Here is a 288,358-nt window from a genome sequence, read left to right on the forward strand (position 1 = left end):
GTAATGTATTTCCATATAGGGTGAGTATGTTGTGGGGACTGGGGGTAATGCTTTTTATGCATATATTGTCTTCTGGTACTGCGAAATGTGTGTATGTGGTGGGGAAGGGGGTGTATGTGCCCTTTTTCCTTTTTTTTTGCTGCTGCTTAAATGTTTGTGATGAAGAAGCCCTCCTGTTGGCAAACTCCAGCTATGAAACCTATTCAGCACAAATGAATGATATCATTGTTAACTTTAAAATTGCAAAAATTTCAACCTCTGTCCCTCTTCCCCTCCCTTCCTCTTGAGAATTATTGCCAGTTCTCCTAATTTTGCAAAGCTTTGTATCATTCCTCCTTGTCTTGTTGAAAGTAAAATGACATCTTAAGACACTTAACTATAGAGAATGGAGGACTAAGGGTGGAGCTGGGCCCCTTGCTGACTCTCTAGTCTTGACTTCCTGTTGAACTCTATGGTTACCTCTGGGGAGGAGGGAAGGGAATAAAGGGAAGAAGCCATGTTGGGTCTGCCTCTCTTTTTCCTGCTTGCCTTGAGGAGGACTGCCCTCCTGGCGAGAAGGTGTGTTTGCACTCCTTGGTGGTTCTGTTTCTTTTTCTTTTCCCGAATAAACCATTTTCTTTTGGTGGATTATTTGGAGAACTTTTTTGGCCAGACAACACTTTGTTATACAGTTTTACTATTTTGGCCTTTTTCTTATCTTTTCCCTAAAACAGGGGCCAGCTTTTTCTGTAAAGGACCAGATGGTCTCTGTCACAACTGTTCATCTCTGCCACTGTAAGGCAAAAAGCAGCCTTAGACGATAGTGAAAGGATGGTTGAGGCCAGATTTGGACTGCAAGGCAGTGGTATGCCCACCTCTACTGCAGATCACATTTTAAATCCTACTTCATCTTGCTAAGAGAGTCTCCTGTCTGCCTTTTCTTGTGGACAAAGCCTTCCAATTCCAGAGTTAGAAGTGCCAGTTGTGCCCCAATTTCCTTTACATATTATATTCATTGGGGAATACATTTCATATTTCTTAGGGTTTTGTTGTGTGTTCTGTGTTAATTAGCAGAAGTCCCAGTGAGGCTTGATGCACCCTGGGCTCTGGCACACCTCAGTTGTCCATTCCCCAAGACTGTCCACTCCAAAATTGCCATCCCATGTGGAGGTCTTACTAGTCACTATAGCTCCATGTGCATATGCTCATCCATGTTGTTCTAGGTAACATTTACTGAACATCTCTTATGAACAATCCACTGCTGGGTGCCTTACATGGATTAGCTTGTATAGCCCTCAAGGCCACCCTAAGGCAGCTACAGTTGTAGCCTCAGTTGTTATCTCTATTTCACTGAGAAGGAAATAGAGATAACAAGTGGGAGATTAAGAATTCTTGGGTAGTCACATTGCTAATAGGTGTCAGAGCTAGACTTGACCCTAGCTTGGTCTGATTGCAAACACCCTGTGCAAAAAAATACATACAAAGTAAGCTCAAACAATATGGTAAATGTTTAAATAAATAAAAAATTTATTACAGTAAATGACACATTGCCATTAATCCCCCATCAAAATATTCCGCCTCGCTTCAAACACACTTATCCCATTGTCACTTCTAAATTTGTGGGTTTTTTTTTAATTGGGGAACCAGTGTGTTTCTCCAGGGCCCATCAGCTCCAAGTAGTTGTTTTTCAATCTAGTTGTGGAGGGCGCGGCTCACCTGCAAGTCCATTCGCCATTTTCAATCTTAGTTGCAGGGGCTGCAGCCCACCATCTGATGTGGGCATCCAACTGGCAACCTTGTTGTTGAGAACTCACACTCTAACCAACTGAGGCATCCAGCTGCTCCTCCAGCAGCTCAGCATATGGGAATTGAACTGGCAACCAACCCTGTTGGTCAGAGTCGCACTCAAACAAACTGAGCCATCCAGCCGCCCTGTGCTTGCCACTTCTGAAGTAGTTCTGGAAGTACTCCTTCGTGTATGTCTTTAGTTGCACTGTTGTGGCTGCCTCAATGTCCTGAATCATTTTGACTTTGGAGAAGAGCCAGAAGTCACACAGTGCCAGATCGAGTGAATATGGAAGATGAGGACACACCATAATGTTTTTATTTGACAGAAATTGCCATATACCAGAAGCATAGTGTGACACGGAGCCTTCCCATTGTGATAAAAAAAAAAAAAAAAATACAGTGAATGTTGCTACCGAGTGCCATCTAACAGAAAGGCAGGGATCTTCAATATGGGAAGTGGCGTGTCGAACCTTTGTGTGACAAGTTTCCACTTGTTCAGTGCAGTCAGTCAGGTGTGAGCTATGGTTGATAGAAGGTGTGTTTTAAAGTGTGCCATAAATCATGCTCCATCATGACAATGCTGTGTCACACACTGCATCTGTTATATGATAGTTTCTGTCAAATAAAAACAGTATGTCCTCATCCACCTTATTCACTGGATCTGGCACCATGCAACTTCTGGCTCTTCCCCAAATTCCAAGGGATCATAAAAGGTAAATATTTTGAATCGATTCAAGACATTGAGGCAACCAAAACAGTGCAACTAAAGACACCCAAAAGACTACTTCCAGAACTGCTTCAGAAACTGGCAAGAATGAGGGGATAAATGTGTTCGAAGCAAGGTGGAGTATTTTGAGGGGGATTAATGTCTTTTACATTAAACTTTTTAAATACTCACTCTTTTTTTAATCAAGCCTTGTACATAAATCCAGCCATTTACCCATCCAGATTTTGATTATGTGCTGAAAAACAGAATCACCGATTCCCCAACTTTCTCTTAGTTTTATTTCTTTAGCAAACCTATTCACCCTAGTTCCAAGAACTCTCAATATATTGCAATGTCATCTCATATCTGAGTGGGGGAAAAGAAAGAGGAGGAGCACACCAGAGTGGGGATAATTGAATTGTTTAGTAATATCTAATCAATTTATTTAGCAATATGAATAGCAAAAGACAAAGGCAATTAGTAGAATATGATAATGTCAGAAAGTAAATGTGGTCAAGACAAAATTATATACATTGATAACAATGTCATGTCAAAGGAGTACAAATACACATGAGTGTAAGAGATTTCACCATACATTTACTATTGATCAAAAATCACTTGGCTAAATATATAGATAACATCAGTAAGTCATATCCAAGAGCAGTAATAAGCTTTTTAGGACAGTAATTATTACACTAGATGCCAAAATCTCACCAAACTGGGAGAGAACAGCACTGAAAAAGTCATAAATCAAAACCTTGCCAGGTCTGTAGCTGAGAGAAACTCAGGCGTCTCCCACACCGCTGCTTGTTAGTTACCAAGAATGCTGCAGCTGCTGCTGTTGTTGTTGTTGTAGCTGTTGGAAGTTAGGAAGTCTGATACTGCAAGCTGCAAACTGCATACAATTCCCAAAGATGCTAGAATGATGACAATTCACCAACAAAAGAAGTCTCCACTGTCCATTGAGACAAGTTCCGATCTCTTTTTTTTTTTTTTTAGCTTTTTATTAAATTTATTGGGGTGACAATTGTTAGTAAAATTACATAGATTTCAGGTGTACAATTCTGTATTACATCATCTATAAATCCCATTGTGTGTTCATCACCCAGAGTCAGTTCTTCCATCACCATATATTCGGTCTCTCTTACCCTCATCTCCCATCCCCCACCCCCCACCCCCCTTACCCTTTGGCAACCACCAAACCATTGTCTGTGTGTATGAGTTTCTGTTTCTCATTTGTTTGTCTTGTTCTTTTGTTGCTTTTGGTTTATATACCACACATCAGTGAAATCACATGGTTCTCTGCTTTTTCTGTCTGACTTATTTCGCTCAGCATTACACTCTTAAGATCCATCCATGTTGTCACAAATGTTCCTATATCATCTTTTCTTACCGCTGAATAGTATTCCATTGTGTATATATACCACAACTTCTTTATCCATTATCTATCGAAGGACATTTTGGTTGTTTCCATGTCTTCGCCACCATAAACAAAGCTGCAATGAACATTGGAGCACACGTGTCTTTATCTCTAAATGTTTTCAGATTTTTTTGGTAGATACCCAGGAGAGGGATTGCTGGGTCATATGTCAATTCTATTCGTAATTTTTTGAGGAACCTCCACACTGCCTTCCATAATGGCTGCACCAGTCTGCATTCCCACCAACAGTGTATGAGGGTTCCTTTTTCTCCACAGCCTCTCCAACATTTGTTACTATTTGTCTTGTTGATGATAGCCATTCTGACTGGGGTGAGGTGATATCTCATTGTGGTTTTGATTTGCATTTCTCTGATGATTAGTGATGTTGAGCATTTTTTCATATGTCTATTTGCCATTTGTATGTCCTCTTTGGAGAAATGTCTCTTCAAGTCCTCTGCCCATTTTTCAATTGGGTTGTTTGTTTTTTGTTGTTGAGTTGCATGAGTTCCTTGTATATTCTGGATACTAGCCCTTATCGGAGGCACTGTTTGCAAAAATCTTCTCCCATTCAGTTGGTGGCCTCTTTATTTTGTCAATGGTTTCTTTTGCTGTGCAGAAGCTTTTAAGTTTCATATAGTCCCATTCGTTTATTTTAGCTTTTACTTCCATTGCCTTTGAGGTCAAATTCATAAAATGCTCTTTGAACCCAAGGTCCATAAGTTTAGTACCTATGTTTTCTTCTATGCAGTTTATTGTGTCAGGTCTTATGCTTAAGTCTTTGATCCATTTTGAATTAACTTTGGTACATGGTGACAAATAGCAGTCCAGTTTCATTCTTTTGCACGTGGCTATCCAATTCTCCCAGCACCATTTATTGAAGAGGCTGTCTTTGCTCCATTGTATGTTTTTAGCTTCTTTGTCAAAAATTATCTGTCCATATTTATGTGGTTTTATTTCTGGGTTCTCAATTCTATTCCATTGGTCTATGTGTCTGTTTTTCTGCCAATACCATGCTGTTTTGATTATTGTGGCCCTGTAGTACAAGCCAAAGTCAGGAAGTGTGATACCTCCATTATTGTTCTTTTTTCTTAAGATTGCTTTGGCTACTCGGGGTCTTTTGTGGTTCCAAACAAATGTGATGGTTTTTTGTTCTATTTCTTTAAAATATGCCATTGGGATTTTGATGGGGATTGCATTGAATCTGTATATTGCTTTGGGTAATATGGCCATTTTAACTATGTTGATTCTTCCAATCCATGAGCACGGAATGTCTTTCCATTTCTTTGTGTCTTTTTCAATTTCTTTCAAAAAAGTCTTATAGTTTTCAGCATATAGGTCTTTCACATCCTTGGTTAAGTTTATTCCTAGGTATTTTATTCTTTTTGATGCAATTGCAAAAGGAATTGTTTTTTGTATTTCTTTTTCTGAGATTTCATTGTTAGTATACAGGAAGGCAATGGACTTTTGTGCATTGATTTTATAGCCAGCAACCTTACTGTATTCGTTGATTGTTTCTAACAGCTTTTTGGATTCTTTAGGGTTTTCTATATATAGCATCATGTCATCTGCAAAGAGTGATAATTTAACTTCTTCATTCCCAATTTGGATGCCTTTTATTTCTTTCTCTTGCCTGATTGCTCTGGCAAGGACTTCCAACACTATGTTGAAAAGCAGAGGTGATAGGGGACATCCCTGTCGTATTCCTGAACGTAGAGCAAAAGGTTCCGATCTCTTACTCTGAAACAATCCAGTCCTGAAAAGTAGTCCTGAAACAGCAAATCTTCTAAATAGCAATCTCTTGAAACAGCAATCAATCAATCAGTCCACCTGAGGTCTGTCTTATATGTCTGTTTAGATGCACCCCAGAGCCAAGCTTTATGTTCCTGCCTCCCCTCTCAAGGAATAGCCAGTTCTGGGCGGGTCTGGCAGTTCCTGATATGAATGTTGCCCATTCAGCTGAAGGGCTAGCTCATTGGGATAAGTAACAAGGCCTGGCGATGTGCCTGTTACCTCATCCTGATACAATTTAGATACTTCTTCACTCCATCTGCTGATGCAGGTGAGACAGACAGAAAGCAACATCATCTCATGTCTCCCCTGTCCAGGAGAGTGAGACCAAAGGGAGAATTTACTCAACCCCTGATCACAGCACAGAAATCACCTCATACGTAGGAGCAGACAAAAGCTAATAGACAGAAGTTAACACCAGCCAATGAAGGCATATCTTCCTCAACATCTTCCCTACACTCTTGAGATTATGAATTCTTCCCTCTTTTCTAAAATACAAAACCTTTCCTCCTTTCTCATAAATCATGTTTGAAGAGGTATATCATAGGTTCTTCTATTTACAGACTTACATTTGTAGCATACATACTTCAGGTAGGAAGACAAACACAGCAGTATGTAGATAAATGCTACATCTCCCCTTTGTAAATATGAAGTAGAGTTGTTTTAGTTTCCTCAGACAGTGCCTCCTGAAAATTTCTAAGGCAAGCCAGTAATTTCCTAATCAGAACTCTTTATTAATCTTTGTTAGTGCTAATGCTAGCCTGTCCAGTCCAAGTATAGCCCCGCTTGCTGTGAATGCTCAAAATTCTCAGATCATGAGAATGTTGGTTTTTATGATTTCATAATTAGTCTTCCAACTTCCCTGTGAAAATATAGTACTGCATTCTACAGTACATATCACAGGTATATAATTTATATAGTCCAAAAGTCATGTAGCTGTGGTAGTATATTGGAAAGTAGGCAAAACTTAGTGGGCTCTGCAATTTCAGGGTTGAATAAAAAATTGAATTCTAGACTTCCTGTTAATAATTTTTGGTTTTGAGTAGTAAGTACTGAAAAATATGTATTTTTATTCAATTAGGAACTATATATCAAAGACAATGTCTGGAAGCTTCTTCTTTGTAATTGTTGGCCACCATGATAATGCACTTGTTGAAATCGAGTTTTTGCCAGCTGGAAAAGCTGAATACAAAGTGCATATGGAAACTTAAAAAATTCTGGGCTGGGAGGAAAAATAACAGCGTGAGGTGAGCCCCTGTAAAGCTCCCCTGGAATTTACAACCAATGGAACAAAAAAACTCCACAAAGGACTCCCTGCACAGCAGACAGGCAAGACGAAGAGGCCCACTACACAAATGACCTACAGGTGGGAGATTCGCGTGAGCAGGGGTAGGGGGAAAGGGAGAAGTGCGGAGACGGAGCCGCGGGGGCGCAGAACGCAGACCTAGCTCAGTACTCTGAGCTCGCTGCTTCCCGAAACTACCGCAGCTATGGTAGAGGGATGAACTCGGACTGCTAGGGCTCCGCTTATGGCACAGGGCTGAGGGGGCAGCATATAACACGGCTGAACCAACGCTCACAGCAGAGACCTTGGAGAAAAGACTGAGGGAAGAAGGCTGAAAACGGTGGTTTAAGCCCTCACTGCCGAGCAGAGAATGGAAGCCTTAGGCACTGAGACTAGCAGCCCCATCCTTACCCTCCCAGAGCAGGCCCCGCCCCCACCTGCCCGGTGCTAGAAGCAAAACAGTAGCAGTGTCAGATCAAAAGAACAGAATATTTGCTGTTCTGAGAACTGTGGACCGCAGACACAGATTCACAGCCCAACTAGTTCCGGCAAAGGGGAGGGAGCTGTGGAAGCAGGACCAGCTATGGTGGCGGTCGCAACCATAGCTGGTGGTTGTGACAACCAAATCACAAAAAGAGGGAAAGTAAAGGCCTGAACCGGAATACGGGAGTGGAGAAAGTAAGTGTGCTGAAGAAAATGGAATACTCTAAATATCAAACTTTCTTTTACATAAACTTAAGGGTAACCACTCAAAAAAAAAATCCAGAACTGAAATATATACTGTAATAAAAGAAGAAACAGAGGGAAACATCATAGAATACCACCACACAGAAATAATAGACAACAACAAAAAGGCAAAGAAACAATGGAGACACAGCCTTACCAGAAACCTAAAGATAGAATGACAGGAAATCCTCACATATCAATAATCACCCTAAATGTAAATGGACTGAACTCACCAATAAAAAGGCACAGAGTAGCAGATTGCATCAAAAAAATAACCCAACCATATGCTGTCTCCAAGAGACACATCTCAGTTACAAGGACAAGCATAGACTCAAAGTGAAAGGGTGGAAATTGACAGTCCAAGCAAATGGTACCCAGAGAAAATCAGGAGTATCCATAATGATATCATATGAAACAGACTTCAAGGTGAAAAGATAACAAGAGACAAAGATGGACATTTCATAACGGTGAAGGGGACTGTACAACAAGAAGACTATACAACAAGTCATCAATATTTATGCCCCCAATAAGGGAGCACGGAAATATACCAAGCAACTACTAACAGAACTAAAGGGAGAAATTGACCAAAACACAATTATACTAGGGGACTTCAATACATCATTGACAGCTAGGAATAGATCATCCAAACAAAAAAAATAACGAAATAGCAGCCCTAAATGACACATTAGATGAAATGGACATAATTGACATTTATAGAGCACTTCATCCTAAAATATCAGATTGTACATTCTTTTCTAGTGTACACAGAACGTTCTCAAGGATAGACCATATATTGGGACATAAAATCAGTCTCAGCAAATTTAAGAAGATTGAAATCATACCAAGCATATTCTCTGATCACAAGGCTTTGAAATTTGATATCAACTACAAAAAGAAAGCGGGAAAAAACACAAATACATGGAGATTAAACAACATACTTTGAAAGAACGACTGGGTCAAAGAAGAAGTTAGAGGAGAGATCAAAAGATACATAGAAACAAATGACAATGAAAATACATCCTACCAAAATTTTTGGGATGCAGCGAAAGAGTTTTAAGAGGGAAATTTATCTCATTGCAGGCCTATCTCAAGAAACAAGAAAACTCCCTAATAAATAACCTCATGTTACACCTTAAAGAACTAGGAAAAAAAAGGGCAAGTAAAGCCCAAGGTCAGCAGAAGACAGGAAATAACAAAAATCAGACCAGAACTAAATGAAATAGAGAACAAAAAGGCAATCGAAAAAATTAATGTGACATAGAGCTGGTCCTTGACAAGATTAACAAAATTGACAAACCCTTGGCCACAGCATTCAGGCAAGATAAAGGGCTAGTATGCAGAATATACAAGGAACTCATGCAACTCAACAACAAAAACACAAACAACCCAATTGAAAAATGGGCAGAGGACTTGAAGAGACATTTCTCCAAAGAGGACATACAAATGGCAAATAGACATATGAAAAAATGCTCAACATCACTAATCATCAGAGAAATGCAAATCAAAACCACAATGAGATATCACCTCACCCCAGTCAGAATGGCTATCATCAACAAGACAAATAGTAACAAGTGTTGGAGAGGCTGTGGAGAAAAAGGAACCCTCATACACTGTTGGTGGGAATGCAGACTGGTACGGAAGGCAGTGTGGAGGTTCCTCAAAAAATTACGAATAGAATTGACATATGACCCAGCAATCCCTGTCCTGGGTATCTACCCAAAAAATCTGAAAACATTTAGAGATAAAGACACGTGTGCTCCAATGTTCATTGCAGCTTTGTTTATGATGGCCAAGACATGGAAACAACCAAAATGTCCTTCGATAGATGAACCGATAAAGAAGTTGTGGTATATATACACAATGGAATACTATTCAGTGGTAAGAAAAGATGATATAGGAACATTTGTGACAACATGGATGGATCTTAAGAGTGTAATGCTGAGCGAAATAAGTCAGACAGAAAAAGCAGAGAACCATGTGATTTCACTGATATGTGGTATATAAACCAAAAACAACAAAAGAACAAGACAAACAAATGAGAAACAGAAACTCATAGACACAGAGAATAGTTTCGTGGTTAACAGAGGGTAAGGAGGGTGGAGGATGGGAGATGAGGGTAAGGGGGTCAAATATATGGTGATGGAAGGAGAACTGACTCTGGGTGGTGAACACACAATGGGATTTATAGATGATGTAATACAGAATTGTACACCTGAAATCTATGTAATTTTACTAACAATTGTCACCCCAATAAATTTAATAAAAAAAAAACCAAAAAAAACAGAGCTTAAAATCCCAACCAGAAATATCCAGTTTTTGATGACTGTGAAGACTGCTGGAGATGTCCTCAGCCTGAACTTCAGCCTCATTATAAAACAGTTAGAATAAAATGAACGGCAGAATAAAATGCCACCTGACCCTGTGGGTTTTCTGTATGCATTATGGGTAAGAGCGTGTGCAGAATAAAATTAGTTATATAACCTGTACATGTCAATCTAATAACCTCAGTCTATATGTCAGATAGATGTCTCGTCTTCTGCTATAAGAAAATTTACCTACTAGTAGTAGAAAAAAAGCTACTTGATAGTCTGCCCCCAGCAGCCTCTGTGCCAGCACCTTTCTTCTTAAATAAACTTTCTAACTTCTATTCCTTTTGAGTCTTGTGAGTTCTTCACACTCTGCAAATGTACTGGTGGTAATTCTACACCAGTACATTTTGGTGCCAAAACCCTGGAAATTCAATTTTTTATCTCCTTCTCACTCCCTCAGGCTACCTCCTCCTCTCCAGGAAGTTCAACTCTACCACCTTCTCTCCCCCAGTGGCTCTCCAAAGCTTCTCACGGGGGTCCCCTCCCTTGAGAGTTGGAAATTAATGTTCCAGGTGGGGTCTACTCTTCAGTGGAATGAAAAATCCAGGCTCTCTGTTGGTTGGGGAATCCCATTGCCAGGCCTGGTGTGAGGCTTCCTTCTATTTTTTAGGGGAAAGGCAAGTCATGGTGGCCGTACTCTTAATGAGCACAGGACAGACATGTGAATACCTCCAGAACATCCACCACTTTAAAGAAGTCTCCCAGGACAGAATAATTTGATAGCAGTCTGGGACTCCAGGACTAGCTACTCCCAGGTGCAACACCTGCTCATGAGACAGATACGGAAGTCAAAGACACACAGTCTCCCTCCCCATTGGCCACTCCCTATAGTTCTCTTTGGTGACTTGCTCCCCATCTAATCTTTCACTTTTTATGGACCTCTATTGCCACCTCCATGGATCAATGGACCTCTGCTTAGTAAGTGATATGCCTTAACACATCTGTGGGGTGCCAGGAATTCCATGGGCTGGGTCCACAACCCTTGACCTAAGTATGGTGGGGATGCCCTCACAATTAAGTGTCATTTCTTTCCTCTCCTTCTCCAGTGTGTGCAGTAAGGTGCATGCTAATTCAGTAACTCCTGTTCAGAGATTTCTTTGGGGGATCTTTGGGAGATGCTCCTCAATCTCCTAGTCCAGCTATCATAAGACAGCCATCCCTAGTACCATGAGTGGCTCCTCCTCTGTCCCTCTTTTGTTTTGTTTTTTAAATTTCTTGGTTAGGAGGATTTTTTTTTTTTAAATCAAGTTTATTGGGGTGACAATTGTTAGTACAGTTACATAGATATCAGGTGTACAATTCCGTATTGTATTACATCATCTATAAATCACATTGTGTGTTCACCACCCAGAATCAGTTCTCCTTCCATCACCATATATTTGACCCCATTCACCCTCATCTACTACCCGCCCCACCCCACCCCCCTTATCCTCTGGTAATCACCTGTCCCTCTTGACTCCCTTATTGGCTGTCTTCTTAAGAAATAGACAAAATTCAACCTCTCTCCTCTCAGAAAAGCTTTTTTCAACCCTCAGTAACTTTCAAGATCTTACAGATAACCTAAAATATAAACACTACTGCTGCTATGCTTGAGGCTGAGGTAACTGAAGAGGAAAAAACAAAAAAAAGGAAAGAGGCACTTTCAAAAGAAACACAAGCAGCTAATCTCTCACGCCAAACTGCTGCTGTTTTATTCCAGTCTCTCTGAAACTGTCCTATTAGGGGCAAGTAAAGGATCTCAGATCCTCTACAATTATTAGTAGTTCTGTTTATATATATAGTCTCTAATATCTGTGATTGTCTGTATTTTATATATAGTGTTTTTACCTCTAGATGGTGTGACCAGTTTATAATATTTAATTGGCTTAAAATAAAATTTTATGCATTTATATAAATTTAAATAATTTAAAACTAACCAAGTACTTTTCAGGATCATATGATCTAAGAAAATATTTGGTACTAAGGCTGGTTTAACTTTTGGTTAAATAGCTATGTCTTTTAAGGTTATTAAATTAAATATATATCTGTTGTTTACCTGAGTTTACAAAAATAAATTCATGTTATCTGTGTTCCAAAATTTGTCAACAAAATAGCTTCGGTAATTAACTTAAAATCTCATAGAGTTAAGAACTAATAAAATGTTAACTGAAATAAGATTTTAGATAAAACTTTCCAGTAATAATATATAACTAGATACTTGGATATAGTTTTCCAGCTTCTGTTGGTAACTTAAGATTTTGGTTTTGTTAAGTTATGTTAAATGATAAAAATTATTGAATATCTAGGTATTTCAAAATAACAAAATACTGAAATATTAATTATTGGATGAGTATGAGTTCACCTATTTCTGGCTTTTTGTCACAGGAACATTAAAAGATAAAGATGTATTAATAAATATAGCTTATATTTTATTATAAAAGTCTATACTTTTGAAGGTTACAAAATACATTCCTGGATTTACCAATGGAAAAGTTAATTGCTTGCTTTTAGTTGTAAGTAAAAATTTAGGTTCTGAAGGTTATGGATTCTAATTAATATAAAAGAAAAAAATGTGTATTTTCAAAGAAGGTATAAGATATGGAAATACATTTTTAAAGGAACTGGAAGAAAATACTCTGTCCTAAACATGGTTATTTCTGAGTCAGTGAAAAGAAACAAACTAAGAGGGACGGGGAAAGTTATAAAAGGTTTGTGAAAGAGAATCTTGAAAGAATTGTATATATGGTTAAGCTAAATGCAATTAATTAAGTAAATTTAACCATCAGAAGTAAGCTAGTGCAAAATTAAAGTTTTCTTTCTCCGTTAAGTAAGATAAAGTTTGTTACACTATTGATCTGCTACTAACATTATAAGCATTTCCCACCCCCCTAAGAAGCAAAGATTATACGCGTTATCAGAATAATTTGTATGTTTTATATAATGTTAATTAGATCTTTGATTACATGAGAAGACTAAATCTAAGAACTAAGTTTTGCTAGTAATTATGTAAGCTGCTGTATTTTGGGACTGCTAGGATTCATGTGCCCTTCTCATTTCCGACACAAACCAATATGAAGAGTGATTTAACTGTTTTTTCCAAAAATTTAGATAAGTTTAGGTAAATTCATAAATCTTGACTTAATATTTTCCCTAACCTGTCAAGATATTATAATAATTCTAACTTACTGTTACATCTTAATACAAGGCTCAGATCCTAAGGAATGAAGGCCAGGAAAATTACTTAAATATCTTTAACAACTGAAAACAAGGAAAGAAAGGAACAGTGAGACTAGAGACGAGGCCAGAGACATGCCAGATTTTTGGCTGCAGTTCTGGACAGCCCAAGGCCAAAGCACCTTAGGGCCACCGTGGAAACCCCAAAAGAGACACACCAGGTCAAAGAGCCTGCTTTGGATACAGGAGCCCAGACCACTGGAGTAAGGAATGTCCTAATCCTCCAAAGCAGCCTCCTTTGCAGACTAAAAGGGCACTGGAGGAGGGATTGTACTGGAGCAGGGACCAATTCCCTCCCCAGAAACGGCTGTGTTCACTGACAGGCTGAAGTTCCCAGTGACTCTCAAGCTCTTCTCATGACAGAGGCAAAACTGCAGGTGACCCTTGATGTGGCAGGTATGTCTGTTAATTAGCCATTTATTCAATCTCAACCACTCTTTCTGGACCTGTTTCCTCTAAAACCTGCTCAATTGTAAAGATAGAGTTCAAGATTAGGGCTCGTTTTACTCAGCCTATGCCTTACCATTGGCCTATGTCTTAAAGAAAATGTAAAACAAGCAAATAAGACTTAAAAAGGACTGTGGAAAAGTTTTGTCATTAGGTTTCTAAGCCGTGACTCCAAATGCTGCGCATTACTTTAGATTCTGACCTCAATTCTATTATTTCTTGTGTTATTAACTGGAAAAAATCCAGCATAAACTCAAAACATAAAGACTATACCTCCCCCAGGCCAACTCCTCTACACATTATAGCCCGCTAAAATTGGAACAAAGTATTTTTAAAGCCTAGAGGGAGTGGGGTCTCTAACAGCGCAGTTAACACCTAAATGAAAGGGACTCTTTACACTTCTTCTGAGCACCCCAACTACTGTCAAACTTCAGAGGGTCCCCTTCCCTCAAATCAAACCTGTTTTATTAAAGTCTCCACAAGACTCCCCCAGAAGAAAGACTATTGCTTCTGTTCCTGTGAGTCACCTGAAGACCTGAAGCTCCTTTTTGAACAGACAGACATGCCACTCTCCCAGGACTGATAACTACTAATAACTAACCCGAGACTCCTGGAGCTGCTCTTTATTAAAAGAGTTCTAGTTTTGTCTTCACTTACACCCCACCAGGGATCCCCTTCTCACTCTTAGGAATCCTAGTTATAGTCCCTTCTCTCACCTTTACTCGTTCCTCTTCTCATTATCCTTGGGCTACTCATACTTGGACCATGTCTTTTTAACCTTCTTGTCAAGATTATCTCTTCCAGAAATTGAGTCTATTAAGCTACAGATGACTCTGTGCAAGGCTTCCTGCCCATCCCCTTGAGGGACACTATAACCACCTTCAGCCACTCAGATCAGAACTCTAACTTCCAGCCTAAAGTCCTTAACTTAGTCCATAGATGAGGCTGCCCAGATTTTCTAGAGCCCAGTCATTCCACATCCCATTCACACATGGAAGGGAGGATCAGTGCCTGATTCACACATCCATCTTCCATAGCTCTTAGCACCATATTTTCCTAATAGGGCCACCACCATACCCATGACCATGCAACTATAATGTGTGCATATTATTTCAAATGAGGCAAATTGTCTAAAGGTTCAGGTTAGAGCCTGCTGACAATCCCCTTTTCCTGGGAAAGCCTAGATGTGCTCTCATGGACTCCCAGCCTTCATTCAAGGAGAATTCATTCATCTCTTCTGTGCTCAGAGAAGCACAGAAGGAATCCAAATTTATCCTCATCCCTGCCTCCATTGTTTCCCATTTTAGTATCAGCTGTGAATATATCAGCCTTGCTACCTGAAGTCACACTTCCCCAGGTCCCAGGCTGTAGGGCAGCAGACCACTTTCTAGCCTTTGCCTGGCTCAGTTAGCATGGAGTTTTCCCAGAATCCTTTGGTCATATTAGGAAGTCCAATAGACGCAAAGAACTCAGCCTTCTTGAATATCCTCTTTGCATCCCAGGTCTGGGGAAAAAAAGAACAGCATTTAATTCTAGCATTAAAATAGCAGCATTCTTTCTGTTGGATATGTACATAGGCATAACCTTTCTGGCAATTTGGGCAATTTGGTGACATGTATGGATAGTTTTCAAAATACTTATACTCTTTGTCTCAGTTATCCTGTCTCTAGAGAGCTAATGTAGGAAATTCTCAGAAATTAGGTCAAAGAATTACATTTAAAATGATTTTTTGTTCATTTTTTTTTTAATTAAAGTTTATTGGGGTGACAATTGTTTGTAAAGTTACATAGATTTCAGGTGTACAATTTTGTATTACATCATCTATAAATCCCATTATGTGTTCACCACCCAGAGTCAGTTCTCCTTCCATCACCATATATTTGATCCCCTTTACCCTCATCTCCCACCCCTCACCCCGTTACCCTCTGTTAACCACTAAACTATTGTCTGTGTCTATGAGTTTTTGTTTCTCACTTGTTTGTCTTGTTATTTTGTTGTTTTGATTTATATACCACATATCAGTGAAATCATATGGTTCTCTGCTTTTCCTGTCTGACTTATTCGGTTTAGGATTATAATCTCAAGATCCATCCATGTTGTCACAAATGCTCCCATTTCGTCTTTTCTTACTGCTGAATAGTATGCCATTGTGTATATACCAAAATGGCTTTTTTTTCTTTTCTAGATTTTATTGGGGAAGGGGAATGGGACTTTATTGGGGAACAGTTTGTACTTCCAGCACTTTTTTCCAAGTCAAGTTGTTGTCCTTTCAATCTTAGTTGTGGAGGATGCCGCTCAGCTCCTGGTCCAGTTGCCATTGCTAGTTGCAGAGGGCGCAGCCCACCATCCCTTGCGGGACTCAAGAAGTTAAACCAGCAACCTTGTTGTTGAGAGCCCACTGGCCCATGTGGGAATCGAAATAGCAGCCTTCGGAGTTAGGAGAACAGAGCTCCAACCACCTGAGCCACCGGGCTGGCCCTATACCACAACTTATTTATCCACTCACTATTGAAGGACATTTTGGTTGTTTCCGTTTCTTGGCCGCTGTAAATAAAGCTTCAGTGAACATTGGAGCACACTTGTCTTTATGTAAAAACGTTTTCAGATTTTTTGGGTAGATACTCAGGAGATGGATTTCTGGGTCATATGGTAATTCTATTCGTAATCTTTTGTGGAACCTCCATACTGCCTTCCATAATGGCTGCACCAGTCTGCATTCCCACCAGCAGTGTATGAGGGTTCCTTTTTCTCCACAGCCTCTCCAAAACTTGTTACTATTTGTCTTGTTGATGATAGCCATTCTGACTGGGGTGAGGTGATATCTCATTGTGGTTTTATTTGCAATTCTCTAATGATTAGTGATGTTGAACATTTTTTATATGTCTATTTACCATTTGTATGTCCTCTTTGAGGAATGCCTCTTCAGGTTCTCTGCCCGTTTTTCATTTGGGTTGTTTGTTATTTTGTTGTTGAGTTGCATGAGTTTCTTGTATATTTTGTATACTAAACCCCTTATCGGACTCACTGTTTGCAAAAATCTTCTCCCATTCCGTTAGTTGCTTCTTTATTTTGTCGATGGTTTGTTTTGCTGTGCAGAAGTTCTAAGTTTGATATAGTCCCATTCATTTATTTTAGCTTTTACTTCCCTTGCCTTTGGAGTCAATTCATAAAATGCTCTTTGAACCCAAGGTCCATAAGTTTAGTACTAACATTTTCTTCTATGCAGTTTATTGATTCAGGTCTTATGCCTAAGTCTTTGATCCATTTTGAATTAATTGTGGTACATGGTGACAGATAGCAATCCAGTTTCATTCTTTTCATGTGGCTTTCCAATTCTCCCAGCACCATTTATTGAAGAGACTGTCTTTTCTCCAGTGTATATTTTTTGCTTCTTTGTCAAAAATTATCTGTCCATATTTATATGGTTATATTTCTGGGTTCTCAATTCTATTCCATTGGTAAATGTGTCAGATTTTCTGCCAATACCATACTGTTTTGATTATTGTAGCCCTGTAGTACAAGCTAAAGTCAGGAGTGTGATACCTCCAGCATTGTTTTTTTCTTAAATTGCTGTGGCTATTCGGGGTCTTTTGTGGTTCCAAACAAATCTGATGATTATTTGTTCTATTTCTTTTAAAAATGCCATTGGGATTTTGATAGAAATTGCATTAAATCTGTATATTGCTTTGGGTAATATATCCATTTTAATTATGTTGATTCTTCCAATCCATGAGCACGGCATATCTTTCCATTTCTTTTTGTCATCTTCAATTTATTTTAAAAATGTCTTGAAGTTTTCAGCATATAGGTCTTTTACATACTTGGTTAAGTTTTTCCTAGGTGTTTTATTCTTTTTGCTGCAATTGCAAAAGGAATTTTTTTTTTTTTAATTTCTTTTTGTGAGAACTCATTGATAATCTTTAAGAATGCAATGGACTTTTGCACGTTGATTTTGTAGCCGGCAACTTTACTATATTCATTGATTGTCTCTACTAGCTTTATGCTGGAGCCTTTAGGGTTTTCTATATACAGCATCATGTCATCTGCAAAGAGTGACAATTTCACTTCTTCATTCCCATTTTGGATGCCTTTTATTTCTTTCTCTTGCCTGATTTCTGTGGTGAGGACTTCTAACACTACACTGAAAAGCAGAGGTGATAGGGGACAGCCCTTTCGTGTTCCTGAACATAGAGCAAAGGGCTTCAGTTTTTCACCACTAATTATGAGATTAGCTGAGGCTTTGTCATATATGGCCTTTATTATGTTAAGGTATTTTCCTTGTATACCTATTTTATTAAGTGTTTTAATCATAAATGGATGTTGTATCTTGTGAAATGCTTTTTCTGCATCAATTGATATAATCATATGATTTTTGTCCTTTATTTGGTTTATGTGATGTATCATATTGATGGATTTGCAGATGTTGAACCATCCTCAGCCCTGGGATGAACCACACTGGGTCGTGATGAATAATCATTTTAATGCATTGTTGCATTCCATTTGCTAGAATTTTGTCTAGGGTTTTTGCACCTGTATTCATCAGAGATATTGGTCTGTAGTTTTGTTTTTGTGTGTTGTCCTTGTCAGGTTTTGGTGTCAGGATAAGGTTGGCCTCATAAAATGAGTTAGGGAGTATTGTCTCTTCTTCAGTGACGTCACACAACAGCCTAGGCGTTTCTCCCCTCCCCTCTCCCCACGCCTTTCCCTAAGGAAAGAAGAGTCTGTGGGACTGTGCTTCTTTGGGACTGAGTTGGTTACCTCTTGTGTCTCTCTGTTTGGTCTCCAGAAGAAGGGTTTGCAGCTAATGACGAGTAAGATTCCCCATGGGGGGAACAACTCAAGCCAGGTGGAACTCCACAGAGGCCCCCGATAAGCTGTCTTAGAAGATCTGGGAAGGGGCCTTGCCTCTACTTCCCCCATGCTTGAGAAAAGCTGCTGCTGCCTCTGGCTGTTCCTTCTCACCTGTTTGTGAGTGATAAGATCAAGCTCTTTCTGCTCAGCTCATGGAAGTGTTTCACCATAAGAGACTTTGTCCCCCAGGGAGGTGCATACCACACCTTAGTCATCATGGGACTATATGCTTTGGCTATTTTGGGACAAATAATTTCAGTTTGAGGTAATTTTCTGACGTAGTGGTTGAGTTGTACAGACCGTGTCTAAAACAATGCCTCTTCCTTGTATGTGATCAATAAATACCATCAGTCGGTCCGATTCAGGGCTCCAGTCTTTCAAGGCTGCGAGACCTTGGACCTCTGGATTTAACTGCATTGAGTCTCTGCTTCTTTCTTAAAGCTTAACCCAAAGCCGCCTCTTCTTGCCTCTCCACAGCCTGTGTTGCGCTGGACCGACACTTCAACTTTTTGGAAGATGTTGAGCAGGATTGGTATTGATCCTCTTTGAAGGTTTTGTAGAATTCATTAGTGAAGCCATCTGGTCCCGGACTTTTGCTTTTGGGAAGTTTTGGATAACTGATTCAATTTCATTACTTGCAAACGGTCTGTTTAGATTTTCCAATTCTTCAAGGTTCAGCCTAGGAAGGCTATATGTTTCTAAGAACGTGTCCATTTCTTCTACGTTATTGAATTTGGTGGCATATAGTCCTTCATAGTATTCTAGGATGATCCTTTGTATTTCTGTGACATCCGTTATAACTTTCCCATTTTTCATCTCTGATTTTTTTATTAGTGTCTTCTCTCTTTTTATCTTAGTGAGTCTAGCCAAGGGTTTGTCAATTTTGTTAATCTTTTCAAAGAACGAGCTCTTTGTCACATTAATTTCTTCTATTGTCTTTTTGTTCTCTATTTCTTTTCGTTCTGCTCTGATTTTTATTATTTCCTTATTTCTGTTGACCTTGGGTTTCATTTGTTCTTCTTTTTCTAGTTCTTTAAAGTGTAATGTGAGGTTATTTACCCGGGATTTTTCTTGTTTCTTGAGATAGGCCTGTAATGATATAAATTTTACCCTTAAAACTGCTTTCGCTGCATCGCAAACATTTTGGTAGAATGTATTTTCATCTCATTTGTTTTTTATGTATTATTTTATCTTCTCTAATTTCTTCTTTGACCTGGTATTTCTTTTAAAACATGCTGTTTAATCTCCATATATTTGCAGTTTTTCCTACTTTCTTTGTGCTGTTGATATCCAATTTTAAAGCCTTGTGATCAGAGAATATGTTTGGTATGATTTCAATCTCCTTAAATTTACTGAGGCTAGTTTTATGTCCCAATATATGGTCTATCCTTGAGAATGTTTCATATAGAGTAGAAAAAAATGTATAGCCTCATGTTTTAGGATGAAGTGCTCTATAAATGACAATTATGTCCATTTCATCTAATGTGTCATTTAGGGCTGCTATTTCTTTATTTATTTTCTGTTTAGATGATCTATCCATTTCTGTCAATGATGTATTTAGGTCCCCTATTATAATTGTGATTTGGTCAATTTCTCCCTTTAGTTCTGTTAGTAGTTGCATGGTATATTTCTGTGCTCCCTGTTTGGGGGCGTAAATATTGATGACTGTTATGTCCTCTTGTCACATAGTCCCCATTACCATTTAAAATGTTCATCTTTATCTCTTGTTACCTTTTCACCCTGAAGTCTGTTTCATCTGATATCAGTATGACTACACCTGATTTTCTCTGGATATCATTTGCTTGGAGTGTCAATTTCTACCCTTTCACTTTGAGTCTATGCTTGTCCTAGTAGCTGAGATGTATCTCTTGTAGGCAACTAATGGTTGGGTTTAGTTTTTTGATCCAATCTGCTACTCTGTGGCTTTTTATTGGTGAGTTCACTCCATTTACATTTAGGGTGATTATTAATATGGGAGGATTTCCTATCACTCTATCTTTAGTTTTCTGGTAAGACTGTGTCTCCATTGTTCTTTTGCTTTTTGTTGTTGTCTATTATTTCTGTGTAGTGACTTTCTTTGATTTTTCCCTCTGTTTCTTCTTTTATTACAGTACATATTTCAGTTCTGGATGTTTTTTGAGTGTTTACCCTTAAGTTTATGTAAAAGAATGTTTGATATTTAGAGTATTCCGTTTTTTTCAGCATGCTTACTTACTCCATTCCGGTTCAGGCCTTTGCTCTCCCCCTTTTTATGTTTTGGTTGCCACCAATTGTCCATGTTGAAGGTGATCAAATAGCCTCCTTTAGTATTTTTTGTAGTGCAGGTCGGGTATTAGAAAATTCCCTCAGCTTCTGTATGCTTGGAAAGGTCTTTATTCCTCCTTCATATCTAAAGGATATCTTTGCTGGATATATGATTCTTGGCTGATAATTTCTCTCTTTCAGTAGTTTAAATATTTGGTTCCACTGCCTTCTGGCTTGTAGAGTTTCTGCTGTAAAATCTGATGATAATCTAATGGGCTTTCCTTTGTAGGTTACCGTCTTCTTTTCCCTGGCTGCCTTGAGGATTCTTTCTTTGTCATTGATTTTAGACAGCTTCAATACAATGTGCCTTGGAGAAGGCCTGTTGGGATTGAGGTAATTAGGTGTTCTATTTGCTTCTTGGATTCGAGGATCCAGTTCTTTCCACAAGTTTGGGAAGTTCTCATTGACTATTTGTTTGAATGTACTCTCTGTTCCCTTCTGTATTTCTGCTCCTTCTGGTATGCCCATTATTCTTATATTGCTTTCTGATGGAATTAGAAAGTTCTTGTAGAGTTCTTGCATTTCTTTTAAGTCTCAAGTCTCTTTCTTCTTCCATCTGTGTCATTTCCAGGTTTCTATCTTCGATGTCACTGATTCTTTCCTCCATCTGGTCAACTCCACTACCTAGCCGGCTATTTCATCTTCATTTCTTGCATTGAGTTCTTAATCTCCAGAAATCAATTTTGGTCCTTTTGAAAATTTCAATCTCTTTGGTAAAATGTTCATGTTGTTCTTTGATTGTGTTTCTGAGTTCATTAAACTGCCTTTCTGTGTTTTCTTGCATCTCGTTGAGTTTTTTCAGAACTGCAATCTTGAATTCTCTGTCATTTAAGTCACATATTTCCATATCTTTAAGTTCCTTTTCTGGAGACTTTTCACTTTCTTTCTGAGCTGTCTTGTTGCCTTGGTTATTCATGGCAATTAATGATTTATTATTTCTCTTCCTAGACATCTACAGGAGTGGCTTCTGCAACAGGTTGATAGGAAGAGGTCTTTCTTTTGTTTTCCAGTACTTGTTGGTAGAATGTTTTATTTTCTCTCTGACTGCAGCCTTTTTTTCTCTCTCTCATGCTGTAGTGTTATGTTTTCTCTGCACTATTGCAGCTTCTCACAAAATGGGGGGATTCCCTGGAAGGCAGGCTTCTCCTCTGTGAACTGTTCTTCTGGGTCATAGGGTGCCACCTCTGTGGACCGACATGGAGAGGTTTTGAAATTCCAAAGTCCTTCCTGCCCAAGTTTCAGATCCTGTGTGTTTCAGCAGTTCTGTATACTCCTGCAGGGATCCACCTAGATAGGTAGGGACAGGGGTGGGATGGTTTGTGAGAGATGGCCCAGAGCAATGGCGGCGACCACCACCACAGCCAGTCTGGCTTCCACAGCTCCCTCCCCTTTGCCGGAACTAATTGGGCTGCAAATCTGTGTCTGTGGACCACAGTTCTCAGAACTGTGAATATTCTGTTCTTTTGATCTGACAATGCTACTGTTCCACTTCTAGCAGCGGGCAGATGGGGACGAGGTGAGCTCTGGGAGGGTAGCAAGGAGGCAGCTAGTCACAGTGCCTAAGGCTTCCATTCTCTATGGCAGTGAAGGTTTAAACCACCATTTTCAGCCTTCATCCCTCAGTCTTTTCTCCGAGGTCTCTGCCATGGGCATTGGGTTCAGCCGTGTTATATGCTGCCCCCTCAGTCCTATGGGCCCTAAGCAGAGCCCTAGCAGTCTGAGTTCTTCCCACTCCCACAGCTGCGGTAGTTGTGGGATGCAGTGTCCTCGGAGCACTGAGCTAGGTCTGCATCCTACACCTGCCCGGCCTCATCTTCGCACTTCTCCCTTCCCACCTCCCCTTCTCACGCAATTTGCCCACCTTTAGGTGAATTCAGTAGTGAGTCTCTTCATCTTGCCTGGCTGCTGTGCAGGGAATCCTTGTGGAGTTATAGTTGTTCAATTTGTTGTAAATTCCAGGAGAGATTTCCAGAGGCTAACCTCACACTCACACCACCATTTTGATGACGTCCTCCATTATTGTTTTTAATCAAAATATATTTGACGTATAACTTGTGTACATTTAAGATGTACAACATGTAAAATGATTTGTAATAAGGAAAAAGTGGTAACAAGCACTAGAATAGTTAAATAAGCAATGATGACTTTGTGAAATGAAAAAATCTAAATAAATTAGGAAGTGAAAAGCAGTATATATAAACCAATTATATAGTATAATCTTAATGTGCACATACACAAAAATATTAACACACTGCATGACATAAGGTGTGATTTTTTAAAAAATATTTCAAGTATAAAAATAAACAACAATGACCTCTTTGCTAAAAGCTATTTAACTAAAGCTAATAATCTTTGAGTTGCTTCAAGAGGAAAGGCCCTGGTATTAGTCTCAGTGGAAGACACAAACAATCCAGGGGACATGAAGTCATGGGCTTTTGGAACCAAAAATTTGCACATGTGACCCAGTGGTCCGACTACTGATAGATAGGACTTGGCTTCACAGTCCACATAAGAATCTAAATTTCAGAATGCTCTGGAAATGGAGAGAGAAAGCAGTGGGTGTCTGCTTTTCAGCAAATTCGTCTGGGATCCAGTGTCCCTAGAGCTGACTAAGACTTACTTAGAGATAAAGCTCCCATTAGACAAACCAAGTTTGTGTAATTTACAGATTCTTACTGAATCACTTCTAATGAAACAGAAAACTTCCAATGTCTCTAAGACCAGTCAAGCCTGGTTATTTTCCTAAGGCAGCCCTGGAGATACGACACAGGATATGACATAATAGCTTTTCTTTTTTGTTATTGAGCTATAGAGGCTTCATTTCAGGAATATTGGTATTAATGAGTATGGCATTTTTTCTTAATTAAATTTATTAGGGTGACATTTGTTAGTAAAATTATGAAGGTTTTAACAAACTGGTATCTGTCACTGTGTACTAAAATTTACTCAAAATGGATCAAAGACTTAAACATAGGCCTTGGAACAAAAGAAGAAAACATAGTTACTAAACTTATGGGCCTTGCATTCAAAGAGGATTTTATAAATTTGACTTCAAAAGCACATGAAGTAAAGGCTAAAATTAATGAATGGGACTACATCAAAAAGAACTTCTGCACAGCAAAAGAGATCATTGACAAAATAAACAACCAACTGAATGGAAGAAGATTCTTGCAAACAACACCTCCAATAAGTGACTAGTATCCAAAATATATAAGGAACTCATACAACTCAACAACCAAAACTCAAACAATCCAATTAAAAATGGGCAGAGGATCTGAAGAGACATTTCTCCAAAAAGGACATATATATGGACATTAGACATATGAAAAAATGCTCAACATCACTAATCATCAGAGAAATACAAATAAAACCACAATGAGATATCACCTTACCCCACTTAGAATGGCTATCATCAACAAGACAAATAGTAACAAGTGTTGGAGAGGCTGTGGAGAAAAAGGAACCCTTATACACACTGTTGGTGGGAATGCAAACTAATGCGTCCACTATGGAAGGCAGAGTGGAGGTTCCTCAAAAAATTAAGAATAGAATAATCATATGACCCAGCGATCCTTCTCCTGGGCATCTACCCAAAAAATCTGAAAACATTTATCTGTACAGATATATGCGTTCCGATATCCATTGCGGCTTCATTTATGGCAGCCAAGACATGGAAAAAACCCGTGTCCTTCAGTGGATGATTGGATAAAAGATGTGGTATATATATGCACAATGGAATACAATTCTGCCATAAGAAAAGATGAAATAATGCCATTTGAGACAAAACCTATGGATCTTGAGATTTTTATTTTTTTAATTAAAATACATTGGGGTGACAATGTAATTCAATAGGTTTAAAGTGTAATACATAATCCATATACCACATTGTGTTTTCACCATCCAGTTTCTGTTCTCTTTCCATCACCATATATTTCATCCCATTTACCCTCACTTACCACCTCCTTTCCCCTTATCCCTCATGTAACCACTAAACTATTGTCTATGTCTACGAGTTTTTTTGTTTCTTTAATTCTTTGTCTTATTCCTTTGTTGCTTTCAGTTTTATATACCACATATAAGTGAAATCTTATAGTTCAACTTTTTCTGTCTGAGTTATTTCACCTTGCATGATAATCTCAAGATCCATCCATGTTGTTGCAAATGGCATTATTTTATCTTTTCTTTGGCAGAATAGTACTCCATTGTATATATACCACATATTCCTTATCCAATCATCTGTTGAAGGACACTTTGGTTGTTTCCTTGTCTTTCCACCATCAATACAGCTGGAATAAACATCGGAACACATATATCTGTACAGATAGATGTTTTCAGATTTTGGGGTAGATACCCAGGGAGGGATTGCTTGGTCATATGGTAATTCTATTTTTAATTTTTTTGAGAAATCTCCACACTGCCTTCCATAGCGGCTGAACCAATCTGCATTCCCACCGACTGTATATGAGGGTTCCTTTTTCTCCACAGCCTCTCCAACACTTGTTACTATTTGTCTTCTTGATGATAGCCATTCTAATTGGTGTGAGGTGATATCTCATTGTGGTTTTATTGTATTTCTCTGATGATTAGAGATGCTGAGCATTTTTTCATGTCTCTTGGCCATCTTCATGTCCTCTTTGGAGAAATGTCTATTCAGGTTCTCTGGCTGTTTTTTAATTGGACTGTGTTTTTTTGTGTGTGATGAGTGGTATGACTTCCTTGTATATTTTGGATATCAGCACCTTATCAGAGGCATTGTTTGCAAAAATCTTCTCCCATTCAGTTCGTTGTTTCTTTATTTTGTTGATGGTTTCTTTTGCTGTGCAGAAGCACTTTACTTTTATAAAGTCTCATTCATTTATCTTAGCTTTTACTTCCCTTGCCTTTGAGGTCATATTAATTAAAACCATCTTTGAACCCACGGTCCATAAATTTAGTACCAATGTTTTCTTCAATGCAGGTTATTGTTTCAGGTCTTATGTTAGGTCTCCAACCCACTTTGAGTTAATTTTGGACATGGTGACACATAACAGTGTAGTTTCATTGTTTTGCATGTGACTTTCCAAACACCCAGCACCATTTAGTGAAGAGGCTGTCTTTTCTCTGTTGTATGTTTTTGGCTTCATTGTCAAAACTTATCTGTCCATATTTTGTGGGTTTATTTCTGGGTTTTCAATTGTATTCCATTGGTTTATGTGTCTGTTTTTCTGTGAATACCATACTGTTTTGCTTATTGTTACCCTGTATTACAGGCTGAAGTTAAGGAGTGTGAAACCTCCAGCATTATTCTTTTTTTTCTTAGGATTGCTTGGGCTATTCACGTTTTATGTGGTTCTATACAAATCTGACTATTTTTTTTTTTTCTTTTAAAAATGCTGTTGGGATTTTGATGGGTATTGCATTAAATCTGTATATTGCTTTGGGTAATATGGCCATTTTAACTATATTGATTCTTCCAATCCATGATCATGGAATGTCTTTCCATTTCTTTGTGTCTTCTTCAATTTCTTTTAAAAATATCTTATATTTTTCACTGTATAGGTCTTTCATATACTTGGTTAAATTTATTCCTATGTATTTTATTCTTTTTGTTGTAAATGCAAACAGAATTTTTCTATTTTTTTTTCTGATATTTCATTGTTAGTATATAGATATGCAATGAAGTTTTCTACATTGATTTCATAGTCAGTAAATTTACTGTATTCATTTATTTTTTCTAACAGCTTTGTAGTGGAGACATTAGGTTGTTCTATGTTTAGCATAAGGTCATCTGCAAAAAGTGACAATTTAACTTCTTCATTCCCCATTTGGATGCCTTTTATTTCTTTCTTTTACCTGATAACTCTAGCTAGGACTTCTAATACTATATTGAAAAGCAGCAGTGGTGAGGGACAGCTCTCTTGTGTTCCTGAATGTAGAGCAAAATGTTTCAGTTTTTCACCGTTAATTATGATATTAGCTGAGGGTTTTTCATAAAAGGTCTTTCCTATGTTAAGGTATTTTTCCCTTCTATACCCATTTTATTAAGTGTTTTCATGATAAATGGATTTGTACCTTGTCAAATGTTTTTTCTGCATTTATTGATATAATCATATGATTTTTGTCCTTTATTTTGTTTATGTGGTGTATCACACTGATCGATTTGCATATGTGAACCATCCTTATGCCCCTGGATGAATCCTACATGATCATGATGTATAATCTGTTTAATTCATTGTTGCATTCGATTTGATAGAATTTTGTCTAGGATTTTTGCATCTGTATTCATCAGAGATATTGGTCTGTAGTTTTCTTTTTTGTGTTATTCTTACCAGATTTTGGTGTCAGTACTCTTGGCCTCGTAAAGTAAGTTAGGGAGCACTGTCTCTTCTTCAATTTTTTGGAAGAGTTTGAGAAGGACAAGGATTAGATCCTCCTGAATGTTTGGTAGAATTCACTAGTGAAGACATTTGGTCCTGGACTTTTGCTTTTGGGAAGGTTTTGGATGAGTGAATGAATTTGTTTGCTGTCGATTGCGCTATTTAGGTTTTCCCGTACTTTTTGATTCAGCTTAAAAACTTTTCCATTTCTTCTAGGTTATTGAATTTGGTGGTATCTATTCCTTCATATTATTCTTTGATGATCCTTCGTATTTCTGTGGCATCCATGATACCATCCCTTCTTTCATGTCTGAATTTGTTTATTTGTGTCTTTTCTCTTTTTATCTTAGTGAGTGTAGCCAAGTGTTTGTCAATTTTATCAATTTTTTCAAAGAACCAGCTCTTTGTTGTACTTATTTAGTCTATTATCTTTTTGTTCTCTATTTCAGTTAGCTCTGCTCTGATTTTTATTATTCCCTTCCTTCTGCTGACTTTGGGTTTCATTTGTTCTTCTTTTTCTAGTTCATTAATGTGTACAATAATGTTGTTTAACTGGATTATTTTCTTTCTTGAGCTAGGCCCGTAGTGATATAAATTTTCTTCTTAAAACTTCTTTCACTGCATCCAAAAAATTTTGGTAGGATGTATTTTCATTCTCATTTATTTCTTTGTTATCTTTTGATCTCTCCTCTATTTCTATATAGCAGTCATTCTGTTATTATTTTCTTTGTATATTTCAGTGCTCCTGATTGGGGCCATAAATATTGATGACTATGATGTCTGGTTTTTATATATTCCTCTGTCATTATGACAAATAATATCTATATTTGTCTCTTGTTATCTTTTTCATCTTGAAGTCTATTTCTTCTGATCTGATTATGGATTCACCTGGTTTTCTCTGAATACCATTTGCTTGATTGTCAATTTCCACCCTTTCACACTGAGTCTCTATTAATCTTTGTATGTGAGATGTGTCTCTTGGAGGGAGCATATGATTGGATTTAGTTTTTTGATCCAATCTGCTACTCTTTGCCTTTTTATTGGTGAGTTTATTCCATTTACATTTATGGTGATTATTGATATGTGAGGAATCCCATCATTCTATCTTTTGTTTTCTGGAAAGACCGTGTCTCCATTGTTTCTTTGCCTTTTTGTTGTCTGTTATTTCTGTGTGGTGGTATCCTATGGTTTTTTCCCTCCATTTCTTCTTTTATACAGTATATATCTCAGTTCTGGATTTTATTTTAGAGTGGTTATCATTAAGTTTATGTAAAAGAAACTTTTATATTTAGAGTATTCCATTTTATCCAACATGATTTCTTTCTCCATTCCCTTGTGCCATTTCAGACCTTTACTCTGTCCCCTTTTTTGTTTTGTTGTCACAAATTATCCCTATTTATGCTGTGAGTTGATATCTGCATCGCAGTGGCAAGTTTTCTTTTTCTCTTTTTTTTTACTTGGTTTTTCTTCCTTACCCCGTATGCTATGTTTAAGTATATAATATCCTATTTCATACAGTGACTAGTATTTCCTACTGTCTGTTCATAATATTACTCATGGGTTTGTATTCTTTTGCTTTTTTGTTTCAGGTCAAATAGCCTCCTTCAGTATTTATTGTAGTGCAGGTTGTGTGTTAGAAAATTCCCTCAGCTTCTATATATCTGCAAAGATCCATATTCCTCCTTAATATCTAAAGTATATTTTTGCTGAATATATTATTTTCAGATGATAATTTCTCTCTTCCAATAGTTTGAATATTGACTTCACTCCCCCTTGGCTTGTAGAGTTTCTGCTGCAAAATCTGGTGAAATCTAATGGGCTTTGCTTTTTGGGTTACCATCTTCTTTTCCCTGGCTGACTTGAGGATTCTTTCTTTCTTGTTAATTTTTGACAGCTTTAATACAATGTGCCTTGGAAAAGGGCTGTTTGGATTGAGGTAGTTAGGTGTTCTATTTGCTTTTTGGATTCGAGGATCAGAGCAACAATAATGAAAACAACATGGCACTGGCAGAAAAACAGACACACAGACCAATGGAATAAAATGGGAAACCCAGAAGTAAACCCACATGAATATGCACAGATAATTTTTCATGAAGAAGTCCATAATATAATAGAGAAAAAACAGCATCTTTAGTAAATGGTTTGGGAGAATTGGAAAGGCACATACAAAAGAATGAAACTAGACTGCTATCTGTCACCATGTACCAAAAATAACTCAAAATGGATCACAGACCTAAACATAAGACCTGAAACAATAAACTGTATAGAAGAAAACATAGGTACTAAACTTATGGACTTGGGTTTAAAGAGGTTGTCATGAATTTGACTTCAAATGCAAGGGGAGTAAAAGCTAAAATAAATGAATGGGACTATATCAAACTAAATAGCTTCTGCAGAGCAAATGAAACGATCTACAAAATAAAGAGGCAACCAACAGAATGGGAGATTTTTGCCAACAACGTCTCTCATAAGGGGCTACTATCCAAAATATATAAGGAACTTGAGCAACTCAACAACAGGTCAAACAAACAATTCAATTAAAAAACGGGTGGGGGATATTTCTCCTAAGAGGACTTACAAATGCCCAACAGACATATGAAAAAATGCTCAACATCACTAATCATCAGAGAAATGCAAATAAAAACAAAATGAGCTATCACCTCACCCCAGTTAAAATAGCTATCATCAACAAGACAAATAAGATCAAGTGTGGGAGAGGCTGTGGAGAAAAAGGAACCCTCATACTCTGTTGGTGGGAATGCAGATTGGTGCAGCCACTATGGAAAGCAGTGTGGAGGTTCCTCAAAAAATTACAAATAGAATTACCATATGACCCAGCAATCCCTCTCTGGGGATCTACCAAAAAAATCTGAAAACATTTATCCGTACAGAAAAATGTGTTCCAATGTTCATTGCAGCTTTATTTTTGGTGGCCAAGACAGGGAACAACAAAAGTGTCCTTCAATGGATGATTGGATAAAAGATGTGGTATATATACACAATGTGGTATATATACTATTCTGCCATAAGAAAAGATGAAATAGTACTGTTTGCTACAACATGGATGGATCTTGAGATTATTATGCTAAGTGAAATAAGCTACATAGAAAAAGTTGAGAACCCTATGATTTCACTCATATGTGGTATATAAAACTGAAAGCAACAAAGGAATAAGACAAAGAAATAAAGAAACAACAATTCATAGACTTAGACAATAATTTGGTGGTTACTAAAGGGTAAGGGGGGAGAGTGGGTAGTAAGTGAGGGTAAAGGGGGTCAAATATGTGGTGATGGAAGGAGAATTGACTCTGGGTGGTGAACATGCAATGTGATAGATAAATGATGTGTTATAGAATTGCACTGTTGAAACCTATGTAATTTTACTAATCATTGTCACCCCAATAAATTTTAATTAAAAAAAAAGAACAGCATGCATTAACAGCTTAGTCTTTCAAAATTTGAAAACAATCCAAATTATTTTTGGAAATATGAAAAATTATTTAAAAATTAAAAATTAAATAATTAAGTTACAAAATTATAGTCACAAAAACAAAAAGAAACCACAGAATCATAGTATTTTAGGATTAATACAAAACTTTAAATTATTAAACATAGGTATTCAAATATTCCAAGAGAATGCCTCTCAATATTCTTTTTTTAAAAACCAAACTAGAAGAAACAACTTGTATCAAGTCTCATTGCATTACATGTCATGCCAAGATCAAGAATATCATGAATGTGTAACATGTTCTTAAGTTTTTAGTTTAACTCAGGGACTGGACATAAATGATATTGATTCCATAGCATTTCCCTTATCATTTGTGAAAAAATGTACAAAGCCCGATATTTAAAATGATTACCTTCTGTTAGTAAACTAGGGTAAAACACATGGAAAGTAATAAACTTAAACAGAAACATTTAGTTGAACACATACTTGGCCAAACACATAGCATATACTACATCTAGTACCAACCTTTTTGGAAACCAATGCATGTCCGTGTGATTCCCACTTACCAGAATTCTTCTTCCTCTGTATTAGAAGAGAAGGTTTAGGAGCATGAAAGTGTCTAGTGAAGAGCTAAGGATGCCCTCCTCTTCTCCTCTGGATGAGAGGTACTTGGAAACAAAATTATTTTCTGATGTAGGGAGAATAGCATCATAGGCAGTAGAGGGATGAGCATCCATCAAAGGGAGGGAGGTATAAAGCAGCAACAAAGTATCTGGGACAAGGTGGCGGCTGCAGACACTGGGCCAAGAAGAGGCAAGCCAAGGAGGGGAGGCACGGAAAGAGCTGTGGACCTGCTAGCACTTGGATGTAGGTGACTACCAAAGATTAACTCTGCCTACCCGCAAGTCTGCTTAGCTCGGTATATCCAGCTTACACAATCATGACATGGATATTAAAACGACTCTGGATATGTAACATTCATGTGGTGTATGACAGAGAGAACAGCAGTCATGGAAGGAGCCATTGTTAAGTAACGGAAGCTGGACTCCAAAAAGTCTCTAAAAGCAAGAGCGTAAGTGATATTTTGAAAATCACTTTTTTTCAAAGTTTCAGATATAAAGCATTATCTTTAGCTAGGGAAAATCCTCTCCTTATTTTTCCACCTCATAACAAATAGAAAATGCTCTTTAAATCATTCCCTTTCAGTATCTTATGATCTACGTTGCTGGATTCCTGATAAAACCAATAGGGTGATTGCAAGTATGATGATACAAAATATCACACCAAATATAATAATCCAGATGAGCACAGGTGGGTCAGTGGGTGGTGCAAGAGTGGAAGGGATTTTTAAAAATTCCAGAGTCTGGTCATTCAAGAAGAAGTCACTGTTAATTCATTTCCCATTCATTTTTAAATACAATGAGAATCAAAAACAAGCAAAACAAGACAGAAGAGAACATTAGAAACAGAAGGTACCGACCTATCTCTGCATGATTATAACTATCTCTATAAACATAGCATCCTTGTAGCAAGAGACTGCAGGTTGACTATGCAGTTTGATGAGGTGATGCTGTGTATCCTTTTCACAAGCTGCAGTGCTGGCTGCCAGAGAGGTACACTTCTGTGTGCTACTGCCCTCCATTGTTTCGAATGTCTAACTGGAAGTCCTGAGCTTTGAGCTCTCCCTCATGTGTTATTTCTTGAGAGGTAGCTTCTATATTAAAATCTCAGGACTCTAAGTTTAAGTCACCATTCAAGGTGACTTACATAAATACCAACAGCCCATAAGATAAAATTATATGTAAAAAAGTGGTGATAAATATGACAACAAAAGAAAACCAGGAAGAGAAAAAAAATCATGAAGTGTGGAGCAGCTGAAAAATCCATCAATTTGATCTCTTTTTCTTTTTTTCAATAAACATTTGCTGAAAATTTGGTGCAAAGGTAATTGCTGTTTTTGCAATTATTTTTAACCTTTTAAACTGCAATTGCTTTTGCACCAACCTAATAGCAGATACTGTGCTGGAGACAAAGTGAAATAACTATACCAAGGAGCTTACAGTCTAGAAGAATGGCAGATCAGCCCCTCCACAATCACAGCGCAGTGCAAAACGTTCTATGAAAGAGGCAAATGAGGGCACAGTGGGAGCACAGTGGAGGGCTAAGTACATCACAGTGAGAAGTCAGGGCTGCTTTCCTTAGACGGCAACTTGGGAGCTATTTTGAGGAACAAGTCAGAGTTCTTTACACCAAAGTGCATAGTGAGCACAGGAACGGAGACATGGTATAGTGTGATTTGCTAATAAACTGCAAGTAGGTCCACATAACTAAAGTAAATGGTGCTTTCGGAGTCCAAAAGTCTGGAAAACTTAAAGGAAAACATGTTATTTTTCCTAGGGGAAATCTGCACTTTGGGTGGTGGTAGCAGTTAGGGAAAGACTAGTAGCAAAGTCTTATCTGACTGAAATGAAAAAAGTGGATTTCTGACTGGAACTTCCAAACTAAATGAGGAGACTTCTTGGAGCTATTGTATAGCCGTTACAGAATTCATACTAGACAAGCTGACTTCATCTACCTCTAGAGCAGCACTGGAAAATAGAAATATGTGAGCCTCATGTGTGACTGAACATTTTCTAGAAGCTGCGTTTGTTTAAAAAGAAACGGGTGAAGTTAATTTTGATAATATGGTTTTGCCTAATATATCCAAAAACCATAATTTCAACATGTGATCAATATTGGGTTGGTTCACATTGTATTTTGTACTTTCAAATTCCGTGTGTACCTTACACTTACAGTACATCTAATCTTCCATTGGTGACATTTCAAGTGTTCAACAGTCACACGTGGCTGGTGACTAATGTACTGCACAGAGCGGGTCTTGAATTTGATAGTAGCTGGAGACTGTCTGCAGACTTGCACCAGGCTACCAGGAAAGACCTCCATTAGTAAATAAAAACCTATGCTGAGACATGATTATTCATGAATGTGAAGGAGAATCCCAACCAGGTAATCTACAGCAGGGGATAATTTCAATATAATTTTTTTACCAAACTATAGAATATTTTCTTTTTTTATAATCTAATATTGATAATCTGGGAACACAAATCTTTCTACAAAATTGTGAACCCCACTAGTAAGGTATAACTCAGAATAAAATGAAAAGTTGCTCTGCATTCTCGTTCTGTCTACCCGGTTGGCTAACCCTTCGCTGTTCTATCACCTCTCAGGCTGATTACAAGTTCTAGTTCAGTATAGACTAAATGTCCATCCACCACTGAAATCCCCAACAGGTATCCATCAACATGAATATCTTTCAGCCAAGATTGGCCTTGAATAAGGGCAGACCCTCATAACACAGCTAAAACAGATATCTTAGAACTGGCCAGGCATTCCCTCACCTAAGTCCACAGGCTGTGGACACTCTAATCGAGAGAGGAAGAATCATGGCAGAATGCCTGGGTTGAAATCCTCACTCTTGATTTTTCTAGCATAGTGGCCTTGACAAATCAATTAATCTTGCTGAGCCTCAATTTCCTCACTTATAAGCCAGGGATAAGGATACTTACTCAAAAATGACTAGTGTTGATATTAAATGCCACAGTTGCATAAGAACATACCTTGTGAACCAAAAAATGTTATGCAAATATTAGGTGGAATAAGTATTATTTTGCCCTACAATATAGCCTCTTCGGTTTTGAAATTCCTCCTACCGGCGCTCTAGGGACCGCCTCCTTTTCACTCTTGTCCTTCCCTCTTGGTATTGCTTTCTGTATTTTCATACAATCTTGATGAGCTCTATCCATTCCCGGACATAAATTCCCACTCTATTGTCCCCTAAATAGCTTCTCCTGTGAAACAGACATTTTGTTGTGAACATATTCATCTATATCCTTGACCTTCATCCCAAACATTTGTTCTTCCTCACCTGAACTAAAGCTTTGTTAAACCACAGTGCTTCCATTTTCCTTTTACCCCTCCCAAATCACAGGGCTAGAATAAAATCCCTTTTCACATGAAATATGATATTCCTAATTTTCAGTGTCTAACTGGTGAGTCTTAACAGTATCCTTAGTGCAAAAGAGCAGAAAAAACTTTGTTCAAACTTTCTTGTTAAAGTGGATTAAGTGATTTCCCATTGGTATAGATCCTCAATGACTTTATTTCAGCAAGGGAAATAGATGATTGCTCATACAAAATCTTTGGCAATAAGTTATATACTCATGATCTTAAATGTTAATACTTTGTAGCAAATGAGTTCTTTCACTAGATATTTCTCCTTGGTAAAGAGAATAGTGCAAGGCCAGACAATTAAGTTCACGAACTCATCCTAGAAAAAGTGCTACATACCTCATTGCTGAATATCACTATGATCACCCTCAAAGTACACCCCTTAGGAAGCTATGCACCGATGCCAGTGCCTAGTCCACCCTTCAAAGCAATATTGCAACTCTTTTTCTGGGATAGCCATCAGTGCTGTTGTCGTATTACCTTTGATGTCCTTAATGTCATAAAGTGTCTTCCTTTCAACATTTCCTTTATCTTTGGGTAAAGAAAGATGTCACTGAGGGCCAGATTAGGTGAGTAAGGAGAGTGTTCCAATACAGTTATTTGTTTACTCTAAAATCTCCCTCACAGACAGTGCCGTGTGAGCTGGAGCATTTTCATGATGCAAGAGCCATGAATTGTAGGTAAAAAGTTCAGGCCATCTAACTTTTTCACTCAGACTTTTCAGCACTTCCAAATAATTAACTGTTTGTCTAGTTCATACAAATTCATAATGAATAATCCGTCTGATATAAAAAAGGTTAGCAAGTTCCTAAACTTCTCAGACCTTGGTATGCATTTCATAAATTCTTTCTAAAGAGAGTTACTTTGCTTCATTCTTTCTTCTTTCAGAATAGTTTGTTTCTTCCAATATACCTTTGTTCAACATCAATCGTGTAGGATTTGAAGTTTTGACACCCATAAAGTACACATTAAATTGAAATAAAAACATTGCATCCTTCTGCTTCTCTGAAGTAAAGAATACATTTCAATTTTGAAAGTTATGATCACAGGAGAAAAACTGTCTGGAAAAACTGTATAAATCCTGAAATAAGTAAAACAATATTACTGAATGTCCAGCAAATACATCTTTTTGAACAATTTTTACCTTATACTGTCTTTATTTTGCAAATCTGTAAATTGTATAAAACTAACAAAATGTAAATGTTTCTTGCCCACAGAAAATCAAGTGAATTATGTCTGGTGGGAAATAATTGATTACTGCCTGATGGATAGACTGGTGCAACTTTTTGTAAATAAACATCACCAATCTTCAATTGTTATATATGTATGGTTCCTTGAAGTCTCCTTTGAACTGGTTTTAACATTTTAAGAAATTCCTCATTATAATGAAATAATAAAATCTTTGCTAGCTCTTGTTTTTTATTTATTTGAATCATAATTTTACCTTTTTTTTAAAAAAAGGTAAAGACTGTATATTTTTAAAGGTTAAGACTGTATATTGCATAAGGAAGGTAAGTCCTTAGAGACCCAAAAAATGTGAATACTTTTATGGCTTTAAAATTAAAGTCAAAAGTATGACTAGTCCCTCAAACACCTTACTTATATTTATTAACTAATTTAATCTTCTCAACAATTCTGAGACAGGGATATCATAATTATTCTCATTTTATAGAGGATAAGAGAAAAGCAAAAGGGTGAAAATAACTTATCTGGTTTCAAATAATTAGCAGGAGGCAAAACCAGAATTCAAAACCTAAGCATTCAAGCTCCAGAAGCCATGTGACTGAACCATCACACAATAGTACTATACATGGTGTTCTTGCCAAAAGAACCCAGTACTACACATTCTTAGCTAATATTTAAACTAGGGTCACTCAACAAAAGCATGAGTGACCTTTGGGGTTGAATAGTTCTTTGTTGTGAGGTGCTGTCCTGGTCATAGCTGGATGTTTAGCAGCATCCCTAACTTCTGCTTATTCGATGCTGGTGGCAAGCTTTCCCACAACTATGACAACAAAAACATCTGCAGACACTGCCAAATATCTCATTGGAGGCAAAATTGCCCTGAATGAGAATAACTGATGTACACAAATCTCTAATACAAACTAACAAAATGAAATCTTTGACACCTTAATAAATAAATCATCCTGAAGCAGAGAGAGAATTCTATAAAAACAGTTGAATTAATTATTTTAATAATTTAATTAACAGTTGATTTACTGGTAAAGGCATATGTAGCAGTGATTACCTTATGGCTGACTGTACCTCATCAGCAGGAAGGGTGTGATTTTTTATAGGATCTGTAACCACAAACCAGAATGAGACCTGCTAGGTTACATTGCAAAGTAGGATGTGGGAAATTCTGCAGATGAAGGGAAGAAAAAAATACATCGTAAGCAAATAATACCAAATTTCATTAGATCACACACTTTTGTGTTTTTGTTACTATCTTAAGAGGCATCTTAGCTATGAATGAAAAATCATTTTTGCCATTGTGAAGAAAGGTATTATAGAGGAAATTTCCTTTGTTTCAAAATCATATACTTAAGGATCATTCCTTAAATAAGGAATCTACCAAAAAAGAGAAAACAAAGAATTACTCAGTAGAGAGCATGAGGGACCTCACTCACCATCACCTGTTAGCTGACAGACCCCCTGCTTTTCCAATACTCAACCTCTCGGAAGCACAGAAGCCTTGTGCTTCCTCATCAAGCTCTTTGTCGTGTTCTCATTCAGTTTTCCACCTCACAGGGCCAGACAAATCTGTGGCCTGCTCCTAATCCAATACATGCTCTGCTGGCTACTATTTCTGTCCCTCTCTCACTCCATATTGGGGCCAGACCAATAACAGACCTTCAAATGGAAGTGTTATAATCATTTAATTACGTACAGATATAATCAAAAGTGTTCAGACTTTGAACACTATTTTTTGCAGTTACCTGCTTTCCAACTGTAAATTGGAAATGTACTCTGCATACATGGATTACAAGTAGAAATGAGAAGAAAGAAGAAATGGCACTACTGTTCAGATTGCTATATGTGAATGTATGGAATATATAAATATTGAAAATTATAAAAGAATCTACATTAAATAAACATTGTCTCGGTGCTAAACATAAAATTTTGAATGGCTTTCACCATTTCCTCATGAGCAAAATTACAAAAAGTGACATTAGCAACCATTCTGGAAAATGAAACACACATCCCCTTTACTAACAAAAGTAAATACTTTGTTTTTCCTCAATGGCCATTCAGGTATATTATATTAATTTTTTTAATTAATTTTTTTATTAGTTTCAGGTGTACAAAGCACAGTAATAGTTAGACATTTAAACCCCTCATAAAGTGATAACCCTCCTTCCCCAAACTGCTACCCTTCTGACATCTTATATAGCTGCTACAATACCATTCACTATCTTCCCTATGTTGTACTCCACATCTTGTGACTATATATACACCTATATATTTAGTTATAGTTGACATTCAATATTATTCTACTTCAGCTTCAGGTGTCTAGGGCATTGGACATAGTCTATGAAGTGATCCTCTGACAAGTCCAGTGAGCATCAGGCATCTTACATGATCTTTACAACACTGTTGATTATATTCCCCATACTGTATTACCTACTAATTTGTATTTCTTAATGCCTTCACCTTTTTCACCCTACCCTTAAACCCACTCCCATCTATCACCCTGATAGATCTAGTACCTATCTGGCACCATACCTAGTTATTACAATATTATCGACTATATTCCTTATGCTGTACCCTACATCCCCATGACTACTGTGTAGCAACCAATTTGTACTTCTTACTCCTTTCCTTTTTCACCCATTCTTAACCCCTCTGCCATCTTAAAGAAGTCCCTCTAAGAGTCCTTGTAATACTCATTTGGTGGGGATGAACTCCTTCAGCTTTTTCTTGTCTGGGAAGCTCCTTATCTGTCCTTCAATGCTAAATGGTAGCCTTGCTGGGTAGAGCAATCTTGGTTGTATGTCATTGCTTTTCATCACTTGGAATATTTCCTGCCACTCCCTTCTTGCCTGCAAAGTTTCTGTTGAGAAATCAGCTGACAGTCTTATGGGGGCTCCCTTGTAGGTAACTAACTGCTTTTCTCTTGCTGCTTTTAAGATTCTCTCTTTGTCTTTAACCTTTGGCATTTTAATTATGATGTGTCTTGGTGTTGGCTTCTTTGGATTTATCTTGTTTGGGACTCTCTGTGCTTCCTGGGCTTGTATGTCTATTTCCTTCACCAGGTTAGGAAAGTTTTCTGTCATTATTTCTTCAAATAGGTTATCAATTCCTGCTCTCTCTTTTCTCCTTCTGGTATCCCTATAATGCGAATGTTGGTAAGCTTGATATTGTCCCAGAGGCCCCTTAAACACTCTTCAATCTTTTGGATTCTTTTTTCTTTTTGCAATTCTGGTTGGGTATTTTCTGCTCCCTTATCTTCCACATTGCTGGTTCGATCCTCTGCTTCATCTAATCTATTATTGATTCCCTGTAATATAGTCTTCATTTCTATTATTGTATTCTTTATTTCTGACTCATTCTTTTTTATGGTTTCCATCTCCATTTTTATGCTTCCTATCTCTTTGTTGAAGTTCCCCCTGAGCTCATTGAGCACTCTTATAACCAGTGTTTGGAACTCTGTGTCTGGTAGATTACTTGTCTCCATTTCACTGAGTTCTTTTTCTGGAGCTTTGTTCTGTTCTTTTATTTGGGATATGTTTCTTTGTCTCCCCATTTTAGCTGTCTCCCTGTATTTGTTTCTATATATTAGGTAGGGTTGCTATGTCTTGTGGTCTTAGTAGAGTGGTCTTATGTAGTAGGTGTGCTGTGGGACTCAGTGGTGTCTTTCTGATAATCTGAGCCACGCACTCCAAGTGTGTCCCTTGTGTGGTTTGTGTGTGCCCTCCTCTTATAGTTGAGCCTTGGTGGATAATTGCATATCAATGGGAGGGACTGACCCTTGGACTCACTGATTGTAAGGACTGGCTTTGACTACAGTGGAAGAGTTGTGCAGGGGCTGATCCTACAGAACAGGATCTGCCTCAGCAGGACTCTGGTATCTGCCCAATCTACCCCTTGGGCATGTTGTACTTGCAGGCAGCTGAGTGATGCTTCAGCCAGTTTTGAAGCTGGTCATTGGGGGCACCAGACCCAGGACCACCTTGGACGGGATCCACTGTAAGTGTACTTCAGCTATGCTCATGTCCCACCCAGGGCCATGCAGTGGGAGCCAGAAAGAAATCCGCAGATGTCCGCCACCTGTACTGTGCTTGGAAGCACCTTGAGAGGCCAGGCCAAAAACCAAGGCAGGCTGCTGCTACTGCCAAGTGTAGGGCTGCTCAGCCAGAGATACAGGACATGCTCAGGCCAGATGCTGCTTATCTGGGTTCCGCGAACCTTTGAGAAACCCTAAGAAAGTCTGCACCTTGAGCCAAGGTATGCGGTCTGCATGTAAAAGCCACTGAAAGCAGCCTGGATGGGCCTGAAAGTTGGGCGGGGCCAGGTATCAAATAGCCAGGGCAGAGTGAACAAATGGTGGAGACTCAGAAATCATGGCTGCCTATATTTGCACGCTGGGAAGGGGAGGGCTCAACAAAGAAACAGTACCCTCCACCAGCTCCCCCGTCCAGGAGAAAGCTGCCTCTCCAGCCCCAGCCCAAGCCAGTTCCCCATCATGTGGCCCTGCCGCCTTTCCAGCTGCTGCCCCAGTGCTGGAGGTCAGAGCGAGTGATTCTGTTGGTGGGTAAGTTTGCGCAGTCCCTTCAAGAGGAGTGCCTGTGAGTGCAGCCACACTGTCTCACTCACAATCTCTGCTGGTTTTCACAACCAGAAATTATAGGTACTTCTCTCCCCAGCACTGGAACCCTGGGCTGTGGTGGGGTTGGTATCTCACACTCCTTTAGGGGCTGGGGGGACCCCCACAGCTGAAATAGCTCTACCAATCTTTAATGGTCACACGTGTGGGACCAGCCTGTTCAGCATCTCTGCCCTTCCTACCAGTCTGGAGGTGGCTTCTTTTGCACGTCCTTAGTTGTAGGGCTTCAGTTCAGCTTGATTTTAGGCGATTCTCAATAATGGTTGTTTTGTAGATTAGTTGTAATTTTGATGTGGTTGTGAGAGAAGATAAAGTGTTTACTTACTGCGTCATCTTGGTTGTGTCTGCATTATGTTCATTTTTACAGTAACAAAAGATAGTGTCCTTCTGTCAATTTTCTGTACTTCTCAGAACCCGGTTCAATTATTATATACACTCCATTTAAACTTCAAGTACAAAAGTGAAGTCACTCCTAGGCCCACCTCTCTGCCCAGAGCCAAGTGCCTGAAACCAGCCATACATGGGGTTCCCCAGGCCATCAGATTTCCATTGCTAGAAAAAGGAGCCACCATAATATATGGCTGTGAAATTCTCTGGGTGAGATGAAAGGCCGCTGGAACCTAGGCATCATCTTAAAAGGAGGTTCCCTGTCATCTGGGAGCAGGGAACATCCAGTGAGTTTCCAGGGTGCATGGGGCAGTGGCTTGGACTGTGCAGGACCCAGTGCCCAGAGGCGTTCAATGTGCAGACACCCCACACCCTGTCCTTGCGCCCCTATGGCAACTGTCAGGTTAGCCCTGAAAATTTGGTGTCTGCAAACAGCAGGAACATGTTGAATGCCTCCTCAAAGGGCCTGGTCCCACTGCACCACTATCATGGGCAGCTACCTGAGCAAATACCTAGGCAAGTACTTGAGCACAGTCAAGGCCATACTGTGGCCTCCTGCATGGGTGGGCTGGTACCCACCACCCAGACCTGTTAGCCAACAGCTGTGCTGGGATCAATGCTAAGCCACCTACATCCACTGTAAGCACCGGATCCAATCTGTCCCCTGCCAAGAATACCACTTGGTTGGGAGTACCCAGAATCAGAAGACTGATGGTGCCTGAGGCTTGGAGGCATTTTCCCAGCAGGCTACTCTCCAATTTTTCATGAAAATGGATTTTTCCTTGAATGGGAAGTTTCATGAAGTGATGGCTCCCAAAGCATCCTAAGGCTGGTGACCATCAAAATTGTTCGTACTGTTTAGATCAATAGTTCCCAGAGAAATTTGATATTTTTTTGATGTATGTCATTCCACTAGATGCTAATGTAAATCAAACAAATATTTCAGAAACCAAACTCTAACACTTTAAAGCAGAAAAAGAATGACATTTAAATAAATAAGTGGGGGTTCTGGTCAAAAAGACAGAGTAGGTAATGTGCTAGCCTCTTTCCATGATCAAATTAAAATTGCAGTTAAATTATAGAACAATTAACCTGTAGAACCATCTGAAGACTGGCTGAACAGAAGTCCTAGAACTAAGGACATAAAATAGAAGCCATGTCATGACTTATAGGAAGGGCGGAGATACATAAAAAGCTGGTCCCACACTCACATGTGGTGGTTGAGAATTAGGAAGGATAGCTCAGTGTAGAGGTCACGAGAAGCAAGTTGTCCCAGCCCCACATGAGGCTCCCTACCTTGGAATTCCACTGCTTGAAAGAGGAGCCCCCACAACATTTGGCTGTGAAATTCAGTGGGGATACTGACCCTCTGGGTGAGATGGAAGGCTGCTGAAAACTTAGACATCATCTTAAAAGGCCCATGCACAGACTCTCTCGCTACCAGGCTACAGAAGAGGGGCAATGGCTGGCGAGGTGCCAGAGACATACAGGGAGATAATAAGTTGTGTGGCTTCAGGACAAAGACTGGAGGGACAGTAGCCTTTTTTATTTATTTTTTATTTTTTTTAGATTTTTGTGAATTAGTTTCAGGTGTACGGACAATGTAATACTTAGACATTTACACCCCTCACAAAGTGATAACCCCCCTTCCCCAATCTGTTATTCCTCTGACATCGTATATAGCACATATACGAACACCATTAGATTATTACGGTTCCATTGACTCTATTCCCTATGCTGTACTCCATATCCCATGACTATGTATATATTATAGTTGACATTCAATATTACACAGCTTCACGTTAAATATACACTACCATCGTCAGTCACCTACACCATCCAGGAAGTGGTCTCTCTAATAAGATATGTGCCCATCTGATACTCCCAGAAATCTTTACATTATTGATTATACTCCACAAACTGTCTTTCATATACCTGTGGCAATATTGTGGCTACCAAATTGTGCTTTTCTCACCTTTTCTTTTATCCCCACCCTCCTCCCATCTAGTTTTTCCTCCATATCTCTGACACAATTTCTGTTTAGTTTGCTCATTTATTCTGTTCTTTAGATTCCACATGTAAGTGATATTATATGGTATTTGTCTTTCTCCATTTGACTTATTTCACTTAGCATAATATTTTCTAAGTCCATCCATATCATTGCAGTAGCCATTTTCCCTGCATAGAATCCTCCTTCTTTGCAGCATGCAGGCAAGTGCCATCTTTCCTGTGTTGATCCCTCCCCAACAGAGCCAAATCTGAATCCACACCAGCCTGGTGACTCTCTGTCACCCTGCTTTACCTAACTTATCTGACACCACTGGCTTTATGACAGCCACAGGCAGTCAGTGTTGGCCCACACACCAGGCCTCAGGGTGTCCTGGGTCTTTTGCTCAGCTGCCCAGGCCCAGTACTGGAGATGGCTTGTCTTCATTCACAGCTAGGCCTCTCCCTCATACCTCATACCAGCTCCAGCACCAGGGGCAATCAACAGTGGATCACTTTGTAACTCCTACAAGGTAATCCTGAGTCAATTGCAGGCAGCAGCTGATCATGGCCTGCACAGCAGCCCCTCCCAAGAGGCCCCAGAACCAGCAAACCTGGTGGCCGACTTCAAACCACACCTGAACACCACTCGATTAGCTCCACAGGTGGCATACCCAAACAGTGGTCTTGGCAGGCACCAGAGTCTACTTGGGCAAATCCTGCTCAGTAGGGTAAGTGCACCACTTACTCCCCACCCCCACAGCAGTTTATACACTGTGGTTGTGGCCAAGCCTCACATCCAATCAGCCCACAGGATAAATTTCACCCACTGACATGCCAACAGCAATCAAGTCTAAACTACAACAGGAGGGCATACACAACCCACAGAAGGGAAACACCTGGATCACCTGGCTCAGGTGATCAGGGAGACTGAGCCACTGGGGCCCACAGATCACCTATTATATCCACCACCATGCCAAGACTAGGAGATATAGCAGATTTACCTAATCCATAGAAACAAACACACAGAAGCAGCCAAAATGAGGTGGAAAAATATGTCCCATATGAATAAACAGGAGAAAACTTCAAAAAAAGAACTAAATGAAATGGAGGCAAGCAACCTACCAGATACAGAATTCAAAACAATAGTTATAAGGATATAGCTATAAATATAAATGGATTAAATGTTCCAATTAAAAAATATAGGGTAGCTAAATGGATAAGAAAACAAAACCCATAAATATGCTGTCTACAAGAAACCCACTAAATATCAAAAGACACACATAGACTGAAAGTAAAGGGATAAAAAAAGATATTCAAAGATATTTTATGTGAATGGAAACAAAAATGTAGGGTAGCAGTACTTATACAGGCAACATAGACTTTAAAACAAAGGGCATAACAAGAGAAAAAAAGAGGATGTTTCACAATGATAAAGAGATCAATCTAACAAGAGGATATAACCTTTGTAAACCTTTATGCACCCAACATAAGAGTACATAAATATATAAGGTAAATATTAAGGAACAAAGTGGAGAGACTGACGGTAATACAGTCATAGTGATGGACCTTAACACCCCATTGACACAAAAGGACAGAACTTCCAGAAAGAAAATCAACAAGGAAACAATGACTTAAATGACACATTAAACCAGATTAATTTAATTGACATTTTTTGAGCATTTCACCTCAAAGCAGTGGAATATGCATTTTTTCCAAGTGCACTTAGGATACTTTCCAGTATGGAACACGTTAGGCCACAAAACAAGTCTCAGTAAATTTAGGAAGACTGAAATCATATCAAACGTCTTCTATTTTTACAATGGTGTGAAACTAAAAATCAGTTACAACAAGAAAACTGAAAAACACACAAACACATGGAGGCTGAGTATTATGCTACTAAACAATGAATGGGTTAACAATGAGATCAAGGGAAAAATCAAAAGATATCTTGAGACAAATGAAAACAAAACCTCAATGCCTGAAAATCTATGGAACACAGTGAAAGCAGATATAAGAGGAAATTCATAGCAATACAGGCCTATCTGAAGAAACAAGAAAATCCCAAATAAACAATCTAACCATACACCAAAAAGACTAACTATAAAAAGAATAGAAAAAAGTCCAAAAGAGAGTAGAAGGAAGCAAATAATAAAGATCAGAGAGGAAATAAAGTAGACTCTAAAAAAAAAAAAAAAAAAAAGAGAGAAAGAAAAAAATTACAGAACATTAATGAAACCAAGCTCTGTTTGTTTGAAAAGATAAACAAAATCTTTAGCCATACTGATCAAGAGAAAAAGGAGAGAGGGCCCAAAGAAATAAAATCAGAAAAGATAGAAGTTACAACTGACACCACAGAAATACAAAGGACTATAAGAAAATACTATGAACAATTATTTGCTAACAAATTGGACAATTTAGAAGAAAAGGATAAATTCCTAGAAACATACAATCTTCCAAGATTGATGCAATAAGAAACAGAAAATCTGAACAGACCAATTATTGTGTTTCCCAGAAAATAAAATCTAGCTGGACAAAATCAAGCTCTAATACATCTTTTGGAGGAAAAATTAATATAAGACCCAGTCTTATTTTACTATGAGACCAGGTCTTACATAATATAACATAACATAACATAACATAACATAACATAACATAACATAACATAACACCAGGTCTTATATTAATTTTTGCTCCAAAAGATGCATTAGAGTTGATTGTTTGGCTAGGTTTTATTTTCGGGGAAACACGGTCGTACTAACAAAATCAAACCAGTAATCAAAAAATTCCCAATAAAGAAATGTCCTGAAACGTATGGCTTCACAGGTGAATTTTACCAAACATTCAAGTAAGAATTAAGACCTATCCTTTTCAAACTATTCCCAAAAATTCAAGAGGTTAAAAGGCTTCAACCTCGTTTTATGAGGCTACTATAATCTGATTCTGAAGCTAGACAAAGACATTAAAAAAAAAAATCATAGGCCCTTATCCCTGATGAACATAGATACAAAAATCCTCAACAAAATATTAGCAAACCAAATTCAGCAATACATGAAAAAGGTAATACACTACAATCAATTGGGAATCATTCCTGGTATGCAAGATTGGTGCAATACTCACAAACCAATTAATGTGATACACCCTAATAATACAATGAAAAATAAAAATCATATTATCATATCAATAGTTGCAGAAGACGCATTTGACGAAATCCAACATCCATTTATGATAAAAAACATTCAGTAAAGTGGGAATAGAAGTAACTTATCTCTTGACAAACCTTTAGCCAGACTCATTAAAAAAAAAGAGAAAGAGGACCCAAATTAATAAAATCAGTAATGAAAGAGGAGAAGTGACAACAGACACCGCAGAGATACAAAAAATTTTAAGAAATTACTATGAGCAACTGTATGCCAACAAATTTGACGACCTGGAAGAAATGGACAATTTCCTAGATGCATACAACCTTCCAAGGCTAACTCAAGAAGAGACAGAAAACCTGAATAGACTGATTACCACCAAGGAAATTGAATCAGTAATCAACAATCTCCCAACAAACAAAAGCCCTGGACCAGATGGCTTTACATGTGAATTTTACAGAACGTTCAAAAAAGAATTGTCACCTATTCTCCTCAAACTCTTCCAAAAAATCCAGAGGAGGGAAGACTCCCAAACACTTTTTACGAAGCCACTATCACCCTGATCCCAAAATCAGACAAAGACACCACAAAAAAAGAAAACTACAGGCCGATATCGCTAATGAACATAGATGCAAAAATCCTCAACAAAATACTAGCGAACAGAATTCAGCAATACATTAAAAAGGTCATACACCATGATCAAGTGGGATTCATCCCTGGTATGCAAGGGTGGTTCAACATCCGCAAATCAATTAATGTGATACACCACATTAACAAAATGAAAAATAAAAATCATATGATCATATCAATTGACGCAGAAACAGCATTTGATAAAATTCAGCAGCCATTCATGATAAAAACCCTTAAGAAAGTGGGAATAGAGGGATCATATCTCAACATAATAAAGGCCATATATGATAGACCCACAGCTAACATCATACTCAATGGGGAAAAACTAAAACCATTCCCCTTAAAATCAGGAACAAGGCAAGGCTGCCCACTTTCTCCACTTCTATTCAACATAGTGCTGGAAGTTCTAGCCACAGCAATCAGACAAGAAAAAGAAATAAAAGGCATCCAAATCGGTAAGGAGGAAGTAAAACTGTCATTATATGCAGATGATATGATACTATATTTAGAGAACCCTAAAGACTCCACCAAGAAACTATTAGAGCTGATAGATGAATTTAGTAAAGTAGCAGGATACAAAATTAATATTCAGAAATCAGTTGCATTTGTATATACCAATAATAAAACATCAGAAGGAGAAATTAAAAAAACAATTCCATTTACAATTGCTCCAAAGACTATAAAATACCTGGGAATAAATTTAACCAAAGAAGTAAAAGATCTGTACTCAGAAAATTATAAGACACTGAAGAAAGAAATGAAAGAAGATACAAATAGATGGAAACACATACCATGTTCATGGATAGGAAGAATTAATATAGTTAAAATGTCCATACTGCCTAAGGCAATATATATATTCAACGCAATTCCTATCAAACTACCAACGACATTTTTCACAGAAATAGAACATATAATCCTAAAATTTATATGGGATAACAAAAGACCCCGGATATCTTCAACAATCTTGAGAAATAAGAACAAAGTGGGAGGTATAACAATACCTGACTTCAAATTATACTACAAGGCTACAGTAATCAAAACAGCATGGTACTGGCATAAAAACAGACCCATAGATCAATGGAACAGAATAGAGAGTCCAGAAATAAATCCATGCCTATATGGCCATTTAATCTATGACAATGGAAGCAAGAATGTACGGTGGGGTAAAGACAGTCTATTCAATAAATGGTGCTGGGAAACTTGGACAGACACATGCAAAAAGATGAAGCTGGATCACCTCCTTACACCACATACAAAAATAAATTCAAAATGGCTTAAAGATTTAAATGTAAGATCTGAAACCATAAAATTCCTAGAAGAAAATATAGGAAGAAACTTCACAGACATTACCCGGAGTAAGATTTTTACTGATATATCTCGCCGAGGGAAGTAAGAGAAAAATAAACATGTGGGATTACATCAAACTAAAAAGCTTTTTCACAGCAAAGGAAACCATCAATAAAACAAAAAGGGATCCTACTGATTGGGAAAAGATATTTGCCAATGATATATCTGATAAGGGGTTAATATCACAAATTTATAAAATACTCACTCAACTCAACTCCAAAAAAACAAACAACCCAATTAAAAAATGGGCAGAGGACATGAAGAGACATTTTTCTAAAAAGGACACACAGATGGCAAACAGACATATGAAGAAATGTTCAACCTCACTAACCATTAGAGAAATGCAAATAAAAACCACAATGAGATACCACCTCACCCCAGTCAGGATGGCTATCATCAATAAATCAACAAACAACAAGTGCTGGCGTGGATGCGGAGAAAAGGGAACGCTGGTGCACTGTTGGTGGGAATGCAGATTGGTGCAGCCACTATGGAAAACAGTTTGGAGGTATCTCAAAAATCTGAAAATGGAACTACCTTATGATCCAGCAATCCCACTCCTAGGTATCTATCCGGAGAAATCCAAAACTCCAATTCAAAAATCTTTATGCACTCCTATGTTTATTGCAGCACTATACACAATAGCCAAGACCTGGAAACAACCGAAATGCCCATCAGTAGATGACTGGATTAAGAAACTGTGGTACATTTATACAATGGAGTATTACGCAGCCATAAAGAAGAAAGAAATCTTACCATTTGCAACAACATGGATGGACCTAGAGAACATTATGTTAAGTGAAATAAGTCAGAAAGAGAAAGACAAATACCATATGATCTCACTTATATGCGGAATCTAAAGAAAAGAATAAGTGAATGAACTAATCAGAAACAGTTTTGGAAACATGGAGGAAAAACAGAGGGTTGCTAGAGGGCGGGGGAGTGGGGATAAGGGGAAGGTGAGAGGTTTTGAAAAATAGTCGGTAACCACAAGATGGTCATGGGGGTTTGAAAATTAATTTGGGGAACGTACAGAGGGATAGTGGATGGGGGAGGGGGGTTCACACAGTGTGAGGGATATAAATGATAAACGTCTAAGTTTTGCTTTGTCTTGTGCACCTGAAACTAATAAAAACAAAACAAAACATTTACTATAAAAACAAAACAAAACAACAACAACAACAAAAAAAAAAAAAAAAAAAAGAAGTAACTTATCTCAGCATAATAAAGGCCATATGTGACAAAACCACAGCTAACATCATACTCAATGGTGAAAAGCTAAACACGCTTTCTTTAAGCTCAGGAACAAGACAAGGATGTCCACTTTCGCCATTTTTATTCAACACAGTATTGGAAGTCCTGGCCACAGCAATAAGACAAGAAAAAGAAATACAAGGTATACTAATTGTAAAAAAGAAATGAAACTATAATTTTTTGCAGATGACATTATACTATATGGAGAGAATTCTAAACAATCCAACAAAAAACTATTAGAACGGATAAATGAATTTAGTAAAGTAGAAGGATACAAAGTTAATATTTAAAAATTGGTTGCATTTCTATACACCAATAATGAATTATTAGAAAGAAAAATTAAGAAAATAATCCCATGCACAATTGCACCAAAAAATAAAATGCTTAGGAATAAATTTAACCAAGAAGTTGTCTGTCCAACTTCTTCTTTCCTTTGTTTTGTACTCAGAAATCTATTAGATACTGAAGAAAGAAATTGAAGAAGATGTAAATAAAAAGAAGCATATACCATGCTCATGGATAAGAATAATTAATATTGTAAAAAAGTCCATACTACCCAAAACAATGTATAGATTTAATGCAATCTCTATCAAAATACCAATGGCATTTTTATGAACTAGAATAAATAATTCTAAAATTTGTATGGAACCACAAAATTCCCTGGATAACAACAGTAAACTTGAGAAAGAAAAACAAAGTTGGAGGTATCACAATACTTTATATCAAACTATACTATAAAACCATAGCAATCAAAACAGCATAGAATTGGCATAAAAGCAGACAGAGACATCAATGGAACAGAATAGAAAGCCCATAAACAAATCCAAGTCTATATGGTCATTCAATCTATGACAAAGAAAGCAAGACTATACAATGTGGTAAAAATAGTGTATGCAATAAATGGTGCCGGGAGGTTTCCAATAGTTATACGTGAAAAAATGAAACTAGACCTACTTCTTATACCATATACAAGAATAAACTAAAAATGGATTAAAGAGTTAAATGTAAGACTTGAAACCATAAAACTCCTAGAAGAAAACAATAGGCAGTAAACTTCTGACATTGCTCTAATAATATTTTATCTGATATAGTGCCTTGGGCAAGAGAAACAAAATAAAAATATAAACAGATGGGAATACATCAAATTAAAATGTTTTTGCACAGTAAAGGAAACCATCAACAAAACAGAAAGACAACCTACTGAATGGTAGAAGATATTTGCCAATGATACATCTGGTAAGGAATTAATATCCAAAATTTATGATGAATTAATGCAACTTAACACCCCAAAACACTTAACAGTCCAATTAAAACATGGGTAGAGGACCTAAATAGACATTTCTGCAAAGAGGACATACAGATGGCCAATAGACATATGATAAGATGCTCAATATCACTAATCATCAGAAAAATCCAAATTGAAACCACAGTTAGATATCACTTCACTGCCTTCAGAATGGCTATCATCAATAAATCAACCAACAATAAGTATTAGCAACCAATAGTGCATGAAAAGGGAACCCTCATGCACTATTGGTGGGGTTGCAAATTGGTGCAGCAATTATAGAAAGCAATATAAAGATTCCTCAAAAAAATTAAAAACAGCACTACCATATGACCCAGCATTTCCAGTTCTGGGTGTTTATCTGAAAAAAATTGAAAACACTAATTTGAAAAAATATATGTACCCCTATGTTGATGGCAACATTATGTGCAATAGCCAATATATGGACTCAACTCAAGAGCTCATCAACAGAAGATTGAATAATGATGTGGTACATGGAATTACTCACACAGCCATTAAAAAAATAAAATTTTACCATTTGCAACAACATGGATAGACCTGGAATGTATTATGCTAAGTGAAATAAGTCAGACAGAGAAAGACAAATTTTTTTTATGATTTCATGTATATGTGGAATCTACAGAACAAAATAAGTGAACAAACAAAATAGAAATAGTCTTATAAATGTGGGGGAATAAGCTATTGGTTGCCAGTTAGGAAAGAGGCTGGGGGTGGGGTGATAAAGGTGAAGGGATTAAGAAACACAAATTGGTAGTTATGAAATAGTCAAGGGGATGTAAAATAAAGCCTGGGGAATATAGTCAATGATAGGGTAGAGAGATAGATAGAAATGAGCAGGAGGAGACCCAGCCCCAGTTAGAAAGCCCCTTGCTGCAGTTCCTACTTAGGTCAAGACCCCTTGCAGCTGCCCTCTCACTTAGGGCACCAATGCCTTACTAACCGAGCAGGATTCTAGGCTTACATATGCCCGTAAATCAAAGGGATGTGTTGTTAGAAGCCAGAGAAGGGAGGAAGACATCTCGCTAATCAGAGTATACATCCTGCTTGTCAGGATTGTAATGGTGGCACTGTATCTTCTATTTTCAGATATAAATCTCTAGTGTAATTTGACTTGATAGTGTGGTTTGACTTGGGACTTTCTGAAGATTTTTCTTTTCTTTGCTTTCCTCCCCTCCTGTCAAACCTTAATGATTCTGTTTATCATACATTTACTAAGCATACCAGTTTCAATGGTTCAGTTTATTTTGGGCCTGTGCATGCCTGGACCGGTGACTTGGGAGGGGGTTTTGCGTCTGTATGGGATCTACTGCTGTCCCAGATTTGGGCCAGCCTCTGGGAAGTGCCTTTTTCTTGGAGTTGTCTGGCCAACTTCTCTTTTCCTTTGTTCTGCATCCTTATCTGTCTACCAGCCTCTGGGAAGCACCTTTTTCTCAGGAGTTGTCTGACCAACGTCTCCTTTTCTTATTTTGCCTTTTCTTGCATGCCTATAAAAAACCTTTGGTGATATTAAGAATAGGAAGACAGTCTTTGTGACAGGGAGTCCACTGTTTTCCCTTAATGCTGGCATTTTCAAAGAAATGTGCTTTTCTGTCCCCCACCCTCACCTCTTGAGTTTTGGCTTTTGTGCAGTACACACTGGACCTTTTCCATGGTAACAGGACCACCAATACCTTACTAGTCCTTACTAGGATTCCAGGTTTACACGTACCCCTAAATCAATGGGATATGTTGTTAGAAGCCAGAGAAGGAAAGAAGAGATCCTGCTATCAGAACATACATCCTACTTAAAAGGACTGTTTTAGTGGGTTGCTCAAACAAATTGTTGTGTCACTGGAATTAACCCCTGGTCATTCACAAAAGGTAAAGAAATTCACAGACTCAACCTGAAATGAGGAAAGTTTATTGAAGAAGAAAGATGCTGGCATAGAATTTGTTGGGGCAGACAACAGCACTGAACTTTAGGTTAGCTTTTTCTTATATAGGGAATGGTACGTGAATTTCCTTACAGCAGGAAATGTGACATACAGACTGAGGTCATTTGATTGACACATGTTGGTTACATAACCAGCTTCTTTCTACACATGCTCTTACCCAGAATGCGTACAGAAAAACCCATGGGGGCCGAGGCACAGTCTTAATGTTCATTTTATTTTAATTGTATTTTAATGAGGACAGAGTTCAAGTAATAGACAGGTTTTAAGTTTGCGCATATGTGAGCAAACGGCTAATGCCAGTTGGGTCCATTTCCTCTTTTTAGGAGTGTTTGGACATTGATTTATTTCTAGGGGATGAGCCTGGGTAGTCCCGCTTCAGGTGACCCTTTTCTGCCTCATCACAGATCATAAAAAGAAAATTGACAGAAACTACCATGAAAACCAAAAGGGAGTTCTGGGCACCTCAGCAGAAGAGAAAGAGATAAAAAGAGAGAGAGGGAGGCAATTCTATCCATAGAAATAAAAGCCTTCATAGAATGCAAGCAGATGCCTTCTCTCTCTTGGGATTGGTCCGTTTCACATCTTGGAGTTTATCTACCATTGCTAATAAACTTCTTACTAACCTACTTGTACAAAATGCTGCCTTTTGATGAAATTCTTTCCCTTGAGAAGATTAGAATTGAAGAAAATTATCACAACCTGGTAATAATATTATAGAATAACTATGTATAGGGCCAGGTGGCTTCTAGTGGGGGTGGGATGTACTATGCTGTGCATCTGAAACTAATATAAAATAACACTGAATGTCATCTGCAAGTGAAAAAAAAACCCCAGAAATATATATATTTTTAAATGTGAAGAGCAATAGTATGTCCATATAATAGGGGGACAAATGTGAGGAGCAGAAAGATTGGGTCATTACCCACCAGGTCATATAGCAGGTTACAATAAAGTCCAGGCAGCCTGCCCTTAAAAAGAAAACAAAAAATCTTTAGCTAGATACTTGGAAACTTCAAGGGATCCACAGAAAGAGAACATTCCCATAGCTTAAGAGACTGTAGAATGCTGTTAAATAAGGGGCTAGATTGCTTAAATCATTGTAGGCCATGTTTAGGAATTTGGATTTTGTTGTGATGACAATAGGAATTCCCTGGAGGATGTAAGTTTGCATGTGTTCAACATGATCTGATTTACATTTTAAAAGCTTACTTCATAAAGAATAAATAATTGAAGCACTTAGGAATACTAAGAGCTATTGAGTGGTCTTGGAACTAACTAGAGTTGGATGAAATTATTTGAATCCGAGTAAGACGACACATATAACTCAAACTTATGGAATATAATCTCGGAATGGGTAGGAATAAAAACAGGAGATCCTGTCTATAGTAGTATCTAAAGTAGCAGTAGTAACTCAGAAGTGTTAGGAGCTTCATACAACAGAAAATTTAGAGAAGATGGAGAAGAAATTATAATCTTTTTCAGTAATACACATGTACAACATGCAATGATATTGTTGGGTAATTGAAGATCACCACTCATCATGCTTGAAATTTTCAAATTTTCACCAGTATGGTTAATTTGCTGTGGACAGGGTCCATGCAGCGCCTCATGTCATCATTCTGAAAGTGCTTCTTTCCACCTATTTCATAAGATTAGCTTCATAATTAGTAATAAGTATACTTAAGCATTTCTGGGGAGGAAAAAATAGTACTGTAGGAAATTCTGATTAGAAATATTACAGTTTTGTGCTAATACGTCATAACCGGGAAGTAAGACAATACTATTCAGGCTAAAGGCAGGAGTTATTGGAAAGAACCCAAAACAAGGGAAATGGGAAGAAGTCTTTGGATTTATGAACATTAATTGATGCAATTTAATGTCATTTATTATTTTTACTCAAAACTCTTTTTTTTCCTACCTCATTAACTGAGTAGAAGATGTCAAAATTGGGAAGCTGTATATCCCAGGCCACTGGAAGAATTGCTATTGTGCTCATTTGAGTTAATAAAGCTATCTGGACCTGCTAATGGGAGTATAACTTGTAGACTAACTCATATGAAACTGTTATGTTTGGTTTCTTTTGACCTGCAAAAAGTGGCAATTTATGACTCAAATAGATACAGTCACTTGGGAAAATTATTTAGCACTATTCATTAAATATAAACATATGCACACTAAAAAACAAACAAATTAGGAATTCCACTCATAGGCTAATGACTAATAGAAATGATGACATTTGTCTCCCAAAAGACTTTGGGTTAAAACTTTATTGTTGATAGCAATTTTATTCATAAAACTTCCAATCTGAAAATGACTAAAATGTACACGAATAGTAATTACATAGATTCCGTCAGTATATTCATATAACGTAATATTATTGCTACATAAAGCTCTCAGCCTAATTTTGAGCCTAAAGGCCAAAAACAAAAGTTTACATGCTGTGTGACTGATTCTGTTTATATAAAGCACTAATCAGGTAAAACTAATCTATTTTAATAGAAGAATAGTTATTACCTCAGGGGATTGGCATGGGCAATCAGTAGAAAGGTTATGTTTTTGAAGTATTAGTGTTTATTGGGAGTCTTCCATGGGTCTTACACTCCTTGTTTGCCTTCCTGAGTATGCCAACAATGCATCGTCCCCATCTATGTAATTTAGGTATGTCTTTTATCTAAGTAATTTCTCAGAAACCTTGGGAGATAAGGTAATATCCCTCCCAACCTTCAACATACACAAGAGCAAAGTTGCTTGTGACTTAATATAAAAGTAGTGGAATTCTTAAGCTGTGATGCAAATATTGTAGGTGAGGCATTCCTATGTACCTCTTCATGTCAGTCAAGGAGATCCCCTATGTACCGCAAATAAGTGCTCGGTCTCAGCATTTCTTCATTCAGGTACACCTCTCTCCTCTTCCCGTTTGGGAAAAACTTGAGGCCCGGGGAATTTTTCGTAAGGGTTGGTTCGCCCGGCCGATGCACAATGCAATAAAACCCAGCGATGTGATTGTCAAATCAACATTACTGTGTCACCACTGGTTATTAATTCATTCCTCGAGATAGTTACTCATTTGGTGTTACCACCTTTTCTGTCGAAGTCACACACCCTCCTTTTTCTTTACTTTGACTGTCTTCGTTCTAGCTCTTTCTCTAAGGAGCTTCAGAACCAAACGAGGTTAAATACAAGTGCCCTGTCGCAGCCCCAGAAAAAACGGATATGACAGCCAATGGTCTAGAGGGCTGTCTTTACCCTATGGTTTTCCCCGCCCCTATCCCAGTCCTTCCTCGGGGATCAAGGCCTCTCAGTCAGGGATCTACGTCCGGCTTTGAGTACGAAACTTCCCTGTTCCTGGGGAATGAATACATGGGGAAGGGGAGAAAGAGAAAGAAAGGAATAGATCAGGGACTAGGGGCTGGACAGTTGCAGACGACGGCTGAGGGGCGGGACTTGGAAGGGCGGGGGTCCTCTGGGCTCAGGGTGGCGCTGGGGCTGGTGGGAGTCTACGCAGCTGCGGTTACCACTGGCCCGGCAGTTGTTTTTTTTTTTTGGTTTGTCAGATCCGCCATATTTGAAGAGGACCTGCCTAAGCGACTGCTTGAACCAGAACTTCCTCTCATCCTGCCGTTTAAGGGCTCTCTGTTGATCCCAGTTCCTTCCAGTCTCACCGAGGTTACCAGGCCTTTGCAGACCTTGTGCCTGCTGCTGCCTCCTCCTCACGGGAGGCGGCCGCCTTCAGCTCCTGCTTGTTGGTATCGGCGTCTGGGGCTCGGAATAAGTCACAGGCCGGATTGACGATCAAGGGAAAGTGAAGCAACGGCTGCGAGAGCACTAAGAGGACGTGACACAGTAGAAACTCAATACCTGTACCCCATCTTAGCGAAAAGCCCCATCCGGAGGGAAAAAGTGGTAAGAGGACCACCGTGTGCCGAGGAGGACGGAGTGGGTGCAGTCTTTTACGTTACGCTCGCAGTCGTCAGCCCGGCCGTCTCAGGGTTTTTTTTCTTGTTGTTTTTGTGTGACTGGTACTGAGTTTTGCCGCCGCCTTCCGCCTTCGAGTATTCTGGTTTTGGGGTAAAGACACCTGTGTCTTGCAATGAGTAGTCCCCAGCTTCTCTCTACAGCCAACTACTGGATCTGAGATAGTAGTAGGTTAAGAACATGTGAGTATTTCTTCCTTTTCCAGCCGGGCGGAGGACACATTGCCCCCCAACCCCCATCTCCCGCGGTCGTGGTCTGTGGTCCGGCTCTGCGCTAATGGTTGCGGAGTCGGCGCTTTAAGGACGTGTCAGTAATTTGAAGTATAAGGGAAAATGGCTGACGCCTCTGTCTCTTTGGCGGTGACCTATCTGGGCTTGGAGACTAATCAGTCCATGTCACGGGCCGTGCAACACAACTCTCAGAGATTTCTTGGGGGGGATCTACAGGTATCATTTTATGCAACACACCGTCACTGAGATGGAGTGATTTGAAGAGAGGTAGGCCGCAGCCTACGCCTGGCTGTCGTTATCTGACATTTGTCCACCTTCCGCGATAGCCAGACAGTACTCTTGTGCCTTCCCTGGTTCCTCAGGAACAGTGAAATACGTTTTAATGAATAAATCACTTACAGCTAGCTTTTTTTTTCAAACCTTTCTATTCTCTGTTTTTACAGAGATGTTACCGCTTTTGAATTTGTTAGTAAAACTTCATTCTTGTGATATATGTATTTTTTTAACTATAAAATATTAAGTTAGAGCTATAGAACAGATGTTTTATGTAATTGCATGGAATTCTGCAGAAACTAAAATTTATATAGGGATTTTTAAAATGAGAGCATTTATATTTTTGTATGGGACTCAGTTATAATCTTACTCATTTTATAGTATTCCCTTATAACTTTATTGAATTTTCCAGTGTGCAATTTCCCCTACAGGTGTTTGAATAATTTAAGATACTTTTCTGAACTTAATTTAGCAACTTGTAAATGTGGGTTAAATATTCATACTCTGTTTCTTAACAGGGATACTCTGTAGCATTTTCTTACCATGAACCACATCCTCTAAATCCAAATAACATTTGTATGCTTTTGCTTTTAAAAAATAATTTTGTGGGATTTCATTAGGAAACTTTCAATAGATTTTTTTCTTGGCACTTACCATTAGAAGTTGTATTATCTTAAGAACTAGTTAACCATAGGTAGGGTGGTTATCTTAAACCATATTTTTTAATGTATAGCAGACTTGAAGCTACATTTTCTTTGCTGTCCTAATTTAACAAACTGTCTCCACAAGTGCATAAAGTGTTTTAAGACTTGTTTATCAAGGGATAAGGATTTGTTTTCGCATTTTGAAAACTCATGCTGGTAGTTTTAACTTTCATGTTTTAAACTTTGCTTTTTCAGTTTTTGGGAAGAATGAAAAAAAGCCTGAACTATTTGCAGTTAGTGTTCAGGGGTCATCTGAGAATGTGTTTTATTTCACTGATTTAAAGATAAGATTTTTAGATTGTAATATTTCTTTACCCCTTTCTTATACAATTTTAACATGAATGTTTAACCTATCATATTGATGTTTTAGTATTATTACTTCTTTCTGTTGTTTGGCATTAATAATATTTGATGTTTTTTCTAAACTTGGAGGGAATTTCTATAAGCAACGAAATAACAGCAAAACATTACATTTCAGAATCTGAGTTCTAAAGAGGTAACTTTGAAGAGTAAATTTTTACCTTAAGCCGTATTATTGGATAGAAATGGTTAAGTAGGATTTACCATGGGTTTCTTTACTTCTAGGGCCTTGAAATGCATTTTTACTATCTCAGTAACATACAACAATTTTCACTGATGTCTCCTAATAGATAATTTTTATTTGATGAGGTATTTAAAATGAATCTTACAGTTTTTGAAATTGGATGTTGTAATGAAATTTCAACGTTCAGTTATTGTTTAGCTGGACAAATACATTTCTTTTAGCTTTTTAGTATTTTTCATTTGTTTCAGCATTTCAGGGTGGAGACCACGCTTTGTTTAAGCCAAATAAAACAATTCAGTTGTCCTTTTTGATGTGTGTGTGTGCCAAAAGGATTGGTACTTACAAACTGGAAAAATAATTGTATCTTTTGTTTATCAGGTAAATTAATTTTAACAGCTTTATTGAGGTATAATTTTACTTATTGTTAAATTAACTTTCTGTGTACAGTTACACAATTTTTAGTAAATTTATATAATTTGAAAACTACCCTACACCAGATTTTGAATATTTCTATCACTGCAGTTTCTCCTGCTTATTTGCAGTCATTTCCCCCTCTTTTGTATTCTAGACCCAGGCAATTTCTAATCTGTTTTCTGTTATTGTAGAGTTGCCTAACTTGGATGTTCACATAATGCTCTCATGTAGTATGTAGTCTTCATATCTGGCTTTTTTTTTTTAAGATAATGTTTTTGAAATCCGGACTTCAAATAAAACTATTAGGAGTACTAATGTACAGGACTTCCTGTGTGAACAATATACACGTTTTTATTTGTGTTGGGTACATACTTAGGAGCAAAATTTATGGATTATATTGTAAGTCTATATTTAACCAAAGAAACTGCCAAATTGTTTCCAAAGTGACTGTACGTCACTTTGTCCACCTCCCACGATAGCCGGACTATGCTCTTGTATCTGCCCTAGTTAATCAGGAACAATTATCAGCAATTTATGAGGTATCCAGTTCCTCTACTTTCTGACGTTTTGTTTATACTCATCGTGGTTGGTGTGTAGAGGTATCTTATTGTGGTCTTAGTTTGCATTTCCCTCATGGCAAATGATGTTGAGATATTCTAGTGTGCTTATGGCTGTAAATCTTCTAAATGAGTCTGAAATGTCTATTCAGATTCTTCCCATTTTTGAAATTACTTTTTTTAAATTGTTCTCTGGTTAGATTATAGCTTTTATCTGATACAGCATTTGCAGTATTTTCTCTTTCCTCTTTCACTTTAAATATTTTTTAATTTTTTAATTACAGTTGACATACAGTATTATATTAGTTTCAGGTGTACAGCATAATGATTAGACATTTACATAAGTTATGAGTGATCACCCATTAAGTATAGTAGCTATCTGACACCATGCATAGTTATTAAAATATTGACTATATTCCCTATGATGTACTTTACATCTCTATGACTGTTTTGTTACTACCAATTTATACCTCTTAATTCCTTTACACTTTCACCCTTCTGCCAAACCTCCCTCCCATTTGGCTACCTTAAAATGTTTTCTGCATCTATGAGTTTGTTTCTGTTATGTTTATTTTGTTCTTTAGATTCCACATGTAAGTGAAATATGTGGTATTTGTCATTCTCTATCTGCATTATTTCACTTAGCACTATACCCTGTATGTCCATCCATGTTGTAGATGGCAAGATTTCATTCTTCTTTATGGTCGAATAATAGTCCATTGTATATGTCTCTCTCTCTCTCTCTCTCTCTCTCTCTCTCTCTCTCTCTCTCTCTAGTCATCTAACTATTCACCTACCTGCCTACACCACTTCTTTATCCATTCATCTATTGATGCACCCTTGAATTGCTTCCATATGTTGACTATTGTAAATAATGTTTCATTAGACATAGGAATGCATATGTCTTTTCAAATTATTGTTTTGAATTTCTTCAGATAAATCATCAGAGGTGAAATTGCTGGGTCCCTCCTTGTCTCTTGTAGCCTTTGTTTTAAAGTCTACTTTTCTCTGGTAAAAGTATTGCCACCCCAACTTTTTGTTGTTTCCATTTTCATGAAATATCTTTTTCTATCTCTTTCAATCTTTTGACCTGAAGTGAGTCTCTTTTACACAGTATATGTAATGGTCTTGTTTTCTTATCCATTCAGCCCCCCTATCTTTTGATTAGCACATTTAATCCATTTATGTAGTTATGTAGTTATTACTGTTTTATTCATATTTTTTATTTTTGGCTGCTTGAAGTTCTTTTACGATTCCAGTAATTCTGATTGGTAGTGATGATTCCTTTAGTTTGTACTTGTCTGGGAAGCTCTTTATCCTTCAGTTCTAAATGATAGCTTTGTTAGGTAGAGTAATCTTGGTTATAGGTTCTTGCTTTTCACCACTTTGAATATTTTGTGGCAGTCTTTTCTGGCAAAGTTTCTGTGGAGACATCAGCAGACAATCTTGTGGGAACGCCTTTGTAGGTAACCAGCTGCTTTTCTCTTGCTGCCTCTAAGATTCTCTGTTTTTAACCTTTGGCATTTTAATTATAATGTGTTTTGGTGTGGGCCTCTTTGGGTTCATCTTGTTTGAGACTCTGTGCTTCCTGGGCTTGTACGTCTATTTCCTTCACCAGGTTAGGGAAGTTTTTTTATCATTATTTCTTTAACTAGGTTTTCAATCCCTTGCTCTTTTTCTTTTCATTCTGGTACCCCTATGATGTTAATGGTGGTATACTTGATGTTGTCACAGAGACCCTTTAAACTATCTCATTTTTTTTTATTCTTTTTCCTTTTGGCTATACTGATTAGGTGTTTTTATTTTATTTTATTTTTTATTTTATTTTATTATTTTCTACTTTAACTCCTAAATCGCTGATTCCATCCTCTGCTCCATCTAATCTGTTGATGCCCTGTAATGTGGTCTTTATTTTAGCTAATGTAGTCTTTATTTCTGACAGGCTCTTTTTTATGTTTTCTATCTCCATTTTTATGTTTCTTATCTTTTTATTCAAGTTCTCACTGAAATCTTCAGATATCTTATAACCAGTGTCTTTAATTTTGCATCTGGTAGATTGCTTGTCACCATTTAGGTGTTCTTACAGAGTTTTGTTATGATTGTTCATTTGGGGCATGCTTCTTTGTCTCCCCATTTTGGTTGCCTCTCTGTGTTTGTTTCTATATATTAGGTAGAGCTGTGTTTCCTGGTCTTAGAAGAGTGGCCTTACATAGTAGGTGTCCTGTGGGGCTCAGTGGCGCAGTCTCTCATCACCTGAGCCAGATGCTCCAGGTATGTCCCTTGTGTGGGTTCTGTGTGTTCTATCTCAATTGAGCCTTGGTTATTGTTTGCATGTCAGTGGGAGGGATTGACTTTCAGGCCTATTGGATGTGAGGACTGGCTGGAACTGCAGCGCAGTTTTTGTTATGTAGGGGCTGACCCCATGGAGCAGGATTCACTAGCAGGTTCTGGTGGCTGCCCAGTTTGCCTTTTTGGGTGTGTCTTTTGTAGATCTGGTTGGATGGTGCTTTGGTGTAGTCTGAAGCTGGCTACCGGGTGTGTTGGTTCTGAGGCCTTTTGGAAGGAGCTCTGTTGCAGGCTAAGAACAGCTGCTGCCAGTGTCCAGCCCAGGGCCACCTGGTGTGACCTACAAAGTGATCTGCAAATGGTTGCCACTTGTACTGGGCTTGGAGATGCCTGAGAGAGGCTAAACTGCAAACCGAGGCTGGCTGTCAATGCCAGGCTCAGGGCTGCTCAGAAAGTGATACCGGAATATGCCAATGCCAGATGCTGCTTGTTTGAGATTTGCAAACTTCTGAGAGATTTTAGGGAAGTCTGCGTCCTGAGCTAAGACAGGCCGTTTGTATGGAAAAGTCACTGAAATGGTTTGTGTGGGCCTGTAAGTTGGGTGGGGCGGGGTTTCAGGAATCACAAGGGCAGGGAGAATGCCTGTGTCTGCAGGTCAGGAAGTGGGAAGTGCTGAACAAAGGAACAGTGGCTTTTGCCAGCATACCTGTTTGGAGAAAGTTGTCCCTCCATCCCTCACCCTCTGCATATGTTCTTGGTGACTTTCAGGCCTCTGTCCCAGTGCTGGAGCTCAGAGCAAGTGAGTCCTTGAGCAAGTAAGTCCATGTGGAGGCCCTTTAAGAAGAACATCGTGGGACTCCAGCACCCCTTTGTCTCACTCAGCTACAATCTCTGCTGGTTTTCGCAGCCAAAAGTTGTGGGGACTTTCTTTCTCAGCACTGGATCCCTGCGCTGGGGAATCTGGTGTGGGATTCAGATCTCTTACCCCTGAGAGAGGTGGGGAACTGCTTCAGCCAAGGTATCCCTTCTGATTTTTAACTGCCACATGGTGGGTGTGTGTCCAGACTGTTCCTGGACTCTGCCCTTCCTACCAGTTTCAACATGGGTTCTTTATTTCCTTCGTTACAGGACTTCTGTTCAGTTAGACTTCAGGTGGTTCTCAGTGATGGTTGTTGTGTAATTTTTTAGTAATTTTTATTTGATTGTATGAGGAGGCGAGCACAGCATTTACCTACTCCATCATCTTGACCAAAAACCTCTCTTTTCACTTTCTTAATGATGTCTTTAAAATGCAAAAGTTTTTAATTTAGATAAAATTCTGTTTATTAAGTTTTTCTTTCATTGATTTTGGTTTTCACGTTCTAAGAAATCTTTACCTAACTGAAAGTCACAAAGATTCCCTTTTATTTTCCTCAAAGGATTGTATGCTTAAAGTATAGTTGTGCACTGCTTAACAATGGGGATATGTTATGAGAAATGCAGCCTTAGGCATTCCTTAGATTTTTGTCTTTGTGTGCACATTATTATGTACTTACACAAACCTAGATGGTTTCTAGGTCCTGTGGGAAAGCCTATTGCTCCTAGGCTACAAACCTGTACAACATATACATTTCTCTAATGAATACTGTAAGCAATTATAATTATAAGGATTTGTATATCTAAATGTAGAAAAGGTACTGTAAAAATATGGTATAAAATATAAAAAATGGTTCATCTGTATAAGGCATGAATGAAGCTTGAAGGACTGAAGCTTGAAGGACTGGGTGAGTCAGGAGTGAGTGGTGAGTGAATGTGAAGGCCGAAGACATTACTGTACACTACGTAGACTTTATAAACCCTGCACACTTAAGCTACTCTAAACTTATGAAACAACAGAAAATTAAATGAAGCACAAGAGAAAGTAATGCAATGGAGATATGTTTAAATTCGAGTTTCATGAGGCTTCTGTCAGTGTAACACAGAAAAGTTTTTTTGTTTTTTTTTAAACGGAGTACACTCTAAAATAATGATAAAAAGGTATAATTTAACCAGTAACATAGTTATTTATCAGTATCAAGTATTATGTACTGTACATAATTATATGTGCTGTACTTTTATAACTTTTATACAACTGGTAACTCCAGCATCACCACAAATAATATGCTAAGATGGCTAGCATATCACTAGGTGATAGGAATTTTCAGGTGTGTAATAGTCTTATGTGGCCACCACTGTACATAGAGTCCCCTTGTTGAGCAAAACGTTGTTATTTTTGGTGCCTGAAAGTACATACTTACATTTTGGTCCATAATCCATTTAATTTAACTTGTGTGTATGTGTGAGTTAGGGATCTATATTCTTTTTGGGCGGATATCCAGTTGTCTCAGTATAGTTTGCTGAAAGGACTTTTCTCTCTTCCTTGAATAGTCTTAGCACCCTTGTTGAAAACTATTTGATGTGTTTAAAGGGCTATGAATAAGGAAGGCCTTATTTCAGGATTGTCAGTTCCATACTGTACATCTTTTCTTATACTAGCAATGGGCAAGTTAATTTTTATTCTAAGTGAGAATAATACTTAATATTTTAAAATTTTGGTTAAAAACAAAATTTACCACCTTAACTATTTTTAAGTGTTATAAATTTAATGGTATTAGGTAGAAGAACATTATTGTACTTGTGCAACCATGAGAGTAAAAGTTTTAAGTTAACCTTGATTTCATTTATACTCTTGCCTTACATTCCTGAATATCTTCTGTATTTTCTTTCAATGCTTGACAAATATATTTTTAGCTTTCATTTTGTTCTTTTAGGAGCTGTGTCCTTAAAATCCATCCCTCCTCCTCCTTTTTCTTCTCCTTTTTTCTCCTCCTTCTCCTCGCCCTCCTCCCTTCCTCCTTTTCCCCCTCCCCCTTCTTCTTCTTTTTCTCCTTCTCCTTCGTCTTCAACATAGAGTGAAAATATTTGGGAAGGGATTAATGAAGACTTTTTCTCTCAATCCTGGTATCACATTAGAGTCACTTAGGGTGCTTTTAAAATAGCACTGATACTTTTCTGTCATATCCCCACTCCTATCCCCCTTTTAATTTGTCTAATATGAAGCCTGCAGAGAGTGACCTTTAAGAGTACTGTGGATAAGAATCACTTGGTTGTTTCCAAACATGCAGTTATACATCTTTTAGATGAATAAATAAGAACATGATTTTTTAATTGATAGTTTTTTTATTAATAGCAAGGTTGTCTTTTGAACTCTAATTACGCTAGCATTGTGTTTAGCATTTTGTATGCATCATTTTATTTATATACTATTTCCATAGATGCGAAAATTGAGTTCCGATGGTCTCAAATAGTGCTGATTCCAGCCATTATACTAGCTATTACCATAATGTGCAATAATAAATCACTAGTTTATTGCTTTTCCATTTTAAACATTGAAATTTGATTCGTTCTGATGTAAGACTAGGCTTAAGCTTGACAAAAATTTGTTTGTAATTTTGTTTTAAAAATTATTAAAATATTCAGCTATTTGAGAAAGGACCTGATTAACCACAAAGATATTAAACTGCGTTAAATAAAGTTCTCCTTTCACTTGCCTCCCAACATACACAGGACATTTTAAGTGGTGGGTTTATTCTTTAAAAATGTTTAATTAATATAAAATTCCTGAAAGAACCAAAAGGCATTTGTCTTCCTGTGATTTACTTAACTCATCCATAGAAGATTATTTAACTTGATGTAAAATTGTAATATCTCAATTTTAAAATCTGAAGTTTCATTTAGTGTTTAAAACTGGTTTGTTTTCCACAAAGCTTCTTAAAATTAACTTACCTTTTGTGGATGTTGGTGTGTGTGAGTTTACAGAGTTTATAGAGATATTGAAGTAGAAATAACAGAAATGTATTTGTTGTTTTCTAGTTTTTCTTTTTCCGTAGTTCAGTGTGCTGAACTCTCTATTCAGATAGGAAGAGAGAAAGGTCTTAACCAGTATAGATATGTTGAGAGTTCTTAATGTGGCACAAGATTCTTTATAGATCTACTTGGTATATAATGTGGAAAATGTGACTACTGTAATAATTAAGATTTATTTATAGCCTTAATTAAGTTATAAAGGAAGAAAAAGACATGAAATTTGTATCACTTTCGTATCACTTTCTGTATATTAGGGTTTGAATTTATCATATCACTAGCTTCCCATTTTTATTTTCCTGTTGATTATACAGTGATCTTTATTATGTACTTTTAAGGATTTAGATGTCAAATTATATTTTGATGGGAATGTAACCTAATTTATTCTTTAAGTATGTGCATGCTAGTATTGTGCTTTATTAACATATACTCATACATATGTACTATACATGTATTTGACAGCAAATTCTTTTTCCTATTGTGTTTTCAAATTCATTGTATAATTATGGTTTTCTATCTCACCTGTGTCTCAGAATTATCTGTGTAGCTTACTGAAAAATGTAATTAGTTTGGTCTTACTCTGAGAGTAGATTTTGGAAGATTCTAAGTAGTTCTGGGAATGAACTTAGATATTAAAGGGGAAAAAATTGAAATTTAATGGGAGATCCTAATGTGCAGCTAAGTTAGCAGTTCAGTTTATGAGAAAAGGAGATCTAAAAACCCTTTAAGCATTCTGTTATTCTTCCATTAAGGCAGCAGTATCCTCTTTTGAGTGTTTAGTGTCATCAGTAAGTAGTACTGTCAAAAATCTCAGTTCTATCAGTGCAAAAGGTGAGGAATTCCTGTTCCACTTAGAAGCATATTTATTTCTTATCATTTAATTTCATCTCTGATACCATTTCTGTCTCAGGCATACGTTTTCTTTGCATTCTTTGAACAATGATTTTTTGGGCACCTACTATGTACTGGGTACTATCCTAGGCTTATCATATGTGAATGCACATAATAGACAAAAGATTACTTTTCTCTAGGAACTTATATTGTATGAAGTAAGTTGGGATAGTAATAGCTAATTTTCCTTGCTCTGATTTTCTGTCATTGTTTTAATCTGCCTCAGAAATTGCTGTGATTAAAGTTATATGTTGTACCATTAAACCATGAATTGCCCTGATACTTTCCAGTTTATGTAAGTTAAAAAATAAGAGATTCATTCTGAAAAGGATTCTTTTTATATAGTATTGGCTTTAAGAATAATTGACCTAGGTAAAGCTTTTAAATTTTTGCTTAGGGCCCGTATTCTGGCACGATTCCTCTTCTGATTTTCCTTTTCAATATCTATGTTAGTTGTCTTAATAGTATATGTGTTTTGTTCTTTTCCCCCTGACTTTAATTTCTTTGTTCAGGTCCTTTGGTTAATGGTTTTTCTTTAGATTCTATCTTTTAGGTTAGTGGCATCCAAGGTCAGAATTAAGATACTAAGTCATTGATAACCCTGGAAAGTGTTGGTATATAGGTAGTAACTGTTTGTCATCAGTACACTGTTCTCCAGTGGTTTTGCTAATAGATCCTTACTTAGAGTATTTGCTTTTCACCTATTAATCATTTTAAGATGAATAGTGCAGGAAGGCATCTTTGATTTAATTAAACTCCCGGTTTTCCAGAAGAAAACTGTCTCAAAGAGGTGAAATAGTTTGGAGCCATGCATTCATTACCTTCTCTAAGAATTTGCTGTCTTAACCGTCGTATCAACAAGTCACATTATTAACCTTCTGAATTCTAATTCCTTTTTATTCCTCTTAAAACTTTTCACTTAATATTACCTTCTATTTTAAAAATTTCTCCCTGATACTGGATAATAAACTTGCCAAAGTCTGGAATCCTCGCCAATATTTATGCGTTTAACAGAACACCTAAATAATACTGTGCCTTCTAACTGACAGAAACTGAGGAAATATTTGACTTGATTTCCAAACTTAGACCTGCTTGTGCAGGATTGATTCAATGGTACTTCACAGTTTATCCTTTCGTAACTGATGAATCATGAAAGTATTATTCGTATTGGAAAACCAGATTCAATAAATTGTTTTATTTTGGATAATTTTTGAGCTGATAATTTGAAGATTAGGTTTCATTTTCTATCAGCATGTAAAGTGGAATGAGAAGATAATTTAAGAAGAAAAAAGGAACAAGGGAAGCTTCTCTTTCTCCATTTTGTAGGCTTATTGCATTTCTACTAACTTAAATGGCTATTGAGGCCTGTAAGATTATAGATCACTGTTCTCTTTTCTGATCTTTCTCCTTAACTAGCTATTTCTGTGAACTAAGTGACTATTTTTTAACTTGACTATCAGAAATTATACTGTGTGGTTAGACCCATGTTCCACTTAACCAGAATATTTGTCACAGAAATGTGATGGTTTCTTTTATTAATACATCAAGAACTTAGAGCAGTGATTCTTAAACTTTGAACATTCAAAAAAAAAAAAAAATTTACCTGGATGGCTAGTTAAAAACACAAGACTGTTGGGCTCCTAAGACGTTGAGATTATCTAAGGCTGGAGTGGGATCTTGAGAATTTGCATTTCTGATAAATCCTCAGGAGATACTGAAGAGGCTGGTCTTGTAGACTTGGAGAACCATTGGCATCGAGCTTATTTCCAGTGCAGTTAACTTTCCTTTTGGGTTAAAACTAAGTTTCTCTAATTCTGTCTTAAATCTGTGTATCTATTTGTAATTTTAAATTTTCAAAGCAGGACATCACATACAGAACATTCATGTAAAATTAATGGGAGACTAAGTTGGAAAGGAGTCATAGTTACATCAAGTGCAGCAATATGTAATTTATCATAAGCGAAAATTGGACATTCTGTGTAAATGTTTTTCAGAAAACCAAATTTTACTTTTAAATTATGGTTTATCATTTAATGGAGAACTTTTTATGCTATGTTCCTTTTTCTGTGTGTGTGTATGAGCACTGTGCACATGTGTATGTTTATGTGTGTGTGTGTGTGTGTGTGTGTGAATATGTGTATATATTTCTGTATATGAACGTTGTGCGTGTTGTGGGCTAAAAGTTTGGAGACCATAGAAGAGGATTATAATAGGCAAAAGAGTCATCTAAACATTTTATCTCCTGTGATGCAATCGTATTACTAGGTATTTTTCACTTTATTCTGTTTATTTTTATAAATTAGGTGAAAATACTGTAAGTATAAGTTAGTGTCTTCCTCCCTTTTTTCACTTATTTTTTCATTTAAAAAGCGTTCCATTAGTATTTTTCTGGCCTTATAATATTCATTCTGTAAATATATTGTTATTTAATCTTTTCCTTGCTGCCATTTTTAGGTTGTCAACAGTTTTTCTTATGAATATACTGTGATGAAATTTTTGTATGAATGAATGCTTGAATATTATGTTAAATCAAAATTTTCATTAGGTATTGTGTATTTCAGTTAATAGGTTAAATTTTCTCTAGTCCTTTGCCTCCACTTAACTGCTGTTAAGAACTTAGGTATGTACCGTTTGTTCATTCTTCCTGGGAAACATTATTTTCTTTTTATTTATTTATTTGTTTGTTTGTTTGTTTATTTATTTATTTATTTATTTAATTAAATTTATTGGGGTGACAATTGTTAGTAAAATTACATAGATTTCAGGTGCACAATTCTATATTACATCATCTATAAATCTCATTGTGTGTTCATCACCCAGAGTCAGTTCTCCTTCCATCACCATATATTCGGTACCCCTTACCCTCATTTCGCACCCCCCACCCCCCACCCCCCTTACCCTCTGGCAACCACCAAACCATTGTCTGTGTCTATGAGTTTCTGTTTCTCATTTGTTTGTCTTGTTCTTTTGTTGTTTTTGGTTTATATACCACATATCAGTGAAATCACATGGTTCTCTGCTTTTTCTGTCTGACTTATTTCGCTCAGCATTACACTCTCAAGATCCATCCATGTTGTCACAAATGTTCCTATATCATCTTTTCTTACTGAATAGTATTCCATTGTGTATATATACCACAACTTCTTTATCCATTCATCTATCGAAGGACATTTTGGTTGTTTCCATGTCTTGGCCACCGTAAACAAAGCTGCAATGAACATTGGAGCACACGTGTCTTTATCTCTAAATGTTTTCAGATTTTTGGGTAGATACCCAGGAGAGGGATTGCTGGGTCATATGGCAATTCTATTCGTAATTTTTGAGGAACCTCCACACTGCCTTCCATAACGGCTGCACCAGTCTGCATTCCCACCAACAGTGTATGAGGGTTCCTTTTTCTCCACAGCCTCTCCAACATTTGTTACTATTTGTCTTGTTGATGATAGCCATTCTGACTGGGGTGAGGTGATATCTCATTGTGGTTTTGATTTGCATTTCTCTGATGATTAGTGATGTTGAGCATTTTTTCATATGTCTATTTGCCATTTGTATGTCCTCTTTGGAGAAATGTCTCTTCAAGTCCTCTGCCCATTTTTCAATTGGGTTGTTTGTTTTTTGTTGTTGAGTTGCATGAGTTCCTTGTATATTCTGGATACTAGCCCCTTATCGGAGGCACTGTTTGCAAAAATCTTCTCCCATTCAGTTGGTGGCCTCTTTATTTTGTCAATGGTTTCTTTTGCTGTGCAGAAGCTTTTAAGTTTCATATAGTCCCATTCTTTATTTTAGCTTTTACTTCCATTGCCTTTGGAGTCAAGTTCATAAAATGCTCTTTGAACCCAAGGTCCATAAGTTTAGTACCTATGTTTTCTTCTATGCAGTTTATTGTGTCAGGTCTTATGCTTAAGTCTTTGATCCATTTTGAATTAACTTTGGTACATGGTGACAAATAGCAGTCCAGTTTCATTCTTTTGCACGTGGCTATCCAATTCTCCCAGCACCATTTATTGAAGAGGCTGTCTTTGCTCCATTGTATGTTTTAGCTTCTTTGTCAAAAATTATCTGTCCATATTTATGTGGTTTTATTTCTGGGTTCTCAATTCTATTCCATTGGTCTATGTGTCTGTTTTTCTGCCAATACCATGCTGTTTTGATTATTGTAGCCCTGTAGTACAAGCCAAAGTCAGGAAGTGTGATACCTCCATTATTGTTCTTTTTCTTAAGATTGCTTTGGCTATTCGGGGTCTTTTGTGGTTCCAAACAAATCTGATGATTTTTTGTTCTATTTCTTTAAAATATGCCATTGGGATTTTGATGGGGATTGCATTGAATCTGTATATTGCTTTGGGTAATATGGCCATTTTAACTATGTTGATTCTTCCAATCCATGAGCACGGAATGTCTTTCCATTTCTTTGTGTCTTCTTCAATTTCTTTCAAAAATGTCTTATAGTTTTCAGCATATAGGTCTTTCACATCCTTGGTTAAGTTTATTCCTAGGTATTTTATTCTTTTTGTTGCAATTGCAAAAGGAATTGTTTTTTGTATTTCTTTTTCTGAGATTTCATTGTTGGTATATAGGAAGGCAATGGACTTTTGTGCGTTGATTTTGTAGCCAGCAACTTTACTGTATTCATTGATTGTTTCTAATAGCTTTTTGGTGGAGTCTTTAGGGTTTTCTATATATAGCATCATGTCATCTGCAAAGAGTGATAATTTAACTTCTTCATTCCCAATTTGGATGCCTTTTATTTCTTTCTCTTGCCTGATTGCTCTGGCAAGGACTTCCAACACTATGTTGAAAAGCAGAGGTGATAGGGGACATCCCTGTCGTGTTCCTGAACGTAGAGCAAAGGGCTTCAGTTTTTCTCCATTAATTATGAGATTAGCAGAGGGCTTGTCATATATGGCCTTTATTATGTTAAGGTATTTTCCTTCTATACCCATTTTATTAAGTGTTTTAATCATAAATGGATGTTGTATCTTGTCAAATGCTTTTTCTGCATCAATTGATATAATCATATGATTTTTGTCCTTTATTTTGTTTATGTGATGTATCACATTGATGGATTTTTGTATGTTGAACCATCCTTGTGCCCCAGGGATGAACCCCACTTGGTCGTGATGAATAATCTTTTTAATGCATTGTTGTATTCGATTTGCTAGAATTTTATTTAGGATTTTTGCATCGGTATTCATCAGAGATATTGGTCTGTAGTTTTCTTTTTTGTGCTGTCCTTACCAGGTTTTGGTATCAGGGTAATGTTGGCCTCATAAAATGAGTTAGGGAGTACTGTCTCTTCTTCAATTTTCTGGAAGAGTTTGAGCAGGATTGGTATTAGATCCTCTTTGAAGGTTTGGTAGAATTCACTAGTGAAGCCATCTGGTCCCGAACTTTTGCTTTTGGGAAGGTTTTGGATGACTGATTCAATTTCCTTAATGGTGATCGGTCTGTTTAGATTTTCCAGTTCTTCATGGCTCAGCCTTGAAAGGCTATGTGTTTCTAAGAACTTGTCCATTTCTTCTAGGTTGTTGAATTTGGTGGCATATAGTCTTTCATAGTATTCTTGGATGATCCTTTGTATTTCTGTGGTGTCCGTGATAACTTCCCCTTTTACGTTTCTGATTTTGTTAATCAGTGTCTTCTCTTTTATCTTAGTAAGTCTAGCCAAGGGTTTGTCAATTTTGTTAATCTTTTCAAAGAACCAGCTCTTTGTCACATTAATTTTTTCTATTGTCTTTTTGTTCTCTATTTCATTTAGTTCTGCTCTAATTTTTGTTATTTCCTTTCTTCTGCTGACCTTGGGTTTTACTTGTTCTTCTTTTTCTAGTTCTTTAAGGTGTAACATGAGGTTATTTATTTGGGAGTTTTCTTGTTTCTTGAGATAGGCCTGTAATGAGATCAATTTCCCTCTTAGAACTGCTTTCGCTGCATCCCAAAAATTTTGGTAGGATGTATTTTCATTGTCATTTGTTTCTATGTATCTTTTGATCTCTCCTCTAATTTCTTCTTTGACCCAGTCCTTCTTTAAAAGTATGTTGTTTAATCTCCATGTATTTGTGTTTTGTCCCGCTTTCTTTTTACAGTTGATATCCAATTTCAAAGCCTTGTGATCAGAGAATATGCATGGTATGATTTCAATCTTCTTAAATTTGTTGAGACTGATTTTATGTCCCAATATATGGTCTATCCTTGAGAATGTTCCATGTACACTAGAAAAGAATGTATAGTCTGATGTTTTAGGATGAAGTGCTCTATAAATGTCAATTATGTCCATTTCATCTAATGTGTCATTTAGGGCTACTATTTCGTTATTTATTTTCTGTTTGGATGATCTATCCATAGCTGTCAATGATGTATTTAAGTCCCCTAGTATAATTGTGTTTTGGTCAATTTCTCCCTTTAGTTCTGTTAGTAGTTGCTTGGTGTATTTCGGTGCTCCCTGATTGGGGGCATAAATATTGATGACTGTTATGTCTTCTTGTTGTACAGTCGCCTTCACCATTATGAAATGTCCATCTTTCTCTCTTGTTATCTTTTTCACCTTGAAGTCTGTTTCATCTGATATCATTATGGCTACACCTGATTTTCTCTGGGTACCATTTGCTTGGAGTGTCAATTTCCACCCTTTCACTTTGAGTCTATGCTTGTCCTTGTAGCTGAGATGTGTCTCTTGGAGACAGCATATGGTTGGGTTTAGTTTTTTGATCCAATCTGCTACTCTGTGCCTTTTTATTGGTGAGTTCAGTCCATTTACATTTAGGGTGATTATTGATATGTGAGGATTTCCTGTCATTCTATCTGTAGTTTTCTGGTAAGGCTGTTTCTCCATTGTTTCTTTACCTTTTTGTTGTTGTCTATTATTTCTGTGTTGTTGTATTCTATGATGTTTCCCTCTGTTTCTTCTTTTATTTCAGTATATATTTCAGTTCTGGATTTATTTTGAGTGGTTACCCTTAAGTTTATGGAAAAGAAAGTTTGATAATTAGAGTATTCCATTTTCTTCAGCACGCTTACTTTCTCCATTCCCATATTCCGGTTCAGGCTTTTACTCTCCCCCTTTTTGAGTTTTGGTTGCCACAAATTGTCCCTGTTGATGGTGGTCGAATAGCCTCCTTTAGTATTTCTTGTAGTGCAGGTCGTGTATTAGAAAATTCCCTCAGCTTCTGTATGTCTGGAAAGGTCTTTATTCCTCCTTCATATCTAAAGGATATCTTTGCTGGATATATTATTCTTGGCTCATGATTTCTCTCTTTCAATAGTTTGAATATTTGGTTCCACTCCCTCCTGGCTTGTAGAGTTTCTGCTGAAAAATCTGATGATAATCTAATGGGCTTTCCTTTGTATGTTACCGCCTTCTTTTCCCTGGCTGCCTTGAGGATTCTTTCTTTGTCGTTGATTTTAGACAGCTTCAATACAATGTGCCTTGGAGAAGGCCTGTTGGGATTGAGGTAACTAGGTGTTCTATTTGCTTCTTGGATTCGAGGGTCCAGTTCTGTCCACAAATTTGGGAAGTTCTCATCGACAATTTGTTTGAATATATTCTCTGTTCCCTTCTCTCTTTCTTCTCCTTCTGGTATGCCCATTATTCTTATATTGCTCTTTCTGATGGAGTCAGAAAGTTCTTGTAGAGTTCTTTCATTTCTTTTAAGTCTCAAGTCTCTTTCTTCTTCTATTTGTGTCATTTCCAGGTTTCTATCTTCGATGTCACTGATTCTTTCCTCCATCTGGTCAACTCTACTACCTAAGCTGGTTATTTCATTCTTAATTTCTTCTATTGAGTTCTTAATCTCCAGAAATTCTATTTGGTTCTTTTTTAAAATTTCAATCTCTTTTGTAAAATGCTCATGCTGTTCTTTGATTGAGTTTCTGAGTTCATTTAACTGCCTATCTGTGTTTTCTTGTATCTCGTTGAGTTTTTTCAGAACTGCAATCTTGAATTCTCTGTCATTTAAGTCACATATTTCTGTATCTTTAAGTGCCTTCTCTGGAGATTTTTCACTTTCTTTCTGAGCTATCTTGTTGCCTTGGTTATTCATGGCGATTACTGGTTTACTATTTCTCTTCCTAGACATCTACAGGAGTGACTTCTGCAACAGGTTGATAGGAAGAGGTCTTTCTTTTGTTTTCCAGTACTTGTTGGTAGAATGTTTTATTATTTCTCCAACTGCAATTTATTTTTCTTCTCCCACACGGTAGTGCTATGTTTTCTCTGCACTACTCTAGCTTCTCACACACTGGGGGGATTCCCTGGGAGACGGGCTTCTCCTCTGTTAATAGTTCGTCTAGGTCACAGGGTGCAGTGTTCCGGTGGGTATGCGGAGAGCTTTTGATGTTCCAAAGCTCTTCCAGCTCCTGATTCAGAGCCCGTGTGTTTCAGCAGTTCTGTTTACTCCTGCAGGGATCCGCCCAGTTAGGTGGGGCCAGGGGCGGCGTGAGCTGTGAGAGGTGGCCCAGAGCAATGGGGGCGACCACCACCACAGCCGGTGCTGCTTCCACAGCTCTCTCCCCTTTGCCGGAACTAGTTGGGCTGTGAATTTGTGTCTGCAGTTCACAGTTCTCAAATATAGCAAATTTTCTGTTGTTTTGATCTGACACTGCTAGTGTTTCGCTTCTAGCACCGGGCAGGTGGGATCGGGGCGAGCTCTGGGAGGGGAGGGAGGGGGCGGCTAGTCTCAGTGCCTAAGGCTCCGTTCTCTGCTTGGCAGTGCGGGCTTAAACCACCGTTTTCAGCCTTTTTCCCTCAGTGTTTTCTCCGAGGTCTCTGCCGTGAGCGTGGGTTCAGCCGTGTTATATGCTGTCCCCTCAGCTCTGTGGAGCCCTGGTGGAGCCCTAGCAGTCCGATCTCCTGCAGCTGCGGTAGTTCCGGGAAGCAGCGAGCTCAGTGCACTGAGCTAGGTCTGCATCCTGCGCCCGCTCGGCTCCGTCTCCACGCACTTCTCCGTTTCCTCCTCCCCCATCTCGTGGGAATCTCCCACCTGTAGGTGATTTCAGTCGGCAGTGGGCCTCTTCGTCTTGCCTGTGTGCTGTGCAGGGAGTCCTTTGTGGAGTTTTTGTTGTTCGATTCGTTGTAAATTCCAGGGGAGCTTTACAGAGGCTCACCTCACACCGCCATTTTTCCGGAAAAACCGGAAACATTTTCATGGTCCTTCTTGATGTGTCAAATGTTGTTCCCGTCTCTCCCCTCTATACTGCTCAAAACTCCCATCGTGAATTTACTTAAGTATAACTTTCTAACACTATTTCATTCCTTAAAAACCACACACATAACCAAAAAGCTCCATTTCCTGTCCTCCACTTACTTTTACTTTCTGGATTCTCCAAGCATTCCCTGGGCTTATTCTGAATCCTTGTTCTGTTAGTTTCTTTTCAGAAATTTTTCTTTTCTTTGTTAGTGAGTTACTTTTCATTATAAGAGACTGGGGTTTATAAGGTGGTTCACATATAACTAAAATGGGCTAAGCCTTTCTCCAATAAGTTTTTTTTAAAATATTTTTTTCCTTATTTTTTTGGCAAATAGTTACATGACATGTTTAGCTTCTCATTTTTAAAAATCTGTGTACTGAGAAATGAGATGCATTTTACTTGAATGTAGGATACTGTCTTTATTTGAAGTGGTTGCTCAGACCTTTATGGAAATAATGTATACATCAATTAAGCATAATAACAAACAATAAATGAATATTTGAAGGTTTCATGTAATTCATATCAGAGTTTACAGCAGTGTTCTCAACTTAGTCTTATTTTGCCTTCTTGTAGGACATTCAGAAATACCTAGAGACATTTTTTATTTTGATGATTTGAGGGGGAGTCGTCTGTTCCCCAGTGGTTAGAGAACAGACTTGCTGTTAAATATGTTGCAGTGCACAGCCACCCCCTCACCCCCCACTCACTCCGCCTCCCCTGGGCCCATCACCACCGAAACAAAGTTATTTGGTCTGGAATACCATGCAGGATGTTGTTACTTTATTGTTTAAGGCCATTCTTCTCTTGTTAGACTTGTGCCCCATAGCTGGAGGCTTCCTCATGGTGAGCTAAAGGTAGGATGTAGTATTAGTCAAACCCTGAAGTAATCGTGTCCACAGATACATACTTTGCTTGATACGAGAAGGTTTGTTACGTGAGCCACATAAATATCAGCTGTCTGAAATTGAATTGCTCTTATTAGAGGGTTATTTTAGTAATCCTTAGTGAAGGCTGAGTATGGGAAATTATATTAATGAAAAGAGAATCATTGGAGGATTCTTTGACTTCCTTTCACCTGCGCAAGACCACAAGAAGCAGGTTCTTCAAGTGTACCTCCTTTTCTCTTTTTGCTCCTCCTCCCAAATATTGTCAAAACAGTTATCATCCTAATTCCACTAGAATGAAGTTATTTTGACATAGTGTACCTTTCCATGATTATTTAATATTCTCCCATTTAAAGGAACTATTCATAGTTGATGTTAATGTTCTGACATTTCCTGTTACTTTTCCTATGAGGAGTATGCTCCCAATCATTATGCCTGACCCACAACACTGAGCTCAGTGCCATCTTTGATTATCTTTAGTTGGTAATGATTTCCGCTTTCTTTAAACTCTGTTAGCACTTTCTCATGAACTTAACATTTTCTACTTCTTTTTTTTCTTTTATGTTTTTGTTTTCTCTTCTAGAATTTAAGTTCATGTTTACTAGCATAGTCTCTTGCGTAGTGTAGGTATTGTTGAATAATTAAATTTTGTTTGCTTATGATTAATAACACTTGTGCAATTATTACATAGAATTCAAAGAATTGTTACAGAATAAAAGTTATTTTATTAATAAGTTTTGATTTGTTAATATTATAGAATATAAAGAAACAGTGCTGTTTTACACAGTACTTAAACATTTTTCTGGGATCTCTTTTGAGTTAACTTGTTCCTTTTTGAGGTGAAGGTATCATTTTTGAGTGATAGGTATAATGACTGGTTGAGGAAAGTGATAAAGTATCACAATGTTACTTAAGAGACTTGGGTTACAATGTAGATCTTTAGCAAACTAGTGAGCAAGTTATTTAACTTCATTAAATGTATAAAATAAGAGACTTGGAGTAAGTGATTGCTGTCTTATTGTATAATAATCTTGAATTGTATTCATTTTTCTATTCCGGTGAGAGTTACATTGACATCCATAAGGCTGTGATGGTGTAGTATGGTGTGTTAGTAATATGACTTTGACTTTCCTGCCACCAAGTTTGAAATACTTGTCTAAGAGGTAGGACATAACAATATATGACAAAACTTGGCAACTTGAAATTACTAACTTACCTTTTACTTTCTGATGTCGGGAATCTGAGTGGCTTAGCTGATGGTTCCCTATAGACAGCACCCAGGTGTCTCACGGCTGTTGGTAGCAGTCATCTATCTTAATGCTTGTCTAAAGTATCCTTTTCTGTGATGACTCATTCACATGACTGTTGGCAGGAGGTATCAGTACCTTGCCATGCAGATCTCTCTGTAGTGCTGCTTCAGTGTTTTGGGACAAGTATTAGCTTCCATGTTGAGACTACCCCTGCTAAGCTTTAAGAATGTTAATGCAGCTAAAAATTATTAGCAACCTGGTAGGGAAAATACTAAGAGGAATTCTAGTTTTTTCTCATAATGAAGAATAGAGATGTGCAGTGATTAAAGTTTGCTATAGATGGTTTCAGATAAAATGTTAATTCTTTGTTTTTTGGTTTTTTTTTAATCATAGTAAGATAATTAGCAAAAAGAACTTACTACCGTTTTTTCCGGAAAATAAGACCTAGCTGGACAATCAGCTCTATCTAATGCGTCTTTTAATATCTAATATATTATATTATATTATATTATATTATATTATATTATATTATATTATACCTTGTCTTATAGTAAAATAAGACCAAATATTATATTGTATTATATTATATTAATATTATATTATATTATATGCCATTCCTGGTCTTATAGTAAAATAAGACTGGGTTTTAAATTAATATTTGCTCCAAAAGGTGCATTAGAGCTGATTGTCTGGCTAGGTCTTGTTTTCGGGGAGACACAGTATGTATGTTGTATTTCTTGAGACTAGCAGTTCTCAAACTTTTTCAAGTTCTAGGTAAAAGCTTTTGAGAATCTCATAAAGCTTTAGTTTTTGTGTGTTTTCTCTTGGTATTTACCATATTGTATGTTAAAATTTGTAAGTTTAAAGTTACTATTTCATTTGAAAAAAGTGCAAAACCAACGACATGTTAACAAATATTTTTGTGAAAGATAACTATTTTCCAAGTTAAAATTTCTTTACATTTTTAATAGACCTTTTTTTGAGCAGTTTTAGGTTTGCAGAATTATTGCTTAGAAAACAGAGTCCCTATATTATATCTCCCCTCACTCCCACTTTCCCCTGTTTATGTCTTGTGTTACTATGATAACGGTTTGATGAATCTGTTTGATACATCAGTATTAACTAAAGTTCGTAGTTTATGTTAGGGCACACTCTGTGTTGTACGGTTCTATGTGTTATAACAAATGCATAATGGCATGTATTTATCATTATACCATCAACCGGAATAGTTTCAGGTCCCTAAAATGCCCTGTGCTCCATCTGTTATCTCTCCTCCCCGTTCCCAGAACACTTGACAACCACTGATCTTTTTACTGTTTCTGTAAGAGTATTGCCTTTTCTCAAATGTCATGTAGTTGGAATCATACAGTATGTAGCCTTTACAGATTGGTTTCTTTTACTTAACAGTATGAATTTAATATTTCTCTGTGTCTTTTTGTTGCTTGATAGTTAATTTCTTTTTGTTGCTGAACAATATTCTATTGTTAAGTACCACCATTCCAAACATCTTGGTTGCTTCCAGTTTTTAGCAAATGCTAATAAAACTGCTATAAACATCTGTGTACAGGTTTTTGTGTGGACATAAATTTTTGTTTGGGTAAATATGTAGGAATGTGATCGCTGGATTGTATGGTAAGCCTACTATTAGCTTTATAAGAAACTGATAAATTGTCTTTCAAAGTGATAGACTAATATTTTGCATTCCCACCAGCAAGGTGTAAAAAGTTCTCCAATAAGGGGACTAATGCTATCAATTTGCTATCCAGAGCTTAGAAATCACCATGTTTCTAGATTTTGAAGGAATAGATGAATGACAATGATTAGAAATAGTTTTTGATCACATATGTGACATTAAAATTTTGGATTTAGAGTGAGAGATATTTAACATCAGCATATGAAAACAATTGCAAAAAACAGGTGGATATTTGCAGACCTTGGTTTTTGGCGTTTGTTTACATAAATGTACTCTTAGTTGCTAGATTGGTAGAACACTTGACTTATTTTAGGGATTTCCTGGGATGTGCTGATGAGCAAAAAACTGTAGTTATTATCGTTATGGAACTTAAGTTTTTACCATATATAGAGAAAGTTACATAAATGCCAAAAACAAACAAACAAACAAAAAAAACACAAAGGAAACTGCAAGAGGCTGTGAGAACCAATTGCATGGGACTTGATGAGGCTTAGTCAAAGAGACCTCTTCAAACAGGCCATGTCTGAATTGAGAGTCAAAGAATGAAACCAGACAAACTGCAAAGATCCCAGAAATAGCCAGGATGAAAGTGAGTTGGGTGGTACATACTTTAAAGAAGCATGAAGGCAAAAAATGTTATTTAAAAGCTGGAATGAGGTTTATTCTCCTGACAATATGATTCTCAGTCACATTTTATTTTCTTAGTAGAGGGGAAGAAAAAACCTTGGAAGGGCATTAATTAGGTGGTTGATTGTTACTAGCAGCCAGTGTTATCGTGATCTTGAGAAACCATTATTTGTATGTGTTATTCTGTGTAAACTATACTTCTTCATAAAGGTTTGTGTTTAGCAGTGTTAATATGTCTATAGACATGTGTTAAGTCTGTAAGTACCATATAAGCTCACCATATAAGGCTCTTCTTGTATGGCAGGGAAAATAATTTTGGAATTGCTGTTTTATATAGGATACTCTTCCAGACACCAGTACATTTAAAGATATGCCTTCAGTCTTCCTGAATGCATTGTCGCAATTCAAGTTTTGATTTAAAATGTTTTATTAAAATTTAACTATATTATTAATTTAGAAATAAGTATTTTCATACTTTACTTCATTATTTTACATAAGACTTAAAATGTTTATTGAATTATAGTATATAATAAACAACTTATTGCATGCATTTAAATATTTTAACTCACCATGGTTTACATTTTCTATCTGTAATGTTAGTTGCAAAACAGTTTGTAAGTATTTTTTTCTGAGATATTGTTATTACAGTTTATTATTTCAAAGTGGTCTGCAAAAGTATTGAGGTTTAGTAAGCCTGAAGAAGGCTAACTATAGCTTCAGTTTTTCTATTAAATTGCTTGCTTCTTCTAAGTCCAGATTATGCATATTTTTATATATTTTAAGTTGTAGAAAAACATACATAAAATTTGCTATTTTCCTGTTTTAAAGTGTATAGTTTAGTAGTAACATTCACATTGTGATGCAACCATCACCACCATTTATTTCCAGAATTTATTCATCTTCAAAACTGAAACTGTACCCATTAAACTATAACACATTATTGCACCCTTCTACTTTCTGTCTTTCTGAATTTGATTACTGTAAATACTTCATGTGAGTGGAATTTGTCCTTTTATGACTGTCTTATTTTACTTGGCATAATGTTCTAGAGGGTCATCTTCCTTGTAGCATATATCAGAATGATAGGATTCAGCCTATTCATTTAAGACTGAATGATATTCCCTTGTATAAATACACCACATTGTGTTTATCCATTTTTTAATCAGGTCATTTGATTTTTTTTTTTATTTTTTTTTTGCTGAGTTGTAGAAATTCTCTGTCTCTTTATGTTGACACCTTAACAGATACATTATTTACATATTTTTTTGTTTAGTTCTACAAGTTGTGTTTCACACAATCAATTGTGTCTTTTGATGCACAGAACTTTTTCAGTTTGATATTGTCCAATTTGTCTATTTTTGTTCTTGTTGCCTGTGCTTTTGCTGTTTTATCTAAGACATCTTTGCCACATTTCACTCAGGTCATGAAGATTTTCTGTGTTTTCTTCTAGGAGTTTTATAGTTCTGGGTTTTACATTTAGGTCTTTAAACAATTTTCAGTTAATTTTTTTATTATGGTATAAGATAAGGATCTAGCTTCATTCTTTTAACATATGAATATTTAGTTTTCCTAACACTGTTTGTTGAAAAGATTGTCCTTTCCTTGGTTTTTGTACCCCTGTCAAAGATCATTTGACCATATAATTGAGGATTTATTTCTGTTCCATTAGAACAGGGCTTCTTATACTGTTTCATTGGTCTATCTGTCCATATGTCAGAACCACATAACTTTGATTAGTGTAGTTCTGTAATATGTTTTGAATCTTGAAGTATGGTACCTACAAGTTTATTTTTCTTCAAGGCCTTGTTTTGACTGTTTGGGAGTTCTTTTTTATTCCATCTGAAAGATTCCGTTGGAGTGATTATCTACAAAAAATACTGTTGGCTGTTAGGAATAGGGTAGATTCTGTAGATTACTGTTTACCTTGTAATAGTGATACACTTTACTAAAGTAATTAATATGTTCTAAAAATTCCTTTAGATATAGTGGTATTTCCATGAAAAAGACATGGAAACAGAGAGTGGTTATTACTAACTCTTAAGAGAAGGTAGGTTTTAGGGAAAGAGGTAACTTTGGGATCTGACTTATGTTTGTCTTTAGAAATTACTTTTAATTGCTGCATAAACATTTCTTATTTATCTGTTAGAAACAATTTTTTATGAGTTTCAGGTTTACAAAAAAGCATAATGATTAGACATTTAAACCCTTCACAAAGTGATAATCCCCCTCCTAGTCCACTACCCCTCTAAAATGATAAATAGCTATTACTAAACCATTGACTATATTCGCTATGCTGTGCTTTACATCCTGTGACCATACATATAATTATTGTTAGCATTCAATATTATTGTACATCAACTTCAGCTGTACAGCACAGTGATCAGGCATCTACACAATCTATGAAGCAATCGTCCCAATAAGTTCAGTACCATTTGGCACCCCACACAATCTTTACGATGTTATTGATGATTATATTCCCCATACTGTATGTCATATTTTCATGACTATATTGTGACTACTACTTTGTATTCTCTAATCCTTCACCTTCTCCCTCATTCCTTCCCCCTGCCATCTAGCAGCCATCAGTTTTTTCTGTATCTCTGAGTCTATTTCTGTTTTGTATAACATTTATTCTATTCTTTAGATTCCACTTATAAGTGAGATCATACAGTATTTCTCAGTCTAATTTATTTCACTTAACATAGTATCCACTACATCCATCCATTTTGTTGCAAATGGTAAAAATTCATTCTTATTTATGGCCGAGTAATACTCCGTTATATAAATTACCACAATTTCTTTATCTGATCATCTATTGATGGGCATTTTAGTTTTTTCCATATCTTGGCTACAGTGAACGTAGGGGTTCATATATATTTTTTGAATTAGTGTTTTCAGTTTCTTTGGGTAAATACCCAGGAGTGGAATTATGGAGTAATAAGGTAGTTATTTTTTTTAAGTTTTTGAGTATCCTCCATACTGATTTCCATAGTGGCTGCACTAATTTGCAATCCTACCAACAGTGCAAAAGGGTTCCCTTTCTCCGCATCCTTGCCAGCAACTTATTTGTTAATTTATTGATGATGGTCATTCTCACAGGAGTGAGGTTGGTATTTCATTGTGGTTCTTATTTGCATTTCTCTGATTATCAGTGACATTGGACATCTTTTCATGTCTATTGGCCATCTTTATGTCCTTTTTAGAGAAATATCTATTCACGTCCTCTGTCCATTTTATAATTGGGTTGTTGTTTTTTTGGTGTTGAGTTTTTTTTTTTAAATAAATTTTGGATATTAACCCCGTATCGGATGTGTCATTGGCAGATATCTCCTCCCATTGACTCTTTCATGGTGTTAATTGATTTCAAGATTTTTTTCAATGTGTCAGAAATCCACAAAACATAAAAAGTTGATACTTTGTTTTATGCATTTAATAATAACAATTTGAGCTGCTTTGTATATAAATGACATTATTTTTTGTATAAAAATTTCTGATACATTCATTAGAATATATCCAGCCATTGTGACAAAAGAGTTAATTAAGTTGGATGTCTTTTTGTTTTGTTAATGGTTTCCTTTGCTGTGAAAAAAACTTTTTATTTTTTTGTAGTTCCATTTCTCTATTCTTAATATTCTTCCCTTGCCCAAGAGGATATTTCAGTAAAAGTATTACTAAGGGAAATGTGTGCCATTTTACTTCCTATATTTTCTTCAAGTAGTTTATGGTTTCATGTCATACATTTAAGTCTTTAATCCATTTTGAATTTATTCTTGTATATAGCATAAGAAGGTGGTCCAGTTTAATTTTTTGGCATGTGTCTGTTCAGTTTTACCAGCACCATTTATTAAATAGGCTGTCTTTACTCCAATGTAAATTTTTGTTTCCATTGTCGTAGGGTAAATGACCATATAGGCATGGATTTATTTCTGGGCTCTCTATTCTGTCCCAGTAATCTGTGTATCTGTTTTTATACCAGTACCATGCTGTTTTGATTACTATAGCCTTGTAGTATGATTTGACATCAGGTAGTGGGGTAACTCCCACTTTGTTCTTATTTCTCAGGATTGCTGTGGCTATTTGGGGTCTTTTATGGTTCCCTATAAATTTTAGGATTTTTTGTTCTAGTTCTGTAAAAGTGTTGTAGGTATTTTGATAGGGATTGTGTTGAATCTATATATTGCCTTAGGTAGTAGATGTTTTAACTATATTAAATATTCCTATCCATGAGCATGGTATGTGTTTCCATTTGTTTGTATCTCCTTTAATTACTCTCTCTTTTTTTCAAATGGTTATGAAGAAGTTTATGTAGTGTGTTTTGTTTTTTTTTTTAAGATTTTATTGGGGAAGGGGAACAGGACTTTATTGGGGAACAGTGTGTACTTCCAGGACTTTTTCCCAAGTCAAGTTGTTGTCCTTTCAGTCTTAGTTGTGGAGGGTACCATTCAGCTTCAAGTTGTTGTCCTTTCAGTCTTAGTTATGAAGGGTGCAGCTCAGCTCCAGGTCCAGTTGCCTTGTTAGTTGTAGAGGGCACAATCCATCATCCGTTGTGGAAGTCGATCTGGCAACCTTGTCGTTGAGAGGACGTGCTCCAACCAACTGAGTCATCCGGGGGCTCAGCGGCAGCTCAGCTCAAGGAGCTCAGCGGCAGCTCAGCTCAAGGTGCCATGTTCAGTCTTAGTTTCTGGGGGCACTCCCACCATCCCTTGCGGATCTCGAGGAGTTGAACCAGCAACCTTGTGGTTGAGAGCCCACTGGCCAATGTGGGAATCGAACCGGCAGCCTTTGGAGTTAGGAGCACGGAGTGCCAACAACCTGAGCCACCAGGCTGGAACTAATTTCTCTTTTTAATGTCTTAATATATAAAACTTTTACTTCCTTGGATAAATTTATTCCCAAGTATTTTTTTCTGATGCAATTGTAAACGGGTTGTTTTCTTAATTTTTCTTTCTGATAGTTTATTATTGGTGTATACAAATGCAACTGATTTCTGAATATTAATGTTGTATCCTGCTACATTACTAAATTTCATTTATCAGTTCTAATAGTTTTTGGTGGAGTCTTTGAGGTGCTCTCTCTATAGTATTATATCATACAATGACAGTTTTATCTCCTTTTTTCTAATTTGGATGCCTTTTATTTGTTCTTCTTGTCTGATTGCTGTGGCTAGAACTTCCAGTACTAAGTTGGATAAAAGTGGTGAAAGTGGCCATTTTTGTCTTGTTCCTGATCTTATGGGGAATGCTTTTGGCTTTTCCCATTGAGTATGATGTTACCTGTGGTTTTGTGATACATGGCCTTTATTATGTTGAGATATGTTCCCTCTATTCCCACTTTGCTGAGAGTTTTATCATAAATGGATGCTGGATTTTGTCAAATCTTTTTTCTGTATCTATTGATATGACCATACGATTTTTATTTTTTATTTTATGTGATGTATCATGTTAATTGATTTGTGGATATTGAACCAACCTCCAATACCAGGAAGGAACCCCACTTGATCATGGTGTATGATGTTTTTAATGTATTGCAGAAATTGGTTTGATAATATTTTGCTGAGATATTTTGCATCTGTGTACATTAGGGATGTCAGACTGTGGTTTTCTTTTCTTGTAATGTCTTTGTTTTGGGAATCAGGGTAATGGTGGCCTTGTAAAATGAGCTTGTGAATCTCTACTACTCCTGGATTTTTTAAATATTTTGAGGAGACTAGATGTTAATTCTTTTTTGAATATTTGGTAAAATTCATCCGTTAAGCCATCTGGTTCAGGGCTTTGTTTCTTGGGAGCTTGTTGATTACTAACTGTATTTCATTGGTAGTATTCAGTCTGTTCAGATTTTTTGTTTCTTCTTAATTCAGCCTTGGAATGTTGTATGTGTCTAGGAATTGATTCCTTTTTTTCCTCAGATTTTCTAATTTATTGGCATGTAGTTGCTCTCTAATTTGTTGGCGTATAGCTGCTTGTAGTATTTTCTTAAAATTTTTTGTATTTCTTTGGTGCTTGTGGTCACTGCTCTTTCATTTCTGAGTTTATTTATTTGGTTTTTCTCTCTTTTGTCAGTTTTGTATATCTTTTCAACAAACCAGCTCTTGGTTTCATTGACTTTTTAAAATTTATTTCCATCCTGATCTTTATTATGTCCTTCCTTGTACTTACTGTGAGCTTATTTTGTTGTTCTTTTTTTTTCAGTTTTGTTTGTTGTAAAGATAGACTGTTGATTTGAGATTTTTCTAGTTTATTTTGTTGTTGTTGTTTTTTTTTTGTTGTTGTTGTTTTTTTAGTTAGAGCATTGCTATGAATTTCCCTTTTATGACTGCTTTGCTGTATTCTATAGATTTTTGGGTATTGTATTTCATTTTCGTTTGTCTCGAGGTAGCTTTTGATTTCTTTCTTCATCTCCTTGTTGACTCATTCATTATTTAGTAGCATGTTATTCAGTCTCCATGTGTTTGTGTGTTTCTCAGTTTTCTTCTTGTAATTGATTTATAACTTCATGGAACTTAGGTCAGAAAAGACACATGATATGATTTCAGTCTTCTTAAGTATATTGGGACTTGTTTTGTGGCCTAATGTGGTGTATGTTGGAAAATGTTCCATGTGCACTTGAAAAGAATGTATATTTTGCTGCTTTGAGGTGAAATGCTCTAAAAATATCAATTAAATCCATCAGGTCTAATGTATCATTTAAGGCCACTGTTTCTGTATTGATTTTTCTGTCTAGAGGATTTGTCCATTGGTGTCAGTGGAGTGTTGAAATCCCTATATTATGATGGTGCCACTATTGATCGCTGTCTTTATGTTGGGCAATATCTGTTTTATATGTTTAGGTGATCCTATGTTGGGTACATAGATGTTTACTAGGGTTGTGTCTTGTTGGATTGATGCTTTTTTATTATTATTATGTAACGGCCTTCTTTGTCTTTTATTATAGTCTTTGTTTAAAGTATTTTATCCAATATAATTATTGCTACCCTAGCTTTTTTCTCATTTCCATTTGAATGAAATATCTTTTTATATCCCTTTACTTTTAAGTCTGTTGCTGTCTTTTGATCTGAGGTGGGTCTCTTGTAGACAGCATGTGCATGGGTCTTGTTTTCTTATCCACTCAGCTACCCTATGTGTTTTGAATGGAGCATTGAACCCACTTACACTGAAAGTGATTATTGATAGGTACATAGTTTTAGCCATTGTATTATTCATATTTTTGAACTTAGCTTGTTTTCTCCTTTCCTCTGCTTAAAAAAGTCCTTTTAACATTTCTTGTAATACTAGCTTTTTCTTGTCTGGGAAGCTCTTTATCTCTCCTTCAATTTTAAATTATAGCCTTGATGGGTAGAGTAGGCATGGTTTTAGGCCCTTGTTTTTCATCACTTTGAATATTTCCTGCCATTCCCTTCTGGCCTGCAAAGTTTCTGTTGAGAAATCAGCTGATAGACTTATGAGAGCTCCCTTGTAAGTAACTAGTTGTCTTTCTCTTGCTGCATTTAGGATTCTTTCTTTGTCTTTAACCTTTGCCATTTTAATTTTGATGTGTCTTGGTGTGGGCCTGTTTGGGTTCATACTGTTTGGGTCTCTGTGCTTCCTGGGTTTGTATGTCTATTTCGTTCTCCATGTTAGGGAAGTTTTCAGCCATTATTTCTTCAAATAGGTTCTTGATCCCTTGCTCCCTTTCTTCTTGTGGTACCCCTATGATGTGAATGTTGTTACACTTGATGTTGTCCCACAGGTCTCTTAAACTATTTTCATTGTTTTTTTATTCTTTTTTATTATTATTATTCTGACGGTGTTTTCTGCTACCTTGTCTTCTGAATTGCTGATTCGATCCTCTGCTTCATCTAATCTGCTGGTGATTCCTTCTAGTGTATTCTTAATTTCAGTTTTGTATTCTTTATTTCTGACTGGTTCTTTTTTATGGTTTCTATGTCCATCTTTATGCTTGCTCTCTCTTTGTTGAAACTCTAAGTTCCTTAAGTATCCTTATAACAGTGTTTTAAACTCTATCTCTGGTAGATTGGTTGTCTCTGTTTCATTTAGTTCCATTTCTGGAGGTTTCTTCTGTTCTTTTATCTGGGACATGTTTCTTTGTTTTTCATTGTGGCTGTCACTCTGTGTTTGCTTTCATGTATTAGGTAGATTACCTAAGTCTCTCAGTCTTTGTTGGGTGGCCTTATGTAGTATGTGTCCTTTGTAGTCAAATTGCACCATCTTCCTAATCTCCTGTGTGCGTGTGTTACAGAGGTATACCTCCTGCTGTGTGTATTCTCCTGTTGTAGTTGAGCCTTGATTGCTTTTGGCATGTCAGTAAGTGGGATTGACATCCAGGCTGACTAGCTGTAAAACTTGGTATGACCACAGTGTATGAGCTGCTGTGTGAGGGCTGACGTCTCAGAGGAGGCTTCACCCCTGTGGGACCTTGTTCCTGTTGAAAATTCCCTTTGGGTGTGCCGCCTGTGGGTAAATCCAGGTAGTGCTCTGGTTTGGGCTGAAGCTGGCCTCTGGGTGTATTTCTGGCATCTCATGGGTGTGGCTCCCACGCAGGGCTGGTTGAATCCTGTCTGTTACAGGACCATGGCTACCTGGTAGGTGCCTCAAAGCTCTATGTGGTTGGCAGCTGCCTGTGCTGGATCTGGAGGCATGTTGGGTGGGCTGTCTGTGAACTGAGGCTGGCTGCCACCAATATTGGTCCTGAGGCAGGTTAGCGAAAGGGCCAGGGCCTCATGTGCCTGTTGCCACCTGTCAGCTGCCCATGAGGCCCAGTCGTTGAAAGAGGCTCCTTAGGAGTATGTGTCTTACTTGTTGACCCAGTGATGACAGTGACCTTGGTGATGCAACACTACCAGGTCAGAGTGGAGTTCTAGTCATGAGATGTGGCCAGGGGTTTTTAAAATGTTAATGCAGATCAGATCTTACGCCTGTACCTGCCCTGTGACCACCTCATACAATGCCTTGAGAACACTGCAGCCAGCCACTACCTCAGGCTCACAGATTCCTGAGAGCTGACCCCAGTGGGTATGGAGCAGTTTTTGGGTCACTGTTCATCTCAGAATCTCCATGGGCCATTGCAGATTGTTTACTCTTATAAAAAGCCCCCTTCCTGGCTTATGAGGGATGGAGAGGCAGCTACCCAGGTGTCCAGAGTGCCCCTCTCAATGTAACTCTAGGTGAGCAGTACAGGGTTCCTGGGAGCTAAGGAGTGTGGTTGGTGGTTTCTACAAAGTCATTGCATCCTAGCTCTGGCACCAGTGCTGGGCCCAGCACTACCCCACAAAAATGCCCAGAGATGACTTCGGCCTGCCACAGCCCATGTCAGGCCCACCAAGCCACCACCTATCTACGTTGTGGCACAGGTTTCGGTTAACACTGTTCAGTAATCATTCCCCAGGCCACCACAGGCCTTCCACCTGGTTTAATTCTCAGCCTGTGTGAAGGGGCCAGCAATCTGGTGGTCAAGAATTTCCCAACTGAAGTAGCACCAGTTTAGGGTGGGGATCCAGTGCATTACCAAGGCAGAGCACACACACAGGTTACACCAGACCAATGTGATCCCAGACTTGGCCCTTTGGGGGATGGCTTAACCCTGAAAAAATAGCACACCCATATATGTTACATTTTTGCAGACTCCACACAGGGACAACAATGGCTCCTATCCCTCCAGCTCCTGTACTGAAGCCACATAATGCAGTCCTCCCCTGAATGCCCCTGGGCCTCCTGAGCTGCCACTCTCTCTGCCAGAGACCGAGAGTGCCCTCAAGCGACTGAGTCCATGTGCCAGCTCTACAAGAGGACATCTGAGTTTCCAGTAACCTTCTACCCCACTGGGAAGGGAAGACAGAGATCTCACTGATTTCCACTTCAAGATTCTGTGGGAAATTCTCTTCCCAGAACAGAACCCCTGGACTGGGGAGCCCGGTGTGAGGCTGGAGAGCCCCTACCTTTTCTGGGGGACCTCTGCCACTGATCTGACCATCTCAGTGTTCAACTTCTGGGTTTGGGGTTAGCCTGTTTCGTGTCTCAGCCCCTCCTACCAGTCCCAATGGGGCCTCTTCTTTATAGATCCTTGGTTATAGGGGTTCTGTTCAGCTAGTGTTCAATAGTGTTCTGTTGATTCTAGAGATTTATTTGTAATTTTGCTGTGATCCTGGCATGCAGTAGCCATAGCATTTACGCAATCCTCCATCTTTTTCAAGTACCTCTCTGCATACACATTTCTTGTTCATCACCTTTGGTTTAACAGAGACCAATTTTCTCAATGCTTAAAGGTGTCAGAAACCAGCAATCTAATGTACCGAGGAAAAGAGGTGAATTTTTATGTTGTGGCAGAGAGCTGAATGTAAGCAATAAATAAATAAATAAATAAATAAATAAATAAATAAATAAATAAATAAATGTATCAGAATAAAGTATGTAAACTAAGACTTTGTGCATCTTATGACGAAAGTTTACTTAGCACTAATGAAAATCTAGAAATGTGAAAAATGTTGATTGGAGAAGGTTAACAACAATAAATAAGTGCCAAAAGACAAGTACCTGAGAGGTAGAACTGTGGGAGAAAGAAAAAATAGCAAACAAACTGAGGCTTTGTAATAAGCAAGAGATGGTTCAGTAGTTCTGTGATCTGGGAGAAAGATATTCTGAGGGAAAGGATCGCATTGCCACTTTGTTTCCATTTATCCTAATATTAATAACATCCTTGTGCTGACAATGACCTTTTTCCAGTTCTTAGATTACTTACTGTATGTCTCTAGATAGAGGGATATGGGAAGACCAAAATGGCAGATACACAATTATAAGATTACTTTAGTCCATATAATCTCAAATGCCCAAAAGGAATACAAAACAAGGGAAGAGTTTATGAAGAAATATTTAATTAGAAACTCTCCTCTCCCCATAGTATTGTTTTAATAGGCAAATAAATGAGATTTATTCTGTACTTTCTTGTGCTTTAGTCAAATCACTTAACATTTCAGAGCCTCGGGTTTTTAATTCATAGAACAATGTCACAAAATCAGTGTGTAATCTGCAAAGAGGTAAGGTCTTGATCCTAGATCAGAAGTTCTCCCAAAAAATACTTGTGCCGAAAGCTTTGCATGTAGTTTAGAGGAATTGGTTTATTTCCAAAGCCATCCCTGTAGCATCCTTAAGACCATCTTAATAAATGCAATTTTGAACACAAACCGAATAATGAGAAAAAGGAATGACCTAGACATTCTTTCAGGAAATTTCTGGAGGACAGATATTAGTGGCTTTCAATAGGGGAAATTTAAGCATAGTTAATAGGCTAACAAAAACTTATCTAGAAAGAAATTGAGAGAATAAAGAGCAGTTCTTTCACAGATGGGATATGTATAGTGGGATGAGGAGCCCAGGTAAAAGGACAAAAGAAAAAGAACTTAGAGTACATTTAAACTACCAAAGAATGAAATTGAATTGGCAACTGATTTTTTTTGAGTTATATGAAAGGTTATTTTAGTTAGAAACAGAACTCAAACAGAAGATGATAGGGAATTTCTCTAAGTTTTAAAATCATCTACTTATATAGCTTTTGAAATGAGAATGTGTATAGAAAACAAAAATGAAACAGACTGTGTGTGATCTTAATGACTAGAGGGTGTGTGTGTGTGTGTGTGTGTGTGTGTGTGTGTGTGTGTATGCATGTATACTTAAGGGTTTTTGATCTATTCTCTAATCCTATCTTTATGGAATAATATTATGTCTTAACTCAATTTTTCATTTTATTTATAAAGAGAAGACTACATCTTACCTTTGAGTATTTATATTTTCAGTGTGTTTAAGACAGCAACAAATCTAGATATGCATTTTATAGATTCTTTTATAAAAATGACAACTAAGAACCTTGTATTTTTTTCTGAAATATTATATGTAACATTAAGACTGTAGTTTTCATGTTTTCTTACAATTACTGGTTTGACAATATTAATTTATTAGATTGAGTAACAGTATTGATAAAATTTTACCTTTTCTTTCTCATTTTTATAGCCATCTGTTATAGAGACTCTGATAGATATACCATACACATTAAAATTGAAACGATTCATTAATTTTTTAAATATTTAAAACAAGTATACCTTTTTTCTTCTACCTTTAGGTTATGAAATAGTCTCTGCAAGATGGTCTGTCCTTCAGTTGGAGATTTTTAAGGCTGACATATGCTGGTATTTTATCTCCTATAAGTGGACTATAATTTCTTCTCTTACGACAATTACATAAACAGACAAAATAGCAAAGATATATTCCGTGTCAAGTATGACAGCCACGACTCGTGGCTCTCCAGTAGGAGGGAATGACAGCCAGGGCCAGCCTCCTGATGGACAATCTCAGACCCCCTTCCAACAGAATCAGGTAGGACGTTAAGGCTTTATTGTTTTGGATGTTATAGAATACTAAACAATGTCACATATCCTGAATAATTTGTAAAGTAATCATAAAAGTATTTTAAGTCACACTTAAGTCACTGAGGCTCTTAGCAAAGGGAAACCTACTGTATATACTTGAGAATATACCTCTACTGTTTTTATATAGAAGGCCCTATGTGCATTTGAGGGCAAAAGTGTTAAAGCCGCCATTTACTGTTTAGTTATAAGCTTAGGTCAAGTTAGCTGTTTATATTCAAGTCCCATCTTTATACTATGCTAACCTTATGGCTGGCTAAGTAATATAATATCTAAGCTTCAGTTTCTGTATCTTTAAAATGAGGATACTTGAAAAAATATTATTAAAAAAATTTTATTCATTCCCTTTCCTTTCTTAGGGTTTGGTTTACTTATTTTTTCAATTCTTGATATGAAAGTTTAGATAATTGATCAGCTTTTCTTAAATCTTTTATATTTTCTAAAACACGCATTTAGAATGGAAATTTTGCCAAACCACATCCCATGATTTGATGTGTTTGTATCTACTGTCATTCAGTTTACATTTTAAAATTTGTGCAGTGATTCTTTGATGTAAGAATTATTTTTAGAAACATAGTGCTTTGTTTTCAGCAGTTGAAGATTTTATAGGTAACTTACTGTCGGCTTGTAGCTTAATTCCTCAGTGGATAGAGAATATATTTTCAATGATATCACTACTTGTGAATTTATTGAGGTGTGGTGTGTTGCTTAACATGTTGTCAATTTCAATTCCATTAGTATTTTAAATAAATTATATTTTATGATGTAGCAGTCATTATAAATATTTTCAGTTTACTCATTATGCTTTCCAGATGTTCTCTATAGCCTTGTTTTTTTTGTGTGTGTTTTTTTTTTTTTTAAGTCCTCTGGTTTTATTCTTAGGTGAGAGGTCTGTTCATCTCTACCTGGCATTGTGGTCTTACCCATTTCACTGTTTTATCAATTTTAGTGAGATATATTTTGAACCTATAAGACGCATACAAATTGAAAATAATATTGTTTTTGTGTTTTCTAATTGACCCATTAACGTTTATGTAGATATATCTTTAATCTCTTGTAATTCTTTACCTTAAAATCTACCCCTTACATATTAGTATAACCGTACCAGGTTTTGGGGGAGGGAGGAAGATTGTTGTTACGAGGGATGTCTTTTCCTATCCTTTTTTTTAAAGCTCTCATGATTTTGACTCTTGTCCCTTATTAATTCCCCTGAATCTTACCACTTAAAATTGTTCTCTTGTACTTATTTTTGTAAATAAACTTTTTAGGTTCACAGCTGAATTGAGCAGAAAGTACAGAGTTCCTATGTCTCTCATGCCCCCACACGCTTAGCATCATCCACAGAGTGATATATTTGTTAAAATTGATGCACATACATTGGCACAATGGCATAGGTACATTGTTACAGAGTTATAGAATAGTGTCACCACCCTGATATCTGTCCTGCCTATACCTATGTATTCCTCCCTCACCACAGCCCAGGTAACTACTGGTCTTTTACTTGCCTTTATAGTTTTGTCTTTTCCAGAATGCCATATAGTTGGAATCATACGGTATGTAACCTTTTCATTCTTTCGTTTGGTAATATGCATTCTTTTCATGGCTAGATAGCTTTCTTTAAAAAAAATAAATAAATCTCTAAATAACATTTCACTCTTTGGGTGTATCATAGTTTGTTTATCTGTTCACCTCCTGAAGGACATCTTGGTTGCTTCCAATTTTTGGCAATTGTGAATCAAATTGCTGTGAACATTTATTTATATGCAAGTTTTTGTGTGGGCACAATTCATTTGATTAAACAGCAAGGCTTGTGATTGTTGGATCATGTGGTAAGGGTATGTTTAGTATTGTAATAAACTTCAAAAACTGTCTTCCAGAGTGCCTGTACTATTTATTTGCCCACTAGCAATGAATGAGAGTTCCTATTATGCCATCTTTGCCAGTGTTTGGTTTGTCAGGGTTTTGGATTTTGGCTATTCTCACTGGTGTGTAGTGATATCTCTCTCTTTTTTTTAAATTTGTAATTCTCTAATGGCATATGTTAAATGACTTTTTATATGCTTACCTGCCATCTGTATATCCCCAATATCCTCTTTGGTTAGGTGTCTATACTGGTCTTTTGCCCATTTTTCAGTCCAGTTATTTTGTTGGTGAGCTTTAAGAGTTCTTTGTATATTTTGGTTAACAGTCCTTAACTTTGCAAATGTTTTCTCCCAGTCTGTAGTTTGTTTTATGTGCAGCACAAATTATTAATTTTAGGGAAGTCCAGCTTATCAGTTTTTTTTTTAATGAATCATGTCTTTGGTAGCATATCTAAAGTAATCACCAAAACCCAGGATCATCCAGATTTTCTTCTGTCATCTTTGGGAAAGTTTGTACTTTTGTGTTTTGCATTTCAGTCTCTGATCCATTTTTAGTTAATTTTTGTTAAGGGTGTATGGCTTAGTTTCTGTATGCGTTTTTGATAGTCCAGTTGTTCCGGCACCAGTTGTTGAAAGACTGTTTTTTTCCCCCCTTGTATTGTCTTTGTTCCTTTGTCAAAGATCAGTTGATTATCCATATGGGTCTGATTCCACATCTTTCTATAGCCCTTGAATTTTAATGTATATTTGTCTTTATATTTAAAATTCTAAACAGACTTTTAAATAACTGCAACATAAAGTTGAATTTTGCTTTTTGATCCATTCAGTCTTAATTGGTGTATTTTAAACCACTGATGTGTAAAATGATTATTGAGATATTTGTAATTGGATTACTGTTTTGTATTCACTACCCTATTTTTGGTTCCACTTTATTTCTGCTTGTTGTCACTTTATTTGAACAGTAAGTCCAAGTAACTCCTATCCTTGCTCATCTCTAGGTGAGGTTTGTTACCTGTGGCTTCTTTCAAAAATTTCCACTACCATTTTCTGACATTTATCTTATTTGGTGTTTTCTGAGCTGCCTTGTATTGTGCTGTACTGTCTGACATTAATTTGGGGGAAATTCTCACTCATTGTTTCAAATATTTCTTCTCTTTCTTCCTTTCTTTGTATTATGGTATTCCCACTATACATATCACACCTTTTGTAGTTGACCAGCAATTCTTAGGTACTCTTGTGTATTTTTTTTCCCCACTCAGTCTTTTTTCTCTTTGATTTTCCAATGTTGGAAGTTTCTCTTGATAATATGCTTAACTGCGGATATCCTTTCTTCAGCTGTTGATGAGTCTATCAAAGGCATTCTTCATAACTGTTTTGGTGTTTTTGATCTTTGGCATTTCTTTTTGTTCTTTCTTAGAGTTGCCCAACTGTTCTATCATCTCTACTTTTTTCATTTGAGCCCTGAGCATATTATTTTAGTTATTTTAAATGATTGGTCTGATAATTCCAACATTCCTACCATAACTGAGTTTGATGCTTGCTCTGTCTCTTCGAACTGTATTGACTATCTTTTCGTATGCTTTCTAATTTTTTGTTGAAATGTTGAGAGTTATGCACTGGGTAAAAGGAACTACTGTAAAGATGCCTTTGGTATTGTGTTGATAAGGAGGGACAGTATGGCTAGAAGGCTGGAATTGAGTATTTTTCTAGCTCCACATGGATGGCTATGGCAGGCTAAAATTTGCTGTTTCCCTTCTCTTAGGTTGGTTGGGCTCTGATAAAAATCTAGTAGATTAGGCTCTGATAAACTAGTTTCTTTTCAGGGTCAGCCCAGTTAAGAAGAACAGAATGCTCTGGAATATTTTTAAATGGCTACATTGCACCTCCTCCTTCTGGAAACAAAGTAGATTTTTCTTTGATCTTCACTATGAGAACTTGATAGGATTTATGGAGGTAAAACTCAAAACACTATTGGAATTCAATTAAGGCTAGACCTCGTGGAATTTTTAACTTGCAGATTTTCCACACTCAGCTTCCAGCAATTAATCCATAGAGTTTTCCTATCCAAATACTGATTTCCACTGTATTTTTCTGCTCTGGCAATTTTTGATTCTCTATGTCTCCCTAACTCTCTTTGGATTTTGTGGGCAGCAGTTTACCCTGTGACAGAGATCAGATCTGAGCAGAATTGTTGACTTTGTTTATTCACTTTTTTGTTAGGAAGGAGTGATAACTTCCAAGCTCTTTACATGCTGAACTGAAAATGAGAAGTCTCTTGTTGTTTTACTTTCTTCTTTTTCAGTGTTCTTCTATTTAAGCATCTATATTTTATGTAGTCTATAGCAAATTCTGTGTTTTTGTCTTTCATTAGTATTTTTAATCCTTTTAAAATATAAATACTAATGTGTTTGGGATTCTCTTGCTTTTTATTTTTTCCTTTGGCCTCTTAAATTATTCAGTTTCTTATTTTATTTTCTGCTTCTCATTGTATTTTTCATTTATGTATTTTAAAATGCTTTTACTTATGTTACCTTAGAGGTAATTTTCTTCTTCTTTTTTTTTTACTTTCTAACTTAAAACAGTAAACATCTATTATCTTAATGCTATGCATTAGGAATTTGGGAATGGTTTAGATGAATGTTTCTGACTCAGTATTCCTTTTTGTAGTTGTGGTCAGCATATCACTTGTGGTTATCTGAAGGCTTGATTGGGGTCAAGGAATCCATTTCCACAATGGCTCATTGACATGGCTGATGGCTGGAGGAATCAGTACTTCAATATATGGGCCTCTTCTTTGGTTTCATAAGTGTCTACAAGACATGGCACTGAACTTCTCCCATTTAAAAGATTGCTCTGAGAGAGAAGGAAGAATGATGACTTTTTTGACATAACTTCAGAAGTTATACTGTCATTTCCAATCTTTTGCATAAAAATTTGTAATTAAGGATTCATCATAACTATATTTTGTTTACAGTAAACATTACAAAAACTATTGTTCTTTAGTTTTAATCAGATTAATTGATTTAGTATTATATAGTTATTAATTAATTTTAAAAATATTCTTAATCATGTGGAAAAATTCTCATAGGTTGACCTTAAAAAAAGATATGTATGCAGAATGATCACAATTTTATTTGTAGGTTATATGGACAATTAAAAATATATAAATATTTTCACTTAATCTTTGTTGGCATTTGAATTGCTAAATGCACATGTGTAGTAGAAATTTAAGTTTGGAATATTTAAATTTTAAGACCTCATCACCTGACTCCTCCAATGAGAATTCCCCAGCAACTCCTCCAGATGAACAAGGTCAAGGTGATGCTCCACTACAGCATAAAGTTGAGGAACCTGCATTTCCACATACTGACCTGGCCAAGTTGGATGACATGATCAACAGGTGAATTTGTTTTGATCTCTTTTTTCCATGGAGGTAATAAATTAGAAAAGTTAACTACTTTATCAGTATTGAATCTGATAGTCATAAAAAGAAAAGAGCGGACTTCAATGTGGGAATGATTTTAATGTTTTTTTAATAGCCTTAACATTTTAGTCATTGACAAATTCTTTATAACTCATTGTTAATCTAGGCATTTGTATGGATTTTTAAAAATGAGTAAAGATTTCGGATTAATAATGCTATATGACCTTATTTGGTATGTTTCTGGCCTAGAACTATAGGTAGGGATTTCCTTTTGAGTGTTTATAAAATTTATTTCTCCTTGGTATGTTGATTGTAAGAGGTGTTAGGTGACTTTTGTTATTTCTAGGATGTGCAGTTTTTTGTGGCAGAGAACTTGCAAGAAATTGTGTTGTTCCTTATTTCATTTTGTCTGGTGATTGTTAATTTTTATTAGACTGTATGTCTAATTAGGGCTGGACAACTAAGTCATAGAAAATCCTTAGTGACCGGGAAATATTTAAAAATTGTTTCTGTGGAACTGAAAAAGACAAAAAAGATAGTGTTGGTTTACATCTATTGGATTATTTGTAATAGATGTCTTTTATCAACATAGGCCTATTTGGGAAACTGCTGTCATTTAGTAAAGGGTTGAGGGACAGGTAGAAAAAAGTTCTTTCTGGGAAGTAGTGGGTTAGTCAGTAGATAATATTCCTACGTAACTGAGCCTTTTAAGATACTGGGGGAAATAATAGCTGCGTGTGGTAGCCTCTGCCTTGCTTTTTGATGTAGAAGTGCACTTATGATGGTACAAACGGCTAGACACTCTTTGATTCCATAATCTTCAGGAAAAAATTGATAAATGTCCTATTGATGTGAATTGAGTGAGAAATCAGGTGTTTGTCTCATTTTTTCTGTTTTTGTGAAGATCAAAATAAAAAGATTGTCAATTTCTTTTATTTACTTTATGGTTAATATATAATATAGTCAAGGTTTTTTCATTTACATTTTCACAGTAAAACTAATTACAGTAGGTAAGTTATTTATAATATTTGATGTGTTCTCAACCAATGCAGCATCTTTTTATTTCATAATAATTTTTAGGCCTCGGTGGGTGGTTCCAGTTTTGCCAAAAGGGGAACTAGAAGTGCTTTTAGAAGCTGCTATTGATCTTAGTAAAAAAGGTGAGTTTATATGTTACTATGTTTTCCATAATGTATGCTAAAGTGTATACTTCTAAGAAAGTTGTTCTTGTTAGCTTTGCTTTTCTCTGTTAAGAAGTTGTTACAGTTTTTTTACCAGTTCAAATGGTTTTCCCACATTATTTTCCAGAATGAAAAAAAAATACTGCATTTTGCCTTGTATAATGAGCACTTTCTTGTTCAAATTTGTGTGAGGGAAAAGTAAGGATGGGCATTATACAGGGAGAGTACTAAGTCCATATCTATGTAAATGTTTTTAATTATTTTATTAAAATAATTATGAGTTAACAGTGTAACTCTAGAAATCAATAACAATATCTGTATGCAAAATAATACCCTGGAATACGATAATCAGTTTTGTTGAACTTACAATGAACTTGCAATGATGAAGAGTTCTTGGCCTGCTATGATGCATAAATAATGTAAATTTGTTACCTGTACATAAAATTTCTTGTACCTTGTATCTGTTCTTGTGTTTTGCAATTTTTTGTTATATAAAATTTATTGTACTATAATGTTAAGAAATAAATACTAAAATTCCTTTATAATACAAAAAAATAAAGTACCTAAATGCAAGTAAATAAAAATTTGAATTAAAAATTAAAACGAAAGATTTTTTTTCCCCTGGAAGTTTGGACCAAAAACGTGGGTGCACTTTATACAAGGAAAAATACAGTAGTAATTGGAACCAGCCTTAAAATTAGAATTGAAAACATGCTGTCTCTAGATCAGTCATGACTTGTCTGATTCCCCTTCTAACTCCGCCTACTGAAATTTACCAAGCCTTGGTCTCCTCACAGCTTTGCAGGCTTCACTTGATAGGGACATACTAAATAACTAGAGAAGCTGACCTCTGCAGATGAACTAAAAGGAGAAGCCCATGGGGCCACAGCCTACAGGCATCAGTCCTTCCCCTCCAGGTCAGAAATGCATCTAGCAGGTCTTCAGGAGGCAGCTCTCCCTGTGGCTTTCTCCCACAAAATAATGATTCTAATGGATATTTAAGAGCAGTCAGGTTCCAGTTTGGTAGGAGAGAAGAAGAAAAACAAAAAAATTTAGCATTAAATAAAAAACAATACATGGAAAAACAGTCCTGCTAGGCTGGAAACTATCCTTGTAAACCATGGAGAAGACATTATTTTAAAGGTCCTAAGATATTAGTAAATATTAAAGGTAGTAATGCTTTCCTCATACTCATACATTGGGAAAATGACCTAATTTCTCTTGGAAAGAAGTACCTAATGATTTAGGAAGTAACTCTCTAATGCATCAATATTGTGGAAAAAAATTATTAACTTTACTGGACAATCACATAATACTGGTATTTAAAGGTGGTGAGGAAGCTTTCAGGAACAAGTTAATTTTGCTTAACAATATCTGTGATTCTGGTTGTAACAACTCTGTTTGCTAATTTTAAAAAGAAGAGAGGAAAAAAAAGTTGTTATATATTCCTAAAGTATACTGTCTCACTAAACTTTTTGGTTGGGCATATATGTACGTGTGTGTGTGTATATATATATACACACACACACGTAAATATATGAATATGTATTTATATATATATGGTGGTAAATGTTCATAGAAACTTTTGGGGAGCCTTTAAGAACATCTTTACAGTTTTAAAAATTTATATAATATTCATATCTAATGACAAGATTTGTTATTTTACCATATCTTTAAAGGGGTTGTGATTCAAAAGTTAAAAGCATTTTCCAGAATCAATTTTAAAATCTGTTAGGTGAAACAGTATACTTACAACATACTTGACAATACTTTGTGGCAATATAATTTCAGATATATGTTTTTCTTTTTGTACTTAAGTCACTTATAATTGAAAAATCTGTTGTTTAAAGAATGTTTTATATTTTATTTTTAACCTTACTAACAAAATCTAGTGACTGTATAAGTTTACTAACAAATGTTTTTTAACACTCAAATTTTTTGTTAGTGCATGTATTCAGTAACTGTACTAGGTAAGTTCTAGGTCCTACTGATAGAAGATGAACAAAAACTGAAAATGCTGCTTTATTTAATAGCATTGCCATTCAGTGGGTTATTTGTAGGGGCTTCCCATTCATTTTTTTTCTGGTACTGTGGTAACTCTGAGGCAAAGATTTACTTTTTTTAAGGTAAGTCCTGGGTTTAAATGACATATCAATACATATATGATAGAAAATCAAATTTACTGTATTGTGAACATTTAATGTCTGAGTTTTTATGAAGACGTACAGAGTTACAGATGATTTGATTTTGTTAAATCAGATGAAATTTAAAAGAAGTGAAAATGCTTAGATGCCAAGAAATGAAAGGACTGATTAGGAAGAAAAGACAGCATTCATCTTTTATATTTAGCGATATACGGATAATTTACAGGAAAACTAACTTTAAAAGTTTTTTTTGTAAAGTTTTGAACTGTATTTTCAGTGAGTAAAATGCTGTGAAATGGTTTGATTCCTCATCTACCCAGTTTCTGTTTTGTTTAAAGTCTAGTATCATAGTTTGAAGCATTTTTTTCAGTTAGTCATCGTATTATTATTGGTTTGATGTAGTTTTATACAATCAGTGTTACTAAAATTTATTAAATACAACATTTTATTTTTCTGAATTCCACATTTTCAGTGTAATTAAGTTACTTTTTAACGTCATGATAATGCCATGTCTTGTTTCAAACATTTCAAAACTATTTGTGAGTTGCAAACTATAATAGTTTCTAATAATTTGTTATCTTTAATGATAAAATTGGCTAGAGAAATGTTTTCTTTACAATCTGTATATTTTATAATTTTTTCATCTTAGGTCTTGATGTTAAAAGTGAAGCATGTCAACGTTTTTTTCGAGATGGGTTAACGGTATCTTTCACTAAAATTCTTATGGATGAGGCAGTCAGTGGCTGGAAGTTTGAAATCCACGTGAGTCTTGTAATTTATTTTGGAGACTAAGATTTACATTGTAAACCATGTGGGTTTGTCTCTGGAAAACATTACTGTGAATAATGTATCAAGTCTGCTGATAATATTTGATACAATTGAGGGTTTTTCTAGACTAGCCTTTTAGAATGACCTGAAGATTTTTAGTTTTGAAACATTGGTTTAATCTGTCACTTGGAATCCCAAATGCCCATGACCTAATACAAGATAGTGTTTCTTCAAATGTATCATTTTATTGTAAAAGTCCACTATATTACACACCATTAAAAAAGAAAAATGTCCAAGATAGAGAATATGAGGTGTAATAAACAATTATGGTAAATGTTTAAATAAAAAAAATGTATTACAGTAAAAAAGACATTGCCATTAATCCCCCTCAAAATACTCCCCGCTTTTCGAATGCTTATCCCATTGTTCATGCCATTTTCTGAAGTGGTTTTGGAAGTCCTCTTTTGAGAGTGTCTTTAGTTGTGCTGTCCTTGCTGCCTCCATGTCCTGAGTCATTTTGACTTTGGGGAAGAGCCAGAAGTCGCACAGTGCCAGATCTGGTGAATTAAGGTGGAGGAGGACACACCGTAATATTTTTATTTGACAGAAATTGCCATATACCAGAAGTGATGTGTGACATGGAGCGTTGTCGTGATGGAGGATGATTAACGGCACTTTTTTTTTTTTTTAATGTGTTGTGTTTTTTTTAATATTTTTTTTAATTAAATTTATTGGGGTGACAGTTGTTAGTAAAATTACATAAATTTCAGGTGTACAATTCTGTATTACATCATCTATAAATCCCCTTGTGTGTTCACCACCCAGAGTCAATTCTCCTTCCATCACCATATATTTGATCCCCCTTACCCTCATCTCCCACCCCCCAGCCCCCTTACCCTCTGGTAACCACTAAACTATAGTCTGTGTCTATGAGTTTCTGTTTCTCATTTGTTTGTCTTGTTCTTTTGTTGTTTTTGGTTTATATACCACATATCAGTGAAATCACATGGTTCTCTGCTTTTTCTGTCTGACTTATATCGCTCAGCATTACACTCTCAAGATCCATCCATGTTGTCACAAATGTTCCTGTATCATCTTTTCTTACCACCGAATAGTATTCCATTGTGTATATATACCACAACTTCTTTATCCATTGATCTATCGAAGGACATTTTGGCTGTTTCCATGTCTTGGCCACAGTAAACAAAGCTGCAATGAACATTGGAGCACACCGTGTCTTTATCTATAAATGTTTTCAGATTTTTTTGGTAGATACCCAGGAGACGGATTGCTGGGTCATATGGCAATTCTAGTCGTAATTTTTTGAGGAACCTCCACACTGCCTTCCATAACGGCTTCACTAGTCTGCATTCCCACCAACAGTGGATAAGAGTTCCTTTTTCTCCACAGCCTCTCCAACATTTGTTACTATTTGTCTTGATGATAGCCATTCTGACTGGGACGGCACATTTTAAAATACCTTCTCTGAACTGTAGCTCACACCCAACTGACTGCACCGAACAAGTTGAACCTTGTCACACACTGTTACTAAGGTTCAATGCTCTGCTTCCCATATTGAAGATCCCTGCCTTTCCATTGGATGGCACTCGGCAGCAACATTCACTATATTTTGTGATGACGAAAAGGCTTTGTGTCACACATCACTTCTAGTATGGCAGTTTTTGTCAAATAAAAATTATGGTGTGCTCTCATCCGCCTTATTCACTAGGTCTGGCACTGTCCCACTTCTGGCTCTTCCCCAAAGACAAAACACCCATGAAAGGTCAACGTTTTGAATCTATTCAAGACACTGAGGCAGCCATGACAGCGCAATTAAAGACACCAAAGAGAACTTCCAGAACTGCTTCAGAAAGTGGCTAGAACAATGGGATAGTGTGTTCAAAGTGAGGGGTAGTGTTGAGAAGGATTAATGGCAATGTGTCTTTTACTTTAATAATTTTTTTGTTTAAACATTCTCCGTATTGTTTGATCACACCTCATATAATGGGTTCCCACTATAACTCAGACACCAAAGGGTGTAATTTCAGTGCAAATGTAGCTGATAAATAAATCTCACCCTTTAGAAATGACAAGGAAGGAGTCATGCAAGCTTTAGTCATGGCAATTGATAGAGAGAGAAGAATGTTGTTTTCCTGGAACATAAACTGCAAACCAGCACTTCCACAAAGCTTGTGATCTGAATTAAAACTACAGTTTGGATAACAAAGTCAAACAGAATTTAAAGTGTTCTCAGATTGGTAGTGTGTTCAAGTGCTCAGAACAAAACACAAGTACTATCAGGAAATACCTTCAGTCTAGGACAAAACCAATGCAAACTATCGTTGATTGTAAGAGACCTTCATATTCCAAACATTTTGAAAGTGAAAAAAATATGCATCATGCTGGAATCCTTGAACTACTATACGCCAAGTCTCTGGCTCTTATTTATAAAACGAAACTAATTAAAAGTTATGAAGCAAACATATACTTTGTGGACTTCAACTTAGAAAATATAACTTGGACCTTTCTCACAAATGACTATGGCATATAATTCCTAATATTTTCTGATTGATGTGAAACTTTTTAGATGTAGAAATAGACACTTTGGAAACAAATCTGTGACTTGAATTAAGGCTTAGATTACAGCCCCCCATTTTAGATAATTGACATGACTTCAAATGTTTAGATTTTGTAATTACTGCCTTTAGAGTACAAATTCCAAAGAAAGAATATGGTAATTTGTATGTATCCTGTGGACATAGAACAGAAATAGGCAACCTATGGTACCTACTTCATTTGTAACCATTTGAAATAGCTTTTGAAATTAAGTGCAGCACAATTATATACTAATTTATTTTTTTACTAATCAGTTTGATCACAGTATTTGTGAAATTAAACAGAAATAGATAAATGGAGAGAGATTCTTAACAAGATTAGAATGTTCCTTGTTAGAAATTACAGTGTTTTCTCTTTCTAAAGCAACTTCCTCCCCTTTCTGTCCCCCCATTTGCCATATAACAGAGGTGTATTATTAACAATACTCATCGCCTAGTGGAACTTTGTGTGGCCAAGTTGTCCCAAGACTGGTTTCCACTTCTAGAACTTCTCGCCATGGCCTTAAATCCTCATTGCAAATTCCATATCTACAATGGTACACGCCCATGTGAATCGATTTCCACAAGTGCACAGTTGCCTGAAGATGAACTATTTGCTCGTTCTTCAGATCCTCGATCACCAAAAGTATGTTGATTTGTTATTTTCAAAATTAAATACTAAAATTATTTTATGTTTGTCATAATACTGAAGTGACATGAATCTCCTTTTAACATAATGATCACTACATAACGTTGTTTTTTGTGGTTTTCTGTTTCTACTATTTAACATTTTTTTGATTTGTTAATATTGAACTCATGGCCAGCAGCACTGTAATTCATGCCTGAACAAAGCTTATATGTTGATTGATTGATGAATTACTCATTGGAACCTAACCCTATATTTTCTCTAGTAGCAGTGATTCAATGTTAACTACTTCAGTGTTCAAAGTGACTTTAGAGGATATAACTACTGTAAATAATGAATATCAACTGTACTTTGTACTTGTTTATATATTTAACAGGAGAAAACGTACATTTATGTACAGACAACAAACACATGGATTTTTAAATTTTACCATTTTGCTTTTGTGACATACTACGATACATTTCATTTCTTAGGAGTAAGTTTTCAAATTATAATTGATTTCAAGGAAGCAGGGCAGAAGAAAACAGGAACAAATTATCAATGAAGCTTAGAAAAATGGCCAAAAGCACTGAATTAGCAGACTAGGCTATGTGGAAGGCTACATATTTTCTGTATGTTCACTCTGATGTCTCAGTAGTTTCAATGTCACTTTAATGGCTTTTTTATGTCTCAGAGCCTATTTGATTATGTTCATTTGAATTAATATTTAAATACATGGAAAAAACTTACCAGCAGTAGAAACAGAAACACACATAAAGACACCCACATACAAGTAGATTCTAAACAATAACACAAAACAATATAGAATACAGAATGCCTATAAAGTAATCTGAAATGATAGTTTTACCGTTACCAATTTGGATGCCTCATTTCTTTTCTTGCTTAATTTTCACGGCTACTTACATGCTATGCTATGCTTACATGCTATGCTCTATTGCTGAATAGATTTGGCAAAACAATACAGGTATCCTTGTCTTGTTCCTGATTTTAGAGGAAAAATTTTCAGTATTTCACCATTGAGTACGATATTTGCTATGAGTTTTTCATATATGGCCTTTATAATGTTGAGGTAGTTCTATTTTTAGTTTGTTGAGTGTTTTTATCATGACAGAATGTTGAATTTTGTCTAATCTTTTTTCTGCATCAATTGAGATGATTGTGTGGAGATTTTTGTTGTTCTTGTGTATAATATATTTAATTTCCTGATAAATTAGGTTGCTAGTATATTGTTGAAAGTTTTTACTCCAATATTTATCAATGATATTAGTCTGTAGTTTTCTTTTCTCATATAGTGTTTGCCTGGCTTTGGTTTCAGAGTCGTGCTAAACATGTGCAAAGTAATAGTACGTTCTCTACTTCAGTTTTTTGGAAAAGTTTGATGAGATTGGTGTTAATTCTTTAAATATTTGATAGAATTCTCCAGTGAATCCATCTGGTCTTCAATTTTTCTTTGTTGGAAGGTTTTTGATTATTGAAAATTTTTTTTACTAATTACAGGCCTATTCATATTTTCTGTTTCTTCTTAATTCAGTTGTTGTAAGTTGATGAAATTTGTCCGTTTCATCTAGGTTATCTGATTTATTGGCTTATAATTACTCATAACACTTTTGTATAATCTTTTATATCCTCTTTCCCTTCTAATTGTAGTTGAGGCTTCTCTCTTTTTATTTGAGTCTTTTTTTTCTTCAGCTAGTTGATCGTTTTCAAGAAACAAGTCTTGGTTTTGTTGATTTCTTTTTGTGTGTTGTTTTTCTATTCTCTATTTTGTTTTTCTCTGATCTAATGTCTTCTAGTTTTGGATTTAGTTTGATGTTTTTCTGGTTTCTAAATGTGTAAAGTTAGGTTGTTGACTTGAGATTATTTTCTTTTAATGTGTTTAAAACTAAATTTTTCTTTTAGCATTGATTTCTTCTTTGGTCAGTTGGTTGTTTTACGAGTGTATTGTTTATTTCTATGTATTTGTTGATTTTTTACCTTTTCTACTATTACTGATTTCTAGTTCCATTCTATTGTGATCTGAAAAGATGCTTTTCATGATTTCAGTCTTTTTGAAACAATTGTTCCTGCAGAATGTTCTATGTGCACTTAAGAAAAATGTATATTCTTGTTGGATATAGTGTTCTGTATATGTCTGAAAGGTTGAATTGTTTGATAGTTTTATATAACGCCACTTTTTCCTTACTGATCTCTGGTTGTTCTACTCATTGTTGAAAATGCAGTGTTTAAGTTTCTCAGCCTAGTATTGTAGAATTATAGTATATCCCCAATCTGTTAGTAGTTGCATGATACACTTGGGAACACTGAAGTTGGTGCATAAATATTTATAATTGCTATATCTTCATAGTGAATTGACCCTTTTGTTATTATGTAATGGTCTTCTTTGTCTCTGGTGACAGTTTTTGACTTAAAGTGTAATAGTAGTGTAGCCATTCCTATTCTCTTTTGATTACTATTTGCATAGAATATATTTTTCTATCTTTTCATGTTTTAAGCTATACATTTCCTTAGATCTAAAGTCAGCATTTCATTGGATCCTGGTTTCTTTTTTATTTTGCTGATCTATGTCTTTTGATTAGAGAGTTTAATCCATTTATGCTACGTGTTATTAGGACTTACTATTGCCATTTTATTCATTTCTGTATATCTTAGAATTTTTTTGTGCATCATTTCTTCCCTTACTGACTTCCATTTGTGTATTTGGTTTCTTTGTACTGATATGTTTTCATTCCCTCCTTGTGTTCTTTTGTATATATGCTATAGACGTGTTCTCTCTGGTTACCATGGGAATAAATTATAAATATCCTAAAGTTATAGCAATCTATTTTAAATTGATACCAACTTAAATTCAGTTGCATAAAGAAAACATTCCTTATAGACTCACCACTCTCTACTTTATGTTGTTGATGTTGCAAATACACTTTTATGTATTTGTACCCAGAATAAAAAGTGGAGTCACATGCTAACATTACACTAATACTGGTTTTTATATTTGTCCAATATATTTTATATTGCCTTTAAATCTCTTTTTAGATTTTTGTACAGCATTGAGTTACTGTTACGTGTGCCTACATTTCAACTTGAGAGACTTTATTTAACATTTTTTACAGGGTAGGTCTAGTGTAATGAGCTTCCTAAGCTTTTGTCTGGGAATGTCTTAAATTTTTCCTCATTTTTGGAGAACTGTTTTTTCAGGATATAGAATTTCCATTTAACACTTTGCTTTAAGCACTTTAAACATAGCATTCTTCTGAACTGCAGGGTTGCTACTGAGAAACCAGTTGACAGTATTTACTGAGCATCTCTTGTACTGGAAGAGTCATTTCTTCCTGCGTTTAAGATTCTCTCCCTGAGAATTTCAAAGAGTCTTTGGCTTTAGACAGTTTATAACATATAAGTATTCACCACTGCCTGAGAATATGTGTTACCCTACTTCACTTTTATGAAAGACCTACGCATTAGTATAGTAACTGCTTTTTTCATGAAAGTGAAAACCCTCTTCAGATTTCTTTTCGTTAGTGAAAAAAGGTAGTAATATATTTGTAGGTCTTTTGTAAAAGTGAAGTGGCATAATGTAGATTCTCAAAGTGAGGGATGCTCTTTACTTTATGACATTTCAGCTTATGAAAGGTTTCATAGAATACTCTACTTTTGCATAGCGGAGAAATCTGTAGTGTATCTTAGCGTGGGTCCATTTGGTTTTATCCTTCTTGGATATCATTGAGCTTCTTGTATTTCCTCAGATTTGGGAAGTTGGGGACATTGTATCTTTATAAGCTATTTTCTCTCTCTTTTTTCCTTTTGGAACTATCATAATGTATACAGTTTAATGCTAGATAGTGTCCAATAAGTACTTTAGACACTGTTCACTTTTCTTTAGTTTTTTCTTTTTTTTCTTTTTACTCCTCAGACTTTAATTTCAAATGACCTGTTTTTAAGTTCATACGCTTTCTTCTATCTATTCAAGTCTGCTGTTGAAACCCTCCAATAAATTTTTCAGTTCACTTATTGTATTTTCATCTCCAGAATATCCCTTTGGTTCTTTTATTATTATTATTATTATTATTATTATTATTATTATTATTTCTGTCTCTTTTGGTATTCTCATTTTGTTCATATATTATATTCCTTTTTCCTTTTTTTTTTTTTTTTTTTTGCCCTTGAGCATATTTAGAGAATTTTAAAGTATTTGTCAGGTAAGTTTGATATCTGTTTCTCCAAGAATGGTCCCAGGAAACTAATTTTGTTCCTTCTTGTAGGACACAGTGCCCTCTTTCTTTGTATTTCTCTGATCTTTTGTTGAAAATTAAACATTTGTAGAAGTGCGTACTTCTTCCAGTTTTTGCAGACTAGCTACTTGCAGGGGAGGACCTTCATTAATGAGCACAGTATGAACACTTAAGATCTTCTAAGGCCTTTTCTGAGCATGTATTTTTTCCTGGGACCGCTAATGTGCTTTTTTCCTCCCGGTCTAGTTCCTCTTTATACATGATTGCTTTTAAATGCATTAAATTCCCCTAAGTCTGGCACCCCTGCTGCTTCTTGGGACCTCCATGATAGGCAACACAGACCAGTCGCTCAGGCAGCCAACAGACAGGTTATAATTTTGCAAATATAATCCTCTTTGGTCTGTTCAGTTAATGTAAGAGAACTGAGGATCAAACCACTATTTCCCCTAAACTGTTCTGCTTGGGGAAGGAGTAGGCATGGATAAGTAAAAACAGTGAAATTGCTTTACCCTTTTGAATGTGACTTTTTCATTATTGAGCCTTTTGTTGGTTACTATAAATTTTGGACTGATTCCCAGTGTCTCCTATAGAGTAATTTAACAAGAATAGGCTTTTGAGCTTCATAATCTGATATCTTTCTGATATCATTTCCTGTATTAATGTTTTGAAACTAAAAAGTTAGGAAAGTTCTATAGTAAATTCATTCAGAAATAAAATAATTGATTTATTGAGATTTTAAATTTTTATTTAGATTTCCATCATATTAAACCCAAAATTTGGATATACCAGTGTATTCTTATTAGCAGTTTCCTATTCATAGGTCTGGAATTATTTTTTTCTTATAAGTGTACAAATTATTTCTACTTCTGATTGATAGTAAAAAGTCCTCTGTTCCCTATTTTTTGTTCTATTTTCTCCTAAAATCTGGTATTTAGGAAGAGAAGATGTAAAGGTTTTTCTTCCACACTTGTGATTTTCATATTTTATATAACTTCTAAATGTATTTTACATGCTCACATACATTAATTGTTAGCTACACTACCCTTGCCTAAATCCTGTTCACTAGGCATATCAGATAAGAACAAATATCAGCTGTGTCCCTAATGACCTACTCTCTAATTGAAACCTAGCTGTTTTTGGCTCTGGGGATAAGAGAAGAAAGTATAATATGAAAAGTTTTAAAACTTCATGAATATATTTATGACCATATAATTAAAATATTTTGTATTCTTTTTAAAGATTACTCCGCGTAATTATATTATTGAACTTTCTATTTCTGACTTATTTCAAACGTGTTTTAGATAATAACATTTTTCTTTTTTTTTTTAAAGGAAAGTATTCATCATTAACTTGTGTTGCAGGGTTGGCTAGTGGATCTCATCAATAAATTTGGCACATTAAATGGGTTCCAGATTTTGCATGATCGTTTTATTAATGGATCGGCATTAAGTGTTCAAATAATTGCAGCCCTTATTAAGTAAGTCATTTTAAAATTAATATTTAATATAATATAAAATTTATTTTATTGCCTTAAAAATTACTGAATTTTTGTTTTCTAGTCTGCTTGCTTCTTATTTTAAACTGATAACTTGAGTTTTTTTTTAAGTGTTGAAATTAGTGTGGGAGTTCAGTCCTGATAAAAATATTGGATGTTGCAGAAATTTTACAGGTTTTTTTTGTTTGTTTGTTTGTTTGTTTTTAATTTCAGACCATTTGGACAGTGTTACGAGTTTCTTAGTCAACACACAGTGAAAAAATACTTTCTTCCAGTTATAGAAATAGTTCCACGATTTTTAGAAAATTTAACTGATGAGGAATTAAAAAAAGAAGCAAAGAATGAAAACAAAAATGATGCCCTATCAATGATTATTAAATCTCTGAAGAATTTAGCTTCAAGGATTTCAGGACAAGAAGAAACTATAAAAAATTTAGAAACTTTTAGGTTGAAAATGATACTCAGGTAAGATATTTTCCTCTTTAAATAATTATTTGCTTGATTTCTTAATGAGAACTTAATAGAAATTTCTCTTACAGATTGTTACAAATTTCTTCTTTTAATGGAAAGATGAATGCTCTGAATGAAATTAACAAGGTTATATCTAGTGTATCATATTATACTCATCGGCATAGTAATCCTGAGGAAGAAGAGTGGCTGACAGCCGAACGAATGGCGGTAAACCCCTTTGATATCTCTTTAATGAATAATAATTTGCTTAAGACCAAGTAGATTAACACCAGTTACTGTTAAATCAAGAATTAGAAAAACTGAAATAGGAAATTGATTCATGGCTATGAAATCATAAAACTTTCTTTATAGTAGTAATAACAAATGATTTGTTATTTGGAAGTGGTAACGGGAATTTATTGTTTAATGTAGATGTTTATGTTGCAATTCTAGTTTGATGGTTTGGTTAGATGAAGTAGAAAGAGGTGATCTTTAGAGAAGTAGAAAGAGGTGTAGATCTGCAATCTAGTGAATCAGTTGACATACTGAGAAGTTTTAAAATGGGGATTAAATTAAAAGAATAAAATCTCCATGGATTAATTATTACTTTATGCACTTCATTTTTAAATCACATATCTATATCATTTTGACATTGAAAGAAAACTGTTTAGCATAAATATATATAATTTAGTGTTGAAATGAATAGCAGTTAATAGCGCAATTATAAAGGAGTCTTCAGATAAATAGTGTAACTGATCAAAATGTGATTAAGTTTTGAGGAAATTTGGATGGTATTTATTGAGAAATAGTATCATTGTAGACCCAGGTTTTGGCTCTTTTGGGGGATCAAGTTTCATGTATACAATTAGTCTGTTTTGTAGAATGTCCAGTGCAGAACTACTCCAAATGTTTACTTCTCACAAATTTAGTCCTTGAATTGTTATTAGTACTTGACAAGTATAGGAAATGAGTTTGTTCAGAAACTTTTGAAGCGGTTTATTATTGCTGAGATATATATATTTTTTTTTTTTTTTTTCAAAATCCAAGATTGGAAATAAAAGACGAATTGAGCTCCACAGATACTTTAAGAAGTGTGCTGGGATAGCATATTTATTTCTGTATGTTAAATTAAATTCTGTGCAACAGTTTATTGTAATGTTTAATGATTTTGCATTAAAGCAACAAGAAGCACATTACACTAATGAGTTATAATTTGTAAATTTAGCACATTTGTAGGAGCATTTTGTGTGCAAAATTACATTCCATGTAATTGCATTATTGAATAATTTTGAATTAAAAAACAAATATATTTTATTACTATAATTGAGAATACAAATGTGGTGTGGATTTTTGAGTTTTTGATGTTTTTTAGAAGTCCAAACAATGTTTTTATTTTCTGTTTCTTCTGGTTTTGAGATGTAATTGACATACAGCATTACATAAGTTTAATGTGCAAGCATAAAATGAATTGACATATATATTGTGAAATGCTTATCTCAAGTATGGTTTACTTCATCATCTCATATAGATACAAAAAAGTAAAGAAAAAAGGTTTTTCCTTGTGACAAGAACTCTTAGGATCTACTGTCTTTATTTTCAAAAGTACCATACAGCACTCTTAACTATAGACATCATGTTGTGTAGTACATTTGCAGTACTTATTTATCTCATGACTGTAAGTTTGTATTTTTTTTTACCTCTTTTAATCAATTCCCTCACCCTATTTTGCTTTTTAAAAAATGCTTCTTTTAGTTTCTGCTTTGCAACATTTTTCTATTACATTTAGGAATGGATACAACAGAATAATATATTATCCATAGTCTTACGAGATAGTCTTCATCAACCTCAGTATGTTGAAAAGCTAGAGAAGATCCTTCGTTTTGTGATTAAAGAAAAAGCTCTTACATTACAGGATCTTGATAATATCTGGGCAGCACAGGTAACAAATTTAAGATGATGGTTATTTTGTTTTTATAAGAAAGATACTAAAAAATTACATAACTTGTGTTAGTCATATGTAGTGGCAGGTGAATTTGTATTTATTTTAGTAGATTTAAACATTTGATACATGAAGGTCTGACAATTAAGTTTGCGAACATGTTGTAACAAGTTGCTAACATTTTTGGATTATTCATTATGGGGGATTATTCATTATGAATTTGTACCAACTGGACAAACAGTTAAACAAGTTTGCTATTTGGAAGTGACATAAAGGCTGCATGAAAAAGACGACCTGAACTTTTCATCACCAAGTCATGGCTCTTGCATCACGACACTGCACCAGCTAACAAGGCACTGTCTGTGAGGAAGTTTTTAGTAAACAAATATCTATATTGGAACACCCTCCCTACACCTGATCTGGCCCCCAAAGACTTCTTTCTTTATCCGAAGATAAAGGAAATATTGATAGGAAGACATTTTGATGACATTCAGGACATCAGGGGTCATACAACGATAGCTCTGATGGTCATTTCAGAAAAAGAGTTCCAAAATGGCTTTGAAGGGTGGACTAGGCACTGCCATCAGTGTACAGCTTCCCAAGGGGAGTACTTTGAAGGTTACTGTAGTGATATTCAGCAATGAGGTGTGTAGCACTATTTTTAGGATGAGTTCCCGAACTTAATTGTCAGACCCTCATATACACAAATCCTGCCAAGAAGTTTTTTAAAGATTAAAAACAAGTTTCCTGCATTTTGGCATCATTTACTAATGGGTATAAATTATGCTATATGATTCTTACATATATATAGATATATAACAATTAGAAGTTGATGTTTTTCCTATGAATTATATGAGGATATAAACATCACAAGAATAACATTACTATTTGCTTATAAAAACTTAGGATTTTTATAGAAGACTAACTTTTCATAAGGATATGTAACCTTTTTGTTTCAGAAGGATTATGCATAATTTCTTTATATTAATGACGAGGTTTTTTTTCCCTATGGATTAGTTGGGAAATATTAAGCTCTAGATAATAAAGATTTTTTAAGAGAAACCAACAAAATACTGAATCTTGGCCATTAGTGAGCACTTAAGTTTTCAGTTTTGAAAAATCAAATATTTTACCTTATTTTTTCTTAATTTTATAAGAAAATATTCTGTAGTAAACATTCACATAAATGCAAAAGTCCATTACATTTATACCAAGAAACTGAGTACAAAATGAGTGCAAGTGGCAGCTTTAAGCATTTAAAATATAAACAATTCTGTAATAAACTCAGTTGAAGCAGTTGGGAATGTGCATGTTTTATTAACAGTTCACATAGCAACATACTTTCTGCCTTTATTGAAATGTAAGTATACTATGGTTTTTCTTTTTGTAAACTTTTATTTATACATTTTTGCTTTTTCAACAGGCAGGAAAACATGAAGCCATTGTTAAGAATGTACATGATCTCCTAGCAAAGTTGGCTTGGGATTTTTCTCCTGAACAACTTGATCATCTTTTTGATTGCTTTAAGGTAGTAGTTCAAATTAGTGAAGTGGTACTATTTCATTTTAAGTAGAATCTGTTAATTAGGTATCTTTTCTATTTAGCTCATATAGTTACTAACAAATTTTATCACAGAATCTCATGAAAAAGTATTGGCTGTTCTTATCCTAGTCAGAACTTAACAGTATTGTGTTTTCATTAACATTCGACAATGTTGTATTAGTTTTGGTGTACACTCTAGTGGTTAGACATTTATATAATTTATAAAGTAATCACCCCAATAACTCTAGTACCCCTTTGACACCATACATAGTTATTACCATATTATTTGATTATATTATATTCCCTGTGCTGTATTTTACATGCTGTGATTATTTTATAACTTCCAGTTTTTCTTATAATCACCATTTCATCCAGCTCCCCAAACCTCCTCCCACCTGGTAATTGTCCATTTGTTCTCTGTATCTGAATTTCTTTCAATTTTGTTTGTTCATTTTGTTTCTTTACATTCCACATACAAGTTAAATCATTTGGTATTTGTCTTAATCTCTCTGACTTATTTCACTATTCGATAATGGCTGGACCAATTTGCAATCCCACCAACAATGAACAAGGGTTCCCTTTTCTCCACATCCTCACCAACACTTGTTTGCTAATTTATTGATGATGGCCATTCTGACAGCTGTGAGGTGATATCTCATTGTGGTTTTTATTTGCATTTCTCTGGTGATTAGTGATGTTCAGCATCTATCTGTATGTCCTCTTTGGAGAGATGTCTACTCAGGTCCTCTGCCCATGTTTCAATTGGGTTGTTTAGTTTTTTTGGTGTTATGTTGTGTGAGTTCTTTATAAATTTTGGATATTAGCCCCTTATCAGATGTATTGTCGGTGAATATCTTCTCCCATTCAGTAGTTTGTGGTTTCGTTTCTTGGTGGTTTCCTTTGTTGTGCAAAAACGTTTTAGTTTGATGTAGTCTCATTTGCTTCCTTTTTCATTTTTCCCCTTGTCCATAGAAACATATTAAAAAAATATAATTGAGAGCAATGTCAGAGTTTACTATGTTTTCTTCTAGGAGTTTTATGGTTCAGGTCTAACATTTAAGTCTTTAATCCATTTTGAGTTTATTCTTTTATTTTTTATTTTATTTTTTAATTTTATTTTATTAAATTTATTGGGGTGACAATTGTTAGTAAAATTACATAGATTTCAGGTGTACAATTCTGTACTACATCATCTATAAATCCCATTGTGTGTTCATCACCCAGAGTCAGTTCTCCTCCCATCACCATATATTCGATCCCCCTTACCCTCATCTCCAACCCCCCAACCCCCAACACCCTTACCCTCTGGCAACCACCAAACCATTGTCTGTGTCTATGAGTTTCTGTTTCTCATTTGTTTGTCTTGTTCTTTTGTTGTTTTTGGTTTATATACCACATATCAGTGAAATCACATGGTTCTCTGCTTTTTCTGTCTGACTTATTTCGCTCAGCATTACACTCTCAAGATCCATCCATGTTGTCACAAATGTTCCTATATCATCTTTTCTTACCGCCGAATAGTATTCCATTGTGTATATATACCACAACTTCTTTATCCATTCATCTATCGAAGGACATTTTGGTTGTTTCCATGTCTTGGCCACCGTAAACAAAGCTGCAATGAACATTGGAGCACATGTGTCTTTATCTCTAAATGTTTTCAGATTTTTGGGTAGATACCCAGGAGCGGGATTGCTGGGTCATATGGCAATTCTATTCGTAATTCTTTGAGGAACCTCCACACTGCCTTCCATAACGGCTGCACCAGTCTGCATTCCCAGCAACAGTGTATGAGGGTTCCTTTTTCTCCACAGCCTCTCCAACATTTGTTACTATTTGTCTTGTTGATGATAGCCATTCTGACTGGGGTGAGGTGATATCTCATTGTGGTTTTGATTTGCATTTCTCTGATGATTAGTGATGTTGAGCATTTTATCATATGTCTATTTGCCATTTGTATGTCCTCTTTGGAGAAATGTCTCTTCAAGTCCTCTGCCCATTTTTCAATTGGGTTGTTTGTTTTTTTGTTGTTGAGTTGCATGAGTTCCTTGTATATTCTGGATACTAGCCCCTTATCGGAGGCACTGTTTGCAAAAATCTTCTCCCATTCAGTTGGTGGCCTCTTTATTTTGTCAATGGTTTCTTTTGCTGTGCAGAAGCTTTTAAGTTTCATATAGTCCCATTCGTTTATTTTAGCTTTTACTTCCATTGCCTTTGGAGTCAAGTTCATAAAATGCTCTTTGAACCCAAGGTCCATAAGTTTAGTACCTATGTTTTCTTCTATGCAGTTTATTGTGTCAGGTCTTATGCTTAAGTCTTTGATCCATTTTGAATTAACTTTGGTACATGGTGACAAATAGCAGTCCAGTTTCATTCTTTTGCACGTGGTTATCCAATTCTCCCAGCACCATTTATTGAAGAGGCTGTCTTTGCTCCATTGTATGTTTTTTGCTTCTTTGTCAAAAATTATCTGTCCATATTTATGTGATTTTATTTCTGGGTTCTCAATTCTATTCCATTGGTCTATGTGTCTGTTTTTCTGCCAATACCATGCTGTTTTGATTATTGTAGCCCTGTAGTACAAGCCAAAGTCAGGAAGTGTGATACCTCCATTATTGTTCTTTTTTCTTAAGATTGCTTTGGCTATTTGTTGTTCAAAACAAATCTGATGATTTTTTGTTCTATTTCTTTAAAATATGCCCTTGGGATTTTCATGGGGATTGCATTGAATCTGTATATTGCTTTGGGTAATATGGCATTTTAACTATGTTGATTCTTCCAATCCATGAGCACGGAATGTCTTTCCATTTCTTTGTGTCTTCTTCAATTTCTTTCAAAAAAGTCTTATAGTTTTCAGCATATAGGTCTTTCACATCCTTGCTTAAGTTTATTCCTAGGTATTTTATTCTTTTTGTTGCAACTGCAACAGGAATTGTTTTTTCTATTTCTTTGTCTGAGATTTCATTGTTAGTATATAGGAAGGCAATGGACTTTTGTGCGTTGATCTTGTAGCCAGCAACTTTACTGTATTCATTGATTGTTTCTAATAGCTTTTTGGTGGAGTCTTTAGGGTTTTCTATATATAGCATCATGTCCTCTGCAAAGAGTGATAATTTAACTTCTTCATTCCCAATTTGGATGCCTTTTATTTCTTTCTCTTGCCTGATTGCTCTGGCAAGGACGTCCAACACTGTGTTGAAAAGCAGAGGTGATAGGGGACAGCCATTCGTGTTCCTGAATGTAGAGCAAAGGGCTTCAGTTTTTCACCACTAATTATGAGATTAGCTGAGGGCTTGTCATATATGGCCTTTATTATGTTAAGGTATTTTCCTCCTATACCTAGTTTATTAAGTGTTTTAATCATAAATGGTTGTATCTTGTCAAATGCTTTTTCTGCATCAATTGATATAATCATATGATTTGTGTCCTTTATTTTGTTTATGTGATGTATCACATTGATGGATTTGCGGATGTTGAACCATCCTTGTGCCTCGGGGATGAACCCCACTTGGTCGTGATGAATAATCTTTTTAATGCATTGTTGTATTCGATTTGCTAGAATTTTATTTAGGATTTTTGCATCAGTATTCATCAGAGATATTGGTCTGTAGTTTTCTGTTTTTGTGCTGTCCTTACCAGGTTTTGGTATCAGGGTAATGTTGGCCTCATAAAATGAGTTAGGGAGTACTGTCTCTTCTTCAATTTTTTGGAAGAGTTTGTGCAAGATTGGTATTAGATCCTCTTTGAAGGTTTGGTAGAATTCACTAGTGAAGCCATCTGGTCCCGGACTTTTGCTTTTGGGAAGGTTTTGGATGACTGATTCAATTTCATTACTGGTGATCGGTCTGTTTAGATTTTCCAGTTCTTCATGGTTCAGCCTTGGAAGGCTATATGTTTCTAAGAACTTGTCCATTTCTTCTAGGTTGTTGAATTTGGTGGCATATAGTCCTTCATAGTATTCTTGGATGATCCTTTGTATTTCTGTGGTGTCCGTGATAACTTCCCCTTTTTCGTTTCTGATTTTGTTAATTAGTGTCTTCTCTCTTTTTATCTTAGTAAGTCTAGCCAAGGGTTTGTCAATTTTGTTAATCTTTTCAAAGAACCAGCTCTTTGTCACATTAATTTTTCTATTGTCTTTTTGTTCTCTATTTCATTTAGTTCTGCTCTAATTTTTGTTATTTCCTTTCTTCTGCTGACCTTGGGTTTTACTTGTTCTTCTTTTTCTAGTTCTTTAAGGTGTAACATGAGGTTATTTATTTGGGAGTTTTCTTGTTTCTTGAGATAGGCCTGTAATGAGATAAATTTCCCTCTTAAAACTGCTTTCGCTGCATCCCAAAAATTTTGGTAGGATGTATTTTCATTGTCATTTGTTTCTATGTATCTTTTGATCTCTCCTCTAATTTCTTCTTTGACCCAGTCCTTCTTTAAAAGTATGTTGTTTAATCTCCATGTATTTGTGTTTTTCCGCTTTCTTTTTACAGTTGATATCAATTTCAAAGCCTTGTGATCAGAGAATATGCATGGTATGATTTCAATCTTCTTAAATTTGTTGAGACTGATTTTATGTCCCAATATATGGTCTATCCTTGAGAATGTTCCATGTACACTAGAAAAGAATGTATAGTCTGATGTTTTAGGATGAAGTGCTCTATAAATGTCAATTATGTCCATTTCATCTAATGTGTCATTTAGGGCTACTATTTCGTTATTTATTTTCTGTTTGGATGATCTATCCATAGCTGTCAATGATGTATTTAAGTCCCCTAGTATAATTGTGTTTTGGTCAATTTCTCCCTTTAGTTCTGTTAGTAGTTGCTTGGTGTATTTTGGTGCTCCCTGATTGGGGGCATAAATATTGATGACTGTTATGTCTTCTTGTTGTACAGTTCCCTTCACCATTATGACATGTCCATCTTTGTCTCTTGTTATCTTTTTCACCTTGAAGTCTGCTTCATCTGATATCATTATTGCTACACCTGATTTTCTCTTGGTACCATTTGCTTGGAGTGTCAATTTCCACCCTTTCACTTTCAGTCTATGCTTGTCCTTGTAGCTGAGATGTGTCTCTTGGAGACAGCATATGGTTGAGTTTAGTGTTTGATCCAATCTGCTACTCTGTGCCTTTTTATTGGTGAGTTCAGTCCATTTACATTTAGGGAGATTATAGATATGTGAGGATTTCCTCTCATTCTATCTTTAGTTTTCTGGTAAGGCTGTGTCTCCATTGTTTCTTTGCCTTTTTGTTGTTGTCTATTATTTCTGTGTGGTGGTATTCTATGATGTTTCCCTCTGTTTCTTCTTTTATTTCAGTATATATTTCAGTTCTGGATTTTTTTTGAGTGGTTACCCTTAAGTTTATGTAAAAGAAAGTTTGATATTTAGAGTATTCCATTTTCTTCAGCACGCTTACTTTCTCCATTCCCATATTCCGGTTCAGGCCTTTACTCTCCCCCTTTTCATGTTTTGGTTGCCACAAATTGTCCCTGTTGATGGTGGTCGAATAGCCTCCTTTAGTATTTCTTGTAGTGCAGGTCGTGTATTAGAAAATTCCCTCAGCTTCTGTATGTCTGGAAAGGTCTTTATTCCTCCTTCATATCTAAAGGATATCTTTGCTGGATATATTATTCTTGGCTCATGATTTCTCTCTTTCAATAGTTTGAATATTTGTTTCCACTCCCTCCTGGCTTGTAGAGTTTCTGCTGAAAAATCTGATGATAATCTAATGGGCTTTCCTTTGTAAGTTACCGTCTTCTTTTCCCTGGCTGCCTTGAGGATTCTTTCTTTGTCGTTGATTTTAGACAGCTTCAATACAATGTGCCTTGGAGAAGGCCTGTTGGGATTGAGGTAACTAGGTGTTCTATTTGCTTCTTGGATTCGAGGGTCCAGTTCTGTCCACAAATTTGGGAAGTTCTCATCGACAATTTGTTTGAATATATTCTCTGTTCTGTTCTCTCTTTCTTCTCCTTCTGGTATGCCCATTATTCTTATATTGCTCTTTCTGATGGAGTCAGAAAGTTCTTGTAGAGTTCTTTCATTTCTTTTAAGTCTCAAGTCTCTTTCTTCTTCTATCTGTGTCATTTCCAGGTTTCTATCTTTGATGGCACTGATTCTTTCCTCCATCTGGTCAACTCTACTACCTAAGCTGGTTATTTCATTCTTAATTTCTTCTATTGAGTTCTTAATCTCCAGAAATTCTATTTGGTTCTTTTTAAAATTTCAATCTCTTTTGTAAAATGCTCATGCTGTTCTTTGATTGAGTTTCTGAGTTCATTTAACTGCCTATCTGTGTTTTCTTGTATCTCGTTGACTTTTTTCAGAACTGCAATCTTGAGTTCTCTGTCATTTAAGTCACATATTTCTGTATCTTTAAGTGCCTTTTCTGGAGATTTTTCACTTTCTTTCTGAGCTATCTTGTTGCCTTGGTTATTCATTGTGATTACTGGTTTACTGTTTCTCTTCCTAGACATCTACAGGAGTGACTTCTGCAACAGGTTGATAGAAAGCGGTCTTTCTTTTCTTTTCCAGTACTTGTTGGTAGAATGTTTCATTATTTCTCCAACTGCAACTTATTTTTCTTCTCCCACACAGTAGTGCTTTGTTTTCTCCGCACTATTCCAGCTTCTCACACAATGGGGGGATTCCCTGGGAGACGGGCTTCTCCTCTGTTAATAGTTCGTCTAGGTCACAGGGCTCAGTGTCCAGGTGGGTATGCGGAGAGCTTTTGATGTTCCAAGGCTCTTCCAGCTCCTGATTCAGAGTCCGTATGTTTCAGCAGTTCTGTTTACTCCTGCAGGTATCCACCCAAATAGGTGGGGCCAGGGCGGGGTGAGTTTTGATAGGTGGCCCAGAGCAATGGCAGGGACCACCACCACAGCTGGTGCTGCTTCCACAGCTCCCTCCCCTTTGCCAGAACTAGTTGGGCTATGAATTTGTGTCTTTGGTCCACAGTTCTCAAAACAGCAAATTTTCTTTTGGTTTGATCTGACACTGCTACTGTTTCGTTTCTAGCACCTGGCAGGTGGGGGCGGGGCGAGCTCTGGGAGGGGAGGGAGGGCGCGGCTAATCTCAGTGCCTAAAGGTTTGTTCTCTGCTCGGCAGTGAGGGCTTAAACCACCGTTTTCAGCGTTTTTCCCTCAGTCTTTTCTCCGAGGTCTCTGCCGTGAGCGTTGGGTTCAGCCGTATTATATGCTGTCCCCTCAGCCCTGTGGAACCCTGGCGGAGCCCTAGCAGCTCCAGGTCTTCCCTGTCCCGCAGCTTCGGTAGTTCTGGGAAGCAGCGAGCTCAGAGCACTGAGCTAGGTCTGCGTCCTGCGCCCGCGCGGCTCTGTCTCCGTTCACTTCTCCCTTTCTCCTCCCCCCACTGGCGCGAATCTCCCACCTGTAGGTGATTTTAGTCGGTAGTGGGCCTCTTCGTCTTGCCTGTCTGCTGTGCAGGGAGTTTTTTGTGGAGTTTTTGTTGTTCGATTCTTTGTAAATTCCAGGGGAGCTTTACAGAGGCTCACATCACGCCGCCATTTTTCCCAAACTCCCAAGTTTATTCTTTATATGGTATAAAAATTTTATGTCCCTGTAATTTTTGACAACTGACATCACAGACATGCAAAGAATTCTGTCCAGTTTTTCTGACACCATTTATTGCCGAGACTGTCTTTACTACATTATATAGTCTTGCCTTTTATGTCATAGATTAAATGACCATATAGGCTGGTTTTATTTCTGGGCCCTCTATTCTGTTCCATTTTCTGTGTACCAGTTTTTATACTGGCACCATGCTGTTTGATTATTATAGCTTTGTAGTATAGTTAGGAGGTATAGTGATGCAACTAACTTGATCCTTTTCTCTCAACGTTGCCGTGGCTACTTGGGATCTGTTATGGTTCCATATAAATTTTAGGATTATTTGTTCTAGGTCTGTGAAAAATGCCATTGGTGTTTTGATAGGGATTGTATTGAATCTGTAGATTACTTTGCAAAGTATGGACATTACAACGAAGTTAATTGTTCCTCTGCAATAGCATGATGTATGCCTCCATTTATTTGTTTTCAATTTCTTTCTTTAGTGTCTTACAATTTTCCAAGAGCAAGTCTTTTATGTCCTTGGTTAAATTTATTCCTAGGTTGTTGCTTTTTGTTGGTTTTTTGATGCAGTTGTGAATGGGATTGTTTCTTAATTTCTCTTTCTGAAAATTTGTTACTGGTGTATAAAAATGTAATCAATTTCTTAATATTAATTTTGCGTTCTGCTGCTTTACTGAATTTATTTATTAGTTCTAATAGGTTTTGTAGGGACTTTGAGGGGTATCTACAAATATATCATGTCTTCTTCAAATAATGACAGTTGTACTTCTTCCTTTCCAATTTGGATGCCTTTTATTTCTTTTCCTTGTGCAATTGCTGTGGTTGGGACTTCCACTACTATGTTGAATAAAAGTGAAAGTACACATTCTTGTCTTGTTCCTGATATTAAGGAAAACAGTTTTAGCTCTTCACTTTTAATATGATACAACCTGTCAGTTTGTCATATATGTCCTTTATCCCATTTTGGTGTTTTTATCGCGAGTGGATGATGGGTTTTGTCAAACGCTTTTTCACAATATATATTGATAAGATCATGTGATTTTTATCTTCATATTTTTGTTTGGACTATGATGTCATTATTATTTTTTTGTAATACATTTGTTTGGTTTTGGAATCAGGGTAAGGGTAGCCTCGTAAAATGAGCTTGGGGTGCCTTGTGTCTCCTCTTGAAATTTTTGGAATATTTTGACAAAAGTGGGTGCTGATTCTTTTTTGAATGTTTGATCAAAATCACCTTTGAAGCCCTCTTTGCAAATGTTCTTGTTTGTTTTGGGAGTTTTTTAATTCTTTATTTGATCTCATTAGTACTATACAGCCTTTCAGATTTTTGGATTATTCTTAAATCAGTATTGGAAGAGTGTATGCTCCTAGGAATTTATCCGTCTATTTCTGTTTGTCTAGTTTCTTGGGATATAATCTTTTGTGGCATTTATTAGGTTGACAATGGTTACTAAAATTATATAGGGTTCAGTGTAAAATGCTATAATACATGATTTATATATCACATTGTGTGTTCAAACCCAGAGTCAGTTCTCCTTCCATTACCATATATTTGATCCCCTTTTTTCTCTTCTACCTCCCAATTTATACACTGGTAACCACTAAACTGTTGTCTGTATCTATGAGTTTTTGTTTGTTTCTCTTGTCCCTTTGTTGTTTTCAGTTTTATATCCCACATATGATTGAAGTCATATAGTTTATGAATTTTCTGTCTGACTTATATTACTTATATGATAATCTCAAGATCCATCCATGTTGTCACAAATGGCAGTATTTCATCTTTCCTTATGGCTGAATAGTATCCCATTGTATATATACCACATCTTCTTTATTCAATCATCTGTCAAAGCACACTTTGTTTTCATGTCTTGGCTACTGTAAATAATGCTGCGGTGAACAACGGAGTACATAAATCTTTGGATAAATGTCTTCAGATTTTTTTGAGTGGATACTGATGAGAGGGATTGCTGGGTCATGTGGTAATTCATTCTTAATTTTTTGAATAACCTCCATACTCTTTTCCATAGTGGCTGTACCAACAGTATATGTGGGTTCTTTTTTTTCTACAGCCTCTTCAACACTTGCTATTATTTGTCTTGTTGATGACAGCCATTCTAACAGGTATGATTTGATAGCTCATTGTGGTTTGGATTTGCATTTCTCTGATGATTAGTGATGTTGAGCATTTTTTCATGTGTCTGTTGGCCACTTATATGTCCTCTTTGGAGAAATGTCTCTTCAGGTCCTTGGCCCATTTTTCAATTGGGTTGTTTGTTTTTTGTTGTTGTTGAGTTGTGTGAGTTCCTTATATATTTTTGATATTAGCCCCTTATTGGAAAGATTGGTTGCAAATATCTGCGCCCATTGGCTTGGTTGTCTCTTTGGTTGATGGTTTCTTTTGCTATGAAGAAGCTTTTTAGTCTAATTCAGTTATTTTAGCTTTAGCTTTTACTCCCTTGCTGTTGAGGTCAAATTCATGAACTCCTCTTTGAACTCAAGGGTCATAAGTTTAGTAACTATGTTTTCTTCTATCCAGTTTATGATTCAGGTCTTTGATCCATTTTGAGTTTATTTTGATACATGGTGACATTTAGCAGTCAGTCTAGTTTCATTCTTTCACACTTGGCTTTCCCATTTTCCCAGCACCACTTATTGAACAGACTTTATGTTTTTGGCTCCTTTATTGAAAATTATCTCTCCATATTTGTGTGAGTTTATTTCTGGGTTTTCAATTCTATTCCACTGGTCTATGTGTCTGTTTTACTGCCAATACCATAATGTTTTGATTATTGCTACCTTATAGTACAAGCTGAAGTCAGGGACTGTGATACCTCCAACATTATTCTTTTGTCTTAGTATTGTTTTGGCAATTTTGGGTCTTTTGTCATTCCAGAAAAATTTGATTGTTTTTTGTTCTATTTCTTTAAAAAAATGCCATTGAGATTTCATGGGGATTGCATTAAATCTGTATATTGATTTGAGTAACATGACCATTTTAACTGTTGATTCTTCCAATCTATGAACATAGTGTCTTTGTGTTTCTTTGTTTCTTCTTCAATTTCTTTAAAAAATATCTTATAATTTTTCAGTGTATAGGTTTTTGACATTATTTTTAAAGTTTATTCCTAGGTATTTTATTCTTTTGGTTGTTGTTGAAAAAGGAATTGGTTTTCTTATTTCTTTTTCTGAGATTTGATTATTAGTTTTGGGGAATGCAATGGATTTTTGTTGATTTTATAGCCAGCAACTTTACTGTATTCCTTTATGATTTCTAATAGCTTTTTGGTGGAGTATTTAAAGTTTTCTATATATAGCATTATGTCATCTGCAAAAAGTGACAGTTTAATTTCTTCATTACCAGTTCAGATGCCTTTTATTTCATCCTCTTAGCTGATTGCTCTGGCTAGGACTTCCAATACTATGATGAAAAGCAGAGGTGAAGGGACAGTTGCACGTAGAGCAAAGGGCCTCAGTTTTTCACCATTAATTATGTTAGCTGAGGGTTTGTTATAATGAGGACCTTTATTATGTTAAGGTTTTTTGCTCCTTTATCCATTTTATTAAGTATTCTAATCACAAATGAATGTTGTATCTTATCAAATGGTTTTTTGGCATCTATTGATATAATCATATGATTTTTGTCCTTTATTTTATTTATGTGTTGTATCACATTGATGGGTGTGCATATGTTGAACCATCCTTGTGCTCCTGGGATGAGCCTCTCTTGATCGTGAAGTATAATTTTTTAAATGCATTGTTGTATATGATTTGCTAGAATTTTGTTTGGGATTTTTGCATCTGTATTCATCAGAGATATTGGCCAGTAATTTTCTTTTTTCTGTTATCCTTATCAGCTTTTGGTATCAGGGTAATGTTGGCCTCATGACGTGAATTAGGCAGTTTTGTCACTTCTTCAATTTTTTTGGAAGAGTTTGAGCAGGATTGGTATAGATCCTCTTTGAAGGTTTGGTAGAATTCACTAGTGAAGCATCTAGTCCTGGACTTTTGCTTTTGGGAAGGTTTTGGATGACTGATTCAATTTTCTTACTGTTGATCAGTCTATGTAGGTTTTCCAATTCTTCATGGTTCAGCCTTGGAAGGCTATATGTTTCTAAGAACTTGTCCATTTCTTCTAGGTTATTGAATTTGATGGCATATAGCTCTTCATAGTATTCTTGGATGATCCTTTGTATATCTGTGGCATCTGTGATAACTTCCCTCTTTCATTTCTGATTTTGTTTATATGTGTCTTTTGTCTTTATCTTAGTCTAGCCAAGGATTCGTCAATTTTATTAATCTTTTCAACGAACCAGCGCTTTGTTAGAATAATGTTTTCTATTTTCTTGCTGATCTCTCTTTCATTTTGTTTTGCTTTGGTTCTTATTATTTCCTTTCTTCTGCTGACTTTGGGTTTCATTTGTTCTTCCTTTTCTACTTCTTTAAGGTGAAATGTGAGGTTATTTATCTGGGATTTTTCTTGTTTCTTGAGATAGGCCTGTAATGATATAAATTTCCCTCTTAAAACTGTTTTCGTTGCATACCAAATATTTTGGTAGGATGTATTTTCATTCTCATTTGTTTCTATGTATCTTTTGATCTCGCCTCTTATTTCTTCTTTGACCCAGTCATTCTTTAAAAGCAAGTTGTTTAATTGCCACATATTTGTGGTTTTCTTGCTTTCTTTTTGTAGTAGGTATCCAATCTCCAGGCCTGATAATTAAAGAATATGCTTGGTTTGGAGTAAGGCTTCTTAAATTCGCTGAGGCTAGTTTTATTTCCCAATATATATTCTGTCCTTGAGAATGTTCCATGTACACAAGAAAAAAAGGTATCGTCTGATGTCTTAGGATGAAGAGCTCTTTAAATGTCAATTAGGTCCATTTCATCTAATGTGTCATTCAGGGCTGCTATTTCCTTATTTATTTTCTGTTTGGATGATCTATCCATAGCTGTCAATGATGTATTTAAGTCCCCTACTATAATTGTGTTTTGGTCAATTTCTCCCTTTAGTTCTATTAGTAGTTACTTGGTATATTTCGGTGCGCCCTGGTTGGGGGCATAAATATTGATGGCTGTTAATGTCTTCTTGTTGTATTGTCTTCTTTATCATTATGAAATGTCCATCTTTGTCCCTTGTTACGTTTTTTATGTTGAAGTCTGTTTCATCTGATTAAGTATGGGTACACCTGCTTTTCTCTGAATACCATTTGCTTGGAGTGTCAATTTCCACCCTTTCACTATGAGTCTATGCTTGTCCTTGTAGTGAGATGTGTATCTTGAAGGCAGCATATGGTTGGGTTTAGTTTTTTGATCTAATCTGCTACTCTGTGCCTTTTTATTGGTGAGTTCAGTCCATTTACATTTAGGGTGATCATTGATATATGAGGATTTCCTATCCTATATTTTGTTTTCTGGTGGCTCAGCATCTCCATTGTTTCTTTGCCGTTTGTTGTGTTATTCCATTGTGGTGTATTTTGTGATATTTCCCTCTGTTTCTTCTTTGTTTATGTTAGAAATCTGAGTTCTGGATTTTGTGTGTGTGTGTGTGTGTGTGTGTGTGTGTGTGTGTTTACCATTAAGTTTATGTAATAGAAAGTTTCGTATATATAGTAGTCCTTTTTATTCGGTGTGCTTCTTATCTCCACTCCCCTTTGCAGATTTGGTCCTTTACTATCACCTGTTTTATGTTTTTGTTGTCACAAGTTATCCTTACTTAAATTGAGTTGATTGCTGAATTGCAGTAGCAAGTTATGTTTTATTTTGATTTTTCCTTATTTTTAAAATGTTTTTTCTTCTTTCCTCTTTATGTTATGTTAAGTGTATAGTGCCCTATTTTGTTTATGGATTGCCATTTCCTGCTTCTGTCTATCTATCTGTAATACTAGATACGGTTTTGTATTTGTTTTTTTTGTTTGAGGTTGAATACTTTAGTAGTTCCTGTAATGCAGGTCATGTGTTAGAAAATTCCCTCAGCTTCCGTGTGTCTGGAAGGTCTTTATTCCTTCTTCATATCTGCAGGATATTTTTGCTGGATATATTATTCTTGGCTGGTAATTTCTGTTTGAGAAATTTAAGTATTTGATTCCACTCCCTCCTGGCTTACAGAGTTTCTGCTGAAAAGTCTGATGATAATCTAATGGGCTTTCCTTTGTAGATTAATTTCTTCTTTTCCCTGGCTGCTTTTAGAAGTCTTTTTTTGTGATTAATTTTGACAGCTTCAATACAACGTGCCTTGGAGAAGGGCTGTTGGGATTGAGGTAATTAGGTGTTTTCTTTGCTTCTAACAGTTTAGAGAATTCTTGTACAATATTTGTTTGAATAGTCTCTCTATTTTTTCCCTTTCTCTTTCCTTCTGATATCCTAATGGGTATCGTTATTTTTATGTTGAACTTTCTGATGGAGTCAGAAAGTTCTTGTAGAGTTCTTTCATTTCTTTTAATTCTCAAGTATCTGTTTTCTTCTATCTGTGTCATTTTCAGATTTCTATCTTTGATATCATGAATTCTTTCATCCTTTTGGTCAGCTTTCCTTCTGTAGCTGGCTATTGCATTATTAATTTCTTTTATTTAGTTCTTCATCTGCAGAATTTCTGTTTGGTTCTTTTTAAAAATTTCCATATCTTTGATAAAATATTAATTTTGTTCTTTGATTGTGTTTCTGAATTCATGAAACTTCCTGTGTGTGTTTTCTTGCATCTTGTTGAATTTTTTCAGAACTGCATTTTCACATCTCTGTCACGTAAATCACTTATATCCATATCTTTAAATTCATTTTCTGTGGAGTTTTCATTTTGTTTCTGAGCTGCCTTGTTATCTGGGTCATTCATGTCAACTAATGAATTAGTATTTCCCTTCCTAGGCATCTACAGGTCTACAGGAGTGGGTTCTGCAGCAGATTGATATAAGAGGTCATTTTTTTTTCTTTTTTTTTTTTTTTGCTTTCCATTAGGTGTTGCTGAGGTGTTTTATCTTCTCCCCTCCTCAGTCTACTATTTTGTCTTCATTTTGTAGTCTTTATTTTCTGTTCACTGGTCTGGCTGCAGTGTGATTGTGGGTTCCCTGGAAAGTGGGATGCTCCTCTGTAAGCAGGTCACATGGGTCTGAGAGCACCCCCTCTGTGGGAGGATGTGGGTGGTGATAGAGTTCTGAGCTTCTGAAATCTCAGTGCTGCTCCTGCAGCCTGATGCAACGCCTGTGTGTATCAGTGGGTTTTGTTGCCCTTTCAGGGATCTGCCCAGAAAGGTCTGTTTTCCAGTAAGTGTCCCTGGTTTATTTTCTCTTGTACTGTTTCAGCTGCTCACGCAATGGAAGATTTCCTGGGAGGTGGGCACTCATGATTTGGTTGCCTGGGTCTCAGGATACTGTCTCCATTTGAGGATGTGGTGGGAGAATGGGTTCTGAGTCCCTGGAACCCCAGAGCTGCTCCTGCTGCCTGATGGCGGAGCTTGTGTGTCCTGTCAACCCTCGATGTCCCCTCAGAGATCAGCCTGGAAATATAAGTGTAGACTTTGTTGGGTAAGGCAGCAGGTGTGTTTGTGCCTCTGAGCAATGGTGACTTACAGCCAACAACTGTCTTCCTATTACCAGCTTCTTTCGTATTACCAGCATTAGCCACCTTGTGCATCTGTTGCTCTATAACCATCTGTCCAGTTCTCAGAACTGTAGATATTCTGTCTTTTATCTGACTCCTCTACAGTTTCTTCTGGGGCCCACTTCTAATACAGGGAAGGTGAATGGAGGTGGCCAGTCTCCATGCCTTTGTTTTGTGCCTGGCAGTGAGGTCTTGAATTGCAGTTCTCACTCACCATTCTGTATTCAGTCTTTGCCCTGAGGTCTCTGCCCCCATGACTAGGATCAGCTGTATTATATGCTGATCCCTCAGGCATGAAAGTGGACCATGAAAGGTGTACTTTCAGTATGAACTTTTCCCTCTCCCAGGATACAGTGTGCGAAGGGTTGCTTCCTAAGACCTGTGTCTCTGCGCTTCCTCTTCCCTAGTCCTCCCCAATTTGCCAACCTTCAGAGATTTTGATGTGTGGATCTTTCAGACGTGCTTATGCATTGCTTCAGCTATTCTTTATTGACTCATAGCTGTTCAGTTTGTTTTAACTTCCAGGGGAGATTTCAAAAAGCACTCCTCACGCGCTAAGCTTCTACCGTCAGGTCGTAGCATTGACTTAAAACCCTTTGTGTTTGTGTGGTGTGAGTTTTCACTTTTTTTTATTTGTTTTTATGTATTTGGTTCCTCTCTTTTTCTTCATGAGTATGGTAAAGGTTTATCAGTTTTCTGCATCTTGCCAAACAACAAAGTATTTCATTGATATTTTGTATTGTTTTTTAGACTTTTTTTAGACATTTATTCATTACTGCTTTTGATATATTATTTCCTTCCTCCTATTCACGGTGGGTTTTGTTTATTCTTCTTTTTCATTTAGGTGTAAGGTTAGTTTTTTGTTTGTTTTTTTGAGGTTTTTGTTGTTTCTTTAGATAAGCCCGCATTGTTATGAATTTCCCTCTTAGAACTGCTTTGGTTGTGTCCCATGGACTTTTGTTGGTGTGATTTAATTTTCTGACTCTAGGTATTTTTTTAGTTTTTCCTTGATCTAATTGTTAACCCATTCATTAGAGAGTATCATCTTATTTACCCTCTATATGTTTGTGTTTTTCAGTTTTCTATTTGTAATTGACTTCTGGTTTCATCGTTGTGATCAGAAAAGATTCTTGATATGATTTCAGTGTTCTTAAAATATTTTGAGACTTGTTTTGTGGCATGACATGTGGACTGTTTTGGAAAATGTTCCTTATGCACTTGAATTCTACTGCTTTAGAGTAAAATGTTCAAAAACTACAAATTAAATCCATCTGGTTTGTGTGTCATTTAAGGCCGCTGTTTTCTTGTTGATTTTCTTTGTGGAAGATCTCTCCATTGGTGTCAGTGGGCGTGTTAAATTCCCCTACTATTACTGTATTACTGTTGATCTCTGTCTTTATGTCAGTCAATATTTATTGTATATATTTAGATGCTCCTATGTTGGGTGCATAGATGTTACTTGTGTCAAAATGTCCACCTGTTGGATTGACCCTTTTATCATAATGTCCTTCTTTGTCTCTTAATTATAGTCTTCATTTTAAAGTCTATTTTATCTGATATAAGTATTACTACCCAACTTTTTTTCATTTCCATTCCTATGAAATACCTTTTTCTACCCCTTACTTTCAGTCTGTGCATATATTTTGATCTGAAGTGTGTCTTGTAGGTAGCATAATACGGGTCTTGTTTTTGATCCAGTCAGCCACCCTATGTCTTTTGATTGGAACATTTAATCCCTTTATAAATAACATTTAAAGTTATTCCCTTTATAAATAACATTTAATCCCTTTATAAATCCCTTTATAAATAACATTTAAAGTTATTTTTGATCATTACATAGTTATTGTTATCTTACATTTTTACTCTTCTCCTTCTTCCACCTCTCCTTTTACTTATCCTTCTTCTACTTCTTATTCTTTCTCCTTTTCTTGTCCCTTTAACATTTAGTGTAGTACTGGTTTGGTGGTGATAAACTCCTTAACTTTTTCTTGGAAGGGAAACTTTATCTCTCCTTCAATTTTTATTTTTCCTAGTTTCACTAGATAGAGTACCTTGGTTGTAGGTCCTGGCTTTTCATCACTTGGAATATTTCTTGCCAATCCCTTCTGGCCTGCAAAGTTTATGTTTAGAAATCACCTAATAGTCTTATGGGAGCTCTCTTGTAGGTAACTAACTGATTTTCTCTTGCTGCTTTTAAGATTCTCTCATCTTTAACCTTTGGCATTTTAATTATGTGTCTTGGTATAGGCCTCTTTGGGTTCATCTTGTTTGGAATTTTCTGAGCTTTTGGACTTTTACCTATTTCCTTCTTCTACTTAGGAAAGTTTTCAGTCCTTATTTCTTAAAATAGGTTTTCAGTCCTTTGCTTTGTCTCTTCTTCTGGTAATGCAGATGTTGTCCCACAGATCCCTTGAACTATCCTCATATTTTTCAATTTCTTTTTGCTGTTTTGATTGGGTGTTTTATGCTATTTTATATTATAAATTGTTGATTTGATCCTCTGCTTCAACTTCTCTAGTATTGATTCTAGTAATATTTTATTTCAGCTATTGTGTTCTTTGTTTCTGATATGTTCTGTTTTTGTGTTTTATCTTCATTTATGTTTTCTATCTCTTTGTTGAAGTTCTCACTAAGATCATGGAACATCCTTTTAACCAGTGTTTTAAACTTTATTTGGTAGATTGCTTTTCTCCATTTTATTTAGATTTTTTCTGGAGTTTTTTTTGTCTGTTTCCTTTATTTGGGACGTTTGTTTCCTCAGTTTGGCTGACTCTGTTTCTTTGTTTCTGTGTATTAGATCTATTATATCTTCCAGTCTTGGCAGCTGGCCTTGTATAGTAAGTGTCCTGTGGGACCCAGTGACGCAGTCTTCCTGGACAACTAAGCTGGGTGCTCCAGGTGTGTTCCTTGTGTGGGTTGTGTGTGACCTCCTGTTGTAGTTGAGCCTGGATTGTTGTTGGCATGTCAGTGAATGGAATTGACCCTCAGGCTGACTGGATGTGAGGACTGGTCATGACTGTAGTGGAGGAGCTATTTTGGAGGGACATACCACAGAGAGTGGGATTTGCTGTGCTGGGGCTCTAATGCCTGCTGAGTCCACCCTTTGGTACCATCATTTGTGGAGCTAATTGGGTGGTGCTCTGGTCTGGTTTGAAGCTGGCCTCCAATTTTGTTGGTTTGGGGGCCTTTTGGGAGGGACTGCAGTGTAGGTCCAGGTGAGCAGCTGCATGTCCATGGCCTGGGGCCACCTAGTAAGAGCTATAGATTTGTCTGTGGTTGGTAGCTAGCTGCCTGTGCTAGGCTTGGATAGGCTATGTGGATAACTGAGGCCGGCTGCCCCTAATGCTGGGGTAGGGGCTGCTTAGCAAGACGTACATGGCATGTCAAGGCCAGGTACTTTTAACCGTTGGGGTACTTTGACCTTTCAGAGATTCTGGCGAAGTCCACATCACAGGCCAAGTCCAGTTTTTTGTGAGTAACAGCCTCTGAAAGAGGTTCAGGCCTATGCATAGATGGGTTGGGTGGGTTCTCAGGCAATCACCATGGAGTTTAACTGACACTTGGTGCCTGCCTGTGAGTGCAGGCCAGGTTAAAGGAACAATGTCATCTGCCAGCACTTTATTGCCAAGGGAGCTGCCCCTCCAGCCCTCTCTCTGAAGCCAGACAATTCAGTTCCTCCCCGTATGTCCCTGGTATCTTTCAAGCTGCTGTCCCAGTGCTGGAGCTCACAGCAAGTGAGTCCATCAGCAAGTAATCCGTGTGCGGGCTTTTTAAGAAAAATGTTTGGGACTTCATCTGCCCTCATCGCACTCAGAAGGAATCTCTGCTGGTTTTTCACAGCCAGCTATTATGGGGAATCCTCTTCCTGGCACTGGAACCCTGGGCTGGGAAGCCTGGTGTGTGACAGAGATCCCTTGCTCCTCTGGGGGGACTTCCGCAGCTAAGGTGTCCCTCCCAGTTTTTAACCACCACAGGGTTAAAAATCTGTTAAAACAGGGTCCATCCTGTTTCACATCTCTGTCCCTCCTACCGGTCTGGAAGTAGCTTCTTCTGCATGTCAGTAGTCATAGGACTTTGGTTCAGCTAGACTTCAGATGATTCTCAGTGCTGGTTGTTCTGTATTGTAGTTGTAACTTAGAAGTCATAGTGAGAGTAAGCAAGCATAATGTTTACGTACTCAACCATTTTAACCAGAAACTGTCTCCTCTTCCCATTTTTAATTATTTTTTTTCATTATTAAGTTGTATGAGTTCTTTGTATATTTTAGTTATTAATCCCTTATCTCATATATATGGTTTACCTTCTCTGCAATCATAATCAGAAGTCCCTAACAATATTTTTTCATTACAGTAATAATTTTCATCACAAATACAGAATCATATTATTTTTCCTTCAGCTTATTTGATTTTCTCTGATATTTCTTGTTTTTTCTTTAGGTTAAAATTGCCATGTGATGTTATTTGTTATAATGGAAAGTGGGACATGATAACAAATATGGAGACAAAAACACACACTAAAACATAATGTTCTCTGGGTTAATGTACATAGATATATAGAAAGGCGATTCAGAGGAAAGTCCAAGGCTCTCTAGTATCATATCTGCATTGGTATAATTAGGCACTTTTTTAAAAAAATCTCTGTAATTGTTATTGTTGGTAGTAGAATTTGTGAATCTAGATCATAAAATCATATGTCATTGTTCATGAACGAACATTCTTGTAATCCACACTCATTAGAATAACAAGATTTCTTGTTGATAATAACTAGAGCGTTGCTTGTGGCAAGTTAAGTTGGTACAACTACATAAGAAAATAGTTTTACATTATCTCTTAGAAGGTAGGATTTTGTATCCTGTTATACCAACATGCCCCAAAGAAATTCATCATACGTATACCAGGATGTTTGTTCAACAATGTCAGTAGCCAAATTATTTGTATTAGCTCCAGACAGAAAGAACTCAAGTGTCTATGAACACTAAAAGGATGAAGTGTATTATCTGATAACAAAATACTACATGACAGTGAAAATTAGTACATTAGAGCAACTTAGCATATGGATGTATCTTTCTAATGTGATGAAATCTTTTGTACATATTTTTTTTAATCCATTGAAGTATATCAAGGCAGTAGGCAAGGAAATTAACATTGGTAAGTTATTGTACATACTCTTAAAGTTAATTTCAGTGATAACTTCTGAAATGGTGATATATCAACAGTTATAACCATAATTATAGAAGATAGAATGGTGTCAATTCCTCCTCTTACTAATTCAAAGATTCTGAAGGTAGTCTATAACCATAATAAAAATTCCCGTATCTGTGCATTGCCCCTTTGACTTATCAGGTGTTTATTGAACATCTATTCAATGGCAAGCATTATTTTTTGAGGTGTTCATAAATCTGGAGATTCGTATGTTATATTTCATTGTGTTTTGAAAGGTCTTAGTAAAAGTAAGTGCTTTAAATGACCCGTGAAGTCACTATGTAGGTTGTATTAGGTCGGTGCAAAAGTAATTGCGGTTTAAATGGTTAAAAATAATTGCAAAAACCATGATTACTTTTGCACCCACCTAATAACTAAATAATTCTTTCTCTAAATATTTGTCTTCAGTTATATTTGCTTATATTATTGCTTAAACTGTAGTCTACCAGTATTTGAATTCTTTGTAAGTCTGTCTTTCAGTATGTTTGTATTACTTTGTAGTCCTTTCCATTGTTTGCTTTTGTCAGAGTTGTTAATTTTTCAGTCTCAGGAGTTTGAAATTTTTTCTCATTGTGGTGTTGATCTTAATAGTCTTAGTTATTAATGAAATTTAACATTTTTATATGTTTTTTGAACTGTTCTTGTCTCCTTTTTTGGTGAATGCCTAATCATATCCTTGACCTGTTTATATTTCCTGTTTATTTGTTATAACGGAAAGTGATTAATTAATCCAATAATAATTAATTATTTATTAATTAATTCCTAAGGGTTAGTCTATCTCAATACTCAGTTCTTCTTCATAGTGTGTCAAAAATAATTTCTCAGTTTTATTAGCAGTTTGTCTGAATTAGGATCCAAATCGTTTTCTAACTGTATAATTAGCTTATATATCATTTAATCCTCTTTGAGTCCATAGTTGTCCATGTATTCTTTTTCATTCTTGTTATATAATTGATTAATAATTTTCCAAATCCTCAGTAGCTTTTGTATTCTTTTTCTCATTTCAAAAGTAATTTTGTGGATTCTATAATTATTTAGAAGCAAGCACTCAAGTTGTCTTCCCGTATTTATTATTTTAAATTGCTGTTAATAACTCCATTAAAGTTTATTCCTTTTCTTCAATTAGTAGATATTTAAGTGGATATCAGTTCTTTGTGCTAGTAACCAGTGATTAACAAGAGAATATGTAATTTCCCCCTTGTTGTGTTAACTGTTTATAAAATACTATTTTTACTTTATAAAGTAACTTTATTTTGAGAAGATTGTAGGTTCACATGCCATCTTAAATGATCGAGAATCATGTAATACATACATGGTTTCTTTCTATAATATCTTGCAAAAATGTAGTACAGTATCATAACCAAAATGTTGACATTCACATATTTGTAACATAAGATACATTTCCATGATCACAAAGACTCCTCATTTGCCTTTTTGTAGCCATATTTAGTTCTTTTTTGCCCTCCTTTCTCCTTAAACTCTGGCAACCACTCGTCTGTTTTTGGTTCTACAATTTTGTCATTTTAAGATTGTTGAATAACTGGAATCATGCAGTGTGTAGCCTTTAGAGACTCTTTTTTTGCCCACTCAGCATAATTCTCTGCATACTTATCCATGTTGTGTATATCTATAGTTTGTTTACTTTACTGATAAGTAGTACTTACTTATGGTGTAAACTTAACATGATTTATTTCATCATTGACCCATGGACATATGAGGTTGTTTCTATTTGGGGGCTATTACAGAATAAAGCTGTTAACGAACATTGATGTGCAGATTTTTTGTGAACATAGTCTTTATTCTCTGAGATTGGAACTGCTGGATTGAATGTAATTGCATATTTAGTTTCCTTTAAAGCAGTCTTATAGAGCTATAATTCAGAAACTGTAAGATTCATACTTTTAAGTGTACAGTTCAGTGTGTTTTAGTATATTTACATAATTATGCTACCTTCAGTACTACCTAATGTCAGAATATTTTTATTACCCCAAGTTAAAGCTTTATCCCTTTTAAGTCCTCGTTTTGTGCCTTTTCTAGCCCCTGCTTCCAATACTGTTTCTATTTCTATGGATTTTCCTATTCCAGACGTTTAATACAAATATGTGACTAATTTTGACTGGCTTCTTTCACTTGGCATAATATTATCAGGATTTATCTATCCTATATTATGTATCAGACTTCATTTCTTTTTATTGCTGAATATATCAGTTTTCCTTTTACATGGATCAATTAAAGAACATTTGGGTCGTTTCCATTTTTTTGTCCATTATGAATACTGCTGCTCTGAAAATTCATATACAAATTGTTATTTAGACTTGTTCCTTCATTGTACACCTATACAGGGAAATAATATTCCGTTGTATAGGTATACACATTTATTTATTCATTAGTAGATGAATATTTGAGTATTTTCCACTTTTCTGACTATTACGAATAATGCTGCTATAAACATCAGTGTACGGATTTTTGTGTGGACATGTGTTACCATTTCTCTTGGGTATGTACTATAAGTCAAATTGCTAAATTATGGTAACTCTGAGTGTTACACTTTGAGGAACTGTCCAGCTGTTTTCCAAAGTGGTTGTACATTTTACATTCCCAGCAGTGTATGAGAGTTCCAGTTTTCTTCTCATTCTTGTCAGCACTTGTTGTTGTCTGTCTTTTTTTATTTTAGCCATCCTAGTGGAGTTGCAGTGATATCTGATGGTGGATTTCGTTTGTATTTTCTTAATGGCTAATGATGTTGAGCATCTTAGTATGTGTTTATTGGCCTTTTGTATATCATCTTTTGCCACATCCAGCGCAGAAAGCAGTGCTAGGCCTGAGGGGGAAGGGTGGGAGATTAAGATAAACACAGAGACAGGAAAGTTGGGATCAGGAGGTCCACTGTCCACGGATGGCAGAGCAGTGGCACAGTTTTTATTTCTCACATGGTTTTTATACAGTCTTGGAACAATTGCCTATACAAGCTAGTATTAGTAGTACAAGCAAGTATTAGAAGAACATACTGTTCTATGAATATGCAAGTTTGTATGTCTGTGGCTGTAATTGTGTTACCTTGGGGGAAGATGTTGAGGCAAGGCCGCCCTTGAATGACCTTGAAGGCTGTAACGTCCTTGTCAGCTCATATCCTGCTCTCCACAATCTTTGAAGAAAAATACTATTCAAATCATTAACTCATTGTCTTATTATTGATGTATAACAATTCTTTATATATTTTGTGTACATTTATCTTATCAGATTAAAATTTGCAAATATTTTCTCTGTTTTAATAGGTTGTCCTTTCCACTTTCTTGTTTTTTGTAACACATTAAATTTTTTTTTATTCAAGTTACTTTGACATAGCATAAAATCAACCATTTTCTAATGTAGAATTCAGTGCCATTTAGTAAATTCACAGTGTTGTGCAACCACTACCTTATCAAGTTCCAAAATATTTTCATCATCTCAGGCAGTTCTCTTTCTGCCCTTCTCCCCTGCCCTTGAAAATCAGCATTCTGCTTTCGGTCTGTAAAGATTCACCTATTCTGAATAAGAGTCATAATTTTGATGACGTCTGCTTTATCTGTTTTTTGGCCACATGCTTTTGGTTTCATATTTAAGAAATCATTGCTTAAGCTATAGTCTGAAAGATATTTGAAACATTTTTTTCTAATAGTTTTAGCTCTTATTTTTAGGTCTGTATTCCATTTTGAGTCAATTTTTTTGCACATGGAAAATTCGAAGTTCATTGTTCTATATGTGAATATTTAGTTGTCCCAGAATATTTATGTGAAAGGCTTTTTTTTCTTATGGAACAGTCCTGGCATTCTTGTCTAAAAATCAGTTAATCGTAACTGTGAGGGTTTATTTTTTATCTTTTTGTTCTAGTCCATTAATTGTATGTCTTTCGTTATGCCAGTACCACATTGAATTGATTACTGTAGATTTGTAGAAAGTTTTCAAATTAGTAAGTATGAGTTCTCAGACTTTTTCATTTTAAGATTGTTTGGTCATTTAGGTGTTCTGTTTTTGCATGTGACTTTTAGAGTTAGCTTAACAATTTCTGTAAAGAATTAGCTAGGATTCCAATAGAGATAATGGGGCAGTTGTAAATTAGTTTGCATTGTATTGCCATTCAATCCATGAATATAGAATAACTTTCCATTTATTTAGAGATGACTTTTCATTTATTCAGGTTTTTAATTTCTTTCAGCAACTTTTTTCAGTATTTATTGCATTTTTCTTAAATTTATACCAAAGTAATTTATTGGTTTTGATGTTACTATAAATGGAAGTGCTTTCTTAATTTTTGGATTGTTCTTATCTAATTTATTTTTAAAAATATAATTATAGAAATACAATTGATTTATAAAAATTCATTTTGCATCCTGCAACTCTGTTGAATGTATTACTTGTTAATATTTTTTTGTGGGTTCCTTAGGGTTTATAAGTACAAGACCATGTCATTTACTAATAGAGGTAGTTTTACTTCCTCCTTTCCAATCTGGATACATTTTTTTTCATTGCCTGATTGCCCTGACTATAACATATAGCACATGTTGAAAGCAGTGGTGAAAATGGTGAAGCATTCTTGATCTTAGGTGGAGTGCTTTTAGTCTTTCACCATTAAATAAAATGTTCACTGTGGGGTTTTTATAGATCCCCTTTATCAGATTTAGGAAATTTTTCTTCTGGTCCTAGTATATTGAGTATTTTAATTGTGAAAGGGTGTCGAATTTTGTCAGTTGCCATCTTGGTCTATTAAGATGATGGGCTTTTTGTCTTTTTTTGTCCTGTGTTGCACCAATTGATATTTGCATGTTCATGTAGTCTTTCACTTCTGGAGTAAATCACACTACTAATGATGTATACAATCTTTTCATAAGTTGCAGGATTTAGTTAGTATTTTTTTTAGGACATTTTTAGATCTTTGAAAAACTGCCAAACAGCTCTCCAGAGTAGCTGTAATATATTATATTACATTTTTACTCAAAATTATGAATAATCCATTTTCTCAACATTCTTGCCAGATTTTGAAATATTCAATTTTTTAATTCTGACATGTGTGCTGTGAAATATCCGTCATGGTTTTTTAACTTACATATTTTTAATGGATAATATGTTGAACATATTTTATGTACTTATTTGCCATCTGTGTCTTTGATAAAGTTTTTTTTCATGCCTTTTACCTATTTACTAATTGGGTTGGTTTTTTACTGTTGAATTTACAGTTCTTTAAGTATTCCATGTGTTAGTTGTTAGATGTGCAGTATGCATATATTTTCTCCGCGTATTTAGTTTTTTCATGCTATTAATAATTTTTGCTAGCAAAGTTCTTTTGATAAAATTCAGTTAATTATTTTATTTCTTCTTACAGATCACAGTGATAGAACTAAGAATTTGTTGCTTAGCTATAAATCTCCAAAAATTTCTCCTATATTTTTTTTCTGAAAGTTTTATAGTTTTACAGTTAAATCTGATGCATTTTGAGCTAAGTTTTATGCAGATGTGAGGCTTAGATTGCAGTTAATTTTTTTTTTTTTTTTTTTTGTCCCCTGTGTATGTCCATTGTTCCAGCATTATTTGGTAAAAGACTTTCATCTTGCCTATATTTGAATACTGTTGCACTTTGTCAAAGACAGCTAGACATATTTTTATGGGTCTATTTCTAGGTTCCCTGTTTTGTCATTTGTCTGTTTCTCTGCCAGTACTACACAGTCTTGATCCCTGTCGGCATATGTGTCTTGAGGTCAGATAGACAGATTATTCTCACCTTCTTTTTCAAAATTGTTTATCCTAGTTCCTTTGCCTTTGCGTATCAATTTTAGTTTAATCTGTTCTATATGTATGAAAAACATTGCTGGGATTTTGATAGGAATTCATTAAACCTGTATGTCAGTTGGGGAAAATGAACATTTTTGCTCTCTTGAGTCTTCCATTTCCATGAACACTGTATGCCTCTGTTGATTGAGTTCTTCAAGAGTTTTCTTCTGTGTTGTGTAGTTTTCAGCTTACATATGTTTTATTATTTTATACTTAAATGTTTAATTTTTTGATAATGGTTATCAATGTTAAGTATTTCCAATACTGCTGTCCATGTAGAAACATTTGATCTTTTAATCCTGTGATCTTACTTAAGTCTAGGAGGCTTTAAGTTTTTATCTCTGAGGTTCCTTGGCACCTTTACATAAACTATCATACCATCTGCATATAAGTTAAGTTTTACTTCTTTCCCAATTTGGAAATTTTTTATTTCTTTTGCTGACTTTACTATACTGACTAGGATTATCTATCTGTAAAATATTGAATAGAAGTCACTAGAGCAGAGAAAAGCATCAGTGTTATCTGTGTGTTTTCTGTAGTTGTCCTTTATTAATGCGAGAAGGTTCCCCTTCATTTCTATTTCCTGAGAGTTTTTGTCATGAATTCATGTTGAATATGTCAGAATTTTTTTTTTCTACATTGAGTCATGTGATTGTATCATTTTGTTTTTTACCCTCTCATTGTGGTGGATTACAGATAGTTTTTCAATTGTTGAATCAGCCTTTGATCCTTGGAGTAAACCACCCTTGGTTATGTTATGTTTTTATTTTTACATATTGTTGAATTCCATTAACTAATGTTTTGTTAAGGAATTTTACATTCACGAAGGATATAATACAGATGTAATTTGTTAACAAAATACTCGTTTGTATTTTGCTAGTTGTTATATCTGTTTAAAGAGGGGTTTTTATAATTATGAATTTGCCTATTTTTCCTTTGAATTCTGTTAGTTTTTGTTCCATATATTTGGCAGAGCACACAGTTAGGATTGCTATGTCTTATTGATGGGCTGACCTTTTTTCAGTAAATAATGGCCCATGCTATTGATGTTTTTTACTCTGAAATATATGTTATCTGATACTAATATAGCCAATCTTGCTTTCCTTTAATGTTTATGTTTGTGCATCCTTTTACTTTCAACCTGCCTGCATCTTTATATTTTATAATATAATGAATTTCTGTTAATTTCTGCATTATAACTGATATATTTTGACATTATATTTAATGTGCTTATTGATATATTGGGGCTTAAGCTTGCTGTTTTATTTTTTTGTGTTCTATTTGTTTTCTTTTGTTTTTCATTCGTCTTTATTTTCCAGCTGTGTGAGGGTTATTTGTACATTTTTTTACATTCCCATTTTTATTTTTCTAAAATTAGTCATAGTATTTCTCTTTGTATAGCTGCTTTAATATCTTTGATAATATTAACATTCGGCATTTATCTTAGTACTGATAAATCTGTTGGCACTTTTTTTCATTCAGTTTAATATATTCCTTATTTTTGCTATATTGAGTAATTTTCTACTGAAACCTTTAGTATAATGAGACTGAGGTTATTTAAACCTTTTGCTTTAGCTGGTACTGCTCAAGCAAGGCAAGGAGTAATGCTTTTTTGTTATTGCCAGGCAGAGACAGAACTCTGAGTTCATCTCTTGGACTTCGTTGTTTCCAAGGTGCGGCATTCCCTATTACTGCTAGGAGAAAAGGAAGTAATGACTCTCTAAATGTTCCATTCTGACACCATCATATTGGGGTAGCCTTATTACTGTTGGGCAGTAGTAAAAATCCTGACTCTCTTGGTAGACCCTCTCTACCACTACTTAAGCAAGGTCTCCTTGTTACTCTTTGTTGGCATAGAATTCCAGCTCTTTCTTGTCCTTGTCTTCTATCACCTCAAAAGGTATTGGGAAGCTTTAAGAGCCTTATGAAGTCTACGCTTCCCACTCAACCTGTTTGTTGTGTGTGTGGGCATGGGTCATAATTTTTTCTGAATTATTTATTTGGAATAGGGCAATTATTTTCTAAAAGTTTTCTGTCATGCTAGGTTGTCCTTTTCCTCATCCTTTGACTATAGAGATGGCTTGGGGGATGGGAGGACTTCCTTGTCTGCACTCATCAGTATTTCCAGTGATAGCTTCTTTAGTTTCAAGTCTGGAATATATGAAACAAAAGAAAGTCCAGGGAACTCAACCACCATGTTGTTCCTCATGTTTTAAAGTTTCTAGTAGTTTTACTATCTTCCCTCCAGTGTTCAGAGTCGTCTTATGTTTTGTAGCATCCAGGGATTTTTGTTGTATTTGAGTGGGAGGAACAGTGATAAATATAACTATTCTATCTTCTCACACATAACTATTTTAGTATCTTTTTTAATGAGAATTTCATCTACTTCTAAATTTGTAAGTGGAGATTAAAATTTTTTCTTGGTCAGTAATTTAGAATTTATCAAACTTTTTTCTCTGCATATGTATGGTTTTTGTTTCAAGAAGGTATAAAGCACATTACTTTATAGTCTGCTCTCAATTTTTTTACTGAGCGAAAATATGGCATAACATTTACCATCTGAACCACTTGTAAGTGTATAATTCAGTGGTGTTAAATACATTTATAATGTTGTGCAACCATCAGTACCATCCATCTCCATAGTTGTTTTCATCATGTAAAACTAATATTCTGTACCTATTAAACAATAACACTTCATTTGTACTCTCCCAGATCTCAACAACCACTCTTCTACATTTTATCTACATGATTTTGATTATTCTAAGTATAGAATTAAACAGTCTTAGTGGTTTTTTTCACTTAGCATAATGTCCTCAACGTTCATTCATTTGTAGCATTGTAGTGTCAAAATTTCCTTCTTTTTTAAGTGAATATTTCTTTGCATGGATAGGTCATATTTTGCTTATCCATTCTTCTGTTGATGGACATTCGGATTGCTTCCATATTTTAGCTGCTGTGCATAAAAATGACCATGGGTGTACAGATGTTTCTTTGAGACCCTGCTTTCAATTCCAAAAGTGGAATTGCTGGATCATATAATAATTTAATTTTTAATTTTTGAGGAACCGCTATACCATTTTTGTGACAGCTATACCATTTTTCATTTCCACCAACAGTGCACAGTGTTTCAATTTTTCCTAGACATTTGTTACTTTTTTATTGTGTTTTTCACTAGTAGTCATGCTGATGGATGTGAGGTAGTAGTTTTGATTTGTAATTCTGTAATGATTGGTGATGTTGAACATCTTTCAATGTGCTTATGGGACACCTATGTACCTTTGAAGAAATGTTTATTCAAGTCCTTTGCCCATTTATGAATAGGGTTGTTTGTGTTTTTGTTGACTTTTAAGACTTTTCATATGTGTTATATTAGGCATTCTTTATTATCTTTTTATTATGCAATTTTTAAGTTAGTAGTGATAGAGTTTAAGTTGTAATAGCAATTATTTTCTCAGGGATTTAGGTTAGTCTGTCTCATGAGTACTATTAGTTTTCTGAAGACTTGGGTAATTAAATGCTCAGTTAAGGCTTATGTGTGTGGGAGAGATAAAATGAATATAGTTTATTCAAAGTCATATAATTAATACATTGATGACCTATTATAAATATATTCATATATTGATATTTATGTAATTTAAATTATTTCCCTAGGCAAGTTGGACAAATGCAAGTAAAAAACAACGTGAAAAACTGTTGGAGTTGATACGTCGTCTTGCAGAAGATGATAAAGATGGTGTGATGGCACACAAAGTGTTGAACCTTCTTTGGAATCTAGCCCATAGTGATGATGTGCCTGTAGACATCATGGACTTAGCTCTCAGTGCCCACATAAAAATACTAGATTACAGTTGTTCCCAGGTACGGAAGAGCTTCTTTGCTGATTTTTTCTCACATTTTTCCTTCATAATTAAGATGGCTTAGTTATAGGATAATTCCATTATTTTTGTTTTTAAAAGTAATTTTAAAGAATTGTCTTACTTTTGTCATAAACCTGGCTTCCTCCTCTTATGTTTCTTCAGCAAATTTTCATATCATTCAAGGATTTTTACCTCCTTGAAGAAGGGTTTGTATAAATAATCATTATAATAGTACTATAATTGAATATATGACAGTCAAATAGAATCATAAAGTACTGAAACCAACAGGGACTTTGCAGGTAATTAGATATTTTACTCAAGAAGTTAATAAAATTAATAGATTTCCTAAGTAGTTATGTCCTTATGAGCAAACTATAGCAACTTCCCTTCATTTAACTTGTCATTTATGTTTACTGTCTTTAAATATGAATTTTTATACTTATTTTACTTATATTCTTCGATCTGTCTCTGTATTTTTATCCACAGTGGTTTGCCATCCTTTATTAATGGTTTGACATTTTTCTAATAAGTTTGTTAAAGAATTTAATAGACATGATGTGTTTTTCTTAAAAAAAAAACCAAAAACTGGCAGGGTGTTTTTATTTACTTCATCTGGTCAAGTAAAGTCAAGATGATCTTCTCAGGTTTTGAAATTTTAAAGGTTCAGAAATGTTTGCTGATTTTACTACCTTAATCAATAAAGTACCGTCATATGCACATATGTGTGTGCATATATATATATATATATATATATATATATATATATATATATATATTTATATATATATTTATTTATTTATATATATATATTTATATATATAGCTAGATGAGTAAATTCAGAGGAGAACATTCATTACCTGGAATACTTTAAAAAATGAAGATGTTATTCTTCATAGTCTATGGACTAGTAGTCCCACCTGTCCATATAAAACTGATTTTTTTTATTTTCAGTCTTGAAGAAAATATAAATTAAAATTTATCCTATCTCCTGTCCTTAATAAATAGATTAAAAACAGAAATTTTTCAAATTGCAGTGGTCACTAATATATTAATTTGCAATAATGCATTTGGACCTTCAGATTTGTCGAAGAAAAAAAGTAAAGATTCAGTTCAGTTATTTGATCAAATGCCAAAGTTACGCTGTACTTGATTCTGACTGTTAATTAAGTATTTATTCAGCATGTCAAATGATTATAAAGCCCTTGAGTTTAAATTCTGTTTTGTTAAATAGAGAAGTATTATAGAGAATCAAAGCAGTACACTTGCTATAAATGCTCAACTGTTAGTTCCTCCTTTAATATGTTATTCATATTTCATGGCACAGTGTCATGTTATACATTGCCACATTAATAGTTATTGTGTTTCACAGAATTTCATAAAAGGGTTTCCCTTTTTCAAGTTCAGCCTTTCTTTGCTGTAATTGTGGAAAACTAACTAATGAATAAATATATCACTCACTTTGGCCTCCAACCCGAAGTGTTTTTATGAGCAATTGACATATTTAATATTTATGTATAAATATCTTTAAGTTCTTAAAGATGTGCACAGAATTCAGGCCACAGTCATTTCACATCTGGAAATTTTACAGAGTAGGATATTCTTTTTTAGAAGTTTATACAATGAAAAATGCTAACCATTTAAATTCATGAATGCACTCTACAATATACTGTGCATCCATTAAAATGTCTGCTGTTGTAGACAGATGTCCATAGTATTTAATGAAAACGCTTAAATGTATGGACCCTGTTTTTTGTTTCTAAAAATATATGGACATGTGGTTGGAACAATATCTCCACATATGTGCAGAAATAAAATCATTCCAATTAAGAATTCGTTAGGTAATCAAACCTGAACTCCTGATTTCTAGTGATCTTAGACAAAAAGACTGAAAATTATAAAACCCTTAATTTTCCTTTAGGTGAATATCTGTGTCCATTTTCTTTAACAGTCTCTGTGTGTTGATTTTATTTTACTTTATTAATGATAGTGATTTTTTTTAATTTACAGATTCATGTTACTTCCTTGATGAAATACACATTTTTTGGTGTTCCTTGCTCTTTTTAGAAAAATAGGCTACAATCACGCCCATATATGATAATAGGTGGCATTGTATGTTTTTGCTAGGAGAATCTTACAAACACTGAATAAAATGCAATACCAACATTCAAGCATATGTTCTAAAAATCAAATTTACTGTGAATGTATCTAAAGTTGGGATTGATATCTTGGTGCAGATATATCTGAATCCATGGAACACTAAATTTTTATTGTATTATTTTACATTTCGAAGTATTGATGATTATTTCAAAATAATAATCTTCAAGCGTTTTGGTTGATTATAATTACGTCATAATTTTTGTGATGTTAGCTTAAAAGCTTTTCTAATCTGTAATTCTCAAATAATTTGAAGCTACAGTTATACTGTATACTGATCCATCCATATAACCATAAACTTTTTTATATGTGTGTGTAAGGATCGAGACACACAAAAGATCCAGTGGATAGATCGCTTTATAGAAGAACTTCGCACAAATGATAAGTGGGTAATTCCTGCTCTGAAACAAATAAGAGAAATTTGTAGTTTGTTTGGTGAAGCACCTCAAAATTTGAGGTAAGGCTTTTTTAAGTTTTATTTATATATTATTTTGAAAATAGATGGCATAGCAGTAAAGAACACTAGAAATTGGAAAACAGGAAATTTAATGAAGAATTTGGAACAAATAAGACTTCTTGATTTTATTAATCTTTTATATTTTATGAAATAGAAGTTACTTACCAATGTTACGTAGCAGTTAAGTATCAGTCAAGATATTTGCCTTGGGCTTTTAGTTCAGAATTGTCTTGAATTTTCCACAGATGATACAGACATGATTATGGCATGGGTTATATTTATCTTACTCCCCGCTACCCTTTTTTCCCCCCAACCTTTTTCCTGGTTTCCTTGGCCCAATATTCATTCTTAATCCCACATAGTGATATTTCATAAGGACCTTTCTGGTTTCTTAATTGTGCTCTAACATATTTCAACATTTTTTATTAACTTTAAACTTCATAATTCGAAAGAGGGTAGAGAGTTTATCTTTTCTTGAATTTAGAAGTTACTTTTCAAAGATAAGACTAAAGCAATTTAAATTATTAAAGATGACAAGACTTTGTTTGATTTCTTTTACTCTTAATTTATTTTAGTTATAGTTTTCTTAAATAGCTACTTTTATGTGTTTGGTCTTGATGCTAAATTGTGATTATTAGAATAATACATCCTTTTATTTTCTTGTGATATATTTGGAATTAATGAGATTAAGAGAAAAGTAACGTAGAGAAAGCCAGGTGTAGTGGCAAGAATTATTCTCTATGCTGTTAAGATTCCTGGTAGTAAACCCTAGTTTTTCCTAATTAGTTGTAATTTTAGAAATAGTCACTGATCTTTTAGAAACATTTTTCTTTCATGTAAAACAATTACAAGATCTTTTATAGCTCTTGATGATATGATTATGTAAGTAAACAGAATTCTGTTTAAACAGTTCTATAATACCACTTCTGTATTTTTATTTTCTAAGTTGAATTTTGATACTTTTTTTCTCATGCCGGAAAAATTACATCAATTTAAGAAATTTCATGGAGATTAATGCTGGAGAAAATCTTGAAATACTCTTTTAATATTATTTATTTGTAAAGCACATACTTTATGTTTGACTTACTATAAAACATACCCACTTTTTAGTTGCTTGTACACGCACTACAACATGTAATCTTCCAAGGCTGGAGAGTTGATCATAAGTATTAATAACAATGTGAAAGCTGATTTACTTCATTGAGAATGGTAAAACAGGAAGAAAACTTAAGTTATATTTCTGTTGCTATCTTGGCATAACTTGCTACAAACTTAGTGTTCCAGAATGAACCTATAATGGCTAATATCCTTGAAATATCATGTAAATTTGCACATGTGCTTTAATACTAATATTCTATTAATTAGTATGGTGGGTGAGGTTGAAGAATACTGATAGGTGGTTTTCATGTAAGATAAGAATATTGGATTAACTGTTTTGAGGCATTGGTTATTCTCTTCAAATTGCTGATATTTTGTTATTAAAAGAAGGATATTGAATTGTGAATATAATTTTTATGAATTTAAAAATTCATAAATTATGAAAGTAATTATGAATGTAATACATTTTAAGCTTGTATAGTGGCTAGAATTTTAGTCTCTATAAACAATTACAGCATTTAGAATAGTAAGTTAATAGCAGTGTTCATTTGCCTAATCATACTGTTAAGTTCTTCTCGTTTTAGTCAAACTCAGCGAAGTCCCCATGCATTCTATCGTCATGATTTAATCAATCAACTTCAGCATAATCATGCCTTAGTTACTTTAGTCGCAGAAAACCTTGCAACTTATATGAATAGCATGCGACTGTATGCTAGAGGTATGTATTATAACCTAACATTAACTATTGGGTATAACATATAACTATTGGTTAAAATACTGGGTTTCCTTTTCTTTGTTCTTTGTTTTTTCCTTGTGTTATTAGGAACATAATTTCCTTATGTCAGAAATGACAATATATTTATTTTTAAAGGATTGAAAAATGGAAGTGAATTAGTTTATAAATTGTATTCATTTGTGGGTTCTCTTGACCTCCTAAATCTTATACAACCTTTATTCGAGGCAGTTTTTTCAAGGATCTTTACTAAATGCTCAGGTCCCTGCTAATCCTTTTTAAATTCGTTGCTTTCCTTCTCTATCTGGGAATTCTACCTGCTTGAACCTACAGTTGATAGTCTGTTAGGTATGTAATAGACTCATTTTGAATCCTTTTTTATTATCACCACTTTTAACTGCTTTTCAAGAAAACTTGATTATAATTACTTTGTTGCTGGTTTTACTCCAGGTTATTCTAGCATACATTATAGTTGTTTTTAATAACCCTGAAATAATAGTTTCTGTTGTTCAAAGAACTCATTAAAAATTTACTAGTGATCACCATTTGTCTTCAGGGGTTCTCAGAATATGAAATTGTTTAAATGTATTGGAATAAAGCTCCCTGTGGTTTTAACAGAAAACTTTTCATATTTGCCATATGTGGGCACTCTTCTTGGTGTCATAAAGATCAATTCCAATGTTATTCGTCCTTTGACAGTTTTCTCACAATCTATCGGCTAGAGCACAATATATTCTTTGTGCATCTATACCTCAACTACATTACACCAAATTCATAGGGCAAATGAAATAAAAAAACCCCATCACCTGTAGGCCCAGTTTGTATATTTGAATATAGGAAAGAACACCTTTTAAACTTTTTTGTTGTACATTGTTGATGTCAGTATTTAGCATAATGTTTAACTGAAAATACCGTTCAGTGACATGCTACATTAGGATATGTAGAATCTAGTCATACATGTTAAAAATGTGGACATTTATACTCATTATTTGACTAGAACACTAGACTGTGCATGTACTTACACCCTAATACTTGTGGTTTATTATGTTCATAACCAGGTGATTTATAAAATCCTCAAGATATTGCTAATATATACTATCCATATAAAATTTACATGAACATAATGGAAAAATTAAGCAACTCTTTAATATCTCTAATGATTACAATGACTTCCTGCTGCTGTCACATTTTACCCATTCTGTCCACTCTAGTCTTTGAATTAGGAAAGCAATCTAAACATCATCTGCTACAGTTGGTCCCATTAAGTCCTGCCAATTAAGTTCCAAGGTTTCTTTCTAGCAGAAGGGCAAGACAGGAAAGGCACTGCAGGTTGTGATTTATTTTCCCTAGCAGGAGCAGCCAAAATCAGTGAGATAGTTAGAAGTTTTTATGTGGTTCTCGCAGGTATTTTGTGATCTTAAACTTTTATGGTGGTATAAACCCCTACTGTGTGCCCATTAACATCTTTCAGAGGTGGAGTCCAGCTATAGGAGGTTGGACAATTAAGTTTGCGAACTCATCCTAGAAAAAGTGCTACATACCTCATTGCTGAATATCACTACAGTCACCTTCGAAGGACTCCCCTTGGGAAACTATGCACCAATGCCAGCACCTAGTCCACCCTTCAAAGCAATTTTGAAACTCTTTTTCTGGACTGGCCATCAGAGCTGTCGTCGTATTACCCTTGAGGTCCTGAATGTCATCAAAATGTCTTCCTTTCAATATTTATCTACAGATAAAGAAAGAAGTCATTGGGGGCCAGATCAGGTGAGTAGGGAGGGTGTTCCAATACAGTTATTTGTTTCCTGGCTAAAAACTCCCTCACAGACAGTGCCGTGTGAGCTGGTGCATTGTCGTGATGTAATAGCCATGAATTGTTGGCAAAAAGTTCAGGTCGCTTTTGTCTAACTTTTTCACGCAGCCTTTTCAGCAGGTCCAACTAGTAAACTTGGTTAACTGGTTGTCTAGTTGGTACAAATTCATAATGAATAAACCCTCTGATATCGAAAAAAGCTTAGCAACGTTGTTGCAATAAGTTTGCGAACTTAATTTTTAGACCTCGTATAATTAACTCCAGTGAAAACTTTTATTTCATTTTTATGTGTTTTTATCTGTGTTTTTAATGTCGTTGTCAGTAATTGAAGATCAAATTGCCATGGCAGTTATGTGGGACACATGTGCATTTCGCCTTACTAGGATCCTGTGGTCTATTTTGTCAAATTGTACTTTTGTTCTCTGCTTATCTTACTTTCATGATCACAAGAATGTCATTGTTCTTTATTACCAACTTTACATTGCTTCTTTGCAAGTTAGAAATATGAATGCAGGCTTTTTAAAAGAGAAACTGCCTAGATTTAAATCCTGGCTCCAACACTTAACTTGCAGATTACTTAAGCCTCATCTGGTTACAATTTATCAGAGCTGTAAAATGAGTAGTGTCTGACAATTAAGTTTATGAACTTGTTGCACCGATGTTGCTAAAATTTTTTGATATCAGAGGGATTATTCATCATGAATTTGTACCAACTGGACAAACAGTTAACCATGTTTACTATTGGAAGTGATGTAAAGGCTGCGTGAAAAAGTTAGATGAAAATGACCTGACCTTTTCACCAAGAAGTCATGGATTTTGCATCACGACAATGCATCACCTCACACCGCACTGTCTGTGAGGGAATTTTTAGCCAGTAAACAAGTAACTGTATTGGAACACCCTCCCTTCTCTCCTGATCTGGCCCCCAATGACTTCTTTCTTTACCCAAAGATAAAGGACATATTGAAAGGAAGGCATTGTGATGGCATTCACAACATCAAGGGTAATATGATGACAACTCTGCTGGCCATTCCAGAAAAAGAGTTCCAAAAGTGCTTTGAAGGATGGACAAGGCGCTGGTGTCCGCCCATACCTTCCCAATGGGAGTCCTTCAAAGATGACCACAGTGATATTCAGCAGTGAGGTATGTAGCACTTTTTCTGGAATGAGTTCACGAACTTAATTGTCCTACCTCGTATTTGTTTCATAAATAGGCTAGAGTGGAGTTAGTAGTTGGTAGAATATTGCCTGGCACATAGCAAGCACTTGAATTTTTGTTGTATTAATGATTCTTCTGAATCCATTGATTTCATATCATCTGTTTCCATAATTAACCTTTTTTCCTTTTTGATATAATTTCTATTTCTGACTAAACCTGATAAATAAATTGATTGTTAAGTATAGGGATAAAATAAATTTTCCTGCTAAAGCTTTTAACATTAAGTTATAATAATGCTATAGAACCAATAGCAACACAAACTATGGTGAATATCTCCATAAGAAACATACTGCATATATCTCCTGAAGCATATGACAAAATATGTAACACGATAATGTGAGAGTCCTGTCGTTCATTGATGTTTCCTCATTTTCATTTTGTCAGTATTATGCACTTGCCATGACTATATTCTATTTATTCTAGGCTTCTTTGGTTTTGAAAAAGATTATTTCCCCAGTCGCATGGTCATGTCATTGTACCTTTGCTTTCCTATTATCTTAGATAACAAAATAACTTAAAGTTCTTTCAACTTTTATACATAGTAAAATGAGTTTTATTGATTCCTTAGTGAATTTAGGCACAATACTTCTTCAATCTTATGTTTTTAAACCTTTGAATGTTCATCAACAAAGTATAAAACACAAGTTTAGTTCATTTAAGAGACCCTTTGCACTGATTTGCACTTAACGAGAGTTTTTATGTGTTATTTTCTTTGACTTCTGAATACAGTTTGTAAGGCTTACACTAGTTATAGGACACATTGCAATTCATTTAAATCTGTGTTTTCTAAGGGCTCCCACTTTGCATTACTTCCTCCCATTCTCCTTGATTTTATTATGGACTTTGACTGTTTTCAAGACCACTTGCCAACAAAAACAAAGGTCTCTTTACAAGTGTCATTCACCAATTGTACCTCCTGAATTTGGTTTACTTACTAGTACTTCCTAATTTCTGTATGTCAGCCATGAAGTATTGTTAGATATTTGTGGGGTTTTATAACTTGAAAATAAATTTTAAATAGTATTACTAATTTTACTAAGCTGATAGCTCTTTGAGAAATGACTGTTTCTAGGCCTATAGCAGTAAAGTACAGCCTGAAACGAACACTTTTTTGTTAGAAAGTAAGAAGTGTTTCCAGAATATCATATTGGCATGTCAAATGTAGGAGTCACTTCTTGCTCACTAAGCCTGTAAGTTTGAGCATCAAAATAATGATACTATGGATCATAACCTGTTCAATATATGAGTCCTTGAGTTAATAGAGATATAAATGAATAGATGGAGAAGAATGCCAACTAAAAATGTAATGAAAAAATACTGGATGATTAAATTAGTGAGGTAAAGTTTGATGAATGCCAAAATACTGATATGCAATCAAAATATCCTCCCACTATTTATTAATTAAGAAGAGAAAAGTAGTAACTTTTTACTGGAGAACTTTGGTGGAAACAATTTAAGTTAATGTTCATAATATTGGCACAATCATCATGGATTTTGATAACAATCTATATGAGGGATATAGTATTACTTTTGTGGTAGTTCTTGCCAGAAATTCATAATCTGAATTTAACTAGAGGATACATGACACAAACCTGAACTGAATGGCATTAGACAAGAAGCTCTATTCTTTAAAATAGTCAAGGTAAGAAACAGAAAAGAACTAAGGACACTCTAGGTTAAAGAGAACAACTACGTGCTGTGCGTGATCCTAGATTTGATTCTGGACTAGGAAAAAGGAAATTATAAAGCGTAAAGGGAACAGTTAATGAGATTTGCATATAAGCTATGAATTGATCAGAAAATAGTCTTTTATTAATCTTAAACTCAGCTAAGTATACTGCAGTTATATCCTTGTTTTTAGGAAGTAAACCTAGTTTTAAGAAGTAAAGTAACATGTATTCATTTTACTTTCAAATACTTCACAAAATGACAACAAATGGGATAAATAGAGGTACTGATAAAACAAATACGCAAAACATAAACAGTTGGTTTATCTTGATGAAGAATCGTTCCTTTTATTATTGTTGCATTTTGTATGTAAGTTTGAAATTTTGTCAGAAAACAAAATTGTATGGTGCTCCTCCTGCGGCTCCTCTTGTTTCCCCCTATTCCCAGCAGGAAAAAAAAAAAAAATCTTGGCAAGTAAGCACACACACAAAAGTTTTTAGATAAAAGGCTTTAAGAGATAAGCATATAAAGTGGTAATCTGAAGTATAGTCAGATGCTTCAAAGTAAGTGCTCTGAAAAACCAGAATATAAAGTATTTTTAGGACATTAGGTGCTTTTAATTTTTTTCTTTGCTTTTCAATTGACCAACACTACGAATTTTTCACCTAGCATAACAGCACATTCCTATGTGATGTTATAAATTAAGTCCAAAATACTAATTTTATATTTTAAATACAAAGGATTTCCAACCCAGGCAAGGCCTAGTTACCAGCACATGTGTTTATGACCATAAGAGAGGGTAGGTTTTTAAAATATTTTTTATATGCATTCATGGTCTGGTGATTGAGGTAACATATCAGAAATTTATCAATTAGTGTAGCAGCTTCTGTCATGCTAATTTTTTTATGAATGCTCTCAATGTTATTTTTACACTAAAATGCTTTTCCCTTAAATAAAAAGTTTTAGTATAAAAATGAAAAACATAGGGGAAAAATCATAGACTGTACTCACAGATTGCTCCCAATATATGTGAAAAATGGAACAGGGTTATGCTGAAAATTATTTTTGATAGTGCATTTAGCTGATCATATTTTCTTTAGACTATGTAAAATGTGAGTGTATTTTTGTAAGGAAAATTGGATATATATCAATACCATTATTACAGGTTGCATATTAATGATATATGATTATTGACTTAATAATTCCCTTTGGTAAAGTCAGCAGTGATATGAATATACATATACATAATGGATCAATTTTCTTAATTTGCAGACCATGAGGACTATGACCCACAAACTGTGAGGCTTGGGAGTAGATATAGTCATGTTCAAGAAGTCCAAGAACGGCTAAACTTCCTTAGGTAGGTTTTAAACAATTAGTAGTAGTCTCTTTTAGGTAACACACATGAGAAATGCAGTGTTAATACCCTTTATAGCTGTCTTTTAGGTTGCAATTCATGCTGCAGGTGAATATTTTCCCATATGAGATTCATTGCCAAAAGTTAATGTGACGTTTCCTATGTGTTGATTATTAAATACTATTTAATTGTTGGCCAGCCTTTAACATTTTTTTTAATTTTGAAGAAAATACATTTTAAATTTCAAATGGAGTTTATGTTAGAAATAATATTAAGCTGGAGCAAAAGTAATAGCGGTTTAAAAGGTTAGAAATAATTGCAAAACCCACAATTACTTTTTCACCAATCTAGTAATTTAGTCTTTACACATTTTCACATTTTGTACGATAGGACATAAAACAGTCATCTAGGGAACTACATTTTCAGAAATGTTATCAAGGAACAAAGTGGTCAGTGTGCTTTGGTGTTTTGTTAATTCTAACAATAATGGCTGATGACCTAAAGGCTTATATAGTAATATTACTTCACATGGGGATAAGGAAAAATTGCCTATCTTTTTAAGGCAACTAAAAATGGAACTAAAAATAGTCTTAGGTTAAACTTGCTCAATAATGTTTAGCTTTTGATGACATGTATATGTATATGCATATGGATATATACCTTAAATAATGAGTTTTTTTTAGAAATTCAAATACCATATATCAGAATAAAAAAGCGTGTTTGAATCATACGCTAATAAAAATGCCAAGACCTTCAGTTTTTCATAAAATCTATTGCAATCATTATGTTACATATATTCTTGGAGATTTTGTCTTTAGACTATGTTGTATACTGTATTTCTATTGCTGAACTGTAATAATTTATGGTGAAATACTTACCATGGACATATAGTCTATTTTCCAAGTCAGTCTGTAGGTACTTTTAAGAATTATTGACCTGATTGCTTCATATCAACTTTAAATAAATGTCATAAAATTTGATGGGAATTTTTATCAGGTTGACATGAAACTGTTAAGTATCTTTTCATTTTTTAACTGCCTTGAATTTTTTTCTTAATTTAAAACAACTTTATTTTATAATAACATTCAGTTATCTCTGAAAGTCAGTTAATGTAACACCTTATTTTCCAATGAAACCATATACCGTGTTTCCCCGAAAATAAGACCTAGCCGGACCATCAGCTCTAATGCGTCTTTTGGAGCAATAATTAATATAAGACCAGGTCTAATTATTGCTCCAAAAGACGCATTAGAGCTGATGGTGTGGCTAGGTCTTATTTTCGGGGAAACACAGTATAAGGAGGGAGCTAAATTAGTGTATGGTTCCAAAGCCTGAACTTCTTGAGAGCAGGAAAAAGCTATAATATTTAGATCAAATCACCTAGCAGAATTACTGGAACTTTGTAGTTACCCCATTAATATATGCTTGTTAAATAAATGAATTAATACCTGGTATTGTTTTACTGCCAGATAAATGGGTAAGAAATTCTTTTGAAACAATGTCTTTTTTAGTCGCAATTAAAATGTAATGGTAATGAATGTATTCTTTCAGGCATATCAAAATAAATTGTATTTAAGGATAAAATTATATAGACCTAATTACTCATCTCTTAAATTTTTCCAAGATTTTTACTGAAGGATGGACAACTGTGGCTCTGTGCTCCTCAGGCAAAACAAATATGGAAATGCTTAGCAGAGAATGCAGTTTACCTTTGTGATCGTGAAGCCTGTTTTAAATGGTATTCAAAGTTAATGGGCGACGAACCAGACTTAGATCCTGATATTAATAAGGACTTCTTTGAAAGTAATGTGCTTCATCTTGATCCTTCCCTGTTAACTGAAAATGGAATTAAATGTTTTGAACGATTCTTCAAAGCTGTTAATTGTCGAGAAGGGAAATTAGTAGCAAAACGGAAAGCCTACATGATGGATGATTTGGAACTAATAGGATTAGACTACCTTTGGAAGGTAAGTGAGAAGCACTTCAGGTAGTTATAAAAAAAAATAGTTAAGGAGTCATAGTTTTGCCTATAAATTATATATGTATTTATCTTGCTCTGATGCTTGTCCTAGGAATCTGGAGGGAATAATGGTTCATCTCTAGCTTCTTGTTATGTCACTTCTCTTTGCCTGGGCTTTGTTTTTCTTTCTCTCTCTTTTTTTTTCCTTTTAATATCTGCCAACATTATGCCTGTTATACTTAGAATCTTTTTAGATATAGTTGTACTAGTGCCATTGATTACCTACACATTGTTGTCTCCCTACTTAATAAATTAGATCTTGGGATTTATTTGTACATTTAATGCCAAAATGAATGACAGAAGAGTAGTGAATTTTAATGCTTTTTAAAATTTGTGATATATTTAAGTACCTGGAGAGTAAAATGCTATATTCTGTTTAAAAGTAACATTTCCATTTTGATAAGATAAATAAGTCTTATTATCTTTAAAATCTAACCTATTATATATTTCATCTTATATTTTGGATGTGCAGTGTTTTTGTTTTGTTTGCATACCATAGGTAGACTAAGATTGCTTTGGTCTTTCATTAAAACCAGTGGTTTTCAAACATTTTTAAATAGCAGTACCCTTTTAAATAAAAAAAATATGTAATTCTAGTTCATGTAAGAAATGAAAGCCTGCTTTCCTTATTTTCTTTCCTTTGCCTTCCGAAACCTCTTACAGTGTTAGTTCTGAAACACCTTTAAAGACTTAGGACTCTAAACATATTGTGAAACCACTGATTTAGTTAGATAATTGTTAAAGATGTGCAGAGATCACTGGAGTTGACAGGATTGCTCTTTCTATTATGTTTTCATATAAATTTTTTAGCTTATTTGGATTGCTCCTTGAGAAACTAACAGTTACCAAATTGCAGAATTTAATACCAATTAAAGTGTTTTATTCTTTTTCATTTTTAAGCAAATTACTCTATGCAGAAAACTTGTGTTTTATATATATATATATATGTATATATATATGTATATATGCATATATGTTAAGGATGTGTGTGTATATATATGTATATATACATATATGAAGAGTATATATGAAGGGTGTATGTATATACACATATGTGTGTGAAATGTATATATGTATATATATATATATACACACACACTTAATTTGATTTGATTTGAGTATGAAAATCAATTTAGCTTTAAATTATTGAGTACTAAATATTAAAAATAATTGAGGATATGATATGAATTTAAGTGCCAAAATAAAATATATCTTGAATGTTACCTACATTATAATTTTTGGATCTAGGTGGTGATTCAGAGTAATGATGACATTGCCAATAGAGCTATAGATCTGCTTAAAGAGATATACACAAACCTTGGCCCCAGGTTACAGGTTAATCAGGTAAGGATTGAACTGCACAGAAACTTCCACTACAATTATATTCAAAGTAATCTTTTGTTTAGTAGAATCATTTTAAACTTAGAATTAATTTAAAAACTAGAAATTAAGTCTTGTCAAAGAATATTTAAGTATTCAAGCCACATTTGTACCTTACAAAATGCTAACTCAGTGAATATTGCCTTGATAATTATCCTTAGGTAGTTAGGATTATTTTAAATATAATTATTTATTATAATAGGTTGGGACAGCCAAAAATTTGACTTACTATGACACTCATTCCAGGAGGTTTTTGTTTTTAAAAAATAAATGGTTTTTACTTTCTTATGTTCTTATCAGCTTCCTTTTGTGTTAAACATAATGTGATTCAGTTACATATAAGCTGAAATTTTACTGTCTGTAATTGGATTAGTATCATATTTAATTTTTAAATTTCAAAACAACTTGACCTGTCTTTATTTGGCCTATTATTTATAGCTGGTTATCCATGAAGACTTCATTCAGTCTTGCTTTGATCGTTTAAAAGTCTCATATGATGTGTTATGTGTTTTGGACTGTGACAAAGACAGTGCTAATTGTGCAAAACACGAAGCCATTCGAATGGTTCGAGTATTAACTGTTTTAAGAGAATACATAAATGAATGTGACAGTGATTATCATGAGGAAAGAACGATTCTACCTATGTCAAGGTTTGTAAGAAATTGACCTACAAATGTTAATTTACTATTATTTTGTGTTTTCTTAGCCAGTAAATTAGGAAAGTAATGACATATAAGTTAAAAGGACAGTAAAAATTTTCGATTCTAGATTTCAATATACTGTTTTAATGTTTTAAAAACATTGACATCTTACAAATTATTTTTTTTTATTTAAATAGAAAATTTTTTTTTATTTAAATAGAAAATATATTTTTGCAAGGCATTCTCATTCATTAAGTAAGTTTTTCTTTTTTCTTTTATTGTTCCAAGCTCTTACCACCTGGTAATGTGGCACTGATGTTTTGCAGTTGATAGTTTTTTATTTTGATATTATTTATTTGTGAATATATATTTACAAGTAAATAATATAAATTTGTTAAAAATAAAATTCTTAAAAACTGCTTAGCCAGATGATATTTTTAAATGATTCTTGCTAAAATTTCTTTAAATTTAGAAACGATTACAATTTACTAAGTCATATTATAGTATAATCAAATTATATACAAATTTTGTATTATGTGATATAAATCATAATCGTAAATTAAGCAGATAACACTAAATTATTTTATAATCGTTGAATGGCATTTCTAGTTCTGGGAAAAGTTTATAAAGTAAATATCAGGTTTTTATTAAATGGTGATTTTTTTTCCATGAAACATGTAAAATTGTATCCTGAATATGATTTTTATTTTACATCTTACCTGTGAGAAAAGCCTAAATATTTTTGAGTGAATTTTGCTTTTAACAATTTATAGATTTTTAGTAGAAACCTCAATTTTAACATATTTGTTGATACTTTTGATCTGAAGTTCATCTCTTCCCTCATTTAAAAATAACCTTAGTGAATTGAGCTTTTGTAGCTTAAAATTACCTGAGGTATTACTCACATCTGTGTTGTAAGTTATCATAAATAGAAATCTTTTGTTCCATGGTCATCAGACAAAGATGAACAATGGAATATAATTATGTGTTTCTAAGATTAACTATGGTGTTCATAGTTTAAAAGAAACAGTTATTCTCAGTATCTTAAAAACAAAATTAATTTAATTATATTCCTTTTTTAATAAGAACATTTAAAGTCTCTGCAATATGTTCCTGACAACTTGCTGAATTTCATTGTGCTTTTCTGTTTGTTTTTAATATTTTTTTTCCCCAGAGCATTTCGTGGTAAACACCTCTCTCTTGTAGTTCGATTTCCAAACCATGGTAGACAGGTTGATGACTTGGACATATGGTCTCATACAAATGATACAGTTGGTTCAGTACGACGATGTATTCTCAGTCGTATAAAAGCAAATGTAGCCCATACAAAAATTGAACTCTTTGTGGGTGGTGAATTGATAGACTCTGAAGATGACAGAAAGCTAATTGGACAGTTAAACTTAAAAGATAAATCAGTAAGTGCATATAATTTTCAAATATCCCCCAAATATTAAACATGGAAGCAGGTTTTCATTAATTCAATAAATGTTTTTTGAGCATCTGTTTTGTGCAATCTACTATGTCAGGTGTTTGGGTTACAGTCCTGAATAAGATAGCTGTCATGACACTAGTATACTGGAGGAAATAAACCACTAAGCAGTTGTATTAGACAGTAATTTTAAAGTGTATTTCTAAAGTTAAAGCACAAAGTGATTCTTAGCTTTTTGATATACCTAGCTGCTGTATTTTTCTTTTGTTTTTGTTTTTGTTTGTTTGTTTGTTTTGAAGTATTTTCCTTTGTTTTTGCTACTATTATATACTTTCACTTTCAGGTAATTACAGCCAAACTTACACAAGTAAGTTCCAATATGCCCTCAAGCCCTGATAGTTCTTCTGATTCCTCAACTGGATCTCCTGGAAACCATTGTAATCAGTACAGTCATGGTCCCAATCCAGAAGTGGAATGTTGTTTGCCCGGGGTGGTAAGTAGCAACTATATGTGAATACAAAGAAATGTGTAAAATGGTTTTTTTTCTGAGGAGTTTACCTGTTTCATCAGTGGGTCAAATGTCAAATAACTATACAGTTAACTATGAACTTTTGGATGGATTTCTTAATTGTTGGAATTTAAAATAAAATTTTCCATAGATATAGTATTATGTTTGCATAGAAGTAGTTTATTAATCTATTAATTAATAAATTAAACTTCAATACTATTAAATATATACCTCTAGAAAATATGTCATCAGCCTTTTTTTGGGAACTGTTTTTAAAGAAATATATGATCTGTTATCTTTCTCAGATTCTTAGTAATATTTCTCATATCTAAAGAAACAACTACCTTTCTTACTCTTCCTTTCCCCCTCATCCTTAAGAATTGTTATGGCTTCATTAACAACAGTCACTTCAATGTCAAAGGGATTTGGGTCATTGTAACTATTGGATTAGGAATTTAATCAGCAACAGTTATCCCTAAGGAGGTGAAGTGCCTTTTGTAATAAACATCATCTCAATTCCATAGTTTATAAAACAGCAGAATGCCTGTCACAAAGAAATTACTCGAAGTTGCTTAGAAAGCTTGATACATGATTAAATTTGCATTATGAAGAACCAGTGAATTTCGAAAAGTGAAAAGATAGGGGGAGCAGATAATTTCAGGTCTTAAAAATGCATATGCAAAAGATGTGATCAATAAGTAGAAAACTTATTTAGAGACAGTGTATATTAATAAAAAACACTTTTTACATAATTCATAGTAAATGTTTTTTGTTTTGTTTTTGTATTCTGTATTCCAGATAATGTCACTGCATCCCCGATACATTTCTTTCCTTTGGCAAGTTGCAGACTTAGGTAGCAATCTCAATATGCCACCTCTTAGAGATGGTGCAAGAGTACTTATGAAACTTATGCCTCCAGGTAAGAAAATTGCTTAGCTTTCCTTAAATATTGCCTAATATATTTTCTATGCCACGTTTAAATATTATATACTGACTAATATTAGTTTAGATGAAAATGTATTTCTTACATACTCTTACATCCATTTCTGATCACCTCACAATTTTTGCTTAAATCTATATTAATTATTCGTATTTCTATGTAAATATTAACATGTGCTTAACAACATGTTAACTTTTTTAAAAAGCTGTATGTGAAAAGGTCTCATACATTACTTACACGTGTTTTTACTAGATATTTAAAATTTCCCCCTTTCATTTGCTTAATTTTCTATGGTATTAATATAATTTTCACACTTTTTCCAATAATATCTTAAAACAATTTTCTACACGGTTATATGTGTTATATCATGTTTTCTGGGTATTTTCTCCTTTTGTTTCTGTCAGATGTTCTTTGATAAAATTACCGTTCTGTAACTTTTTAATACAATTTTCATGTGGTAGAATATCTGGTACTCCTTTGTCGTGGGACTTTTTCTTGAGTCAGTACTCATTTTGCTGTATTACATTCTCCTAAAAAAGGGTACATAGGAAGCAGACTTCTCTCCTACCCCCTTCACCCCCACACTACTTATCTGAATGCTACAGAAGGCTCACTTGCAGTAATGTGTTCTTTGTTTTGATTTAGGGTTTTAGAGTTGAAGATTGAAAAATGGTTCCATTATAGTTATATAGCAATGCTGCCTGGTGGGAAAACGAAAGTCATTTGTATGTTAACTCTGTTTCTGTCTGGGTACTCAATATACCTTGTCAGTCAACAGATTAATTGCTTCATATGTAAGAGATTTGTAAGATTTGTATTTTTTGCTCATATTTCTCCCGCTGATTTTGGAAATGTGTTTTGCAATAGAATGTGCTGTGGGATTTTATACCCATCTTGCCATTTTCCCTTTTATTCACTGTTTCCCTTTTTCTTTTTCTTTTTTTTCTTTTTTTTTGACAGTTACATAGCTAATTCTTCTGTTGACATTTTTTGGCTTTGTTATTGTAACATTTTTATGACCTTTTTTCTGTTACTTCTTCATGTAGTTCTGTTTGTATTTTATGAACATTTTACAGTGTTTCTGCTGTAATGTATTCACTGTGTTCCCCTTAATCTCATGTTCTGCAAAACTATGCATGTATTATTGTTATTGAAGTAATCACAAAATCACAGAAAGTAGGAAATACAATACAAAGAATTTTTCTTCCGTAAACCAAATGTCAGTAATTTGTTTGTTTAATGTCCTGTCATCCCCCAAATGGTAATGTGTATTTTCTTCAAACACATTCTATATAACCACAATTTATATATCTAAGCCAGAAAATTAACATTGACATTATTCTGTTACCTAACTGACAGACCCCCAGAATATAATTTTGTATAATCTGAGCCTGCTAATAAGAGTTGCTTAATTTTTTGAGTGGGGAAAGTATGCTGTTTTGTTTGTGTTCACAATTTGTGCCCCCTGTCATAAAGTCAGTTGCAGATATTCATTTGTTATTGCTGATCTCTGAAACATAAGTTTTACTTGTTTCATCTTTAACATGATTTTTACACAAGCGGGTACTGCTAGTTTTCTTTCCATGAACACTGTGTGAAAGGCGGTTGTAGACTCTTATTCTTCTTTCATTATTTCACTTTTAAGGATGTCATTACACTGCAGATTAGTCACTTTGAATTTTAGAATAGATGGAATCTCCTTAATTACATAATTAAGTGCATTTTGAAGTACAGAGATTTCCTTTACACTTATATCAAGTTTTGGGAAATGTTATGGGAATGTATTTTGAGTTTGAAAAATATATCTGCTATAAATTTGTGTAGAAATAGGTATCTCATTTTTTATTTTAACTTTGACAGCAATGAGAAATGTATATAGTTTGACATTACATGTGAATCAAACTGTGTTGGTTGGCATGTAAATTATTTTACTGCAGTATTTTTCACTAAAATAAAGCACTGTGTTACATTGTAGATTAGGTTAAATTCGCTAAGAAACATCAAGTCTGTAGCAACAGCTAAATTGCAAACCAGTTCACTGTTTGGTAACAGTTGTTGAGAATATTTATTCTTGTTCAAAACAAAAGTCGTTCTTGAACCTTTGCTTAAAATATCACAGTAAAACTTTACTATGGCTAAAATATTGAACTACTACTATGTGGTAGGGCGAATCAAAATACTCAGACCCTATTTCCAACAAAAATTCATGAAACTGAAGATGGTTAAGTCCATGAAAGTGAACAGAATTCACCTTAGATACTATTGTTTCAGTAACGCTTGGTGGATACAGATTTTTCCACAAAATACCTGCTACTGAATAATACAATGAGTGAATGACCATATGATTAAACTTCTTATGTTTCACAAGCATCGTAAATCTTTCATCCTCAGTATTTTTCTGTTCCACACGTGATCACTTATAACACTTTATTGTAGATTCTACTCAAGTTGTACTAAGTTAATGGTTTCTCAGCTTCTTTGGAAAAATTTTATCCGTAGTTGTTCCATAGAAAATGTTATTAGAAGCCAGTTCTTTAGTGCAAATTTGATACTGACGTGGCCTAAACAATGGCATAGCAGTATCATTATTTATCAGCTTATCATGGGCCAAGAAAACTCACTCAAAACTATTTGCTTTGTTTTGTATTCTGGTAAAATGTATATGACATAAAATGTTGCATTTTAGTCATTTGTAAGTGTACAATTCAGTAGTATTAATTACATGCACAGTGTTTACCACTAAGGTACTATAACCTCTATTTTCAATGCCCTCTTTTTGAATTGTGTGTTGTGCTGTTTCTAATGCTCTCAACTTCTTAAAGAGTTTTTCTTGCCAAAAGACCAATACTCTTAAAGAAGTCTATTTTATCTGGACATTTCTTTAACAGCTGCAATCAAGCATGATTTAATGACTTCACCAGATTTAACTGGCTTTTGTTTCTTAGCCAGGAATAATCAGATATCCAGCTCTTGTTCTGGAATTAGCCATTTCTCTGACCCTTGATTTATTTACTATAAAATGATATTTAGAAGCTAAGGCATGAGTGTTAAATGTTCATTGCTTTAGAGATTTAGCAGATCCCATCTCACAGTAAACAGTAGTAGGGATTCGAGTATAGGTCCTTCATATCCTTGGTTAAGTTTATTCCTAGGTACTTTATTCTTTTTGTTGCAATTGCAAAAGGAATTATTTTTTCTTATTTCTTTATGAGATTTCCTTGTTAGTATATAGACATGCAATTGATTTTGGTAGATTGATTTTTGTAACTGTCAACATTACTATATTTGTTTATTGTTTTTAATAGCTTTTTGATGAGTTTTTAGGGTTTTCTATATAAAGAATCATGTCTAGCCAAGGGTTTGTCAATTTCATTAATCTTTTCAAAGAACCAGCTCTTCGTTGCACTAATTTTTTCTATTGTCTTTTTGTTCTTGATTTCATTTAGTTCTGCTCTGCTTTTATTGTTTCCTTCCTTCTGCTGACTTTGGGTTTCATTTGTTCTTCTTTTTCTAGTTCTTTAAGTTGTAATGTGAGATTGTATATCTGGGATTTTTCATGTTTGTTTACATAGGCCTGTAATGATATAAATTTCCTTCTTATTAATGCTTTTGCTGCATCTTAATAATTTTCGTACGATGTATTTTTACTCTCATTTGTATATATCTTTTGAGCTCTCCTCTTATTTCTTCTTTGACCCAGTTGTTGTTTAAAAGTATGTTGTTTAATCTCCACATACTTGTGGTTTTTCCTGCTTTGTTTTTGCAGTTGATATCCAGTTTCAAAGCCTTGTGATCAGAGAATATGCTTGGTATGATTTCAGTCTTCTTAAATTTGTTGATGCTGGTTTTATGTCCCAATACATGGTCTATCCTTGAGAATGTTCCGTGTACACTAGAAAAGAATGTATGAGGTATAGTCTGATGTTCTAGGATGAACTGCTCTATAAATGTCAATTATGTCCATTTCATCTAATGTGTCATTTAGGGCTGCTATTTCGTTATTTATTTTCTGTTTGGATGATCTATCCATAGCTGTCAATGATGTATTTACGTCCCCTACTTAATTGTGTTTTGTAAATTTCCCCCTTTAGTTCTGTTGGTAGTTGCTTTTTAAATTTTTTACTCCCTAATTGGTGCCATAAATATTGATGAGTATTATGTCTTCTTGTTGTACAGTCCCCTTCATCATTATGAAATACCATTTTTGTCTCTTTCACCTTTTTTATCCTGAAGTCTGTTTCATCTCATATAAGTATCGAAACACCTGCTTTTCTCTGGGTATTATTTGCTTGAAGTATTAATTTCCACCCTTTCTCTTGGAGTCTATGTTTGTCCTCATAGCCCAGATGCGTCTCTCAGTGGCAGCATATGGTTCGGTTTGTTTTTTGATCTAATTGCTACTCTGTGTCTTTCAATAGGTGAGTTCACCCCATTTACATTTAGGGTGATATTGATACGTGAGAATTTCCTATATCCATTTTGTCTTTTGTTTTTTGGTGACTCAGTGTCTCCATTTTTTCTTTGCCTTTAATTGCTGTCTTTTATTTCAGTGTGGTGGTGTTCTGTGGTTTTTTTCCTGTTCTTTTTTTATTGTAGATATCTCAGTCCTCGTTTTCTCTTTTTTGGCTGGTTACCATTAAATTTATATAACAGAAAGTTTCATATATACATAAGTCCTTTTTCGTCTTCATGCCTATTACCTCCACTCTTCTTTTTACATGCAGACCTTTACTCTCTCCCGTGTTACGTTTTTGTTGTCACAAGTTATCCCTGCTTGTGCTGTGAATTGATTTCCACTGGCAGTAATAAGTTGTCTTTTACTTCTCTTTTTCCTTTATTTTTTAATGTTTTTTCTTCTTTACCCTTTGTGTTATGATAAGTATATAGTGCCCTGTTTTTCTAAGGGGTTGCCATTTCCTGCTTCTGTCTCTCTGTTCATAATGTTGCTCATACTTTTGTATTCTTTTGATTTTTTGTTTGTTTGTTTGTTTCAGGTCGAATAGTGTCCTTCAGTATTTCCTGTAATGAATGTCACTTGTTAGAAAATTCCCTCAGCTTCTGTATGTCTGGAAGGTCTTTATTCCTCCTTCATATCTAATGGGTATCTTTGCTGGGTATATTACTTATGGCTCGTAATTTCTGTTTCAATAGTTTGAATATTTGATTCCACTCCCTCCTGGCTTGTTGAGTTTTTTCTAAAAAGTCTGATGATAGTCTAATGGGATTTCCTTTGTAGGAGGTACGACAATTAAGTTGTTGTGACGATGTTGCTAACCTTTTCTTGATATCAGAGGGATTATTCATTATGAATTTGTATCAACCAGACATACAGTTAACCAATTTACTATTTGGAAGTGCTGAAAAGGCTGCGTGAGAAAGTTAGACGACCTGAACTTTTCTCTGACAATTCATGGCTCTTGCATCACGACAATGCACCAGCTCACATGACACTGTCTGTGAGGGCGTTTTTAGCCAGTAAACAAATAACTATATTGAAATACTCTCCCTACTCCCCTGTTCTGGCCCCTAGTAACTTCTTTCTTTACCCAAAGATAATGGAAATATCGAAAGGAAGACATTTTGATGACATGCAGGACATCAGGGGTAATACGACGATAGCCCTGATGGCCATTCCAGAAAAAGAGTTCCAAAATTGCTTTGAAGGGTGGACTAGGCACTGGTATCAGTGCATAGCTTCCCAAGTGGGGTCCTTCAAAGGTGACCATAGTGATACTCAGCAGTGAGGTACGCAGCACTTCTTCTAGGACAAGTTTGCAAAGTTAATTGTCAGATCTTTTAGGTTATTGTCTTCTTTTCCATGGCTGCCTTCAGAATTCTTTTTTGTTATTATTTTTTGACAGCTTCTGTACACTGTGCCTTGGAGAAGGCCTATTGGGATTGAGGTAATTAGGTGTTCCTTTTGCTTCTTGGGTTCAAGGTTTTTCCACCAATTTGGGAAGTTTTTGTCAACTATTGTTTAAATATACTCTCTGTTAACCTCCTTTTCTTTTCTTTCTGGTCTGCCCATTATTCTTACATTGCTCTTTGTGATGGAGTCAGAAAGTTCTTGTAGAGTTCTTTCATTTCTTTTAACTCTCAAGTCTCTCTCTTCTTACATCTGTGTCATTTCCATGTTTCTACTGCTATATCGCTGATTCTTTCCTCCATCTGGTCAGCTCTATTACCTAAGCTGGCTATTTCTTTTATTGAATTCTTCATCTCCAGAATTTGTTTGGTTCTTTTTTTAAAAATTCAATGTCTTTGGTAAAATGATCATTTGTTAGGTCATGTGTTTCTGAGTTCATTAAACTGCCTGTCTGTGTTTTCTTACATCTTGTTGAGGTTTTTCAGAATTGGAGTGTTTAATTCTCTGTTATTTGAGTCACCTTCAAGTTCATTATCTGGAGAGTTTTCATTTTCTTTTTGAGCTGCCTTGTTACCTTGGTTATTCATGTCAGTTAATGAATTATTATTTCTCATCCTGGGCATCTACAGGAGTGGATTCTACAGCAGGTTTATACACAGAGGTATTTTTCTTTGCTTTCCAGTAGATGCTGCTGGAATGTTTTATTTTTCTCTTCCACCACAGCCTTTTATTTTCTCACACTGTAGTGTTTTATTGTCTCTTGTACTGTTTTGGCTTTTCATTCGATTGTGGGTTCCCTGGAAGGTGGGATGCTCCTCTGTAAGCAGGTCGTCTGAGAGCACCGCCTCTGTGGGAGGATGTGGATGGTGATAGAGTTCTGAGCTTCTGAAATCCAATGCTTCCCTGAAGTCCGATGCAAGGCGTATGTGTTTCAGCAGCTGTGGTTGCCCCTCCCATGTTCCAGAAAAGTGGGGGCAGTGTGACAGGCAACTAGTGTGTGGCTCTGAGCAATGGCGACTACCAGCCCATAGCTGTCTTGCCCCTACAATTCCTTCCCTTTTGCTGGAATTAGTTGTGCTGTGAATCTGTGGTTGTAGGACTGTTACTGCAGTTTTCAGGGCTGTAGATATTCTGTTCTTTAATCTGATAATGCTATCATTTTTTCCAGATGCCTCTTCTAACACTGAGAGTGCGGGGATTGGGAGAGCTCTGCGAGGGTGGGGAAGAGGCCACCAGGCTTCATATCTTTGGTTTCTGTTTTCTGCCTGGTAGTAAGGGCTTTAACCACCATTCTCACCCTTGTGTATTCGGTCTTTTCTCTGCGATCTCTGCTGTGATTGCTGGGATCAGCCGTATTGTATGCTGATCCCTCAGGCAGGACTGTGGGCTGCAGAAAGTGTGCCGGCAGCCTGGAATTTTCCCTCTCCCAAGACTGTAATGAGCTCCGGTCTGTTTCCGGCAGCCTGTGGCCCATGTATCTGTCTTTCTCCCTTACCCCCACCCCGCTCACTCAATTTGCCCATGTTTAGGTGATTGGATGTGCGGGTCTCAGAATTGGTGGTGTGTTGGACAAGGAATTTTTTTTTAAATTATAGCTGTAAAATTTGTTGTAACTTCCAGAGGAGATTTCAAGAAACATTACTTATGCCACCATTTCTGTGACGTCAAATTGTATTTCTTAATCCCTTCATCTTTTCCACCATATCCCCAGCCTTCCTCCCACCTGGCAACCATCAAATGTTCTCTGTATCGTGAGTCTGTTTCTGTTGTGTTTGTTCATTTATTGTGTCCTCATATAAGTGAAATCAGTATGACATTTGTCTTTCTCTGTCTGGCTTACTCCACTCAGTAAAAATACCCTTTGGTCCATCCATGTTGTTGCAGATGACAACATTTTATTTTTCCTTTTTGATGGCTGAGTAATATTCCATTGTGTATATATAACACCTCTTCCTTTTCCGTTCATCTGTTGATGGACGCTAAGGCTGCCTCTATATCTTGGGCATTGTAAACAATGCAGCAATGATCATGGCTATGTACATATCCCGTCGAAGTAGTGTTCTGGGTTTCTTCAAATAAATACCCAGAAGTGGAATGACTGGGTCCTTCTTTTTCTCTTTTTATAAGCAGTCATTGTTTCTAGAGACTTTTTGACTGGTATAAGTATTGCTATCCCAACTCTTTTGTTTGTTTGTTTCCATTTTCATGGAATATCTTTATTTATGCCTTTCAGTTTGTGTATTTTCATCCGTAGTAGTGAGTCTCTTGGAGGCAGTATATGTAAGGTCTTGTTTTCTTATCCATTCAGCTTTTTGATAGGCGCATTTAATCCCTTTACATTGAAAGCAATTGTGGATAGATATGTAGTTATTGCCATTTTATTATTCATGATTTTCAAAATTTTTTTTTTCCATCTTTAGAAAGTCCAAGATTCCTTTTACGCTGGTTTGGTGGGGATGAACTTTAGCTTTTCTTTTTTTTTTTTTTTTTTTTTTTTTGGTTTGGGAAGTTGTTTATCTGTCCGATTTTAAATTATGGTTCTCGTGGGTAGAGTACTCTTGGTTGTAGGTCCTTGCTTTTCATGACTTTGAATATTTTGTGCCAGACCTTTCTGGCCTCAAAGTTCCTGTTGAGACATCAGCTGACTGTCTTATGGGGGCTCCCTTGTAGGTAATTAACTGATTTTCTCTTGCTGCTTTTAAGATTCTCTCTGTTTTTAACCTTTGGCATTTTAATTATAATGTTCGTCTTGTTTGGGACTCTATGCACTTCCTGAGATTGTGTATCTATTTCATTCACCAGGTTAGGGAAGTTTTCCGTCATTATTTCTTCAAGTTGATTTTCAGTTCCTTGCTCTTTCTCTTCTTCTGGTATCCCTATTGGTACACTTGATGTTGTCCCAGATGCTCCTTAAACTCTCCTCACTTACTATTTATTTATTTATACATAAATTTTTTTCCTTTTCTGATTGGGTGTTTTATGCTACCTTGTCTTCCAAACATTGATTTGATCATCTGCTTCATCTAGTTTACATTTGGTTCCCTACAATGTATTCTTCCTTAAAGTTATTGTATTCTTCACTTTTGACTGGTCTTTTGTTTTCTATCACTTTGTTAAAGTTCTTACTGAGTTCATCTATTCATCTCTGAGATCATTGAGCATCCTTATGACCAGTGTTTTTAACTCTACATCTGGTAGTTTGCTTGTTTCCAGTTTGTTTAGTTTTGTTCTTTTGTTTAGGACATGTTTCTTTGTCTCCTCATTTTTGCTACCTCTCTGTGTTTGTTTCTATGTATTATTAGATAGGGCTTCTAGGTCTCCTTTTCTTGGAAGAGTGACCTTTGTAGTAGGTGCCCTGTGGAGCCCGTGGTGCAGTCTCCCTGGTCACCAGAGGTGTGTGCTCCTGGTGTGTCCCTTGTGTGGGTTGAGTGTGCCCTCCTCTTGTCATTCAGCCTTGGTTGCTACTTACACATCAGTGAGAGGGATTGATCCTCTGGCTCACTGGTTGTGAGGACTAGCTGTGACTACTGTGAAGGAGTTGTTGTGCAGGAGCTGATCCTACAGAGCAGGACTCACTTTAGCAGGACTCTAGTGTATTCCCAGTATGCTCTATGAGTGTGTCATTTGTGGAGGAAGTTGAGTGGTGCTCTGGTGTGGTCTGAAGCTGCCCACTACGTGTTTTGGTTCTGGTTCTCTTGGGATCGGCTGTTTTGCAAGATAAGATCAGTTACTGCATCTGCCCTGCCCAAGGCCTCTTGGTATGAGTTACACAAGTGATCTACAGATGATTGCCACTTGTGGTGGTATTGGAGGCTGAATGTATATCAAGGCCAGCTGCCACTAGTGCAGGGCCTTGTGCTGCCTAGCAAAGGTACAGGGCACTCCAAGGTCAGTGTTTCTTGTTTGGGATTTGTCAACCTTTGAAAGATTTTAAGAAAGTCCACGACATGAGCTGATGCGGGCCATTTTTGTAGATCTGCTGCTGAAAGAGGTTCCAGCCCATGGTGTGGCGCCTCTGGGCGTGGTCTCTGGAAATCACTAGGGCAGGGCAAAGGGTGTTAACCAAAGTTAATAGATCATTTAGATTTGGTGCTTGCCTGCCTTTGCTATCTGGGTGGGGCAGGGCTCAACAAAGGAACAATGGCTCTGCCTTGACAAAGCTGCCCCTCCTGCCCTCATTCTGAAGCCAGGCAATTTACTCCCCACTCTGTCCCGTTATGTCCCTACTGCCTTTCAAGCTGATGACCCAACAGTAGAGCTCAGAGCAAATGAGTACATCAGTGCATAAATTTAATGCATAAATCCATTTCTGGGAACATTTAAGAGGATTGTCTGGGATACCAGCTGCCGTCTGTCTCACGCAGCTATAATCTCTGCTAGTTTTCACAACCAGAAGTTATAGGGACTTCTCTTCCTGGCACTGGATCCTTGAGTTGGTGAGCCTGGTGCTGGGATTGCTTGCACTCAAGATATTCCTCCCATTTTTCAATGACCACACTATGGGTGTAGGATCTACCCATTTTGCATACCCACTTTCCCCTCCCCCCCACTAATCGAGACATGTCTTCTTTGTATCCTTTGTTACAGGCATTCTCTTCAGTTAATCTCAAAGTTGTTCTCAATGATGGGTGTTCTGTAATTTATATCTAATTTTTATATGGTTGTGGAAGTAGATGAATACAGTGTTTACATACTCTGCTGTCATGACTGGAATCGAGTATACCATTTATTTTTTAATATAATTTTGCTAAATTCCCAAGAGAAAGTTACATTGACACCCATATCTATTTAATTAAACCTATTTACCTAAATATCTCAGGATGTTTCCTGAAAGCAATAACATTCTCTTACATAACCACAGGTTTTATCCAAATGAACAAGCTAAGTGTAATTGATGACTGACATTTTTGAAAAGTACAGACCAGTTGTTTTGTATACTATCCCTCAAATTGGGCTTTGCATGCTTTCTTACTGTATTATTATAATCAATTACTTCACTTAAAAAAAATATGGTAAAAAAACATGGTAAAAATTTGCCATCTTAATGTATTATGTGTTGTTAAGTTTAAGTGTATCACATGTTTGTACTTTCAGTCTCCAGAACTTTCCATCTTGCTGAACTGAAACTCTATACCCATTAAACAATAACTCCCCGTTACCCCCTTCTCCCAATCTGTGGCAACCACAATTCTCACTACTCAAAGTAGTGAGTTTGACTACTTTAGATTCTATGTAAGTGAACTCTTCCTGTATTTATCTTCATTCATCTGACTTATTTCACCTAGCATAATGTCCTCAAAGTTCATCCATGTTGCAGCATGTGTCAATTGAATTTCCTTTCTTTTTAAGGCTTAATTATATTCCATTGTATGTATATAACACATTTTGTTAATCTGTCAGTGGCCACTTAGGTTGTTTCTACCTTTTGGCTATTACAAATAATGCTGCAAAGAACATTTGTGTACACATTTTGGTGTGGACACATCTTGTATCCTTTTAGATACTATATTTGTGAGAGAAATGCTGAAGATGTTTAATACGTTGGGGAACTGCCAAACTTTTCCAAAGTGGGTACAGCATTTTCTGTTTTCATAAGTAAGGTATGAGGGTTCCAGTTTCTTCACATTTTCATCAGCTATTATTTTTTGATTTAATAATCCTATCGTAGTTGTATTGAAGTGATATGTCAGTGTGGGTTTGATTTACATTTCCATGATGGCTAATGATCTTCAGCTTTTCATGTGCTTGCTATGTACTAGCCATTTGCAAATCTTTGGAGAAATATCTATTTACAGTTTTTGCCTATTTTTAAATTAGGTTATTTGTCTTTTCATTATTGATTTATCAGTGGTCTTGATATTTTTAGATAAAAGCCCTTTATAAGATGTATAATTTACAAATATTTTCTTTTTCTTTTGTGAGTCTTCTTATCACCCTCTAAATCGTGTCCCTTTTTGTTTGATGAACAAAAGTTTTTAATGTAGTCCAATTTATCTGTTTTTCTTCTTTTCACTTGTACTTTTGGTATTTTGTATTAACAAATCATTGCTTAACATCATGGAGATTTAACTACTATGTTTCCTTCTAAGAAGGATTATCTTATCTTAGTGTGTATTTTTTTTTTTTAAGTGCCACATCTTTATAACAAAAAGAAAATATAGAGCTTTTCTTACTTGTACGTATATACTAGGAAATAGTTGTTTCTTTTGTACTTGAAACTCAGTGTCTTTTCATAGAGGAAAAATAGTTTGTGCATAATGTCATTTGTTGCTAGTAATTGGGTTAGAGGAGCTTGTGTTTGTTTTCAAGAACTAAATCCTTGTCATGTTGTGTGTTTTATGGCGTGTGTGTGTGTGTGTGTGTGTGTGTGTGTGTGTTTTCTGTCTCCAGTTGAAGGAGGATGTGTTGATTTAAGGTTTCTGTATATGAAAGTTGTCCCTTCATATTTTGGATGGACAATTCAATTGTCTTGGTTGATCATTAAACCAGTTCAGGTCTGGTTATATTTCATAACATTTGATCTTACAGGTCATATTTACTGATCAGCTATTTACTGATGATGTTTCATGTTAAGACAACATTCTTCAGTAAATCAGTTGTGAAATATTAAGAACATATGAATTATATTTTACATTTTTCTGTGTGTTTTCTTTACAGACAGCACGACAGTAGAAAAATTAAGAACTATTTGTTTGGACTATGTCAAACTTGGAGAAAATAACCTTGGACCACCTCTTGATTCAGTTTTCTTTGGTTCTTCTGCCTCCCGAGTGTTATACCTAACAGAGGTTGGGGTTTAACCGTCTTTTTTTTTTTTTTTCCCAAAAAAACTGTAATTTTTACATCATATTGTAATAATGAACATGTATAAGATTGTAATCTTCTGAAATAGTTAAACATTTCTTAAGGTAATGATGATAAGGGAAATAAAAGTTTTAAATTATATTTTAACACCTTCTAATATAGTTTTCCACTCTCCTTTTTTTCCAGGTAGTTTATGCCATGTTAATGCCTGCTGGTGCACCTTTAGCAGATGATTCCTCTGACTTTCAATTTCACTTCTTGAAAAGTGGTGGCTTATCTGTTATAATGAGTATGTTAACGAGAAATAACTTCCTGCCGAATATGGATATGGAAACTCGGAGGGGTGCTTACTTCAATGGTCTTAAAATAGCCAAACTCTTGTTAACTGCCATAGGCTATGGTCATGTTCAAGCTGTTGCAGAAGCTTATCAGCCAATTGTAGATGGTACAGATCCCATAACACCGGTAATTTTTAAAAATCTTTAAAAAAGATATGTTTAATATGTAATTTTTTAAATTAAACTTTTTTGTGACTCTTAAGTAGGGAATCCATGTTTAATTCAATCTATTGTTATGTTTATATGAAAATGTAAATATTCTGTAATGGTTACGCTATTCTCTAAGCCACCCATTCTTCTTAAGTTTTTTTTGCTTCTTAAGTTTCAGTTGTGTAAATCTCATAAAAACTTCACCTGAATCTTTTATTAATCCAAACTGACAGATATTTAAAGATAGGTGGTTATATAAGAAAATATATACTTAGCAGGGTCCCCACCTCTCCTCCCACCGTAACAAACGTAACCCCTTGAACTGACAAAAGATTCTCTGTTTGCCCTGGTATCATCCTTGATGCACATCACCTAATGTTTTCAAGATATGTTGTAATTTGATGCAAAGGTTGAATGTGGCATTTGGTTCTCACTAAAATTGACTTCATTTATTTGTAAGTGACAGTTTTATTAAATTACTGAGTAAAGATAAAATGGTTTAGGGATACAGAGTTTTTTCTTTAGCAATGGATTATTTTTTTTTTTAACTTTTATTTGTTTAACTGTTTTTCCAGGACCCATCAGCTCCAAGTCAAGTAGTTGTTTCAATTTAGTTGTGGGGGGTGCAGCTCACAGTGGCCCATGGGGAATGAACCCACAACCTTGTTGTTAAGAGCACTGTTTTCTAACCAATTGAGCTAACAGGCCACCCCTAGCAATAGATACTTAATCAGGGGAATTTGATTAGTGACTAGCTAATTGGTAGAATTGTCATTGATTATTTTATGTGGGATAATAGTATTGTGGGCTTTGTTTAAAAGAAGAGTATTGATGCTAACGTGTTGCGAATAACTAGAATGGGTTTTTTTCAAATATTCTAGGGTAGTGTAGGCAGTTAATGAGTGGGGGATTCAATGAAACTAGGCTTTTTGTTGATACTAATAATTTACTGAAGCTAGACAATTGGGTTATTTATATTTTTCTCTCTACTTTTATATAATTTTGAAATTTTCCATTAAAAAAGGTTAAAAGAAAAATAGTGGTTTATACAAGCAAATTTAGAAGAGTAGTTTACAATGTTCTGGCTTCACTCTAAGTTAGGTTGCTTTGTATTGTGCATTTTGTGAATATTTACATTAATAAAAACCGGTAGGTTCTTGTCATGATCCTTCAGATAGGAACTCAATGAAATACATACAGAACAATTTTATATATCTATGCCTTCCCCATAATACTTATATTTAGAAAAATATGTCAGAAAAGATACAAAGGTACGTACTAGTGTCTTACTCTCAAATTGCCGCATTCTACTAGGGAGCTAAATACAAAATTAGTATTCAGAATATGTTTACTATAGAACTAACTACAATATAAAGAAGGAAGTTACAGTGAGAGAAATAGAACAACTGTTGATAAAACTAATTCTAGGTGTTTGTCGTCAGCGATATAAGAACTTATTTACACTTTTATCTTTGTCTATCTTTTGCACATTTTTACTTTTATTATTCCTTATTTACCTTAATTTCCATGAAGAGTTTCAGGCCTTGATTTTGGAATAGAAAATATGTAGCTCTGCAGTACTTTTATCCTGCAAAGCATAGCTAATCCTCATCTCAGATTATCGAATTGAACTGGAAATTAATATATCAATGGTGACCTTATCAAGAAAGGTTTCAGTATAAGAAAAGAGCCACAAGACTTTGCTCACCAAAGAATAAATTGATTTAGTCATAAAATTGAATTCCCAGTTTTTAAACATGTAACTTTATTCATTCAACAAATAATTTATTATGCATCTATTACATCCCACATGTTGCTAGAGATGAGTTAAAGCTTACATGATTTCTGTCTGTGTGCAGATTTGGTTATTGGAACATAATAGTGGAACATAAAACTATTGGAACATAAAATATATTGAGCACTTCTGTGCTAATCACCATAGTCACTCGTTATATCATTAGTATAATCATAATTTATGGGACCCTCGTATTATATGTATTTTGTATGTGAAAATTGGTATCTAAAGAGATTAAATAACTTGGCCACATAGTAAAAATGACTGACAGTTTAACTCAGTGAGGAAGCTTTGAAAGTTTACTCTGAAACTGTACTTTGACCACTTCTGCTACATTAGCTTTTTATTGGAAATCTTATGTAGTAGCACCTGGCAAATATGCCCTCAAATATTTATTAAAGAACTAAATAATATGTGCAATAATTAAATAAAAAATTATCTGATTTAAAGTTAGAGAGAGGAGCTGGAAGCATTATATTTAAGTCTTCTTTTTTTTTCCACCTAATGATTACAGGAACACTTCCACAAACTTGGATTTCTTAAAACTTCTATTTTTAAAAAAACGCTTTCTTAAAAAACTAATTATAAAGAAAGGTAGAGAGAGAGGGTGGAAGATCAAGCTGTGGAGACTTTAGCATGTTTTGGGGGAAAACTAGAGCATAGGTAGCAAATAAGGAACACCTTAACAATTGAAAAGGAAGGAAGTGAGACATACAAATTTAAAGATGAAGGAATAAGAAATTGAACATTTATTTATCTGATACCCTAAAATTTTTCAGTTGTATCATGGCAGACATTGAGGAGAAGGGCTGGGAAAAGGATTTACCAAGAGACATGTGAATAAAAATTTGTTCAAAGCTGTGTCATTTATCTTCTGCAAGTGAAAGTGAACCCGATTGTAGAAACAATACCGAAGTCATTGAAGTTCAGCATTGAAATTGGAGTTTGCAGAGAGGTATTCTCACTCCCAAAAGCCAACTAGGAGAGAATGTCTACAGTGGTAATAATCTGAAGTACTTTATGTGTGCATCACATGTTCTACAATGGATACGTGGAAGGGTGATATCTTAAGAACGGTGTTGGATAAGGAGCAGATTGGTTGGGTTTTTATTATGTACACATTTTTTAAATTGAGTTAAATTCAAGTTTTTTACTCCATGTAAAAGGTTAATTTTTTTCAGATTAACCAGGTTACTCACGATCAAGCAGTGGTGCTACAAAATGCCCTTCAGAGCATTCCAAATCCATCATCTGAGTGCATACTTAGAAATGTTTCCATACGTCTTGCTCAGCAAATATCAACTGAGGTTAGTATTAAACTTTGAAAGCTTTGGGATCTTGGATGGTTTATTTTTTTATTATTCTGACATAGTCTCATCTTAAATAAATAAATAAAAATTATCAACATTTCAGGTTAAAATGTTCTGAGACCATTTCACTTTAAATCTTGTTTTAGATTTAAAGTTTCATAAAATTGTATTTAATGTTACCTATTAATATTAGTCCTTTAGAAAGTACTTAAACTTTTAAACAGGCTTTTTGAGGTATAGTTTATATTGCCATAAACTAGATTAAAATAAAGCATACAGTGAGTTTTAATAGATATTTAAACTAACGAGAGATGTGTTCAGGAAATAGAGCATTTTCATCAATCCCAAAAGTTTTCTGCTCCTGGTGCCAGGCAACCAGGGCTCTGCTTTTTGTCATTTAGAGTAGTTCTCATTTTCTTAAATTTTACATAAATGTAACCATGGTATATCCTCTGTTGTATCTGGATTATTTCAGTGAGCATGATTTTTAAATTTATCAGTGTTATATGTCTGTAGTTTATTCCATTTTAATTAATGTTACATTTTATGGTTATTCTGTATTTTCCAGTTTTTTTCTATGGGGAGTAGAGCGATTCTGGAAATTTATCATCAGGACACAAGTGCCTCTGTGTGCATGTTTTCTTTTCCCTGGGTAAACAGGAGTGGAATTGCTCTGCTGTTTGGTTTCCTCCCTGTGTTATAAAAATTCTTTGTGAGAAATCTTATAAAGCCAGATTAGATCTTAATTTGAAGTATACTTTGTGTCTGTTACTGATAAAAATGGTTTTTGCTTCATCTACATATATTTGACTTGATGTGAAGCCATATATTTGGTTTCACAGTTTGAAGCATATTTATTTTATTTACAGCCATTCCTACTACTACTTTTGCAGAGAAACCTTTGTTTTCTGATTAGTTCATTTTAATATTCTGTCATCAAATTTATTAATTTTCTTTCAGGCTTCAAGATATATGCCTGATACTTGTGTAATTAGAGCTATACAAAAAATCATCTGGGCATCAGGATGTGGGGCATTACAGCTGGTGCATAGCCCAAATGAAGAAATCACTAAAATTTATGAGATGGTAAGAATTATTACAGACTTATATTCTTATGTAAATGTTAACTTCACATGACTAATTTTTATCATGTCGGCCATGTTTCAAGACCAAGTCACTTGGATCTAATGGTTTAAAATAAACTTCTAGTTAAAGTGAGAATGTATACAATTTTGTTTTGAAAATGAAACACTTCAGTATCTTGCTCTAAGACAGCTTTTTCATAAAACTTACTTATTAAAACTTCTCATTGGGTTGAATCATAGCTGCACCATTATGAATTTGCTTTTCCCAATTCTTTTTTATTATTCCTCTTTAACTTTTTGTCCTTTATAAACCTTGATAGCAGTCTATTATAAAATTGTGACATTGAAGTATTTTACCTGATCTATTTAGAGCACTCAAAAGTAGGAAAGATTTCCACCATTTAGGTATTATCCCTAGCCTTTGTTGGAGTAAGCGATTTATTTGCATAAATCTGACTTTGTTTAGCTCTTTGATTTTCTATCATATTTACTTGTCCTGGATAGTAACTTCTGTATATTTAAGAGAGAAATGAGGGTAATTGTACACCTTCCCTATTTAGAATATTTGAATGGCTGTTCTATTGTAGACACATACTATATTTATTTTTTCATGATTAGAGGCAGATTAAAAATATTATTTTCTACTTGAATGTATTTTAGGTTGAAAAAAGTCTTCCACAGCCTTCCTGAACATTTGTGTAAGACAATTGCTGTCTTAATAAAATAGCATTTTAGATAAACTTTCCATTAAAAACTAACCAAAGACCCAAACTGCAGTGCCATAATGATTTTTTAAGAAAGGAATCATGATTGATCCAGATATACACCACTTGCACCCAGGAGACCAAGGAAGTAATACTTAGCTTTAATCCTTTAATCATTTTTTGAGATATTTTTCAAAGCACCTCAGAAGCTGTGGGTAAAGAGACTGAAGGCAGATGGTCTTTAGTAAGTAGATGAGTTTTAACTACTAACTAGGTTTGTGAGGTTTTTTAAAATGTATCGCTGCATAATTTAGTCCTGATTATGATTTTATAGATCACCAATACAAGCAATGAGTCAGATATGGAAGATGAACAGCTTTGCTGTGAAGCATTGGAAGTGATGACATTGTGTTTCGCTCTACTTCCGACAGCCTTGGATGCACTTAGTAAAGAAAAAGCCTGGCAAACATTTATCATTGACCTATTATTGCACTGTCCCAGCAAGTAAGTGATTTTTAAAAATTTGGACGAAGGCTGACTTTATGTTTTTAAGTAGGTGTGAATTAATTTTGATCAAAACTTACCTCACAAGTCAAATAAGGAAGTCTTTTCTTTATCTGCGTTAGTGTTTGAAGCTTAGCAAAATTTTGTTTAACGTGTTACTTAACCTACATTTTTTTCCATCTCTGCAAAATGCCATTGTTTTTTTATTTACCTTCCATATATTTTGACGTATATATCATATATGTTTGTACACGTCTATATGTACACACACACTTGCATACATACATGGTCTTCCCTTCTCCATGGAGGATACATTCTAAGATCCCCCAGTGGAGGCCTGAAATCCTGATAGTACCAAAGCCTATATATACTGGTTTTTTCTATAAATACATACCTATGATAATGTTTAATTTATAAATTGGGCACAGTAAGAGATTAATGACAATAACTAATCATAAAGCTATTATAGCTATATATTGTAATAAAAGTTATGTGAATCTCCCTCTCTGATACTGACCTGATGACCAAAATGGCTACCTAAGGGACTAAAGGGCAGGGAACATATGCAGTATGGATATGCTGGACAAACAGATGATTCATGTCCTAGGTGTGCTGGAGAAGCATGGTACAAGATTTTATCACACTACTTAGAACAATGTGAATTTTAAAACTTAGTGAACCTTTTATTTCTGGAAATTTTCATTTAGTATTTCAGACTGCAGTTAACCGTGGGTAATTGCAATTGTGGATGAGAGGAAACTACTGTAATTATAACAAAAAGTTTGAAATTTTTAACTTTTAAATGGACAATTCAGTTGCCTAAGAACATTTACAGTGTTGTACAGTCATCACCAAAATTTCTTAAAATTTTCTAAAGCAATAACTCCTATTTCCCAAATCTCCCATCCCTGGTTACCTCAATATCTGTCTCTGTGAATTTGTCATTAACTCATGGAAATGGAATTATATGTTTTGTGTATTTGGATTATTTCACTTATAATGTTCCCAGGTTAATGCATGTTGTAGCATGTTCCAGAACTTTCTTCATTTTAAGGCTGAATAATTTTCCATTGTGTGTATATGTCGCATTTTTATTTTTACATTCATCTGTTAATGAATGGATTGTTTCCACTTTTGGCTAGTGTGAATAGTACTGTTAGGATCATTACTTTAAACACAGATATCTGTTTGAGTCACCATTCTCAAGTTTTTGTGTGTGTATGTGTCTTGACATGGATATGCTAAGTCACATGGTAATTCTATGTTTAACTTTTTGAGGATCCACTAAACTGAGTTATGCAGTAATTTTAGCATTTTATACTCCCTCCCGCCCCAGCAATGTAAAAAGGTAACAGTTTCTTCACATAGTCTTCCATACTTGTAATTTTTCTGATTTTTTAAAATAATAGTCATACTAATGGTTGTGAAGTGGTATTTCAGGGTGGTTTTGATTTTTATTTCCATAGTGATTGGTGTTATTGAATATCTTTTCACATACGTATGATTTATTTTCTGTGGAAAAATATGTCTTCAAGCTTGTTTTTACATTGGGCTATTTGGATGTGTTTTAGAATAAATTTCTCCACTTCAGCAATAAACACCATTGGAATTAAGAAATTACGTTATATCTACAGATTGCTTTGGGTAGTATTGAATGTTAGAAATATTCAGTCTTCAATACTTGAACACAGGTTGTATTTTTATTCAAGTGTTTCATTTCTTTCAACACTGTTATACCTTCTTAGTTAGATTTGTTCATTCCTAAGTATTTTGTTTTACTTGCTGCTATCATAGGTGGAATTTTCTTAATTTCTTTTTTTGGATTGTTTATTGCTAGTACATAGAAATACAAGTGATTTTGTATATTTTATGATTTTTATATTTTATAATTTTGTTTGGTTCATTGCCTTGTGGATTCTTTAGAATTTTCTCAATCTCAATTGGCATTTTCAAATAGAGTTAGTTTTAACTTCTACCGTTCCAATTTGGATGTGTGTTCATTTATCTTCGCTTAATGGTTCTGTTGTGTTGAATAGTAGTAGTGATAGCAGGGATCTTTGTATTGTTCCTCATTTAGAGGGAAAGCTTTCAGTCTTTGAATTATTGAGTATGATGTTAGCTATAAGTTTTTCATATATGGCCTTTATCTTGTTGAGAATGTATCTTTCTATTCTGAGTTAGTTGAGCGTTTTTATCATGAAAAGGTTGGAATTGGTTCAGGTGATTTTCTCAATCAATTGAGATAGCCATGTGGTTTTTCCTTTTGTTGTATGTACAAGGTCAGACAATTAAGTTCACAAACTCATCCTAGAAAAAGTGCTACACACCTCATTGCTTGATATCACTACGGTCACCTTTGAAGTACTCCCCTTGGGAAGCTATGCACCGATGCCAGTGCCTAAGCAATTTTGGAACTCTTTTTTTCTGGAATGCCCATCAGTGCTGTCGTCATATTACCCTTGATGTCCTGAATGTCATCAAAATGTTTTCCTTTCAATATTTCCTTTCTGTTCGGGTAAAGAAAGAATTCATTGGGGGCCAGATCAGGTAAGTAGGGAGGGTGTCCCAATACGGTTATTTGTTTACTGGCTGAAAACTCCCTCACAGACAATGCCATGTAAGGTAGTGCAGCGTCATGATGCAAGAGCCATAAATTGTTGGCAAAAAGTTCAGGTCGTCTGTCTTTTTCACATTTTCATCACTTCTAAATAGTAAACTTGGATAACTGTGTATCTGGTTGATACAAATTAATAATGAGTAATCCCTCTGATATCAAAAAAGGTTAGCAATATTGTTGTGACAAGTTTGTGAACTTAATTGTCAGACCTCATATATGGTATACTAAAAATACCGATTTACATGTTGAACCACTCTTGTGTTCTCAGAAGAAATCTCATTTGGTCATTGTGTATAATACTTTTAATATTCTTCTAATTTGGTTGCTAATACTTTGTTGAGGATTTTAAATTTGAGAACCATCTGACTTATCTCATGTGGTATATAAAACTGAAAGAAACAGGGCCAGCCCGGTGGGTCAGGCGGTTGGAGCTCGGTGCTCCTAACTCCGAAGGCTGCCGGTTTGATTCCCACATGGGCCAGTGGGCTCTCATCCACAAGGTTGCCGGTTCAACTCGTCGACTCCTGCAAGAGATGGTGGGCAGCGCCCCCTGCAACTAGCAGCGGCAACTGGACCTGGAGCTGAGCTGCGCCCTCCACAACTAAGATTGAAAGGACAACAACTTGACTTGGAAAAAAGTCCTGGAAGTACACACTGTTCCCCAATAAAGTCCTGTACCCCTTCCCCAGTAAAATCTGAAAAAACAAACAAACAAACAACAACAAAAAAAAAAACGGGAAGAAACAAATGAGCAAGACAAACAAAAACTCAGACACAGAAAACAGTTCAGTAGTTACCAGAGGGTAAGGGGGAGAGGAGTGGTAGTAGAGGGTTAAGGGGGTCAGACATGGTGATGGAAGGAGAACTGAGTCTGGATCGTAAGCACATGATGCAATATATAGGTATTGCAAAATTGTACAGTTGAAACCTGTGTAATTTTACTAACCATAGTCACTCCAATAAATTTAATGAAGATGAAAATAACATTGTATACCTTAAACTGAAAAAGAAATTTATTTTATTATGGTAAAAAATACATAACATTAAATTTACTATGTTAGTCTATAGTTAAAATATTGAATATACTTACATACTTGTGCAGTAGCCCACTAGAACTCTTCATCTTGCAAAACTGAGACTGTATACCCACTAAAGACAAATTCTTCCACTTGCTCACAATCTCCACTCCCTATATACCCTTTTCCTTGGCAGGCACCTTTCTACTTTCTGTTTCTAATCATCCTTCAATTGATTAGAATCATGCAGTATTTGTCCTTAGATGACTGGTTTATTTTGCTTACATAACGTCCCCGAGTTTTTTTTTTAATGTTGTAGCTTGTGACAGGGTTCCCCCTTTTCTAAGGCTGCATAAGATTTTATTGTATGTATATACCACATTTTCTGTGTCTATGAGTTTCTGTTTCTCATTTGTTTGTCTTGTTCTTTTGTTGCTTTTGGTTTATATACCACATATCAGTGAAATCACATGGTTCTCTGCTTTTTCTGTCTGACTTATTTCGCTCAGCATTACACTCTCAAGATCCATCCATGTTGTCACAAATGTTCCTATATCATCTTTTCTTACCGCCGAATAGTATTCCATTGTGTATATATACCACAACTTCTTCATCCATTCATCTATCGAAGGACATTTTGGTTGTTTTCATGTCTTGGCCACCGTAAACAAAGCTGCAATGAACATTGGAGCACACGTGTCTTTATCTCTAAATGTTTTCAGATTTTTTGGGTAGATACCCAGGAGAGGGATTGCTGGGTCATATGGCAATTCTATTTGTAATTTTTTGAGGAACCTCCACACCACCTTCCATAACGGCTGCACCAGTCTGCATTCCCACCAACAGTGTATGAGGGTTCACATTTTCTTTATCCATGTATCTGTTGATAGACATTTGGGTTATTTCCATCTCTTGGCCATTTGTGAATAATTCTGTGATGAATATGGGTGTGTAAATATCTCTGAGAGCCTGCTTTGAATTCCTTTGGATATATATCCAGAAATTTCATTTCTGGATGAGAGAATAATTCTATTTAAAAATTTTTGAGGATTGCACCATTTTGCATTCCTATCAACAATACACAAGGATTCCAATTTCTGCACATATTTGATGACACCTAATATTTTGCCCATCCTAATGGGTGTGAAGTGATATCTCATTGTGGTTTGGATTTGCATTTCTCTATATGATTAGTGATGCTGAATAGGCTCATTGACCTTTCTGAGGATATTTGCATCTGTATTCCTTTTTTTTTTCCTTTCGAACTCTAAACAGTTTTTTTTTAATTAAAATTTATTGGGGTGACAAAATGGTAAACAAAACTACATAGGTTTCAAGTGTACAATTCTACACTACATCATCTACATACTGCATTTTGTGTTTACAACCCAGAGTCAGTTCTCCTTCCATCACCATATATTTGATCTCCCTTACCTTCATCTACAACTCCCCCCCTCTTCCCTTACCCTCTGGTAACCACTAAACTGTGGTCTATGTCTATGAGTTTTTGTTTGTTTGTTTGTCTTGTTCCTTTGTTGTTTTCAGTTTTATATCCCACATATCAATGAAGTAATACGGTTCTTGACTTTTTCTGTCTGACTCACTTGGCATAATAATCTCAACATCCATCCTTGTCACAAATAGCAGTACTTCATCTTTTCTTATGGCATAATAGTATTCCATTGTGTTATCTATACCACAACTTCCTTATCCAATCCTCTATTGAAGGACACTTTGATTGTTTCTACTGGACATAATGTTGCAATGAACATCCGAGTATATGTATCTTTGCAGGTAAATGTTTTCAAATTTTGGGGGTAAATCCCCATGCTTGGTCATATGGTAATTCTTTTCATTTTTGAGGAAACTCCTTCTGTTTTCGATAGCAGTACCCATTTTAAAATGTCTTACAGTTTTTAGTGTATAGGTCTTTCACATCCTTTGTTAACTTTACACCTGGGTATTTCATTCTTTTTGTTGTAGTTGCAAAAGGAATTGGATTTTTTTTCACTTTTTCTGAAATTTCTTTTTTATTATATATGAATGCAATGGATATTTGAATGTTGCTTTTGTAGCCAGCAACTTTATTCATTTATTGTTTCTATTAGTTTTTTGGTGTACTCTTTAGAGTTTTCTATATAAAGAATCATGTCATCTGCAAAAAGTGATAATTTAACGTCTTCCCAATTTACATGCCTTTTATTTCTTTCTCTTGCTTGATTTATCTTGTTAAGACTTCCAGTACTATGTTGAAAAGCAGAGGTGATAGGGGACAGCCCTGTCGTGTTCCTGAATGTAGAGCATAGGGCTTCAGTTTTTCACCATTAATTATGATACTAGTTGAGGGTTTATCTTATATGGTCTTTACTATGTTAAGGCATTTTCTTTCAATACTATTTTATTAAGTGTTTTAATCATAAAGGGATGTTGTATGTTGTCAAGTGCTTTTTTCTGCATCAATTGATATAATCCTGTGATTTCTGTCCTCTATTTTGCTTATGTGGTATATCACATTGATCAATTTGCATATATTCAACCATCTTTATGCCCCAGGAATGAATCTGACTTGGTCATGATGTATAATCTTTTTAATGCATTATTCTAGTCGATTTGCTAGAATTTTGTTTAGGATTTTTGCATCTGTATTCATCAGAGATATTGGTCTATAATTTTATTTTTTGTGGGTTATCCTTACCAGGTTTTACTGTCAGGGTAATGCTGTCCTCATAAAATGAGTTAGAGAGTATTGTCTCTTCTTCAGTTTCTTATAATAGTTTGAGAAGGACACATATTAGATCCTCTTTGAATGTTTGGTACAATTCACTAGTGAAACCATCTGGTCCTGGACTTTTGCTTTTGGATGGTTTGGACGACTGATTCAATCACAATATTGTTTATTGGTCTATTTAGATTTTCCAGTTCGTGAGTCAACCTAGGAAGGCTATATGTTTTTAAAAACTCTTCCATTTTTTTTCCAGATTACTGAATTTGGTAGCATATAGTTCTTCATAGTAGTCTTGGAAGATTCTTTGTACTTCTGTAGTAACTTCTCTTTCATTTCTGAGTTTGTTTGTGTCTGTTTTCTTTTTATCTTAGTGAGTCTAGCAAAGGGTTTGCCAATTTTATTAACCTTTTCAAAGAACCAGCTCTTGGTTGCATTAATTTTTTTCTGGTGTCTTTTTGTTCTCGATTTCATTTAGTTCGGCTCTGATTTTTTTTATTTCCTTTCTTCTGCTAACCCTCTTATTACTGCTTTCTGCTGCATCATGATGATTTTGATGGGATGTATTATCATTCTTATTTGTTTCTATATATCTTTTGATCTCACCTCTTCTTTCTTCTTTGACCCCGTTGTTCTTCAAAAGGATGTTGTTTAATCTCCACATATTTGTGGGTTTTTTCCTGCTTTCTGTTTGCAGTTGATATCCAGTTTCAAAGCCTTGTGATCAGAGAATATGCTTGGTATGATTCCAGTCTTCTTAAATTTGCTGAGGCTAGTTTTATGTCCCGATATATGGTCTAACTTTCAGGAAGTTCTATGTACACTAGAAAAGAATGTATAGTCTGATGTTCTAGGATGATGCTCTATAAATGTCAGTTATGTCCATTTCATCTAATGTGTCATTTAGGCTGCTATTTCATTATTTATTTTCTGGTTGGATGATCTATCCATAGCTGTCAATGATGTATTTAGGTCCCCTAGTATAATTGTGTTTTGGTCAATTTCTTCTCCCTTTATTTCTGTCAGTAGTTGTTTTGTACTATATTTTGGAACTCCCTGATTGGGGCCATAAATATTGATGACTGTTATGTGTTCTTGTTGTATAGCCCTGTTTATTATTATGAAATGTCCATCTTTGTCTCTTGTTATGTTTTTTTATCCTGAAGTCTGTTTCTTCGGATATCACTATGGCTACACCTCATTTTCTCTGGATACCATTTGCTTGGAGTATCAATCTCCACCCTTTCACTTTGAGTCTATATTTGTTCTTGTAGCTGAGATGTGTCTCTTGGAAGCAGCACATGGTTGGGTTTTGTTTTTTGATCCATTCTGCTACTCTGTGCCTTTTTATTGGTGAATTCAGTCCACTTACATTTAGGCCGACTATTGATATGTGAGGATTTCCTATCATTTTCTTTTGTTTTCTGGTAGGTCGCTGTCTCCATTGTTCCTTTGCTATTTTCTTGCTGTCTGTTATTTCACTATGATGGTATTCTGTGATTTTCCCCTCTGTGTCTTCCTTTTTTTTAAGTTATATATTTCAGTTCTGGACTTTTTTAGAGTGGTACCATCAAGTTTATGTAAAAGGAAGTTTCACATATACAGTAGTCCTTTTTCTTCAGCATGCTTCTTAGCTCCGTTTTGCTTTGCTGATGCAGACCTTTATTCTCTCCCCTTCTATGTTTTTGTTGGCACAAGTTATCCCTACTTGCTGTGAGTTGATTTCTAGTTGCAGTAGCAAGTTGTGTTTTACTTCAGTTTTCCTTTTTTTAACTGTTTTTTCTCTCTCTTTTATTCTTTATGTTATGTTTTAAGTTTGTGGTGCCCTATTTTGTTCATGGATTGTCATTTCCTGATCTGTTTGTCTGTTTGCAGTGCTACTCATGGTTTTGTATTGTTCTGCTTTTTTGTTTCAGGTCAAATATCCTCCTTCAGTATTTCTTGTAGTGCAGGTTGTGTGTTAGAAAATTCCCTCAGCTTGTGTATGTCTGCAAAGGTCTTTATTCCTCCTTCATATCTAAGGGATATCTTTGCTGGATAAATTATTCTTGGCTCATTCCTCTTTTTCAATAATTTGAATATTTGGTTCCACTCCCTGCTAGCTTGTAGAGTTTCTGTTAAAAAAAATCTAATGATAATCTAAATGAGTTTTCCTTTGTGGGTTACCATCTCCTTTCCCTGGAGGCCTTGACGATTCTTTGTCATTAATTTTTGATGTCTTCAATGCAATGTGCCTTGGAGAAAATCTGTTGAGATTGAGTAATTAGGTGTTTTATTTGTTCCTTGGATTCGAGGATCCAGTTCTTTCCACACATTTAGGAAGTTTTCATCGACTATTTGTTTGAATATACTCTCTGTTCCATCTCTCTTTCTTCTCCTTCTGGTAGGCACATTATTCTTATATTGCTCTTTCTGATAGAGTCATAAAGTTCTTGTAGAGCTCTTTTATTTCTTTTAACTCTCAAGTCTCTCTTCTTGCATCTTTCTTTTTTCTGTCATTTCCAGATTTCTATCTTCAATGTCACTGATCCTCTGTCTGGTCAGCTCTATTACCTAAGCTGGCTATTTTATTCTTCATTTCTCTTACTGAGTTCCTAATCTCCAGAAATTCTATTTGGTTCCTTTTTTAGGATTTATATCTCTTTGGTAAAATGTTCATTTTGTTCGATTGAGTTTCTGAGTTCATTAAACTTCCTTTCTGTGATTTCTTGCATCTCTTTGAATTTTTTCTGAACTGCAATCTTGAATTGTCTGTCATTTAAGTCACATATTTCCATGTCTTTAAGTTCATTTTCTGGAGACTTTTCATTTTCTTTCTGAGCTGCCTTGGTACCTTGGTTATTCATGCAATTGATGAATTAGTATTTCTCTTCCTAGACATCTATAGGAGTGGGTTCTGCAACAGGTTGATATGAAGAGGTCTTTCTTTTGTTTTCCAGTAGGGGTTGGTAGAATGTTTTATTTTCTCTCTGATTGCAGCCTTTTATTCTCTCTCACGCTGTAGTGTTATATTTTCTCTGCATTGTTTTCTGCAATGGGGAGCTTCTCTGGGAGGTGGTCTTCTCTGTGAGCATGAGGGGACAGAGCCCCAGAAAGTAGTTTATAGGCTCTCGGCCTCACGTGGAGGGGTGCTGGCTCGGGTGGTGAATGGCCGTCGGCTGTGGCTGATTGGCCGTCGGCTGTGGCCGGTTAACCAATTGGCCACTGGTATAACTGCTGCGACTACGGAGGACTGCCGAGGATTGCCCAGGAGCCGAGCAGAGCCGAAGAGAGCGGAAGAGGAGAGCCGAGAGAGAGGAACAGAGTCGAGAGAGTGGAGGAGAGTAGTCGGTCGGTCAGTTGGCGCCCAGCCTCCAGTGAGACCATAGTGGTATGACTCCCCTACCTATGGCTCCGTGGGTGTTCCTTTTTGGCCCCACCATGTCCTGCGTTCTTGTGTGGGGAGCGGGAGCAGAGATCCCGCAGGCCGCCCTGCCTGAAAGATGGCGCGGCGAGAAGGCCTCCGCGCACGACAAATGGCGCAGCGAGCAGGGTCTCCCGCACTACAGAGCAGGTCACCTGGGTCTCGGCACCGCCTCCATGAGGGGATGTGGAGAGCTTGTGAAGTTCCGAAGCTCTTCCTGCTCCAGTTTCAGAGCCTTTGTGTTTCAGTGGCTCTGTTTACTCCTATAGACATCCATCCAGATAGGTGGGGACAGGGGCGAGGTGGATTGTGAAAGGTGGCTGTGAGCAATGGTGGTGACCACCAGCACAGCTCCCAGGACTCCCTCCCCTTTGCTGTAACTAGTTGGGCTGAGTCGGAGTCCTTGGCTGTGGGCAGCAGTTCTCAGAACTGCAAATATTCTGTTCTTTTGATGTGACATTGTTACTGTTCTACTTCTAGCACTGGGGAGGTGAGGGTGGGGCGAGCTCTGGGGTGGGAAGGGGGCGGCTAGGCTCTGTGCTTATGTCTTCCATCTTCTGCTTGGCAGTGAGGGCTTAAATGACTGTTTTTGCCCTTCCCTCTGACGTGAGCATTAGGTTCAGCCGTATTATATGCTGATCTCTCAGGAGGGACTGTGGGCCATAATGGGAGCCCTAGCAGTCCTAATTCTTCCCTCTCCTGCAACTGCTATAACTTCAAAATACAGGGAGCTCAGAGCTCCAAGCTCTGGTCGGTGTTCTGTGGCCCACGCTGCCCATGTTGCTGGGCTTCCCCTTTCCCTCCTCCCTCGCCTGCCCAATTTGCCCACTTTTAGATTATTTCAATTGTGGGTCTTTTAGTCTTGGCCTGTCTGTTGTGGAGGGAAGGGAATCCTTTGTGGATTTATAAGTGTTCAATTTGTTGTAAATTCCAGGAGAAATTTCAAAAGTTTCTCCTCATGCCACTATTTCTGTCAGCTTTGGTCCTGTTTTACTTTTTTCACTTAGTGGTTGTTCAAAACTGTGTTGTTTCATTTCTGTGTATTTGTAAATTTTCCTCTTATCTAGTTTCATTACATTGTCAGTAAAGATACTTGAAATGATGTCCTATTTCTTGAATTTCATGGCTTTGTGAGTTATCATGTGGTCTGCCTGAATAATGGTCCTTATGTGTTTGATAAGTGTGTATTCTGCTGTGGGATGGAGTGTCTTTATATGTTCAACAGCTTCATTTAGTCTCGTGTTGTTCAGTTCTACTGTTCTCTTTATCAATTTTCTGTTCAGTAGTCTAATATGGAATGGACTGTTGAAGTCTATTACTATTACTGTATTGCTCCTTCTGTGCCGCAGAGAAGTACAGCAACAGCTCCTTCTCTGTGTAATGTGGATTCCAGATAGCTTCCTGAGCTGCGCTTAGGACTGGTAAAGTCAATAGGCATCTTAAGTGGCAAAAATTGTATTTATGTAAACCAGGGTCAAGGCCTGCTATATTCCTCCTTTTCTTTTTCCCATATGAAGGGAGACTTCAACTAAATGAGTCTGTTTTTGCATTGAGCTGTACTTAATACAGGAGAGGTATCACGAAGGAAGTATATTTCCTATGCTTTTCTGCGGCCATCCTTGATTTGTATGCTGCAGCCTCCTTATTTCACTCTGGAGCTCTCCCTGTACTATTTTTGTTGATAGGTCATTGTGTGTTCATTATTTTGGTGGAGAGAAAAGCATAGAGATGTTCTGGCTTTACTTCTCTGGTTTTAATTTAGCATTTGACCTGACTCCACTTTTTACCCTGTTATTTATATTATACTTCCTGAATTATTTTTTTAATGTTGTTACCTTTGAACTTGCAGCTATTCCTAGTTTTCTTTTAAGGAACTTTCCACTGTTCAAAGATACAACAAATTCCTTACGGAATTCTCAGTTCTTTTTTCTCTTTCTTTGTAACTGTCATTTACTTCACTTACCCATAAACTATACTCTCCAATTCACTGTTTCTGGTATTATTTGAACATGCTATAAAATAAATTAAAAATTAGAAAAGAGATTTTTTTTCTTAATTCTGTAATGTTCCTTTTTATTTATTTTTTAATTTAAACACTTTTTACATTGCTTTGAGGTGGACATGTCTGAAAACAATAAAGAAAAATACTTCATAAAAAACTGGTTAATATATCACTTTTTGTAAAAAGCTAGTTAACATACTTGTTGCTACAAACTGAAATGAATTTTCCTTCAGGACCAAGTAATATTCTACTTTTTTAGTGTAAACAGAAATTAAAAGTGATAACATATAATTTTTGATACAAGCAAGTGAATTTATTTTCATTGAGTATGGACTAAATAATTCAGAGTAGGTAAAGATGCTTCCATCCACCAGAATAAAGGCTAATGTGTCAGGAAGGGTACAATTTGGAATCCTTACTTCATCCCAGACGTGCCCCCAATACTCTTACTTCCTATGCTCTTCTTTATATAAAATCAAGATTCTAACCTACATTGCTTTCCTTCTTTCTGATTTATTTATTTCAACGTATTTTGTAAGACAAGTCTATTGACAACTAATTAGGATTTCAGTTAATATCCAAAACTTAAGCTAATATGAATAATAATTTGAATAATATCAACTTAGTTTCAATAACATACTGAATAACAACAATAGCGTTCTGTGCATTTTGAACCCTCTCCTTAATCTCCTTTATATTTTTATTTTTAGTGATTACATGTTTAAACACAGTGTGACCACTAAAATAGATGTAAAATTGTTTAGTGCATTTGCCTTTTAGATCATATAGTAAGGAAAAAGGAAACTACATACTAAAAGTATAGGAATACTAACTTTTACATTTTTCTGTCGTTACCTTTATTGATATTGTTTAAAATTCATATGGCTTCAATACTTTCTGATTTCTTTGTATGCTATGACTTTTTCTTTTCCTTTTTCCTTTTCTTTTTTTGGTCAAAAACTATATTATAATGTGGTAACTTTAAATAACAGACTCATCCCTTCTCTAGGGTTTGCTTTTCTTGGTTCTTAAAGGATTATATTTTTTCGGACTATGTTTTGACGACATACAAAACAAATCTGTTCTGTAGATTATATGTATGTTAGCACATTCCTGTAATACTTTGCCCAACATTTATAATTGTCCTTCAGAATTCACTTTCTTTTTGTAGTAAGCCTATATGTTAGCCTGAGGTGAAGGCTTAGCGTCATGTATCTGTTAGCATCTGTTCTATCCTGAGCATCCATGTGACATTTCTAAATTCTTTGGAGTGTTTGGCTGCTTTTCAGTATCCAGACATACTCCCCCAAAAAAACTCTGTCCAGGTTTTGCTCCTTTGCCTTACTTAGTCTATTGTATGTCTCAGCCATAATCTTTGCTCCCATCAGCTCTAATTTTTCCATCCCCTTACAACGTTTTTGACAAGTGCCTGTCATTTTCTATCATGAGTGAGTTCTGATAAATCAGATACATGTTCTCTGTGTGCTTCAATTCTCCCAGGAACCTTAGATAACTAGAAGAAACACAATAGTTGGCAAATAAGATCTGCTTTGCTTCATCCAGAAACAGCTCAGGATCACACATTAGGAACATAGTCTGCCATGTCCAAGTCCTCTCACACTGGACAAGTGATGAGGCAACACTAAAAAACCTTACTGTCATTTTTAAGTTGCCATTTTTTTGATTCAGTGTTTGCTTGGTGATGTAAACCCCGACAGACAGACAGACCAATAGATAGATAGAATAGTATTGTTTTGGTTGACAGAATTTTTTATCTTAAGTTATTGAGTAAGATTAGCAGCCAAATAATTTCTACCACTTGAAAAAATATTTGAAAGAAAGTTATAAAGTGGATGTTATAAGTTTGTTTTATTTATTTTATTTACTATCTTGTTCCAGAATAATAAAAACTAAGTTTATAAATATACACACTGAGAAATACAGGACAGTAATAAAATGAAAATACTTCAATGAGGATATTGTAGTAAAAATAAAGATGGAGAAGTTAAGATAAAAGCCAAGGAAGCTTAACACAAATAAAATCACAAATTTTTTTTAGCAGCTAGCAAGAGGACAGAAACATAGAAACATGGTGTTTATCCACAAATATGTAATTTATAATGTTTACTCAGTCACCAATTACCACCTGGCATGTTCTTGGCTGGGGACTCTTTTCAACAAAACCTGGAAGAGCTTGCTTTTGACAAAGATTAATAAGATAACTATACAATACCTGAAATGAGGGTTCAAAGTGCACAAAATGGAATGTATCATTTACCATAGTAAGGGAGGGCTGTACCAGGCACAGTAAAACTGTGGAATTCAAGTGTTGGCAGATTTGCAGAGGTGTTAAGGGGGTTGACTTTTGTAGATTCAGATAATTTAGATTGAGATTGGTTTTTGCTAGACAGCTGTCTTTATTGGAATCTATTCCTGATTAGCTGATTTTTTTTTAAAGAAAGGGCTACCTTTTCAATGAGACAGTTATTTTTTATTAATTAAATAAATTTAAAACTGATTTTGGTTGGCTTTGTTTTACTATGACTACAGAACAATTAGTCATTTCTAAGTCTGTGACAACTTTTAATTTCTTGTTTTCTGGTACGAGATATAGACCTCTACCTTTAAACAAGTAGTGTTTACCAATGGGAATTATTGAGCACTTATGTTGTAGATTTCAGAGTCATGACAATAAAGTAATTGCAGGTGACTCACCCTTGAACAATATGGGGACAAGGGATGCTGGCAAAAATCCACATGTAACTTTTGATTACCCTCCAATTTAACTGTTGCTATCCCACTGTTGACCAGAGCCTTACTAATAACTTAATCAGTTAATACATATTTTATATGGTATGTGTATTATATACACTGTATTCTTGTAATAAAGTTAGAAAAAATACTAAGAAAATCATAAGGAAGAGAAAATACATTTACAATACTCTACATATTCATTGACAACAAATTGTGTATAAGCCAACCTGTGCAGTTCAAGAGTCAACTGTATATATTCTAGAGAAATCAACACACTTATACAACATTTTTTAAAGATACAGATAAATAATAATCACAGGAAGTTTCTGGTGGTGAGATTAGAGACAGATTTTTTTTCCAAACCTTCTCAAATAAATGACATTACACAAAATAATGCTTTGTCCTCAAACATTGGTATACATTAGAATCACTGAAATTGCTTATTAAAATACAGATCACTGGTTCTATTCCTGAGTTTCTGAATCAGTAAGTATGGGATGGTCCCAAGAATTTGTATTTCTAAGAAGTTCCAATGTTCCCAAGTAATGCTGATGCAGCTGATCCAACAACCATATTTTGAGACTCAATAATAAATAAGAGATAGCTTCCAGTGTATTGAATTTCCATGAGTTATTTGCTTTAAAGCACGGTTTTTTGAAAACAATTCTGTGGAAAGCCAAAAAAGATGTATAGAGCTTATCATATAGCTCCTAGTCTAGTATCTGCAGGAACACTCATATTTCCATATTGCTTCAAAAGAGATTTTAAAAGATATCCTGCAAAAAGACATATTTTCTTTATGAATTCTTGCCCTTTACATGGTATAACACTTTAGCTCAATAATTCCGATCCTATTTAATTACAATTTGAAATTTAACTCCCTCAAAAATAGCTTGGGCTTATCTCTGTGATGTTGCTGTTGAGGATTACCCTTTATTTTTACTATTAGTACCTCCCTTGTTAAAGATTAACCAATGTTGGAATAATTTCTTGTAACATTCATTCATGAAAGTAATACATTAAATAAAAAATGTTTTTATTTCAGAACTGTTCGTCAGTTGGCACAGGAGCAGTTTTTTTTAATGTGCACCAGATGTTGTATGGGACACAGGCCTCTGCTTTTCTTCATTACTCTGCTCTTTACCATATTGGGGGTGAGATATTTTTAAATGGATTTAATAAAATGTTTCATTCTTAAAATGAGGAACACTGAGGAAATTACAGTGTTAGCTTTTATTAAAATTAGGTCAATCATGTTTAATAAATAAAATAATATAATGATTTCAACTACTTTCTATACTATTTGTAGACTGGTTTTTATTTGCTTCTGATAAATATGGAAAAAATATATGACGTTGGCAAAGTAGAAATCAAAGATCTTATGTTATTGATACAAGGTATTGCCACTTCATTTATCAATTCTCTGGGTATTAAAAATATTAAAACGAATTCTGATCATGGACTTCTGAATTCATATTGTTTCAATTATTACATTTCAGAGCACAGCAAGAGAGAGAGGTAAACATTCAGATGACTATTTCACTCTTCTGCGGCACCTCCTTAATTATGCTTACAACAGCAATATTAATGTACCTAATGCTGAAGTTCTTCTCAACAATGAAATTGATTGGCTCAAAAGGATTAGGGTACGTTGTATAATACTCAGTATATTACATGACTATTAAATCAATTGCTTTATTAAAAGAGCGTTTGTAATTTTGAGTATTTATGTTAAACAAAAATTCCTGGGAATAATAAAAGCAAACAAAATATATACTATTCATTGATGAATTAATAACTCATGATTCTTAGAAGGTACAACTAGTTTTATGTAAATTTCTTTCTTTAGTTGGGACTTGGAGTGCTGATGTTCAGTTTCCTCCATTTTGGTATTTTTGACCTTTTTTATAAATTGTTATATTAAATCAAGACTAAAAATTTTTTTAATCAAAAGAATCTGACAGAGAAGCATTTATGTGAACCACCCAGTACCTTTTATTTACACAGAGTTCTGTGAGAGTATATTTTTGAAATATATAGCTTTTGGCCTTCAGATTAGCATTCTCCTAGTGGTTTATAAAGCCTACTTCTAGAATAAGATTTTTCAACCATAACCCCATTGATATTTTGACCAGATTATTCCTTGTTTTGAGAAGCTTTGCTGTGTGGGAATATTGTAGGATGCTGAGCAGCACCTCAACCTGCAATCACTAGGTGGTTCCTAAGTATTCACCTTTCCTTTCTGTTATGAAAACCAAAAATATCTCCAGATGTTGCCTATGTCCTCCTCAGGGAAAATTGCTCACATTTACCATTTAAGAGAGCTCTGTAGATGAAAAAAGAAACTACCTGAATGGAAAGGTTTGGGGAAGTTAAATCAGAGGTATCACTTCCCTCCAGCTCTTGTTTTGTTCTGACTTCTTTTGTCCTCCTTTCCTATAAGTTAGGCCTATAATGTTTTTTCTTTGGCAGGATAATGTTAAAAACACAGGTGAAACCGGTGCTGAAGAGCCTGTCTTGGAAGGCCACCTTGGGATAACCAAAGAGTTACTGGCCTTTCAAACATCTGAGAAAAAGTATCATATTGGTTGTGAAAAGGGTGGTGCTAATCTCATTAAAGTAAGTTCTAAATGTTGGTGCTGAACTAGTTCTGACCTTTTAAATGTTTGTTAGCTAATCTACATGACTGAGCTCTATAGTATTTTGTCTTTTATGGGTTTTTTTCTTTATTTATCTTATAAAAACCTTTTTTTTTTCTGTGTGAAGATCACAGTATTTAAATGTGTGCCCCTCTTCAAGAGATTTTTTTTAATTAATTGGAAATCAAAGTTCAGGTAAAATGTTTTTGAAAGTTAGTAAGCAGCATTAATGATTTTGCTATTAAATAAATTTGAATTTTTATCCGATGAGACTTTAGAATGAGGTAAACTATCATGCAAGACATCTTTTACATTTCATGTTTAATGAATTTCTTCAGGTGTCTTGTAGTGCAAAAAAAAGTGTCATTTTGATGTATCCTGTTTTTATTTTTAAAAATTATTTCAGTTATTTCACATTTGATTAAGGGAGTAGATTGTTATTAACAGAATATATTGTTTTCTTAAATTATAGCCTTTTTTAATACCTTTAAGAAGCTGAAAAATTGAATATATTTATTAATTATAATCAAGAGAGTTTTAAAGTGGAGTTGTATTTTATTGAAAATTCAAAATTATTTTTCATGTGTTTAATTTTGTTAAATAATTATAAAAATACTTCCAAGGGACATTTTTTCCCCTAAAATATGTGTTATTGCTAACAACATGTGGTCTGCTTTCTCAACTTTTTAGGAATTAATTGATGATTTCATCTTTCCTGCCTCCAAAGTTTACTTGCAATGTATGAGAAATGGAGAACTGCCAGCTGAGCAAGCTATTCCAGTTTGTAGTTCACCAGCTACTATCAATGCTGGTTTCGATCTGCTTGTAGCATTAGCTGTTGGTTGTGTAAGGAATCTGAAACAGATAGTGGACTGTTTGACTGAAATGTATTACATAGGCACATCAATAACTAGTAAGTATTTTAACTTGTGAAACTGGTTTTGTTGGTTGATATTTTCATGTTTAAAATTCTGTATTTTTTTCTTTTAGAAAATGTTTCTTTATTTGTGATAACTAGTTTAATAATTTTAATAAATGAATATATGTGTGTGTGTGTGTGTGTGTGTGTATATATATATATATATATGTAAAATCAAGACCATTCTAAACACAGAACCCTCATATAGAAAAACTTTAAAATCTGTATTCAAATGCCATCCTATATGTGGTTCAGGTACTTGGCAAAATTCTTTATTTCATTATATGAGGTGTGATCAAAAGATATGGTGAACGTTTAAATTAAAAAAAGAAAGTTATTACAGTAAAAGACACATTGTCATTAATCACCCTCAAAATACCCGCCCTAGCTTGGAACACATTTATCCCATCATTCTTGCCACTTTCTGAAGCAGTTCTGGAAGTCCTCTTTCATGAGTGTCTTTAGTCGCGCTGTCGTGGCTGCCTCGGTGTCCTGAATCATTTTGACTTTAGGGAACAGCCAGAAGTCACATGGTGCCAGATCCGGTGAATAAGGTGTATGAGGACACACTGTAATGTTTTTATTTGACAGAAATTACCGGACCAGAAGTGATGTGTGATAGGCAGCCTTTCCGTCATGATCAAAAATTATGGTGAATGCTGCTGCCAAGTGCCATCCAATGGAAAGGCAGGGATTTTCAATACAAAAAGTGGCACGTTGAACCTTAGTGTGTGACGAGTTTTCAGTTTGTTTGTTGCAGTCAATCAGGTGTGAGCTACAGATGAGATAAGGTGTATTTTAAAGTGTGCCATAAACCATCCTCCATCATGACAACGCTCTGTGTCACACATTGCTTCTGGTGTACAGCAATTTCTGTCCAATAAAAACATGACGGTGTGTCCTCATCCACCTTATTCACTGTATCTAGCACTGTGCAACTTCTGGTTCTTCCCCAAAGTCAAATGACTCAGGACATCGAGGTAGCCACGACAGTGCAACTGAAGACACTCATGAAAGAAGACTTCCAGAACTGCTTCAGAAAGTGGCAAGAACGATGGGATAAGTGTGTTCAAAACACGGGGGAGTATTTTGAGGCAGATTTAATGGCAATGTGTTTTTAAATTTAAACATTTACTGTATTGTTTGATCATACCTCGTGCATGAAAAACTCCTATTCCCTAGTGACCCATCATGATGTCATAGCACAGTGCACAGTGCATAACATAAACCAACTTATTGAGTTGCCAGTTGTATAAAAGAATTGCACATAAAATTATATACAGCATATAATACTTCATAATGAACAATAATGATACTGGTTTATGTATTATTATACCTTTTATTTTGGAGTATACTTTTTCTCCTTATAAACAAATAATTGCTATAAAACAGTATGCATGTTAATGCTGGCAGCAGCCAAATGTGTCTCCTGTTTACTATATTTCTTCAGTGTATCAATTTGTTTTGTGCTAGATTTAATTGCATGTTGTTTTGTTCATCATGAACCCTAAGTGTACAAAATCCTCTTCTAATGTTGCCAGTAAGAGACCATGAAGTGACTGACCCAGAACAAGATTAAAAGTAATTAAGGACAGCAGAGGTGGAAAATCAGTGGTGATTATTGCTCTCCAGTCAGGCATGTCTCATTCCACCATAGCTATGAGGTTGATGCACAAGAAAAAATCCACAGAAGCTGTTAAAGGATCTGCTTCATTGAGAGCCACAAAACTAACAAAATTTGAGAAAGGCCTTTTCCAGACATGGATAAATTTGTAATCAATGACCTGAATTGAAGACCAGACACACAGCATACTCCTCCCAGCATCATGATGATCATGGCCAAACCAAAAAGGTTTGCAATGTTAAACGAAACATCAGGACTCAAATATGATGTTGAGTTTATGGGTATCTTTGAATGGTATAAAGGATTCAAGAATATTTATTTATTCATTACTTAATATGAAAATGAATGCTGAGTCTGCAAATGCTGATTTCAAGGCAGGTGAAGAATTTTTGGAAACGAGATAAGCTGATTGTGGAAGAAATTAATTACTATAGCAAATATACAATATGGATGAAATCTCCGTTCTGGAGTCGGAAGTCTGAGGAGACATTCATCATGAGGCCAAGTCAGTGCCAGGTGTCAAGGCTTTTAAAAGAAAGCATAACAGTCTTGGTTGGGGTCAGTGTTGCAGGCTACATATTGAAGCCCATTGTGAACTGCCACAGTGAGAACCCCAAGGCCTTCAAGCATATCAATAATGAGACACTTCCAGTGTACTCGGGAGCAATGAGATGTCATGGATAACCCAGCTCCTCTTCCAAGAATTGCACCAGTGTTTTCTTCGCAGCTCCTTTTCTCTTAAATTGCTATGCCTGCGTACTAGAGAAGAATGACATGACTTAAGATTAGAGATCTTCATCCCAATATCAAAGGTGTTTCTCCCTCCAAACACCACCCTTTCATCCAACCAATGGATCAAGGAGTTATAGCAGTTTTGAGGCCTACTGAGGCCTGCTCCTACCTGAGAAGGACCTTTGCAGGCAATTGCTGCAACTAAGGAAGACACTGAAAAAACACTGGTGCAATTCTGGAAGCATTACATCTACAACTGCATCAGGAACCTTGTTTGGGCATGGGGTGATATCACCAAGGAATGTTTGAATGGCATCAGGAAGAAGACACTCAAGAAGTTCACCCATGACTTCAAGGGACTTGTCAATGAGGAGGTTGCAAAAATGAACAAAGCTGCAGTTGAAACGGTAAATATCTTTAATTGGGTGAAGATGAGACTGACATTGAGGACCTCGTAGAGGTGTTTTCTGAGGAAGTGACAAAGGAGGAGTTGTTGAAAGTGGAGGAAAAGTCAAGAGAAAAGGAAACTACCAGAGAAGAAAAAGAAGAATCCCCAAGAAAATTCACAGTGAGCATTTAGCAGAAACTTTTACAGACCTCAAAAACTCTTAAAACGTTTGGAAACGTGGGCCTCAACACCAATAGGTTTTCATAAATAGAGAGGAATGTTCATAGTACATTAGCTGCTTACAAGCAAATATATGATGATAGAAACAAGCAAACCACCGTATTTCTGAAGAGTGACATCTCGTCGAAGAACCTCATGCAAGTCCTTCAGGAGGTTTTCCAGAAAAAGGCACTGTTTTTATAGGAGGTAACAGCTTCAATGTGTTATTGCCCCTGAAAAGCTTCCAGTGAGGCTAGATGTGGAAGACAGTGACATTGATGGTCCTGACCTCTCTCTGTAAGCTTCATCTAATGAGTGTGCTTGTGTCTTACTCTTTAACAAAAAGATTCAGAAGTAAAACTAATAATATTAATAATAATAATAGAGAAAACTCATAGAATAAGGATAATAAGAAATGTTGTATAAATGTACAATGTGTATGTGTTTCTAAAATTTTTCAAGTTTATAAAGTAATAAATGACAGTAAGCTAGGGTTAATTGAAGAAAAAATTATTTTTAATCAGTTATTATAGCCTAAGTGTGGAGAGATTATAGTCTTTTTTTTTAATTAAAGTTTATCGGGGTGACAATTGTTAGTAAAATTACATAGGTTTCAGGTATAAAATTCTGTATTACATCATCTATAAATCCCATTGTGTGTTCACCACCCAGAGTCAGTTCTTCCATCACCATATATTTGATCCCCCTTACCCTCATCTCCCACCCCCCACCCACCTTACCCTCTGGTAACCACTAACCTATTGTCTGTGTCTATGAGTTTTGGGTTCTCATTTGTTTGTGTTGTTCTTTTGTTGTTTTTGGTTCATATAACACGTATCAGTGAAATCATATGGTTCTCTGCTTTTTCTGTCTGACTTATTTCGCTTAGCATTATAATCTCAAAATCCATCCATGTTGTCACAAATGGTCCTATTTCATCTTTTATTATCACCAAATAGTATTCCATAGTGTATATATACCACAACTTCCTTATCCATTCATCTATCAAAGGACGTTTTGGTTGTTTCTATGTCTTGGCTACAGTAAATAAAGCTGTAGTGAACATTGGAGCACCTGTGTCTTTATGTATAAATGTTTTCAGATTTCTTGGGTAGATACCCAGGAGAGGGATTGCTGGGTCATACGGTAATTCTGTTCTTAACTTTTTGAGGAACTTCCACACTGCCTTCCATAGCAGCTGCACCAGTCTGCATTCCCACCAACAGTGTATGAGGGTTCCTTTTTCTCCACAGCCTCTCCAACACTTGTTACTATTTGTCTTGTTGATGATAGCCATTCTGACTGGGGTGAGGTGATATCTCATTGTGGTTTTTATTTGCATTTCTCTGATGATTAGTGATGTTGAGCATTTTTTCATATGTCTATTTGCCATTTGTATGTCCTCTTTGGAGAAATGTCTCTTCAGGTCCTCTGCCCATTTTTCAATTGGGTTGTTTTTTTGTTGTTGAGTTGCATGAGTTCCTTGTATACTTTGGATATTAGCCCTATATCGGAGGCACTGTTTGCAAAAATCTTCTCCCATTCAGTTGGTTGCCTCTTTATTTTGTCGATGGTTTCTTTTGCTGTGCAGAAGCTTTTAAGTTTCATATAGTCCCATTCATTTATTTTAGCTTTTACTTCCATTGCCTTTGGAGTCAAATTCATAAAATGCTCTTTGAACCCAAGGTCCATAAGTTTAGTACCTATGTTTTCTTCTATGCAGTTTATTGTGTCAGGTCTTATGCTTAAGTCTTTGATCCATTTTGAATTAATTTTGGTACATGGTGACAGATAGCAGTCCAGTTTCATTCTTTTGCACGTGGTTATCCAATTCTCCCAGCACCATTTATTGAAGAGGCTGTCTTTTCTCCATTGTATGTTTTTAGCTTCTTTGTCAAAAATTATCTGTCCATATTTATGTGGTTTTATTTCTGGGTTCTCAATTCTATTCCATTGGTCTATGTGTCTGTTTTTCTGCCAATACCATGCTGTTTTGATTATTGTAGCCCTGTAGTACAAGCTAAAGTCAGGGAGTGTGATACCTCCAGCATTGTTCTTTTTCTTAAGATTGCTTTGGCTATTCGGGGTCTTTTGTGGTTCCAAACAAATCTGATGATTTTTGTTCTATTTCTTTAAAAAATGCCATTGGGATTTTGATGGGGATTGCATTAAATCTGTATATTGCTTTGGGTAATATGGCCATTTTAACTATGTTGATTCTTCCAATCCATGAGCACGGAATGTCTTTCCATTTCTTTGTGTCTTCTTCAGTTTCTTTTAAAAATGTCTTATAATTTTCAGCATATATGTTTTTCACATCCTTGCTGAAGTTTATTCCTAGGTATTTGATGCTTTTTGCTGCAATTGCAAAAGGAATTGTCTTTTATTTATAATTTCTTTTTCTGAGATTTCATTGTTAGTATATAGGAATGCAATGGACTTTTGTACGTTGATTTTGTAGCCAGCAACTTTACTGTATTTGTTGATTGTTTCTAATAGCTTTTTGGTGGAGTCTTTAGGGTTTTCTATATATAGCATCATGTCATCTGCAAAGAGTGACAATTTAACTTCTTCATTCCCAATTTGGATGCCTTTTATTTCTTTCTCTTGCCTGATTGCTCTGGCAAGGACTTCCAACACTATGTTGAAAAGCAGAGGTGATAGGGGACAGCCCTGTCGTGTTCCTGAACGTAGAGCAAAGGGCTTCAGTTTTTCACCATTAATTATGAGATTAGCTGAGGGTTTGTCATATATGGCCTTTATTATGTTAAGGTATTTTCCTTCTATACCTATTTTATTAAGTGTTTTAATCATAAATGGATGTTGTATCTTGTCAAATGCTTTTTCTGCATCAATTGATATAATCATATGATTTTTGTCCTTTATTTTGTTTATGTGATGTATCACATTGATGGATTTGTGTATGTTGAACCATCCTTGTGCTCCGGGGATGAACCCCACTTGGTCGTGATGAATAATATTTTTAATGCATTGTTGTATTCGATTTGCTAGAATTTTGTTTAGGATTTTGCATCTGTATTCATCAGAGATATTTGTCTCTAGTTTTCTTTTTTTGTGTTGTCCTCACCAGGTTTTGGTATCAGGGTAATGTTGGCCTTATAAAATGAGTTAGGAGTACTGTCTCTTCTTCAATTTCTTGGAAGAGTTTGAGCAGGTTTGGTATTAGATTCTCTTGGAATGTTTGGTAGAATTCACTAGTGAAGCCATCTGGTCCTGGACTCTTGCTTTTGGGAAGGTTTTGGATGGCTGATTCAATTTCGTTACTGGTGATCGGTCTGTTTAGATTTTCCAGTTCTTTGTGGTTCAGCCTAGGAAGGGCATATGTTTGTAAGAACTTGTCCTTTTTTTCTAGGTTATTGAATTTGGTGGCATATATTCCTTCATAATATTCTTGGATGATCCTTTGTGTTTCTGTGGTGTCCGTGATAACTTCCCCGTTTTCATTTCTGATTTTGTTAATTAGTGTCTTCTCTCTTTTAATCTTAGTGAGTCTAGCCAAGGGTTTGTCAATTTTGTTAATCTTTTCAAAGAACCAGCTCTTTGTCACATTAATTTTTCTATTGTCTTTTGTTCTCTATTTCATTTAGTTCTGCTCTGATTTTTATTATTTCCTTTCTTCTGCTGACCTTGGGTTTCATTTGTTCTTCTTTTTCTAGTTCTTTAAGGTGTAACATGAGGTTATTTATTTGGGATTTTCTTGTTTCTTGAGATAGGCCTGTAATGATATAAATTTCCCTCTTAAAACTGCTTTTGCTGCATCCCAAAATTTTGGTAGGATGTATTTTCATTGTCATTTGTTTCTATGTATCTTTTGATCTCTCCTCTAATTTCTTCTTTGACCCAGTCGTTCTTTAAAAGTATGTTGTTTAATCTCCATGTATTTGTGTTTTTCCTGCTTTCTTTTGCAGTTGATATCCAATTTCAAAGCCTTGTGATCAGAGAATATGCTTGGTATGATTTCAATCTTCTTAAATTTGCTGAGGCTGATTTTATGTCCCAATATATGGTCTATCCTTGAGAATGTTCCATGTACACTGGAAAAAATGTATAGTCTGATGTTTTAGGATGAAGTGCTCTATAAATGTCAATTATGTCCATTTCATCTAATGTGTCATTTAGGGCTGCTATTTCATTATTTATTTTCTGTTTGGATGATCTATCCATAGCTGTCAATGATGTATTTAGGTCCCCTAGTATAATTGTGTTTTGGTCAATTTCTCCCTTTAGTTCTGTTAGTAGTTGCTTGGTATATTGTGGTGCTCCCTGATTGGGGGCATAAATATTGATGACTGTTATGTCTTCTTGTTGTATAGTCCCTTTACCATTATGAAATGTCCATCTTTGTCTCTTGTTACCTTTTTCACCCTGAAGTCTGTTTCATCTGATATCATTATGGCTACACCTGATTTTCTCTGGATACCATTTGCTTGGAGTGTCAATTTCCACCCTTTCACTTTGAGTCTATGCTTGTCCTTGTAGCTGAGATGTGTCTCTTGGAGACAGCATATGGTTGGGTTTAGTTTTTTGATCCAATCTGCTACTCTGTGCCTTTTTATTGGTGAGTTCAGTCCATTTACATTTAGGGTGATTATTGATATGTGAGGATTTCCTGTCATTCTATCTTTAGTTTTCTGATAAGACTGTGTCTCCATTGTTTCTTTACCTTTTTGTTGTTGTCTATTATTTCTGTGTGGTGGTATTCTATGATTTTTCCCTCTGTTTCTTCTTTTATTACAGTATATATTTCAGTTCTGGATTTTTTTTGAGTGGTTACCATTAAGTTTATGTAAAAGAAAGTTTGATATTTAGAGTATTCCATTTTCTTCAGCATGCTTACTTTCTCCATTCCCATATTCCAGTTCAGGCCTTTACTCTCCCCCTTTTTATGTTTTGGTTGCCACAAATTGTCCCTGTTGATGGTGGTCGAATAGCCTCCTTTAGTATTTCTTGTAGTGCAGGTCGTGTATTAGAAAATTCCCTCAGCTTCTGTATGTCTGGAAAGGTCTTTATTCCTCCTTCATATCTAAAGGATATCTTTGCTGGATATATTATTCTTGGCTCATAATTTCTCTTTCAATAGTTTGAATATTTGGTTCCACTCTCTCCTGGCTTGCAGAGTTTCTGCTGAAAAATCTGATGATAATCTAATGGGCTTTCCTTTGTAGGTTACCATCTTCTTTTCCCTGGCTGCCTTGAGGATTCTTTCTTTCTCATTGTTTTTGACAGCTTCAATACAATGTGCCTTGGAGAAGGCCTGTTGGGGTTGAGGTAATTAGGTGTTCTATTTGTTTCTTGGATTCGAGGATCTAGTTCTGTTCACAAGTTTGTGAAGTTCTCATTGACTATTTGTTTGAATATACTCTTTGTTCCCTTCTCTCTTTCTTCTCCTTCTGGTATGCCCATTATTCTTATATTGCTCTTTCTGATGGAGTCAGAAAGTTCTTGTAGAGTTCTTTCATTTCTTTTAAGTCTCAAGTCTCTTTCTTCTTCCATCTGTGTCATTTCCAGGTTTCTATCTTCGATGTCACTGATTCTTTCCTCCATCTGGTCAACTCTACTACCTAAGCTGGCTATTTCATTCTTCATTTCTTCTATTGAGTTCTTAATCTCCAGAAATTCTATTTGGTTCTTTTTTAAAATTTCAATCTCTTTGGTAAAATGTTCATGTTGTTCTTTGATTGTGTTTCTGAGTTCATTAAACTGCCTTTCTGTGTTTTCTTGCATCTCATTGAGTTTTTTCAGAACTGCAATCTTGAATTCTCTGTCATTTAAGTCACATATTTCCATATCTTTAAGTTCATTTTCTGGAGACTTTTCACTTTCTTTCTGAGCTGTCTTGTTGCCTTGGTTATTCATGGCAATTAATGATTTATTATTTCTCTTCCTAGACATCTACAGGAGTGGGTTCTGCAACAGGTTGATAGGAAGAGGTCTTTCTTTTGTTTTCCAGTCTGTATTGGTAGAATGTTTTATTTTCTCTCTGACTGCAGCCTTTTTTTCTCTCTCACACTGTAGTGTTATGTTTTCTCTGCACCATTGCAGCTTCTCACACAATGGAGGAATTCCCTGCAAGGTGGGCTTCTCCTGTGTTAACAGTTCGCCTGGGTCATAGGGCGACACGTCCTTGTGGGTATGCCGAGCGCTTTTGAAGTTCCAAAGCTCTTCCTGCACCACATTCAGAGCCTGTGTGTTTCCGCAGTTCTGTTTACTCCTTCAGGGATCTGCCCAGATAGGTGGGGATAGGGGTGGGGTGGGTTAAGAGATGGCCCAGAGCAATGGCAGCAACCACCATCACAGCCAGTCTGGCTTCCACAGTTCCCTCCCCTTTGCCAGAATTAGTATGGCTGCGAATCTGTGTCTGCGGACCACAGTTCTCTGGACTGCAAATATTCTGTTCTTTTGATCTGACACTGCTAATGTTCTGCTTCTAGCACTGGGCAGGTGGGGGTGGGGCAAGCTCTGGGACAGTAGGGATGGGCCGGCTAGTCTTGGTGCTAAGGCTTCCATTCTTCGTGGCAGTGAGGGCTTAAAATACCATTTTCAGCCGTCTTCTATTAGTCTTTGCTCTGAGGTTTCTGCCGTGAGTGTTGGGCTCAGCCGTGTTATATGCTGTCCCCTCAGCCCTGTGGGCCATAAACGGAGCCCTAGCAGTCCGAGTTCTTCCATCTCCCACAGCTGTGGTAGCTCTGGGATGCAGAAAGCTCGGAGCACAGAGCTAGGTCTGTGTCCTGCACCTGCGCAGCTCAGTCTCTGCACTTCTCCTTTCCCTCCTCCCCTGGTCGCGCAATTTGTGCACTTTTGGGTGAATTTAGTAATGAGCCTCTTCGTCTTGCCTGTCTGCTGTGCAGGGAGTCCTTTGTGTAGTTATAGTTGTCTATTTTTTGTAAATTCTTGGGGAGATTTCCAGAGGCTCACCTCACGCCGCCATTTTGATGACGTTCTACAGTCTTTTTAGTGTACAGTAATGTTCTGGGCCTTCACAGTCACTCACCACTCACTCCCTGACTCACCCAGAGCCGCTTCCAGTGCTGCAAGCTTCATTCATGCCCTTTACAGATGAACCATTTTTTATTTGTTTATACCTATTTTTACTGTACCTTTTTTATGTTTAAATATGTTTCGATACACAATAATTACCATTATATTATGGTTGCCAAAATGTTTGTAGCGTAGGAGCGATACGCTATACCATACAACCTAAGTGTAAAATAAACTGTACCTCGATTGTGTAAGTGCACTCTCCTTCATGTTCTCACAATGCATTTCTTAGGATATAGTCCTGTCATTAAATGACACATGATAGTATCAAGAGGAGATTCTTAAAAACTGTCGTTTATTTAAATTAATTATGTGGTTTATGAGATGAATTTTTTTATTTACATTAAATTCTGGCCCCAATGAATTAGGCATCTAAGTAAAGCAAACTTGTGGTAATATAAAGAAATTTAATATACCACCTACATGACTTTCTAAGAAGATTGTCATAAAAGCAACATCAATAAAAATGTGGACTAATAAATTGTTCTGTGTTATAGTAATGCATATTGTTGAAATTAAAATTTAGAGTTGTTTTGCAAGGTGGCTCTAGTCTTGGTTTTGTTGCTAATATTTATTTGTTAGCATAACAGCTACCAATGAACAGAATGAGTTCACGTTAATGATAGTCTTTTTTTCTTTTTAAGCTTGTGAAGCACTTACAGAGTGGGAATATCTACCACCTGTTGGACCTCGCCCACCAAAAGGATTTGTCGGACTGAAAAATGCCGGTGCTACTTGTTACATGAATTCTGTGATCCAGCAGCTATACATGATTCCTTCAATCAGGAACAGTATTCTTGGAATTGAAGGCATAGGTAGCGATATAGATGATGATATGTTCAGTGATGAGAAGCAGGACAGTGAGGTAAATTTTAATTATAAATTCTGTTCTTGTGTGTTTCGGGATCTTGATACCAGGTACTATTTATCTCTTTGATATTGTAGCTCTCATCAGATTTTTTTAAACTACTTTTGATGATAGGACAAGAATCTCTGGGCTACTACCTCTGGCATATCATAGTGCTCATAATCTAACAGACTTTTAAACTACAGTTGATAATCTTTATCACAGCTTTTTTGTTTGTTTGGTAAGGAGCAGTTAATGTGATCATGTTTTGTGCCCGTGGTAAGTAATAGTTTGGTGTTTGTAAAGTGATAAGTATGTTCAGTTATTAAAAATTATATTTTCTTTCTGACAGTTCATTACATCTACCTTTTATAGATTTTATTCAGTTGCGTAGTCTGTGCTTATTCTTAGGAAACTCTTAATATTTTTCTCAGAGTATGGTTTTTTTGGGTAAGGAAATGAAGTTTTCTGCTAGCTTAACTAATTGTATGATGTTAACTAGTTGTATGATCAGTATTAATTTAACAATAATAGATATACAGGCCACAAACCTAAAGTGCCCAGTGCAGAATAAGGCAATAAAAAAAGTTAGATTTTAGTGATTGGTTAGAGTACGTGGCTCTTACATATGTAAATATGAAGGACTTAATTTTTCGTTAATTTTATATCAAAGATGTGTTTTTCTTTTACTTTTTTTATACAAGTTTATAGGAGTTAATAGAGAAGACAGATAATATTTTAATTGTAGTAAATTATTCTCCACTTATTCCTGTATTTAACTTTATGGTCAGAACTAGTTTATCTCCTGTGCTAGTCATTAATTATCATCACTTACGACAGACATTCTGACAGACATTCTGAAACATACGAGGCCTGACAAGCTGGGGAACTAGTTGCAACAATGTTGCTAACCTTTTTTGGGTATTATTCATTAATAACCAAATTTACTATTTGGAAGTGCTGAAAAGGCTGTGTAAAAGTTAGGTGACCTGAACTTTTTGTCAACAATTCCTGGCTCTTGCATCATAACAATGCACCAGCTCGCATGGCACTCTCTGTGAGGGAGTTTTTAACCAGTAAACAAATAATTGTATTGGAACACCCTCCCTACTCACCTGGCTCCCAATGACTTCTTTCTTTACTCAAAGATAAAGGAATTACTGAAACTAAGACATTTTGATGACATTCAGGACATCAAGGGTAATACAATAACAGCTCTGATGGCCATTCCAGAAAGAGTTCCAACATTGCTTTGAAGGATGGACTAGGTGCTGGCATCGGTGCATAGCTTCTTAAGGGGAGTACTTCAGAGATGACTGTATTAATATTCAGCAATCAAGTATATAGCACTTTTTCTAGGATGAATTCTAGGACTTAATTGTCCGACCTCGTACATCGACCTGCCTTCACTTTTCTCAGATCTGATTAATCACACCATCCAGGCATTAGGGTCTGGGTAGATTTGACTATTTTTAGAATCTTTATATGGCTGGCCACATCAATACCTGGTTAAAAACCACTGTTTGAAAGAAAATTAGAATTTAAATCCTAGTTTTATATAGCCCATGTTACTGCTAGGGTGCTGGATTAAACATAGAGGTGGTTAATCATACTGACAAGAAGAAAATAAGGCACAGAAAGTCAAAATTTCAAATTAGACATTCCACTTTTGTTACTTAATATTCTGTGCTTTATATTGTCTCAACACTATAACATGGTTGTCTATTTCCTAGTTTCTTTTCCTAGACTGTGTGCTTTTCAAGGGTAGGAAATGAATATGGTTTACTTCTGAATCATAAGTCTCAGGCACACAGCAAAGAATGTAAAAAGGTCATCAGTTCTCTGTTAAACAACTTAAATTCTGCTTCGTACAGCGGTCAAGATTTAAAGCTCAGTTGGTTAGAGCACACAATGCTTTTAACAACAAGGTTGCCAGTTCGATCCCCACATGGGCCACTGTGAGCTGTGCCCTCCACAACTAGATTGAAAAACACCTACTTGACTTGGAGCTGATGGGTCATAGAAAAACACACTTAAAATTTAAAAAAAGTTGAAGTAAAATAAAATTTTTAAAAAAAGATTTAAAGTTTCTGTCTATGCTGTTTTCTACCTAAGGTATTAATTGTTGTATTGTTAATTTATGTGTAATGTCACATAAATTATCTCACAATCTATGAAGAATGCATTACCTCTACAAGAAGACATTGAATATCTCTACTGGAAGAAAGGCTAAATAACTTATTTCTCCAAAGTGACTTATGGCAAAGCACTTGTTTATTTTCAGTTGTCTACTCAACTACACCTTTCTTTTTTTTATTTTACAACTTCCAGTGGATGTTCAGGATATTCTTGTATGATCTTCTTGTGATAACTCATCTTATTGATCTTTTTGTGAAATTCTGGGGACGAGCATTAATCTAAATTGAAAGTTATATGCCTTAGCTATACAGAATATAAAATAATGACACTATTTGTATTTGTCTCTACTTATTTCACTATACTTTTTAAGTTAGATTAACTCATCAATGATGTTTTTTGGTCTCTAGAGTAATGTTGATCCCCGAGATGATGTATTTGGATATCCTCATCAATTTGAAGACAAACCAGCCTTAAGTAAGACAGAAGATAGGAAAGAATACAATATTGGTGTCCTAAGACACCTTCAGATCATCTTTGGTCATTTAGCTGCTTCCCAATTACAATACTATGTACCCAGAGGATTTTGGACACAGTTCAGGTAAATTATGAGATGATAATTTCAGTTTCAGAAAAATCTCAATATGCTATTTTTAATCTTTTGAAATATGTGTTAGGATATATAATTATTTAATATTTACTGTAGTAATATTCTACCTTCTTAACATTTTTTTATTATACCCCAAAAATTCCCACAGTCTGCATTTTCCTGATGCATTGTTGTGCTAGTTTTGGTTTTTCTATTTTCCTTTCTTCCTGTATTTTTTAGGTTTGTGGGTCATGATCTGCCTTAATGGCTCAACTCTGCTATTGTAACAAGAAAGTAACCATAGACAATATGCAAATAATGGGGTGTGGCTGTGATTCAGTAAAACTTTGTTCTTGGACAGTGACATTTGAATTTTGTATCATTTTCACATGTCATGAAATAGTATTCTTCCAAAATTCTTTTACAGTCATTTAAATATATGTAAAACCATTTGTTCCAAGCTCTTGGATGATACATAGGCAGTGGACTGCATTTGGCTCATGGGCTGTAATTTACTTAGCCATGATCAAGAGACTTGATCAGATTCAAGTATTATACTATTCTTTACTTGCAGTAGGAAAAACTACTTCATGAGTGGTGAGTTTACTTCCTTGGAGAGTACAAGATGTCTGTCTTTTCTTTTGTGACATTAAGAGTTATTTAGTCATCATTGATTAACTAGATTAGGTCTGTAGAGAAACTTGCCTTCATCAATTAGTTAGTATACAAATTGGTAACAAACTTAATATATAAATCAATAAGAAAAGTAGGATAAATATTTTATTTTTATAAGTTTATAAAATAATCAGATACTTCCCTAGCATCCTCCTAAAATGACCAATAAAATTTCGTCCAGTTTTAGGTTGTAAAATTCTCTAATTAATTACCTTAACCTGATTTTCTTTCTTTCACTGATTGTTTTCAAGGCCTACTTAGTGTCATGCCCAACTAACTACACAGCTCTTTTTACTGAGCAGAAAAAGACTATAGTCCTTCTCACTGGTTTAGAATTCTTTAAGCAAAGTACCTCCTAAGTAGGTGGTAAGCAAAGTGATCATCTGATTTTTGGACCAACCACTTTGTTTCAGTCATGGTGGTACCTATTATATATTATATTAACATATCACTTAGATTTATTTTGAAAATCACAAATTTATAATATAACATCTGTTATTTCTCAAAAATTTCTGTATTCCACAGTTTGAAATATCAGCAGAGGTCATAAAAGTGATTTGCATATATAATGTCTCCTTCCAGATGTACTTCTTTCCTCTTTGAATTCCATCACCTGGAATATATGTCTTTCCTCTCTACTTATTTCAGTATTATATTTTTCCTAGCTTATCCTGTCTCTAACTCAAGAGTTTTCAGTATTCTGGTCAACATTTTATTCTTTTTTTCCCATATTACTAGATATACTTTGAAATTTTATCTCATTTGTTTGTATGTATGTATAATTATAATCAGATAACAAAACTGTACATGTGTATATGTATCTGTATATCTACGTATAAATATAACAAAATACATACATACATATAGTTTTGCTCCTGAATTATAATGTTTATATTTAAATGTAGTAAATTATAATTTATGCTTAAATATATTTATTCTTTGTTTTCACATTTAGTTCCTCTGTAATGGTGGAGCTCATAATTTGTCATTGTACTTTTGTATTACCTACACTCTAGACACTAGACACTCTTAATGTGTTTTTTCTTCTGATAAAGTTTACATAACATAAAATTCATTATTGTAACTGTTCAATAGTGTACCAAAGACATTTAGTACAGTGAGAATATCTGTACCATCATTATCATTATCTAGTGCTAAAATATTTTCATCATCCAAAAAGAAATCCCTATGCCTGTTAAAAGAATCATTCCTCATTCAGTCTCCCCTTTTTCCAACACCGGCAACAGAAAAATCAGCATTCTTTCTATATGGATTTGTCTGTTTTGAGTATTGTATGTATATTTAGTCCTAACGTGGCATTTTTGAGTCTAACTTATTTCACTAAGCATAGCGTTTTCAAGATACATTCATATTTTAGCATGTGTCAGAACTTCATTTCATGCCAAATGATAGTCCATTATATGGATACTCCATATTTTGGTTATTTCATCAATTGATGGACATTGGGTTGTTTCCATCTTTTAGCTATTGTGAATAGTACTCCTATGAACATTCATGTTATATAAGTTTTAGTGGAGACTTAGTTTTCGTTTCTTTCAGTACATACCTAGAATTGCAGTTGCTGGGTCATATGGTAACTATCTTTGACATTTTGGGTAACCACCAAACTGTTTCACATCTCCTGTACAACTTAACTTTCTCGCCAGCGAAATATGAAGATTCCAGTTTTTCAAATCATACCAATATGCTATGTTGCCTTTTTTATTCAAGTAATAGCCTTTCTAGTGGGTGTGAAGTGGTTTTCTTAGTGTAGTTTTAATTTGCATTTCCCTAATGACTGGTAATGTTGAGCATCTTTTCATTTATTTATTGCCCATTTGTTTTTTGTATTGGGGGGTTGAGGAAAATATCTATTCAATTACTTTCCACATTGTCTTTCTGTTGTTGTGTTATAAGAATTCTTTGTATGTTCCTTATAATAGGTCCTTATAAATAAATGTTTACACATATTTTTTTTCTTTTTGTGGATTTTTTTTTCTTTACTATGTTGGTAGTGTCCATTGATGCACAAAAATTTTTAATTTTATGGAGTCCTTTACAACTGTTTTTTTCTTTTTCAGTTTTCTACTCTAATTCACTATTTTTTATTGTGGTGAAATGATGAAATAAAAATTTACCATTTTCAATGTTGTAGATGTACAGTTTAGAGGTATTAAGTACATTTGCATTTTGTGTACCATCATACATCTCTAGAACTTACTTCAGTTCTTATTTTGTGTACACACAATTGGTATTTTGTTTTCTAAGGCTTGGTTGACCAACATTTTAAATCCATTCAGCACTGAAAATGCATTATTCTAAAATAGGGCAAGCCCTTTTCATTTGGAAAAACCACTTTAGTTGAATACATGGCTATGAAGTTTGCAATATGGCACCGAAAGTTTAAGCAAAATTAAATGTCAAAGTAGTAATTACAACATCATGTAAGAGTGACTTTCCCCTCTAACAATAATGGTTTCTTTACTTGAATGCAAAATGCATGAATGTACTGTTTCATAAAACAAACACTATTTTTAGGACTTGTTATCCATCTTAGCCACACCAGTAATTTCATGGTAATTCTTTGACACTGGAGTACCATTTTTATTATGAGTGTTACTCTAATTAGCATTGCCACCAGATACATAGTGTGTATTGGTTTGTTTCTACTTATATGAAAGTATCAAGGCTCAGCTTACACTTCTGTCATTGCCGTGACTGTTACAAATGGATATTCGAAATAAAAATGGATATTCTGGGGATAGAGAATACTATCTATTTTATTCCATTTTTTTTCTTTAGGCTTTGGGGTGAACCTGTTAATCTACGTGAACAACATGATGCCTTAGAATTTTTTAATTCTTTGGTGGATAGTTTAGATGAAGCTTTAAAAGCTTTAGGACATCCAGCTATGCTTAGTCAAGTCCTAGGAGGTTCCTTTGCTGATCAGAAAATATGCCAAGGCTGCCCACATAGGTAAGAGCTATTTAATGTTTTTAATATGTACTTTTCATTGGTGTTGTTTTAAAAATATACAATTTCCTAGTACTTATGTATGAAAGCAGTGTGTGCCAATTATTAGTACATACCTAGGACTGAATGAATTATGTCCTTATGTTATACCCCACTATAGGTTTTTCTTTTCAGTAACATTTGGTTCGTTTTACTATACTGAATATCTTGTTACCTTCTCTTACATTTTTATGTGTTCTGTCATATCCTGGGACATAAAATGGCATTTTTCATAAATGTATAGTTACTACTCACAAATATATTTGCCAGTCATGTTATAATTAAAATAATAATTGTAATATGTTAAATACAGTAAGTTTAGAATATAACTGGCAGGTCTGGAGCAGTATTTCCTGTAGAAATTAGAAAGTTGATTGTGCAATTACCATCAGTTTTTCTCATTCTTGAGAAATACTGGGTATGTTTACACATCAAACCATTTAGCAAGTTAATAAGATGTTAAGGAGAAACTGTCAGTTACATTTATTTTCCAAGACTTCTTTTCAATCCTCTGCAGGCTGGTTGCTATCACAGTACCAACATGCGTAACCCATTCATAAAAACTTATATAGTGTACTGGTTTGTTTTCTCTTTCTAAATTACAGGTTTCTAAATATGAAGGACTGTGTCTAAAACATAATATCCCCTTGTGCTTTACACATGATAGGTAGGCACTTTTGACACATCTGTTGAATAAATAGATTTCAGGGTCAAGACTGTTCTCCACCACCTCCCATTTTCTGAGTTTATTAATGTGTGTCACCAGAAATTTCTAAAGGTCTAAAGATCGCAGTTGTAGAATATCACTATAATTTTGGATGCTGAATCCACCCAACATTACTTATTCTCTACTAATTTTCAAGAGCTGAACATTTGAGGCACACAGAATGTTGGATTTTTGAAGTTGTGCTTTAGCTTAGAACCTGGCATCTAAGTGCCACAAATATTAGCTGCTGTTTCCTATTATAGAAATGGAGGAACAGTTAAAACTTCGTTTAATGAATAGCCTTTTTTTCCTAAACTTCATGAGTCCTTACCTTTACCTTGACACTCAGCCTAGTAAACTGGGCCAAATTAACCTCTTTGACACGTCCCTCCTCTCACCCAACTAGTTTCCGCATCTGTAAAATAGTGATGGGTATGTATTTCTGGCAAGCCTTTTATGAAGTTGAAGATAAGAAGAGATGTATGTAAAGAATCTAATTCATTGCCCAGTGCAATAGTAAGTGGCCTATAAAAGATAGCTATTACTTATCAATAACACTGTATGATTAATGCATTTGGCACGATATAGTAAGTACTGCAAATGTATTTTTCATCAAGTTCACAACTAAAATAATAGTTAGAAACCTAAGGAATAAATCCTTTTGATCATTTCTTAAATAATATCTTTAGATACGAGTGTGAAGAATCTTTTACAACTCTGAATGTAGATATTAGAAATCACCAAAACCTTCTTGATTCTTTGGAACAGTATATCAAAGGAGATCTACTGGAAGGTGCAAATGCATATCGTTGTGAAAAATGTGATAAAAAGGTATGTATAGTCCAGTTTTATAATATGTGTATGATTACATTTAACAGAACTGGAAGACATTCATGTTGTTTGTATTCAACCTCAAAGTTTGTCTCTGCTCTATGTTCTTTGTTTTAGTGGTAACAAAGAAGGTAGTCAAGATGATAACTGATTAAGGGATTTGTGAGGGAAACAATACTGAGAATAATGCAGTGGACTTAAAAAAAACAATTGGGTAATTAATTTTAGAAGTCATAATAGCTTAATATCACTTTTTCTTATAGCTGAAAGTTGCACAGTTAATTTTCACTTCTGCCCTGAGGGAAATTGCCATTAAACTTCTCCTACCTGAATAGTTGATAATGGAAAATGTTTTACTTTTCGTACTCTCAGTTATTCTTCAAGTTTAGGACAACTGTGCTAATTTTATTTGATTACATCAGATTTTTACAGCCACTTGAAATTTTAAGCACCAAACCTGATTTTTAGATCCAGCCAAATAATTTTACTTCTAGCCACCAATTTTCTCTCTAAACAGTTTGTGGGCTGTAATCATAACATGTCTTTGAAAATACAAATTACATGGTAAAGAGTAAATATTTTTCTGGGCCCACCATACTCTAATCGCCAAATTGCTTGTGTTGTTTTGACTTTAAACACCATTAGATTGTGGCCTCTGAAGCTATTTTTCCTGTTCCCACAGCTCTGAGACAATTTTTTCTGGGGCAATTAATTCTGATTCATCCTGCCACACTTAATCCGCATATTTTAAAGTAAAGACCTTGATGACACCCTTGTCAGAAGGTAGTGAGGGTTAAATACATTATGTGTGCTGCACTGAGCATAGTGTCTGGCATCTAAGTGCCATACATATTAGCTACTATTATTAATTAGTATTTAATAGTATTAATAGTATTTTCTCAGTTAGCTCACAGCAGAATCTATTAACATACAAGTAAGTATTAGAAAAGTCATATGATCAGATAGCAGTAGCAGTATGGAGCCCAGGTAGCCAATCAGTTTCTGTATCACTAATTTTTGCAACAAATTAGAAACTATTTACATTTTTTTAGGCTTAGTATAAACATTTTTAAAAAGTAGTGACAAGATGACTTTAGTTGTATTCTTTATCACATATTTATGTTTGTTTGTAAATAAATTCAGACAAATCAAACTTGATTATGTTGTTAAATTGTTTTATGTTTTCTTTGGGTTATAACCAAACATTTTTATTCACTGTTTATTGTAGGTTGATACAGTAAAGCGCCTGCTAATTAAAAAATTGCCTCCTATTCTTGCTATCCAATTGAAACGATTTGACTATGACTGGGAAAGAGAGTGTGCAATTAAATTCAATGATTATTTTGAATTTCCACGGGAACTGGATATGGAACCTTACACAGTACCAAGTGTTTCAAAGCTGGAAGGAGAGAATGTAAACCCAGAGAGTCAGTTGGTACAACAGACTGAGCAGTCTGAAAACAAGACAGCAGGAAGCACAAAATACAGACTTGTGGGTGTGCTTGTACACAGTGGTCAAGCAAGTGGTGGACATTATTATTCTTATATCATTCAAAGGAATGATAAAGATGGTGAGAGAAATCGCTGGTATAAATTTGACGATGGAGATGTAACAGAATGTAAAATGGATGATGATGAAGAAATGAAAAATCAGTGTTTTGGTGGAGAGTACATGGGAGAAGTATTTGATCACATGATGAAGCGCATGTCATATAGGCGACAGAAAAGGTGGTGGAATGCTTATATACTTTTTTATGAACGAATGGACACTATAGACCAAGATGATGAGATGATAAGATATATATCAGAGCTAACTATCACAAGACCCCATCAGATTATGTCACCGACCATTGAGAGAAGTGTATGGAAACAAAATGTGCAATTCATGCATAACCGAATGCAGTACAGTTTAGAATATTTTCAGTTTGTGAAAAATCTTCTTACTTGTAATGCTGTTTACTTAAGCCCTGCTCCAGGTAAGTTTCTGGAATTTAGCTTCTTATTAATAAAAATAATTTTTATTTCATTATTAAGATTTCTTATCAGACATCAGTATGTCCCCCCCTTTTTAAAAATAAAATAAGCCTTGAAATCATTTTATTTTAAATGTCAGCTATTTTTAGTTCCAGTTATTTTAAAGTCAAGTATTTAGGATTCCTATACCTTTGAATAGTGGCAGTCAACATCTGGAAACATAGAAAGCTTTTATTTAATGGTTTTGTTTTACTCAAATGTTAGTTTAAACATGATTTGGTGAAATGCTAGTATCACTGTAGATTACTTTTAGCGAAGGTTTTGTAAATGTGGAGCGTTGTTTAAAAACATTTAAACAAAAATGTGTTTGATTGTATATGTGCTTTTTATTTAAGGACAAGATCAGTTGTTGCCTGAAGCAGAAGAAATCAGTATGATTAGTATTCAACTTGCAGCTAGATTCCTCTTTACCACTGGATTTCACACCAAGAAAATAGTCCGTGGCCCTGCCAGTGACTGGTACATTGCTTTGGATTTTATTCATATTGTCCTTTTATAGTTGGTTTAATTTATCACTGTAGTGCTTTATTTTTTTCCTAACCATGGGAATCTTATTTCAAATTCCAAATACACCACAAAAAATTTTCATAGTAATATTAAGAGAAATTGTATTAAAATTGCTTAATCCTAATATGCCTTTTATTCAAAAACTGCTTCTGTTTGTATTAACTTGTTGTTGCTGTTGTTGTTTTATCTATTTCATCATAAAATATTAAGCTTTATCTTTAGTAGTGGAAATTGTGGCTTAAATTTAAGAAGGTAGAATATTTTTTTAATGGTTATAGTCTTAAGTTTCTAATTGTAAAACTATGGAGAATATTATAATATCTTCATCTTACAGCTGTTTTTAGCATCTATCAGATTAGAAGGTAATAAGGAAATGTCACTGGATGAGGAAGAATTTGATAATAGATTTGCATTCACGTACACCAGTACTCATTTAATTTACTTATAACTATGAGATTAGATCAAGTCACAGGGCTGATGTTAGTTCTACAACCAACCTTGACCATTAATTGTACAGAAGATATTCCTCTTTATTTGGTTCATAGAAATCTGTTAGTTCACTGTAGCAGTCAAAATAGAAGCACATTAATAAATATTTTCGTGTATTTTCTCATACATTTTCTGTTTTAGGTATGATGCACTGTGCATTCTACTTCGTCACAGCAAGAATGTACGTTTTTGGTTTGCTCATAATGTCCTCTTTAATGTTTCAAATCGCTTTTCTGAATACCTTTTGGAGTGTCCTACTGCAGAAGTGAGGGGTGCATTTGCAAAACTTATAGTATTTATTGCACATTTTTCTTTGCAAGATGGGCCTTGTCCTTCATCTTTTGTATCTCCAGGACCTGCTACTCAGGTAATTAAAAGCTTTTCTAAAATAATGAAGTATTTACAAGTGAATCTGTTTTCTTCAAGGTTAAATCAGTAAACATGTACATCTTTTTGACATATTTATCAGATATGAATGAATGCATGCATACCTTATTGAGTTCATTAAAATTATTTCATAATAAAGAATAATGATTATTGAGCACTTTAAAAACAAGGAAAATGTCTTCTGTTTATTCAGTTACTTGCAGTTATGTAGTAAGTCTTCAGATTCTATATGTTCAGTTGAGGTTTATTTTTAATGACTAACTAAATCTTTTGTTAAGTAGCCTTTTTGGCATAAAACTGTACACGTGGATTTTTTTTTTTTAACAATTAAAACAGTATAAAGCATCTATAATGAAATCTAGCCCATCTCTTCATTCCCTCTCTTAAAAAACAATTATATTTAATAATTCCCTTTCTGATACTTGTGCCTAATGTAGCCCTATATATGAACATAATCCTCTTTTATGCAAATAAAAGTATACTCTTCTGCATCTCATTGCTGATAAAATATCTTATCCTTTACAGTCATGTGATAACTTAAGCTTGAGTGATCACTTATTAAGAGCAGTATTAAATCTTCTGAGAAGGGAAGTTTCAGAGCATGGCCGTCATTTACAGCAGTATTTCAATCTGTTTGTAATGTATGCTAATTTAGGTAAGAACTTTTTGTTAGTCTGTTTAATGTATTGTTTCGTTTGCATATTAAATGATAAAAGCTTTTTAATGCAGTGGTGACATCTAATCTCTTCCAATAGAAGCAGTATTCCATATTCATATTAAAACCCATTACAGATTTTAGCAGTTCTCATCTTAAACTTTAAGATAATTTACACACTTATCTTATTTCCATGATAGTCATTAAGGTCGGAAACTGTCCAACTTTTTTTTACCTCTTAATCCTGGTTTTGAAAAACTGATTACCAGGCCATGTCCCATATCATCTGAATCCGAATTCCAAGAACTAAGAAGATAAATCTATTTTCTAAAGGACCTTAGGTGGTGGTACTTACCAGATTTAGGATTCACTTCCTGAAGAAGTTGGCCTGTATATAAGTTTTTGTTAAAATAAATTTAAGTGAGTAATAATGTGCATAACTTATCCACTTATTCTGTTGGAATCAATGTCAATTAATAACTGTCATTTCCAAGATATCCTTCTTAGGGTAGCCTAATTATTATCACAGCAGCTACATCCAGATTTCTAATCTAAATATGATATATTATTTTGCTTTGCTTATTCCATTGTGTTTTGATAGTTTTTAAGTTTTTTGTTGTGTATCCCAACTAAACTGCAAAATTCTAGTGATCAGGGCTTTGCACGGTAGCACTCAATCACAACTTATCGAATGAATGGATGGATAGCCAAGAATATATATAAGAAGTTTTCTGATATTTTCAGTGTTGTTTTAAGTGATTGTTTATTATGAAGGGAAAGGTAAATTTGTTAATAGTTGCAAAAAAAAAATTGAACGTCAGTAACTGAGGTGTTGGTGCACCAACAGCTCAAATTACTAATTTTTTGAGATAGAGTCTACTTAAAAGTTTTGTAATATTAATACAGATATATTTGCTTAGTTTTTTATGAGGATTTGATTCAGAGAATTAGGAGATTGATTTGAATAACCTTTTTAAATTATAAATATCTTCTATCCAAAGTTATGTTTTATACCCAGACATTCCACTTATTTAAAGTGTTACCTGTATGAATTTACTAATCAACTATTAACATGTAATTCCTTTATTGAAACAAAATTCTACTTTTCATTCTCCTTTCTCTTATTGTCTATTTTCCTTGACTGACAATAATTATCATTCTGGGAAACTTGTAGTTGAGAAAGAAGAGGATATCATACAGACAAGCATAAGTGAAATCCTTTTTCTTATTCCTATTTTTTTAATGTGAAACTACCAAATATAAGCATTCCCAAATCCTACATGTTTAATTTTAGATATTACTTCTTCATAAACCACTCATCCTTGATTTGTCACATATTTTAAGAGTAAGTTTCACTGCCAGGAATTCAGTATTGTTTGATTGATAAATCTTAATATTAAATTCTCAGGGTTTTAGGTTTCAGAGTTTTTTGGATTTTAGAAAGCTGAAACAATACATTTGCCACACATTATGTGATATTCCATTAAGTCTGTAGCAGTTCCCTATAATCAAATTTATGAGTATTTCTGTGATAGATAATGCATATTCACTTTGGGGCAATAGGTGGTAGATAAACATCAGTTTAAGCCAAAAAGTCTATCATAACACAAAACCTATGAAAAAAGTTTGTTCTTAGACCTTTATGAGTTTCAGATAAAACCTGCCTTTTTTGTGAACCTGCCTTTGTTTTTGTCCTGGGAATATATCAATGAATAAATAATTTTAATGGGATACAAAGTGTTATGAAGCCCATCTAAGGGAGTATCTGACCTACATTTAGAGACTTAACAAGAAGAGGCTTGCTGGAGAAAAGCAATGAGGGGAGTTGGTTGGTAAACAGTGAATGGTAGATGCAAAGACTTGACATGACATAGCTTGTTCATTGGACAACATGAAATTTATTCAATGTGACTTGAATTGGTGAAAGGTTCAAAATAGCAGAAGGGATTAGCAGATTAATCATTCTCATCATTCTCTTTCGGCAAGTTTGGTAAGAAGGTCTGCACTTTATCATGGGAGCATTAAAAGTCATTATAGCATTATTAACAAGGATTACCTTAGAAAGATCACACTGGCTACAATGGTGAATGGATTGTATTGGAACTATAGACAAAGATTGATAAACCAAGATCATTACTGCACTTGTATTAGGAAAACTGGCAATAAGGGAGATACACACAGATTCATTGTTTTTTAATAAGAGATAAATCATCAGAACTTAGTGATTGGATATTTGGGAGTGTAACAGATGTTAAGAGATGTTAAGACTTAAGTCTAAGGTGTGACTTGAGGAACTGAGAGAATAGTGGTGCTATTTTCTGTGAGGAAATCTAAGGAGAAGAAATCTGTCTGGGCAGGTTAAATTTTAAAAATATGTTTCACATCTAAGTGAAGAAATAGATTGAGAGTGAGATACAAATATCTAATGTTTGGAGTTATCTACTTAAATATATCCATTACTGTATTTTTAGTCACAGGAATGTAAGCAGTATTAGGAGATAGCATAGAATGGAAATATTGGGAAAACACCAACTTTAAAGAGTTAGTAAAAAGAATCCACAAATAAAAGTAAGAAGTATCCAGAAAAGAGAGGTAGAAAGAAAATGAGAAAGGTAGTCCAAAGTGAGAATTCAGAAAAGGAGGAAGTAGTAAGTTTAAGAATTGTTTCTTAGCTTCAAACCAAGAAGATTGGGACAAAAACTAAATGGGCATGAGGAATGGGAAAATAAGAAAAGTGGAAAATGCAAATTTAGGGTTTTGATTTTTCCCCCAAGAAGTTTTTTTAGGGAGAGAAAAAGAGAGAATGGTCATTTACAAAACAATTTTTAATACTCATTTAAGTTCTTCCTTTATCATCTTATTTAAATGAGAGTTGCTTTCTATGCCCCACTAGTATCTCTAGTTCCTAGACTGATTTCCCTTAGAGCTAAGTATAATTGGAATGCAAGGGTTTACCACTACTTCACAGTTACAATAATTAATTTAACTAAATCAATGCATTTTCTATTCTATCTGCATTCTATTTGTATTTCTGCAGTCTAAACAAAAGTGATGAGCTTTAATCATAAAAATTGTAGGGAGCTATATTAGATAATTTTTTATTACTGCAGCACTTGCCATTTTAATTGTTTCTGTTTTTTTATTTTTCCTACACATTATTTTCTCTTCTATCATAGGTATGGCAGAAAAGACACAGCTTCTAAAATTGAATGTACCTGCCACCTTTATGCTTGTATCTTTAGATGAAGGACCAGGTCCTCCAATCAAATATCAGTATGCTGAATTAGGCAAGTTATACTCAGTAGTGTCTCAGCTGATCCGCTGTTGCAATGTCTCCTCAAGAATGCAGTCTTCAATCAATGGTAAAGTAGAATGTTCCATTCTTTACAGTAGTTTAAAAATAATGCTAGCCGTCCATAGTACTTAAAATTCTGAAGATTTAGAAAAATGAGTCTGAAAGTTCATGCTTTTGATGTACGAATATTATATTTTTAAACCATTCGCTTGTTCACGTGTTTAAAAGAGACCTTTTAAAAATCACTGCCTACTGTGATAAATCCCTTATTTATGAATTGTTGGTTTAAGAATTTTAACTTCAGATTTTTTTATTTTCAGTATCAGGATTTATGTTTTTGCATCTTACCATCTTAGTGTATCTGATCATTTAATGGATGATTTATTGTGAATAAGAAACTTTTTGATTACTTTTTGAAATAAAAATTCAGTATTATGATTTTATAAAGAAGTCTATTGGCTTTTCATTGATAACTAATCTGTTCTAGGTAATCCCCCGCTTCCCAATCCTTTTGGTGACCCTAATATATCACAGCCTATAATGCCAATTCAACAGAATGTGGCAGACATTTTATTTATGAGAACAAGTTATGTGAAGAAAATTATTGAAGACTGCAGTAACTCAGATGAAACCATCAAATTGCTTCGTTTTTGCTGCTGGGAGAATCCTCAGTTCTCCTCTACTGTCCTCAGTGAACTTCTCTGGCAGGTTAACAGAAAATAAACATTTTCCATTTATATTGTCTGTAATTTGATTCATTTTTCCTTTAAATACATAACTTAACCATGTCTTTTGTATTTTTAGGTTGCATATTCATACACCTATGAACTTCGGCCATATTTGGATCTACTTTTGCAGATTTTACTGATTGAAGATTCCTGGCAGACTCACAGGTGAATATACTTTTTGCTGTCAGAGTAATTACATTTTTTTAGGTTCTAGAAATAAATAAAATTGTCAGTGGCCAAATATATCTTTTACTTCTTGAAAGTCTGTTAAATGTTTTATTTTTAAAAATGAATGAAAAGTCTCACCTATTACAATTTTGTATCTTTTTTATCCTTTTAAGACTCATTTCATATTTCATGCTGTTTTTTCCCTGTTTAATGTTTTTCACTTAATTTTTTTATTAAGAAAACTTAGCATATGCTTTTGATAACGAAGTTTTTATTAATACTATTTTAGGATTACATTGTACAGTTGACCCTTGAATAACATGGGTTTGAACTACGTGGGTCCACTTATACAAGTGTCTTCAGACACTCAGAGGGATGTCCAAGAGAGGACTCAATCCTGAGCAGCAGTGACAGGGTTCTTGTCTCCATACATGATAATTCAAGAACAACAGATGCAGGAAAGTGAAAATGGCTTATTAAAAATGAAAGTACACACTTGAGAGGAAAATGCAGGTGAACTTAGAACCAGTCACACTAAGGAAGTTGGATCAGGGGTTTTAATCCCTCACTAGGCAGGAATTGGTGACATCCCATTGATGTGGTTCATGGGATGAACCCTCCTTCGCACTTTTTATCCCTCCTTCCCACTTTTTCTTCCCTGTTTGGTTCCTATGGAGCTCTCATAGTGTCAGGTGTATGATAGGAGTCCTGGTAATCTCGGTGCAAATGAGATGATAGTGACATAATTAGCTAAAGGTCAAGTTCTTTCATAGAGATCAGCCTAGCTAGATGATACTGGTTTTTGTTTATTTCCAGCTGCAGGTACTGAATATAGTCACCTTTTACTTGTATAACCTGTGAGGCACCTCACCTTGTACGGGAAGGGGTTGTCAATTTCCTACACTACATGTCTGGCCTCAGGGATTTTTTTCTTAATATTTTTCCTCTAGCTTACTTTATTGTAAGAATATAGTATATAACACATACAATTTACAAAGTGTGACTTGACTTCTTATGTTATCAGTAAACCTACCACAACAGTATGCTATTAATTAGTTAAGTTTTTGAGGAGCCTGAAATTATGCATGGATTTTCTGCTGCTTAATGGTTTGGTGCCTCTAACCCTTGTGTTGTTCAAGAGTCAACTGAACTTGGTTTTTAATTAGTTAACACTAGGTAACATTTAGTTATCTAAAAATAATCCCTAGCTTGTTAGTAATTTTATTAGTATATGAAGAGTCAAGAGTAACTTTTAAAATTAAGGCTATCCTATTAATAGGCCTTCAAACTTCCTCTCAGAATTCCTCTATGTGTTCTTTCCAGTAAACTCAGCCTAACAATGATACAGAATTAGTTGTCCATCTCTGCCAGGAACCCTCACTTTTCTCTCCACAGGGATTATTTTATCATGGTTTATTTTAGTCAACTGAACAAATACATATACATATTGTCACCTATTGATCATTGTAATAAGCCAAAGAACCTGAAAATAAACTTGTTTTTTTGTAAATTTGTAGAATACATTGCTTAAAGATAAATCATTTCAATCTCAAATTTCAGGGAGATTAAAAATATTAGACTTCTTGAAGTAATGTTTTCAAATTAATTGTCACCTAATTCACAATTTAGGTTTCAAAAAAATCATTTAATGTCAAAATAGCGTTAACCAAATCTGTCTTGAAACAAAAAATGTTACAAGTTCCAACTTACAGTCATTTATTATTCAGTACTTATTTCAGTATCAATGAAGAATTTGTATTTTTGATGTGTTTCTTTTAATGGAATCTAATTGTTTTCTTTTTTTAGAAGAATTTCGAAGCATATATCTATTGTTTATTATGTATTTTTCTTATGTGTGCTTTAAACTCATTGAAAACATCCTAGCCTTTTTGTTCCACCCAACAAAGCTACAATAAAGATATAAATACTGGATTATTCGTTGAAAATATTAGGCTTTTGTGAACAAATTAGTAAGATATTGTTGTTAGCGTAAACTTGAAATGTTTTGTAATAAACTTTGTTCAAGAAACAGTATTTAAGTGATATTCACAAAGTATCTACTATGTGCCAACCACTCTTATAGGCAACAGAACAAGAAAAGCAAAGAATGTTGATTGCAATTGCATATAAAAACAGTTTATACTAATGGTAATATCACAGAAATATTCATAAGTATCAGTAATAATAATTTAAAACTAAAGAATAAAAATAGAATATATTCTTTAATTCTAAAAGTTTTTCAAGAGAAACACTACCTTTGCATGTTATCTTTTTGTCTGAAACGGTAAGTCTTTGAAAAATTTTTTAAAGGTGTTTTCTATACAAAACTTACATTATGAAACACACACATGCACACACACACACAACAACAACAACTTACTTTCTATTGGATATAATAATATTCTATTATGTAAAATAAATTTTGTTAAGGATAATTTTTTCTAGATACTTTGTTTACAGGTACTGATAACAAAAGAAAGAAGGCATGTTTTGGCCCATAAATAATTTTTAATTGGATGTTGAAGACAACAGGAAATAATTGGCTATGTAAAATGTTATGTTGAGATTTAACTAGACTTAAAATGAAATAGTTATTAGCAAATCAGCCAATTTATACTCTTGGCTGTGAAAAGTGCTTTAACTACCATATGTGTATTCTAATGATTAGAATTCAAGTTAATTTTGTACTGCCAAATTGTATTACTGTCATAATCACTAGATCCCTACTTCACACTCTTAAAAATGCAATCTTAAAAAATGATCTGACTCAAAGTAAATTATTCTCAACTGAAGCAGTAATAAAGACATAGTTGTGGTTAACTTTAATAAAAATAATGTAGTATTCGTATCTTTAGTTCACATTTGATAATACATTTAAGTTACAGCAAAATCATTTTGGGTTGATAGTAATTCAGTACTTCTGACTCCTGAGTCAGTCTGTAAGTCAGCTCTGCAACTTGCTATTTCTATGACATTAGGCAAACTGTTTGACTTCTGTACTTGTTTTCTCATGTATTATATGGATTTACTAATGCTACCTACTTAGATAACTAACTTGAATAGATTTTGAGTAGATGATTTCATCAAAACATGTTTTGAATGGTACATAATAGTAAGTCAAATGTTAGCTACTAGATGTTACAAAGTTTTATATCTGGTTCTTTTTTAGAATTCATAATGCACTGAAAGGAATCCCAGATGACCGAGATGGGTTGTTTGATACAATCCAGCGCTCTAAGAATCACTATCAAAAAAGAGCATACCAATGTATAAAATGTATGGTAGCTCTCTTTAGCAATTGTCCTGTTTCTTATCAAATATTACAGGTGAGAATTTTTTTCTTACAATTTTGTTAACAATCTGAATCACAATTAAGGACTGATATAAAAGAAACGAATCATGAATATTTGGAGTAGGTATTTTAAGTTAACACTGAAAATTATCCTAAATTCTTTTACATAATTTTTTCTGTTTTGAAGGGTAATGGAGATCTTAAAAGAAAATGGACCTGGGCAGTGGAATGGCTTGGAGATGAACTTGAAAGAAGACCATACCCTGGCAATCCTCAGTACACTTATAACAATTGGTCTCCTCCAGTGCAAAGCAATGAAACATCAAATGGCTATTTCTTAGAGAGATCACATAGTGCTAGGATGACTCTTTCAAAAGCTTGCGAACTCTGTCCAGAGGAGGTAAAAAAAGCCACCAGTGGGCAGCAGATAAAAATGGAAGAAAGAAAAGTAATTTTTTATTTTATAGGCCAGTGTTTACTTAGTGTAAAAAAAATTGTGTTGCAGTTTTATTGGCTTGTAATGTTTAGTGTTGATCAATTTATATGAAAAGAGCTTGTTAACTCAGAGTTATTTTGGAGAAATTGCCATGAAATTCACTAAAAATCATACAGCTAGGATAATCTATTTTTTTCCTCTAATTGTAAATTATTTTATCTGCAGTAAATGGAAAATGTTAAAGAGGTCACCCTTGTGAATTCTTAAAATTTGTCTCAAGAAAAGAACATTAAAGGTAAATTTAAAGTTGCTTTCATAATCAAATTCTTAATATCTTTATATATTTAAAATTAGGAACCAGATGACCAAGATGTCACAGAAGAACATGAGTCATCTGCACCAGAAGATGCCCCATTATATTCTAATTCATCTGGATGTCACTATCAACAGGTAAACAGGAGCTTGTTTGTTTCATTTTTATCTAGCCTTCAAACCAATTTTTGTGCTTTAAAGAGCATTTAGTTATATTTAAAATATATATTGTAACTTAGCAGCAGTGACTCTAAAGTAATAAAGGAGTTATCTAGAATAGGTTTGGCAAAATGATCAAAAGAGTAGTGGGTAGTATGGAGTCATGTTAGAGCATGTTTGATCTACCTCTGTGGTATTTTTCGTGAAGTAGACTGCCTTATTGTGCTAATAGTTGTAGTTAGTAAAATGATATATTTCACTTTAACATAAAATTAATAACAATGAAATGTTTAAAGTATCTTGGTTGCTTTTGCTCCAATGTTTAGCAATGAAAATGTTTTTAAAAGTCAATTTTAAAAACATAGATGGTGAAAGTTTCATTCAAAAACAAGAATTTGTTTAAAAATATAGATTATGGAAGTTTTCATTCAAAAACAAGAATTTGGGGGAAAGTTTCTGAGATAGTGTTACTAAGTTTAAACCACAAATGTCACTAACTCAGGTCTTTAAGGCTGTGGTTTTAAATTTAATGTGCCTCAGAATCATCTAAAGGCACTTAAAAACAGAAATTGCTAACTTCCACCCCCATGATTTTTGATTCAGTAGGGATGGGAGGGGTTGCAATATTTTGTATTTGTAACAAGTATCCAAGGGATGCTGTTGCTGCTGGTCTAAGGACCAAACTTGGAGAACGAGTTCTCTTAGAAGAGCAGTTGGAAATAAACACTCTTAAAACAATTTCTTTGTGAAGGGTAAATCAAATTTTATCATAACCACACTGGTTCAGGTTTACAGAACAATAACACACATTCACACCCCTCACAAAGTGATAATTCCTCCCCCAATCTACTACCGCTTTGACATCGTATATAGATGTTACAATTTCATTGACTATTCCCTGTGCTGTACTCCACATCCTGTGACTAGATAGATAGATAGATAGATAGATAGATAGATAGATAGATAGATAGATAGATAGATAGACAGAAAGACAGACAAGATAAGATAAATATGTTAAATTATAGTTGACATTCAGTATTTTTCAGCTTCCAGTATACAGTGCAGTGGTCAGACATCTACACAGTCCTATGTATGCATTTTTTAAAAACTTTACCATATGATACTTAATTTTCCTTAAAATATGAAATCAATTTATAAATTATTTTATAACTACTACTTGAGTATTTTTAAAATATAAGTACCTAGAAATAAGAAACATGTCTACATTTAGACAAATTTTAGTTCATTTTTAATTTTAACTTTAATATGTGAAAAGTTTGACATGCAGGTCTCTTTCACCCTCTCAGAATAATCATGTGCACGGACAGCCATATACAGGGCCAGCAGCATCTCACTTGAACAGCCATCAGAAAACTGGCCACCGAGCCCAAGAAAATGATGAAGGCAATGAAGAAGTTTCCTCATCTCAAATGAAGGATCAGTGAAATGTCCATAATAAACTGGTTCTTTACAACCATGCACTCAGGCCTTACAATCCAAACTTTTCCTGTGTAGCTAGTATTTAAAACTAGGGAAACTGTTCAATGTGCAGTGGAGAGTATATAGTGTTTTATAATAAATGGCTGGTAATATGTAAATGGAAAAGGTGTATATAGTATATTAAAGTTTGACTGTTAATTCTTATGCAAGTAGATTTTTTTGATGGAGAGGCAGAGATCTACAAAAATAAATAATAATTTTCTTCTTAATGATCACTGCATTCTGCAACCAGTATTGTCTACTCCATGGCACTTGGATCAGTACTTTACCAAAAAAAGAAAGTGAGGTAACATAAGAAAGCCCATCCATATCAATCATACCAGTAGTTTTCTTGTTAATTCTTAATTACAGGAGCCATGTAAGGCTGGTAGGTAACCTTTGAATTATATGGATGATGTAGAAAAATTGGTTATGTAACATTATTTCTGGATATTTTTCATTACCTGTTTATTCTGGTAATAAGTTGATTACTTTAAAGCTATACTTATGCTGTAACATTTAGCATGGCTTCACAGTAATTTTGTGTAGCCAAAGAGGACAAAATTACCTGGATCAGAGCAGTTTCCCCAAAGTAACAGGTATGTTGTCCAGAGGTTTTATTTCTTGTAACTAGAGTACATATAAAATAAGGGATAAATGTGACAAACATGCAGTTTTTAGTTACACATATATTCATATTTAATGTTTGACAGTTTAGTCTCTTGAAGGGATAAAGAATGTGAACGTATTGATAATAGGAATTTAAAGTATTTTAAAACAAATATGCAAAATTTTGCTATGCCAGAATGTGTGGAGCATCATAGAAGATTGTATTTGGTTTGCTTGGTTTGTCTCTTGATAGGGTTTATTACATGAAACTTCTAAAATTTTGCTTCTACTGCAGCCCAAGGAAGTGGACATCTTCAGAATCTCACAGTACTTTGAAGTACTGAAGTACCAATATGTCTCGCTGATTTTCTACTCAGTCACAATTTTACTTGAAAGCAAGAATTGTCCCAGTTTTTTCATTCCAAAACTCTTACTGTTGTAGGGTTTAATTAAAACTTAAGCTTCTGGCTAGTTAATATAATTCTGAAGTACTATTTTAGAATAAACATTTGCTTCAGAATTCTGAGAAATTCGTGAGTTAACACTATATTTTAAAAAGAATTGGTAATTTTTGAATGTGTGTAATATTTTGGAAACTGTCTAAAAACCAAATATTCCTGCGAGCAGATATAGACTGTCCTATACTATTTAAATATTTTGCTGTTTTGTTTTATAGAAATTATTTTGCTGAATTCACAAATAGAATTTGATTTAAGAAGAATTTTGTCCTGTGGTGTTTTTGTTTCTTGTTACTCTTATTTTGTTCTTAAGGTATTTCTATTTAAAGATAACTTATTTAATATATGTTGTTAACATTGAACCCAAGACCAACAGTACTATATCTCACACCTAAATGATGCTTATATAACAAACATAAAAGAACTTAGGACACATCCAAGCCTCTTTTGCTTAAGAGCACTTAAGCACTATGCTTGGGAGGCATTTTAAACAGCAAAATCACAGCCAGGAAACACAAAATTAGTAGAACGTGGTACACAGTAAACCAAAAAAAAGGCCGCTTTTTATAGTGTAAGAGCTGAAATACAAAGATAAATTATCACTTTGTTCAACCTTATCTGGGAACATTCATCTCAGGAAACTAAAATTTTTGCTGCTCTAGGCATGTCAGTGAATGGCCACATAAGTATTGACTTTGCGTTGACAAATTTAAACGAAGTGGGGAAATTAGTAAATACAGAATCTACAAACAAGTTGCGTTGACAATTGGTGCATTAATGAACACAAGTTTGATGGTATTTAATTGAATTGATAGGAAACACTTTGACACAAAGCCATAACCAAAACTGAATAAGACAGAAATATAATTATGATTAAAAGGGATAATCACAGGCAATAATCACCACTTTATATAATCAATCTATTATTCTAGGTTTTCTATATTAGGAAATTTTAAAACTACTTTTAACTTTCAATTATATTACATCTGTACTTGTCAAACTGAGAAAAGTCTCCTGTATAGAATGAGATTCCAGTTGGTATTTTTAATTTAAAATGACAGTCTTTCACAATAATGAGCTAAATAGGCTATTTTATTTGAAACATTTAATGTTATTATACACATCAACCGGGAACTAATTTTGATATATTTTGTACCTTAGGCAAAGTTTAATCACTTCCTTAGCTATTAAAAACTTGATGTTTTTCTACATGTTGGAAGATTACAACTTGGTTTGCTTTGAATTTATGAGCCTCCTGCCATGTGAAGATTCAGTTTTCTCTCAATTTGAGGAAGATGTTCTCATTGAGAGAAATTTAATCAAAAGAGTATTTATTGTGTACAAATCATTTTCTATATTTATTAGATATTTATTTACATACATATGGAAATTTTAAGAGAGATTATTATAGAAGTAGCATAGTAGTGCTTTTGAAGTCTTTTTCTAACATTTATGGCACATTTTAATTTTATGGCACATTTTAATTTTAAGTTCTTAAAATTACCTAAAGATGATTAAATTCTTCTTCAACCTAGGCATTATGCTTGGTTGGGGGAAAAGGCATTTTAAACAGCAAAAATATAACCAGAAAACAAAAAATTAGTAGAATGTGGTACTCAATAAACCAAAAATGGACTCCTTTGAGTACCTGATTTCTTGAGCAATATATATGCTTATTAAGTGTCAGTAGTCTTCCATTAAAAGAAATATTCCATAATTCTAAATGGCAAGATCATTTTATGGAAATTCTATTTCATAGACTGTGTTAATATAAATATTGAATGTATTTTAGTTGTTATGTCCATGTAAACAAAGGTTTGGCCCTGTGGAATCTAAGTATTTCGTTACATGTCTTGTTAAAACTCCTGTTGCTTCTCTTTTCTAATTTCTCCAGCAACCACATTTTCCTAAACAGCATGGTTGAGGCAGACATGTGATCCTAAAAATTGTTGTTTGATATATTTTTTATTGACTTCTCAATCAAAATTAAACTTTCAGTCTTGTTACGTTTAGCACTCACATGGTCTGACAGTTAAGTCACGAACTCACCTTAGAAAAAGTGCTACATACCTCATTGCTGAATATCACTATGGTCACCTTCAAAGAACTCCCCTTGAGAAGCTGTGCACTGATGCCAGCACCTAGTCCACCCTTCAAAGCAATTTTGGAACTCTTTTTCTGGAATGGCCATCAGAACTGTCGTCGTATTACCCTTAATGTCCTGAATGTCATCAAAATGTCTTCCTTTCCATATTTCCTTTATCTTTGGGTAAAGAAAGCAGTCATTAGGGCCAGATCAGGTGAGTAGGGAGGGTGTTCCAATACCCTTATTCATTTAACGGCTAAAAACTCGCTTATAGACAGTGCAGTGTGAGCTGGTGCATTGTTGTGATGCAAGAGCCATGAATTTTGGGGGAAGAGATCAGGTCATTTTCATCTTTGTCATGCAGCCTTTTCAGCACTTACAGGTAATAAACTTTTTAGCTGTATGTGAACTACCTTAATACTTTAAAAAATTATATTAAAAGTAAAAGTACAGATATTAATGAAGAGCCCAGCATTTGAGCCACTTGAGGAATTTTTAAATCTTGTATATTATCACTAATCCAGATGAAAAGAATAGCTAATATTCTTTTGAGTATTTACTAAATGTCATTAGGTTATAAACATTTTATATTATTTAATTCTCAAAGCAGCCTCCTCGTGGCGCTAGTGCATTCCATTACTCCCGTTTTGTTAGTAAGGAAAGTTTGATTTGAAGAGAATAAAGATTCTATAGCCATAAGTTATAAACCTTGGATTTGAACCCAGGAAATTTGATTGCATAGTCCAAACTATAGCATTCTAGGGTAAGAACTAATCTCAGAAAATAAATTATTTATATCAGTTTTGGACACATATGGCAGATTTGACTGAGTTAATGTTTTTAGCCACACAATAATTTGACTTATAGTCTACATATGGAAATCTGATTACATATATGCATTTATTTCTCCAGTTTCTTTTTAAGTCTTCCAAAAAGAGCAACTCTTGAAAGTTCACTCTAGGTTTTCTTAAGGACCTGTGAGGAAATCCTTGCTATGTAGGTAGAGCAGGTGTGTTAAGCTCTAACTTTTATAGCTGACACTTTATACTATGTAGATGAGTTATTTCCATCTAAAACAGTGACTGCAGATTAGAATTCCCCAAGAAAAAGGAGTAAAATTTAAATTAGCAATCTATTTAATCACTATAGCATAAATCATTATAACAATGAAAACAAAGATGATTTTTCAAATTCTATATGTGTTAAATTGGGTTTGAACCCAGCTGACAATGGCAGACTAAAATCTAATAGCTAAACTTTTAAAACTCAACTCCTTGTTACAAAAATGGCATTTCATTATTGAATAAATTGAATTTCTTCTATTCTGCTAGCCTGTGTAGTTCACCTAGACAATAGGTGTTTCCCCCCGACTACAGGACTAACCATTATAGAATTATACTCTAAGAATGTCCTGATTAGTCTAATTTTTAAAATTTAAGTTTCTTCTATTGTGTTAGTGAATATTTTTATAGCTCATAAAGACAATTAGTATATTTGGTGAGGCTTACTTATACTGATACTTATGCGACTGACATTTACATAAACACTTTTACACACAAATCCTTGGGACTTTATTTTTGTTTGCCATTGCCTGATCCTCCATCAAATGGTGAGCAGCGAAGAAGTGAAATGTAAATAGTCCCTTTATTATTTTACAGTAAAATTATTCTTTAAAAAATTTAAGGACATCTCTGGCTGTTAAATATATTTTATCACCTAATTTAATCAGAACAACTAAGAATGAGCTGTGTTTTGTTCTTTTTAAAATTAAATATAAATTCTAAACAATAGTCTAGAAAGTATTGCAGTTACACCCCAAATGATTATGCCTTGAGTAGGTTTTGTACCAAACTCAGTGGTACTCATTCAGGTATTCACACTTGTTACAACTGTCATAAACACATTAAACAACCAAAATTGCAAAGGTTCCTCAACATTAATATTGAGGTAGGTAAGAGGCAGGCCTGGCTGTGGAGGATGAAAGGCAGGACCAACCATCAGCCATTTCCTAAGAAATCTCTCAATATTCCTCTACAAATTTAAATGTACAACACCTAATTAAGGGGATACCAATAATATGGTTAACCCCCTAAGCATGAGCTGTGCTGCTCTATGAGTAGCCTGCTTTTCCTTTTCCTCTGCTTGAATAAACTGATTTTCCTTGGCTTTTACCCAGCAGGAGCAGGCTTCTCCGTGGAATAGACTGTCCCTTATGTCTCCTTTGGTTAAGTAAACTTTGCTTCACTCTCCTGTTGTCTGGTGCTTGAATTGTTTCCTGCGTGCTTCCAAGTATCCCACTGGTTGAGGTCCCTCCTCTGGGCTCCCTGGGAGGAGGCATTGCCAAGCTTCCTGCAACAACTTCACTTTAAACTTCATATGGGCTCTCATTTGAATTCTTTCCTGCATGAAGCCAAGAACTTTCTTCGCCTAGGACTTGAGTCACCACTGGAGGGATTCGTCCTTCCAGCATCAAGATTATTTATGCTAGTACTGGTTTAGAATTTAGCATTGAAAATTTTAGTATATAAACCCAGAGCTTGAGATTAGTCACCTGTTTTTATAATTTAAAACTGATATAATCGTTTTATTTTTAAATCTTTTCATATTATTATGTTCACTTTGAGCAAGACAAATTTCTTAAGGAAGATATATTTAACATTACCATTGGGAGTCAACATAGCATCATTTAGATAGTATGTATCCTTCCTAAATGCAGATAATATTCTGACAATACGCTGAAAGAATTCATTGTTACACTTAAAGCACCCAACTAGACTGTTTTCTAATTCCAAAAGAAGCCGCCTAAACATCTAATAGATGTGAAATAATTAAATATTTTAATTAAAATTAGGCAAATAATTTAAGAAGCACAGCAACAATAAGTGACTTTATTTCTCATGCAAATCAATCATTCAAAGTACTCCATGGGAGAAATTATTTTCCAAGTCAACAACACCCCTGAAAAATAACTTTTATACCTACATTATTGAAAAGAAACAAATAGTTTTGATTATCATCATGGGTGATACCTATCCTCCATCACAGTTGCTAGCCTTTCATTCTACAGGGGAAATAATTTCACAGCCAAAAATGGAGTCCCAGGGCAGTTGAATAATTTTAAGTGTAAAGGCTAACAATTACAGAACTGAAAGTGCTTAGTATTTTAATTACAAGTTATATGAAAAAATAATACCTAAGTCACAATATAAATTTAATCTCAAGTACTCCCTGGTAAGATTCTTTTCTTTAACTGTTGGCCTCCAGTCTCAGACCATTATAACAATGTGTGATCTTAGGGGCCCTGCATTATCAGGTACTCAATCATCTTTATGATACTTAGACAGTAAAAACGGTTGTCATATGCAACAAGGCTGTATGAGTTTCCCTGACTGACAACAGTTCCAACACATCACTGTTGGGAGAAGTTAGCAACTGTCTATCACTTCAGTGGGAAAAAACTGAAAGCTTTGAGCTTTGAACTGCCCCAGACTCTGTTTATGTGCGTCTTCCCCTTCCTGATATTAATCTATATCCTTTCATTATAAGCTACAACCATAAACCATGAAATCAAAGTTTAACAGCTTTCATTGAGTTGAGAATTTCAATCGAACAGCAAATTTGTGAGTGGTCTTGGGGACCCCTAACTGTTGCAAGTACTTAAATTGAGGAAACTTTATTAACAGGAAAATTTATTTTGCTAGAATTCTAAAGCCACACAAAATTTAAAATAAAGTAAAAGTAATGCACAGCAAAGCAAAAGTAGAAAAATTACTAAAATTACTAATACAAATTGGGAAAAGCTATTCTGAATTAGTTATCTGACTAGCCACAGATAGTTATTTTCATTAATAACTGAAATTCAAATTGAAATGGCTCTTGATTTGTTTTTCTTTAAGCAATACTAGGAATAAACACTAAAGTTATAATTCACTAATAAAAGTTAACGATGAAGAAACAAAAAAAATTTCAATGCAAATCTAATTTTTATACATACAAGCTCTGACAATTAAGTTCACGAACTTATTGTTAAACTTTTTTGATATCAGAGGGATTGTTCTTTATGAATTTGTACCAATTGGACAAGCAGTTAACCAGGAATCAGAGAAAGTACCAAACAAGATGAACCCAAATAGGCCCACACGAAGACACATCATAGTTAAAATGGCAAAGATGAAAGACAAAGAGAGGATACCAAAAGCAGCAAGAGAAAGACAGTTACTTACAAAGGAACTCCCGTAAGACTATCAGCTGACTTCTACAAAAACTTTGCAGGCCAGGAGGGAGTGGCAGGAAATATTCCAAGTGATGAAAAACAAAGGGCTATACCCTTTACAAAGCAAGGCTATCACTTAAAATTGAAGGTGAGATAAAGAACTTCCCAGAAAAGAATGAGCTAAAGGAATTCATTACCACCAAGCCAGCATTACAGAAAATGTTCAAAGGGCTTTTTTAAGCAGAAGAATGGTGAAAATTAACTAATGAAGGCCAGAAATACAAATAATGAAACGGCAACAACTATATAGCTATCAATAATCACTTTAAATGTAAATGGATTAAATGCCCCAATCAAAAGATATAGGGTAGCTGAGTGGATAAGAAAACAAGGCCCATTCATATGCTGTTTACAAGAGACTCACCTCAGATCAAAAGACATCAAGAGACTGAAAGTCAAAGAATGGAATAATATATTTCGCACAATGGAAACGAGAAAAACTGGGGTAGCAATACTTATATTGGACAAAATAGACTTTAAAATGAGGACTATAATAAAAGACAAAGGGCACCAAAGAGCAATCCAACGTGAGGACATAACCCAAGTAAACATCTATGCACCACCCAACATAGGAGTACCTAAATATATAAAATTATTTTTATATTTGATATAGATATTGACTTTATATCAAGATACTGACTGACATAAAGACAGAGATCAACAGTAACCTACCATAGAAGGGGACTTCAGCATTCCACTGACACCAATGGACAGATCCTCCACAAAGAAAGCCAATACAGAAACAGTGGCCTCAAGTGACACATTAGAGCACATAGATTTAATTGATATTTTTAGAGCCTTTCACCTCAAAGCAGCAGAATATGCATTCTTTTCAAGTGCACATTTTCCAATATAGATCACATGCCAGGCCACAAAACAAGACTCAATAAATTTAAGAATATTGAAATCATATCAAGCATTTTCTCTGATCACAGTGCTATGAAACTAGAAATCAATTACGGGAAGAAAATTGTAAAACACACAAAAACATGGAGACTGAATAACGTGCTACTAAATAGCGAGTGGGTTAACAATGAGATCAAGGAAGAAATCAAAAGATACCTTGAGACAAACAAAAATGAAAACACAACAACACTAAATCTATGGGATGCAGCGAAAGCAGTCCTAAGAAGGAAATTCATAGGAATGCAGGCTTACCTAAAGAAAAATATCAAATCGATTTTGAGATTGATTTGAGAGGGAACTGGAAAAAGAACAGAAAAATAAGCCCAAAGGGAGAACACGGTAGGAAATAATAAAGATGAGAGTGGAAATAAATGAAATAGAAACGGAAAAAACAATACAAAATATCAATGAAACCAAGAGCTGTTTTTTAAAAAAGATAAATAAAACTGACAAACCATTAGTCACACTCATCAAGAAAAAGAGAGAGAGGATCCAAATTCACAAAATCAGAAATAAAAGAGGAGAGAGAAAATAGACACCACTGGAAGACAAAAAATTTTAAGACAATACTACAAGCAACAATACACAAACAAATTAGACAATCTGGAAAAAATGGGTAAATTCCTAGAAGCGTACAATCTTCCAAGGCTGAATCAAGAAGAAACAGAAAACTTGAACAGACTGATTACTACCAATGAAATTGAATCATTAACTAACAAGCTCCAAACAAACAAAAGTCCTGGACCAGATGGCTTCACAGGTAAATTTTACCAAACATTCAAAACAGAATTATCACCTATTCTCCTCAAACTGTTACAAAAAATCCAGGAGGAGAAAAGGTGTCCAAGCTCATTTTGTGAAACCACTATTATTCTGACCCTAAAACCAGAAAAAGACATTACAAAAAAAGAGGAAATTATAGGCTGATATCCTTAATGAACATAGATGCAAAATTCCTCAACAAAATATTAACGAACAAAATTCAGCAATACATTAAAATATTATACACCACTATTAAATGGGATTCATTCCTGGTAGGCAAGTTTGATTCAATGTCCACAATTCAATTAATTTGACACACACATTAACAAAATGACAAATAAAAATCATGTGGTCGTACCAATAGAAGCAGAAAATATATTTGACAAAATCTAGCAGCCATTTATAATAAAAACTCTTAGCAAAGTGAGACTAGAACGACCAAAGCTCAGCATAATAAAGGCCATATATGATTAACCCACAGCTATACTCAATGGGGAAAAGCTAAAACTATTCCCTTTAAGATCAGGAACAAGACAAAGTTGCCCACTTTCATCTTTTTTTTTTTTTTTTTTTTAACATAGTGCTTGAGGTTCCAGCCACAGCAATCAGACAATAAAAAGAAATAAAAGGCATCCAAATTGGAAAGAAGGAAGTAAATTTGTGATTATTTGAGAACCAAAAACTCCACCAAAAAGCTATTGAAACTAATAAATGAATTTAGTAAAGTAGCAAGATACAAAATTAATATTCAGAAATCAGTGCATTTGTATATACCAATAACAAATTATTAGAAGGAAAAATTAAGAAAACAATTCCAGTCACAATTACTTCCAAAACAATAAAATATTTAGGAATAAGTTTAACCAAGGAAGTAAAAGACCTGTGCTCAGAAAATTATAAGACCCTGAAGAGCGAAATAATAAAAAATACAAATAAGTGAAAACATATACCAGGCTCATGGATAGCAAGAATTAATATAGTTAAAATGTCCATACTGCCTGAGGCAATATACAGAATCAACACAATCTATATCAAATTACCAATGACATTTTTCACAGAACTGGAACAAATAATCCTAAAATTTATATGGAACCGTAAAACACCCCGAATAGCTACGGCAATATTAAGAAATAAGAACAAAGTGGGAAGTATTGTGTTACCTGACATCAAATCATACCACAAGTCTATAATAATCAAAACAGCATGGTATTAGCATAAAAACAGACACATAGATCAATGGAATAAAATAGAGAGCCCAGAAATAAATCCATACCTATATAGTCATTTACCTTATGACAATGGAAGCAAAAATTACATTGGGGTAAAGATAGTCTATTTAATAAATGATGCTGGGAAAACTGGAACTGTACAAAAAAATGAAACTGGACCACCTTGTTGTGCCATATACAAGAATGAATTCAAAATGGATTAAAAACTTAAAAGTAAGACCTGAAACAATAAAACTCCTGAAAGAAAATATAGGAAGTAAAGTCACAGACACTACCATTAGTAATATTTCCCTGATATGTCTCTGTGGGCAAGAGAAGCAAAAGAAAAAATAAACAAATGGGACTACATCAAACTAGAAAGTTTTTTCACAGCAAAGGAAACCATCAATAAAACAGAAAGACATCATATTGAATGGGAGAAGATATTTGCCAACGATGTATCTGATAAGAGGTTAATATCCAAAATTTACTTTTAATAAAATGAGAACTCAATACCAAAAAACAAACAAACAAACAAAACACACACACAAAAAAAAAAACATTCAATGAAAATGGGCAGAGGACATAAGGAAACTTTTCTCAAAGAGAACACACAGAGGACATTTGAAAAGATGCTCATTGCCACTAATCATCAGGGAAATACAAATTAAAAACAGAATAAGAGATCACCTCACTCCTGTCAGAGAATATTATGCTAACTGAAATAAGCCAGACTAAGAAAGATAAATACCATACAAACAAAAAGTGTTGGTAGGATTTGGAGAAAAAGGAATTCTCATGCACTGTTGGTGGGATTGCAGATTGGTGCAGCCACTATGGAAAACAGTGTGAAGGAATTAGAAAGTACAAATTAATAGTCACAATACAGTCATGGAGATATGAAATACAGTATGGGGTATATGGGGTATATAATCCATAACACTGTAAAGATTATGTAGGGTGTCAGATTGAAACAGGACTTATCAGGGAGACCACGTCATAGACTGTAGATGCCTGACCATTGCACTATACACCTGAAGCTAAAGTAGAATAATATTGAATGTCAAATATATATAGATAGCCAAAAAAAGTATAGACATTTTAAGAAAGGAAAACTGTATTAAATTTGTAATACTCAATCTATACCATAACAAAACATGAATACATGTCACGTTTGACTTGTGCAATTACAAGAGGTGCTCAAAGTGGTTACCATCAGTGTTCAGACACTTCTGATGATGGTGGACTACTGCTTGAGCCACGTTGACCAAAACGTCCACTTGTACACCTTTTTTTGGCAGGATACTGGATGTGGAGTACAGCATAGGGAATAGAGTCAGTGGAACTGTAACATCTATATACAATGTCAGAGGTAGTAGATTGGGGGAGAGGGGTTATCACTTTGTGAGGGGTGTAAATATCTATAACATTGTTTTGTACACCTGAAACTAATAAAAATAAATAAATATTTAAAAGAAAAAAAAAGAATAATATGAACTAACCCAGTAGTTCTTAAAATTGGGTGTACACTGGATTAATCTGGGAAGTGTTGAACACACACACACACACACGCCAGAACCCACTCCTAGAGGTTGAGATTTAATTGGGATATGGCTGAGATATTTTTTTCAAGCTCTCTGGATAATTTTAATGTGTAGCTTCATTTGAGAACCATGATCTAAAGCTCATATTTTTAAAGTTTTAGTTATATTTGATGAATAACAAATTATCCCCAAATCTAGTGGCTTAAATCAACAAACATTTATGTCTTTGAGTCAGGAATCTGGGAGTGGTTTTTCAGGAGTTTCTGCTCTAAATTCTTTTGTAAAGTTGCAGTGAGATGCTGGCTAGGACTGCAATCATCTAAATGCTTTGCTGAGTGGGAAGAAGATCCACCTCCCATGGCGCCGCCATTACTTGAATGGCAAATTGGTTCTTACTGTGTATTGACAGGGGGCTTCACTTTCAACCCACATAAATTTGTGCATCGGGTTGCCTAAGTGTCTTCAGAACAATAGCTTCCTAAAGGGAGCAACCTAAGAGATAATAAGGCGCAAGTAACAATGCTTTTTGTTACCTAACCTTGGAAGTAGTACTTTCTTGATGTTCCAGTCAGACATGAGGGTGTTTCTGGACTGACACTTATACCATTGTGTTTCTCCATCCTTGGTTTTTGAGACTCAGACTGGAACTATACATTGGTCCCCCTGGGTCTGTAGCTTGCTTACTGCAGATCACAGGACTTATCAAATTCTACAATCTTGCATAAGCCAATTTCATATAGTAAATACTCTCTCTCTCTCTGTCTCTCTCTCTCTGTCTCTCTCTCTCTCTCTCTCTCTCTCTCTCCTTTTTATATACATATATATTTGTATGTACTTACATACATACACACATACACATTCATGCTATTGGCTCTGTTCCTCTGAAGAAACAACTACACAGAAATAAATGACTACTTTGAGCCCACATTGAAAGTGAAAGGACTTAGGACTTAGACCACAATTTGAAGGGAAGAGTGTCAAAGAATTTGTAGACATTTTTAAAAACTACATTAACTGAGTTATACATAATGCTAACAGTAGGCAAATGTTTATCTCAATGTCAAAAAAATAATTGAAGATTGCTCAGGAATGTTTCTTGTTTGCATGTCACTTTTACAACAAGGAGAATATCTCAGTTGAATCCTAAAGGTTTAACATTTTTTGAGAATAAAATGGTGCCTTTATATCCCTGAATCTATCACACTCTCAGCAGATAAAAAGCAAGTGAAAAATATTAGGCAAACCAGCAATGTGCTAATGGATAATGTTAATAAAATAAATAGCATCTTTAGATATTTGAGATACAACTACACAAACATATTAGGAAATAAAATATATTACCTGAGAATGTGAGGAGTTCATATCTTTAATATAAAAGGAATTTCTTACTGTTGAAGAAAGGGGTCAAACTATTTTTAAAACTTGAACCAACTAATTTTGACATGCTATAGACCCCACGGAGGCAAAAGTATAAAGTTTGTTGTTTCTATGACGTTGGTGTTACATGTTTTAAACTACATGTCTTTAACTCAGCTGTCCGCCAGTTGCTAGGAATACTGCAGATTGAGACAGAGCAGTACATTCACAAAGGCTGAATATACTGGCTGCTTACTTTGTACCAGGATTTTGTAATATGTATTAATTTATTTAATTCTAATAGAGTCTCATTAGATAGTATTATTATGCCCCATTTAATAGGTTAAGAATCTGAAGCATAGAGAAATTAAGTTATATGCTCAAGTTCTCACAACTAGGAAGAGGTTGAGCAAGAACTTGATAGAGGCAGCCTAGCTCCTCAGTGCAGACTACAGGGTACAAAGAGACTAACCAGGAAAGGACTTTGCCCTTCAAAAAAACTGAAAAGCATTCCAGGCTAACAACTGAAAACTATCCAAGACCTTGCCTTGCGTTTGCACATTCCACTAGGTGCTGTGGAAAGAAACAGCCTCATATAGAAGGTAATTGTTTTAGGGAGAGTGACCATTTTTAAAAGAATACCGTTTTTAAAAGAGTTCTTATGTGTCCATAAATGTATTTCATTGACTGGCTGACACTGTGGTAGTAAAGAAAAGATAATCACAGCTCTTAAAATTAACCTAGTTTTAACAATAATGATTGCCACCAGCTTTTGGACCACTGTGCTAAGCTTTTTATATAAAACAACACTGCGAGGTAGGTATTATTTTCATTTTTAGAGATATTGCTGAACTTGCTCAAAATCATGCAGCTCAACACAGGTGGATCAAACAGAAAGCCAAGTGACTGGAAACCCAACATCTATGAACAATCACACTATACAACAGAATTATCCATAGAAGGGTTCCTGAAAGCAAGTGGTTTAAACAAATTTTGAAGACAATGTATCATGCCGGTGTCCAGTGAGAAAATAGCAGCTTTTTCTCAGAAGAGTAGATGTCTGAAGAAGAGTGTATGACCCTGATCTCAAAGTGTGAGGGTCAATTTATGATTCTCTTGCAAAAACTTTTAAGGAGCTCTATTCAGTACACCCATTTGCCTCAGAGTGTTTGAACACTACTGGATCTACTGGTCAATGAATGGTCCACTGGCAGAGTGATTTTTGCTGAAATTTGAACACTTAATTATCACAGAGCCTTCTCTTCCCTCTGCCCCTTCAGAGATGGTATATTATAAATGGAGGTAGTAACTCACCCTGATGTGGCCTTTAAGGATCATTCTAACACTGTCATGGAAATTATACTGGGAGAAGCCTAAAAAATTAAAGAATTTGTTATGCCCGCAGAATCTAGACAGGTCATAGCAAGCAAGGAATCTAGAGAGGTCATGAGCAAAGCAAGGATTTATTGGGCAAGTGCCTTTATTGAGGGTTGTGGGTAAGGTAATTTGTGGCTTGAAAAAAGCATTCTTTCTGGGTAATCTGAATGTAACTGAGTCAAAATGGAAAGGAGGGAAAGGATATAATGGAAGTGTCATCAAGATGTTTATTATGTGAACACACATGTTGGGGAGTACCCAGAAATGGACAATAATTAGGTAGAAGTTTAAAACAAGCAGAGCAGATGGTGCTACTCTCAAAGGCAGCCTTTGAGGCAACAAATAACAGTGTAAAAAGCAGCATTTTAGAAATATGTAATTGAGTCAAGCTGACACATTCACAGGGGTAGTGCACTGAATCCATACTCCAAAGAGACCAAAAAGCATTGGATCTCTTTTAGTGCTAAACAATGCAATACTGCAAGTTTTTATTCTCTGTGGAAGAAACACAGCCCCAGTGTGCTACCCACAAATAGACCCTTAGAAATTTGAGTGGCAAGATTACTGACAGTGAACAGCAAACTAAGAGTTGCAGAGAGGAGCAGAAAGTAGAGTTAACAGAGAAAACAATATTTTAGTAGAATTTAGGCAGACACACTGTATTAGTTTAATATTCCTACTATAACAAATTACCACAATTATGTGGATTACCTGGATGACTATGATATCGACAGCAAACTACCCACCTCCTAGTGAAGAAGAGCTCTTGAGTCAGGCCTATTTTTCCCTTCTTTGCGAAAGGACATCCTGGATAAATATGAGGCTCTGCTTCCCTTCTTGCCTGTCTCAGTGGCCAGGACACGGAGCTCAGACTGCAGGAGAAAGTCCAACCTCCATTCTAGCCAGTACCTCCATCTTCACCCATTCCAACTTAGCAGGGGATCACCAGCCAACTATAAATTTAGTGCTTTTTGCGATGATCATGAATGAGGACAGAGAGGTCATAGGCCAAGCAAACAATGTGTCTCTATCCCATACATTTCCAAAAGTACCTCATTCTTGGATGTGTCATGCAGCTGTGGCTTTGGCAATTCTGAAGTACCTGTGAGTGACTATGAGAGCCCCACCAGACTTCACATTCCCTTTACTGAGACTTACCACCAGATCCAAGTGTAAAGAACACGGTTTGGGTGCTTTGTGCTATTTGTTTTGGAAAAATAGGAGATTGACTGAACTTGAATCTCAGTGAAGAGTAGTATGTTGTGCAAAAAGGAAATGCACTAGGAACTTCTTCACAAGTAATACTGTCAGAAGCAAGATCAATTCAAATTGGGTAAAATAAAAGGCTCAGAAATGGTTTGTAAGAGGTGACTGATGATCTTTACAGTAGGCACCTGTCTTCATGACTAAGAAGATACACTGAGTTTTTACAGGAGGAAAACTGATTCCACCAAGTTATTTTATCACTCTGGAAAGCATTGTGCCCTATAAATATTACATTAGTCCTTACTGTACCAATAATTGAGAACAATCAAAGAGACAGTGTTGTATGTAATTTTGAGCCAATAGATGGGGAGAGGATAAAAACAGTAGTTATAATTGTTGAAAAAATAGTCTCTTAGGTGAAAAAAAGACAAATATTACTAAGCAGGAAAATAAACTATTTTCAAAAAATAATCCCAGTTTTCGGCTTGAAACTTAGTTTTCAATAACATGGTTAGTGTGCTCAGTTTTTTTATTCATGTTATACATCCAAAATAACATACTTGTGTTTTATTATATTTGAGGAATATATCCAGGAGAGCAACGTTTAATTAAATGTGTTTTTATTTTCAGGCATTTGTACACAGCAATAGATAATAAGAATCCAGGGTAAGGCAAAAACTTGCTTTTCAAGAAGCATACCAAGAGTTCAGTTCTAAATCTCTATTTCCATTAATGCATGTGCTTAATGGAAAGGGAACATAAAGACTCTCAAAGACATTAGGTATATCTTTTGAAAAATGACTACAATTTTATTTTAAATTCTTACATATCTTTCAGTATTTTAGATTTGAATTTTTTCCTAAAACTAAGGCATATATCCTGTGATAAGTCAAAAGTCTTGGCATAAAGAGTAGAGAATAGAAATAAGGTAATATCTGCCAAAAATTATTTTTAAAAGTTTATTCTGTAAAATGACTTTTGCTATTAGTGTCATTCTGAAGGACGCTCAATCAAATTCTGAAAACATCTGTGGGTCATTGTTCCAGAGCTGACCTGAAAAAAAACATCTCTGATATCAATTAAAATCTGTTGTTTCTGTGTGTTCTTTTGGTAAGAACTGAATGTTTTTGAACACATAGAGCAGTGTGGGTGCTTTTCCAAGGTAGGCTTGGAGAATTGAGAAACTAACATTCTGGGGACAGTGTCTGAGATTCCTTCTGCTTTAAAAATCAGTTTACTAACAGTCAGTTTCCTGTGAATTTTCAGTAGGTTTTTTTTTAATATAATGTTAAATATATAAATTAAGCAGTCAGAATAATAGTCATGGAGCTGGCCACATACTAATTCTTTCCTCTCAGGAGAATGAAACAAATGATTATATTAGGAGTTGATAAGAGACCAAGGATTTGTCAGTGCCCCATATAAGTTACTCAACAAGAATTAGTAGCTTTCCTAGTTTTAACTGGAATTCTATCATAAAACATACAAAGACACTGAATAATTTTTTGCCTAATGAATGAATTTATAATTTAGTAGTGTAATTCTTCACGAAACCACATTGCTTTGTAAACCACACAAATACTATAAATAATGTGACTTTTAAAAATAAAAAACTAGCTAACCATGGGTCTACAAACATAAGAAAAACTATATACTATCATCAAAAATGGGTAAAAATAAATCTATCTGTCATCTATCTATCTATCTATCTATCTATCTATCTATCTATCTATCTATCTATCTATCTATCTTATTGGGGAATATTGAGGAACAGTGTGTTTCTCCAGGGCCCATCAGCTCCAAGTCGTTGTCCTTCAATCTAGTTGTGGAGGGCGCAGCTCAGCTCCAAGTCCAGTCACCATTTTCAATCTTTAGTTGCAGGGGGCACAGCCCACCATCCCATGTGGGAATTAAACCAGCAACCTTGTTATTGAGAGCCCATGCTCTAACCAACTGAGCTATCCAGCTGCCCCAACTCTATATTTTAAATATCTGTTTCCAGACAAGGTCACCTGTATATTAACATGAAACATTTCTGATTCTACCCTTTTGAGCTTCAAAAGATGTAATAACTCTTTTTTGCCTTTGGCTATGTTTTTAAAACCCTAGACTACATAAATCCTATTGTCAGTAGTTTCACGAGGCCTCACACAGAGAGGAAACCAGCAGTAACAAAGGTATTTTTGAGCATGTCTACAATAGCTGATTTTTGTTGGGATCACATTGGATAGTGTTCTTTCTGTAGGCCATTGCTTAGGATAAAGCAGGCAGAAGTTTTCCTAATTTCAAGTCGTCTCCAGGAGTACAAAGCTAGAGAATCAATGGTGAGTCTCTCAGAAACACTAATAGTGATGATGATGGCAAGGAACGGCTCTACCAGAGCAGAAGCAGCCCACACATTAAGGACCCAATTCACATGAAAACAAACAAAAAATAAAAATAAACAGGTCATACTATATCAAACTAAAAAGTTTCTGCAAAGGAAAAAACACACACAAAAATAGAAAGCAACCTAACAAATGGGAGAAAATATTTTCAAATCATATATCTTATAAGGGATTAATACCAAAACTCACATAACAAAATTACAAACAATAGAATTTAAGAAATGGGTCAAGAGTCTGAATAGACATTTTTCCATACAAAACCCATAGATGGACAATGAGTACATGAAAAAATGCTTAGTATCACTAATCATCAGAGACATGCAAATCAAAACCACAATGAGATACTACCTCACAGCTATTAGAATAGCTATTATCAAATAGACAAGAAATAAATGTTGACGATGATGTAGAGAAATTTACATTCACACCCTTATACACTGTTGGTGGGAATGTAAGTTGGTGCAGCCACTATGGAAAACAGTAAGGAAGTTCCTCAAAAAATTAAAACTAGAACTAATATATGATTCAGCAAATATACTTCTGGGTATTTATCCAGAGAAAATGAAAACAGTAACTCAAAAGACGTAAGCACTCTATGTTCATTGCAGCATTACTTACAATAGCCAAGACAGGGCAAACAACCTAAGTGTCCGTTGATGAATTAATGGGTAAAGATGGGATACACACACACAAGAGTTATAACAATTACATTTGCAAACTCATCCTAGAAAAAGTGTTACATACCTCATTGCTGAATATCACTATGGTCACCTTCAAAGTACTCCCCTTGGGAAGCTATGCACTGATGCCAGTGCCTACTCCACCCTTCAAAGCAATTTTGGAACTCTTTTTCTGGACTGGCCATTAGAGCTGTTGTCATATTACCTTTGATGTCCTGAATGTCATCAAAATGTCTTCCTTTCAATATTTCCTTTATCTTTGGGTAAAGAAAGAAGTCACTGGGGGCCAGATCATGTGATTAGAGGTGTCCCAATACAGGTATTTGTTTCCTGGTTAAAATTCCCTCACAGACAGTGTTGTGTGAGCTGGTGCATAGTTGTGATGTAAGAGTCATGAATTGTTGGCGAAAAGTTCAGGTTGCAGCCTTTGCCACATAGTAAACTTCGTTAACTGTCCAGTTGGTATAAGATCATAGTGAATAATCCCTCCGATATCAAAACAGGTTACCAAAATTGTTTTGACTCTTGATTTAGACTGACAGAAGTTTTTTGGTCGTGGAGAACTGGCTGTGGAGAATTGCACTTTGACACTGTTTCAGGGTCGTATTGGTATACCCATGTTTTAAAGAATAATCCCTCTGATATAAAAAAGGCTAGAAATATTGTTTTGACTCTTGATTTGGCTGTGAAGAATAGGCTGACTTCCATTGTGCACTTTGATGCTTTGTTTCAGGGTCGTATTGGAACACCCATGTTTCATCACCAGTAATAACATGGCCTAAAACATCATCTTCTACTCCAAAAGGTCTTGGCAAACTTCGACTCTTCCTTGTTTTTGTTCTCTGGTGAGCTCCTTCAGGACCATTTTTGCACACACTTTTCTCATTCCAAGATTTTCAATTAAGATTTTACTAACTATTTCTCTATCAATGTTTACTTGGTTTGCTATGCTTCTCACAGTCAGCCAATGATTTTGATGCACAATTTGATGAATTTTTGCAATGTTTTTGTCAGCTCTGTTTGTTACTAGCTGCCCTGACCTCTCTTCATCAGTGACATATTCTCTCCCCTCAGAAAAATGTTTAATTCATTTGTACACTGTTGTTTTCTTCATGGCATTATCCCCATAAACTTGGACTAACAAGTCCCTGACTTCACTTTCACTCTTGCCAGATTTAACAAGAAACTTAATGTTTGTTCATTGCTCGAATTCAAGCTCAGACATCCTCGTGTCAGCACTCAAAAACATGCAACAATAATGATGCAAAACACCACCACACATCAACACGAACACAGCTGTGAGACACTGATATACCAAGGTTATGAGACCTTCCCGAGCTGTTTGTACACAGTGTTGCCAATGTAAACACACGATGGCAAGTTGGCGAACTTAATTGTCAGACCTCGTATACACACATATATTTCCTTTGTTAGGTCCTAAAAACAATAGAAATAAGCACAACTAGCACCCAGACCTTGGTTTCTAATACTATTTTCCAATAAAAGGAATAGGGACTTTTTGGCAAAATGGATGATTCTAGGACTAGGGTAGGAAATATATAAGATGAGCTTGGAGAGTGAGGAACTAAGAATTTCTCAAAAATAAATCATACAATCCACATAGATGGGGGATATCAGAGGAATGCAGGACCAATTGGAAGAGCTGTCAATGGCCAAAGTTGGAACAATTTGAGAAATGCAGTGAATTAAGCAGAATAAGATTATAACTCAAAGTAAATAACCTATGAGTTCTTATTGATATAAATTATTGAATAAATAAATAAATTATTGGAGGAGAGATAAATCTACTTTGCAGAGAATTCCAAATAATTTATGTAGATATTTACTTCTAAGAAGGGGGAACATAAATCTCTATTCCTTCAGTGTGAGCTGAACAGAGACTTCTTTCCAAAGAGTACAGTATGGAAAGGAGGGAAGAATAACTTAATAGTGGAGAATCTTGTAAAACACCACCTAAGTGGTCCATGTCAACAGCAACAGTCATAAGTCATGTTGATAACAGACCCTTCATATGATGAGATGAAAATGGTACTTCATCATCATGGTCTTCCTCCCCAGACCTCATATCCTCAATCTAATCATGAGGAAAACATCAGGCAAATTTCATTAGACAGGCATATTAGAAAATGCTTGATCAATAGACTTCAAAACTGTAAAGATCATTAAAAGCGAGGTGAGTCTGAGAAACTGCCAAAACCAAGAGGAGCCTAAGGAGACATGAGTAACTAACTGAATAGGATACTAGAGCAGAAAAAGACATTTAGATAAAATACTAAGAAAATCTGAATAAACTATGGACTTTAGTCCACATTGGTTGATTAACTGTAACTTTATCTTACTACTGTAAGATATTAATAACAGGGGAAGCTGATTTAAGGAGTATATAAGAACTTTGTGTTCTAACAGCTTATTTTTCAATAAATCAAAAACTGTTTTAAAAATAAGGTCTACCTAAAACAAAAGAATACAAAAGTTGTGGGAGCACAGAATAGGGAGAGTGCATAATAATGTTGAAGATTTTGTACGAATTTTAGACAGGAACACAATGTTTTGTGTGGCAGGAACATTGTAAGCAAAGTATAAAAGTAGGGAAATGCTTAGTATGTTCAGAGAAAAACTCAGCAGCCCAGTATAGTAGGAGTAAAAAGTGCAAGAACAGTAGTAGAGGAAGCAGTGGTAGAGGACAAGGTGAATAAAAGGGTTGGGAAATGATGGAGTATACAAAGCAACGTGATTAAGGAACTCCTTTAGAGGCAGATTTGGAATTCTCTTCAATGTTATGGAAAATATCAAAGGTTGTTTAGCAGGGATGTGGTACAGTGACCTGTTTAAGGCAAAAACTTTCAGAAATATATGAGTACATCAGTTTAACAACAACCAGCAAACAGTTGAAAATGCAATTTTCCTTCCCAGAGAAAATAAATAAGAGTGCCAAAGAAACTTCACTTTTGGCTTTCCCATTACAGGGGTTCTGTATCAGTCGTATCACTCAGAAACAGTCTGTGATTGTATTTCAATGACATATATTCTTTGGTTATTGGTTCAGAACATTAATATTAGGTTGTTGCAACAGTAATTGCAGTTTAAAGTTTAAAAATAATTGCAAAAACTGCAATTACTTTTGCACCACCCTAATATGATTGATATATAGAGAGATTTCACAGAAGAAAGTCCAGGAGTCCTAAGTATAGAATTTTGTATTTCTTAATAGAAAATAAGAAATAGTTATGTCTAGAGAAATTTTTTTAAAGTTGAATAAATTTGTGTAAACCTTAAAAATGATAAAGTTGGTAAGTGTTAAGTTCTGACAATGAGGCAGCAATAATTATGAAGTAGGAAGATGTATAGCAAACTGAATTATTTTTATGAAGTATAGCACATTAATTCAAACAAAGAGACTCAGCCCTCATCTGTGAGGTTTATGGCCTGTCTTCAAGTTCTACATCACCAGAGAGAGAGAAACCACTAAAAATGTCCATATTACCTAAGAATATGGAATCCTGGAGCTGAGGCAATTAACCCCCTTCACTGCACTTCTAAGATTTCTCTCTCTCAAGGCAAAGCAGTTTCCTTGCCCTCTTTTTCTCCAATTTAGAGCATGTACCCAGGGTTTCTGTTATTTATTCCTGTTGTAACCCATTACTTATTTGCATTAACAAAGGCAAAAATCACCCAGGGATTTATATTTTTAAAAAAATTTTAATAATACAAATAGTATAGGAAATACCCTTTGATATTATTTTAACTTGGATCTTATCATCTCTGTGAAAAGGAAAATGGATTCTAGGTGAGGTCTTGCTAATTATTACATATAATTAGTTAAATTATACTTACACCTATGCCAGTTTTATAGGCATCATTTTTTACCCTCTGAGAATAAGGGTTTACAGCAGTATTTCAGGGTTAAAGATCTTTCCTTTTAGAAAGTTAATCACTGTCCATAGTAATACTCTTCTAATTATGTTACTAAGCATTTGTAGGTCACTTGCTCTATCGGAAATCTCTTCACCTTCCCACCAAAAACAAAACCTCAACACCAAAGGTCCATTATACTTTAAAATATAAAATGAGTCTCATTGGGGAACTACTTTTTGTTTGCATACCTACTATCGTGCTTCTCTTTACTGGGAAGTTCCTCCCTTTTTGCAATGTAATCCCCATATTTAAGGGATCGCAATCACTGTGTGTGGCAATAGTGAATTTCATAAAAGACACGTTTTTCCCCCTTAGGGCACTTTTATTATGTCTTTCCTTCTAACTTTAGAATATTCTAATATTCTTTTTGTGTGGCTTTTGATTATTTATTTGCATCATCAGTGTACCCCTGTAATCTTCATAATGATCATTTCTTTTTTTTTTTTCATTTCTGTCTCTTACATGTCCCAATATCATGTCTATATTAAGAGATTCGAACCACAGAATAGTGAATAAATTTTTTAAATCAGAATTTTAGGTATAGATAAATCTTTTATCAAGACTCCATATCATCATTTGTACAGAACATGCTATCCTTCTACAATCAAAGATTTCTATCTTCCTACAATCAAAAATTTCTTAGATGTCTGTGCGCCACATATAGGGAATTGGTGGAATTGTGACAAAATTTCTTCCTTTTGTAGGCTCCTCCAGGCAAAAAGACAATTACAGTATAATGTGGTAAAATGTTAACATGGAAATGATTGTTTAAGAGAAGTCATTTGAGGTGATGTATAAAGCTGATTCACTTACCTACCTCACGTGTGTATTTTAACATTTTTCAGAGTGAATATATTTTTAAAACAGAGCTTTGTCTTTTTTCTTTTCCTTCTCAGTTTGATATTCCTGTCTTAGAACTCAAGGGGTTTACACTTGGGGTGTTCTGTTCAAGAACGATACCTGGTTGTTCTCAGGTCATTTTATTTACTTGTAACTAGTAAAGGAGACCAGGGTTCACATCCAAAGCTCTACCTCCTGAAGGGAGGCTTAGCCATTGCTTACATACATTATTTGGTTAATACAGCATATTTTGGTAACTTCTCTATGCTACCTTCTTTGTTGATGTGTTCTTTGCAGTTGGCTGAGCATATCCTATTAGGTTCAGGTAAAGCTCATCCGCTTACAGCTGCAAAATACTGTGCTATTGGTTGCTGCAAAAGTAATTGCAGTTTTTGCAATTATTTCCATGTTTTCCCAAAAGTAAGACCTATCAAGACAATCAGCTCTACTGTATCTTTTGGAGAAAAAATTAATATAAGACCCGGTATTGTATTATATTGCATTATATTATGTTGTTATGTTATGTTATGTTATGTTATGTTATGTTATGTTATGTTATGTTATGTTATACTATACTATACTATACTATACTATACTATACTATACTATACTATACTATACTATATTATATTATTACCCAGTATTCTATTACATTATACCCGGTCTTATATTATAGTAATATAACACCGGGGCTTATATTAATTTTTGTTCCAAAAGATGCATGAGAGCTGATTGTCTGGCTAAGTCTTATTTTTGGGGAAACATGTTTTTAACCTTTTAATCTGCCATTACTTGTGCACCAATTTAATACAGTTTAACATTTAGCAAGAACAGCATTTAGTAAAAACAGCCCAGATCTTGACACCCTTGTCCTATCTAACAATTCCCTCTAAGACTTGTCACTCTTCATTTTTGAGGGAAGTGGGGACATGGGTCCTACTTCTGTAACTGCTTCCTGCTGAATGTGGACAAAGTACGTCTTTGAGTTAGAAAAGTGAATTCTCTGGCTGCTTGACTTATCAAAGTCTTGTGGTCCCCTAGGTTATGGGATTCCTGAAAACAGGAGAGCATAAAGAGATAAGAAAAGTCATTAAGAATAAGAGCAGACTTACTGGGTATTACATGTTGTCTCTTGAAGAGAAGCTTGAGGTCAGACAAGGATTGGTAGGAGTACTATGGATCTAGTTCCTTGTTTGCACTGGGTAGTTTAATTAACTTCACTTGAGATTAATGGATCTAGGACATTATATCTTGTAGTTAACACTATTAATGACCATTTCCATGCCCAGGGTCACTGTTACCTGAACCAACCATTTCCATAATGTGTGGAATCATGGGCTTCTTTTATTGTTTTCCAAGCTAGCCATTGAGGAACAAATATCCTTGTGTTCATTCATCAGCCACTCCTTAGACATAAGAGTCTCCTTAAAGCCCCGTTCCTAGCCACTTTTTAGATCATTTTCAGTATACACAGGAATGCACTGATTTAAAGTTAAGCTGGGAAGGAGAGCCAGCTGCATAATTGTATTGTTTACAGCTGCTCTTTTTGCTGTGCCATCTGCAAGGCTATTCCCTTTTGCCACCTCTGAGTCTCCTTTCTGGTGGCCCCTACAGTGTACCACTACAATTTCTATTAATACCCTGTAATAACCTTAGGATCAGGAGTCCATATTTAATCTCTTTATTTCCAGCCATCAGCAATCCCTGCTCTTTCCACATTGCCCTGTGGGCATGGAGTATAGGGTACGCATATTTAGAATCAGTATATATACTGAGAGTTTTATTTTCTCCTAATTCCAGGACTTGGATCAATGCTATAAGTTTAGCTTTTTAAGTCCAAAGGGCAAGAGCTCTTGCTTGCTTCAATCATGTTGAACAAAGATATTACTGCCTATCCTGTTCTACTAGCAACAATGGGTTATAAAGCTACTGCCATTGGTGAGCCATGTTTCTTCTGAGTTGGCTAAAGGCTCACTCTTAAGGTCATTTCTCCTAGAGTATACTTGTATTTCAACACAGTTATGATCTAAGGCCTCAAAGAAGATCAGCAATAGAGTGGCAGGAAAGTGTGACAACTTTTTATAGTGATTATCCAACAACATGGCCTGGTATTGTGTCATTCTCCCTCCTAGTTGCCAGTTATTTCCCTTAGTATCAAGAACCATGACAATCTGGTGTGAAATGCATAAAGTTAGAGGCTATCCTATGTTAACTTTTCTGCTGCCACCCTTGTGCTACTGTGTCAACTTGCTTAGAAAAATAAGAACTCATACATCTTAGATACCCCATTTGAATTAAAACTCCTACAGTAATTCCTTGGGTTTCAAGCTCATATAATTCAAAAGGTTTTTCCAAGTCACGAAAGTCCAGGGCAGGAGCTTCCTGTAGATTTATCTTAATTTTTCAAAAGTATATCCATAATCTATTCTACTTTCAATTTATCATATAGGGGTTTGGCTATAATACCAAATTTAAGGATCCAGATCCTACAAAATCCTGTCATTCTAAGAAAACGCCTCAGCTGCCTACTGTCCCGTGGCAGAAATAAACTGGCTTTTGCTCGGCTCAAGGCTTCCTTGTCCTTGAGAAATAAGAAAATCCAGGTACTTAACTTCTGGTTTGGATATCTGAATCTTTTTCTTGGATACTTTGTGTTTTTTTTCCTGCTAGATGGCTTAAGGTCAAAATAATATTTCAGTCTGAAGTTTCTTTTTCAGGGTTGGCAATTAGAATGTGACTTATATACTGCAGAACAGTCCCATTTTCAAGTCTTTTGTAATGGACTCCCCAAGAGGGTTGGGGACTGTTTGAAACCTTGAGATAACACATTCAGCAATGCTGGGACTTTTGATGGGTATCAGGATGTTCTCACTGAAAGGCACAAATTTTCTGGGAGTCATTGTCCAAGGGAATGCAAAAAAAGTATCCTTCAAATCTGGAACTGTGTAATATTTGCTAGATCCTTGGGGACTGGCCAACAGTGTACAGGATTAGGAACAGTTGGCTATACATCTTGTAGTACATTACAGCAGTTAGTTCTTGTACAAATCTATATTCTTCCATTCCTAGTTTCTAATGTAAAGGATGGGAGTTTTACGGGGTCCCTGTCCAAGAAGTGCTTTTAGGACAGGGGCAATCCCCATTTTTCCTCAGTTTTCAAGGAATACTGTTTAACCCTTGCCAGTGGTCTGCTTGTTTGAGTACTACTTTAACAGGTAGGGCATACTTCGCCCTTCTGACCTTTCATTATGCCCAGACAGCAGATTAACCTGGTTGAGAATCTCTCTGGGTATAATCTGTTTTCTAGCCTGGTGGATTAGTGTTATGAAATCTATTCCTTTATCCTTGGCAATCAGTATTTCATTTTTTCTTGATTTAAATGTATATAGTAGCCCCCAATTTACTTAGCAGGACCCTTCATAAGAGGGGAATTGGACACTCAAGCACACAGAGGAAAGTGTGACAGCTGTTTTAATCCTCTTTCATATGTCAGGGGCTCAAAGAATTTCTTTGTGTTTGGCTTTTCCAACACCCTTTTAATATTATATTTCCTCTTGGAGAGGGTTCCCTTTTGGGTAGTAAGAACAGAGTAAGTGGTTCCAGCATCTAATAGCAATTCAATTTTCCCCTTTTATGAGTATATACAGAGTAACTTGGGTCTCCTCATGGGAGTTAAAACGGGAGCCCCTCGCTATCAGTCCTCATCTTTTACATGAGGAAGCTTCAAAGAATAGAAGCTTCTTCTTACATTTGTTTGAAGGCTGAGATTTTGAAATGATGCCATAAATTTTGAATAAATGTGATTTCATCCTATTTTATCCTCCCTTTTGCAGAATAGCACCAATTGTAATATTGTATTACAATATAAAGAGCCATTTTCAGGCCAATGCTTCTGGTTCTTTAAAGCATATTGGGGACATGCAACACTGCATAAGAAAATTAGTTGTTTCTTTATTAAAAGGTCATATTCAAAAAGTGTCCAATGTTTCAGGATGTATCCCAAGGGACTGCCATCTGAAACTGAAGGTTGATTTCCCACTTTTATAAGAGGTATTTCCAGTTTTTCAGATAACCCAGTACTGAATGGTTTAATAATAACAGTTTAATTAATGGTTTTAAATTTATCTCCCATACCCTGCTGCTGTGATTGAGCTAAAGTCATGGCATACCGTAAATCAGTGAATTCTGTTCTTGTTTCCTTAAGAAGTCTTCAAACAAAAAGACTCCTAAGTCACCAAGAAGGCCAGTAACAGAATCCTAGGGTGACTTATAGAAAGTACTAAACGAGACAGGGATTGGGGGAAGGCCCTGGTCTCTTGATCTTCAGTCCCCCTAAAAATCCCCTCCAGAAATACCTTCAGTGAGTGTCCTAATACAGGTTTTTTCCCTGTAAAGTCCCAGAACCTGAGTGCCCTCTATAATTTATACTATCATTCTGACAACACTATACCCCAACTGGAAAAGAAACACGAATTAAAGTAACTATAGGGGCTGACCTACCCACCATCTCCCTTCAAAGCACTTAACGAAACATGTCCTGGTGGCCACCCCACTTCACTGTCGAGGTAGGCCAGGCAGTCATTCCAGTGGTCGGCACCAAGTATGAGTTTCCTATAGAATAGTTCTTCTATCTGGTGCAGATTCAGTGGGTAAGTCCTGGACAAGCTGTTGCTGCTAATCACTTTGCAAAGTATCATCCATACAAGGCCAAGAGGGAGTCTCTTTAGGACAGTGCCATGTGAGTTACCACATTTCTTATGGAACTCAAGGGGTTTGCTTCTTGGGGTGCATTCAAAAATGAGACCTGGTTGTCCTTACGTAGTTTTGTTTACTTGCTGCAAGTAAAGGAGAGGGATTCACATCCAAGGCCCTATCTTCTCAAGGGAGGCTTAACCATTACACTATTTGGTTAATGACATGTTTTCTTTGCAGTTGGCTAAACTTATCCTATTGGTTTCAAGTCAAGCTCATCTGCTTACAGCTGCTTCTGCAAAACACTGTGCCACACTTTAACCTTAGCAAGAATGAAATTTAGTATGAGCCTCCCAGACCTTGAGACCCTTATCCTAACACTATCATAACATATTAATTGGCAAATCAACCTAATTCTTTGGAACTGAGTATGTCTATTAGTAAGTATTAATTGAAAATAGGAAATTGTTATTTTTAAAACATTTCAAGTACTCCAATGGCAGTACCTATACATTAGCACTACTCAGAGACTAGGTAGTTATTACGTCCTATTATTGCTCATTTTCATGTAAAGATAGAAGAGCTTCCAGAACTCAGAGCTTCTGAACCTCAGACTCATGTTTGCCCTAGTCTACATGAAAAGTAAATGATGAGACCAAAGATATACCTCACCAGTGCTCCATAATATGAACTTTAAAATCTCATTTGGAGGAAACTAATGAGTCTCAGGAGAACATTTTACAATTTGTGTGAGCAGTATTGGTTATCACCATGAATGACAAGGGCTACTAGCATTTTAGTAAGCTGAGGCTAGGCATGTTAATTGTCCTGCAATGCAGTGGACAGTTCTTTACAAAGGATTATTCACATGGGTGAAATCCTGTATGTCAGAACTATTATTTTACATATTGTTAAAAAACTACAAGAGGCACAAAATGGAGTCATTTTTGCTAAGCCCACATTACCAAATCAAGACTTACTAGCTAACCTAACTATATTTTCAACCTCCTCCAGGAATGTAATTTTAACCTGACTCTGGAATTTCTTAGTCAGCACTAATGAGGTCATGGGCCTGATAGATTCCTTTTGTGTTTCCTAAAGAAAAGTGACTTTGCCTGAAACAATTAATTCTTTCCTGCTTCTGCTTATAAAAGCCTTTCATTTTAACTTCTCTAAACATCTTTTTGCTAGATGGGATACTAGATGGGATTCATGAATGGTTGAATAAAGTCAATTTTACCTTTAAATTTACTTAGTTGAATTTTGTTTTTTAACAATATAAACAAAATATTTTTGATTAGTCTGAACATACTAGAATTTTTTTCAGGACTACAATTAATGTATAATTTAAGATAACTGTATTGTTTTCACCATTTGTAAAATAATACCACCAACAGCAACACTATATAGACGAGATGGTAAACACATCATGCTTGTATTGTGGCTGAATGAGACAAGTGCTTGACTGTTGTCAGTGAGGTAGTGCAAGACATTTACATATTAAATATTTCCTTATGTATTATTTCCCATTTATTTCTTTGTATCACGTTTTGGGGAGAAGCTGTGCCTCAGTGGGCTTAATTTTTATCATCTACATTAATTTAATTTTAGCATGGTAAAAGTGTGGTTAGGAAATATTTGCTTTAAAAAGGGTTATCTAAGTCACCTAACACCCAGAAGTTGAGAAAGCAGTAACTTGTTCGAATCACTTTTAAAATTTTGCTTTTAATTGTAAAATCATAAAAGGTAAATGTTTTGAGATTGGAGCTATGTAAATCCTATCAGCAGGAGACTGTACCAAGAATCGTGCAAAATCTTACCTAAGGCGAAGAGAAATGGCAGACTGTTTAGGAATCTGGACTAAAGCAACTAGAAGAGTATCACAAGAAGAGATTCCTCCGAATGCGGTGGCACATTTCATTCCATTTATCACCCACAGCTGTAGCCTGAGGATTACTTGGAGTTTAGGCTGACAACAAATCCAGGGTTACTTAAACCATCTGATTCTGCCGAGCCACAGACAGCCCAGAGTCCCTCGGGCCCTAGGAGGGTCAGTCACAATCCCCAGAGCCCCGTGGCTGGGAAAGTTGTGGAGCTGGAATCACCACCGAACCTGGACACCTCAGGGAAACGAAACACCTAATTATAGCTCCAGTGCCAGCGGGAGTGGGGGGTGGAGGTACGGTAGGGGGGGAGGAAATGAGGTCTCCAGAACTAGGTGCGTTATCATTAGCATCATTCACCGTATTATTGTTTCGTTGTTCCCTCATCACGCGAGGGACGGAGGCCGCGCCAGTAAGAAACGCTCCCAGCTAGGAAACCCGAGAGACCTTGGGTTCCTGGCCAAAACCGCGCAGCTTAAGTCATTTATGCCAGACATTTACCGCAGCTCGTGCAGCGGTTTCACCCTCCCCTTTCCGTCCACGGTCCGCAGAGTCCCTCTATCCACACCTTCTTTGTTCGCCTCCTTAGCCAGAGGATTCTAGTACGGCCACCGCTGAGAGTTCTACAAAAAGGCAATTATTTTGACACCTGGGGTCACGTGACCCTCAACCTTCCCGGGTTCAGATTTTTTTTTCTTCTTTTTTTTCTTTCCCCATCTGAGTAGTTCCGACTTTGGGGGAGCTTCCTAAAGAGGTGTGCGGGCTAATTAGAACTGAGACTTTTCACGAAACTTTCGATTGCTGGAACTGAAAGGGAAGATAAAGGGAAAATGCTAGAGGAGGGGGAAAAGTAGTAGGTTAAGGAGGTGGGCAGAGGAAACAAGAGGTAGATTGGCGCTATGCTTAAAATCCACCATGTGGTGGCAGGCGGAAGACGTTGAGGTCTCCCCAGGACCCAAGAATTCCAAGACTGCATAAAAACGCGGGGCAAAAGGATCTCGCTAATTCAGAACGCGGTTGGAGACTGACCGACCACAAGATCTCGCGAGGTTATGACTAAACTAACGAGACTTAGGTCAGTCAGCTGTTACGGTAGAAATAAAGGGGTTGGTGGAGGGGTGCTCAGAGGAGTAAGGCGCACGGCTTACGTAATGACGTAAAGTCTTGAAGTGGGTATATTACGGTTGTGGGCAAGCTGTGTACTTCAGAGACCGTTACCCTAGTATCCTACGACACTGGATCGTCAGTGGAAGCCTCCGAGTCCTCGGTTCCTCGGTTCCGAGTCCTCAGGCATGAGTCATGTGGCGGTGGAAAATACGGTTGGGTTGGAGCAGCAGGTGAGCTAAAGTGTGCCTGATGAAACTGCGTGGACCCTCTTCCCCCTTTTAACATGGCTCGTGGCTCGGTGATAGCCACTTTCACTTTCCTTATCCTGGCTCACTGTGGCTTGTGGTGGGTAGGGCTGTAGGCTGATGGGGAAATAAAATGGATTAAATCTTGTGGAGGCTGTCTGGGTAAAAGACGGGGCAGTAGCGGTAACGTTGATTGCTCGGGACGGATTCCGGCCTAGAATGGCGGCTTTTGTGTGCCTGCGCGATCTCCCAGAGACGCACGTGTGATCACCAACTGATGAGTGATTAGATGGAGATTCGCGAGAGGGGACCATTGTTTTCTCCCGAGGGGTTTGACTAGTCTCACTGAACGGCCGTAATTCAGGCCCAGAGGTGTCGTTGTTGTGTGAGTGGAAGGCGGATTGCGGCCACCGAACGTAGAGCACGGGAGGAGTGGGCCTTTCGGGGTAATGGCTGAGGCCTCCTTTGTTTGGGTTGCATGCCTGTACAGCGCGGCGGTTCCCTAAAGGAAGGCCGGGGCCTGCGTGATTGGGACCTGCGGGACCCAAGCGGGGCACAAGACCACGAAACGGCTGTCTTGTTCTCCGGACGCCGCCTGCCGCGGATGACTAGGCTGTGTTTCCGGAGTGGAAAGTTTTGTGACGCAGAACAGCCGGAAAGGGATAGTGCGGAGGGGAGGGAAGAATGGCGGCCGCGTGCTTCTCTTGATTGATGTCTGCAAATAATGGAAGTTCGACGCTGGCGGGGAGTCATTTGCTAGGTTACGAATCTGGAACCCTCCTTATTTAGAGAGTCATTGAATGATCCGAGGATCTTAATTTGGGGGTGGTGTGGTATTTTTATGTTTTCTTAGGCGTTAGACTCCAGTCGATCAGAGTAAAGTACTCAAGAGTATTTTCAGGACAGATAAAGTTACTGAGTTTCTTGTGCCTCAGAGGGAAACGTTGAAGTAGTACGTCAAAGCTAGAGCCTGTCGTTTTTTCCTTTGAGGTTTTGGGAGTTGGGATTAGTATATGTGATCTAAGAAGAGGAGTTCACAGGCATGTTTTCCGAGGCAGGAAATCTTGATTTCGTTACTGCAGTATACCTCCAAGAGGGTACAGTGAGTCGTACGACATGTTAAGTGAACGGTTTGTCTCGGCTTCTATCTTGCATGTTTAATAAATAGAATTGATTTCGGACGTAAACCTTTCACAAATATGACAAACTCCTGAATTGTGAAGCAAAGTTTAATGATACTATTCTTAAACTTTAATGTCACGTATTATTTGACGGATTTGACGGTCTTCTCTTTGATTAACCCTTACAATATTCTGACACTTAATATGTTAAAATAAAAGACATACAAATAGAAAAATCTTATATCAAGAGAACAGGTAATTTGTAACATGTTCTGTGTAGGTGAAATCCATTTAATTTTTAATCAGCTGTGCTCTCTGGGTCATTTGTATTTGCTAGTAAGCAAAATTGGAAAAGTTGTGATAATTTAAAGAATAATATATTAATTGGTGGTGCATGTAATTTTAGTAGTATTTCCTTGAACTTTTAATGCAGTGTTTATAAATGCCATTATATAGCACATTTCCTTTGCAAACTGGTGGCACCTTTTAGTTCTTTTGTGTTTTTTAAAGTTTATTTTGGCACATGTAATTATTGTACTGTTTGCTTGTAAGTAGTTCTTGGTTAGTTATTACAAAATACAGTAAAGAAGTACCGCCTTTGGTGCTTCAGTGGTAGAATTCTCGCCTGCCACATGGGAGGCTGGGGTTGGGTTCCCTGCCAATGCAATACCTTTACCTTCCTCCCCACCCGGGAAGTCAAGTGTGGCAAGCATTAAATGATGTGCAATGCTCAGTAAAATGGCAGAGTACTTACTACATGATGGTGGTGCTAGTGGTGGTGTTGCTGCTTAGGAATTTATCCAAAGTAAAAACAGTTGCACAGACTTTAGGAGATGGAAAAGTGAAATAATCGTCAAATTGTCTTAATGTTTTCTGGTAGACCTTTTAGGCTTAAAGTAACATCAAGAAAAAACCAGTGGCTTTCAGAAATTGATGGTAATAATTTAGTTTGGTGATTAAAGAACTTTTACTATGGAAAATTTTTACAGGGAAAACTTGTTTTGGGTGAATGTATTTGAACCATTCATAATGATGTGCTCCTGGCATTTGGGTTCTGCCTTTTGTATTTCTCATTCTGTGTAGACTTTAAAAGTATTCTTAAAACAAAAAAGGCAGACACAACAGCTAACTAGTAAAGGCTATTAGGTAGGGAGGACTTTAATTTGTCTTTTGTGAGGATCTCTGTGCTTGATTCCCCACCCCCCCCTTAGTTTTGCAGCATGTAAACTGTTAATATCTCTCTTCTCCTAGTTTGCTGGACTAGACATGAACTCTCCTGATAATCAGAGTGGAGGTGGAAGTACGGCAAGCAGTAAGTAAATATTTTTTGATCTATAAGTTTTATTAGAGCGTAGTGTTAATATCTCATTATTCTTTATAATTTTAAATTAAAATTTTTCCTCCTGTTTTTGCCTATAAATATTTGAAGTATTTTGGCATGTCTGGACAAGAGAGACTGGTTGGTAATGGAAACCATTAATCATTTAGAAGAAAGTTAATGTTCTATTCACATTTTTAGGGAACTGATGTACAATATAAATCCTATCCAGTCGTTAAGGAGGTGAGCATATGTACATCCCTCAGAACTGATCTGCAGTGTGTTAAACTTAATAAAGGGAACCTGTATGTTTGTGTTACAGCTACTGCAACTCATTTCCCATGAAGAATCCGAAACTTAACTGATAGAAGTAGGCTCTATGGATTCTTGGATGGTAGACTTATCTCAGCCATATTAAATTCTTTTGAAAAGAAATTAGGTCTTTTGGAAAGGGTGTGTGGGGGGGCTTTTATTTTTATTTATATATATTTTTATTTTTGCGACTTTGCTAGAGTTTAGTATTTGGATAAGGAAAGGAAGTGGTTTATTATTTGGCAGCAGATCTGTTTGGGCCCAGGTTTCCAAGAAAGCAGCAGGTGCACTCTGAAAAACTTCTTCAAGTGAAGTTAATTCTTACTGAATGTTATTTGTCATTATATGACTATTATAAAAATTTAATTTTACATAGTAATAGTTTAGGATCATTAATTCAATCCAGATGTTACAAATTTAATTAAAATTTGGATATTTAGGTAATAGTTGACTTCCTTCTACTCTGGGTTAAGTTCTTTTATTTCTTAATTATAGGCTAAGGCTTTTGACTTAAATCAAGAAACTCAAGGTTAACACTATCAGTTCCTTCTTGGAATCGTTTTTCCATTCCAGCTTTCATATATTTTTAGTGTATGGTTACTTTATTCCAGAGTAAAACAACCTCTTTTGGGGTAATTCAAATTGGTTAATTGATTTAGTAGATACTCTTTTTTTTTTTTTTTTAAGTAGGCTGTTTTGTTACAGTAATGGTTGTTTGCTAAATGTTACAGTTTATGTAATAATTTCCTTAAATAGTCTACAGAGATTTTTAAAACATTTTTCCAACAACCAGTAGTAGTAGCTGCTGAAATGTATTTCGTTTGGGAAATTCTTAAAATACATGTTCCCAAATTTTCTCTGTCTACTCCCCCATCTTTTTTAATAGAATAAACATTCCATTAATTAAGCAAAATTAAGCATTTTTAGATATTTTTCTCCTATTGCACAATAATTTCAAGAGGTTTAAAGTGTTTTCTAGGACCAGTTTTTAAACAGCATTTTTTAAAAACGGTCTTGAAGGATATGATAGACTTTTAATTTTACATTTTCTCTTCAGAAGGGCGCTATATACCTCCTCACTTAAGGAACAGAGAAGCCTCTAAAGGTACGTGGTTATGGCAACTTCGGATCCAACATTTACTGTTTAGAATCAGTCAAAGCCTAGGCAAAATGATGTAGCTTTAGGAACTGTATACACAGTTTTCCTCTTGTGCTTCCTTCTGTTTTTAGAAACTAGCACTTGCTAACTTTGAAAAGTTAATCTAATGTTGCATAATGAATAATTATTTTTTTAAAAACAATATTGACCCCTGAATTTCACTAGTGTAAGTTCACTACTCTGTGCTTTATTTTTTATAAATATTGACATTCACTTTGAAAGAGCTGTGTTTATATGTCTGTGGGAGTACCATGTTTGTAAAACAATCAACACATGGCAATAAAGTTCTTGAAATATTGCCACCATGAAAATGGGGTTATTGCAAAATAGTTAACGATTGCAGGATTACAGTTTTGGGCTACCTTGGTGGGTGGAGGGGTTGTCTGTCTCAGTTTTTTGCCTAAACTTCATTTTGAAAGTTTTTGTCTGAAATGGTTTTATATAAATAACTGATGCTTTTTAGTATTACAATTTTAATATAGAATGATAGCACATATTGTTGGGGTGACAATTTGAGTGCTGTATAGTCACCAAGATGGGGATCTGAAATTGTCAAGAAAAGTAAAAGCCTAAAGGAAAGTAGATGGTTGATAGAGAAGTGGGACTAGGGTGTTAAGAAGAGTAGCTGCGTATTGGCCTTCATATGTAGTGTATAGTTTACAGTGTTAAACATTTAAGTCTGTATATGTCTACTAGGTGACCACTTAGCTGATGATAGAAATTTTTTTCGAACGTTACTGCAATTTTCTTTCTTAATGGGTATTCCTCTGAGTATATCTGGCTGGAATTATATCCAAGGTATGTTGACTGTTTCAAAAGGAGTTGCAGAGTTTTAGGAAACTTAAGAAATGGAAGAGACCTTAAAAAAAATCTAACAGTCTTTTTCTAGCTAATAAAGGCTGTTGGTCCACTGGCTGGCTATTAGTGGAGCCATAAACCAGAGGAAAAAGAACTTCATTAATTTGTAAACTTCAAAATATTTAATAAAATGTGTGAATCTAGTTATCAGCTTAATTGTTGCATGTCACCTTCCTTTTATTTGTAGATGTATTCTAGAGACATGTACATTTGAAAATAAGGCAAGGATGGGAGATTTTTTTTTCAGTTATACTTGCTTCTCACTGAGGTTATACAGATGACACAATATTGGATTCCTAGGATTTGACAAATAATATACATGAGTGCAAAGCACAATAAGAGATCTGCTAACTTATTTTCATTGTTAATAATGAAATGGAAAGGAAATTGACAATACCTCAGTGTGAATTAACTTTAAAACTTAGAAACATCATGGCAAGGAGTTGAGAAGTATTTGTTTTAAGTACTAAGGATGTTAAAATGACTGCATTAAGAATTTTTTAAATGTAGATTTTTTTTTTATTGTGAAGTGTTTTTTGTTTTGTTTTTTAATTAAAGTTCATAGGGGTGACAGTTGTTAGTAAAGTTACATAGATTTCAGGTGTACAATTCTGTATTACATCATCTATATGTCACATTGTGTGTTCACCACCCAGAGTCAGTTCTCTTTCCATCACCATATATTTGATTCCCTTTACCCTCATCTATCATCCTCCTCCTCCTTTCCCCTCTGGTAACCACTAAACTATTGTCTGTGTCTATGAATTTTTGTTTCTCATTTGTCTGTCTTGTTCTTTTGTTGTTTTTGGTTTATATACCACATATCAGTGAAATCACATGGTTCTTTGCTTTTTCTGTCTGACTTATTTCACTTTAGCATTATAATCTCAGGATCCATCCATGTTGTCCTATTTCATCTTTTAAATGTAGATTCTTATCGGAAAATCTGTTTGATCTAAATGTTTCACTGTTTATGCCTGAAGTTAAGTTAATATTAAAACTGAGTGGTAATTTTTGAATACAGGGGTTTTTCTTTATGGGTAATTTTTAAAGTACCTTAAAATTTTGCTGGAGCAAGTAGACAACATTGAAACTCCTTTTATGTTGACTGCTTCCACTTAATTCATTTCTTTTAAATGTTTTTAGACTAAGATTGTTTCTTACCTATTGAAGATTCTCAACAGAAGTCATATTTACATCACTTTTAACAGGCTACTACCACCTTGCCTTCTTCTCCAAGTTCTTTCATTGACTAAATCCCTGTTGTTCATTACGCCGGTAACTACATAGAGCCCATATGAGTAGTTTGAGCATAATTCAATGCCTGCAATTTGGAGCCTCATCCTTTTATGAATTTTGAAATTCTTTGTCCTAATATGTTGGACATACTTCTTCTCGTTGGTAATCATGTTGTATGTAGTTCTCATAATTTAAGCTTTTCTGTACGTGTAACTAACTACCTGAGGAAACCTTGAATTCAGCTGGAAATTCCAAAATGTGTATTGTAGAGGCTATACAGTATATATTTTAAATCAACTTGTATTCTGGGTTTGTGAGATTTGAGCTTGGCATAGTCTCGTTAAAATAATCTCAATGGAGTACACTCCTGTTTTATTGTTTTTGTTAATCTTTTAAGGGTTGGTATTCATTCAGTATATTGTTTAATTACAATAATTTCTAATGTAAAAAAGAATTAGATAGTAGAAATTGTGTTAACTGATGAACACCAATTATCTAAATAATAGTTTTTCCAATGTTTTGATTAAAATGATGCCATTGACATTTGGGTCTCTCACTCCCCTCTACCCCCAATGATAAGATAACAGAGGCAGTCGGTAAAGAGCCATTTATTTGGAAAGACAGGACTTCTGTAAAAAGTAATATCAGTTTCTTTCTTTTCTTTTTTTTAAGGATTCTATGATAAAGACACTTCGGGCTGGAGTTGCAGTAAAGATAAAGATGCATATAGCAGTTTTGGGTCTCGAGATTCAAGAGGAAAGTCAAGTTACTTCAGTGATCGCGGAAGCGGATCAAGAGGAAGGTAAATTATTCTCAGCTTGCAAGTGTGTATACAATATCGGTTTAGGAATTAACTCTTAGTTTGAAATGTTCTCATTCTTTGTACTTTTCTTGGTCTTTATCATTATGTTTTTTCCTTAACATACCATCTTTCTGTTACATTCCAAAAGCAAAATTTTGATTTATTGTCTCCAAAAAGGCTTTACTAGGTTTCTAATTTCTGTTACATAGAAATTACAAGCACTAAGAATATGCTGCTTGACATAATGAACTTGTTAGTTTTATCTACGTATTTGTGGTACTTAAACATTTTTTTATGACTGAACAGGTGTGATAAATGGATCTTAAGAACTTACTATCTGTAGTTAGTTCTGTATTGTTTTTCACAACGTAAACTAAAACTAAAAATGTTAAGTGTTACCATGTAAGTGGATTTTCCTTTCTACCCAAATGTAACCAGGACAGTTGGCATTATTTCTTTATTTTTCTATCATTGATTTAATTTATCATAAAATGAAGATATAAATACATACTAGTTTCAAATATTATAAAACTTAATTCTTAGCACGTAAGACCTGTTTAAACTGTATAATTTTATAAAAAGCTCTAAGAAATACTATTTCTTTGTTTTTTAAAATTGAAGATGTATAAATTATAAGTAGAAGGCCTTATTTCACAAATGATGAGATAGCCAATATTGAATTACTGACATCTTTGAAGGTACTTGGTGACCAATGATTCAATTAATATACAAGCACATATCATATGTAGAAAGATGGTAACATGGTACTGGCTAAGTGACATACTCTGATCAATTGGTTGTGCTATGCAGATTTGATGATCGTGGTCGGAGTGACTATGATGGTATTGGCAGTCGTGGTGACAGGACTGGCTTTGGTAAATTTGATCGTAGTGGACACAGTCGTTGGTGTGATAGATCAGATGAAGATGATTGGTCAAAACCACTTCCACCAAGTGAACGCTTGGAGCAGTAAGTTTTTGAGATGCATGTTGATTACTACAAAAGTTGCTATCTACTATAACATGTAACAATCGTTTGACTTTAGGGAACTGTTTTCTGGAGGAAACACTGGAATTAACTTTGAGAAATATGATGATATTCCAGTAGAGGCAACTGGCAATAACTGTCCTCCACATATTGAAAGTGTAAGTTGTTTTGATTTTTAAAGTTACTTTAAACAGTTCTTTGTAGTAAATACTAAAAATTCATTGGGTTATGAAAAAGGAGAGACTGAAATTAATGTTTTAATGTCACCATTATGAGTAATCCTGAAGTAGAAAAAATGTCAAAACATAAGTACCCTAAAACTATTTTATTGTACATTAAACCCAGGAGTCTATTTTCTTAATGTACCATTTGATACTTCTACCTGAAATCAAAGCAACTATAAACTCAATCACAAGTAGACACTTAGTTGGTTACTTTTATTCTTATGTTAGTATAAAACAAATTGCAGCAGGCAACACATTTCTAGTATGCCTCTAGTGTTTGATTGACCTGGTTAAATTTCTTTTACAGTTCAGTGATGTTGACATGGGAGAAATTATCATGGGGAACATTGAGCTTACGCGTTACACTCGTCCTACTCCAGTGCAAAAACATGCCATTCCTATTATCAAAGCAAAGAGAGACTTGATGGCTTGTGCTCAAACAGGTAACCTCCCTTGACAAAGAATAAAAGTATTTTATTCTTAACTGGGCTTGCTGTAAAAAGAGTTAATTCTGTATGGATGCCTGAGTCTAATGCTTAGCCTGTTTTTGAATTAAGTAAAGATTAGGTGGAGATGTCTCTTTTTATCTTACACACCTTTGAAGCCTTGGGATGAAACTAGTGTTTTCATCAGGGTATCTTGGTGAAGTCTATAGCAAATTGTCAGCATGTATTGCTGTAATAGGGGAGCATTGTGAATGCTGTGGAAAGAAAGTTAGCAATATGATTAGAATAGGAAATACAAAATCAGGGAAGAGGCTACAATCCATAAAATGTGGGTCTGGAAAAGGATACGGTGTCTCCCACCTTCTAGTATTTTGGGAATTGGGGAATGGAAGGGAAGGGGTCCTTTAGTCCTATATCAGAATTTGGCCTGAGTAAAACATATAAAATACACACATGTAAAACTTGAATCATTTGTCATTGCTAATATATTTCCTTTAAGAAATAGAATTACATCTCTTACATCTTAACTGTGGCCCTTGGGCCAAACCCAGCACCTGTTTTTTTAAATAATATTTTATTGAAACAACTATACCATGGCTTTTATTCTGTAAAGGTAGACAGGCTGGCCTGCAAATCCCTTAACTGTTTAGACTCAGCATAAAGTTTGCTGATTGATGCTTTACATTCCAGTATATAATAACACAAAAAAATATTGAAATGGTTTTTGATGCCAATTTAGAGAAAAACGGTTGTTTTTATTCAAATTAAATTGTTTTTTTAATTCAAATTAAAATGCAAAGGAGTGAACATTGCTTTGTTTAAAATGGAGCACAGAAGTCATTTGGTATTATTTGCTTAACTGTAAATGCACCATATTTTCAGAAAAATCATGCATAAAGTAAAATTATCTTTTACTAAAAGGACATTTGGAACACTAAATTAATATTCAAGTTAATAAGCCAATATTTTCTTAACAGGGTCTGGAAAAACTGCAGCATTTCTTTTGCCCATCTTGAGTCAAATTTATGCAGATGGTCCAGGCGAGGCTTTGAAGGCTGTGAAGGTAAAGATTTCCTTATAGAAAAAGTTTTACAAATATCTGTTGGCACATTTCTTTTCAATCTATTTCTCCAGTGAAAACTCATTTTTGTATGTATTTCTTAAATTACAAAGGGAATTTTGCTGTTAGGATTTTTAAAAAGAATAAAAGTTTTGGGTCTTTGAGTCTAATTTATAAATTAAATACTTATATTTCTTAGGAAAATGGACGATATGGACGCCGTAAACAATACCCAATCTCCTTGGTTTTAGCCCCAACTAGAGAATTGGCTGTACAGATCTATGAGGAAGCCAGAAAAGTAAATATACATTTTACTAAATATTGGCATTTTTATTGCGCTAATGCTAATTTTATGACCACCTAATACATTTTTTGTTTATAGTTTTCATACCGCTCTAGAGTTCGCCCTTGTGTGGTTTATGGTGGTGCTGATATTGGTCAGCAGATTCGAGACTTGGAACGTGGATGTCACTTGTTAGTTGCTACTCCAGGACGTCTAGTGGATATGATGGAAAGAGGAAAAATTGGATTAGACTTCTGCAAGTAGGTTAATTTTTATATATGGGTTGTAACTTTTTTAAATATTAGTGATCATTAATTTTATAGTATTTTATGCGTGTTGTCTTAATTTTAAGTTGAAAAAGTAATTTTAATAACTTCCTACAGTTTTTGAAAATTAACTATTTGATTGAAAATTACAGTTAACCAATGTGGTTCATTGGAACAAATAATAGGTAAATTTGGTTGTGTGATTTATGTGTTTCATATGTGTTGAATTGTAAGTCTAGAATGTTAGAATGAGTATATTAATTTACATAATTATAGACATACTCAATTGTCAGTTTTTCATCAAATTCTAAACCTATTTTTAACAGATACTTAGTGTTGGATGAAGCTGATAGGATGTTGGATATGGGGTTTGAACCTCAGATACGTCGTATAGTTGAACAAGATACTATGCCACCAAAGGGTGTTCGCCACACCATGATGTTTAGTGCTACTTTTCCTAAAGAAATACAGGTATTGTGTGATATAATTCTTTTTAGAACACTTTGTGTTTATCTTCAGATAATTTAAAAAAATTAGACTATAAGGTAGGGTTTCTTCCGTTTTTCAGATGCTTGCTCGTGATTTCTTGGATGAATATATCTTTCTGGCTGTAGGCAGAGTTGGCTCTACCTCTGAGAACATCACTCAAAAAGTAGTTTGGGTGGAAGAGTCAGACAAACGGTCATTTCTGCTTGATCTCTTAAATGCAACAGGTAAAATTATAAATAATAATAGTATCTATCAGATGTAAGGATAAATAGGGATGACTTTAATCCCAACCCTGCCTTTCTAAGCCTTAAAGCTTATTTTAATTAGTTCCTATGTGCATGCTTACTAAGGTCAAAGAGAACAAAGCCAGTTATCTTCAGATAATTATCTTCAGTTAGTACTTAGATCAGATATTGATGCTAAGTTCTTAGTAAACAAAACCTTATGTATAATTTTTCAGGGAAAGATTCACTGACTTTAGTGTTTGTGGAAACTAAAAAAGGTGCTGATTCTCTGGAGGATTTCTTATACCATGAAGGCTATGCTTGTACCAGTATCCATGGAGACCGATCACAGAGAGACAGAGAGGAAGCCCTTCACCAGTTCCGATCAGGAAAAAGCCCAATTCTAGTGGCTACAGCTGTGTGTATATTTTTATTTTCAGATTAATCACATTTTAGTATTGCTTTTTTGTTTAACAAAAATTGTTTTTTAGGTGGCAGCAAGAGGACTAGACATTTCAAATGTGAAACATGTTATCAATTTTGATTTGCCAAGTGATATTGAAGAATATGTACATCGGATTGGTCGTACTGGACGTGTAGGAAACCTTGGTAAAGTGTTTACTTGTTTGGTGGATTGATACAGAATCTTAAATATTAGAACTCTTACTTCCAAAGGGGAAGGTTCCAAAGGGGAAGGTGACACAGAATCTTAAATATTAGAACTCTTACTTCCAAATGGGAAGGTGACATCAGATGTCAAACAACGAAAAGTTTTTGTTTTAATCTTTAAGTTACATTGCAAATTATAATGTTACTTTTTTTTTGTTGTTTTTCATAGTATTATTTGAATAAGAATACCAGTTTACTTTATAGAAACCTAGGCTAATGTATTTTTTTGGACTCTTATAGGACTTGCCACCTCATTCTTTAATGAAAGGAATATAAATATCACAAAGGATTTGTTGGATCTTCTTGTTGAAGCTAAACAAGAAGTGCCCTCTTGGTTAGAAAATATGGCTTATGAGCACCACTATAAGGGTAGCAGTCGTGGACGTTCTAAGAGGTACAGATAATTTGACCTTCACTTGTAACTACTCTTTGCTTTGGATAGGTAGTTATTTTCAAGGTTAATTGAAACATTGCCGCTAGTTACATGCTTTGGGCAAGGGATGTTATTAGAAAGGTTGACATGGAGTTAAATGTCAGCTCTTAACTGCTGAGGTCTTTGGAAACATTTAATAACATCAACAAAGTGGAAAATGAGTTGAGAAAAATCAGACATTGCAGTTTGGGACGTTATGTATGGGAATTGTCATTTTAATTGAATTTCATACTCATAAACCACACAATGTTTTTCCTTACTATAGCAGATTCAGTGGAGGATTTGGTGCCAGAGACTATCGACAAAGTAGTGGTTCCACCAGTTCTAGCATTAGTAGTGGTCGTGCGAGCAACAATCGCAGTGGTGGAAGTGGTCATGGCAGCAGCAGAGGGTTTAGTGGAGGTAATACTGATTTTCCTCTTTTATACTTTGGAAAGGGCTTTTTCCCCCCCTTAATCTTTTTTTTTTTTTTTTTTAAGTCTCAATGGGGGTTTCTTTATCCTTACTCTTTTTTAATGCATAATTTATTTAATAAATTTTATTTCCAAAGAACACAAAATCCAGTACAGATTTCTTTTATTGGGCTTATAATCAAAGTTCTTGTGAAAGAAGGGAAAAGATACTTAGAGTAGCTGACCTAATTTGCCTTTTCAAACATTTCTTTGTAGGTGGCTATGGAGGCTTCTACAATAGTGATGGATATGGAGGAAATTATAACTCCCAGGGGGTTGACTGGTGGGGCAACTGAACCCACTTTACAGCAAAGTCACCCTTTCAAACAAGCTAATATGGAAACCACATGTAACTTAGCCAGACTGTATCCTGTAGCTTCAAGAACTTGCAGTACATTACCAGCTGTGATTCTCCTGAAAATTCCTGGGAGCTCAAAGTCACAAGAAGAAAGGAATAATCAACAGCCCTATTCAAAATTTGATTTAAAGACTTATTTGCTGTAGTTTGGATTAATTCCCCTTCTGCTTTTCCCATCCCAAACTGCATTTATAAGTTTGTGACTGAGAATCATTTGTTTGTTAATGTACTGTGACTTTAGACAACTTATTGTTTTGATGTCCTGTTAGCTCAGTAATGCTCAAGATACCAATTGTTTTGACAAAATAAATATACTGAACTTGGGCTAAAATCAAACCTTGGCAAACAGGTGTGATAACAACTTAACAGGAGTCACCAATTCATTAGTAAATATTACAAGGGGAAAAATTTTGGCAGTAGCCTGTTAGAAGTTTTTGATATTTGCAGACGGGAGAGAAAAACATCTTAAAGCAGAATTAGTTTCTAATGTGGCAAACTACTATATTAAAGTTCTGACTTGCTCACTCTATCTTGTATAGGCACTTACAATCTTAAAGTCTTTAAATATGCCATTCCAGTCAGGATGAGGTGGCATGTATGAATACTTGCCTGCATTTTTCAAAGCACTCTTCAAAGTTAATTCAAGTAAATACAGCAATTCCTCTTTAATGTTTAGGTTATTCTAAGCTAGGCAAATGTGGGCATGCCGTTACACGGAAAATTCAAAGGTTGATGGGAAAAAGTATTGGGGGGAATTTTTATCTAATTAGATTATTTTAATGCCTGCCATAAATGAAATGGTAGATGGCTGACCATGGCAATTACTGGTCCTCTTTATGGGCCTGGTTGGGTTTTGGTCTTTAATGCATGCTAGTGTTAATGTTTTTTGGTCAAGAGGATACGAGCAGGAAGGATTATGCAGCAGGCTTTATTTTAATGCAGATTCACATTACTCTGTTTAAGCTGCGTTGAAATGTTAAAATGGCTTACACTTGTAGACTTTGTAAATCAGAGTAACTGAAATCCTTGAGATCCCACAGGTTGGAAATATGTACTAAACTGCCCAAGGTGTCATTTCTATATAGTACAGTTTAGTCTTATTTTAGTTGCATAGGTTTCTATTGTATTTATAGTCTCTTTATGCTAAATTTGGCCAAAGATAGTTTTCCACCACTAAAAATGTCTCTACCACTTGGAATTCTGTGCTTATTTTAAGGCCAGGATGCAGTGATCTTTACAAACTATAATCTTCATGATGGCATAAGAAGGCAAAAATTTCTTAAAAGTGCAATAGATTTTCAAGCGTATTGTGCCTTTTTCTAAAACTTTATTAAGTAGGTACACTTGACAGTATTGAGGTCATTTGTTACGGTGCTATTTCAATTAGTATAGGTTTAGACTCTTGTACATTTTGCCCATAACTTTTTACAAAGTACTTATTTTATTGCACATTCTGAGAATTTTATATATATGTCTTGTGTGCGTGTCCTTAAACTTCCAATCTTATTTTATCTCTTGGAGATTGTTGAACGCAGCTTGTTAAGAACTAGATTCTAAAGTTTTATTTGGGACCATGGAATGATAGTTGAGAAGAAACTACTTGCACATGACAGATTTTTAGAGACTTTTGCTGCTACTTTATGTAATATTTATTGAACATTTTGACAAATAATTTATTTTTGTAAGCCTAAAAGTGATTCTTTGAAAGTTTAAAGAAACTTGACCAAAAGACAGTACAAAAACACTGGCACTTGAATGTTGAATGTCACCATATGTGAAAAAAATAATATCTTTCAGGGTAGTGTGAGCTTTTAATGTTAAGTCCTATTAAACTTGAGTTAAATTAAGAAGACTCAGCATTGGCAATGTAGCTAACTGTAACTTTCTGACAAAATTTAAGACAAATTGGCAACTTGAAATTAAAACATGCCAAGGTTTTGATAACACTTGTCTTAAAATATTAAAGACACACTTCTAAACACTGATAGGCAGTGTCCACATTCTCAAAGGTTCTCTGAGTTTTGTTTAGTTATATGTTTGGTTCTGTTTGGTTTTCAGTGACTGTCTGGCATATATTTGCAATCTTCAAACGTGGTTATTTTTGTGTATTGCCATAATCAGTGACTTTTACATTCATTTTTATCAGCCAGCAATATTTTCAGTAAATAAGTATGGATTTAAACTTGCTGAATGTAGACATTGAATCTCAAGTCACTGTAATTGCTTATTGTATTAGTTTTAGATGCTAGCACTGCATGTGCTGTGTTTATTCTGATTTTACTAAAATAAAAAGTTAAACACAATCTCTTTTCTGTCGGTTATAATTTAATAAGAGAGGTAGAAATGAATTTGTTCTCTGAACCTGAAGAATTGGAAATCACATTCCCTGGTTATTCACCAAAGCTATTGCGTGAAACTTCTTCATGAAGCAAGAAGTACTCCTGTGCCTTACGTACTTGAATAAAAGGGTAGTGTAAGGTTGGAATATATAGTAGAAGCAGAATTTTTATTACAAATCACAGAAATCTAAACAACCTACCTCTAGTATTGCGTATATTGCATTTATTTAATAAACAAATATTAATTGGAACAGGTCAGTGATAGCAGAGATGGAACAAGTGACACCAGAGTTAGCATAGGTCCCCAGTCTCCAACTTCCATTGCTTCTGGTAGCTAATAATTCATTATTACCACACACAGATGTAGGCAGCTACTACCAATTAACATCTTGTGACGTAATAGGATTCTTTCGTGTGCTGACTGCCTGGGTTGAATGCATCATGGATTTGTAGGAATTTATAGCCAAGAAACAAGTTTTGGGGGTCAGTGGAAAATTACTAATGAGGAAAGGAAATTGGGATAAGAGTGGGGGAATTCTACTTAACCAAACAAGACTTGGTGAAAGCGGTCAGGGTTATTAAGACAACACTTTGGGTGAGGTTATGGGAAACGAGCCTAACTATCACTGAGAATGATCAGACATTGATTGGAATCTGACTTAAGGTGATTTAGGATTATTACTAAAATTGGGCATTTCAGACACTTTTCCATTTTGTGAGTCTACTCTAGGTACTAAATATTTTTTAGGACCGAAGTTTCTGAGAATGATTTATGCATTGACAAGGCGTTAGACTATTTACAGTCAGGCCTCCATACAATGTGGTAGGTATCTGTGTATTATACCTGTAACAAATACCAGGGAACTGGAATTTTTAAAATGATAGGATTTATAGCTTGTAAAAATTAGAAGTGTATAACACTTGCATAAGTAACCATTATTTTTGAACATGTATTCTGGTGCACATTTGCCATAATTTTTCCAGGGATGTTTTATGTTTAAAATTTGTAAGTATATGGAGATTACATACTTAAAAAAGATGCATCAATCATAATAGTAATTTGAGCTTAAGAACTTAATCTATTTCACATATTAAAAAAAATGAAAAAATCCTAGTTTGTTTTAAGAAAACCTAGTTCAATAATCTCAGTTTAAACCATAAAACCTTATTCTATGAATATAGAATAATGGACTTCTCAGATGTTCTTATTTGTGGATTTGCAAGATGGTAGTACTGGGAAAAGCTAATTATAAGGAGCCATTCCCCAGATTTTTATTTGCCTTTTGTCCTGCAATAGTTTCATGGCATCTACTTCCATTAATTTTACTCACTTCTGAATATGGTGGCTGTCTGCCAGAAAAATAAAAACCCTGAAAAGTAAGTGGAAATAGCTTTTGCTGCCTACAGTGGTGTTTTCTTCCAACATCAAATTGTGTGGGGTGTTTCGGACCATAACTTCTGCAGTTCTGACAACTTAATTCTGACATTAACTCCCCGAGTTGGCACAGAACCCACAGGTTAAGGACTCAGTCCAAAGATTTGGTTCACTTCAAATACAAATGGGGAACCCAGGCTACCCACACCTTTACCTAATTACAAATTTGGGGATTCCCATGACCTTTTTACCTTGGGTTCAATTACTTGCTTGAACAACTCAGAAATCATTTTATCTAACTATCAATGTATTAGAAAATAACAACCGAGGAACAGACAAATGAAAGGGCAAGGCATAGGGAAGGATTGCTGGCAAAGATCTTCCATGCCCTCTCTAAGCACTATGTGTTCACAAACCTGGAAGTTCTCTGATAACCATTGTTGAAGAGTTTTTATGACCCAATCTTCAGTTATCATATGTTCCTCAGAGGTCAAGTGGTGGTGATTTAAAATACCTACCCTCTAATCATGTGTTTGGTGCCAGGACACTTCCATCACACAGGAAATTTCAAAGTCATTCTTAATATGTTTGTAAATCGACAGTTCTTGTAGAAGATAAATTGGCATATTTCAAAAATAAACTTTGAAGTATTCTACTTCAATGAATCTTATAGATACTCATTTACATTTAAACAAGTGAGTTTAAAATATTCATTGTTTATAATAGCAAATACTGGAAACAATCTACTGGTTCAGTCGTAGGAATTGGTTAACTAACTTGCATTTCCTGTGAAAACAGCAGAGCCATTAAAAAGATTTAGGTAGATTATGTCCCAACTGCCCTGAGAAGAGGAATCTTAAGAAGGCCTGCTGCCCTATTGTGGTTGAGGTCAGGAACCTCTTCTTCATCTTTGTATCTCAGTTCCTGACACCTGATAGGTGTGCACAAAATACACTTAACACTGAGTAAGTGTACAAATGGTGCATATGTCAGAACTTCACGACCAGTAGTTCATTGTGATAGCCTTCTCTAAAGGGCACTGCTACCTATTTCCGAATCTCAGAATGCCATGTTCCTCATCTAGAGCTGTAGCCTTATGTTTCCTGCCTTGATCTCTTTTTCAACATCTATCAGATCTTTTTGTCTGTCTGCTGAAGTTTGAGTGGAGGTTATTGCAGACACACAGGATTGAGGAGTGGAGGAGTATTTTGCAGGAAATGGTAGGTCTGAGCTATTTGTGGAATGAACGGGGTAGTGATTAGAAATGTGAGGAGACCATGAGAGAAGCATTTGTGACAGAGTTGGGAAAAGAGCAACAGACGTGGATACTATAGCAGTTTTTTTCCCTCCAATCTATTGCCTTTCACAACGCTTCTTGAACCTCCTCCCACTATTGATTGGAAAAAGCCAAATAACTGCTTTTCCTGTCTCATAGGTATAGACAGGTAACCTAGCTTTGGTCAGTGAGGATCAGTCGAAAAATTGCTTAGAAAACTGGGAAAGAGACAACGCTTACTACAGTTTGTGGAGACCTGAACTCCTTCCTCACCTGTGAAAGGATTTTTGAAATTATTCTTATGGCAGAAGTGGGTTAGATTCACTCAAGGCCAAGTAGCCATGGTGGATGAATACAAAGCTGTCTGGAGGTATAAAGAGGAAGCTCAGCACTACCTTGCCCGTTTGCTCCTCCAAACTTTGTAGACATCCAGCTTAAGAATTTATTTCTCTGAAAGGTTAAAATGAGACAGGCAAACCATGAGCGCAGAATCTCTGATCCTGCCTAGTTATACATGCCACTAGGGATTTCATTCTGGAACTCACTTGTCTTAGTTCTCTGTTAACTAAGATGCCACATTTTGGGGCATCTTTCTGTGGTACAGTCTTTCCCTTTGGGGTTGTTCACTACCCTGCTATGTTGAGAACTTAAAGATCAATGTCTACTACTCCAATCTTACTACATTTCTTTTGCAGATTATTGGTCTCTACTACAGTTGTTCACAGAAAGATACATGTTCATTCACATTATAAACTGGAAAAAGAAAGAAACAAATTTTAAACCATATTTATCTTAATTTCTAACAGTTTAATATTGATGTGGAAAGTTTTAAACCTGATAAGTTCAGAAAGTAATAGTAATTTCTTAGCTGTGTATGTAAACTAAGAAGTCTTTAGAGACATAATATGGGATTCTCTGAAATAAAGAGGCAGGAGTTTTTTTTGAAAGAACCTAATAACTGTTATGTCTGGACGTGCTCTAGAATTCTGGTTTCAATCTGTCATATATTGTTTGAAGGGTGAATCACTGCTAATTTATATTTCCCTAACATGATTTTTCTTTTTTATAAATTATTAGCTTCAGGTGTACAAAACAATGTAATAGACATCTACAACCCTTATAGAGTGATAACCCCGCCTCCTCCAATCTACTGCCCTTCCAACATCACATATAGCCGCCACAGTCCCACTGACCCTATTCCCTGCACTGCACTCCGCATCCTGTGACTATGTGTGTGTAGTCATAGTAAATACCCATCACTATGCAGCTTCAGGTTTAGAGTGCAGTGGTCAGGCACCTACACTGTCCATGAAGTGGTCTTCCCAGTAAGGCAAATGACCATTGTATAGCCTACAAAACTTTACATTATTTTTTATATTCCCCAAACTGTCTTTCGTATCCCTGTGGCAATCTGTGGTTACCAATTTTTGCTTTCTAATCCCCTCATCTCCCTCATCCTCCTCTCCACCCCCCACCCCCCCCCCACCCCCCATCTAGCAACCCTCAGTTTTTCCTCTATATCTCTGAGACTGTTTCGGATTAGTTTGCTCATTTATTCTATTCTTTAGATTCCACATATAAGTGAGGTTATATGGTATTTGTGGTATTGGTCTTTCTCCGTCTGACATTTCACTTCGCATAATGTTCTCTAGGTCCATCCATATTGTGGCAAATGGTAAGATTTCATTCTTCTTTATGGCCAAGTAATAAATACTTCATTGTATAAATATACCTCAATTTCTTAATCCAGTCATTTACCAATGGGCATTTCAGTTGTTTCCACGTCTTGGCTATTGTGAATAGTGCTACAAAAAACATAGGGGTGCATAAAGTTTTTAGAATTAGTGTTTGGATTTCTCTGAATAGATACCTAAGAGTGAAATTGCTGGGTCATTAGGTAGTTCCATTTCCAGGTTTTTTGAGATACCTCCATACTGATTTCCTCATACCATATACATGAATAAATGCAAAGTGGATTAAAGATGTAAATTTAAGATCTGAAACCATAAAAGATCTGAATGTCAGATCTGAAACCTATATTTCCAAGAAGAAAATATAGGAAGTAAATTTGCAAATATTACCCTTAGCTGTATTTTTATTTATATATCACCTTAGGCAAGGGAAGTTAAGAGAAAAAATAAACATGGGATTACATTGAATTAAAAAAATTTTTCGCAGCAAAGGAAACCAATAAAACAAACAGGCATCCTACAGAATGGGAGAAGATAGTTGTCAATGATACATCTGATAAGGGGTTAGTATCCAAAATTTTATAACGAACTCATTCAACTCAACATCAAAAAAACAAACAACCCAATTATAAAATGGGCAGAGGACATGAAGAGACATTTTTTTCTAAAGAGGACATATACAGATGGCAAACACACATAAGAAAAAATGGTCAACCTCACTAATCACCAGAGAAATGCAAATAAAAACTATGATGAGATACCACCTCATACCTATTAGAAGGCTATCATCAATAAATCACCAAACAACAAGTGCTGGTAAGGATGTGGAGGAAATGGAACCCTTGCACACTGCTGGTGGGATTGCAGATTGGTGCAGCCAGTATGGAAATTGGTAATATGATTTTTCTTAACATGAACCACTAAAGTAGATTTGGGGCCATCATGTATTCTAGGGATGCATGAGTCAAGCCACATGGAATAATGGATCTCTTAGAAGTATTGTGATTCTTTGCCTGGTCAGTACTTAGAACAATGGCAGTGAAGTATACTATCTAAAGTAAGTTTGTGAGAAATATGAATAGCCTAACAGGACAAAAATACCCAAAGAAATTAAGGCAGAGCATAATGCTGAACCCGTTTGTTCCTGTGGCTTTCAATATAAAAATTGCAAAAAACACCTTTTTCATTATGCAGAATTTATGTTACTGAGTCAATTTAGACCTAATAATATAAGGTAGCATATCTTGATATTTTTTTCCGGTTTTAAACCCGAAGCTATTTTAATCTACATCAAACTGGCAAACAATTTAGTTCTAGTAAAACTTGAGTTGTAGCCCTTATGTGTTTCCCTGAAAATAAGACCTAGCCAGACAATAGGCTCTAATGCATCTTTTGGAGCAAAAAATATTATAAAACCTGGTATTATTTTACTATAATATAACACCAGGTCTTATATTAATTTTTGCTCCAGAAGATTCTCGAGAGACGTCATAAAATGGCGGCATGAGGTGAGCCTCTGGAAATCTCCCCTGGAATTTACAACAAATTGAAAAACTATAACTCCACAAAGGACTCCCTGCATAGCAGACAGGCAAGACTAAGAGGCTCATTACTGAAATCACCGAAAGGTGGGCAAATTGCACGAGCAGGGGTGGAGGGAAGGGAGAAGTACTGACGGGGGCCTCGCGGATGCAGAATGCAGACCTAGCTCAGTACTCCAAGCTCGCTGTATCTAGGAATTATCACAGCTGCGGGAGGGGAAAAACTCGGACTGCTAGGACTCCATTTATAGACCACAGGGCTGGAGGGACAGCATATAACATGTCTGAACCCAATGCTTATGACAGAGACCTCGGAGCAAAGACTGAGGGAAGAAGGCTGAAACCAGCGGTTTAAACTTTATTGCCGAGCAGAGAATGGAAGCCTTAGGCACTGAGACTAGCTGCCCCTTCCCTACCCTCCCAGAGCTCACCCTGCCCACATCTGCCCAGTGCTAGAAGCTGAACAGTTGCACTTTCAGATCAAAAGAACAGAATATTTGCTGTTCTGAGAACTGTGGTCTGCAGACAGACTCCTAGCCCAACAAGTTCCAGCAAAGGGGAGGGAAACGTGGAAGCAGGACTGGCTGTGGTGTTGGTTGCCTCCATTGCTCTGGCCACTGCTCACAAACCACCCCACCCCGTCCCACATATCTGGGCAGATTCCTTGCAGGAGTAAACAGAGCTGCTGAAGCACACGGGCTCTGAATCTGGTGCAGGAAGAGCTTTGGAACTTCAGAAGCTCTCCACATCCCCCAGGGAGGTGGTGCCATATGACCAAGGCTAACTGTTCACAGAGGAGAAGGCCACCTTTTACGGAATTCCCCCATTGTATGAGAAGCTGGAACAGTGCAGAGAAAACGTAACACTACAGTGTGAGAGAGAATAAAAGACTGCATTCAGAAAGAAAATAAAACATTCTACCAACACCTACTGGAAAACAAACAAAAGACTTTTTTCTCTCAACCTATTGCAGAACCCACCTGTAGATGTCTAGGAAGAGAATAACTCATTAATGGCTAAGAATAACAGAGGAAACAAGACAGCTCAGAAAAAAATTAAAAACTTAAAGAAATATGTGACTTAAATAACAGAATTCAAGATTGCAGTTCTGAAAACCTCAACGAGATGCAAGAAAGCACCGACAGGCATTTTAATGAACTCAGAAACACACAGAACAAAATATTACACCAAAGAGATTGAAATTTTAAAAAAAGAACCAAATAGAATTTCTGGAGATTAAGAACTCAATAAAAAAAATGAAGAATGAAATAGCCAGCTTAGCTAGTAGAGTTGACCATATGGAAGAAAGAATCAGGGACATTGAAGATACAAATGTGGAAATGACACGGATGGAAGAAAAAGAGACTTGAGACTTAAAAGAGATGAAAGAACTCTACAAGAACTTTCTGGCTCCATCAGAAAGAGCAACAGAAGAATAATGGACATACCAGAAGGAGAAGAAAGAGAGAAGGGAACAGAGAGTATATTCAAACAAATAGTTGACGAGAACTTCCCAAACTTGTGGAAAGAACAGGATCCTTGATCCAAGAAGCAAATAGAAAACCTAATTACCTCAACCCCAACAGGCCATCTCCAAAGCACATTGTACTGAAACTGTCAAAAGTCAATGACAAAGAAAGAATCCTCAAGGCAGCCATGGAAAAGAAGATGGTAACCTACAAAGGAAAGCCTATTAGATTATCATCAGATTGTTCAGCAGAAACTACAAGCCAGGAGGGAGTGGAACCAAATATTCAAACTATTGAAAGAGAGAAATTATGAGCCAAGAATAATATACCCAGCAAAGATATCCTTTAGATATGAAGGAGGATAAAGACCATTCCAGACATACAGAATCTGAGGGAACTTTCTAACACACGACCTACACTACAAGAAATACTAAAGAAGGCTATTTGACCACCATCAACAGGGACAATTTGTGGCAACCAAAACATAAAAGGGGAGACTAAAGGCCTGAACAGGAATATGGAATGGAGAAAGAATGCTGAAGAAAATGGAATACTCTAAATATCAAACTTTCTTTTACATAAACTTAATGGTAACCACTCAAAAAAAATCCAGAACTGAAATATGTATTGTAATAAAAGAAGAAACGGAGGGGAAACTCATAGAATACCACCACATAGAAATCACAGACAACAACAAAAAGGCAAAGAAACAATGGAGACACAGTCTTACCAGAAAACTAAAGATAGAATGATAGGAAATCCTCATATATCAATAATCACCCTAAATGTAAATGGACTGAACTCACCAATAAAAAGGCACAGAGTAGCAGATTGGATTAAAAAACTAAACCCAACCATATGCTGTCTCCAAGAGACACATCTCAGCTACAAGGACAAGCATAGACTCAAAGTGAAAGGGTGGAAACTGACACTCCAAGCAAATGGTATCCAGAGAAAATCAGGTGTAGCCATACTGATATCAGATGAAACAGACTTCAGGGTGAAAAAAAAGTAAGACAAAGATGGACATTTCATAATGATAAAGGGGTATATATAGCAAAAAGACATAACAGTCATCGATATTTATGCCCCCAATCGGGTAGCACAGAAATATATATACCAAGCAACTACTAACAAACTAAAGGAAGAAATTGACCAAAACACTATAATGCTAGGAGAACTAAATACATTATTGACAGTTATGGATAGATCATCCAAACAAAATAAAGAACAAAATTAGGAGCCCTAAATGACACATTAGATGAAAAGGACGTAATTGACATTTATAAAGCACTTCATCCTGAAATTCAGAATAATATTTTTTCCTAGTGTACATGGAACATTCTCAAGGATATACCATATATTGGGATATAAAACCATCCTCAGCAAATTTAAGAAGATTGAAATCATACCAAGTATATTCTCTGATTACAAGGCTTTGAAATTGGATATCAACTGCAAAAAGAAAGCAGGAAAAAACACAAATTCATGGAGATTAAACAACATACTTTTAAAGAATAACTGGGTCAAAGAAGAAATTAGAGGAGAGATCAAAAGATACATAGAAACAAATGACAATGAAAATACATCCTACCAAAATTTTGGGGGTGCAGCAAAAGTGGTTTTAAGAGGGAGATTTATATCATTACCGGCCTATCTCAAGAAACAAGAAAAATCCCAAATAAATAACCTCACATTATACCTTAAAGAACTAGAAAAAGAAGAACAAATGAAACCCAAATTTAGGAGAAGAAAGGAAATAATAAAAATCAGAACACAACTATAAATGAAAGGGAGAACAAAAAGACAATAGAAAAAATTAATGTGATAAAGAGCTAGTTCTTTGAAAAGATTAACAAAATTGACAAACTCTTGACCAGACTCACTAAGATAAAAAGAGAAAACACATTAATAAAATCAGAAATGAAAGAGAGAAAGTTATAACGGATGCCACAGAAATACAAAGAATCATCCAAGAATACTATGAAGTACTATATGCCACCAAATTCAATAACCTAGAAGAAATGGATAAGTTCTTAGAAACATATAGCCTTCCTAGGCTGAATCATGAAGAACAGGAAAATCTAAATAGGTTGATCACTGATAAAGGAATTGAATCTGTCATCCAAAACCTTCCCAAAAGCAAAAGTCCGGGACCAGATGGCTTCACTAGTGAATTCTACCAAATCTTCAAAGAGAATCTAGTACCAATCCTGCTCAAACTCTTCCAAAAAATTGAAGAAGACAGTACTCCCTAACTCATTTTATGAGGCCAACATTTCTCTGATACCAAAATCAGGCAAGAATAACACAAAAAAAGAAAACTACAGACCCATATCACTGATGAATACAGATGCAAAAATCCTACACAAAATTCTAGCAAATGGAATGCAAGAATACATTAAAAAGATTATTCATCACCATCAAGTGGAGTTTATCCCAGAGACACAAGGATGGTTCTACATATGCAAATCCATCCATGTGATACATCATATAAACACATTAAAAGACAAAAATCATATGATTATATCAATTGATGCAGAAAAAGCATTTGACAAGATACAATATCTATTTATGATTAAAACATTTAATCAAATAGGTATAGAAGGAAAATACCTTAACATAATAAAGGCCACATATGACAAGCCTTCAGCTAATCTCATAATTAACTTGAAAAAATGAAGCCCTTTGCTCTGCATTCAGGCACACGACGGCGGTCCCCTATCACCTCTGCTTTTCTTTTTTTTTTTTGCTTTTCAACATACTATTGGAAGTCCTCGTCAGAGCAATCAGGCAAGAGAAAGAAATAAAAGGCATCCAAATTGGGAATGAAGAAGTTAAATTGTCACTTTTTGCAGATGACATGATCCTGTATATAGAAAACCCTAAACACGCCACCAAAAAGCTATTAGAAACAACCAATGAATACAGTAGTGTGGCTGGCTACAAAATCAACATACAAAAATCCATTGCATTCTATGTACTAACAATGAAATCTCAGAAAAG

The 288,358-nt window shown here is 35.3% G+C and overlaps 2 protein-coding genes across 9 annotated transcripts; both read left to right on the forward strand.

Annotated features, from left to right (window-relative positions):
- The first annotated feature begins 55,781 nt into the window (after positions 1-55,781).
- LOC141567002 (ubiquitin carboxyl-terminal hydrolase 9X-like) lies at positions 55,782-232,736 on the forward strand. Of its 6 annotated transcripts, none has more exons than XM_074323490.1 (46): positions 55,782-55,825; positions 56,054-56,656; positions 91,998-92,251; positions 97,418-97,563; positions 98,668-98,747; positions 101,562-101,674; positions 104,702-104,920; positions 110,508-110,623; positions 110,855-111,106; positions 111,181-111,319; positions 112,878-113,030; positions 114,454-114,558; positions 144,397-144,603; positions 147,077-147,213; positions 148,881-149,029; positions 155,017-155,104; positions 156,726-157,068; positions 158,370-158,465; positions 158,940-159,151; positions 160,317-160,557; positions 160,915-161,064; positions 161,878-161,998; positions 174,543-174,673; positions 174,876-175,154; positions 178,154-178,279; positions 179,243-179,368; positions 180,406-180,575; positions 196,135-196,243; positions 196,589-196,735; positions 197,562-197,708; positions 198,419-198,641; positions 209,314-209,534; positions 212,063-212,253; positions 215,719-215,892; positions 217,324-217,465; positions 218,694-219,441; positions 219,835-219,958; positions 220,637-220,862; positions 221,408-221,537; positions 224,714-224,899; positions 225,320-225,540; positions 225,637-225,725; positions 228,898-229,054; positions 229,208-229,468; positions 229,811-229,906; positions 231,235-232,736. In XM_074323490.1, the coding sequence occupies exons 3-46, from the start codon at positions 92,156-92,158 to the stop codon at positions 231,370-231,372; spliced, it is 7,725 nt and encodes a 2,574-aa protein (XP_074179591.1). In that variant the 5' UTR covers positions 55,782-55,825; positions 56,054-56,656; positions 91,998-92,155; the 3' UTR covers positions 231,373-232,736. The 6 variants fall into 6 exon arrangements, with proteins under 6 accessions (XP_074179591.1, XP_074179590.1, XP_074179589.1 ...); XM_074323489.1 differs by having other exon boundaries at positions 56,054-56,402; XM_074323488.1 differs by lacking the exon at positions 55,782-55,825 and having other exon boundaries at positions 56,015-56,402.
- Positions 232,737-262,765: 30,029 nt separating this feature from the next.
- LOC141569618 (ATP-dependent RNA helicase DDX3X-like) lies at positions 262,766-277,964 on the forward strand. Of its 3 annotated transcripts, none has more exons than XM_074323632.1 (17): positions 262,766-262,946; positions 265,334-265,394; positions 266,770-266,817; positions 269,641-269,770; positions 270,581-270,739; positions 270,816-270,915; positions 271,289-271,424; positions 272,405-272,490; positions 272,687-272,785; positions 272,870-273,030; positions 273,363-273,507; positions 273,605-273,749; positions 273,986-274,167; positions 274,241-274,358; positions 274,659-274,812; positions 275,117-275,253; positions 275,520-277,964. In XM_074323632.1, the coding sequence occupies exons 1-17, from the start codon at positions 262,902-262,904 to the stop codon at positions 275,597-275,599; spliced, it is 1,986 nt and encodes a 661-aa protein (XP_074179733.1). In that variant the 5' UTR covers positions 262,766-262,901; the 3' UTR covers positions 275,600-277,964. The 3 variants fall into 3 exon arrangements, with proteins under 3 accessions (XP_074179733.1, XP_074179735.1, XP_074179734.1); XM_074323634.1 differs by having other exon boundaries at positions 274,028-274,167; XM_074323633.1 differs by having other exon boundaries at positions 275,120-275,253; positions 275,520-275,739.
- The last annotated feature ends 10,394 nt before the right edge of the window (positions 277,965-288,358 follow it).

The sequence above is a fragment of the Rhinolophus sinicus genome, chromosome X (assembly GCF_036562045.2).
Source record: "Rhinolophus sinicus isolate RSC01 chromosome X, ASM3656204v1, whole genome shotgun sequence".
NCBI classification, from domain to species: domain Eukaryota; kingdom Metazoa; phylum Chordata; class Mammalia; order Chiroptera; family Rhinolophidae; genus Rhinolophus; species Rhinolophus sinicus.

Excerpts from the sequence above, each read along its gene's own strand:
- LOC141567002 (XM_074323490.1), top strand. The coding sequence starts at position 92,156 with ATGACAGCCACGACTCGTGGCTCTCCAGTAGGAGGGAATGACAGCCAG. Across the intron at positions 161,999-174,542 it reads TATGAAACTTATGCCTCCAG|ACAGCACGACAGTAGAAAAA; the intron begins GTAAGAAAATTG and ends TTTTCTTTACAG. Across the intron at positions 219,442-219,834 it reads TTACTTAAGCCCTGCTCCAG|GACAAGATCAGTTGTTGCCT; the intron begins GTAAGTTTCTGG and ends TTTTTATTTAAG.
- LOC141569618 (XM_074323632.1), top strand. The coding sequence starts at position 262,902 with ATGAGTCATGTGGCGGTGGAAAATACGGTTGGGTTGGAGCAGCAG. Across the intron at positions 262,947-265,333 it reads CGGTTGGGTTGGAGCAGCAG|TTTGCTGGACTAGACATGAA; the intron begins GTGAGCTAAAGT and ends CTCTTCTCCTAG. Across the intron at positions 274,168-274,240 it reads CAATTCTAGTGGCTACAGCT|GTGGCAGCAAGAGGACTAGA; the intron begins GTGTGTATATTT and ends ATTGTTTTTTAG.